Source organism: Balearica regulorum, chromosome 9 (genome assembly GCF_011004875.1).
Source record: "Balearica regulorum gibbericeps isolate bBalReg1 chromosome 9, bBalReg1.pri, whole genome shotgun sequence".
Taxonomy (NCBI): Eukaryota; Metazoa; Chordata; class Aves; order Gruiformes; family Gruidae; genus Balearica; species Balearica regulorum.
Genome location: NC_046192.1, coordinates 3,625,859 through 3,914,216, shown reverse-complemented (window position 1 = coordinate 3,914,216; position 288,358 = coordinate 3,625,859). Strand labels below are relative to the sequence as shown.

Below are 288,358 nucleotides of genomic sequence, written 5' to 3'. Positions count from 1 at the left end.
TTTTATGGGCTTAATTGTATCGTAGCTAAAGGCAGGCAACTGTGTTTCTGATTGTTACCTGATAAGAACTGGGTTCTGTAGATAGGAGGAAAAGTCTTAACTTTTATGGTTTTGTAGACTTTATACTGGACAGGAAACTAGATGCAGTAGGTCACAATCTGATAGTTGTGTATGATTCTTCTATAGATGTTCCTATGGAAAACTTAAATTTAAAAAGTTACCACTTCTTGAATGATAGAGACTTGGAAATTAAATGCTCTTGGTTATGAAGTGTCATCTAACCTAACTACTCAGTTTGTATAATGTAACCTTATTTACATGATGAAATTCTGGCCTAATCAGTAAGTAGTTGCTGGTTTGAGCTTAGTAAAGTGTGTAAGGTCATATTATCTTCCTGATTTTACTGTACTGTCCTTCTCAAACTTAGTCTAGCTTTCACAAATTATTTTCCTTTTGTGATAATCATTGAATTAATAATAGCGGTAGTTATTGTAGTATGAGTCCTTAGCTGGTAATGAAGATGTAGTCAGAACACTTCTGCAAAAAACATGATTATCCTTATTTGGTGGCAAAGGAATCCCATATGTTCCATGGAATGGTGCATGACTAGAAGAGCTTGAAGCTGATTTAGGTAGGATTTTTGCCAAGCTGGGCAAAATGGTTGGGTCCGTCGTGTCCGTGTGTCGTTTGTCCGTCCCCCCTCGTCGTCCCCCCCCCCCCCCCCCCCGATCTTATTATTTAAAGGGATCAAAATTATTTGCTAAAATGTTCCATAATTTTTCTAGAAGCAACAACACAGCGGGAGTGTACACATCTCAATAGCTTAATTAGCTTTAAGGAAATGTAAACATGCTATATAGGAATGTTAAGTAAGCTTAAACAGGTTAAGTTCCCTTTTTAGTAACTCTGGCAGTATTTTTAGAATGCTACATGAATAATTTGCAAAAGGTACTTTACTTGTGATGTAGAAGATACCCTTATTCTAGAGGTAGAGTGCAGGAAGCTGGAAGTAGCACAGAAACCTTCTTCCACGAAGCATGTAGGATGAAATGGATCTGTATATCAAATGCACCTTTGAGCCTGAACTAGTTGTTATTGTGATACTGAATTAACTTTTTTGATGGTCAAGGCAAAACTGCATAATTCTAGACTTATGTTCTGTAAAAGTCTTTCTTGCTTTCCAGGCAGTAACTACTTCCTTTACTGAAACTAGTTTCTTCTATAGCTCCCTACCCCCACAACCAAGCAGTTACATTAATTTAACATTCAGACTTTAAGATGAAGTGCTGGAATTCACTATACCTCAGAAGCTAAAGTTGCTCTGGCAGTGTCAGCTTAATGCTTTGCTTGTTCTGTATGTTTTAGAACTGTTTGGCTATTTCCATTGTGAGTGAGGAACAGCAGCTCTCTCTGGAGTCTGAAATAAGTGGGGGGAAAATAATGTGTAAACTATTCTGTATTCCTGTATGATTAAGATCAAATTTCTTACCCAGATCTGCCTTACAATAGTGCTTTTCTATTCATAATTCAGTATTGCTTCTAAAAAAGTAGTGCCATGAGAAATAAGTGACCCCATAAGTAGATGACTTTCATTTAAATAAATATCTGAATAGCAAAGTCTGTCTTAGATGAGGAATTGAGGAAGTGGTATGGAAAATGTTGACTTTTTATTGATGGCCACTTTGTTCTGCAGCAAACAGTACATGATGGCACAGTTGGGGGCTATTGTCTTCCTTCAAAACTGCATTATTTGTGGGAGCTCATCTCTGGTATCTTGCAGCTGATGTTAGAATGTGCATCTGCCCTGTACAGGCAGTGAGGAAATATAGAATCCTGAGGGGAAGAAGTGGGTGGGGCAGCAGAAAAGGGGTCAAAGCAAACCTCCTGTGGAAAACTACTCCTTTTTCCATTGATTGAAAAGGAAACACAGGAAGACTATCTTATCTTCTTCAACTTTAACTCTAAATTAGTACTGAGACCTGGATGAGTGAAGATCTCTCTTTCATCATTCTATAGTCTCAATAAAGGCTTGTATTTGGTATAATTTTTACTTTGGTATAAATTGTGCATTTCCTTCTCACTTACCCTCTTCTCATCAAAGTCAGCATCTAGCCATGGCACAGCTGAGGAAAAAATGAAGAGCTTCTGCAAGTAAAGACTAGTTAGGCCCTTACTACTATAACCCGCATGACTCAATGCATGTAGGGCTTGGTGCCATTTTTTGTGGCTAATGTGATATAGAATTTCATAATTTGATGGTATTTCTGTGGCCCATAGACTAAGGGAATGATATCTGTGTATTTTATCAAAGGATGGGAAGGGGACTGGTGGTTAATGAAGTTATGTTGGGTAGTGTGGTACCTGAGCATGACGTAAACAGTAAGAAATAAGGGGTGGAGAATGTACTGGTTTTGCTGGGGATAATTTTCTTCACAGTAGCTAGTATAGTGACAAATAAAAAACACCTCAACGAGAAACAAAAGCATCAGACTCTAGGGAGTAAAAAGCAATGTATTCTCTGCAAAATAGTGAACGTATCTTATTTTGGATTTCTAAAAACCAGTGTGGTGGAGGAAAAGCAAGGATTCTATGAGAACTAGAGTTCTATGCAGCACCCACAATGTTTCCCAAAGCTACGGAAGGGAGAGTAGAAGGTGGTATACTGTGGTCCTATAAATAGACAAGAAGTTTGTCATCTACCCTGATTATACCTTTCCCACAGTTAAGATTTCCTCCTATTTTTCTAATAAATGAAGTGATTTATACGTCTGGGAAGAAAAAAAAAAACAACCCCACCTTTGATTTATTTAAAGATTGGTAGATCCAGCTTGAAAATTCCTTGCTATTAAAACATTAATGCAACTGAAACTGCAGTATTTTAGAATGAGCTAGTCATAAGTAAATGCCTTTTTTTGTAAAGGTATTTCTCAGAAAGGGTTCTCTAGCATTTAAATAAAAAGGCTAAAACTACGTTTGGTGAATCTATATTTAGCTGCATTTAATCTGTTTTACAACAGAGTTGCTTCAATTAAAGAATGTGTCTTTCACTGTGCCAACATACGGTATGATTATTTTAAACTCAGACTAAAACTATCAGGAATAGGAGCCTGACTTCATATCCCTAATGGGATCTGAGCTTCTGAATCATTTGTCTCAGACTGCAAATCCACTGGTATATAACCTCAGTGAGTATTTCAGCTTTTTTTAGAAGTTCTATGTAATGTAAAACACATTCTTTGAAGTTTAACTTTTCCTAGTAAGAATCTTACATGCTTGAAACAGATATGCTTAGGGCCTTGTTTTAACCATTTAAGTGTGAAAGTTTGAAGAAAAATACTTTGAAATACTCACAGGCCTGGATTGGGGCCTTAGGCATCTACTGTTATTAATAATGATATTTGCTTTAGCATTTTAATTAATTCTTTCAGAGAACTACCAGCTATCCAGGTCCTCCAGTGTGATTTTGGTCTTATGTGAGTGGTTAGCATGTAATAGCTGTGTAGTTCCAAGGTATTTGTAATTTAGTGTGAAAGGTACTATGAGGTATTACAGGGCAAAACAAGTCCCTTGATCCTGGTCAAGGCCTCTAAAGTGAGGGTACCAATAGGTGACAAAATACATTTTGATAATTTGAAAGTTCCTATCAGAATTTGTGTAATCTCGTAAGAATTTAATTTGATGTCTGAACTACTTAAGGATTCTGTGCTTGTAAACAGTTTTCCCAGCAAGATCATACAGCTAATGCTCTCTTGTCTGAAGGCTAAAGCAGCTTTCCCATTGTCTTCATCAATTTTACAAAAAGCAAGAGATGGTTCCTTGATTGAATTATAGCTTGCATACTCAGTTTCAGGGGCTGTCCCAATTTTTGGAAACCTTTTGCTGAAGACTTTGTACATATTGACATAAGCAAGTGCTAGCCTGAGAGGATTGGGCAGCTTGACCCTAGCATGGCTTAATGGTGAATTTCCATAATGGGTTCGTGGGCGGGGATTTAAGTACAGAATTCTAAAACTTATCTTTTATCAATAAACAGTAATTAATTAAACAGTTATCAATAATCAAGACAAATTTTTACGTGAGCTTCTAATGAAATCAAATCAGCCTCATAGTCAAATGGCTGTCTGTGGAAAGAAAAAGGCAAGCTGACGCAGAAGTTGCTTTGTGGGCGAGTGCTGCTTTCACTGGGCTTGGGCTTTTACTCACAGAAATGTTGGCCTACTTTTAAGCCTTTTAATACAGATGGTTTTGAATTTGGGATGTGGCAGAGCTATGTTCAGTGCTCCCAAGTTGAATACAGTAAAACCTCTTATATATTTTCTTGTATTAACTACTCATTAAACATCAAGTTAGGGTGTTTGTACTCAGTATAAATAAGCTGTGATTTGGCTGGCACCTCTATATGCAAGTACAGTATAAGTATTAGCAAACTCTTTTTCTCAACCAGAAATAATAAAACAAAATAAAATGCAAGAAGCTGACATCTTAAAGAAGGAAAAATTGAAAAATAAGGAAATGGAATTTTTTTGAACCTCAGAGTAGGACAAGAAATATTAGTCGTCTTCCCTCCAAGAACTGCATTAAAGTCTGGTCTGCTCTTGCATCCAACCCATTTTAGTTGTTGCATTCTTTCTGGAATTTTTCTAACACTTACCAAAGATAAGAATCTTGCAGTTGTCTTAAATGATATTCCCTGCATGTCTTTGTTACATTGGTGAGAAAAGATGATGCCTGAGAAAGGAGCGTTCAGTATGTTTGTTTGCAACAGTATTAAGTCAGTCTTTCATAGTATGAGAGCAACCAAATGCTGTTAGACTGGCTAGTAGTACACTGTATTATAAAATTCATACCTTTATTCTATATGTACAAGCAAATATCTTCTTGGAGGCAGATCCTTCTGGGAAGAGAGCTTTTTTGAGGAAACAAGGAAAAGCAGGCTTAGGGAGTAAAAGGTCAGCTGAAAAGAGTTTTGAGTGCCAGGAATCTGATATTGATTTTTTCTGTATCTATGTAAAAATCATTCTTAATGTGTTCTTTCCAACCACTGACAAGGCTTATTCTAATCACTGTCTGAAGAAAATGAATGGGAGGATACCAAAAACTGTAATATGGAAAATACATTCTTTCTTTAGGGAAGAAAAGGTTTTGATTGTGATTAAAGATGCTTTTACTGACTGAGCTTTCAAGTAGGTGTAATTTCTAATTACTTTAATTATCTCATCAGGATTATAAAGCTGGAGCTATTTTAATCATGTGTATAACTTGTAAAATTAATTTTCAAGATTCATTATAAAACTTATCAGGAATATAAAGCTATAGTTCTTCTGTAGTTATTATATTAGTTTCTGGCTGTAGTTTGACAGCCTCAAGTTAGTGTAATGCTTCCCAAAAACTGTAGCTAAACATAATGAGTAGCTATAGGAGAATTTAGCTAAATGTTAGATTATAAGCAAAGTTTAGTTTCAGCAGGCTAGAGGTAGTGGTTGGGAGATTATGTAACTAGCAGTAGAAGGTGGGGGGAGGGATGTTAAGAAGTAGGAAAAATCAAGTCTAACTCAGAGCTGTGAAACTTTAGCTTTAAAAAAGGAGCTGATATTTTAGAGGCCAGGGAGAAGCTTCAAATAGGTGTTATACTGTACAGAATTCTTCATGTACCTGAACCTGAGATTTTTACCTGTACAGACAAGACAAAGCAGTTCCATTGTAGAACAGTATAAACTCCTAACTTAGTCTCTAGTCTGCTAGAACAAATGTGTTCTCGTTTTCATAGTACAGGTTGCTTCTCAGCATTTTAATTTTAAGTATTATGAAGTTTAAACTAGAATATTTCTGTATAGTTTAGCTGTTTGTGGGGTTTGGATTTAAGCCCTGATTCTGCTGCTATTTGGTTAAATAGTAAAAAAGTCACTGCCTTCAATAGAGACAGGATTGGTCCTTTATATAATTGATAAGATTACATTCATACAGAAGATTCTGTAGAAATACATGCAACATTTATGTGGATAACTAAAGAATTTATCATGATTAATGACGCTTCCATGAACAGCAGACAACTTCATTGGTTAGACTAAGACATTCTTAGGCTGCAAGAGTAATTATTGGGGTTTTGCCAATTTTTACTAGATCTGGAGAGCTCTGAGGAAGAAAAACATAAATCCCTGTTTTAATGGAATCCATTGTGTGTCTTGAAGCTGTCAGAATACTGAAGAATTATGTTTGCAAGAACAGTGATTCACTGCCAATACATTACAGAATGTTATATTGATTCTAGTGCTAGCATATAGAATCTAAAACTTCTCTGTAGGTACGAAAATCTACATTGCAAATGAAGATTTAATAACTGCTCTGCAGAAATCACAAGTGAATTAAACTGCTCATAGGAAGATTTTAAATCTCAATTGGCTTCTACTTTCTCCATGGCAGTGTTCATGCTGTCTAGTACTCAAAATACCAATTCATGTTTCTACTTTATTACAGTTGGTTCATATCCATTATAAATTTGCCAAATGATTTTTAAAATTATCTGTCCTGAATATCTGTGGCTTTGGGAGGGAAATAAATCTGAAATTACTAGATAAAGCAAAAGCACACAGTTAGAAAATGTCATCTCAGGGTAGATATCTAAAGTTTCTACAAAACTTTTAGGAACAATGCTTCTCTGTTTTTGTAACCATGCTGACATATCTGTGACTTCTTAAAAAGAATCAGATATGGCCTTACTGCTAATTATTGATTAGCACAGAAAAGATGCTTCAACAGAGAAGGATAACTTTTTGAGAGGGGATTTGTTTGTGGAGACCCTTTCAACTGTAGGGAAAAATTTTTGCTTTAATAAATACTGATACAGAGGACTAGTTAGGAATGCGAGATCTGGGGTTTTATGGTAGGGAAAGAAGCTGTGTTCACCCTTGGCTAAAAATAAACTGCATGGTGTTTGGCAAGCATTGGTTCCATCTGGTGTTCTGTTGCAGACTTTTTGTCATTAGGAACATCTTATCAGGTCTGTATGATGCCTATTATATTATAGGATGTTATTGTTCTGCAGCATCTAGTGAGAGTAACATGGGTTAGTTCTGTGCCCAGATTTCAAATACACTGAAGTTTTGCTATAGCAGCAACCTTCCCTTTCCAGGAGAGCCATGCAACAAACTCATAGTCTTAAAGAACCAGAAATGGGGGAGGGGGGGGGCAGGAAATAAAAGAAATGTAGAAGTGATTGATGGAACATAAATGGGTATTGGGTCTGTTAGATATTCCTTGTATGACCTTAGAGACCATGTGATTTTCTACACCTTTCCTTCTTACCTGTTAAACTGAGGTAGGGACCCTTCATTGGTTTCTTACATTTCATATTTAGAGGTTCATCTTCAAGAGGTGCAGAATCTTCCTGTTGACATAGAGCAGTGGGGTTTTAATTTGAGGCATCTGGTTATGGAATATGAATGATAAACAAATAGAAGTTTAGGTGAGCCAGTCTGAGGATGCCAATAAGACCCAAGGACCACTTCTTTCTAAGGTTTGCAGAGTAGATCTTTGCTTTTGTAAATGCACACTTTTCCATATCTATTTTAATAAGAGATAAAGCTTTATTTCAATGAATATAAAATTAAGTACTATCTGACATTCCTGAAGTTCTGTTGTAGGAAGTGTGCATGCTACTAAACAGTAATGCCAGAGGATTACTTATTACTTTTAAGTTAATGCCAAACACATCCATTACCTGCCAATTTCTCTTTATACTTTGTCACTCTTCTATGGTGAAATTCCTCTAATTGTGCATGTTTTTAGACTGAATCTTTTAGTCAATGGATGTTTTTATTGACTTGCATGGAGTTCAATATTTGGTTAACATTAAAATGACTGGCTTATGGGAGAGCTTTGAGAAGTGACTGAGCTCTATAAAATGGGTAGATAAATGTTTGCAAGCTCTGAAGTGCTGACAGAAAAACACGATGAGAGGTTTAGTCTGCTATGTCTTGACTCTCCTTTTGCCCCTGATATAAGTAATCTCTATATGCTGCTTTTTTGTCAAAAGGATAAAGATTTTCAATTCAGTATTTCTGTCCTTAAGTCTTCTGGAGTAAGTGAGTTTAAGTGTGACAATTTGTGGTAGTTTGAGCATTAGGTTGTAAAGATATTAATCTGAGTCACTTTGGGAACCAATAGCTGCAGGATGAACTCTTTCAAATAAGATTGTTCTCTGGAGACAGCATTGATCTAGGATTTAAGCTCAGGGCAAGCTATTGAAGCAACTGCTCCACTGGAGAGGGGTGAAAATATTCCCAATTCCTTCGTGGAAAGCATGGTATTTTCAGAAAGCACAAGGAACCAAACTAGAATTTCTACTGTTACGCTAATGAACTTTCCAGCTTAAATCACCTGAGATAAAGGACCGGAGAAGAAACAGCTTAGGAAAATGTATAGTTGATTTGGAAAATAAAATAAAATGTACAGTAGTATGTAAAAAGGAGTGTTGAGCTTTCTGATCAGCTTGAATGAAGTTTGGCGATTTTTATATTGAGAGCAACTCATACAGAAGTTAAGGTCTGTGTCAGTTCTGTCTTTTTCAGTAGACTGACTCTAAGTGAAGAAAGCAGCTACTACGTTACCAGCCCACAATATGAAGAGAGAACCATGCAAAAGCAACAAACTGGCTTTCTCTTAGTTTGTGACTTGGCCTGTGTCAGGACGCAAGATGCATTCTTAAGGACCCCCCTTTGACAAAGGGTGTTTAAAAAAAAAAAAAAAAAGCTATGGTGTTATAGTTGGCTTGGAAACCTGGAATGACAGTAAATGAGGCTTTATAAAGCCTAATTTGAAACTTTGTCTAATAAGACAAATTTACAGATGCTAATTTCTTCAAATACCACAACTTGAAGGATATTGTGGCTAGACTTTACCAAGTAGGTCAAAGAGTAAACATTCAAAAGTAAAATCATTACATGATGCTATTAAAATCATGCATGCACTAAAAACATTAGTGTTTTAATAGAGATGCATAGATGCTGAAACAATTAGGCCATCAAAAATTGAAGTTGCATTATTCAAAATTCAGCAGTACTGCAAAACAAAGTTGCAACAATGTTAGTACTGTCTTAGATGAAAAATTTCATGAAGTTTAAACAAATTTTGGGAAAAGTTTTTTTTTTGTCTTTTAAAAATAAATATATAACTAGTGCTCTGAATTGCAAAGCAGTAACAGGGATATTTGTGGCCAGGTTTAATCATTTTAGCTTTCTTCATGTGCAGAGATTGAACATGGTAAATGACAGCAGTTGTGAATAATGCATGGGCATGTAAATCTTTAAACCTTTTAAAAATTATTACTAAAAAGTTAGCTGGCTCCTTTTCTGTATAACTGCAGCAGGAAAGGATTGAAGGAGGTGGTTTTCTTGTAAGAAGATAGTACTGACACTTTCTGGCTGAGGGATATTTTACCTTTACTTTGGCCCCTTCAGTGTGAACAACATTAGTCAGGTTCTGTCCAATGACCACCATGTGCCAATATCCACAGCAAAGTAACTCTAAAATCCGCTTAGGTTTTTTTTTCTGTAAAGTAGATTTTCCTGTCTTATTGTAATTGTGAACACTTCGTTTTGTAAACAGTGTATCTGCAGCATGGCCACCAGAACTCAATATTGCAAAAAGATGAACACATGAAAATTTTGTCACTTCAGTACCCCAAGATCTGATGAAACCCTTAAATTTTTAAAAGATTTTGCTGTAACTTTCCACTATGTGTCTGTCTGACATTTGCTATTATAAGCAAGAGTGCTATACAATGATATTGGTGTGTTTAGCACAATATCTTAAAAGCTCAAATAACACAATAACTTGAAATAGTAAGTTCTAACTAATGTACAGTATTTTGAAGGTTGTTTCTGAACAAATCAATGTTTACTGTTAAGGTACAACTTATGCATACTTTGTGTGCTTTTCCACTTGCTGCTCATGAGGATAGATTCAGAATAATACTTCAAATTTATTTTATTGCTGCCTATAACCATGGGGAAATAGCCTGAGCCAGGGCAGTTCTGTGGAAGCAGTTATGGAAGATTGTTGCGTTGCTTTTCTACATTAGATGTTCCTGAATTTGCAACCTGTATTTTCCGCGAGAAGCCACATTCAGAGTTCATAAAGTCATTGGAAAGCTATGTGAGGCTTAACTATTACGCCCTTACAACCCTGTTCTTCTACGTCTTCACCATGCCTCGTTTAGAGATGAAAGTGAAATCTCAATTAGCATGGAAGAGTGATTTTTACATCTGAAGGAAATACTGCAATGCAAATTCTGGCAGTCCCGAGTGATAACCTGTTTCATCTCAGCCAAAGAAATTCTTTCTTTTTCTCTTATCTTGGCTGCTTTGGTACAGGACAGTGGCAAGGTCAAATATTTCCTGTTAAATATTTGAATTTGGAACCCATGAAGGACAAATAATACTTGATCCTTTTCTGCAGGATGATCTTTGTAAAATTAACTATTGTCTCTAACTTTAAGTGGGCCTTGGCCTATCTGCCAAGATAGCTTTTGCACTGGAGACATTGAGTTGGCTTGCAACTTATAAATTTTCTTTAAACATAATAAATCAGATATTTTCTTTGACTTCCTATAAAATCCCCAATGCATCCTGAATGCCTCTGTCATTTTGTAAAGTATTGATAAGTCAAATTCAGCAGTTACCACTAAAATAGCAAAGTTCAAGTAAACTGAAAATCCTGTGCAGCATTCTGGATATTCCTAATGAGGATTTTTTTTTCCTCTAGGGATTTGCAGTGCTGATAAAATAGTACTATTTGTCAGCCATGACTTGTGTTTTGAATTCTCTGCAAGGGTCGTTTTTTGCTGAATCTCTGGAATGAAACAGCTGAAGAAAATAACTTAGGTACTAGACCTCATTTTTTAAAAATATTGAGGTACCTGATTAAGTGTCAGTTGGGTCTAAGTATCTATAATAATGATATTTTCTAACCATTATTCTAATTAGTTATTTTATACCATTGCATGCTATCAAGGTGTGGAAAAAGGTTTCCTGCCAGGCTCCTCTGAGTACCTTTGTACTCAGCTGGTAAAAATGGAGACTTGCCAGCTAGAAATAAGTGCCTGGAGTCTGCTCCCAACACAAAGGCTTCTGTTTGTAGAGTGGCTTCTTAGGGAAGGAGGGTCTTCAGATGTTATAGGTTAAAGCAGCTGGTTCTTGTAGAATCAATGCTCATATGAGGAAGATTGTAATAAAGTTAAATTCATGGAATCCTTCCAGTTCCCAAAGAATAAACTTAGTATAGCCAGGAATCTTACCAACACATAGGCTTCTCTTACCATTAACCAACAGAACAGTTGCCTGAGTCTAAGAGAATATTGCTTTTCAGGTAGTTGGGGTGGTGTCACAGACAATGAACACGATTAAAAAGAAAATTACCATGTAACAAACCACTGTACCAAGAGTGATCACACTCTGTGCTTGAAACAAGGATTTAATTTAAACTTAATGAGTTTCTTGCATGCTAGTTAAAACTAAATTGATTTGAAATATATGTTTTGGTTTAACTGTTCTGCAGGAGAAGCATTTATTATATAGCTGTTGAAGAGACTGTTTTCTTGATCAATTGATATTTCAGGTTCAATAATAAAAATGGATGTAATCTAAATGCAGAATCCATCCTACTTAAGACTCAAAATTAAATACCTTCCAAAAATGTTTATCAGAACTTTCTGCTGTGGCTTGTGGCTAATTTGATCAAATGGTAAGATTTTTCTCCTCTCACCTGTGTCTGCAGCAGGTAAAATTGTGGGAGGAATATGTTGTTTAATTAACCCTGTGATTCTTACATCTGAGTTAATTAGCATCTAAATTAGGGTTTCTTGTGTATTATATGCTTGGTACTGTAGCCTATTCTACACAAGTTATTCCTCCGCAGCTAAGATAGTTCTGCTTGCTTAAATGGTTTGATTGTTTTGATAGCATAGTTTGGAGATGTCCAAGTTAAAAGGGTTAAATAAAAATCAGAGTGGAGTATAGAACAGAATTGTATTATGTGGTTTGAATTTCGATGAAGGGTCTTTGCTCCAAAGGGAAATAACAATTTGGAAACCTCTGCATTGTGAATATAGGATCCAAGCACCTTAGACTCTATTGCTGTTAGTTGGATGGCTGTAGACAATGCAGTTGTTCACTGAAATGCAGAAAGTTTCCAGGGTTTTGAGGTGTGGAGTACTTGGTTAGGGTAGTGTCTTGTAAAATCTGGTTTATTCTGTTATTTATGGCAGCCATATCAATATATCTGTAGAATTTAAGGCTTGCTCTTCTCCTTTCTGGAACCCGGTTCTTTGTAATATATAACAGTAAGGTGCTAGAAGTCTGAACTCAAAACTGAGTGATATGCAGTGTCCCAGTAGGCAGTCTGTAGCAAGTCATGAAGTCCATATGCTAGATGAGTGCTTCTTAGAGGTATGGAAGAATTGTTTTGGGAGGATTTCAATGTTGAGTAGGGCAGTTTGTGTAATGAACTCCTTGCCTAGAATGGCTTAATGCAGTTCCCTTCTGTCAGTTAGCTTAGCTTAGCATTTCAGTTCAGGCACAGCATGCAGAGCAATTGCGTGAAGCTGCAACTCCTCTAGAGCTGAAGAGGGAATGAGAGGGAGACAGGAAGACTTTCACTCTGAGGGAAATGAAGGCATGTTATCAACTGTTGGAAATTCAGGGCAGGGCTGTTAAACCACAGGAATGCCTGCTTGGTTACAAGGCCTGTGTTTGGGTCCTTCCTGCTGTTTCCTTACCGTGCAGTGTTTAGCTAGTATTTGCTTTGGATTTTTAGACACTCATACAGCAGTGTCTTTTTGCTGAGGCATTTGCAGCTAGCCATCAACTTCAATTAAAACATTTAAGACAGGCTATATGAGAGATCTAAACTTTTATTTTCTATGGTATCTTACTAGCTATGCTACCAAATTTCCAGAAACAGAGTATTTTCCCTGGAAATACCTTGGTTCAAAGGAGGATTGAAAGTGCTTTCTTGACAAGCTTTTCCTAATTTAGCAGTACTGTTTGGAAATTTGTTACTTGAATTGTATGCTGAGAAATTTTCATCCCAAAGACAATTCTGTCCTGCTGTTGTCCTTTCTAAAACCAATATGTTTCTGAAGACTAATAACAGATATCAGTTTTGCAAACATCCTTATTAGAAGAGGAATTTGTACTGTAAGATGTGAATATTCTAATTTATTACAGTCTATTTGTAGTGTATGCATGTTAAGAATTTTGACCAAGAAACTATCAGATCATGAAAACTCTTCTTTGGCTTGGTTTTGGTCAGTGGAATATGTTAGTAAATTTTCCTGAATCTCCTTGGAACGTATGGTTCCAAAAACCCCACACAACAACAAATAACTTTTATTCAAGCTAGTGCTTAAAATTTTGCTGTATACATAAGCTGATGCTCCTTATTATAATGTATTGCACTGATACAAAGCCAATCTGAATAAAGCGCTTAATTCAAAGAACTTGTAAATCAAATGCTTATTACAGCTCTGAGGAGTACCTTTAAAGATGGCCAGCCCACATAATTTGCAATCTCTAGCTCTTCATAAAGAGATAGTAAAAAAAGGTAGGAATTAAAATGTTAAGCACAAGCTGAGAAATGTGGCTTTTAATCTTTTTTTTTTTTCTTCCTTCCAAACAATGTGTCAGTTTCAGGTCAAACTTAACTGTGATGAACAGTTTCCCCTTTCATCACAAGAAAAAAAACCTTTATCACAGACTCCTGAAAACAGCTTATGAATTATTTCACAAGCAAAGTAGCTGTTTTCAGAGCATGCTTCAGAATCGGGAAGGCCAAATCTGTGTTCTGGGTTTCCAGCAATAAGAAAGCACAGCTGTGATTTGCATTAGTAAAGTGTTTTTTGAGTCACAGGATTTCATGCATAGAGGTCCATGACTAGAAGCCTGTACAGTCAGTTCTTAGGAGCTTACCATGAGTGTATAGTTTTCAAACCACAAACCTTCAGGCTGATTAAATTGAGCTCAGAGTATTGTCATCTTGCAACAGAGATTTTTCTTTAGGCTTGTTGATGCTGCAATAGCAAAAAAAAAACCAAAAACCCTCACCAGAAAACTGTGCAAAGACACTGAAAAGTCTAAAACAGTGCTCATATAGAGTTAAAATTATTTCCTTATTGTATCTGTGAAAAATATCCTTTCCTAATGCATTATTCATTATGAACACATTAACTCTGGATGACATCAGACCAATTGAGAAGCAATTTGCTGGAAGTATTGTCTAGGAAACCACACACTACTCCCTTTAACCACTGAAATAAAATAAGCTAGCAGACAAATATTCAACACAGGTATTTTATCCACTTTTCTGTAACTGATCAAAACCAAGCTGTGAAGCATGGGAAAACTGAAATTAATCTATTGTGCAGGAAATCTGTGCACAATATGAAAATAAATGTGCATGTGTGTATGCACAGCATTACTGACGTACTTACTATTCTTAAGGTTGACAGAATTGCTTATTACTGCTGAGACTTCCTATTGTGAACAATTAAAGATAAGGTCTTTACCAAAATGTAACTATTTGAACTGAATTTTCCATAACTGAGCATCTGCTTGAGTCTGTGTTTTTGTTTGAGGCTAAACTTGGCAACTTTACTGTTCTTGTAATATAGTGCAGAGGAGGGGGGAGAGATGCAGGTGATGGGAGGACAGAAGAGGAAGGTGAGCAGAGAAAGAGCTAATGGAGAAGTGTCTAGACTAAGTCATTGAACTGTTATTCAGACTTGGGGGAGCAAGCTGTGGATCCAAAACATCACAGATCTATTCTGACTTCTGCAACTTAGTTCTGTTTTAGATTGTGTATGTCTGCTTAAGGGGGCTACAAAGCCACCTGAAATAGAGCTAAATGTTCCTGCCAATGTGAGGGAAATCCCATATGGTGAACAGCTGGCTGTGATGATGTCCCAGGTTTTGCTTCCTTTTCAGAGATGCTAGAGGGTTGTTACCAGCTGTTGTCACTGGGAGCAGCTGACAAAATGTATATTAACTCATATTTTTAGCTCTGAATATAGCTTAGATGCAAGGATCAGGTTCAACTCCTCTCTTGGCATTTGCATTGTGACTGAATCACTATACACTCCATTTGTTACAGAAGGAGAAAACGTGCATTGTTGACTTCTAATATGGAACTTGCTATGCCAGGGCTTTAGCAGGGATAAATTGCTGTGGTACCAGTGAGTCAGGTTGCATCAGCATGTGTATGTCACTGCTTAAGTCAGGTGAACTGGCTAAAGTAAAAAAGCCAAAGTGAAGGATAGTGGGATACAGCTAGCAACTCAAATATTTCTGCATAAAGTGATCTTTTGCACACTGTGGTTCACAACATTTTTGGTATAGTTGCAATAAAGTGAGTGGCCAACACTAAGTTACTAGCACAATTTGTTCCTGTCTTGTGCACCTGGCAATCAGAGTATGGTGATAAATGATTCCCTTAAGCAGATTGAACCTAAAATCAATGATGATGAGCCAAAAAAAAGTTATCTTATGCCTGAAGCTTGAATTAGAAAAACAGCTTTTTGGGCGGAGCTCCCATAAGGCAGTGAGGCTGAACTACAGGTGCTAGTACTGTATTTGGTACTGAATGTTTGGGAAGATAAGAAGGTATAATGCTTTTTAAGGTTGACACCAGGTACTGTGGTTTCTAGGGAGATATGAGCTTTTGAAGAGTAAAGGGCATAACTAAAAAAAGATTGATAAATGGTGTTAAAAGGTTTAACTAACAGTTCCATCTTGCAGTATTTGGTAGCCTTTATGTTTATAGTTTTTTTGCAAAGCTGAAATGAATATTAAAATTACAGTGCATATTATAAAAAGCACAGACAGCACAATGGTAAAGGACAGAAATAACACAGCATAGCTGAAATGAAAATTGTCATAAAAATCTGACCCTGTGCAAAGCTTGCCTCAGGAGGAAATAAGGAAACTGAAATCACTATTGCTATGCAGAGTGTTGCCTTATCACATACAGCAATAGGTAGAATTAACTGTATGATTTTGCATATCTTCATGTCTTGTTTCCAGTATAAGATTGGTCATTCAGGCCAGACAGCACTAAGTGGCAGCTTAGTTTTCTGTTGGGTGAGGATTTGCCCCCCTGAGCATTAGTTTAGACCTAGAACTTCCACAGAGGGTAAAATGAAAGGGGATATACCAGGAGCTGACTGACTTCCTAAGAATAAGAGTGAAATATCCACCAATCTGGTCGTAATACCAGGGTGGGAAAGTGAGTGAAAAATACAGCTGTAAATCTTTTGGCACTCCTGTCTTTTCACAGTGTAATTACTGTGATTTGCTGTGTATTCAGCATATTTAGAGGAATCAGACAAGGTGGCTAGTGTTGGGGGTTAGGTAGTTAAGTATTATCCAAGGAAAGCTTTGATCTCTTGAGAATTCTTTTGTACTGCACTGGGAGTTGTAGAAAGACTCATGATGAATCCTCTGATTGAAGCTAAATATACATGCATAAGGTAGATGTTTCCCTTGACCACTTCTTAACCTATTTATTAATTAAAATGATATAATATCCTAGCACCTGGCTGGTAGTTGTGCATTTTAAGATCATTCAGACAGGATTCCAGCAATGGCAGTGAGCTATTCAGGCATACCAAAATACTGCTTAATGGCTATCAGTAGAATGGCTTATCCACTGGGATTTTGTGTCATATTGCTTGTACTTCCATAGCTTTCTGAATATAAATGTGTAAAAAACACTTTAGAGAAAAGATGTGGAGACTTTAACAGGACAATATACCATTCGCTTTTGAAACAAGTGTAGGTGACTCCACAAGATACAGAACTAATGAACTGGTCAAGCTTTGCCTGATCAACCCAGTAATATAAGATTGATTACTGAAGTTTATGTTATATTGGTGTAAATGAGAGGAGAATTACCACTTTAAATAATAGTTACGTAGAAATTAGTGTTGCTGGATTAAAATCTAATTTGGGAGCTAAAACATTGTTATCTTGTGGTGTAACTGTTGAAAGAATTACAGAACTGTTTTCTGTGAAGTGATTTAAGATTTGCTATCTTGACTAAAATAAGAACAGTCCTATTTACTAGAAAGTTTTGGGGTTTTATCCCCCCAGGGTAGAAGAATTTAAAACCTTTGTTATTGGGAATAGAGGCAATGTCCTCTAATAGTAAAACTTCACAGTAAAGGAGCTTCCTTTAATTTTGGGAAGTTAGGTGTGTGTTTACTCAAAGCCCTTTTATTTGCTGGTTAATACAGGTTAAATTCTGAAGATCATTAAACATTGAAGATATTGGAGATTATTTTTGATGCCTGTTGAAGCAGTCAAAAGTATTCCATATATTTAGGTAATACCAGTAGGCTCTCATTTATTCTAAACTGTATATTATACTTAAGTCTTCTAGTAAGCTTTAATTATAAAAGTAAAACTAATGGAAGTGACCTGCACAAACAAATTTCTTCTCTCTTCCTAGGCTGCTTTTTCAGTACGTTGGAGAGGAGGCGCTTTTTGTGAGTGAGATTCTGGGATGAATTCTAATGATTATCCTCTATATTGAGGAAACACAAATTCTGAGTATACTTAGGTAAATAGATGTATGGCTTGATCTCAAGGTCTGATCAAGCTTCATTGTAGTGCTTAGGTAGCCACAAGGACCATAAAATACCCTAACTAGACATGTATAGGTTCTTCCTGTTCACCAACCCTCTTTCATCCAACACTCTGCAAAGTTAGGAGAAAGGTTAATAACAGGGAGAAGGAAAGTGGAGTTTTGAAAGCAACATGGAGCAGGAAGTATTGCTGGAATTTTGTTTTACCTTGTTAGAGTCGGATTTGGCAGTGCAAAGGACTCCCAAAAATGTTCCAACTTGAAGTGAAACATTTGCTGATGTGTGCAATGCTTAGTGGAAAAAAGGGGTCCTATATGGTACATGCAAATCAGAAGTTGACCTCTCTGAGGCTTGTGAGTGTGTCTAGCCTCAGGCTACCTTCATAACAAATAAAACAAAATGGACAGGTCACTTGCAAAGTGCTCAAAGTTAACTCCCCCTCCACCCTTTTCTATATCTGCATCATACTCAAAGTCTGGAAAAAGTCTTACCTCCTCTTGCATAGAAGAGATTTCAGTGCTCTGTTCTCTTTACCTTTAGTTTGAAAAGATAGTGTAAAAGAGGTGCTATCTAATACTTTGAGGCAGGAAAGATGTGTAAACTGTGTAGTGGGGGCTGTCTTACCACATAAGTAGGCAGCACCAAATAGTATAGCTCCAGTTTTACTATGGCCTTGTTGTGCTGTCATAACTTAGTCATCAGAATTTACCTGATAGGAGTGTCATGTTCACAACTAATTTCCATTTGCCCTTTAGCAGCAGTAGAGATGTGTCAACTCCTAGCCTCATGTTAGTTTCAATCCCAAGATACTTGAGAAAGAGATGAGATACAGCCCTTGCAGATTTTGTTCTTGGTTGTTTTTGCTGTAGTGGCATAAGCAGACCTCTCTTCAGGAAAGTACTTATAGACATGCCTGGCTATAAGTGTGCAACTAGGAAGTGTTAATGGGAATATTTAAAAATGTCTGAAATATGTTTCTGAATTAGGATGTTAAACAACCCTGCTTAGGATACAAAAGGTATATTTAAGGAACAGTGATTGAGTACCTGTTTACTTCTAAGGGATGTTAAAGTGAATGAGTCTAGTCCTGTTTTAGAGATATAGCCCGTTCTGATGTCCAAACTTACATTATAGCACTGAAGCAAAATGGAATATGATCTTTGTACACATTTCCAAAATACTAAGAACAGAGCTAAACAAAACAAATACATATTTGTCACAGTGTACTTGGGGTTTTTTTTTTCCCTTAACGGGCATAAATATATTTTTAAATGCTAGGTGCATACTATGTGCAACTATTGCAATGATACTTCATCCTTAAAAGCAATAACAGAGCAAGTGGATAAATTAAGTGAAGTCACAGCATACAAATTAATTATGTGCATTTCTTTTAGATCATAATTGAATTTTAAGAAAGTAATTAAGTTTATTACCAACTGAATAGTCTTGGAAGACAGACAGCCAAAAATCAAAGTATCAGCTGTTTTGACATTTGTGCTGGCACAAAATCCCAATTCAGATCTAGTGTTTCAGTTATGACTCAGTAGCATTCCCTTAAAGGAAATTGTAGAAATGGATTTTATTAACAGTTGAGACTTCATTTTTGCAATGGGATACCTAAATGGAGACACATGAACTTGCAAGTTTACTAAAGATATGTATTAGTAGAGCTCTCCATTTGTTCAGGGCTTTGGAACAGAAATATGCCAATTTTTTGCATTGTTCACTGTGTCAGTTTAGTGACTGACCTTCAAAAATACTGCAACATGGCTGAGCAATTTCCATGTGCTTTGCATTTCACTTGGGTTACCAATTCTTGACTCTGACAATCTGTAACAACTTTGAGTTGCATTCCATCCCCTCAAAAAATAATTCTTTAAGCTTTTTGATTCTAAGTTTCTTGACTGTCCGAAAAAAGTGTAGTGGGTATTGAACATGCTTGAAATTAATGAAAAACCATTACCAGGCTTTTCAGCTTTCTGGATCTCCTGTTAAGACATTAGCATGTTGTACTGCTTTAGAGAAGTCTTACATGACAGTGAATCTGCCCCACAAATTTAGGAGTGCATCCAACTTGCCAGAGCCCCACAGTCAAGCATTTCCACCATATTTTTCAGCAACCTGCAGCCTGATACTCATATAGCCATTTTAAAAATGAAGCTATATTGTCTCTAGCCAGTAAGTACATAGCTGAAAGGCACAAAGATGACTTTTCAGGCCTTTTCTGGATTGTAGGATCCTGGAACAGAGCTGCTCTGCAGTGGCCCTTATGTCACTGATCTCAGGCTGCTTTCAGTTACGTACCAGTTGTCTGAAGCACAAAAAAAAGTATTCAGATAATTAAGGTATAAATTGATGCTGCTTACATCACCTGCAGCAATAATGCCTTTAAAAGGCTCTACTCTGTACCAGTTTTAGAACTGTTTCTTAGCAGGGAGGTACCTCAGTTGTTGCCTGCTCTTCCTATTTTGTTGTAGTATCAAGCTGTAGAGGTACAGGAGAATTAGTCTGAGAGAATTTGTAAGGGGATCTGTTGTTGTCTCCTCAACCCATTTATGCAGGGTACATGTTGTTGTCACAGATTGCTTTCACTGTATTTCCTATAATTTGTACGATTAAGAAGGTAGAGTTAGTCTTGATGGCTGCTTTCTGTCAAGACACAAAAGCATATTCAAGTCCGTACCAGCTTTGCTCTGACCTGCCTGAAGACCTGCAACAATTTGGTCTTTTGAGCTATATAACTGTGGTCATGCCCATAACTAAATATAGTGGCTAAGCTTGGAAACAGAGAAAAGGGCTACAGAAGCCAAACTCCCCAGCATCCCCCGTGTAAATTAATCATAAAACAGTGTTGCTCCACCAGCTGCCAAAGTCCTGGATGGAGATTTAACATCTTCCCTAAGGGATACAAAGTTAGTAGGAGTGACATAGCTGAACCACCCACTAACTTTGAAATCATCAACTACTTTTCCAGGAATTATGCAGTTCCTTGATCATACAAAAGCAAGTAGAGCAGATATTCCTTTCCCCATCCTGCTCCTCCAATTCAGCTTGAGTTGTGCCACTGTGCATCCGGAGTTTAAGAACCAAACTACAAGGAACCAGAGTCCTGTATTTGTACTAAGGGGACAGACATTTGTGGAATGTTTTCTTGGGATCTGTGACAGGCATTTTGATCAGCAGTTTACAAAAAGGATGAATTATGAATTTACTCATTTCAATAAGTGTTCATGGCATAGCATATTTAAACAATTATTCTTATCTAGGAATGGGTGACAGTAGTTTCACTAGAGCAGCAGGGGATTCTTGAGCAACAAGAGTATAGCTGCCTAGCACAGTCTTTCATTATGGTGTGAACTCCTGAGTATCTTTTTAAGTGATAAGGATGTCTATAATCCTGTAAAACCCAGAAACCTTAATTTCTGGAGATGACAGAGCTGTTGAGTGCCAATTCAACAACAGTGTGATAAATTTGGAAAATCTGGTTATTTTTATATATTGAACAAATGGAATCAGACTTTTTCCTGAAATGCTCTTTATTGTTACTTCTATAGAATTGCATTTGCTGACAGTCTGGGAGGATTCCTACCTGAAAGTGGTAGGAATTATTAAAAACCTGGCTACTAAACTAAATAGGATACATTCTTCCTAGTGGCCAGTGGAATTGATAGATTACCAATTGTATGCCACAAACCCTGCAGATTATTTGGTTTTGGGACTCTGTTTTTGCAACTTATTTGTGGATCCTTGTCCAGTGAATGAACTCTAAAGTTATGTTATTTCATTTCCAAATCCAGCTGGCAGTATTACAGTAACTCAGTAAGAAAGAAAATGCCACTATTAATCATTCTTGTAAAAACAGAGCTTTCTGAATGTTTAGTCCATTTCTTGTCTAAAAGCCAGAGTTGCCCTTGCTACAAAAGCAAATTAGTCTTGTTCTTAGTTTTTATTGTTTTGTTTGTCCTTGTAAGATTAATTATAGAACTGATTCTTATCTTTATGGATGACTTTGGTCTGCTAGATTGTTCTAGATCATGCTGTGAGCAATACTTACACCCTCTTTCTGCTGGAGCATAACCTTGAGAGGGTTGAAATGCTCTGTTTACACCAAAATTCTGAAGGAAGAGAACAGAGTTACCTAGTTTATTTGAAACCCTGTCTGCCTGGAAAACAAGTGGACTAGCAGATTGCAATGATTAGTGCTGTAAAATTAAAATATTTTCTGAATTAGATGGTTACCAACTGTTACCTGGCAGTAATTCAACCATGTACATCCCATTAGAGTATGTGGCAGAGATCCTCCGCCCAAGCTGACAGGTTTCTGCTGTAGGTCTAAGTTCTCTGGACATGATCACTTTTGTAGCTGCCCCCAAACACAGCTTCCTCCATGTAGTGCAAACTGACACTTAACTTGCTTGGTATTTAATTGATATATGGTCTTAGAATTTCTGAAGTAATAACTAAGGTGCTTAAACTTCTACTCTTCCAGCTGAATAAAGGTCTTGGAAACTTGCTATTTTATTAATAACTTCAGATTTCATTTATTTTTGCATTGTAATGAATAGCCTGGGTAGAAATAAATATTCTTTTGAACTCTGAGTAATTTACTGTTTGAAAGTGATAGAGATCTGCCACGTAACTCCAAAATCTGTGGTTTTGCTAATTATTAACCTAAAATCTCTTAAAGGAAAAATGCATGCTAACAAATTGACTGGCCAGCACTAGTGTCTGCTCAAACTGTGCATATAGCGTATTCTGAAATGCTGTTGCCTCATAGGAGCTGTAACAATGTTCCTATTGTGTTCTGCTCAAATATAAAATTTCTCTCCCTTCCCAGGCTCTGTGCTGAAGGGCTGAGCAGGAAAGGTCATGCAGCTGTGAAAGGGACAGCAGCCAAACTTCATTCTGTGCCTGTGCTTGAGCTGATTAAACTGCTGCTGCCTTCAGAGTACTCACCCCCTGGCTCTGAGACCTGTTTGTTCAAGTGGTGGTTTCTGGAGACCTTTAAAGGCCTTTTTGTTGTGTGCATGGAAAAGAAGTATTAGGAAAGTAATGTATCAGAACAGCTGGAAGCTAACCAGCTAGAGTAAGCCTCCTTTGGCCCTGCCAGTTCTCCACAAAGCCACAGCTAAGTATGAAACAGCTCTTTGGTAGTCTCTGGTGTAGGCCACTGCAGGAAGAGATCCTTTGTATAACTTTCTTTAGGAGTAAAAAAAGAAAAATGGCAACAAAACTTGCATTTCTTTTTAGATTCCTGTCCTGGTTTCAGCTGAGAGGATTGATTTTTCTTCATAGTAGCTAGTGTGGTGATACGTTTTGGATTTGTGCTGGAGACAGCATTGATAATATAGAGATGTTTTTGTTCTATGGACTTATTGTTGAGCAGTGTTTACACGAGGCCAAGGCCTTTTCTGCTTCTTGCACTGCCCTGCCAGTGGGATGGCTGGGGGTGGACAAGAAGTTGGGAGGAGACACGGACAGGACAGGTGACCCAAACTGACCAAAGGGGTATTCCATACTATATGACGTCATGCTCAGTTTATAAGGAGCTTGGGGGAAGAGAGAGGGGGGGCAGCGGCGTTCGGAGCAATGGCGTTTGTCTTCCCAAGTAACCGTTACGCGTGATGGAACCCTGCTTTCCTGGGGATGGCTGAACACCTGCCTGCCCATGGGAAGTGGTGAATGAATTGCTTGTTTTGCTTTGCTTGTGCGCGTGGCTTTTGCTTTACCTATTAAACTGTCTTTATCTCAACCCACGAGTTTTCTCACTTTAACTCTTCTGATTCTCTTTCCCATCCCGATGGCGGGGAGTGAACGAGCGGCTGCGTGGTACTCAGCTGCCGGCTGGGGTAAAACCACGACAATTCCTCATGTCTCTGGAATTTGAAGAAAAGGTCAGTACAGTTCTTGATCTACTGAGATCACATGCCCAGCTTGGTAGTAGTTTCTTCCACGTGCAAAGAGCTTTCTCCCTTTTTACTAAACATCAAGAAGTCTCTCTAGCTGGCCTGCAGACTATAGCTGCAACTATAGTTGTTACAGTTCAACAATTTGCCAAAGTTAGAAACTTTGGGAAGGATTTGAACAAAAGAACTTAATTTAATATGTTTTCATTTGAACACTTTGAAGAATCTGTTTCTAGTTTGATGGTGCATAAAAGCTTTTTGCCATGACTTCCTGAAAATGGATCAGGGATGGACATAATCTTACAGAAACTATTAAATGCAGGCATGATGCAAAATTAAGATTCAATATTAAGAAAGGCTATGGTCCCATTCTTTTCCATGGAGACAAGAAGCAGTTTTGTCTACACATTGTTGTTGAATGCCTGACAGGCAGGTGGGGACAACAGTGGGCAGAGCAAAATCTTTTTCCCGTGTTGTCTTAAACAGTGCCTGGTAACTTTGGCTAAGGGTTATCAAGCTGATTGGAAACTGGGGACCTAACCTTTAGAGACCTTCCAAAGAAACATCTTAGCATCAGGGTTCAACTAGCAAATTTTTCCTTTGCAATTGATAATGCCAGTTCTCTGTACTATTTGTACTCTTCTGTAAAACCTGTTTTCATTTAATTCCAGACCCTTGTGAATAATTGTTATGCTCTCAGAGTAAAACAGAAGTAGAAGATAGCTCTTGGTGCAAATAATCCAGCAAGACTGGATATTCATCTGCATGAGGGAACCAAGATTTGCTATACTCTAAGGGCTGGAATAGATTGTCTTGGAAATTATCCTGAGCAAGGGTGCACAGGAAAAGACCTACACATAGTAAAATGGATAATACGTTATTAGTTGTCTTTACATTCCTGCTTGGTTTGTCTTCATGATTCTTTAAGATCCTGCCTTTTAATTCAACCTGCAATTGGGAGGAAGTTTCCCCCCCAGATTAAAGTAGGAGGAGCTCTCCTATAAAGATACAAGGAGACGAACTTGCTGGAAATATATGGACATTCTTATGTAGACTCTGCCCTGTGCCGTTATCCATCCTTGGTCTCTCCTGCTCTTTCCTTGTGGGAGGAACTTGGTAGTCTACCGAGGACTGGCTGAATGCATGGAATTCCACACTGAATGCAGGAATATGTGAAAGAAACTTAATGACCTGTGCTTCAGCAGGTGGTTAGATTTATTGTCTCATGTTGACCTTAAAACTTATGAAACTGTGCCTTTGATTAAAAATTCTGCATGAAAATACTTTATCTGACACTCTTCTCAGCTGTGTTCATTTATGACTTCTAGTGTTGAACTGCCTCTGAATGAAGGCAAAGTTAATCTTTTGTTATCATTAGGCTATATCTGCTGCTATCACCCTTTCTGGAGGAGCAGTACCTTCCAGAGTACCATTAATCATCACCTTTCCCTAGGAACTGTTCAATCCTAGCTCTGCAAAAGAGAAAATTGAAATTGAAGCTTAAATCTGATGATACTTAAGCCTCTGAGCAGCACATATTTTTAACTAAAAGTTATTTCAGAGTAGCAAGTAGCACTCCCCATCATCCCCGTTGATTTGTATTGATCTCAGAACAGCAAGAGACAATAAAACAGCGCTAATTTTTCTGTAGTCCCTGTTGTAAGGTTTCAAATGTAGAGAACTCAGGCTGCTGCATACTGTGACTTCTGTCAACTTGATTATGAACATGTTACCAAGAGAGGCCCTTGTTTCCTGTGGCTTATGGGAGTTAGGCATGTACAGAAAAAGCAGCCTGAACCACAAGGACCAAGTTCAGCAAACTGACTTAGTTATCACTGTTTTGGGGAGCTGCCAGATGGTTTCACAGAGAGAGGGGTAGTCTAGAAAATGACCTGGCCAAGTAGCATCAGGTCCCACAACTGTCTTGCTGTGTTCTTCCATGAAATTCAGCCCTGCTGGAAACCCTTTCTCAGTACAAAAAAAGAACTGTCAAAGATTCCAGCTATATTTTAAATTATGAAAAAAGCAGCTTCCTTCTATTGTAAATCTGGTCTGGCATGAGGCAGAGGGAATGAACATTTCTGTGGATTTTGATTACTGTTTGGCTCAAAGCATATAGCACACTAAGGCTGCAGACAAATAACTAGCATGAGTTTCTCCTGCACCACAAGTTTTTGAAAATTAGCCTGTTAAAATAGATTGAAGTTCAGGTAGGATATGAAGCCTTATGTAAACTTAAGATAATTCTTTCACTGCTGAGCTTCTTCCCTTCTGAGAAGAAGAATACCCTAAAAGTAGCAAAGGAAAAACATGGTATTGTACACTTTGTGGCAGGGGATCTGAGGCAGAAACCTAGTGATAAACTTACACCATGACTGGGAATAAATCTCAATGATGCAACAGATAGCCTCATATAGGGTCATCTTTTCTAGATTTCAGTTCAAATATTTTATTCATGGCCCTTACATTTTTGCTGTTAGAAACCATTTGGATAACATCAATGCAAGAGAAGTATGGGTTTCCTAGAATAAAGTAGTGTGCTAAATGTGTCCATGGTGGTGGTTTTTAGCCAGTAAACCCTGTACAGCTTTTGATTTGAGACACACAATTGCAAGTGCAATTGCAAGCTGATTTGGCCCATGTAAACAAAGCTGTGCATGCAGTCTGCAATCAAGTGAGCACATGTGCACAGCTGTGTTTATCTGACACTTTGCAAATCAGGATTTTATCTCTAAATAGCATGCTGACAAGAACAAGGTCATGGAAATCTTCCTATTAGCACTTAGAAGGAAATATATATTTTTAGAATGTCACCTTAAGAACTTGGAGATTAGGATTCTAATTTCTTACAAAGGATTGAGTTTTTTAATGTTTAAACCTTGACTTAAGTGTACCCAACTACAGGACCACGAGGAATATACTAGACAAAGTTTTACTTAGACAATGAATTGACTTTTAGTAAATAAAAACATGCCTAACACTCACCTTAACCTTTCAAAGCAAAGTGTTACCTGCAAAATATGGCCTTGATTATGACATGTCCAATACATTGCAGAAGGCTTCTATTTTCCATTGACTTCACTAAAATTGAAAGCCTACAGTCTCTATTGAAGTCAAAAACCTTGAACATTATTTCATTCATGGCAATAAGGGGAATGTAAGAGTGTCTTGAGGGTTCTGTTGTGAAGTCAATTCTTAATTGAATTTTCTGAATCTACTTTGGAATGAAAGATGGACTGTGGGCTTTCAGAAGTTGTTTTAAAAAAATGCACTTCCTCTAGCTGACAGCATTTCAGCAATACAGCCACTGGATGACAGGCATAAGGACTGCTGACAGCCTGAAAGATATTTTAGAAAGCTAATTCAAGATATTACTCATAGAAGGGTGGAGTATCATCTTGTCATATGAGAGTCACATTTTTAGATACAACTTGGGGTGCCTTCTCAAACTGGAGACAGCCAAAAGTGAGGACAAATGAGGAGCAATTTACGTAAAGCAGACTTAATCTGCTGCAGTATCAATCTCTCTAGATAAGTCTTTAACAGATTTTTAAAGATGACAAAAATCAAGATGAAATTGGCATTTGGAAAAAAACCTAAACATGTATTTTTATGTCCCCATAAGACCTTAGTACATCACTGCTTAGAATCAGGCAAAGTTTATAGTACTAAAATCTGATTTGCATTTGGATAGTATTATCTACTACTATTGTCTGTGCCTTGCAGACAAGTTCTTTTGTATTGAAGGAAGATTACACTGCCTGTGTAACACAGTTGCTATAGTGGTACTGCTTCTTTAGCCTTGCCACTGAGGTTGAGGCTTTACAGCATGACAAACACAGACAAGCATAGATTTTTCACCTTTGTTCAGTATAGTTTCTGGGAATGCAGGATATAACCTGGTCAAGTAATGGAAGAGCTGGGGAGGAGCTGCAGACTGGGCTTTTGTTTGTTTTGTTGGATTTTTTTGTTTTATTCCCTGGTCATTGTGATATTAGGTAGCCAGCAGCCCTGATTTGTGGTGTGCCTGACTGCAAAGTTGCTTCCTTAACTGTTACACATAGGACACACTCATGAATAATCAGGAAATTTTGGAAAAGCTGTGATGTATAGTATGCAAAATGGTACTGTTAAACACTTTTCAGAAGTATTATGGGATTATACTAACTGAAGAAATTGTTTGTAAAGCAGCTAGGAAAAGTCTAAATATTTATTATGAAAGCATGGTTTTGGAGAATTTGGCTGGGGAGGCCACCCAGACAGAATGAGAACAAGGAGGGCTGGCAAGGGGCTCTTCTAATCAGACCAAAACCAAGACACTGGATAATCATAACTGCCTTATATGGAACCTAAAAGAAATGAATCTGGACTCTTAAAATAAAAACAAATGTCTGTATGGCTCTTAATAAATTCTTCCCTCTCCTTTTGCACATATTGGTTATGTGATATCTTTATATCTGTGCTATAAAAAGTTTGATTTCAGCTCTTTTAGATCTTCACATAACAGAACAGGGAAGGCCCTTTAGACTGAAGGGGATGAAAACCATATGGAATGGCTGGTTGCCACTTCACTACATAGCACAATTCCCAAAAGAAAGGAAGATTACACGAGCTCATCTACTTGCAAAGTGGGTTACCAAGCAGAAAAAAAGAAGGTGCTGTTATTAAGCAAACATAGTCTGTGCATAAATACTCTATCCTTAAAATAGGATACCACTTGCCTGGGGGTATTGAAAATTATGCATTATGTACAGATTCCAACATAATAAACAAATGCTTGCATCTGTCTCTCCTGGAAAACTAACTGTGAAGTAAGATCTTTTTTTCTATCAAATAGAGACTCTCTGGTAGACAACTATCCCAGGTAATTCTATGCAATGAAATAACTACATTGGCTGTCTACCTGTACTTGAGAAGGAAGAGAGTGAACATTTGTTTCCTATTTCAACCTTCTGTTGTGCTACAGATGAATTTTCCAGTCTTGTCCTTTCTCCAAAATATCTTCTTACTGAATTACAATTAAAGAAAGCAGACACATGAAAAGGTATTTAATTTTTAGTCACAGTTGTAAGTCTCCAACTCAATCTTAGCTGGGCAATAGCAGATTTAATATATTCCCAACATATTAGTGGTCACATCATCCAAGAGGGCTGTGCTTATCTTCTTGTGCTGGAAAAGTCTGTGCTGAAATTAAAGTTCTGTTTTCTCCTGCTTCTTTCCCCAGCCAGTAGAACCCAATGTAGTTTCAAAAGGTGCGGTACTGAGCCAAGTCTGTCTAGGGAACTGTCCTTGGAAGTTACAGCTGGTCTTTAGTGGGAACATTTTAACCAAAGTATTGAATTTAAAGGATGTAACCCCACAAAGAAAACTTAATCTTTGAAGGTACTGCTTTAAAAGCAATAGTTTTATGCAAACTCCCAGTGACTGTGTCCAGTATAAGGGGTTTTCTAGTAATTTGGGATAAGTTAGAAAACTTGAGAACAAGCTGAAAAATATCCTGAGCTATACTTGTGCTAGGTTCGTCATGCAAAATGTGTGTACAGACTTTAGGGCACTTCAGATCATGCTTGCCTTTGTCTGGGATGCTATAGCTGATGCAGATGGTGTAACTTATCCTATTTTAGTAGGATGGGCTGAGGTTATACAAGATGAACATTTAAGTTCATCTGTGCTAGGCTTACAGGAAGAAAAAGTAAATTAACTTAAGGACTAGAAATATTAATGGTGGCACTTGCCCTTGTGAAGGAGCTATTTTAGATCACTTTTTAAAAGTTCTGTTTCTCAGGTTTTTCAGGTTGAGCACAGTGTAGTACCTCTTGCTGTGGAACTGTGAATCTTCCCGCTTTTTGATAATGAAGTGTCTAGCCCTGCAGGTTACAAACTACTGGCAATTAAATTGGATTTTAAAATATCTGTCCCACATGCATATTTTCAGCTTGCTTAAATACTTGAAGTTTGTTGCATTTAAAATAGCAATACTTTCAGTAACTGCTGGAGAGGGCTACTCACTGTGTCAGAATGGATTCCAGCAAGTAAAGTTGGCCCTGAAATGTCAGAGTGATGCCAAATGGAAAAGTGAAATTCCTGACTTGTGGAGAATGTACAAGTTTATATGAAGCAAAGTGATGTTGTTTGATACAGAATAGAAACTTTCAGGAAGGCAGAAGGAACACAGTGTGGGGCCTCTAGCTACAAGCTTGGGAAAGCTCTTGTGACCTTTGTATCTCATATTTCCGTGTCCTTGGCTAAAGTTTCTTTATTCTCATCCAGCTTCTCTGCTCTTCCTCTCTCCTTTGCTTTTTGCAGTCATGATGGTAGAAGCCAACAACACAAGAGACCTCTGAAAAGGTGCAGCAGCTCACCCTTGCTCTTCATATGATTTATAGATTTCCTCCTCCCTCACTCACAGCTAAGTTTTCAGTCATATAGAGAACAGCGTGTCAGTTCTCTGCTACCATGGCTGTGTGGCTTAATCCTGCTCTGAGGAGGACACTGACCAAGGATGAACAGCCCTACTCTTTTCCCTCCTTTTACTGCTGACCTTAGGCATCTATATACTAATGGATTTCTGATGTATCTGCCTTGACTGGTCCCTGGACAAGCATTTAATAATCTCAAAACATCCCAAAACTAAAGGAGACCCTTCAGACTGCAGGGTCTGCGCAAAAGACATGTATTTGCGTTTATGAGAATGGGAAGATTCCCTTTGGTTCAGAGCCCTTGCTTTAAGACAAGAAGTTATGGCCTTCATAGGGAAGAGTAGTTAAGTATTTAATAGTAGAGAAACACAGTACCAACTTGGTCTTGAAAATAGTTCAACCCAATTTTAAAAATAATTCAAGTTGAGCAGATTAGCAAAAAAAAAAAAAAAAATACCACTAGGGAAGGGGAAAAAAACTAGCTAGAAAACTTCAGCTACACTGTTTAAAGTCTGGCTAAATTCTATAATGAAGAGGTTAGCTCTGCAGTGCAAAGGTTTGAGCAAATTAATTCTAAGTGTCTGTTGTATAATTGAGAAATCCCTACTGTGTCACCTGGAAACTTAAAATGCTGTTGTTGGTACCTTCTCTACTTTGCAGCTGTGTGATAGACCTGTCAGTAAAGAATCAGCACTCTAATTGCAGTTATATAAGGTCTTAATGTTTGAGCTACAAGGTTTATTACTGCTTTTGGGAGTTAATATACAAAAGCAGGAAGCAAAGTAATTTTTGCAACAGATTGGGCAGAAGGTTAATGGCATACCGAACATACAGGCAGAGAACCTTAGACTGTTCAAGAGTGTGTGTTGGTTAGAGGCATGGGAAAATGTTCTAGTATAGGCCATACTGTTGCTGAAAAACTATATTTCTTTAACTTAGCTGTGTCAAACTGGGTGAATTCTGTAAGGATTTAATAACTGTACTGCCCCTGCTTTGAATGTGAATTTGTGCAGTTTTCAGAACTCTCTAATGACGTTTGTTCTTCCTTGCCTGACCCTATGTTGTCAAGTATATGAGAAATGCCAGAGTGAACTTTGAAGGTACGTAGTTAATAGAGAAAAAGGATTAATGTAGTCCACAAAGACCTCTCTAACGTATACTGTAAAAACACAGTAAATATCACAAGTTACCCTTATTCAATATTAAAAAAAAAAATTCAAAGCTTTAATGTTTTGAATAGCCTACTCTATTCTCTTGTAGCTGATTAACAATGTTGAATTTTAGTAAATCAATAATTTTTGGCAAATATGTAGAAATATAATCAAATATAGACTATCAGCCATAAGAAAAAAATTATTTTTTTTTACTATTTTTTCTTTATTCTGCAGCTGTGGCTGTATTTAGTAGTAATCCAGTGCATCTTGCATGTAATGAATGACTCTCTGATCCAATTTCTTTCTGATTTAGAGACCAATGGTCATTCCTATATCTTCCTCCATTCTGATGCTTCCCAACACCTGAATTACAGATACTATTTTATGATAAAGTAATTAACCTGTAAAATTAGAACCTCTTGAATTTCTTCATTTCTTAAGAGCTGCAAATAAAAAAATCTATCTGGTGACTTAAGAGTTTCATTTTCATGAATTTCATTTCCAAATCTGTCACGAGAATCAAAACTGGTGAACTCAAAGGAGCTGAATTACAGATAAGCCACACCTACCAAACCCTTCTGCTTCTTCAGAAACCATAGAATGCTCTCCCATAACTTCATACTGCAACAACTCAACTCAAAGTATTATACAAAATAACCCCAACCCTAAGCATCTTCTCATGTGTGTATCCTTAAAGCAGAGTTTGTTTGGCTTTTTAAATAATGCCCAGGAAATTAGGCATAACTGGATCAGTGAAGTAAACGTAACTGTTTTCTTCAGTGCTTGGTGGCCCTATATACATTTAGGAGGCTGAATTACTGATGAGAAACTAATTTGGGGATATGTAAAAACAGAGACAGACAATTCAGAGGAGATAAAAGGAGGAACCTGGAAATTTGGGAAGATACATGTGTGCTCTGTTGCTATATGAAAGAACAGAAAAACAAATATCAGAACATCTTTACTGGAGTCCCCCTTGAAAGGGTAGAGGGTCATAAACAACTGGAGCCATGACCTGAACAAGTGGAACAGGAGTTTGAGTAACTAGAGGTTCATGAAGTCAAGAGAATCTTCTGGAGAAAGTACTATAGCACTGTCTTCAAATACAGCTCCTGAGTTACTTTAAAAAAGTGTGTCATTTTGAAGAAAACTTAAATGAGATGTTAGTAACCTATACAGTAGATGTTTGCATAAATTAGTGGAAGTAACTGAATCATCATTCATAGCAGTTGGATTGATGGAGAGCTTTCAAAAGTTGTTTCAATTCAGTTTTTCCTTCCTTCAGTTCAGCTCACTTGGGGCTTCCTCCGCTCTAGACAACACATTAAATTCTAGGTGACTAGAAAAATCCTGTAAAATTTTCCAGGCTGATTGTTGTGTAAACAAAAATAAAGTAAAACAATAAAAATTTAAATCAACCATTGTTGAGGCAGATATCAAAACAGTATTACAGATGTTTCCTTATGCCCCAAAAAAACCACTCCTGCCTCCCTTCATTTCAGTGGGACTGCCCATGGGAATTCAGTGAACATGCAAACTTGTGTAGGGCTGGAGCTTGATGAAAAAGCAAAACTGCTACATTGATTGGTATTTGTTTCTGTGTGAACAATGGCAGATCAGTTTAGTGTGCAGTAAATTCAGTTCAGCAAGTGTCCAAAATGGGTTAAACCATGCTAAGTGCAACACACACAAACTATGAAAAATGCTCAGTTTTCTTATCTGTAAATCCCAGAATTTAATAAAAAGTTACTCCCAAGTGAATTAAAATCAAAAATCTCCATGAAAATCAGGCAGGCAGGAGAGGAAAGATTATGTCAAACTGTCAGTCATGTGGCACTGAAATGTCTGGTACCAGTAGTAATGTTTACTGGCTAATCCTTGACTCCATATTCTCTTAAAAACCATGAAGAGTGGTTTATTACAATACAGAACTGTATATGTTGCTATAAATTGTAGAAGTTGCTGAAATGAAAATACTGATAAGCAAAACCTATCAAGCAGCAATAAATTAAATTTTAGTCCAACTATCTTGTGGAATATTAACTTTCTTGGTACCAAGTCCTTGTTAAAAAAGGGAAAATGTTCTTCAGAAAGCTTTGGTGGAGAATAATGAAGAGAAGGAATTATGTAGGAGTTAGGTACTTGGATTTTTCTTCCCCAAGTCTTAGGTGGCACACACAAGTACCAACAAGTTATCACAAGTAATCAAAGTTTGGGTGGCTTGTGCTACAGGATTCGCTGTTTGCCAGTACTTGCTTGACTGTATGTTTTCATCTTAACAGTCAACGCAAAGTAATCTCCACTAGAAATGCTATTAAAAAGTGTAGGTAAAGGTTTATAGGTTCTCTTTTTCCCAATCTAGAACCTAGGTATTTAAAAATCAAGGCAATTTCTTAAGTACTGATGTTTCCTCCAAATACATTCCTTATACTTTTACTGGCACAAAACAGTTGTTAAACCTTCTATTCTTCTAAGCAATGTAGGAAAACATCTCAGAACAGCATTTTTATTAAGTAATATCCTGAAGTGGACACAGTATTTTAGTTCAGTCCCCTTCCCACTGTGAATGGAATAATTATGTTCTCTGCCTTTTATGATTTATTATGTTAATATCGCTTAGAAATGCTTGTTTTTATTTTAATTTGTGCTTTGAGCAGAAGGGGTACCTTAGGGTTCTGTTCCAGGCATCAGTCCCTTAATGTGTATCTAGTGTACAAATTTCTCAAATAACAGGGTTGAAAAATCCATTTGTTTGGCTGCTCAAGTCTGAATGATACTGTGTGTCGCTTTTTGCTAAAAGCTTCTACTCCAGCAAGTTGTTAGCAGCTTCTATAACCTAGTTGCCTGAGAAAATGGCCTGGACCACTTGTTTTCCTGGTTACTGTTAGAGAATGAGGAAGGCTTTTAATTAGAAATCCATCTTTTTAAGGGGAACTGTTTCATATGTTAGTGACCTGAAGAAACAAGGCATGCCAAAAAGTTATTTCAGCACTAATTTTGTTTCCTATCAAGGGCGAAATGGGGAAAAAAAAAAAATGTTGTTGATTAACATTAAACACTTTTCTGACCGTAAATGGACCTGATATTTTTTCCTGCCCCTCCTTTGGCCTGTCATCTATTCTTTGTCTGGTCAGTAGAAGAGCCAAACACCAGCAGTGATTTGTGAACTGGCTTTAGAAGCCTGACCATGAAGAAGGATATCTGCTTGAGCCTGTTTGCATAATCAGTACCCATGTCAGTGCTGTCCTGTGCTGATTATTTCCATTTCATGTGTAAATTCCATTTCCTAATAAGAAAGGTAGAACGCAATGCAAGTTTTTCTTAAGCACTTGTTCAACATCATTCTACAGCATGTTATAGATACTACTTGCTTTAGAGCAAACATATCAGGACCATTCTCCAGCCAGCCAAAGATTTTTGTGATGGAAGTGAGTTTTATCTAGTACAGTCTCACTAGAAAATGTACTGCTGCTAAAATGGGCAAAATTAAATAGTACACAGTACCACAGTATTATACCAGTAGGCCAGCTTTCCCCTTGCAGTGGTAAATTTTAGCAGTAAGAGCTAGGCAAGCGGTCTCTAAATCACAATTTGACTATATCTGTCAAAGTACTGTTTCTGACAGATACGTTCTGTCTCCACTGGAAGCATTGCCAGTATAATCATACCAGCCTTTCCTCTGTGGTGTGCAGTTTGTTTTTTCTCAGGTAAAGCATCCAGGCAGACCTCTAACTTTCTGGTAATGCTGATCAGACATTGGGAAGGAGTTACTCTTTTTTTCCTCCTGTAGCAGTTTCTGCCCCTGCATACTGCACAATGGAAAGTGAATTTCATGTAATAATGTTGTCTTATTTGGACAGATGCTAGTATTTCCTCATGAGAATAAGGATGCGAATAAAATCAGTGTTAGTGAGTGAAGGAATAGAAGGGCTTTGTCCATCTGCTTAGAGAGCTGGAATTGCCTTTCATAACTTTCCTGGACACGTGTGATTAGGCAGGAGCATGCAGACAGTGTGTGCATTTGACCACTGCATTGCTATTCGTGTATGGAATGGTGGACAAAGACCTGGTGGTTTACAAACAGAGTAACAGCATGTGCCTCACTCAGTGGTTTGAGCAATGCTGTTTTGAACTTCCTTGGAACTAAACTGTTTACAGCATAGTATGGTTCTGGAAACCACTTCTATAGTACAAAATACATTTTGGGACATGAATGTAGCTGAATGAATAGGTGGCAACCCACAGTAAGAATCGCTGCACAGATGGGAAGTCCTAGCTTGTGTAAATGATGCTAGGCATTGCAGATGCTCTCTATTAGTACAAAGAAGGGTCTTGATCCTCAGAATGCTGAAACGAAGTCAGTTTTACTCATATGTGACATGCAGCAGAATTTAGATCAAATTGGGTAGGTTAAGGAATAACAAGTCACACAATACACCTCGAATGCAAACTTTAGAAGTGTGCTAGAAATATGCTGTGGTTCTTGGGTGGAGGGCTTCTTATGCTTTACTCCTGTTTTAATAGCGAGACCTCACTGTGATTTAACACCTTAACAGTAGGAACTGCTTTCAGTGAGCTTTATTCTTTAAAAGAACTACGGTAGTGGAAAACCCACCCTGCAGTACTTAACTTATTTCAGAGGAAATTTTGATAGAATAGTAAGTTCCTGGAACAGTGATCATTTACAGAGGGGTTCTGTGTACTTGTGATATGATTTAAGAAGAATATTTTAATGAGTGGGATTTGTTAACAGGGGCCAACATGTCAAACTTTAAATCTATCAATAGCATTTACATTATCGTTGTTATTTCTACCAAATGGCAGATAGAATCCAATTTAGCTGCTTTAATGTCAGTTTCTTTATTTCATAAAACTGGAGTGCTGCCATTGTTCATAAACAAGGCTGGAAAAATCAGTGTAAACTGCTGCATACTATCAAATACTTGGCTCAAATTCATTTTGGCGAACAAGCAACTCCAAGTCAACTGCCAGCACTGACTAAAATTCTTTGGTTTTAGCTGAAAACATGAAGTAGGTCCATCTAAACTAGTGTTCAGCTTCATGGTATCTAATTCCTAGCAGCATTGCAACTTCTAGTGTATACAGAACTGTTAAGTTAAGCCTGTGGCATTTAGTTTTGCTCTGAGAAGGAGTGATAGCAAAACCACGTTAGTTTAGCGAATGTCCCTGGTTTCAATTCTTATCCTCTAGTGGCTGCATTGTACCACTCTTTGTAACTAGTAAGGGAATATTGTTAGTGTTTGGAGATGTTATATGGAGGAAACTTAAAAGTACTAATAAAGAGACAATCTTTATGCATTCCCAGACCTGTTTATTGGAGGTCACGTGATATGACTGTGCTGTGTAACCTTGAGATTCTTTTCCCACTTCAGTCCAAATCACTGCTACAAGCTTTGCATCCTTTTAATGACAGGTGACAGCTGGCATCACAGTCAAGATTCTAAAAGTTAATTGTCAACTGGTACCCAAATGAAATGATACTACAGTGATCATAAAACAGTTTATCTGAGTTGTGCCTGCACTGCCTTGTATGGTCATACCTCTCTGCCTTGCTCAGAAGCTGTGAAGGTGGCCTGTGCTAGCAGTGTTCAGGGACACAGCAGGGTTGGCACCTTTCATCCCCTTCCTAGCTGGTGGCATTCATCTCCCCAGCTAAGTTCAAGTGCAGAATTGCTATTTGTGAAGTCAGTGCAAACCTCATCTTGCTGCTGGGGTTTTCTCAGGTTACAAAATCCTGTTCTTACAGGAGAATATAGGAAGAGGTGAGGGTCAGTATTCCCTCTCCATCATAAGGTCATATCTGCAAGGAACAGTTTCTGTATCACATGGGCAACCAGGAAGTTGGTGTTGGATGAGCTTTCTCTTCTCCCAATAATGAATCCCAAATTTTGTAATAAAATCCTTGTTTCAGAATACTATGACTTCAAGGTTGGTGGTGTTAAATGTTTTTGGCCCTTATTTGACTTTGGGATAAGTCTACTATCTTGACTGGATTCTTTGGAGTTACTGTATTTATCTTGTCTGTTTCCCTTCTGTTGCCCTTAGATGCTTCCATTTGGGATGGCATTTCATTGGCCCTTTGCTGGCAAATGCCAAGTCAAACAAGCAGCAGGAGCATTTTGGTGTGAAGTGAGTAGGTATTTAGGAATTAATCACTTCTAAAATGAGATACTATTAGGGTGAGTGAATTCAGAACTGTTCAGTAAGTCTTGATCTACACAGTACTGAAACTCATGGTTCCTATAAATACATTAATCTAACTTCATAAATATGAAGATTTTTTATAAACTTACACATTGTAGTTTGGATTCTGGGGATACACAAATCATCATTCAGGAATAAGACTTTCTTGTACGTAAACTTCAGAAATATTTTTTAATTCCTCATTATGAGTTAACAAGACTGAGTTTAGGGACCAAGAGACTGTTGTGGTTATGCCTTCCAGAGCCTGAGCTGCTGTTTGTGTCATAGGGGTGGAATGAAATAAGTCATGTCCTATTTGATTTAGTGATGGCTAGCACTGAAATCTGACTTCATACTCTGGAGCACAGTGAAAACTTCAAAATGTGAAGATGACTTTGTTGCAGCTATACTGAATGCATAGCCTAGAAATATGAATTCAGTAAACTGATAAAGATTAAATTATCCAATTAGTTACATCTTGCCAGAATGCACAGGTCTCTATTCTCTCAGACACTTCAAATAAGTTGTGATACTACTAAATATTTTCATGGTTTTTATCACCATGACATCAGACTGCTTGTACACTTGCTTGAATAGAAATAACATTTTAGGTAGGATTTTTCTTTTCAAGTTCAGACTTTTCTAATTTTTTTTTTTAAATACAATACTGGAGAGAATAATTGCTCTCTATGTGCATATTGCACTACATGTGACTTGACATGTGATTCTATATGCAAGCAATACTCAGCTGGGGTGTCATGTCAACACTGCATGCAAGGTAAAATATGCTAAGCAAATAAAAATGCCATTAAAGAATAGGCTTCTCCAAAGAATAAGCTAACTGCATATTGAAGTTAAGTGTTTGAGTTCCTTAATGTAGTACCATTAACATACCTAGTTTTGGGGGTGGGAAGAGGAAGAAGGCTCTGTGATAACCCACAGGCAGTATTGTAACATCACTTGTGCATTTAATTAATGATCAAGCTGTTTGCATTTCTGATTCTACAAAGTGCCTCCAGCATTCCTAAAACAGCTTTGAAGATTTCTCCCTGTCCAATAATCCATCAATTTAATTAGTACACAAGATAACTGATGAGATGAGTAAATACCTTCCCAAATAACTGATGTGCCAGTTTTGTAGCAATAAAATCCTCATAGTCATCTTCTTCCTTACTATTTACTGTAAATCAGAAAATCTGAAGTTTGTTTCTCAATCTAAAGGAGTAGCAAAAAGCAAACAAAACCAGTAAGCTGTTTTACTACAAGACTCTTCCAGGACATAACTGAAATAATGAAATAAAATATAATCATTTAGAACTTGATGAAAAGTTGGCCTTGATTATGTATGACAGTTCATGGCCTGAATAGCTTCAGAAACTCTGACCTCAGTTTTCAGTAGTCTGGGCATTTTTAATGTCTTGTATTTGCATCAACCATATTTTATTTTCCTTTCATTGAAACATAATCTTGCATACTGGCACAACTGATTACAACTTAGTTGTCTGGCTTTTCAGCATTACTCTTGGCAACCAACTGCACAGTAATTAAATCATTTTGCAAACTGCATGTATACTACTTTTTCCTTTGGTTAAATTTGAAGTAATCTTTTGTGCCTAGAGGAGAGTTCAACAGCAACTTCTGATGTATGTAAACAAAGCAAGATGGCTAAGTATAATTCAACAGCATACGTGATTCTCCAGGTATTTGTGCTGCCATTTAGAAAAAGCTCATGGCAATAAACTTTGGGCATGCAGGACACCTCATTCTCATGTTAAGATTGTATTTTTGCACTTTCTGTGTTCAATTATATATAGATTGTGTATCAGGATTGATCTCAACTAAGTGGAACGTTTGAGATCTCTTGGTACCCCACTTACTGATGAACTGAAGAACAGACTAAGCACATGGGAGACTTAGAGCATCTTCATCAAAAGTGGCGGTTAGCTTCTGATCATATGTGTCAAGGTAATTGTTAAACAGGCAAATAACTTGTATGATATGTCTGTAATGCCACTTTCTGAATTGAATGTGCATGGTAGTATTGAAAAGATCAGATGAATAGTATAATGAGGTAGACTTACTTTCTAGCTCTTGACTTGTGAACGCTTCTATATTTAAATCAGGAATATCTAATGGCTTCTACTGGTTTAAGTCTTGCAGTATTTGTTGGCACAAATTAGGTGTTGCAACTTGTGTAGACCTGGAAGAACCACAGGTAAATATGTTCCTGTGTGTTATTCTTCACTGTGCTTGTCCCACGTACACTTGGCAGTCTTTCTGGCTTTACCCGCTTTTATGTGTGAAACAGCAAAATTTTGGCTTGGAGGAAATCACTTTTCTAGGGTAAAAGTGATAGTTAAGGAATTAATACAAAAGAGCATCTTTAAAAAAAAAAAAAAAAAAGGTTGTAACCATGTCCCAGCCTCAGTTACTATAGAACAGAACACTCACCGCCATGTCAGACTACTCCTTTCTTGAGGTATCCTACCAGTAAATGCAGGAGCTAGATTTTTTTTAAATCAGAGTTTTTATCTGTTTCTGGTGTATAAAAAGGGAATATCATTATGAAATTATTTCAGTAACATTTTCAACTACTTCCTGAAGTTGTTTCATAAGGCAAACATCCTTTGCCCACTGTTTTTATCTTTACTGCTCAGTTTTGTATGGATTTGCAGATACTTTTGTCATAGAGGATCCCATTTCGGGTGCCTGGAATAGATAATCTGTTTCTGATACTTGAACCATTATAACACCTTGCAGCACTGCATCAGCCTGAAAGAGATTGCCACAGAATCTTGCTTATTGCTCTGTCCTTCTGTTGGCCCTCTGCTCATTGCTTCTTTATCTCCCTCCCAATCCACCAAAATGTTTGGATAGTTCGAAGGTGAAAATCACTTGCCATTTTCTTGGCTGGGATAACTCTACAGAAGTGTCAAAAAGTTTTGTGGCACAGTAATAAGAAAAGGGAACAGAGCACAATGGATTGCTTGCAACCCCATAGATAGAGAACAAAATTGATGAATTCTCAAGGGCACTAGCCACTTCCCCCCCCGCCCCCCCCCCCCCCCCCCCAGTCTGTCAGGAAACAAGTGCAACAGTATTAGACCTGTCAAGGAATAGCCAGGCAAACAAGGAGATCACTCAGTGTCAGTGACAAGATTCTGAATTTGACAGCAAAGCAACAAGAGGAATAAGGATGACTGGATAATGGAAGTGCATAAGCAGCACTTCAGGCAATCAGAAAAGCACGTGAGAATGAGAATGAGCTGCTGTCAGTATATCTCCTTCATGGTGAAGAGAGGCAGGGAGTGAGACTTGGAGTTTCATGATGACAAGCTTGAGAAAGTGTTCCAGGCTATGAACTGCAGAGAGTTAAAACCTCTGGAAATATGAGCACTATGAAATTACTTCATGGTACCTGCATGCTAAAAAAATATATTTGGAACAGTTCCTGGAAGAAGAAAGAATGTCTAGACCACAGGCCACCACAGCAGCAGCAGTAGTATGGACTTTCAAGGTACCGCTAATCTTTTAAATTCCCAGAGCAAATTCACCAAATTTTATGGATCCTACCTTTAACATTTATCTTACCTGGCCAATGAATGTATAAATGTAATAAACTCATTCCAGCATCAGAGAATTTTCTTAAAGTGAAGACAAATCAATTTAAAAATCTACAGTTCAGTGCAACACATTTAGCTAAATAAATTCAGCAAAAGTAGTGCTGTCCCATCAAAATGAAAACCTATTCCACAGAATATTTTTAAAAGAAATCATGATAGTAGTATAATGATATGAAGAGGTTATCTGGTATATAGAAAACGCAGATATAAGAGCTGGTTCAGCCATAGACTGACAGAAAAACTCCAGTCCAGAACTGGGAATCATTTATTTTACTCTTTTTTTGCTATGGAGAAAGCTAGTTGCCACAAAACTATACTTGCATATACCTAAGCCATACCACAACACCAACAACAAGATTCATGTTTCCACCTGTAAGATCAGAGCAAAAAAATTAACAAGTTCATTACAACCCAGGAAATTATAGGGAAAAACTGATTTACTTGAAGGATTATGAATAATTACTGTCAACACATTTTTCATCAGTTTGTGGAAAAATCATTTTGGAGCACAAGGCCACACCCAATATATAAAACTTTCTGTAGGCTCAACATTCCTGTAACTTCTTTATTTTGTAACTGCAGACTGGAGGAGGCATGGTTCAATGTTAACTTGATTGAGATCTTTATATCTCTTGCAGTGACCCTATCTTTATACCATTTAATTGCAAATATTATAACATTATATGCTGTTACATTTTTGGCAACATGTCAGTCCAATGTCCTAGATATAAGTGCCAGGATTCGTGATTTTACTGAGCTACATGTATAATTCTGGAGATAGCATTCTGTTATAGCTGAGTCTTATGGCAAAGTGTTTCTGCAAGTAGACTGACAACTAAATCTCCCTGAAAGGTGAGTGACAGGAGGAGCTGATGCTGCCAGGAAATGCACAAGGGAGAGTGTTGACAAAAACTAACACTAATCGTTTCGTTTCATTTCATTCTGAGGTCAAGTGCATTTGTTTAACTTCTGAGCAGTTGTGTTATGTAGTCTTGAATGTTGAGTCTTATGTTGAAAAGTGCAGACATGAGATCTTTTGCATACCAATTCAAGGTATAAAAAAATTTGGAATTAAGAGCAAGGCTGATGATGTATTAATAAGCCTAGTCCTGGCAGATTATTGAGCTAATACTACACTCCTGACAATGAGACTTGGTCAGAAGAATTTTTATGGTGAAAAAGTTAATTTGTTCTACGAATTGCACATTTTTGCAAGCAATTACAAAGCCAAGGATCATGTTATCTTATTACCCTTACATACTGTAAATCAGCATTAAAAGTTTCAAGGCTTTTAGATACAGATGAGCATCTTTGCTTCTTGCATCCAAGTTATGGAACTCTTGTACCATAGTTAAATTGATGACACATTTATGCTATAGTTCTGTCACACTGGTATTTGCCACAATTTGAAATCCATATGGTTCAGAATCGTTTCACCCTGTGCGGCAATGACTAAGATTACTGGCTGTGCCTTATTCTCATCTAAGGTAATGTACTAGAACCATGACTGTCTCCAGAGAAAAAAATGTTATGTTATCTCATAGTGAGTCAGTTACGGCCTTTTTGTTCCATCTCTTTTGGAATGAGTCATGGTGCTTGGATCTCTCCGGTGTGTGTCAGTTGGGCTGCTGCTTAGAGGAAACTGTAAGGGAAGAGTAGAAAGGGTTCCATGGAAGACAATGATGGCAGGAGACAGTATGGCTCTGTAGTCAGAAAACAAGAGAAAAAGTTACAATTTGTTAAATGGCAGTATTACCAGTGAGTGATAAAAAAAACCTTGCATAAATCCCTGTTAATCTGTGTCCATATTCCCATGTCTGAAATGATAATAACAGCATATTATTTAAGCAGGCTAAAGCAGATTAAGAAATGCAGATAGTTCTAGCTCAATAATTCCTCCCTGATTCCAGCAACATCACTTGGAAATCTACAAAATGTAGCCCTGTGAATACCTGTCCTTTACAGCTGTATGAAGTTATAACTCCTATTTATCACCTTGACTTTTTTTTTTAGATTGAGGTGTTTGAAAAAAAAAAAAAAACAACCAAAAACAGGTAAAGAAGCCAGAAGGTGGGACATGACTCACACAAACTCTGCCTTCAGTCTCAGCTGCATTCCTCTCCAGTGACTTGAATGACTTGGGTGATTCTCTCTATTAAATTAGAGATAGATGGATTGCATCTATCCTTTGTGGACTAACAATGTACCCGCATAGTTGCAGGAGGCTCACTGCAGTGATAGTGAAGGATTTGAGGTGTTGTTACTCATAGTGGTATCTCAAAAGACCAGAATGAAGTGAATCAGATTTCATATAGGCTTTTGGAAGGAAGAATTGTCATGATTCTTACCAAGGTGCCAAAAACTCCCACCCTACTGGTGTGTTTTGACTGGGACTGAGTCTGAGTGCTTAATGAAAAAGCTGACACACTCCGAACACGGAATCCATGGGTAGGAAGTAAGTGGCAGGGAATTAGAATTAACTGTATGGATAGCGCAATGCAAGAACAAGATAAGTGAGCTCAAAATTTGTGCCATACTGTGTTCCCACTCCCTTTTCTCTTAATATACTTGTAAAACACATACTGTGTATTTTGATGCCTAAAAGGGAAAGGTCATTTATCGCCTTCAAGTTCCAGGTGCATTATTAGTTTGTCTTGTTTCTGCCTATGTTCCCCTTGGAAACTACTGAAGCATCTGTGATAATAGCTACAAGAGACATGTGCCGGTAACAACTGTGCGATCTGCTAGAGACGCACCCCTGTGTGTGTGTACGGAACAGGAGATCAGTTGCAGATACCTGGTTCATGTCTATTCCCCACAGCTCCCTAAATATCTTTGGCTAGAGTAGTTGCTGCTTTGAAGATGAGATCATGCTTTGTTTCCCACGTTCTAGTTCCTTGCTGATTCTTCAGTTAGGCTCTCTTTCAGCAGTCAATGCTTCTAGTGCCTTCAAAGTTTTGTTTCATTTCCTGGACCTTTTGTTTTCTGCTTTCTAAAGTGAAAATTGAGAGTTCTCTATTTCTTTCTTGCAAGTAAATCATTAAAACTCTTTTGAAAAAGATAAAGTCAATGTATGAAGCTAAAAGAGAAGTGTAAAGGGAAATCAATTATCTTATGATTCTTTCATAGATTGCCTTGAAATATTCCTGTTATTGATGGCTCTGAACAGAAACTATTCTAGCTCTGATGGAGTCCCCCACAGGAAATGCAATCTGCATCCATTCCATGGATGACAAAGTTGTGCTGTCACTGCAGGCAGCAGAGCTAACCTGACAAGAAGATTCTTTTGACAAAGGTCATCTGACACCTGGAGTTTTGTTAAACACTGCAGTGTCATCTAGAGGTGTGTGTAATTTTCATGTTAGGCCACCATTTTTAGACATTTGTAGTATTGACTTATTGCGGTGCAGTGATGTTATTGGCATGGGTCATTAGTTGCCACTGTAGTACTGCTGTTTCCCCAAAGTAGAACATTTGCTAAGTGAGTGGAGCTGGGAACCCTCTGGCCACTTCTAACCTTCTCTTCTGTGTAAATATTTGAGGTACAGTTATGATAAAGCACCATGGCTTGCCTCTGCGTGGAAAAGAAAGTTTGAGAGCAAGTAAATGAACAACATATAAACTTAAATATAACCCATTTTTCTACCATAGCTTTATTTCAGAAAGCACATTAAGTCACTTCCAAGGGAATAACACAGAGAACCAGTTTTATTTAGTTAGTTAGATTAATTCCATTTTAATATTTCCATTAGCCATTTTAAACTTGGCACTGCAAAGTAATAAAATCCTCCAAATATTGACAGATAGAAAAGTAAATGCCACCCAGCCATGACAAGCTGTTTTTCAGCCAACCTCCTAGAGATAGAAAGGCTGCTATCATAATTTATTTATATATTAATAAGGCACATGATTTTTATCACTAGTTATTCCCTTCTAGCAATTAAGGCAAAGCTGATAAAATCTTTGCTAAGTCAACATTTTTGTTTGTTAACTTTTGAAAACTCATAGCTAAAAATCTAGCCTGCACACTGGGAAGAAAAGGATAAAGCTTCTCTTGTAGAGTGTGACACTGAGTCAGACATGAGTGGAAGAAAAGAAAAGAGTCAGCAGGGATGTACAGGCACCAGAACTGGCACTGGCAGATCTCTGCTTGGTTACTGGAGGTGCATGGTTGATGGCATGGTGAGTGTGAACTGTGCTGTCCTTCTACTTATGGTCAGCAGCGCTACTGGAGCCTCAGGGGCAAATATTGGAATGAATTGCAGACTGAAAAAATTTGGTCTTTGCTTTTAATTAGGCCTCATATCTTTAATGTAAGCTTGACAGCTGATCTGTTCAGAACTTGAGAATATAGTTGAGCGCATGTGCAGGAGGAGGGGCAAAAGCCTGCATGAAACCTGAGCGATTTAACACACTCAACTAGTGATCTACATGTTCTGCTCAGTAACTTCTAGCTGCAGAGGAAAATTGACTTTTGCATATGCCAATGTCAAGGGCAAATTACCACTTGCCTTGTGTTGAAAGACAAAAACCTTTGTTTTTTCAAGTGAGGATCCTTACAGTACTAGTTGTGGACCCTACCCTTGCTTGATCTTAAAATACTTAATAAATATTCATAGTTTTTATACATGCTAAGGAAATATTTTCTGAATTGTATATTAGAAAGGTAAAACACATCTGTATAAAGGTGTGTCTTCACATTTTTAGATTTGTTTTTCTCTGGATTCAAGGCTACAACTTCAGCTGATGACAACATAGCTCCACAGAATCTTTAACAGCTGAGAAATTGCTCTATTTAGTGTTTGCCTGAGAATTATAATAATTAGCATTTATTGCAAAGTATAAATGCTTTCTAACGTATAATTGCATAAGGAGACAACAAATCCTTGGGGAGGGCACACTCGGAAAAAGGGTTTCTATAGCACACATGGGGAGAACACAGTTCCTGGCCTTTGGACAGTAACATTCACTCCTTCAGCAACACTAAGAAAGTAGCTAATAACCTCAATTTTGAGTAGTGTGCACAGTGTTTTGCCACATGTCGTGTGCCATACTTTCTAGGAAGACATGCCATTCTGCTTAATATGGTTACCCAGGCACAAATGTAAAAGTTTCTGTGTATTAGTAAACTGTTTTAGCAAATAATTTTTTTAAACATTCTCATTACCTGAAGAAAATAAACCCATATACCGGAGTGTCTGGCAAGATATACCTTTCTCCCTCGACAACAAAACTCATGATTCCAATAAGGTGAAGAGTCTAAATATAAATGGAAATCCTGGGATAAACCTTGCAATCTATTACATGCTTACCAGCTGAGCAAACCCACCAGTAGCAGCTAAAACTCTGATTTACTGTGATATGCATACAGATGCAAAAAGGATGCCTTCTTTAAGTGTCCATCTTCACTACTAGGCCCTGAATTTCATAGTAGAAATGAGATACTGCTAAAACAGAAGTTGGTTTAGCTGTGGAGAATTTAAATGCTGTTGCTGGCTTTAACCAGTTGACTCAGCCTTTCAAGCTATGTAATCTTTAGTAAAAAAAGTAGTATCAAATACAGTTTTGTTAACATATTTAGCACTATTAGGTTGCCGAATTATTATTTCTAATCATACTTCCAAATTTTGCATTTGATTCTGCTATTCACTCTATTTCTGGTTTTTAATTAATTTTAAAGTTAGCTATAAAGGATCCCATGGATTCATGTACAAAGGAAAGGAAAGGCATAAAAGTGTGATCTCACTTATCCAGAAACAAGTTTGGAAACTTGTTCTCCACACATTGAATCCTCAAATTGTCTCAACTGGCCCCGCTGACTTCATACACTGAATTAATGAAACTGTTTAACCTGCAAATCTTATAGCTAGCAAACCAAGTTATATTTTTCTAGCTAAAATAGAAGTTCATAAAACTACTGTTTTGTAATTTACTCTTAAGCCACAGTAGCTCAAGTTGCTGTGAATTATATGGTATGGTATGGCTTAGGTTCAGTAAAACAAAGTGAATGAAGTGTTAATTTGATAATTGTGTGGTTCATCAGAGTACTGAAACACAATAGGGCATGTCTTACTCCATCATAATAGGGTACCTTGGGGGTGTTATCATGGTCTCATGCCTTCAACCACCCAAGAAGCACAGTAATGTGTGGTAAAGGGTGCCCAAAGGGCTTTGTGGCAACTGTAGTACAGGTTTCTGTCAGCTGTTTTCATTATAGGAGATGGACTGGTTTGTTTTAACCGTGCTTTGAAAAATATTTTCAGTAGACACAGATCTTGTTTAATATAGCTGTATATGGAGACAGAGTACATATGAAGGAAGTAAAGACACTTACGGTTTTAACAGCCTTTTTAAATGTTATTACTTTATTCACATACAAAAAAAAATGAAAAGAGGGGTTCAGGAATAAGGCTTTTAACTGAATTATTAATATTAATAAGGTAACAATTACTTCTCATAACTAAGATGACAGTAGAGACTTTCCATTAGTTTTACAGAAAAGGCCCCTATTCCACAAATTTAGTCAAATACTGAAGTTTCAGTACTAGCTTTGGTGCTATGTTTAAGAATGACGGTAGCACAAACATGTTGTTTCCATAGTCTTAAAACTCTGATTCTTCTCCTGATTCTTCAGTGCTATTCATATGACAGCACCTGTAAAATGGCTGAGGTTCCACTGATACCTTTGGGATTCTGTATGAATCAGGTATCAGGATATAGCCCAAGATTCACTGATTTAAAGGGTACTTCCCTGCTGCAAAATATTGAAAGTATGTCCTGACAATTTAGACATCTAAGTAATCTCTTTTGCTTTTTTCCCACCTTCAGTCTTTTAGCATTCTTTGTTCTTTGGAATTTAATGTTTTTTCACATTTTTACAAAAGCCTTTTTCTGTTCACCACTACCACAAGCACCTACCTGACCAAGCTCTTAGTTTCTGCCTGCAGAGGCAACTTAGCACCCTTTGTTTCTGTACCTATGAATAGGTAAGGTGGTAGTAGGGAGCTGTGAAGACATCCCTCCGCTCTCAATGTTTGAGGATTGTGTCTTGCTTCATGATGCCATTCACAAGAACGAAAAGCTGGGCCCCAGCACTTTGGCTCTGGAAAAGACTGTAAGGCACAAGCCAGTTGGAACTGATAGATATTAAAGGACTGTATGGTGGGCCTCTTGTCTGAAGACCTGTTCATTGGGTAAAGAAGTATTTTCTTTCATTGCATTTTAGGATTGCATCCTTGAGAAGACTTTTGGGCAACTTCCCTGGCACAAGCAAACTGCTTGAAATCTTTAATTGGAAGCCAGAGAAGATTTCTAGCTGAAGTTCTGCAGTGAATCAGGGAAAGGTGGATGTTGTTAGGGATGATAGTATTTCTTTCTCTTTGTTAGTGTCCTCTCTAGGATTAGGAGATATTTCAAGTTTAATGTTATCACATGACCCCTTTCTTCTATGGTGTTATAGAGGGAAAGTGAGAATGTTGTATCAAACAGTATCTACAACTATTTGGAGTGTAACTGTATATAGCTCCTACTGTAAACAAGTCAGTGGCCTCAAAACCAGATTGGAGTCTGAAATAGCAGTATCTCTTCTTTCAAGACCTCTGTCTTCTTCATTCACCCTAGTAGCACTGCTGCTACTAGCTGACCAAGGACTTTTTTAATTACACTACTAAACTTGAAGCTTGGCCTATCATGTTCTAAAAATATGATTACTAAACAGTAATTGTGTGACTTGCTATCAGCCTTACATGTTGTTCAGTGTTAGAAATGGGATCTTCTAATCCAATAACAAGGCACAACAAGGCAAAGTATGTGCTGGCAAACTGTAAAAGCTATGCTCTCATGACTGCTATGATTCCAAGATGAATGTTCTTTGAGGTTGTCTTGATGCTGCTGTTAAGATATAACTGTGCTAAGTACGGCAACAGGAATTCAGTTTATGGTGCTGAGCAATGAAGTCGATCTTCAACTGAGTATTTTTAAACTCTTGAACAAATTTTTCCTAACAATTTCTTGTGGAGACTGCTAGTGCCTATTTTGTAAGGCAGATAACTTGTCCTAAGGCTCCCATCAGTTGAACTGCTTCAAAAGTTCAAAAGAATAGCTCGGTTTTCAGAAGACTGTTAGTCCCAGTATATGATGTGCTTTTGACAAAATCAGTATCTGATTTTGCAGCTGCATTTACACTAATGAATCTTTATTATTCATGAAATCCCACTGACTGTATAATTTATTCTACTGCAATATCTCTGATCTTGACTGTGGACAAACCTATTGTGTCAAGCACTTTGCAAACAGAATAAAAGGACTGTTTGGGCTCACAGTGATTCACATTGGCCCTTGTGAAACAGCCACTTGCTTCACTGTTATTGCAATGGGAATTTATCCACAGGCCAGCTCCATACAGGCATAAAGAAATAACTTTTTATCTCTACACAGGCAGAGAGGCAACCCAAGAGGGGGGTAACCATAAGGAAGAGGGAGGGCAGCTCAAGACAGCCACTCAGATGCTGTTTACCTGTGCCATCCTCTTGCTTTCTTTCTCATTCTCCTTATATTCGCAAACCACCATTCCTTCTGCCATCCCCAGCCTTGCCCGCTTCTTGTGTTCATGGTGTTTCCCTATTCAGCTCATTGCAGCTTCTTGATACAAATTCTAACTCAGATTTGTAATTCCTTAGAGTCTAGGCTGCTTCTGTTCCTCACTGGAAGGAGGTGAAACCAAAACAGCGTAGACCACCTTGTGATAGACCATGAAAAATTACAGAAAACATGCTATCAGGCAAGAGTTGCATTCAGATTGTTGATGTTTGACAATTGACGTTGTCAAATTGACAACGTCAATCAAGTTGACGTTGACTTAATTCCAAACACAGGTGACAGAAAACTCTTACCACCATACTGTCCACCAGAATTGCTCTCATTGCATCTCAGCCTTTAGTATGACATAAGGCCTGAAGTTTTCTAGGGTATGAATTTGTGTAGCTCAAATGAATTTGTACTCCCTAATACTGTGAAAGGCAAGTGTCTATTCTGGCATGAATAACAAATGCTGGTCAAAGTGAAACTGGTATAGTAGGTAGAGAAATGTCAAAAGAGGGGGTTAAACTGTGGAAAATCATCCAGAAAGAAAGGATAAACTCTTTGTCCACATTGCAATCTCTGTAACAAATCACCAGCAAGCACAAGGTGAGAAACAGTTCCTTTAAAAAACATGTGATGGGCATAACTAGTTGATTTTTCATGAAATAAAATCTGAGATAAGTCATCTATTGCTTTACCAATTGCATCAATGAAAATCTGGCCTTTTCCATATCCTGACAGGCAGCTACAGAAACAATGTATTTGACTGCCCTGAAATGTTCACCAATGAATTAGCTAAAAACTCATTGCATCAGCTAACCACAAGATATGTGCTTGAACTGTATGCTAGCTTCTCCCTTTTCCTCCTTTTTGAAAGAGAAGAGAACCCATTGGAAAGGTCCACAGATGTACCTCTCTGCGGCCATTTTAAACTACTGAACTAGTTTAATGCTTCGTTGCTCCAAAGGGCTGAAAGGGCCTTTCTTAGCTGTGGAAAGGTCACGACGACCCAGGCTGAATAGTACATCTAGACTAGAAAGAATTGTTATTGCATACCCAACACATCGGGGAAGGCAGTGATAATACAAATACTGTGTGTAGTTTCTAGTATTTATAGGAGGCTGTGTACCCACACCGAATTTCCTTGCTGATGAGACCCTTGCAAGCCAAACTTACTACTGTATTAGAAGGACTGGCATTAAACTGTATTTTCAGAGTAATTAAGTGATTTGCTTGTCATGTATCCATCTCTTCAACTGGAGATTTACATTCACACTGAAATACCCCTAGGGAATTAACTGTCACCAGGAATTCTAGTTGCAAATTTTGGCAACAAGTGTTCAAGCATTAAACTCCAAGCACCAACAAAACCTATGGTTTTGTCAGAGTTTCTACCAGTCACTGAAGTACCAAGAACATCTGTTTTGTGATATATAGCATGGTATTCATGGTCATCAGCTAATGCCCCTAAATTTCCTATGCTTCTAATAAACGTTGTGTCAAAATCAAATGCAATGACTTAAAGGGAGGGAGAGGTCATCCAGTTCTTTAAGGTGCTGGACAAAGAAGAGACACCTAGATGAAGTAGAAACGATTTCCAGCTCATCTGCAAAATGAGCAGATTGCATCTGCTCCCACCACTCTGTCCTCAGTACTAACTTTGAAGAAGGTATTTGCTCTAGTTATATCATTTTATAGGATCCTAGTGTAGTGAGGTGGTGATGGCAGTTATAATATAACCTTTCTAGCGAACAGTGTGTGTTTGCTGAAGTTTATGGCTATTCCAGGTATGTGTGTGGTGAGCTCATGGTCTAGGCAAACAATGATGATGGGCAGAAAATACGTGAACTTTTTTAGTGTTGGAAGCATGTTGCTGATTTTTCTTACTGGTTGGCACACATTGGTATCAGATATAATTAGGAAATAGTTTTGAGTAGCATTTTGGGATATGTGCATATAAACATTGATCTATTGAGCCTCTCAAAAAGGGGAGGAAGTTGCATTTAAATTGTACACCAAAGACAGGAAAATAAAAGGAATTAGTTGGATGTTGGCCACCCTATTTCCTCTTACCAACATCCACTTTTCATTCTGCAAGAAGCAAGGGCAGAGGCACAAAGCACTCCTATTTTCCTTTTAAGGCAGTTCTTCACAGGCTTTGCCAATGAGCATGGTCAGTTTTCTCAGGCTGCAACCTCTTTCACATCTGAATTATGTTGGCAGATAGCCCTGGACAGAACCATTTGTAACAGAGGTCCTCAAGTTATAAGGCCTTTGTCCAAAGTCTATTAAAGTCAGTGTGAAAGTTTTCACTGAAGTCTACAGATTTGGTGTTGGGGTCTCAATGGGGAGTTTTTCTTTAAAAGCATGTTTTTATAGATGCTTAAATCAAACAGGAGGGAGCTTGTGGCAGTAGACCATCACTTGAATTTTTAAATTGGCTAAAAATTATTTGACATTTAACTTAAGTGGGGCAAAATTATTAGTTCCCAAATTGCTTTGTTAACATTAGATATTTGATCTGAAGCTCATTGACATTAGCATGACTTTATGTTAAATAATGAGTTACTGATTGGGAGTTAGATTTATTTAAGCATAACTAAAATGGAAGTAAAAGACAAAAGAAAGGCAGGAAATATTTAGATTCTCATTATAACAGTTGGGGGAGGAGTGTGTGTTAAGAAAAATCAGCATAGCTAGTGAGAACAGGAATATAGATTCAGCCAAAACAAAATTATGAAATTATTCCTTTTTGTCATTTGCTTTTTATACTTTAAGAAAAATGTTCTGTAGATTCCAAGTATAAGAAACAAAAATAATGCTAGGGAGGTGGGATATTACTACAAGTATTGCAAGCTTGCACCATGTTTTATAAATAACTTGTGAAACTGGTTTCTAAATGTGTTATGAAAGTGAAGGCAGACAGCAGAGGTGGTGCATAATTTGTCAGTCTTTGTGGTCAGTGGGAGTTGCAGCAGGATAAGAACACGATGGTCTGGAAAGTAATTTACACCTTTGACACTTTTGTTAATATACCTCTCCTTTTCCAAAACAGATAGAGATATAATTGCTGCAAGAAGAATCATTAGTCTTATACAGCCTTTTAGAATTACTAAATTAGGTATTTCATTAGAAAAGCTGAGTGATACTTCCTTGCAGATTCCCTTCTTTTCCAGGAATCAATAGCAATAATTCAATAATCTTGAATTGGATAGAAACACAGAAAAGAAACTGTTGTATGGAAGGAATATATAGTTGCATACTTGGCTTTATGTCAGTGAATAGTCCCATTGCATAGAACAACTCAGTTTCTGCTGTAATGTATTACCGTATTATTAACCTTTTAATACCTTATAAGCTTTTTGAAGGAGATCAGAGTAGGTGCATCTTGGATTGTCTGTCGTGTCATATTGTGAATATATGCTGTGAAATCTCATGAGTCACCTCAGATGTTACTATTAGTTCTTCTACTTGGTACTGGCTGTGCTGATTCACACATACTGTTTCTGCCTCTATTTCTGCATTGTTTCTGGTACTTGGCCCTTCTGTGTGCAAATGGTCTAATAGTCTAATTCTTAGACAATCCAGATGTAAAATTTTGAAAACCAGCATTACTGTTTAATGCACAAGCAGTTTGTTGAACAGAGCATTGACATATTGCAGCCTTAAGCTGGTCTAAGGTACTAATTTATAATTAAATATTCTATTTTGTTTTCTTTGTAAGAAGTACTGCTTGTAATGAATTGCACATAGAGGCAACCTTTGAATAACCTGAAGTATTTGTAACAGCATTAGTCTCCAAACAGTTTTACTCTGCTATTGTATTGGTTTCCCAAGGTGGCACTTGCTCTGAACTCTACAATTTGAGATCAAAACATTTAACAGGACAGACTGAAAATGCATTAATATTAAATTTTGTGCGTGCGTGGAGATCTATCTATACAATGTCCACAGAAATTTGCACTGTTTTGCTTTCCTGTTCATCATACTTAAGAGTAGAATAAGTAATTGCTTCAACTTTGATATGTTAGTATTTGGATGAAATAACTAGATGAAATAGTGCGAGTGTCACTTCCTTATAAAAGAAGAGCATGTCAACTTTATACAGATGGGTAAGTGGAGACAAAATTCAGCGTCCAATACTGACATATACTGAGGTACTGTGCAGCTGGCATATACTCCACTCTAGGTTATTCTGGAAAAGCACTTGTGTCATCTCTGCTCATGTGAGCCTGTGAGAAATGTCTTGCTGCCTAAACATGTAACACTATCTTACTGTGCCAGTGGAGGTGCTTCAGGGCTTCGACTGCAGGGTGAACTTCGCATTAGCCTTTCCTTACCACACCACAAGACCCAGACCCTTTTAAAACTGCATGCAGCATTAGAACAAAAATGCATCCATTCCTCAGTCTTTAACAGGGTCAGCTTTTAGGATTATGTACTTACTGTAAGGATCAGTAAAAGCTAAATATTTTGTAATGAACCTAGCTGAAATGAAACAGTTTTTACTCATTTTATCACTTAACATTATTTTAGTTGGAACTTTATCAGTGAACTGGTCCTAGTTTTTAAATTAAGCAAGAAATAAATCCGGGTGTTTTCTATTCAAATTGTGAAAATTATAGCATGTTATATGACATCTCATGATAATATTTCAAGACCTTGTTTTAGGGCTGACTGACCAGATAGCTGAGGAAAAAGATTTTTGAAAAGACAACACAGGCAGACAAGACTCTTAATTCATGCAGAAGAGTGAATTACTGTCATGTCAAAAAATAAATGTAAATAGTTTGATATGTAAATTTACTTTTCATTAGCATCACAAACTGCCAATATGACAAAAAGTAGAATAGATGGTCAAGTGAGTGATAGGTGTACAGTGTAATTCTTATGGTGAGAGCTGAGATTCCAGGTGTGCAGTAGGGCTGCCCAATGTAGTGCTTAACAGCACTTTGAATGAGGGGATTTTTACAGTGGAAAAAGCTGAAGCAAATATAACTCTTGTGTGTCGTATGTTGACTGTGGAACCATTATTGACAAAGGCCTAGCGTTTTCTACAGACTATCCTCCACCTAAATCCTTGTTGGATTTCTTGGCAAGCTCTTGTAAAAGACTTGAACTTGTTTTAAAAGTTCAGGACTCAAAATGGGAGATTTATTTGCCTCACTTTTCAATTATTTTGCATGTGAATGACTACAAGCTTTTCTCCAAAACTACAAATGCTGGAAACTTATACAAAATGTAATCTGATTATGCCACAGCTCTTGGCATCAAGGAATACTTCTCAAATACTTCAAGAATCATTATAGAACTTGGGATGTAACAATGCTAATCTAAGTCTTTTCCCAATCTCTATAATTAGAAATCCTAGATGCAGTGACAATACTGGAAGTGTGTAGTGTAACCAAAAGGAAGGGCTGTATAAGGACTTATGCTTTTGGCGGCCATGCTCCTAATTTCAGACATGGGCTAGCAATGTTTTATGGACAGCTTGGGTGTGATTTTGAATAACATGGTTTTTCTGTGATGATAAAAGATTAAAAAGATAAAGATGCAATCAAAATAACTGTGAAATAATTCTTTACTAAATTGTGAAATAGATGTAAAGTATTTCTTGTCAGGGTTCAGGTTGATCACCAATCCATTGTTCTGGGTCATGTAATAGGAAGGAGATAGTACACTCTGGAGGCTGTGCATGTCCAAGTGTGAATGCCTACACAGAACAGATGGGAGACACTGGTAATTAAAAAATGGAATTTAAACCACATACAGTAGGTATTGTTTTCCTCTTCATAGTTGCACATTATCCTATGAAACTCAAACTACTTTATCCTGGGAAAAGAATAATAGTTCTAAAAGCAAGCCTGGAAAAAGCTTCTAGAAACCAAAGCTTGATTATAGATCAAGTTCTTCGCAGAAACACAAAAGGTAAAGTTAAGTTTCGTGCCCTGGTCCTAAGAGCACTGAAGTATAATTCAGCTCTTCTGTGTAATCCCTTTGAATGTCACTTTGAAATTGCTGAACTGGAATACAGCATTTTAGGCTACTAAATCCCTCTTTTCAAGAGGATTAGAACTTGCATATGTTCTAGACTGGTGAATGTGGTTTTCAGGTAGATTATCCTTTGTCAGGTTTTGATTGCATGGCTGCTGAATGTACTAGATAATCTTCAGTTCTAAATATCTTGTTGCCTTTATTACAAATAAAGGTCTCCTGCTAACTATCTTGCAGGTATTTTCAACTTTCCTATCAACGCTTTTCAGAATAAATTTTCAGAAGGAAACACAACAAAGTCCTCTGACAGTGCCTTGGACAAAGAAATTTATATAAACTAGGCTAGAAAAATAAATTTATTTTGACAATTTGTGGAAGTGATTAAAGCAAACAAAGCATATCCACTAAAGTAACAGGCTAGAGCACGCTAAAACATGTTGTTGGGAAATTGTGAGCTGCTTCTGCAGAATGCAGTTGTTGTCATTGTACCTTTCTCAATGCTCTCCTGGGTAGGAAGTTTGAATTGAATTATGTGTACACACACCCACCCCTCAGTGGATGTTTTACTACAAGATAGGGTTTGTGCATTTTTATAAGGAACGATTTTGTGGTTTCTGTCCATGCTCCTGTTATCTCTGTTTCCAACCATTACTGTGTCTTGTTTTCTCAGTCTTACTCTGCGTCATGTAATAGGAACGTCCAATTACCAGGTTTCTACAACTCCAGTAACATTCAGTTCCTTTAGGGCTCTGGTGAGTGGCCTGGTGGGGTTACGTGAAAAAACAAATTCTTTTCTGTGTTAGCAGGGGTAGAAACTGATAGTACACACCACACAGCCTCAGTGCACTGTTCCTGTTGATGAAACCTCTCTCAAATAGACTGACATATAACTGACAGAAAAAGCTTTATCTTCCCTTTCACAAGAACCTTTAAAGCTCTCTTTTATTTAAAAGCTTATCTGCTAATTGGTTTGACCTATGATTCACCTGTTCATTAAAGGAGTTCATCACTTTGCCCAGTCTGATGGCTGGAAGGTAATGGTAGCTCTCACTTGGGAGTATGAATGAGGTTCTGGTTTTTATTCCTGGGCAACATGCTGTTACATTTATTGTGAGATCCCTACAATACCATTAATAAAGAAATTTTTTTTAATCCTCATAAATCAAACAGTACCTTTATTTGATATTTAAGGGCAAATCAAGGATATTAAAGTATCACTGAAGATAGTAATAAAGAAAAACAGCTGTGCTTGATAATCCATTTGAAGACCTGCAGAAAGGATTGATAATTATCCTAGCTTGATTTCTACAGGCTTTGCATCTCTTAACTTTATATTACTTTTGCATCTATGACTTTTGAGGTATTATTTTTAGGTTAATTTTTTTACAAGATTTCAAACTCTCATACTTGATGACAAGTTTCCACAAGTCTAAATGGGGTTGCAGTTCCCAAGGGGAGACTTGTTAGAAAAGAACTTATGTGGTACTATATTAACTAGAATATTCACCTCATCTGTATCTTGCAAAAACCTCTGGAGTCTGTCATGCACAAGCCTCACTTACCAGTTCATGAGAGTGATGCCTGACAGAATTTACTCTCTGATGTTGGATCGTCTTGAAAGAAGAGAGAATATGATGGCAGACTAACAAAGACAGTAAATTTGCAAGAGCAGAACTTGGATGCAATGAAAGGTCAGTGCCTTGCAACACTGGATTGTGACAGATAAAAAGAGAGAGCTGGTGTGTATGCATGTGTGTGAGGGTGTGTAGGCTCACAAAATGGAATCAAAATGAAAAATGGGTTAAGTGGCCTGGAAACAACCCAAACTTTTCATTTTCCATTGTCCTGTAGAAGTCCAGGTCTGTAGAGAAAGTATATACCTGTTTTATATAGGGATAAATAGTGATGTTTACTTTATCCAATTCAGAATTGGAGACTAACAGAGCTGGAGATTTATTTGTGTGCAAATAAACAAACAGCCTGCAATATTGAAGTTTTGACAAGTCTGGAGGAAATTGGTAGAAATTGAGATGGTGAGACTGATAGTTTTATACAGCTTTTAAGATTAAAATTCATCTTGTTTGACCTCTGGTAAAGCTAAAAGTTCTCAAGGCCCCAGCTACTGTTCTTTAGTACCCACAGCTTTCCAAGTGCTCTGAAATATTTTTGGCCTCTTAGTTGGTCCCCATTCTTTACCCTGTATTACATCTACTGGGAATGGTCAATCTAGAGAACTGATAAATGAAGCAAGTCCTTCCCTGACAATTCTGCAAGTTACTCCCAAAAATCTTGCCCATTGGAAGTCAATCCTAGCACTTAACCACGTTGGGAATCTATTGTGCAAGGTGATTCAGAAACACAGTATGGCTGGCCCTACAGGGTAACATAGAAAAAGCTTATTTCTTCATCTGTTATGTTAAGTAGCAAATAAAAGCATTCATTAACACAGTTGTGTAAGTCCAGCTATCAGGGCAGTAAGAGCTCCTGCTAACGGCAGATACCGTGCTCTTTAATGCATCCCATAAACTCACAATTCTTGTAGGAAAGTAACATTACTAATGAAACAGCAGCAGCTTTCCAGATCCTAATGTCATATCCTACACAATATCTTTCCATTATATCAACTGCTGCCAAAGCTGATCTGAGAAAAGCAAATTTCCCATAAACATGATTATTCAGGAATTTGGAGGCAACTGGTCATGCAAAAGATGCCTCCTTCCATACTTGTCTTCATTTTTGTGCTTTGGGAATGAGAGGATTTGTTCTCCAAGTTCTCTGAGCATTTACTCAACCCCGAAGCAGGTGGAAGGCTGGGCAAGTGACCCTTCCTAGCCTTGTAGCTAGGAACATAAAGTCACAAGCCCATTCTGTGTCAAGATGTGAATGAGAACTTCAGGTAGTCTCATGTGCCTCCTCTAACAATGAATGTGGTTCAGGCAGAGGAACCACCAGAAGCACATGTATTTGGTGTGACATGCGTTATTGGCTGCTGAGCAACTAAAATGAGGAAGAAGTCATTTGACTTCCTTATCAGAGCAGGACAATGAACTGTTTTCCCAAGTAAAAAATAACAGGACTAGAAATGCATTGAGGAGCCAAAATAGAGGAATGTGGGACTTGTCTTAATGTTAGGAGAGCGCACTGAAGCTGTGTCTGCAGTGCTGACGGTGCTGGTGGAGCTCACTGCAGCACTGAGAGATCACTTACCTGCAGGGCAGCTGTTGCAGTGTTGAAGGAACTACTTTTTGTCCAATTCCCTGTACAGCTCTGGCATGTTCCGGGACTTTTAGCTTGCTGAAGGAGCTAGTCCTGGACATTCCTATAGTTCCTCTCTTGCCAGATAAAAAAATTCAGGAAAGAGAAGAGCCTCGGGATCCTTCTAGGGGCGAATGCTAGTGTCTTTACAAGCCACTTACTGAGCAGAGATTTTTTTTTTTTTAGATCACTTTAACATGATTTTCCCCGTTAGCTTTAAATTCAAAACCGTAGACCTTCTCAGATCGATCTAAGAGGAATCCGAAGCGCCCGAGGCTTTGCGCGGCGGCGGCGCGGCTCCCGGAGGGGCTCTCTGCTGCCATCTCTTGGCGTGCCGGCAGAGAGGCGCGCCTGTGATCTGCTCTTCCTTCAACGTCCGGATTGAGACGCAAGTGAGTCTTAAGAATCTCAGGAGAGAATTGGAGTAGGGATACTGAATTACTGCTATCCTTACTTAGAGACAATAACCAGCAAAGCTGGTTTAATGTGGCTGAACCAAAAAGGGAACTAGGGCTATTTTTCAGTGTCCTCTCAAGTTACCCTGCTCTAATGCTGCCAGAAGTGTAATTTCCACCCATCCTTGTAGCTGTAGCTATGTGTAATAGCACAAGGAGATGCTCTAGTGAGGGATAGGGTAGAAACTGCAGCATTTCCACAGCCTGGAGTCAGACCTGCTTGTTGGTGCCCCAGGCCAAGGGACTCTAGGTAAATCCTGGCAGCAAGTCCTAAGTGGAGCATACACAAGAAGGGTGTATTGAAAGATGTGTCACTGCCAGTATATTCACTGGAGCACATGAGGAAACAAACAAAGGACTTTTCCAAGGATATTGCAAGAATATAGCAGGATTATATAAACACAGAGTATAAATATTTTGTTATCATATTTAGCCAGATTAGCCAGTAATATCCAAAGTGTAACTCTGTAAATTGTATTTATTTATACTTGCATACTGAACTAGCAGCAGAGGCTTGCAGCGTTACTGTAGGTACTGAAGGAGGATATTATGTTTCCTATGTTATTGGGAAAGAAGCCAGAATCACTTCCCTCCCCTCAGTAGAGTTCCCAGAGATTTGAGTCCCTCTGTACTGCTAACATTGACCAAATTGGTTGTATTCAGGGCAGGTTTTTGTGTTCCAACTTTAGGAGAAAAACTTTTTTTACCATCCAACTACTCTGCAAAGCAGAGGCAGGCAGCTGAAGAGAAGTGGAAAACAGAAAAGCAACAGCAAGAGACTGCTGTGAGAGAGGTTAACAGCAAGGAATGAGGAATGTCAAGCAGCGTGAGAACCATAAAGTGAGTGTGGGCGTCCAGCAGTAGTGGAACAAGAAGCAGATATTGGACAAAGAGACTAGGTGGGACAAAAGATCAGATTAGAGAGTCTCCTCAAAAAGATAAGCCTGCCCTTGGTTCTTTCTCTCTTCACTGAGGGTGGGTGAAGGATTAGGTTGTCTTTTAGTCTGTTGGTTAAAAGAAGCTCCAGTTCTTGTTTCCTGGCTGAAGCTTATCTTTAAAATAGGAAATAGTTGGCTAAAACAGAGTGAGCAGGGCCAGTGCAAAGGACCTATGACAACAATACTTATCCTTTTAGCATGGCATATAGGATTTTATCAATACAGGCAACTTCTAGTCAGCTATCTTTGATTAGTTATTTGGGAGTTCTATCCTAGCACAGCCTAGCTGTGAGAGTGAGTTCATCATACCCATAAAGAGCATGCTTGTGAGTTTTACTGTACTTGAACACGTAATTTGCTTCCTGTGTGCAATTACTTTGTGACACTTATCACTGAAAGGGTTCTGGGCATAAGCGTGATTTGGTAAGCATAACTAAATGTTCTTTGTAAAATTAGTTATGTGTTTTGTGGCATGATAGTTTTAAATTTCAATAATAGTGAACAATAGTTCCAAAGTACTCTTTCTAAAGTCCTTCTGTTATGACTTATGCTCTTAGTGCTAAATTTGGGACATGGAAGTCACAGGAGCTGAAATAACTGTAACGTAATGCAGAAATACAAAAACAGTTGGGGAAGTGGCAAATGGACTCTTGGGAATTAAAACATTTTTCTTGCACATTGTTCTGCTAAGGCAGGAGAATAGAGAAGCTGAAATAGCATAAGTTGTCTCCAGTATGTTGGTTCTCAGTGCATTTTTGTAAACTGGAAATCTCTTTAACCTTAGGGATGTATTAGTTCAGCAGTATAGTCCTTGTCTAGTGTAGGAGACAGTACTGACCCTGTTCTTGGCAGACTTTCAGCATGGAAGCTGCTAAAGGATGGTATGTCTGGACCTTGCTGAGGATTCTAAATTCATCAGTAAACAAAATGGTAACTCAGTCCAAATTAGTAAATAAAGGTAACAAAAGACTGAGGCACTATAAAAGGTGATATAATCTGGAATGGCTGTTGTGTCAGTAATGTGGAGCTCATCAAACCTAAATGGAACAGGCTGCCCAGGGAAGTGATTGAATCACCATCCCTGGAGATATTTTGAAGACATGTAGATGTGACAGAGACATGGTTTAGTGGTGGATTTGGCAGTGTTAGGTATACAGGTAGACTCAATCTTATAGAATCCTTTAGGTTGGAAAAGACTCTTGATGCTATTCAACAGCAATTGAAGAGCTTTAAGTGAGTAAAATTACTCTAAAATTTTCAGAATAAAATAAGGTAAACTGTTGCATCTGGGGGAGGTTCGGCTACCCTTAATGGTGCAAAGAATACAGAGGAATACCCTGGTCATATTTTGAGATTAGTTTCAGGTTTCCCAAAATAGTTATGTTTTGGCAAGGCAAGAAGAAAGAAAATTCAGTAGCATGAGAACTGAATGAGACTAATATTTACTCTGTTTTTCTCTTGATGTACCTGATTGCTGAGGACAGTGTTGAGCTTTTTGATGGCGCATGGGAACCTAACTTTGCATCTGAAGTTCAAGCAAATTTTTGCCCAGCTAGTAATGAAGTTTAAAACTAAGCTCTCTAGACATATCACCTAGAGGTGCTATTAGAAACTGTTGTACCAGAAAATCTTCCAAACATGTTATAATATTTTCTTGCTTGGTAAAGCTTACAGTGCTAACAGGACGATATTTCTATTGGATTTAAACAATTGCGTTTTGTTTGTGTTTTTTCTGATCATTGCCATTGGGAGGTTTTAGTTCTAAAGATAGGCTGGACAATCTAGTTTATTCAAGCATTGAATTTGGGAGCTTGATAGTCACTGAGTTTTAATGAATCATCTCTAGGAGGAGATACCATCCATAGGATGTGCCATTCCAGTGTGCTGTGCTGCCTCAGAGAACCCTAAATGGGGATGTGATTAGTACAGTAAGGTTTGCCGATGCTGATAAGGCTTGATGATCAAATGCTACTAGTTGCATTCATTCCCTTCTGACCTTCTTCCTCAATCTTTGGGATACTGACTTGGAATTTAAAATTTTATTTGTAGCAAAACATAGCCTGTATATGGAAAATGCAACATTTTTTTCCCTATTAGCTGTGGTTTTCTTTCCATTTTTACTTTATCTTTCCTTCTTGCTTCTTTTTGCTGCGTTTTCTTTCTTGTTGGCACATAAATTCCCCCAGTGACTTAATGAAGGGATGCTATTTCACTAGGGCAACCAAACATCCCTGCCAGGACACCACTAACTGGCATGCTATAAGTCAGCCAGCTTTTCAAGCTCCAGGCAGATATTTTCAAAACCAAGTGGAAATTTTTTTCTAAAAAAGAGGCACAGTGTTAGTAGAAATGAAGTAGTAGGTACAATTTAATATCCCAGACCTTCAGTTCAGCTAAGAGTCAGTGGCTGCAGTAATGGACTTAAAAATGGAAATGAAATTCATGATGATTTATTGATTGAAGAAGTGAAATAAAGGAAAGGCTGGCAAGAGCCTCAGGAAATACTCTGATGTGAAGTATAAAATGGGCACATTTAGAAGCGTGATTTCATTGTCTTGCAAAAAGGAAAAAAAAGCCTTCCCTGACATGTGTTCAGCTGCTCTTTACTGAGAGGAAGTAAAAAGTTTTACCAGAAGGCAGTGTACCACCTGATTTCAGTAAAGTTGTTTTTTCTGCAGTTTTCATCCCTTACAGCATCTGCTCACTCTCAGCATGAGGAGTTTACTTCAAGTGGGGCACAAACCTTCAGTCAGCGTATTTCCAGTTTACCAGGAAGTGTTACACAAATTGAGGTAAATTGCCACCTTGCTAAAAAAAGTTTCTGCCTGATTTTCCTTACCCTAGCAAGAAACAGAGTTGTGCTGTACTCCTGGTCCTAGCTGTCCAAGCTGGCACCTGCTTATTTTATTAGTATCCTGAGTGCCTTGTCTTCAAATCAGCATTCTTTTATAAATGTGTGGGTTTCCCTTTTCCTCCCCTTAGTAGGGGTGTAATCTGCTAATGCTACTCTTGTTGGAATACCAATTAAACTTGCTATGTTTTGCATTAGAGCACAGACATGAAAGGGTTAGTGTAGCAGCTAAGGCTGTAGCTACCTCTAGTAACAGCACTTCATAGTCTCTAGGAGGGGAGAGCTTTCCTTACCTGGGAGCACAGCAGGGCCATTCAGCTCCAGCTGGGGAGAAAAGAATGCTGAACAGGACGTAAGGCCAAGTAATCCTGCTTTTCCCAAAGCTTGCCCTCCTCCTCCCAAAGTAGGGCTGTCAGAAAATGATTGACTAGTTTTGATGGCCAACAGCTACTTTAGCCTTGCTGGCAACGAGGTTCTATCTCCTTTTTTGACACTCTGTGATTCCAGTGAGTGTAAAAGTGCCTGCCAAGGCCAGAACCCAGGATGGGTAGAATATATGTGTCTTGGTCCTTATTTTGAGGCCTCTAGTACCATCTTCTTAAAATAACAGAAAGTCTGTTACCTCAGTGGAGGATTTAGTCAACAGAGACTGGCTTGGAGCCTGAACTGAGCAAGAGGGGAAACTGAGGCAGAAGCACTGGCAGGCTGCATTGCTGGAGAAAGAAATTGAGGAATACCTGATTTTTCCTTCCACAGAATGTTACTGTTTCCACTCTTAAACACAGAAAAGGGATCACTGAAAAGCAGTTCTTCTGGAGCAGCATAGCTCAAAGCCCCTTTTTCTCCATTCTGTTAAGTTAATGCTTGAGGAAATGCTTATGGTGACTTGCTGCCTCCCTTCTCTCAAGAAGTAAAACTGCAGGAAACTACTCCCTTGCTTAATGAGTCAGGGGTAAATGCAGAAATGCCAAGCAGGATTATGAACCCTGATTATATATTAAAAAAAAAGGCAGCTAAGAAGAGATAAGCATATTGGAAAGGTCTGAGGAAAACCCCCACCTTTTCCACAACTTACTGGTTCCTCTGCAGTGTTCTCATCTTTCTACATCCAGCATTCAGTGTCTCTGATGTTTTGTGAAGCTGTTGTAAATGCAGTGTTTGTTTTGCTTTGCCCTCACAATGTTTCCAGCATCCCTTGCCCTACAACAGATGCAATATCTCCCCTAGAAGAGCTCTCTAGACTTGCTGTGAAATCTTGCTCTAATCTGGTGAATGGAACAGGATGTTTCTCCAAGTGTTTTACAGACCTCTGTCTTTTCACACTCTTAAATTCTTGGTTTGGAATGCATTTTCCCCACATCCTTATGGAAATTCAGCATACCTCTGTGATGGCATGAAAGACCTGCTTATTTCTCTGCTGAATAGAGTGCTAAAGTGCATAACGCCAGCAGAACTTATGGCAATGTGACAGAAACAGCAAGAGCTGAAATGATGTTGCTCTGAGCAAGAACAGAGCTTTCACACAACCTCTGTGCTGTCTGCAACTACTGGCCAGTGCTACAATCTCCCTTTTCCATTTTGAAGGGATTTGGTTGGAATAACTGTCCCCAGCTTTGATTAGCTGATAAGTTTAAATTCATCTAGGTGGTGCAGAGCACCATGCGGGTAGAGCAGATATAATACAAGGCTACAAGTCAAGGTTGTTAAGGAGAATCTATTTATCATGAATACAGCATCGCTGTTAAAGACATCCTTCTGTCTCCTTGCTTACCTCATTCCTTTTCTGCTTTATTTGCATTCTTCATCTGGTCTTACTGAAGCAATAAGAAGGATGAGTGCAGGCCCCAGCATCCTTAGTGGGCTGTTGAAGTAAGTACCTCTAAACTAAAAGGGATTGCTGCTTTGAAGTGGTGCAACACCAATAATATCAGTGAAGCTACACTAACACACACTAGGAAATAATTCATCTCGGTCATTTCCTTAGTAGGCAAGGAAGAAGGAAATATGAAGTAGTTCAGTTTCCCTTGATTGCACAGACATTATTGTACTGGGTATGAAGACTAGGTTGGTTCTCACTATACATACTGTCATATGGATTCACTGCTAATGCACTTCTTCCCTCTCCTCAGTAGTGGGGTAAGACATTTGCAAGCATGGCACGTGGAATTAATAGGAATCTTCTCAAATTGCTGTAAAGAAAAAAATTCCCCCTCTTGTAAACTTATAATCCCAGTCTAAGGTCACTTCTATGAGAACTGGATGGCATCCATTCCTAACAAATTCAGATGCTGGGTTACAGACAGGTCAAGGCAAAAGTGGATGGTGCTCTCATGATATTTGCACTGCAGATGAGGCTGCCTGTGGCTGCAAATCAGAGCAATTTCTAAATTTACTGTGAAATACGCTAAGAGCCATCATCTCTAAGAGTTTTTTCATTGCTAATTGCAACATACCCCAGTGCAAGGTCCCCTTCAGCCTCTGAGGCCTGACAATGTAAGCCAGTGAGCGGGGCTGGGCTAGGCCCTCCTTCATGATCTGTGCTGGAAGTTAGAGTCCCATAGAGAAGGTGGTGGATGCTCTTTAGCTTTTGACCGCTAAAGCCATTAGCTTGGCTGAAGGGTTTGTTTTTGTTGTTTTGCTGCCAAATGTGGTAGCCAAGAGAAGTCAAAGGACACTAAGTTTGGGAATATCTTTAACCACACATCCATCATTGGTCTCTTTAATTGGATTATTGTTTTTTCATAGAAAAACCTCTCATAAATCACCTACCTCTTCCATTCAGTAGTAGTTTCGCTTTTGCATTGCAGCAGCATGAGACTGGCTGGCAGAAAAACTACTCTTCGTAGAGGTGGAAAGGATGATTTTGCATAGGAAAAATGTGTGTGATACAGTGCGGTCACTACCTTGCTGCTAAATTTGCTAGCTGGAAAGATTCTGCCTGCAGTGGAAGGATTTTCTGTCAGCAGACCTCTCAAATGTATTCATTGCCATGGTGGAGGGACTTGCCCTGTACTTTCAGTCATTTGAAAATGGAAGGGCTATATTACAAGTGCAGAGAGTACCTTCCAGCACAGCCCCTTCCAATTTTATATTCCTCAGGCAGCACAAGATCCAAGAGTGTTGTAGTATTTTCATGTCCCTCCTGCTTCAAGATTTTGCAAAGAATGCCCATTAGGCGAGAGATCAGGCTGGCTGGTTCTGCTCAGCGGGTAGCATTACAGGTGAAGGAAAGAGACCACCACAGTGAGCTGCACGTGTACGTGCAGAATGAGATTTGACAAGCTGTGGTGGAATGCACATGCATATCTGAGGTTTTACAAGCCTCATCTTGAGCATCTTGTTTGCTAGTCTGAGGCTACATTCAGAAGTGTCAGGTGAAGGGCTAGCTCAGGTGTTTGAGATACTGTCCAGAAAAACTTGTGGAGATATTTGATCATGTTCTCAGAGCAAAATGTAGACCTTAAAAGCAAGTTTTTGTTGTGCTCTACTTCCTTTTCACCACCGGGAGGAGCTGGTAGAATAGGCTCCCTAAATGCCCCAGGTGCCTTCACGCCAGACTTCTTTAGATCCAGTAGAAGCAGAGATGCCTGTGAAATGTACTGGGGTAGTTGTGTGTGTTCAGGATAAACAGCAGTTCCCTGCATGTACGTTTCCCACTCACACTGCTCTCTTGGTACAGAGAGGGCAGATATTGCTTTCTGCTCAAGGTCATACATTTAAATAGCGTATTGCATTGAACTAGGTGCAGTAGAACAGCCAGAAACCAATCTACACAGAGTGATTTGTAAATATCAGAGACATGTCAAAGCCATTCAAAAGCAAATTCTGCCTTCAGTCAAGAGGGAAATGTATGAACAGGTCTCTAGGCTGTTCAGATGCTTCAGGCGGTCTTCCTGCTTCAGCTAGCAGGCCCCATCACTCACTCTATACAGCATGACCAATGAGTATTTGAGTGGTCAAGAGTGCTGGGGAGAAGGAAGCCAGAATTTTTAGACATTTTGCAAAGTGTCGTGGGTCTAGTTTCTCAGCTAAGATGAGGGTAGTGAAGAGTTTCTGAGAACACGAATTTAAAAAGCAAAGATAATGTTGGAAGAGTGAGATAAATGTGGACTCTTCCCTCTCGAGACAATAACTGACAATAATGATGGGCATGTCTGTTGCAGTATTAAGCGAGTCCAGTGATTCTTTCTAGCTTCTTTGTAAGTAAGCAGAATTAGTTTCTGTGCAATACAAATTAAATACCTGCATAGTATATTTGATCCTTGGCTTGGAGCACAAATGCCACGTTGTGTGGACCCTCACAAGGTCACTTTGGGGAAGCCAGTCTTAAAAAAGCTGTCTAGGGATGGAGTAGTCAGCTGTACCGCACAACAGTGTACCATGGAACAGGCAGAGGAATATGGATGCCTTGAGCTGTGGGAAGGAAAATGGAAGAATGCCAAGTGTATCTCCCTGAGCTAGAATTTGCTTATGATATTGTAGCATCTTTTGGTTACCTTATGGTAATTTAAATAACCACAAATGGTCACAGTGCTTTATAGTAGGGAGAAAGCACAGGCCCATTACTGTACGAAGAGAGGGAGAGCATCATACCAAAATACCAATACCACTTCCTCTAGGCTTCATCAGACTGTTGAGCACTTTGCTGTTGCCCATGGCTATTTGCCCTTAAGATTTTCAGACTGCACAGAGTAACTACTCTTCAGGTAACAGCTATAGTAAGCAGATTTATTCAAGATTTCTTAACTTATGCTACAATTTTGAAAGGCTAGAGCAGTTTATGAACTTCCACCTCCACCTGGGTACTGAGAGAATAGTTGCAGAAATCAATTTAAAGAGACCACTAAACCACACAATCTGGCAGTTAGGATGTTTTAAATGTATTGTCATGTATGGTCAGCTAATCAAGTGATGTGATTTGGTGAGCACCACTTGAGCTTTACAGAAAATACAAGAGCTATTTGAGTGATGAAAGAGCTTGTAAGCAATTTGAATATTTTCCCTCTCAGGTGCTGGATTTGGGACTTCCAGCTAATCACTTACACTGCAGAGTATCCAAAGTCCCTGCAAGTCTTTAAGATAAGGAGGAGGGGAAGAATAGGTAGCTATGAAACACTTATTTTCTTGGCTCCTCAGACATTGCCTGCTGCCAATTTTCAGCGCTCTGCGCACACAAAGCTATTTGTCTCTTAATGCTAGATCCCATCCTGGGATTCACAAATGCTTCTTCCATGTGTCTGTAGGGATCAGGCAGATGTACAGAATTGTCATCAAAGAAGCTATGTGCTTTAGAGGGAGAGAGAATGGGACCAAATGCTTGATGTTGGTATTCTGCATTCAGATATGAAAGGTAATCCCAGTATTAGGACAGAAGTAGATCAGCATATTGTAGTCTGTAGTTTGGTGGTTTGTGTACCCCAGAAAGCCTCACTGCTGAGTTTTGAGGCTCTCATGGATGAAAATACACTGAAGAGCTTAAAAGACTGGATTGTCCCCAGAAGAAAGCAAGTACTGCTCCATAGAGGCTGTCACTTGCAGGTTCAAGGCTGCAGAACTAGGCTAAGAACATTTATTCTATATGTATATCTAATTTTTGCAATCTGGTATCTTATAGTATCCCTTTGAGGTAAAGCTTATTCCACATCTCATAAAACTGAACCCTTTGGCAAACCAAAGGCATTTTCCCAAGAATAACGTAAGCAATGTTGCAAACATTATCCAGAAATTCCTCAGCACCTGTAGTCCCACAGTTTACTGTCCCAGTGAGGATTTGGGATAATGAGTTTGTTTTATTTGCACTAGCTGCTATGTTTTCTATTTTGGTTTTGTTGTTAACTTCTTTTTCCATAAGTGAGTTGTATATTTCTCTGCTACACACATGAGATTTGAATGTGTAGTATAGATTAACAATCAGCAGTCAAGACTTACTTGAATGCTCACAAAGTGGAAGGAGATGTAGGTAAAGCAAAATGAGCCTTAGTTTCTGATATATTGAAGATTTCCTTGTAAATGGTTTACATTTGAATTCCTCTCTAAGGATTGTTAGCAAATAAAACTTAAGAAACAAGCTAATTTTAGCAAAATTGCAGGACACATCTCACACCCAAACATTTGAAACCAGGGATGTCAGCTATTGAAACTGATGCATCCCCTTCTTGTTTCACATGCTTACAAAAATATTACCACTTATACTGTTGCTGTTACATCTCCAATAAATATTCAAAGAAGTAATGCTATTCTTGTTTCAACCTGGAAATCTAACAGAAAATGTTTAATAGAGATTATGTGCTTTTATACCAATACATCAGAGCATCACAAGTTCCATATGTTCAATGAAGTCTTTACTGTAGAGGTTATAGTTGCTGTTAAGCCTCTCAAGCCTCTCCAGAAGTGGCTGAAGATATACAGCAGCAAACTTAGCATGCTAAAAAGTTTAGTGTGTTCACCTCAGGCTACATTTTCAGTTCTGGTCGAAATTCTTTCAACAAACACTACCTCTTGCATTCTGGAAACCAGGATGAGAAGAGCACAGTATGACCAAGGGTTAGATCCCAAATATATGTGACACCATTCTGAGAGGTAAACCAAAAGGAAAAAAAAATTCCATTTTAGAAGTATTTAAAGCTTGAGTTTTCATCTAACTAGCATTAAAAGGTATCTCAGAAGTGGTTTTATTCTGGTTTGCCTTTCGCAATTTCAGTGACATTTTTTGAAAAAAAAAAAAAAAATCTGGAAGAGCACTGGAACCCCACTATAATGCAGCAGGACCTGCACCATAATTATCTGAGTTTGAAAAATGGTGCCTGCCTGCCTGAGCTCCCCTCAGAGAAATAACAGTTAAGATAGTGAGATTCTTCTATTTTGTCCCTATACTTTTATGTCTAAATACTCACAATCACCACCCAAATAAAGTGTTTGCCTTACAATTGAGGGACAAACCCTGTGACAGAGGAAGAATATTTCCATGTAGGTTTAAAATCATTCAAGCAAACTGTTATTAGTTATAAAGGAAGGAATGTGTCATATGTGGGCTTTCAATTTGGACAACCTAAAAGGCCAAGAGAAGTTTTTCATGCCCAGGTTCTGTGTCAGCACTTCCTGATTGTATTGGGGTTTTAGGATACATATACACTTTAGGTCTAGGTTAGAAGAGGACAAACAAATTTTTTGTGCCTACTTTCTATTCTGTTTGGTGGATGCAGGAACGAAATGTCTTTGTTTAATTGGCGAATACTTTATTTATGGAACACACATTGCAGTACTACCGTTATCCTTAAGCAGCAATTCATTATAAGACTGTTTTCTTTCAGTCAAAATAGCTTCCATTTTTTTTCTCTGCGATCAGTGGAATATTTAAATCTTTGAGGTAATGGTCAAATCCACTTAAATCACAAAAATGTTACTGTTTCAAGTCTCTCCTTTTCCCAGCTGTTCTTCTCCCTCATTTTCTGTGAGCCACCATCCTAAGTCATTTCCAACAGCCACAAATGTTGCTTTTTCTTGGCCATGTTCTTTCTCTTTTTTCAGGGCTGCATGCCCTGCAAGAATTGAAGAAGCATTGATCCAAAGAATATTTGTCAGTAGTGGTTTGGAGTCCTATAACTTCAAGAAATCTTGGCCTCTCATCTCCAAATACTCTTAAGTATATTTTGAATTCAATGCTGTTACACTTTCACATAAGAAAAGCAGTGATAAAGAAAATTTTGTAGCGTGACTGAACTTTGTTCTACAAGTGACTCTCAGTAGTGATCAAGAATGTGGTTTGGAGATATGTTTTAAAAAAAAAATCACAAAAAGCGATCCTGCTGTAGCAAGGGGGTTGGACTAGATGGTCTCTAGAGGTCCCTTCCAACCCCTACCAATCTGTGAAAATTAAAAGGAAAAAAACCAGTGGTATTCATAAAGAGATGATCTAGATAGCCTAAATTGGTAGCCTTAGGGATATATAACATGGAGGCAAAGTGAAAAAACGCTATTCAGAAGGGGTAAAGGCCACAAAGACCCTTGTCTACAATCACAAGCTAATACCTTGTCTTAAGAATTGTTCAAGGTTACTAAGTGACAGTTATGTACTTTGTATCACTCACAAAACCTAGGAATGTAAGAGTAAAGAATTAACCAAGGACATCACAAATCTCAGCTTCCTGTGCAACAAATGTTTCTTCAATCAAGTAGGAAGGACAGTCTTTTATCACAGCATAAACATTAGTGGTACATAAAAATCCAATAAAATAGTAATTATAAAGTATTTTAATATAAAAATACTTACATTGGCAAATGTGAAACCTAAAAGCCCCTCTTACTTCATTGCATAGAAGAATGTGTGACATGTGGAGGCGGTATCCTGATTTACTGCAGCTGAATATGTGAGTCCAGCTTTTTGAGGGAATCACTTTAAAGTGTTAGCTATGCAAAAAGTACCAGCTCTTCACAACATCTGAAAGTTGGTTTTATCAATTTATTTATGGGGAAAATACAGGTTAAAAAGCTGATTCATGACAAGCAGAGTGCTGATGTAACAGATATTTAGATTATTTAGATTTTAATTCCATAAGTTATGAGATGGGTTTTTCTCTCTCATAATCAAGTTACAAAGTAGTGGACTCTTTAAGATCTTTAGATTCTTGTGTCTCTTGAAGACCTTTCCTAGCATGCCCAATAAATATTAAATTTTTTTATATGCTTTTAATTCTTCTGGACTAGAGAATCACCCGTCTTATTGGCCCTCTGAAGTTATACTTCAGTCCTTGACATCATGAGAACCATCAAGCCCTCTTTGCAAGACACACCTAATAAAATAACACCTAAATATTGACTAACAAAGGAAGGAAAAGGATTGAGAGCTAGCTGCTAGTAGCTCTGTCATGCAGTAACCTAAGGATTTCAGTTGCCTCTCCTTATCTCAGTTGTAGCAGTATAACTTAGCAGTTCTTCAAGTTAAAGGAAGCCCAAAAGGTGGCAAATATCCAGGTAATGGCACAGAGCATTTTTGGCCTGGTGATAAGTAGCAGCTGCAACATCGTCTCTAACAGACTGGTTTGTTTGGGTTTGTGTCTGTTTTGAGCCCTAACAGCAGAATAAACCAGTTATGTTACATGTGTATCTACGCCATACTTTTTAACATCAGGCTGTTTCTTTTTACCTCTGTTCTTGCCTTCCTTGCAATTTCAATTAACTTTTATGTATGAGCAGTCTTTGCAAAGACATGAAGTTCCTACAAGTTTTGTGAAAAATCTTTATCTGTATGTAGGAAAGAGACAAGCTACTGACTTCTGCAAGAAAGCTGGGTAGGTTGAATTCTACCATTCTGATATATGCAGATTTTTAAATAGATTATTAAATATTCTGATATATACAGTTATATATAGATATACACACATGTATTATTATCTATTCTGATGTATATAGTAGAGATGATGATTCATCCCTGGTATAGCTTGAATGTAGTATAACTACAGATACAGGATGTGAGGGAGGCAGTTAGCACTGGGAACATGGGAAAAGCATGGGAGTTATGTGGAGCAGGGGGTCAATTCAGGAACATAGTATACAGATCGGGACACACCCAGGCTTTGTTAGTTTTGCTGTTCACAAAACAAAAAAAGTGTTATTTGTCCAGAGAGATTGTTCATGTACCATAGGAGTACATACAAACTGTGAGTGGAATTGTACTAAGCATTAGTTCCTGGTGATAAAATTTAAAAGCAAATCTTTTTTTAGTCTTCATCATTATTAGACTCTTTTTCAGATCAGGCAGTTATTGAGAATCCACGGTAACTTTTCCATTAGACTGTTATGTTAGTATTTAAGCCAGCAATTAAAGGGACAAACAGAGACTGCATTAAGCAGTACAACTTCAGCAAGAGTGCACAAAGGTTAGGTATAATAAGGGAATATTTTCTTAAGAAGCCATACCTAGGTTTTTCTTATTCCTTTGTGAGGCAAATAAAGATGGCAGAGGTTTTCATGCTTGAGAAATAGAACAAATAAAGATTTTTATTTTCACACTTCATACCTGAATCAGCAATGTTAACTTACGATCTTGTTGCCTGCTCTTGCAAGTCAGTGGCAAAGTTAGTCAAATTCATTCATGCCACATGAAGTTAACTGGCCAAGAAGAAAAAAGAGAAAGACACCCTTTCATATAGATTTACTCCTAATTGTTTTCTAATCAGTTTAGGCTCTGTTTGTAATCAGAGAAGCCAAATCAATATTCAGCTAGGCAAATGTGCTATAGAAGCAATCTTTCCTGATGCCAAATACAAAAATAATGCCAGCTTGCAGTGTTACGACCTTTCTAATCTCACTATATTAACAACGCTGAATCTTCAATTTCATGACTGCCAGGTTGTCACAGCATCCCTTGCTGTGAGGATGTTTTACTATATACTGACAGTACCTTACCTACCTCAATACTTGTCATAAACTTTCTTCTTGATAATGCTTGTGACATGTTTTTGAAGTAAGCTATTCCAATTTTATCAATAGTAAAACTAAGAAGGGAGAGAGGTTAAGTTACTTGCTCAAGGTGAAAATGTAACCAAGTTGCAGAATTCCAATGCCTTTATTATACTCAGAATTACAAGTATGCCTCTCTTTTATTGCATTAGTTTATTGATTGTTTCAAGGACAGCGGGAATATTTTCCACCCATGTGCTTTTCTATAAATTTCCTCATCTGAGGAAACGCACTTAAAAATCTTTGTCCATGTTATGTTTTTAATAGTATTTACATCTTTAATAATATGTCCAAACCAAAATACTAATATTCACAGTACTGATAAATTACTTTGTATTTCTTCAAGATTCATGATGTATTAAAATATCTAAATTCTCTAAAGTTTTTCTAGTAATCCAAATAATACTAATGCTTGTCTGGCATCCCAGAACTGATGAGATCCAGGTGCAAAAATCTGCATTCTTCATTTACATTTTTTATTTAACAAATTTCTGTGATATATTTTTGGGCCCAGAATCAGTATTATTTCAAGCATTTTGAGCAGCAGTGCAGTATCTGTAATTGCTAAACTCACAAACCTACACCAAGTGGAAGTAAAACTTATGGGGCACATTTGCAACTGATACTATGGGGGTTTTTGGCTTGTGGGGTAAATTAAGTTTCATCTGATTTTGTTGTTGAATAGATACTAATTGTCTAATAACAAAAGTGTTCAGGGAAAGGAAATATGACCATCTGAAACTGTAGCCTTAGAGGGATTTGGCATGCTAGCCTCATCTTGTATTCTTAGCGTTTAAAACCTGTTGGAAACATTTTTCTGTAGTAATCAAAGTGTGAGGAACCACAGATCTAGTGAGATCACCAGCCTCTGCCTATCCTGAAGGCAGAACATTACGTCTGGGTTCCTGATTTGGATTCAGGTCTTGTATACTGCTAGGCAGCTGATTCATAGTCTGCGGTAATAGTAAAGAGAATTTTTTTCCTATGGCCCTTGCATCTGGATGTTATTTATCTAGTACTTTGCTCAACATACTTATTTTCACCTTCTGAGGTAGCTGTTGACCTGGAATCTTGTTCATAAAGAAGCTAAAGCAATGATTTTAAGAAGCATTCTTGCAAAGTTCTCACAGTAAGAAAGAAATTCTTACAGCTCAGACTCAAGAGACAATAGATGGCCAACATTATTGATGTTGTCTTACTGTGATGATGCTGATGTTATTGATACTCTTAACAACTGCTAATCAGGACCTGGACCATGAAGCCCACAAACCCATGGAAGATACTTGGAAGAGGCTGGCAATTGTGAACTACTGCATGAATCTACTTAGCTATTGAGTAATTTAGTTGGGTGGGTTTTTCTTCTTTTTGCCTAGACCCTTAAGGCTAGATTTGTTTCCTTTTCAGGCAGCAAAACCTGAGGCATGACCAACAAACAGTGGTGTGCTAGGGACCTCCAGGACCCAAGGTCACTGAAGGTACTCAGCAATTCTGAGTAAGCTCACCTAGGGACCAGATCGTGGCAGTCAGAATGATGGCCAGACAAGGATAAGTGAACTGTGCATCAGACATAAATCACTCACGTGATTGTTCCCAGACCATTCTTTAATGGTAAAATGAATATACACATTAGTTGCACAGGATGTTTTGAGAGTTATTTTCTTATTGACAAATATTGCATGAAGCCTTTGCATAATGCTTCAAGGCAGAGTCCAGTTACAAGTCAAAAGTATTTCCTCCTTAACTGAAGAGTTTTCCATGCATTAGAAAAGACAATTCCTAAAACTCCAGGGCACTCTTATTCAAAATTCATTAAATGTTCATGATAAAAAATAGTGTATCTTTCCTTGCACCATAGCAAAATATTCACAGATAAAGAATGCTGTGCTGGCCTTCTTTCTTGTCTTCCACCAAACTTCCAATTACAGTTTTTTTAATTGTCTTCCAATATTAGCACTCAATAGGATAACTCCAAATCCCAAGTGCTGAAATGCAGTGTAACAAACCACTGTGCTGTGAGCTGGTCCAAATTATGCGAACACACCAGCTGTTGCCAAACAGTTAGCTTGGCGCTGGAGCCCAATTAAGTATTTATGCCCATGTAAAACACTTCCCAGAGCTCTGGCTTATATGTACAAAAAAGCCTTTGATTTAAACCAAAAATAAGCTTGTGAGGCAGGGGTGGGGGTGAGGAAGAAGCCTTATGTACAAACTATGGCTTAAGCATAAGGAAATTCTATGCTTTTAAAAGTGCCATTAAATCAACAAAACTCCCATGAATGAAGAATTTTTACCACCTTCTTCATGGCAGCAATATTTAATATTCAAGGCTGTGCTGGGTGTGAAGGAGAGGTTTCTGCCTCAAAAGATAAGGTCCTGTGTTGTGATTTTCATTTTTCAGCAGGAGTGTCTTTTGGGAATGGGAAACAGGAAAAAGGCATTGGAGAAAGGCAGAGGAAACAAAAAATGGGATGATAACTGCAGGGTGTCCTTACTGGGAGAAGCCCATCCCTGTACCCTGGTTCCTCCATCAGAGAGTACAGCTAGCACTTGCTTTGTGGGTTTTTTCTAGAAAAGTCTGCAAGCACACTGTGCCAGTTACCTATCCCTAGATATCCATCTGTTGCACAGTGCGCTGCAGTACTGCTCTAAGGCTTTACCCCTAAATGGTACCATTATGGTAACGCTGAGTGGGGAAGATTGATACAAATCATTCAAGAGCAGTTTGAGGAACAGAGTGTGAGAAAAGACTAGAAGAAGGAAATTACAACAAATGAAATTAATGTGGATTTACTAACAGAAATGTCTGTGTTGTGTGACCTACTTTTTAGGGATAGAGGCAGCCCATAGAAGCGAGGTACTACAGCCAGAGTATGTTGCTTTGTATTGGCTGTTTTATATGTGGAAATGTAATAAGAAAAGAACAACAAGGATTTTATTTTACTTAGGAACATCATGGCCATGCCTTTAAGTATCTTGTGTCTCCTGAAGGGCCTTCTCCATATTCCGTGTAAGGGGCCTTGGCTATAGGTGTGCTTCAGACTGGTATAATGTCAGGTACAATTTCAAATTGATGATGTTGTAGATGTAGTCTGACAGATGACTGTTTAGTATGGGGAAAAGTTATTTTTCCCGACAGCTTTAGGCTGTTGATGTATCTCAGCAGAAATTGGCAGCATCTATGTTCAGACACCTAAGTTTATGATACAGTCAAAATAGAAACTTCAGAGGTTCAGGCAGAATGCCTAAACTGGATGTCTAGTTAGAGAGACTAAATCTCTCCTACTCCAGTATATTTTAGCTGAAAACATTTCTAAAAGACAGGTAAATAATAATAATAAAAAAACTGTCTTCATGGTGGGTTTATACTATTTTAACAACAGAATTGCATAACTTAAGTTGGAAGGGACCTCTGGAGGTCATCCAGTTCAACCCTCTGCTCAAAGCAGGGCCAACCTCAAAGTTCTGTTTGTTCAGGGTCAGTCCAGTCAAGTTTTGTATACCTCCAAGGATGGAGATTCCACAGCCACCAGCCTGTTCCAGTATTTCTCCGTGTTCTTTTCAATTTTTGTAATATCTAATTGGAATTTTCCTTGTGGCAACTTTTTTTCATCAAAAGATATGTATCAGCTTCATTCATAGCTGTTGTGCTACAGTTTACCTACAATGTAGATGTATCAGAGTTTGCTTTAAATGAGCTGGCTTTGGTATCAGAGCAGCTGGTTGCAGCAGTGTGGAGTTCAGAAGAGCCTGTAAAATCCACCTGAGAACCACGGAGTGGACGGGCAAGAAGGAAAGGACTGCTTAATGTCTTTATTAAGAGGGCATAATGGGACTAAACAGATACAATTCAGCAGGAGAATACTGGGTATTTCAAACACTGTGATTATACACTGTGTTAAGTCACAGCTAATTGGCATTTTATTGCCAAGTTTTCTAGTATCTCTAACTGCTGTCTCCTAAATTGCATTAAGTGTGAAATGCAAGTCATATTCCATTCATCAAAACACTGCTAAAAGGCCAGCCTCAAGCTGATTCCCTTTCAAAGTGAGCAAGGAATGACTGAGGCTTGAATACAGCAGATGCGAGAATGGAGGGAATGCAACATGGAGGATGGAGTTTGGTAAATCAACAATATCCTATCAAGCTTGAAATGTTACCTTGGTATTGTAACCATAAAAAACTGGAATCAAAAGAATTGCTTACAGATACAGCAAGTCTGTGCAGAGAGGAGAGATGAAAGAGTTACGTGTTCATGGTGAAGTAGTACTGTTTGATTAGCAAAAGCTAAAAAACATTGGTGGTATAGGGAAAAGAAGGAGTTTCCATTTTTGAGAGGAGACACAATGCTTGCTTCCAACAGGGCCCGGATTCTTCAAAGCTAGGAATACTGAAGAGCAGGAAGGAAGCAGCTGTGTGTAAATGAATGGAAGCAACTAGTGACAAGTTTAAATAAGTGAATGTGGTCGTATTTTGGTGCCCTTTTGCTTTGGTGACCATATGTTTGCAACGAGGTTGACAGGAAACCCTAAGTGCTCACAGGGTTAGAGCCCTGGGAAATGGAGTTCTTAAGCTAGTTGAGAGTACCAGAGTACCATTCAGGCAGCAGGGTCCTGCTTCTGTGAAGGTAAGGGAAAGAACTGTGCCCAGGATACTCAACAGAGTTTAAGGAAGAGGCTAGTGACATGACCTAAAGCAATTGAGGAAGGCTTAAGGGCCCAGGGATCCAATGTGATGACTCCCTGCCACAATAGTTTAAGTGTTTAGCTTTCCCAACAATACATAATATTTTGAAACAATGAAATGCTTTTACTTCTAGTATCAGCATGACATCTTTATTTGAGGTCTGTAGCAGAAAGGCTTATAATTTTAATTAAATACAAAACATTAAAAATAAGCAATATATAAAAACTTGGTATCAGTGACTTAGACCGGTGTCTAAAGTCAGATGAACTGCTAAGAAAATGCGAAGAATATTCAGATAGAAAATTAACTGATTCATGATCTCAGCTTAATGTATCAGCAGGATGCACTGTTAAAAACTGAGTAGTGATACAGAACACAGATAACAAGAGAACTCTGTTCTTTTAAGAGGTAGAGTTGAAGAGAACTTAGAACAAGATCAAAGATGATGGGGTTTTAAGGAGTGAAGCATTACTACTTATAAAGCAAGAATAATAAAAAATTTGCTGAAACTGATTGCCAAGCTGCTTAACATAAACATGTGGGGGTTTTTTGGGTGTATTCACACAGATCTGTTAATTTGGGATAGCTTCATTTTCTTTTTCAGGAAAAAAGATGTTTGGTATGATAATATTAAAAGCTGAAAGGGGAAATGAGCTTGCTGCATCTCAATTAGACACAGGAAAAATAAATTCATCTTCAAGAATGCTAGATCAGAGAGCATTACCCTCTAATGGTTTAGATCACCATACTGTAAAGATCAGGGCAATTTATAGAACTCTGATCTGTCTTGTTAAAGCCTAAATTTCATGTGTGTTCAGTTTAGACTTTGGCACAGATATAACTGTTTTCACTGGAGTTAATTCTTCTCTTCAAGTGACCCCTAAGAAATATTCCACTGTCTCTTTCTTCAATGAGTTACATTAGTTGCCAACTCAAAAGATGGGATGAGGTCAAATTTGAGTGGACTGGATTGTCTTGCATTTTTTGACTACGGTGACAGCCTTGTTTAGAGGTAATTGTTTGCAGGAAAACAATAAAATACTAACTAACCTTCACATTATAGTCTCTAAACAGACAAAAGTAAATTTGAGCAAAATATGATCAAAAATGGATATTCAAGTGTCTAAAGCTAAGGCACGTCTGTGTATATCTGCGTTTTCCATCCACGCAGCTGCTATAGTGCAGGAAGCAAGGGCTTGTGCTTTGTGTAGGACTAAGGCAAGATGGCACAAAGTCTGGGACTTAGGTGGTTGTTCAAGCTAAACATTGTAAGTAAAGATCATGCCTCATGGCCTGATATTCATAAAATTTACCCTGAGTTAGTAAACTTAAGAGCACAAGGTCCAGTGATTATCAAACATACCACAGTGCAAAAAAGGGAGTCGTACAGGATATGGCAGTACACTGTGATATGGCTCTAGTTCAAATATTTTTCTGAATATGATACTATCTCAAAACTTCCCTTTCTGTTACTGTGATTATCATTCTTTAGCCAAGGTCATAAGACACTGATAATAGATTTTAGTTCTCAGGAACAAATGTTTTTCTAAACCCATTTCAGAAAAACAGGCTTTTTGATCACTTATTAAGGGTTGCACGCTCTCATATCAACACATTTAAAATATTCCTATATGCACATTACTCAAGTTGTATTTTTAAAAAGTATATGCTGAAGTTTAGTGCTGAGAATTGTTAGTATGTGGATCTATAGCAAATACAGTAAGAAGGAAAATGTGTTGCAGAGCATCAATATCCTCATCTTGGTCCGGGGACAGAGTGGCACAGAACAGGCACAAGCTCTTCTCCTGGACATTAGTGTCCAGGACTAAGATCCTATTTCTTCCTTGCCACAGATTATCTGAAGTGGGAGGAAGGTGCTCATTTTCCTTCCCAGCTCTTTTCTCCAACATGCCACAAAAATTGAGTCAGAATTCTTTTTCCCTACAGATAAATGATACTATTTTTAGGTTTGTCTTTTGGGACTATAATTCTTAGGGGGGTAGCTTACCTAGGAGAGGTCTGATAATTTCTACTCTCAGCTTGCCCACGCTATCTTTTCCACAGGAGTTCCAGTTTTGCTCCAGTGCAGGAAGGCTCAGTTATTTGAAGAGCTCCCAAACCATTTCAAATTATAGCTGACGTAACAGGGAAAGCTAAAATCAATGCCACTTTACCATTCTGTAAGTTATTAGAGTTCAGCTCGTACCCCTTAAAAAAATCTAAGGGAACAGTGAGGCAGGCAGCTGCATATGGAAACTCTAACAGCCATTCCTACTGGTCAGCTATGTGTGTTTCTTGTACCAGACCCTTTCCCAGAATGACAGCCATTTCTAAAAAATATTCTTGAGGGACCTAAGAGAGGAGATAATGAAAGAGTATTTTGCTTTTCCCATTTAGACCTTCCCCTCCACGGCACCTTGCAGGTGAGCAGTGCAAAGGTACCAAAAAATAGTACATCATCTTCTAGTGGCTACTGCCAGAGAACGTTGCTGGTCAACATTGCATGTATGCTGCCCTCTGACTTCCACTGGGCCAATCTGTGTCTGCGAATTAGCCTTCCACAGCTGTTTTCAGTACAATTGCTATAAAATCTGTCCTGAGCATTGCTGTGAAGCCAGAACCACTCATCTACGCAGGCTCCTGCTGTGCCTACATGAATACTAGTAAAGGTAGAATTTTTGTGGTATAACTGATATCGCTGGCAAAGAGACCACATCCATTTTGCTGATTTCCAGTTGCTGTTGTTGGTCTGTTGCTGGAATATGTACACTTTAGGTACTTTTTTAGAGCTGAGCATCTTTGTTAGAGGTTATATTGGCAGAAGACATCAGGCACTGTCAGTCCAGGGCTTACAGCTGCTGACGCAACTGTGCGCTGGAGTGCATCCACTTTGGCACTTTATTGGTAACTGTGTGTCGACTGTGACCTTGCATGCCTCAGGCAGACAATAGAAGGCTGGACTGGACCAACTTCACTTTTTTTTTTTTTTTGCATGGCTGCATAAAAAGCTGTGGTAACAAAACACTGCACACTTTTCATTCTCTACTGATCAGAATTTGTTGTACACCCAAACCAAAGCAGTCTGCTGACCAGCTTGATGCATATCCATTTCTAGTATGGTTTCTAGAATTTCACGCATGGAATTCTTGACTCCAAGTTATCTAAAGGAATTCTTGCCAGTTCGGTGGCAACAAACATTATACGGAGGCCTGATCTTATCAGGCAATTGTTTGCTCCTTGGAGCTATGCAGAGTAAAGTGCTAACCACAATTTACCCGAGTTTCTGCAAAACCAACACAAAACATTCTCCAGGATTTATCTCCAGGAATGATGTGGAATTTTTTCTAGTATGTTTTGCTGGATTATCTGAAGAACAATAATGAAGTATTCACAACCTCTTTTGGTTTCTGCTTCGCTGAGGATATTTAGGTTCTCTTCATAGGTGGCAGCAGTAGTTATCAGCAAGATTCATGTATTCCTCCAAGGGATGCTGTGGATGAGTGCACTTGTACTGCCTTGTTATAGCTTTTGCTTGAATACAACATACCTTTTTCCAATTTCCATTTCTCTATCATGGACAAAGTTTAAACACCTTCCTTCTTATACCCTCTTCCCTCAAGAAAAAGTCCACTGTTAACCTGGTAAACCAGCAGCAGGAGCAGAGGAAGCTCTGAATTAAAATCCTCCAATGCATTACAATTACTCAACTTGGCTTTTGGTTTTCAACAGCCGTAATTTTGCCTGTTGTTTTGCATTTCAGTGTTTAATAATGCAAATGTATAGCCAACTGTCAGTCTCTTTTTCTGAACTGATGCAATAGTTTAACATTGGTACAAAGCCCCAAACTCTGGGCTACGTTCCTTAAAACGTAAGATGTGACACTCATGAAGTGGTTCTCCTTCAAAATGGAGCACTTCTATAATCTCTTCCAATTCCTACCTAAGCTAACAGCATGTCTATATAGGTAGTAAATGACCACAGTAAGAATTCCAGAATAGCTCTCTGTATGGACATGGCTCTAGAAAAATAGCTTGGGAAGGGGGGTTATACCAAAGCAAACTACTCTGCATTTGATGTAAACTGATTATTCCAAAATTTTGTTACAGAAGAGCATCCACACTGGGAACTATTATAATACATTTCATTATACTGCCAAGCACAAACTAGAAAGAATAACACTTTTATTTTAAACAACATCTAGCCTGTGTGAACTCCTTTTATTTAAGGCTATTTCCATTGTAAGAATAGTTTTAGACAGCCTGTTTCTGTTCAGAGATTCTTATCTCAGTGTTCTCAAAAGCTGTTTTCTAAGAGGTTACCAAAATGACAGATATGTGGAAAGCTCTAATATTCTGACTGGAAAGAGAAATTTTTCTTCTTCCATTTCTTGGACAGCATACCTTTTCCTTAAGTTTGTTTGGTCCGCAACAGATCCTATGTACTGTTAGGAAGTGCTTAAACCCTACCCTGTCCAGTTCCTACGGAAAGCGCAATTGTGTTTCTGTGAAACAGATACTTGTATCTGTTTCAACCAGTGTTAGGGAAAATGGTCTCTTGCCTCTAGCTTCAGTAGCCTTTTCATGACAATTCTCATCAAATCTAGGAAACTAACTTTGAAATAGTCATTGTTCTTAAAAACAGTATTCCATATTTTCCTAAGTTCAGCCCTTTCAATTTTTAACTAAGAATATTCCTATAACACTTTTTTAAACAAGAAGAAGGTATTTCCTTTCCCTACAAATTAATACTCTTTTAATTAAGGAAAACAACATTAGACTTAGGTTTTCATCACAGGGCACAGTACATCGGCTCCACCTGAGAAAATGGCAGGGAGAAGCATCTTGTATTGCAGCAGTGTGCAGAAGCCTGTATCATCAGTACAGACCCAATGCACGGCCTGTGACAAAGCCTCGGCAAGGTACCTTTTATAAAAATATTTTGATCCTCTCTGCAATGTAAGGAAGGAATTTAATTGATGATAAACAAAACTTTATCACCTTGGAGTAAAAAAGAAGAGATATAAAAAGGCTAATTAAAAGGAAAGGCCCTAGTCATATTAAAACTCTGGTTGCTTTAACAACTGTACAATAAATGTATTGGAGGGAGAGATTGACACTTGTGAAATTAACAGAAAGTTGCTATCTATACATTCAGTTTCTTTCCTTCCTGTGATACATATTTTACAGGAAATAGGTTATTGGGCTTCCTACAGCAGAGTGCACATGCTCTGTGTTTTTCTTTAAAACATGCACAAATCTGCAGGACTAGCTGGTCTTTCTTAGGTCCTATTTTACTGTCAGTGATGAAGCAGTCTTGGAATTTCTCCTGTTTCCATCCAGCATCATCCAGTGGTTAGAAAGTGGTACAATAAAGAAGGTAGCACTGCAGTCTCTCAGGGAACGATGTGGAATTCTCTCCAGTGATTCTGGCTGTGAACAGTTGTTAATTGTAACCGTTCCTCCTCCTGACAAAGGAGAATGAGGCAGGATTATTTTTATTGCGGCAAACATTTTTGAATGAAAGTATGGAGCTGGATGAATTGTGATGGCAGAGGGAGGAATCAGTTAAGTGAAATAGTCTCTAGGAGTCAAATCTAGAACAAAATTCAGCACAAGTTCAGTGTAGCTCTGTTGCTTTTTTTAACCATATAGAGTTTTATGCTTACCTGGCTTGTGAGACTTAGTGAAAGTGTAGTTGGGGCTTCTACGTTTCCACTAAAATAATACATTTTTACAGTGTTTAAAAGTCTAATTCTCTATTTCTGCTATGTATAGACTAACAGGCTCAAATTTATTTTGCTTTTTCTCTCACTGTTTTTTATGAGTCCTTCACACCAACTAACTGTAATACCAGTGTGCTGCGTTTGTATCTATTAAGCTTATTTCTAAGACTATTTATATAAAAATTGAAGAGGCAGAAAACTCTGTGCCACCAGGTATTGCTGATGCTCAGTGTACAAATAAAAGAAAAGAATTAAGAGACTGATATACTATGTATAATGCCTTAAGTAGATCAAGCTTGAAATGTATAAGCCCTAACTCCAGAGATTGTGCTGGGTCTGCAGTTATTTCCCTGTGTGCCTCTTATCAGGCTTAACTGATGATCCACTCTGGAGCTGGTCACTCCTTTATCTGATGCCACTTTAAGTCACCACTATCAGGTACAGTTTGGGTGGATCACTGGTCTTATCTCTGGTAAGTTACCCTGTGGCAAGGTTCAAAAAGGGATTGAAGTGCCACCTAGGGCTGAACAGTCCAGAAAAGTGAATTTGAAATTCAGTCCAGACAAGCAGCCTCACACCACATTGGCCCCACTTTTAATTTTAACCAAAAGTGTTTGCCTGGTGGTATTTCGGCCTTTTCTCCCAATTTTCTTGTTGCTGTGGCCTAAAAATGTTTAACACTCAAGAGGTCCTTTTATGGTAGCTTTTCTTTAATTACAAATGTTGTGGACTTAGTTTTGATCTCGTAATCTTTATGAAATTCCTTTTCCTAGTGCTCTCGAGTATTGACTTGGTATCTTTTATAAAGACTGTTTTGATAGGATGCTGACAATCACAATCGCTGTGATAAAACCAACTGTGGAAAATCCCTTTGGTTTGCAGCATCAAGCGGTCTGGGAGTGCCTTGAGCTGCAGGTGTGCGGGTGCGGTGTGGGGAAGCCTTTCGTCTCTTGGTTCTCGGACATGCAGCTCCTACTGCATAGAGTCAGCTGGAATGCAAACTTCTTCCCATTTCCTTTATTTCTGAGCTAATTTTATGGTGCTTGAAATATTGTGAAATGGAGGAGTTTCTTATTTCTGCACTTTTTTCACATCAGTGGATTTTTAAACCAGAGGCTTTGTTTGTTCAGAAAGTATCCAGACTTTTGTTGGTCAAATCTACAGCTCTTCTGCTACATCGCTTGTAGAAGAAGCATAATTGAAAGAGCTGATCCTGTGGACAGAAAACAGAGGCTGTGATTATCCACAGCTTGGCTTTGCCAGTCAATTTCTTTCTTTTTTTAAAAAATCCATTAAGTAGTACACTTCAAATTCCTCACGCTTTTCAGGTGGTTGACTTCTGTCTAAAAGCCTTCAAAGAGCTGATTTGAGCACATTTCCAGTTTAGCTGCACATCTCTGAGCGTATGATTGCTATATAGTCAGTTTATTTTATAGCTTTCAGCTTATTCACTTCATTACATAGCTTCTTAATTTGAGGCTTAAAGGGGAAAGTGATTAGTTACTTTTGTGTATCTCAGTTCTCATGAACTTTAGCATCCCTGCTTTGTCTCTTCACTATTTATGTTACAACATCAGCAAGGAAGGATGAATGCCTGTTCTAATTAGTGCTTTCCCTGGAGGATCACACAGAGATCTCAAAAATCCTGTAAGCACATTTGGTTTAGAATGCAATTTCCAAACTAAGTTGTCAGTTTTTTGATCAAGATCAAGGAAACAATGGTATAAAACATTATGAAACAGTGCACGTGTTAACAGGACATTTATATGTTTATGTAAGTCCCAATGGCAAAGAGACAAGGCTCTTCCTCCTGCATGGTAGCTTTTACTGAAGAGTGTAAAAATAAAACAAAGTTATATTTCTACTAATATTTAGATTAACATGTACGACACAAAAAATCCATGCCAGTAAGCTTAGCCATAAGTCAATCTTAAGCTTCAGGTCACTGCAGAAAGTTTCTAAGCTGTTCATACAGAAATTATTCCAGCACTGTTTTCTGACTGACTATATACCTGTTATGGGTGTAGATAGAGCCAACATGCAGGAACTTTGCTGGCTGCACTGACTTCCTGCCATGATGAGACTGCCATCTTGGCGTTTCTAGATACACGTCACACTAATGCGCCTACCAGAAGCCGAGTGTTTATGTCCCGTTTGTGTTCTGAGGGGTTTTACAGAGCAAGGCTGAAAGGGTTACACTTGTTCCCTGCTAAGAGGCATGTCACAGTGGACAGCTGCTGCATAAGAGAGAGTTGGGGGGGAAGTGAAATCTTGTAGAACCCAAGCTCCCCTTACATTTATTTAACATCTATGTACGAATGGGCAATAATGCTAATAATATGCCACCAACAAACAGGCCTGTCCTTTACATCAAGTCCAGACAGCATCATCTTGCAGCTGTTGCAGTGCAAGTAGGAAAAAAAGAGCTTGAATAAGGAACAGCTGGCACCTTGTGCCTTCTCTGTGGACCCACAACCTCTTCCCTTAGGTGGATTAATACCTTAGAAATTATATATTCTTCAGCTGCAGTCCCAACTCCCTGCTTAAACTTTTAGACATTTATATATTTTGAAAGATCAGCTAAGGTCTTTCCAAAGTTTCACGATCCTGACAGACATTTGGGTCTGCAGTTATCATACGGCAGCATGTACATGCAGCTTTGGTAAGTTCAACTTTTGCTTATGTCTGCCCACAGGAGGTCTCAAAGCAGTGAGCCACAAATGGAGGCTCATGGGGTGGATCTACTTCAACCATCTTCCCTTTGCAAGACAGAAAAGACAATTAGGTAACTAGCCCTGTCTTACTAGTCATATGCTGATCTCCTCCTAAGACACAGATGTTTAGATCCACAGCATCCACATGAGAAGAGGGAGTGGGATGATATCATAACCACATGGTCTGTGAAGCTAGTTCTAAAACTCAGATTTGATCTCTGTAGCTGCTGAAGTTAGACTTTCCTTTGTTTAGGACAGATGTTAGTGGCTTCACTGTTTTGATTCCTGCCAAGGTTTTTAAGATTGTCTTCAGTACGTTTCCAGTGGCTCTAAAAAAAAGTAGTGCAAGAGCCCAAAATCAGAACCAGGCTTGCCAGATCTGATAGATTTTGGCATCTTCAGTACCTGCTTCCCTGACTGAAATGGAACTGTGTTGTACTCAGGGAGCAGTGATCACCTCGCTGGCTGAGAGAGCTCTGTGGTATTGTGGCTAACCTACAGCATTAGTACTCAAGCCTTAAAGTCTTTACACCAGTGTTTCCGAAATGCTATGGGTTTCCAACTAGGACTACAAGTATCAGAGGAAAATGGTGCGTCAGTGCTGCCACTCTGTGCAAACATGTATGGCTGTGAACTGCTCCTGATGCTGCAGCAGCAGTGGATGAGCAAAGTAAGTTTAGAAACCCATTCTACACTTTCCTATAGGTCTGAGCATTGATATTACAAGCCAATTGCTAAATCCTATAATTTGTAACTCCCCACCATTCAGTCGGTATATGGTAAACACACATGCATGTCACCAAAGCAAATAAGAGTATTGTGTGCCCACTCTTCCGAAAGGAGAAGAAAAAAAAAAATCTAGATTGGAATAAACAAGGTAGGTGGTTTGTTTCAACCTATTTGGGGGGAACAGAGAGCTTATCCTTGGGAAACAAAGTAAATAGACTCTTTTTTCTTAATGGTGACTAGTAGAACTTTATTTAAGGTGCCTTTATTGAGATATTTCTTAGGGTTTGCAAGTGTTTAAAGAGGATTTTTTTTACTGCTTTGGTTAACTAACTTATACTAGTTCACAGCAAACTAGTGTCACTTCTGTGCTGAGAAGCCTTTAGACTTCCCCTGCCTAATAAAGCTATTTATTTGTTAGGCTTTGAGATAAGTATTTCATTGAGGTTTTGGTGGCAGAGGTGGTATGTGTTTCCTACTGCTGTTTTCTCATGGGAGGCTTTCTGTAATAAGCTGTACTATGTCTGAGTTTGTCCTCACATTAGTATTAACTCAGATGTTGCTCTTCATCTGATTTCTAACTGAAAATACATAAACCTTGAGCTCAGGTGTTAGTAATTTACCCCCAAACTAGTGGACCCATCCCATCATACAGGTCTAAGAGCTAAGCCTAAGTGCTGCTTGCCCTCACTGTTAGTAACCATGTGTCTGAAGGCTTCATCCCTTAGTGATGCACTCTGCAGTTACTTGGAAAGAGGAGAAAAGGGACAGGCTGCCACGCTGGGAGCCAAAGCGAGGCCCTTAGAAGTCCCAGATGAACACAGAGTATTGCATCTTGCTGTAAGTCAGTATGGCTTTGTAACGGGACAGCTTTCCCCAAGTCAAACCGAAGCCACTTCTCTCAGCTTCTCTGCAGGGAAGACATAGCCCCTGTGGGATATAAAGCAGAATATATGATTAGATCTTAAGGTAAATATTTAGGCATCCAATGGCCAGCAGCAAGCAATGATAAAATACTTTTTGACTGCATTTGCAACGTCTGTGCTTATTTCTTGTTATCTGTAAGAGGTTTTCTAATCTTTGTATCTCACTCCTAGCAATGTCTTACCATGAATAAATCATGAGTGCTGACTTAGCTGTCTAGGTTTCTTTTGACTAGGAAAGTGGTTGAGTGTAGATCAAGCTCAGGTAACTTAGCTAGCATAAGCCTGACCTCAGTCTGATTTTTATTGTAGCGAGAATTCAAAGTTAATGCCTTCACAAATAGAACTAGTGTGAGGGAATGTACAAAAACAATAGACCTTTCAAATGTAGCTGAAGTGACTTAGTCATCTGAAAATCAATGGAACTTATACTTCTAGATCAACTGGATTCCTCTGAAAATGCCCAATATAATCTTTCAACCTGCTTGTGTTAATAAAGGTTCTGCTCAGTCTGACATAGATCTGGAGTGGAAAGTCACTAGGTATTTCAGTTTTATGTTATTATAAATGAGCAGAATTTGAGCCACTGCTAAATCTGGTCTTCTGTCTAGTGTCAAGCACAGAATAAAGGAAATTATATTGAAAAAATAAAACACATGGAGTCCATGTTGTGGTTTAAACGCCTAGCACCTAAGATGTGATTTATTTTTTCTACCACTTTTTAAAGTCCTAGCTTGCATCAATGCAGATTTAAATACAACATGACCTTCAATCAGTTGATTTTGGAGTTCCTGAAGCTTTTGGCATGATCTTTAAATGTTACGAATTCAGAGATGGAGTATCACTATCTGAGGCTTGGTTGTGGAACGAGAGACATTTGGCAGAGTGCAGTATGAGAGCTTCCATATGACTTACTGGGGACTGTACAAACAGGGGAGAGACAGCAGATCGCAGCATACACTTGCATGACTGCAAGTTAAGCCATTGGACAACTGAGGGTAGGATTTCTGCCAGTAACAGAGTACAAAATTTATTTTTCCTAACTAAGATGTAAAGAATCAGGTAGACATCAAAGTGTCAAAGAACTTTTTCAGTGGGCTAAGGTGGATCTTCTGTTTGCATTTGCCTAGAAGAGTGCAGAAAGAGGAAATCTGAAATGCATCTCCCCCAGCCCACAGGTTAGAGATAAAATTACAAATGCTTTTTTTCTTCTAAAATGCTTTCGTTCTATGTAAACATTTAGTTTTTAGGCAACTTGGTGATTGCAGATTGTTACTCTCGCTGCCTCACAGGAAACAGAGTTCTGCTCCTGGAGCTAGTCAGACCTACTGTGATGAATCCCAGATGAGACATAGGAAAGCCTATGGAGGTCTGGCCTGGGAGTGGAAGAGTCAACTTGGAGAGACGGCTAACAGCTAGATGCATGGTCTAGGTGAACTCAGAGAATAGGCAGGCAGTAACAGCAGGTAACAGTAACAACTTGTATTTTTTGGATTTCTCATCTCTTTCCACTGTTGTTTCCAACAGAAGGGCCAGGGAATGTGTAGATCTTGTTATTTTAACTCCCCTCAGATCTTCTCTGATCTAAGAAACATGCTGGTCTAAACTCGCACTGATGCAGTACTTGATGTTTAACTCCCCATGCAGCAAAGAACTACTCTATCATTGTCTTCAGTGGAATTTTACCTTGAGTATAACTAGGGATTAATTTAAGTATTTGCTTAAGTGATCATCTTAAGTGAGTCATGCCTGTAAGCACCTTTGAAATACCAGCATTTCAGAGCAGCATATAGAATTAGCAGAGAAGGATTCCACAGCATTTCAGTGAAAATAAAAGTGTTGATCCCAGAGTTCTGGTTTTGCAGCGTCTCCTCGGCAGGCTGTCGTGTACTTGTATGGATGGGTGTAGATCAGAAGGGCACAGGCCTTCCCTACACTTGCAGTGTGTTCACCGTCTCCCACTTCTAGATGGAAGGTGCTGCCGTAAAGAAAACAGCAGATTTTCAGCCGTAACTCTGTATTTTCCTTTGTGGTCTGTTTATGCTTCATGGATCATATTTTAGTATGTTCTTTCACAAACTAACAGGCACTATACTTGCGCAAATATAAATCAGTAACAAACTCCATTAGAATATCTCCATCTGTATAACTAAAGAAAAAGGCCAAAATATTTATATCTTACAGCTAAAACAATTCATTAACAATAAATAGCTCATATGACTGGAATTAACGGAAGATTTCTTCATAGTTCTGTCATTTCTAAATATTTATATGTTTATAACCACAGGTAAACACATTGCAATCCTAAAATCTGCTCTGCTTTTTTTATGTTGCAGTGTATAGTCTAACCATGTGTCTAAACCTCACGTACATGCCTGTATTTCCCAAATCATAATATAAATTTAAAACCTTAAAATTGGGTTTATACTTCTGGATGTAGCTGAACTTTGTGTATAAGAATGACATCATTGTTTCTGGAGTTACTAGCCTACATGAAAAGAAGAAAATCAGAAGCAGACTTTTAAGAGGAAAATATCAAACAAAATAAATGGTTTGAACACAATATATGATGCTTTTGGGTGCTATAAACATTTTATTGTTACTTGTTTTGGGAAGAACTGCATAACTCACTGGGGCTCCACAATTTGTGAGTAATGCAGCCATCTCAAAATCTAGCAGGTTTATCAGTCATGGTGTTCAAATTAAAATCTGGGATCTCATTTCCTCCTAAGCCCTTATAAATTTGACCCAGTGTTTAACAATGGCTCATCTGCTTGTTTTTCCTTACAGTCTTTATAAGACACAAGTTGGATGAAAAAGTGTAATGTGAAGGGAATATTTTAGTGCTGGAGCACTAAAACCTAGTTGTAACTTCTATTGTAAAATAGCATTGGAAACTTAAGAAAACTGTCACCAATAGCAGTAATTACAGGAGATACCATATTTCAGTCAGAGATTTTTTGCTAGAAATTAACAATTGTTGGTATTATTAATTCTGCACAGTCAGCAACTCATATCTAGATGAAGCCCCAGCATGACTGCCTTGACACCAAGCCTTGCTGTGCTCTCTGACCCAGGGCTCTGTTTCTTCCTCCATTTACAGGCATTGCAGAGAGGCACCGGACGGTGATTTCCTGGGGTTGTCCAGCCGCTCTGTGGCAATGAAGCCCACCTGCCTTTCAGCACCAGCTGACAGACCTGCCACAGGACCCTTCTTGTGCCTTCTGGAGAGGACTCTGCTTGGGTAAGGTGATCAAGCCTGGCTGTAAGCACACCGGCTGGCCTCTGTAAGTCCTTATTGCACTGTTCCTGACCACAGCACCTCAGCCTGCTAACTGCTGCCCTACGGAGGACACTGCTGTAAGCCAGCTCCCCACCTGGCAGCTCCTGGGTCTCCCAACATTTTGCTTCATTTGTGAGACTACTGTATTGCAAATGAATTCTGCAGCAGCACTGCTGCTGGATGGAAGGCTGCCCAACAGATCAGCAGAAAGCATTTTGCTGGGAAAGTTTTCTGTAAATAACACCTCTGTTGATTTTTGCCTCAACTGCACCTATTATTATTTCCAAATTATGTGGCTGATGATGTGCACAGGCTCCTTCCTGCCCACAGACATCATCATCCTCTCTGTGACCAGAGTACTTTCCTGTTGCATCCAGTTGTGACATTGCTTGTGGTGTCCCATGTGGCGGCTGCAGCGGGAGCAGACACATGTGGGAAGACCTACTCCTATTCCCATGCAAATTTTCTTGTTACTCATAATAGTTGTTTCAAAAAGGGAGTAGAAATCTAGCCCCCGAGGAGTGCCAGGGCTCGCTGTCTGGGATTAGTATTACGGTGGCAAATAAAGCGATGAGAGCGGAGTGCTTCAGGGAGCCTCAGCCGCCTCGCAGCCCACCCGGGGCCGGAGTGGGAGCGATTTAAGCGGCCACCCCGCAGGGGCCAGGGGAGCGCGGGCGAGCGGAGCGTTCCCGGCGGCGCCCGCAGCTCCGGGCCGGGCCGGGGAGCCGAGGCTAGGGGAAGGCTGCGGGCGGAGCCGCCAACCTGAGAGCTTGAGCGCAGTGCGGGCCCGCCGTGCCGCCGCCGCTCGGTGTGTGCCCGCAGCCGGGCGGGCTCGGGGCGGCGCGGGCGGCGGCGGCGCTGTGCATGCCGGGCGCGGGGCGGCGCGGGCAGGAAGCGCTCGCTCCCGGCCGAGCCGAGCCTGTGTGCGGCCGGCGGCGGGGGCGGGCAGTGCCGTGCCGGTGCCGCTGGGGCTGGGGCACGGCGGAGTGCCGCGGAGGAGGCAGCGGCGGGATGGGGTTGGCTTCCTGAAGCGGGGGGGGGAGGGCGGGAGGGGGCTGGTTTTGCATTTCGGTCCCTCTCCGCCCCCCTCCTGCCCCTCTCTCCCAAGTTCGCCGCGCTGCCGCGGCCCCTCTGGAGCGGCTGGCTGTGGGCTAGCCCCTGCCCCGCTCCCGGCGCTGCCCGCGGCGGGGCGGGCGGGGACAGCGGGGAGCCGAGGCAACCCAGGGAGCGGCCCGCCGCCCCCGGGGAGGCTCTGCTCCGGGGAGCAGTGGGGGGAGGCGGCTGGCACAGGCGCCGGATTCCGCCGCCCGCCCCCCGGCACCGCCGCCGTCTGCCCAGCGCAGGCAGCCCCGGGAGATGGTGACACATGAAGCGTGCGGGAAGGACCATGGTTGAGAGGACCAGCAAGTTCTTGCTGATCGTGGCCGTCTCGGTGTGTTTCATGCTTATCCTGTACCAGTACGTGGGGCCGGGGCTGAGCCTGGGTTCCCCCAGCGGCCGCTCCTACTCGGAGGAGCTGGACCTCTTCCCCACGCCGGACCCGCACTACGTGAAGAAGTACTACTTCCCCGTGCGGGAGCTGGAGCGGGAGCTCGCCTTCGACATGAAGGGCGAGGACGTGATCGTCTTCCTGCACATCCAGAAGACCGGCGGCACCACCTTCGGCCGCCACCTGGTGCAAAACGTGCGGCTGGAGGTGCCCTGCGACTGCCGGCCCGGGCAGAAGAAGTGCACCTGCTACCGCCCCAACCGCCGGGAGACCTGGCTCTTCTCCCGCTTCTCCACGGGCTGGAGCTGCGGGCTGCACGCCGACTGGACCGAGCTCACCAACTGCGTGCCCGGAGTGCTGGACCGCCGGGAGAGCGCCGCTGCCAAGACGCCCAGGTACCGGCCCGCCGCCGTGTCCCCCTTCCCCGCGGCGCCTCGGGCCGCGCACCCCTCCGCCCGCCGCCGCTCTTTCTTCCACTCGCCGCCCGAGTCCTTCCACTGTTGAGCCCCCGCTCCCTGTGCGTTGCAGTGTGCCGCTAACGTGCTGTATCCCAGCCAGCTCTGAACCTTTCCTCAGCCGGTTCACCTGTCCTCCCCTCCCGTCCTCCAGGCTGTGCCCTGCACCTTCCCTCTGCATTCCTAGGCAAATACACTGCTCTTTCCCTCCCACGTACCTAGTACACTGAACCCTCAGCCCATGGGCTTCTGCTCTAGCAGCCTCTGTGAGCCCCTTAGCAAGCCTTTCTTTTCGAAGCATTTCATTTTTATCTCAGAGCTCGCTTGCCACCTTTTAGTTCGCATTACACCGTGTCCTAGTCTCAAGCTTGCCTTTGTAATCAACTTTGCCCTAACCTGTGCACCCCTTTTTCTTTTAGCTGAAATTGTGCCCCGGTGCAACTGAGGAGAGGCACACCAGCTCACCACTTCTCATGCTTACCCCCTCGTCTTATCCTCCTTGTCTGCCTGATACTTTTTTGTACATTGCAGAAACCATCCTTTAAACACTTTCACATGTTCCTTGCTGTTTATTTTGATGGGAGACCTGAGATGAAATCTCTTAGGGAAAGGAGCTACCTTGTACATGTTCCTTGTGTCTCCCTCATCTGTGCACCAGGCAAGAGGCAGAGCCACCCTAAAGCACCCCTCGGTGCATCCCCGTTGAACACCCAGTCTATTTCTGCCCTCTTACCCCATTATCTCTCTGCGTTCGTCTCTTTGTAAATGATAAGCTTCAGAGGAATTTTCTGTTTGAAGTACTCCGGTAAAAACAGTGGCTTATATTAAGATATTCAAAGATTATGTTCTTTTTGCTCAGTATACCTTTCATTTCAGGAGACAGGGTTTTTTAATTGATGAACACTTTTCTAAGGCCACGCACACCTTCCTTTATTATGATACTTTGTAATATGTTTGCTTAAAGTTTCATTCTTAAAGGTGTGCCAGATCTTATGCTAATGTTTGCTTATGCCATATGCTTTATTTATATGCATATTGTTAATACCATACAAAATCCTGTTAGTGAAAAGTGGCCTTTAAAAAAAAGTGTGTTTTAGTATCATAACTATTTTTTCTCTCAATGTTTAAAAGATATTTTTAATCATTTTTCTTTCATTGGAGCTGTGTGTGATTGCTGGGGTTCTTTATTGTCTGTCATGATTGCTGCTGTTTTCAACCCATTTCACTGTTAGCCATCCAAGTACTATGCTCAGATTGCTCTCATGCTGTCTGACCCAGGAGCAGCAACCTGAAGTATGTATCTAAAGGGCTGAGTATTTAGGCTTTCCTGTGGTCTCTTATTAATAAGGTGCTTGAAGACACCTATGAGTAAAATATCCTAAGCCTGTCTAGTTGCTGTTGAGATTTTAGTGAAGTGTCGTAAGGAAAAATGCACAAAGTTCAAATCTGATTTAAAAAAGAAACAAAAAATTACCTGTTTTATGAACCTTGGCAGTTGGCTAGCAAACCATTGACTTTATATGAAGACCAGGTCTTTATATAAATGAATTTTCTCAGTGCCTTGTGTGCTTCCGTGTGTAAATTTGTACTCAAATCTGCTACGTGTTCAATATTTAACTGTCTCGTCCTACTTAGCAGTTGGTTTTTGTTTGTATAGGTACCTGAGAACAGGGCACTTCAGGTTGTGAAGCAGCAATTAAATTCCTTACTGCAACCCATAGGAAGTTGAGAACCAGAAGCCTATTGCCTCATCTCAAATGCTTGTAAATAAGATTTTGTTTGCCGTTTGTTTTGGAACATCAGGAACTATATGCTTTTTAACTGTTTTGATTTTAGATGTGCAGGAAAAATAGTTAATCCTGTCCCATTCCCTCATGTCTCTGCATATCCAGGAATAGTTTTGCTAATGTGGTCTCTTTATTTCTCTTAAATCTAAATTAGAATTTCATTTTCAGCAGTGTAAGAACTATGATGTGCAAGTTTTAGATAATCTAATGTTTATCGCCTTGGTCTCTTAAACAAAAGATGGTTTTGGTGCAATGAACAGCTGCTGGTTATTTTAATAATACTGCTCTGTTGAACTGCAGTCCAGTTTAGTAGGCATCTTCTCCAAACTATTATTTCTTTCATGTCTAAGAAAATTGCCAATAAGAGATAGGCAATGCATGTTTAAAATAAAAAATTGATGGATTTTCTTTGTTAGAAAAAGTATAGTCTTGTATTATGTCCTTTACACTAAGAACAATATAAGTTTATTTCTCAATTGTGAATGTTGGATCTCTTAGCTTGAAACAGGACATAAGGCACATGCTAGAGAGGCCACTGTTTTATCATGGAACTGAACTATGAAAATATCTATCTTTCTAAAGAGAAGAGAAAGAAAAAAAAATGTAGCAGCAAACAACTATTCCTGTAGGGTTCTCTCAGATTCTAATATTATCCACTCTGGGTTTTGCAGTACAGTCTTCAAATTCAGCTTTTAAACCTAATGTACTGGCCTCTGCATTAGCTACTTAATGCAAAGTTTAAACCTTTGTTCTTCCAACTATATGTTTATCCCCCAAAACAAAACAGCTGACATGTGATTACAAATAAATCTACCTTCTAGTGAATGTTGGAAAGCATGAAGGTCATTTGGTATTGCCCACATGTACAAATCATGAGCTTAAAGCTGTTAACTTTGTAAGGAATGCAGTTTTATCACTGCACGGTGCCCTATTGCACTACATTCCATAACCTGTGCATGGTACATAAATTTACAATGCAATTGCTCTTTTTATTGTTCTGCTGTTCTGTGTTAGACTTAATGATTAGGAGCCCTAGACTGCCAAAGACTGCAAATTTTTTTCTCTTTCTTTCTTTCTCTTGCATTGATATAGTAAGCAGTTAGAGATGGGTGGTTTAGCTCTAATGGGTCAGCACTCGTGGGAAAAAAAACCAAAACCAAACTCTACTGGTTCCCGCCCCTCTCCCCCCAGCTAGTGACTTTCCCCGTTTCCCTGTTTTGTATTCAAAATACTTCTGGACAAGCACTTCTTGAAGCAAATGTTATCTTTTATACACAGCCAGTAAAAGAAAGAGATTGATTTGTTTGTGGGCTGCAAAACTTGGGACTCCAGGGAACTCGGAAGCTGGCTATGTTTATCAGTTAAGTCACTTAGCTGCACTTCTCTTCATGGCTTTGGTAGAGGGCACATTCCAAGATTTTGGGAATTGGAGGCCTGTTTATTCCTTGTACTGTTAGGCATAAATAACTGCTTTTTTTAAAAAGCACATAATACTAGGATGCGTGCTTTGAGTCATCATGATGATACTTCAGAAAGCAGAGGCTAAGCAGTTTCTGTGAACTGCTCCCTTAAATTTGTCTCACCAAAAACTGCAAGAGATCTAATCTCTTCAGTTGATTCTGAAAAAAAGTCAAACTTGGTTCTTTAATTTGACTTCCAGAATTAGAAAGAAATCTATGAAGTGATCCATTAGTAACTTCTCCCTCTCTTCCGTTAAAGGACTGAATGAAAGCCCTTAGAGGTGTTGGAAAGGTTCCCTTGTTAGCCCCTACAAGAAATGTGATTCGGTGCCCTTCTGGCTGCATCCTTCTTCCGTGTTCCCAATACTAGAGCAGAGCTAGGTGTTCTGAAGTTGTCCTTGTAGGACATTTCATGCGTGAGCTTGACTCTAATGTAACGTGCTGCAGGAACAATAAAACAAAATATGCTGAAGGAATTCTACATGCTTCCTCTCCTACCTCTTCTCAAAAAAAAAAAAAAAAAAGCCACGAAAACAAAACCGAAGAAGCCAGGCTTTGTTGCTATCCTACTGGTTTTTTCTGCCTCATGAAAACAAGAGCATCTAAGCTGGCATTTTCCTGAAGACACGTTACTCATGTGGAAAGGATTTTAAGGCACACAGCTCCTTTAAAACTACAGTTTGTGCAAGCTGCCTGTTGCTGTGGAGAACCCATGTACTTGGTAGAGTGTTGGAAGGGCATTGCTGGCTCTGTGCTCCCCCAGCTCACATGCATGCTCTGCCTTCTGGTGTGCTGTTTCAAGCACCAGGTAGGGGTTTTTTTTAATTTTTTTTTTTTAATGAGCCGCCTCAAGACACTAGCTTAGTCTTGGCTTTGTGTATGTGTTTCCGTGCTAGTCTGTCATTGAAGTTTGTTTCTAAGTTCATCTATGGACAAAAAAAAAATTACAAAAGTATTTCTTAGTGATTTAAAAAAACATGTGCATGCTTCTAATTTCAATATTTCTCTCAAGATTTCGTATGCTTTAGAAATAAAAAAATTGTAATCCACATACTTTTATGTAAGAAATCTATGGCAGGTTAGTAGAACCTGCTGTTAAACAGATCAGTCCAAGTTTTAGAATGTCTCTGATAAGCTATTTACAGCTTATGTTTTGGGTAGTTGGTTTTTGTTGTGGGTTTTTGTTTTTTTTTTTTAAAGAAACAATTAACAGGGCTCAGCAGTTTGTTAGTTTGATTTTTCTGAAGTGTGAACTTTCACAGCTTCCAACCACATAATCTGTCCCTTTGCAGGGATCTGTTCTTGATGAGGTTTTTATTATATGTGTGCTTAGGAGCTGCAGAGACACATTGTCAAGAGACCAACTGTTTGAGAATGAAAGACTTTACCAAAACATTTTTACAATATTAGCACTTTTTGAAAGCTTAGGCTTATCATTCTTTGTAGATCTGTGTGTGCTGGGGGTTGTGAAATACCTGTCTGCTGGGAGCAAGGGACATTTATTCCACTCACCAGTTCGGCTCATACTAGTTTCTCTTCAAGATTGGTGGGGAAATATCAATATAAAGCTATTTTCAGTAGCCTGGTTGTTCTCTCAAATCCTTAGGATGTGGAGTATTTTAAAGCCTGCTAGTCTGATATGAAACCTTTTGCACCCGCTTGTGCTCACCCATAAAGCCAGGTTGGTCTTTCACAGCCAAACAATTCCGAAGGGCCGGATAGTTTTGTAGTGAAAATCTTTAAATTTGACATAGTAACTAAAAGTAGCTGAAGGTTGGAACTCTTCAAATAGCTTCCTTAAGTTTGAGGTGCTGTATTTATCTGAGCTTAAGGCTTTGACTAGCATACCAGGTTTAATTACTTTTGCTATCTTTTTTTTTTGTTGGCAAAGCCAAAGGATGTGTCCTTAGATATGTCCCTGCCTAAGTGTATACTTATACTGACCTGATTTTGCAAAACTATGTATTTGGCTGTTTTTCATTAATCTTTAAACAAAAGTTGCATCATAACATAGCGATTTTTTTTTTTTTTCTGCTTAGAAGTTTGCAAACACTCTTTACCTAGACTTCAGATTTTGCCTTTTTGTCCTTATTCCGTCCCACTCTACAAATAAAAATGTATGCTATTCTAAGTAAAACCTTTGATAACCACCTTTTTTAAAAAAACAAAAACCAACACAACAATTTAGAAACAATTACTTTAAAAGAGCTGGCTTGAATTTTACTAATGACTGAACTGGATGCTTTGATATATACTCCCAGTGTAAGGGCAGTCTTTAAGGAATGATCCACTGTAAATGCACAGCTGATGTATTCCACCACACTAGTGCATGTATATTTTTTGAGGTTAATTATTTGGACATTACAGTGTGTAACATTTTGTGTGAAATGTCTTGGCCAAAGCGATGCCGTGCCCTGTTTTCAAGGCTCTGCTGAATGGTCCTCTTCTGTCAGTTTGAGAAGCCAAACAGAGGCCCTGTTCTCTAGCACTCATTGAGCAGTTTTAGCGTGCACGTATCTCTTACAAACTAATGTGATCTTGAGCAATGCCACTTGTGAACTTTATGTTGCATCTTGAAAGAATTCTGTGATTTAAGAAAATTGGTATGATTTAAGAAAATTGGAGTTCATTAGTGCTGTAGGGGCTTTAGGGGAAAAATAGTGTGATCTGCAAGTAAGTGAATATGATGTCACCTGATAGAACAGCTGCAGACTTACCTAGTGTGGCTGGGTGGGATGTGCCTAGGTATGTGTGGTGAGGCTTCTTCCGTGCAGGACACTGGTGAAGGTCTTTGTTTGGATATTAGGATGTGACCTGGAGGAGGTCATATACCTCTTAAGAAAGCACTGCTAGAGGAGATTATTTTATAACTTGGAGATTATTACAATACTGCCTTCCCTCTGGGCCATCTGTTCCTTCTAGGAAGGAGGAAGAGATTAGCCTCCTCTTGTGGCCTCTTCATTCATCGATTTGCAGGGTTAGACTTAATGGATTTGTCTAACAGTCAGCAGAAGCTTTTGGCTGCCTGTTTTAGAAATTGGAGGAGTGTAACCCGGGACCTGTTTTCTAGAAAGTAACTCAGGATGTGCAGGCCTGGAGTTACTGAAGAAAACTTCTTTGTGAGTTCGTTTCATAGGTGAAATTTATGTTGTGCCTTATCTGAGTCATATTTGTACGCAATGCCCACGCTTCCTGCTCTTACCAGAGTCCTAGATGACTCCTTGCCAACATGTTCCTAACCCAAATGTTAGTCACAGCAGCGACGAGCAGAACCACAGAAGAATCATGATAGAGATTAGTCAAAGGGGGTTTGTGGTTGTGGCTGTGGTATTCTAGTTACTTTGACCTGGAAGCAGAGAGTGACTGTACAGATAGAACACACCTGACTTTAAATTCAGTTACGAATATCGGGCTTATTGAATGTATTGCACACATTCTGAGTCTCCCTACTGTACTTCCTGCTGTCTTTTACAGGTTATGGCTTTTCTACATCTCAAAAAGCAGCAGGGACAATTGCCTTAAGTCAGTCATAGAACCAAGGTCACTGCTTTGTGTGTGTGTCTCTATTTTAAACTTCCAGTTATTTGGCAGCAACTATACCAAATTTGTGGTAGTAATACTTTAAATAGGTAATACTTTGTCAGTGAACACTTGGGCTTGGACTTGCTTGAAAAAGCCAAAGTGGCACAGTATAACTCTACAAAGCTTATCTTTCTTTATGCTTGTATTTCCAGAAAGTATTAGAGCAGAGATAAATTTTCCGTTATTGACTGAAATTGTGCTTTGTCAAGCAAAGACAAAGCATAGTCTTTAATTCCTAATAATCACAATTGTGATAGCTGCCGAGTCAAGATTTTTTTTTATAGGGTCTTGCTTGATGTAGATGGAAGAGAATGATACTTAAACATCAGAAGCAAATGTCTTCCTGAACAAAGATGTTAGTGATAGTGTGTTTAAATAGTATGTGAAACACAGGAGGAACATAGAGCTATAGTAGTCCATTACAAATTCTCTTGTTTCTGAAATGGTGGTTGACTTTAAAAAGAAACAAAAAAAATTCTACTTTTTGTAAAGGAATTAAAGTAAGAATTGATGAGGAAAAAATAACCACTAGCATAGATTCAAAGTGACACAGTTTCTGTAATCGGTGTTGTTTGTATCTTTGTTCATGCTTCTATTTCCGTAACAGAGTACTCTGCTGAAAATCCAGTCTGAGAATCTCTCTGAAGAGTCCTTTGGAGATTATTGCCATAAAGACACAAAGAGCCTTAAACACCTCTGTACTGTAGCATGTCAAGTTTCAGATCAGAAGACAATGCTTCAGATAGTCTTGTGTGTTACTGCCAAAGGAGGAGCTATTTACCAATGCACGGCTGTTGGAGCCTGAGATCTCTCATGACTGGAAAAAGTGTTTTCAGGAAAGGTCCGTGCAGAGAGAGGTCATTAAACAAAAAGCACATCACATACTTCATAGAAGTTAGTTGTTTCTGCTTGTATTAAATGGCACACATCCATTCTCATTTCTGTGCTTAACCTCAGAACGGTGATACGCTAGACTAAATGCTGCTTCATTGCTACAAACTGCTGAGTAGAGCTAAGGATATGAAATATTCTGGGGCATCTCTGTTCTGATGATGCGTCCAGAAAGAATTAAGAAACTCCTGTTGTCCACGTCTAACTGTAACCTGAATTTCTTAGCAGTAGTTATTATATAGCTCTTTCACCTGTAAATCTCAAAGCCTCTTATAAAGTATATAGCAGATAGCACCTGGTTCACAACCTAAAACAACTCTTATGGTCAAAGCCAGCTCTAAGACAGACCATTTAAATTGCAGACTTATATGTTAATGTACAGATCTTTCCTGTCCAGTGGCTTTGTCTCTTTTAGAAGCAACTGATTTCTGAGCGTGTTATTACTGTTATTTGCTCTGTACTTCCCTCCCTTCTCCCTATTAATGGCAAATTCCACATAATAGCTCACCTATGTTTTTATAGAGGAAATATTTCACAATTTCCTGCCAATTTAAACAAGAAAACAGTGATTTGCAATTAACTTTTTATGGTTTGACTCTGAATTTTGCTTCATAACTAATCTCCAGCCTATTAAGCAGAGAATCTTTGATTATACCTCACTGCAGATTGAAATATCATCATTGCTTTTATGGAGCTCTTCTATGCAAGGGGGGAGACCTCTGAGCTTCGTGAGCTGCCTCTGCATTTTTGTTTTTAAAATATACCAAAATTCCTTTTTGGTTAATGTTAATCTTGAAGTACTAACAAGATGATTTAAGATTTTTCTGGCCAAATAGCATTGCTTAGAGTTTCAAAACGCCTGGTGATTTTTCATTGTCTAATTTCAGATATTTTGAAAGGCGCCTGCTTTCGGGACAAGTGCTAAAGAAGTAAAAGCGCTGTCTTCTAAAAACTCCTTCCACATATTGGAGTTACTTTACGTATTAGCCTTAGTTTTTGTGTTACTTAGACATACACATGTATAAGATTCCTGATTACAGGAGAATATTCAGTGACTTTTGAAAGAAGATTTTGTGAAGAGCCTGCATTGTTCATTCCTTTTTTTTATCTTAAACGGCTTAAAGAAAAAAGTCTTTTTTGTATTTTTTTTTCTCTCAGGTCTCAGAAAATAAATACAAATGTCCAAACAAATACTGTAAAAATAGAAATGACTTTTTTGTTTAAACTAACAGCTCTTGCTGCTGTGACCCCCTTGCTCTCAGTAAAGATTTTAGTTAGGATACCTGTGACCCTATATCAAAGTGTTGGGAAAAAAATCAATGCCTCATAGCTAAGACAAACAGCAGCAGCAGCATGCTGACTCACCAGTTTCTTGACAGGCTTTGCTTGCCTAGCGGAGATGGGGAAAGAACAAGGAGCACAAGAATCACAGAGTATAATCATAATCAGTCAACCATCCCTTCTGTTAACATGCCTTAAATCATAAAAGACAGGATTACCTCCTTCTGTTCTTTGCCTCTTTCTCTTCTTTCTCTTGCCACCTGTATCTTTTTTTAGGTATTTGAAAGAGAAAAAGACAGATGTATCTTGTGTAGTTCTGCAAGGAGGAAGATGGAACAGATTTATCCTGTCTGCTGAAGCAAGTACAGTAGGAGTCATTTAGATGAAAACCCCCATTAAGGGAAATACTTCATCCATCGTATACTGTGCAGGAAAGCCGGTACGTATGCATAGGAGCCCTTTCAGCTGAGGAAATGCCTTAGCATCTTTGCTAGGGGGACAAAACTGGAACTTCTTGCTTCAAGCATCTGAGTGAAGTGTCCATCACTTTTTATTCTGTTGTAGTTGGTGTTGTTATTCATAACACATCCAAAATAAATAATCTTGAGCCTTTTTTTGCCCTGAAGTTTTCCTTTGATTTATTTTACCAGATTTCCATATACATTTACAAATGACAGCATCTTTCTAGTGTATACATAGCCTGACTCCAACAGAACCTTAGACCTGGCCAAAGCCTTCACCCATTATTGTAGTGAGGGCCTGTATTTTTAACAACCATATTGTGTTACATGTATCAGGATTCCTACTGTTGCTATTGGTAGCTTTGATTTTTAAATGTAATATTATGCTAAAGACTAATGACTCAATATCGTTCTTCTTTATTCAAGCCATTGTTTTGGGCACAGCATTCAGTCCTGCTCTTTCTCTTGTGCTTTGCAGACAGGCTTTGTCTAGGCAATGTGTTATTTCTTCGTAATATCTGAACAACCTATATTTTCCATCCCCTGAACTTACACTTTCCTCTAGGCTGGCATCTTTGTGCACCTTGATTACCTCAATACTGTCTTCCTGAACTTGATAAATTAAATCTTCCTTTTTCACTTTAGAGATCTCTTACTGCAGAGCGTTTGTGATGGAAATGGTCATTCTCCAGCACTGCGAACCCCATGTGTTCCAGAACATGAAAAGAAAATCCATGAATCTATTTTCAAATGCTGGTTGTGTCATGAGATTTTTATTTGGGTTTTCTTTTTGTTCTGATTCTGGGACCTTTTTTAATAGGTCAGAAAGTTTTAGGCTTACAAAATGTAACTATGCCAGCATCAGAAACAACTGTTAATCTTAACAGTCAAATTTAATACAGTCATACACTCAAATTTTTTGAGTGAGTTATTGCTGTCTTAGGATGAGCCTCTTAACACTACTCAGAAAGAGTTCTTTTCATGACTTTTACTAAATTGGATGAAGCTGGCACATGTTTATGTAGCAAACGTGTATTACAGTAACTCCAAATTAGCCAATTACTATTTTGAGCAGTTACACTTTAATAGCCAGGTACCAGTTTCCAACCCTGAGCGTTCAGAAGTCAGGCTCCAAGCAGACAAGTGGGCTAGCAGTTTATATGAGAGCGTCATTTTCTTTTTTTAAGAAAATGCCAGCTCCAAATATTGAAATGAGTTCTGATATTAAAAAAAAAAAAAAAAAATAGCCCTGTCATTGACTGTTTCTAATAAGAAAGGGCTAGCTATAGACTCTTACTTGTGACTTGAGTACGTCAAGAAGGAATTGAAAAAAACAGCTGCCGCAATTGTATTAGTATGAATTCAGGTTTGGTCATACATTATGAGGACTGATGTGACTCCCACCAAAAAGGGAGCATCAGGAAGTTGTTCCGTGGCAGGAGGAGTTGTACTTAACTTCTGGTTGTAAAAGGAGCATTTGAGGTTGGAGATTGAAGAAGAACTAGATAAGCAGTCCATAACTGAGGATGAGGAGAAAAGAAGAAACCACACATACCTTGTGTTGACTAGGATTTTCAAGTATTAGATGGTTTGTTAGTTACCAGTAAAGTTTTTTGTTAAATAACCAAAAAAGTCTTTGATCTTTGTGAAGACAGTTTGAATTTCTTGCCTTTCCTTCCACCAAATTTCTTTACCTTGGGAGTTCTGTAGGATTTGATGCAGAAACTGTGTGCAATTGTTCAAAGGAATAATACTGGGTTGTGACATGCAAGAAGAAAACTTGAAAAGTTTAGTATGAATAAATATAGTATGTATGTGAGACATCTAGCTTAGTAAATTTTAAAGGCGTTTGTCCCTGGCTTCTAAAACATATTTAGATCTTTTAATTGGCAACTGCTAAGAATATATTCTTATAATATGATTTAGGCAACTCTTTGGAAGCATAATTTGGCAAGTTCTGTGTAACTTTTAAACTTTTTCCTCAGTGTGTTCGTTGCCTTGAGACAACTGAAAAGGTCGTGGATTTGCCTTCAGCTAGTCTGAAGGTTTTCTGTGTCGTGACATGTTGCTTACAGCGGCTTCTGTGATGTAGCAATGCATTGAAGAAAGGTGTCATTCCCTGAAAGCCTAATCAAAGCTCAAGGGAGGTCTCAAAAATCACAGTTAGTGCTTTGAAATGGATTAACTTGCAGTGGCTGTGATGTAGAAGTTTTATACAGTCCTTTCAGTTTTCTCAGTTCAGGAAACAGGTTCTGATGTGATAAGCTAGTGACATGGTAAACGAGTGAATCAGTGTGGCCAAACATGGTGTTGAGTGAGGGAGAAGAATGACATATCCTTGCTGCCTGGAGGTGGCTGGCTTTGCCTACCCTGGAGTATCCTGCTTGCTCAAGAAGGGGCTGAAGCCGTATCACTTTCATGGGCCTGTCGGTCAGGTGTTTGTATCTGTCAGGTCCTCCTTGAACTTCCTTTTCCCAGAAACATCGCTGAAGAGTTCTCTGGATTATGCTGATGCCAGTGGTTCTTATCTAGGTGTTAACCTGCCTATGATGACAGTTCCTGGTAAGAAATATTCCTGTAGTTAGCTGAAAGGTTTCCACAGTACTTACAACAGTAGCTGCCAACAGGAGAAATGTACATGTTCTGTCTGAGCCTTTGAAATTGGTTGATGAAAATAGTTTTGTTTAATAGGATTTCACCAACTGGAAAGCAGTAGGGAATTGTCCATCGTCTATCCCATTTCCATCCCAGCTAAAGGCCCAGCCAGGGGCGTGGAAGTTGGTATTACAAAAGCTGGACTCTTGCCCATATTATTAGGTACTTCAAGAAGCTAGTAGAGACTGTTCTTAACCCAGCTGTCTGTCTCGGCTTGCTCAGGCAAGTTTTTATGTTTGTTTGACAATGCTGAGACTGGGTTATGCACACTATTTGCACAGCCAGCTTTCATGTTGCTAAACTGTAAGGTGATACGTGCGTGTCGGGGTGCTGGGTTTTGTAATTGTTTGGCACAGCTTTTCTATTCCTCCCAAACAGTTGAGCTCTCAAGTGCAGGGGTTGTTTCTCTCGTGGTACCTGGGGGAACCGTGCATTGCTGCCCACCCCCTGTCACCAAAGCTGTTAAGAGACCTTCTTTGTGACTGGACCACGACAGCAACATGTAAAGGAAGCAGCACCAGCAGCAAAGTCTTTTGGTGCATAAAAAGGAAAGATTCTTGCTATACGTGGATGTCAATTTGTGAATAGCCCAGGCATCATCTCTAAAAGGCAGCAGAGAACTTTGCCTACTTTTCATACCAGGAAAAATGCTACTTGCCACTTGACCTGAAGTATGTTTTTATTATTGGTTGCATATATCACCTTGGATCTCTTTTGAAATAGGTTTTCTGCACAAAAATGGAGAAATGTTTGTATCCCATTAGTTTCCTAGTCTTGAAATGACAGATGACAAAGCCGTTACATAGCAAAGGTAGGTAAGGTCTATTGCTCTTGGAGGGCACATACATGGGATGTATATGTGTGCATGCTCTTTCTTCAAATTCCTCTACAGTATAACTGTTAATCCCTATGCCGTGTTGAGCTGGGATATTATGTGTTCTTTGTATAAATGCAGAAACAGAGGCAAAGGTTAAACTGCTTGCCAAGGGATATGCTGGGACACCAAATCTAGGATTACAATATGTGCATGTTGAGTGCTCATCTGTGTGCTTTACAATAGTAGGTTATCCCACAACAAGGAGGGTTGTACGGTAGGATCTTTCCTGTCTCAGGATCTGCTGAGGGAGCGAGCTTGAATTGGACTGTGTAGCAAGGTATCTGAGAAGACTTCCTGTCACTCAGTCAGACACTATAAGTAAAGATCTTCTAAATCAGTTTTCTAAATATCCTGCAGAATTAAATCTTCTTGCAGACTGTCCACAGCATGATTACTTCCATTTGGAAATAACTTCCCCCTGAGGCTTTCTCTTGAAGGGCCTTCTTGATGAGAGCATTTTCTTCCTTGTGCTCTAGCTAGTGTTGGAGGGGTAAGACTTAACACTTGAGGTGTAGTTGGACTATAATGGCAATATAAATCACAGTAGGAAGTGTGCAACTGCAATTTATAAAACTTGCTGCATGATCAATAGTTTCTTCTGTATACCATGTGGGTAGTGGTTGGCTATGATAAAGCTCTGGTTGTCAGTGTAACACCCAGCTGGAAGTCTTGCAGAAATTGAAGGATGGATTCTTTGAACATTTGGGAGATGTGGGATGCTTGGTCTGCCAAATACTTCAGGCAGGATGAATCCACCCCTTTCCTAACTAGGATATTTCCTGACTTCTGAAGTTATTTGGGGATTGTCATGAAAAGTCTGTTTTCTGGATTGAAGCCTGGCCAATCCCAAATCTGGAAATAACTGCTCATGAGAAGAAAAAGAACAGTTATATTTGTCAACTATACTATTGTGGGTAAGCGAGATTTAGAGACCCTCGCCTAGTGCAGAAAGGATCTGAGAAAGCTTTCCCTTATGGAAGTCAGTAGAATTACTTACATACAGAGGAATTTATATGGCTCTCTACTACTTCTTTTCATGGCAATATGTGTTTGTGTTGGGATGTTTGTGAAAGTTTAAACCAAACCAAGTTAAGATAGATGCTTTAAACTCAAGCAGGATGCTATATCTGTATGAACCATGACATCTTGAATTATTCTGAAAATAATTTTGTAATATGTGCAAAAAACCCCCCATAGTATAGATTGGACCCAGAGCTAGTGAATTCCAAAGCTATTAAGTTCTTGGATACTTCAGGATTGACTGTATAGTGCATACTGCTGTAATATCCCTGTCTCGAAAAGAAAAACTCTCTTTCCTGTGAAGTGGTCTCTCTGGGGTCAGTGAGGAGAGAAGCGAGGGGGAAATGACTGGGCGTTAACAACTTCCCACAGGATAAAGCACAAACAGTCCTCCCTTCGAACAAATTCAGTTACTGGGTGTGAATAAGAACTCTGAATCTTAGTGGATTTCTGCAATTAAGAATACAGGCCTCATGCTCCAGAAAACAATTAAGCAACTGTTTATAGCGGTGAGGGAACTCAGAGTAGGAGCCCGTTACACCAATTCATACTGGTTATTGGCCTTTCTTCCCCCTTCCTATTTATAACTCATGTGAACATGGCTAAAGCTAGAACTACATTACATGTCACACAATCTTTTTTTTTTTTTTACCCTGCTTGATGATGCAAGTTGAAACAAAGGCCTAGTTGTTTAAGCTCCCTTTAAACTCTATAAAATTTCACATTTTTCTAAGCCATGCTTTTAAATCACACCTCCAAGCCTGTATGGGAAAGTTACAGAAAAGTTTTGAGAAATTCATTCTTCATTCTGTTCAGCACACAGCTGGTGGTGTCACACGAGAGGGAGGAGGCGTATGAGCATGAGAATGCTACTTGTAAGTGCTCTGCTTGGTTAGAGATGGAGGTGGGACCAGTGCTCTGAGGTCACGTAAGGAGATACCCGGAGGTTTTTGCCCCCAGGTCACTAGATCGATGCAGAACATGCTTAAAGCGCTAAAAGCTCATATCCATCTGGTTGGTGCTTTCAGTGCTGCTCTGAGGTGACAGATGTCCTCTCTACAAATGCAACTATCTATATGGCACTAAATAGACCCCTATATCTTTTGCAGTCTTAGTTGCGCATGCAGGATTGACTTAAATGGAGGAGCTGAGCTATGTGAATGGCCAAGTCATTCATGGTGTCATAAGGCTTCCTCTGATGATTTCTGATTTCGGTAGCTAGCCTCTCTGTCATGCCACAGTGCTCTTCTGCTTTTTGTAAATAAAACGATGGTAGAATGGGACACAGGTACAGAGTATGTCACTGCTGTTGGAGCATATCTAGAGCAGTGTCAAAACTGCAATCCTGACCTCCATGAATCATCTCACTTTAGTTCTGTGATCTGAGGAGTATCCAAACTTGTATGCGAGTGGTCCTTGGACACAAGGACCAAAAATGTTTAACTTCAACTTATGTTAGAAAGTTGCCTCAAAGGCACACAAAATGGGGAGTAGGAGAAACCTGGCCTTTGAAATGAGACTTTTGGACATAGTCTCCTTTCCTTGTAATGGCACTGTGCAGCTCTGAAGAAGTTTTTATGAAGACAGTGAATTGTAAGCTAGCCCAGGAGACAGGAGTAGCTTTCTGATACTAGTTGACAGGAAGACAGAAAGAGACACTGCATTAGTACCAGAACTAAACATGGATCTGGGCTTTAAATATGGAGTTCAGCTTTCTCAGCATTCATATAGCTTTGTAGTTTTGGTTCCTGTTTATATCTAATTAGAATTCCCCTTGTTTGGGAGAAGGGAGGTGTCTCTGAAGCACGAGCTGTGAGGGGTATGACTCCGTTAACAAGTTAGTGCAAGGTGAGGGTGTGGCTTGCTGGCAGGTCATTGCTCTGCTCAGCCTGCCTGGTGCTTGCTCTTCTCCCATGGTTAGGTGCAGCGTTTGAACCTCAGTGGAAACAGGTAAGCTGCTTCACGCCTGCTCTGTGACAAAAACATGCCCACAGGTTTCATGGCATAAGTGGCACGCTATAAATTTACATGATAACTTACCTTCAAATATCACCATGTAAAACCTGTTGAGAGGAACTACGGTAAGTACTACAGCAGGTTGCCTGTCTCAGAGGGCAAGGTTAGTGAACATTTCTGCCGTATTCTTGAGTCAAAAGTATTTGCTGTCTTTTGCTTGCTACAGCAGTCTTTATCAGAGGTAGGAACTGTGCCATCACAGTGTCAGATCGGGTGCAAACATACAGAGCAGAGCCTGCGTACATTACCTCTATTTCTCACACACTGGAGTAAACTTCCTTTTACAATTTTTTACAAACTCTCACCCTGAGAAAGATACAATTGGTTTATTTGGCTGGAAGCCACGGAACTAACTGAACCTGTCATAGGATTCTTAGCCACTCATGAGAAAAGTCTGGGTTTAGTTTCAACAATTTAGTAATGAAATTCAAGCATGGCTAACAGTTGTGGTTCACGGTCTCCGGAGAGGTGCACTAAAGGACTCCATTTGCATCTCTCTCCTCGGAGCTCTTGCAGCAGTAGGAGAGCTCAGAGCTGGGCTGTGGCTCATCCAGCTGTCGGGAGATCAGGTATCACACTGAAGAGCACTGTTGTAGTATTGATCTAATCTGGAGTGGACAAAAGAGAACTTATGTCTCTGACAGAAAAAAGGGTTAGGCTGTTCATGCAAACGTGTGATTCAGAGCAGTTGGTTTCACTGGCAGCAAGACAAAGGCTCTGGTGCAATTAATCTTTGTCTGGCCTTGTGTGGCAACAGTACTTGGGTTTATGTGCTGCATCCAATTGCATCTTGGTAGAAAAGGAAGGCAGCAAGAGGACACTGGAAGGTACCAAGAATCTACTGGAATGGCCAAGAATCTCCATTTGCCTTCAGGCTTTTTCTGGCTTAATTTTACACGGCTTTAGTGAGGTTGCACTGGTATTCAGTTATTTTGTAGGATGCGGTGTCAGACAGGTGGTTTCCTAGGTTCCTAGGACTACACCGTATCCAACTTTCTATTTCCATGAACAGATATGTGGGAGGTTTAGATTGTGGGAAGCTTTGATGGGCACCATGCACTTCTTGTCACTGATAGGTCGTCTTTATGAGAATTGCTGTATATGAGCAGACCACTGCCTGCTTTCTAAGCTTTTTAGCCCTGTCATGTTATGGTATATAAGCATAAAATTTAGTGTGATCAGATTCAGCAGCTCTGATACCTATTTACCTGTGCAGTCGATCCTCAGCAAGAAACAACAAAGGTGTCCTTCAGACTTTAGGAGTTTGATTTTCTGTTCATCCTTTTTTTTGAGTAAAGGAAGAGATAGTGATGCTCTCAGTAGCAAGAAAGATTCCTACATTTTTATTTAATTGAGGAATTTGAAAGGGTGGAGTAAAAGACCATGGTTTGTTCTTTTGTTTCATTTTCCTGTCCTTCAGAGAACAGATGCTGGAGTTATGTTTATGTCATTCCAGTGCTAAATACTTGTCTTGACTTAAGCAGCAGCATTGCTGAGAAAAAAAGAAAAAGAATGAAAAGTTTTAATGCCATGCCACAAAGCACGTATGAATTACTGCAGAATGTTGACTTGCATTTCTAAATTTTGGCAGGAAATGAGACAGGAAATGCTTTATTAGAAACCTCGTCCAAAGAATCTATAATGGCACAATTTAATTATGTTGGCAAAGGACTCTGGAAAGGTGCTCAAGCTTCCATCAGGTGGTGACAGCATATCTATATGTTTTGCCAATTGTTGCCTCTTGCTCCACACACTGACATTTCAAGAGAACAGTCAGTGTTTGCTGAATGGGAGCATGGAGGTGGAAACAAAATAGAGCAACATTTTCAACTCCAGCACAGTCTAATTTGGCCTACAGCACACTGCCTTTTCCACAGGGATTTGTGTGTTCCATGAAGTGGACTGGACTGAAATTAAACGTTTGCAGCATTAATTGTAGTGTCCACTGTATGAGTCTGTTTATCTGTATAGATATGTGTGTAATGACTCCTCTTGTTCTGAAGCCTTTCTGCATGCTCTTGTCTATGAACAGTTCAAACTATACAGAAGGCATCACCGGTGCTGTGATAACATTCACATTCTTCTGCTGAACTCTCTCCTGGTGTCAAGTTGTCCTTTCAGAACCCAAGAGCACAAAGGTACCTCAAATTAAATTGGCAGGAATCTCATAAATTTGAGTCTGGTCCTGACTACACCTCCGTTATAAACATTTATCTCTGCTGTTGCTAGGCTGTTAAAAAGAAATGCAGACCTGGGATTTAGTTTGAGTAAGTGCCATTTGAACCTTACATATAAAGACTACAAATAAACCTACCAGGCTAAACAGAAATCAGACACATAATTCCTTCTGAGGTATCTACACACCTTGCTATCTTTTCTGCAGGTAGCCTACCAGATGAGAATTAAGAGTCGTTGCTCCCTCTCTGCTCCTGAAGAGAAGTGGTTTCTCTCTTTACCTGTATTACACAATTTCATTTTTCAGTGCTATTCTCCTACCTTCAAATGTTTCTCTTGCTACTGGTTGTAACTTTACCCTCAGAAAAGGGTCATTCTACGAGACCTGCGGGACATTGCTGTTGAGCAGACCTGATCCCTATGCTGCTTTTCCCATTAGACATGAGTTAAGGTCCTCAGAGCTGACCTAAACCAGTCACGGTCTAAAGATGGAGACTTGGTCAGACTATTAAGGATAAGTGTCTAACAGTGAATCACAAGTTCCCAGATCTTTCTTTTGCACTATAGTAAATTGACATGAAACAACCCACATCTGCAATGTTCAACTCTTGCCACCCTTCAAAATAGAGTGACTGCATGCAAGCTGCCTGTTGGTAAAGGTCCTAGACCCTCGCTAATTCCTGAGTTATGCCCAAAATTTGTTTGCGAGATCATTGACTGGCCTGGACCAAAATCGTGTCAAGGATCGGCTAGTAACAATGCAGTAGAGGAATGTTCTTCAGGTGGCATAATCTAAATGTGTAGGTGTTTTTTTTTTTACCTCCTCCTCCCTTTCCCTGCTTTATGGTGTCCATCATCTGCAGTCCATATTTAAGGGATTTAGAAGGGAAATGCACTATTATTTTCTCAGTATCCGGTGCTGCCATGTGTCTGTCCCGTACCTAACCGGGAATCTGCAGAGAGGCTGGTCAATGAAGGAAGCAACCATCTGTTGGAAATTGGAGATGGGTAGCTGAAGTGGAAGCTGGAATTAGTATTGCCTCTCTTTTTCTAGCTCTACCTTTCCTTAAAAGGAAAATTAAAAGATTGTAGCAATTCTAGAAAAAACTGAGAGTGGGGTTTGGGGTTTGATTGTAGAGGAAGTAAATGCTGCACAAAGGGGCAAAGTTAGTATTAGCTTTTGTAATCCAGCACCATTTCTGAGGTTTGGGAGTTAATTTATTTTCCCTGACTTTGAATGACTCCTTGCTGCTCTTCCTTATCCAGGTAAAGGAAGGGCAGACTGGGCCAGTTCCATGTCAAGACTGCTCAATTTGTTTGTGATTTGGACATTTTTGGAAAACTGCATAATGATACAGTCTTCAAGTAAAATGATAATAGGGCATGAGAAACCAGGATGATGACAGAGTTGCTTGATCACCACTTCTTCCCTCTTAACTCTCCAGCAGGCATGCCCGCTTCTTCCATTGCTGAAATGTCTTTGAGTTTGAAACAAGGAAAGAGGAGCCTGGAAGTTGTTTGCAAGCTTTCATACTGTTTGCAACACTCAAGAATAGGAAGCTGGCCTGTGGTTTACCTGGTTTTTGTTTGTTTGTTTCCCTGCTCTGTGGGTAGCATCTGTATGGCAGGTACACAAGAGTCCTCAGTGGAGATCAGACCCCTAAGGCAGCTCACAAGCACCAAGTAACCCTGTCCCACATGCAAGGCAGTAGAATGCCTCTTCCTGCCCCATCCTTTGGCCTCTCAGGAGGCACAAATGACTGTCCCATTGTCATCCCAGAATGGGAACTCCAGCACCAGGGAGGATACTGTTACCCCTGCCTTTTTCTCACTATTTTAGTACCTGTATTTTGATATTTGTTTTGGAAATAATTTTTATTTTATGCAAGCCTGTCCAAGGAGCGTGATGCATTGGTAACTGAAGAGCTGCTTCTCTCACAAGTTTTTTAACGAGATACAGTGCAGTGTGGTTGTGAGGATTGCAAACCATTTGGCATGGGTTCTGTGTCTGCTTGGACTGCCTTGAGACACTAGCATTTACAGAGTGGGTTTGATTCAACTTCACCTTTAACTGGCCCAAACTGGGTATGTTTTATCGAAGCCAGTGATGTAACCTTGCTGCAAATAAGGAAAGAATAGAAGTTGATTAAAAAAGGAGTTAATTTTTCTACGACACTTCATCACGCTAAATTCCATTTGTTGAAGTGTAAATTTCATGGAGTTAATTTCTGGAGCCATCCTTTCTGCCCTCTCGTTTAGGAGGCAATAAGAAGCATGACTGCCTGGCACCATGGAGCTGCACAGCTGGCACCTGCCTAGTTATTGATTTTTCCAAAGCTGTGCCTAACAAAATATTTTATGACATCCAATGATCAGTGCAAGTACACAGTAAAAATCCAGTACATTTATTTTTATTTCTAAGTCATAAAAAGAAAAATAGACGCATTATATGCTATGCATACATATAACGTATATAAAATTGCATTTAAATGGGAAACAAGCAGCTTTCCTTATCTTCTCTAGTGTGTTACGGCTGTTCACTCTTCACTTGCAAAAGACCAAAGGTCCTGGAACAAGCAAGGAGGGGGCAGGAGTAAAAGCTTTCCTAATAGAAGCAGCAGCGTTTGGTGCCTGCAGCCATGTCTTGTTTTAAATGTAGTCCACCCATTTGTTGTCAGTGGAACAAAATTACCATATCACCCTTGGCTAATACTTCGATAACCAAATGAGTGAATATATGCAGACTATGAAATGAGCTAAAACATCTACCAGTTCCCTCCTGGAAAGAATAGAAGCAGGAAGCCTAATTCAAAGTCTTGAGCGGGCTATACAAGAGCTGATCCAAACGATGAGTGCTTTGGTGGGATTCACCTAAGAGTGGTAAGCTGCATCCATAAGACAGAATTAAATCATCTTCTGGGGGTGTAGGCACTTTCTGTATGGTCTAGTGGGGAGTTTTTCATACTTCTTGTAGGCAGAAGCTGCTGTCTGTCTGTCTGGGGGGGGGCAAGTATTTTCCGAGCCTATGTCAGCGACAACCTTTTAAACAGTCAGTGGCTCCCTTATAAACAGTGCCTTTGCCTCAGACAGTTTATTAAAAATTCTGTGCTTCCTTTCTCCATCTATCCAAACAAGGTGATGGTGAGCAAGATGAAAGTAATTGTGTATTTCCTACTTCATTTTGAAAGTCTGAGTCAAGAATTGTTGCTCTTAAAGGGTACTGAGACTGCATGCTGGGTCCTAGTCTGTAGCTCCATGCTGCAGAGCTCCATTTGTCTTCTTTCAGAAGTGGTGAAGCAAGGCTCCTGGAGGCTTGGGTATTCATTTGTGATACTGCGAGCAATGGTGTTTTGTTCCTGAAGAAGAACAAAAGGCATGCTGCCCTTCAGAAATGGAACTGATGTCTCAAAGAGTTTATGACAATTTATAGATTGTAAAATGAGGTCAAATAATCTTTCTGTTGTGTGATGTAACAAATAGGGTATCGCAGAGAATAGTAGTGATGGAGGCTCGGACAGATCTTTAATCTTCAAAAGGTTGTTTGGGCCTATTTCACTTTTTTAAGCTTTGCATACAATATTAAAAATTAATGTATTTCATCTTGGTTTCTTAGAAAGTACACAAGTCTAATGTAGAAAAATAAATTGGTAGAGCTAAGAAGTACCATTTTGTAATGGTAATAAAGTGACAATTTCTTGAAAAGAGGCATAAGAGGGACTATTGCTTCGTGGGCACTTTGTTCAAGTTAGTAATTGGGACCAGCAGGTTAAAATTCTCCGACACTTCTCCTATCCTTACTTTTCTGTGGCATTTTGGAGTATTTGCAGTTTGGAAACAGATGTATTAGTAGTGAGTTGCAAGGAATAATTTAATTTGTATTTTTACTACATTTTCTATGCTATTCATGGAATATCATAAAATATGCAGTTTAACTTGGTGATATGTTTTTAGGCAGAATTACTACTGAGAATAGGCTTGGACTTATGCCACTGAAATCATCACAGTAACCTCATGTTTTTTCCTGCCTTGGAAGACTCTTGAATATCTCACGGGGCCAAGCCCTTAATAATTGAAAATCCTGGATACATAGGTCATTTTTTTTTTTCTTTTCCTTGCTTTAATTTCTTTTTCCTTTCTCCTGTCTGATGTTGCCACTTCTTATTGTCTGGTCTATCTTTTGTCAATCAATTTTATATATGAAAGTGTAAAATACCACTTTTTAAAAATGTAGAATACTGGGAAGGGAACAGGACCAATGTCTTCCCTATTCCAGTAAAATCCTGGGTTAACCCTTGAGGGTTTTGACAGATACCCTCTAAGTAGTGAGTAATGTAATAGGAAAGATTAGGAGCTCTGCTATGAAAGGACAGGGTAGATAACTCATAGGTCATTCTTATTTGCCTGCTGCATCTTCCCTACAGGCCTTTGTTCTGAAGCCATTTGGTTGTCTATGGCTAAAAGATCAAGGAGAAAGGTGCTTTCTAGCTTTGTCATTTGAGTTCCTAGACTGCTGTGGGGAAGATGGGGAGAAGAGGCAAGCTTTATTTCCTCTTTTTAATTAGGTCACTGATTTCACTATCATTGTACAAAAAGTGTTTGAGCTGTTAACTGAGTCACTGGCGGATTTTTAAAGGCAACTTCATTTTATTTTGCATAAGTTTGCTGGCCAGACAGGTGTATTAGCTGCTAAGAGAGAGAAAAGCTAAAGTTCTTTAAAATGAAACTTCACTTCTGCACAACGCAGAGATCTCGGCCGTGTATGTCCTATGAAAGTCTTTGCGCTTGGTACTGTTGATGATCCTTTCGAGGTCTGTTTCATGGGTTGATACTTACAATTCAGCAATGGTCACTGCAAGGCAGTTGAGTACAGACTGTGAACTATGAACATGGTCCTTCTGAAGTAAGAGTTTCAAGAATTAAATATGGGATGAGTTGAGGTAACAAATGGAAGGAGGTCAGGACAAAAAGGCTGGCAGAGAAAATGAAATAATTGAAAGTGGATACCTTGCAGCTCATAACCGAAAGTTGGTATATCTTCATCTGTCATGACAGCTTCTTCTGATTTCCCTTCTGTACCAATGGTTGCTGGGGGACTCTTTGTATTGAAGAGAAGTCACGCAGTAACTCTAAAGCAAAGCATTTTAAATAAATGAATGAAAAGTGTGTGTGTGTGTGTATATATAGGTGTATATATACATATAGTCAGAACACTTTTATCTGTGGTTATTTCTAAGGATTTGGGGAGGAACAGTGAAGTGAGAGAGGAAAAGGAAGCATTTAAGGGAGATGTTCTTTATGCACCACTGATTCACTACCTAAAAAAACTGCAGAATGTGGGTATGCCATACAGCTGCATTAGGGAAGAAAGCCTCAGTGATTCATTGTTTGTTTTAATTGAACAGTAATAGGAGAAATAACTTATTATCTTAATAAGCTAGTTCAATGTTATGTAGTAAACCCTTTACAACTGCCATTACGTTGCCTCACCCCAGAGTTAAAAACTTGATTTTTACATCTGTGAAACATTGGCAGTCACTGTTTCGAGGATTTTCAGGTTGCTATATGAAAAATCAGAAGCATTTAACAATTCTTGCAAGTCTTTTTTTAATAATATGTTGAAAATATCATGTCTGAAGTTTTACTTGAGTTGCATTAGCAATTGTATGTCCAAGGGCCGCACTCTGACTAGTGTCACCTCTCAGATGTGCAGGGAGAAGGCAAAGAAGCAGGATGTGATGAGGTCTTTAGAGGTCTGTTTTCTTTCATGAGAGCCTGTTTCACAAGCAGGAGGTAGCCAGAGCATGTTCTTTTGTTGACAGTGTCCTTTTCTGTGCTGAAACCATGTGTAGAGGAAGTGGAAATTTCATGTTTGGTTTTTCTCACTTTTCAGTACTTGGCTGTTGTGTCAGTTTCCTTTCAAAGCTGCTGTTTGCATGGAAAGCTGTATGATATAATCACCACTGTTTGTGTGGTTGTTTTAAAGGCATTCTACCATACGTTATTGCTCTGCTGTTGTGTGTTTCATATAGTTAGATTTATTGTATTTTTAAAGTGCTTTTTTATAAATGAACTTTTAAATAATTGATGTAAGGTCAGTGAGCAGAAGTAAGTGACCAGATATTTGGGGTTAGAACTAAGTCAGGGATAGAGCCTTGTTTTGCTCTGTATAATGTGTGGATTCTCCAATGAAAAAGAAGGCTGAAATTAAATTATGTAACAAAAAAATACAGAGTTGAAACAATTTACTGACAGTTGAAACAGACACCATAATCTTATCTTTCTGGCATTTACTTTGAAACGAAATGTAAGAGATTGCGTGATTTAGTGGCAGGTCAATATAGAAAATAGTGTTATTTCAATTATCAGTACCTTTTCAAAGGTGTTGGTGTTTGTCAAAAATCCTGCCTGCAAAAGGTTGGTTTTTCTGGTAGTAGTATTAGACTGCCATGAGGTCTGTTACTGCAGCCAGCACATTCACAGTAACTTGCAGTTACTCTTGCAACAACAGATGTTCTATATGAAAGTTTCAGGTTTAAAAGTAGTAGGGAGAAAATAGAAATAGAGCTACAGAAAGATATTCTGCTTCTGTTTCTACAGAAAAAATAATCATAGTGGAGACTCATAAATCAAAAGAAAAGGAAGCATGCTTTGTGTATGTTAAGTCAGTTATGTGGCCTGAGCTTGTCAGTCAAATATAATGAAATTCTTATTTCTGCTGAAATTATTGTATTTTGCTTCAGAAAGGAACACAGAGGATTTCACAAGTTCATGAAATGCCATGAACTGTAAATACATGGGAGTTCTGTGACTGCAAAAAAATTACTAGTGCAGTAAAAGCTAAAGTTCATCATATTCTTTTAATGCAAGGGGAGTAACATCATGGAACTTGGCAGACACTAACTATGGCGTTTTTCTAGCATTTGATGTGCCACCCGGTAATAATCTAGTTGTAGAAGAGAAAAGCAATGGTCATGGGAGAGGAGATGTATCGTTGTTTTGGCATATCACAATGATAGCAAAGGATTGTTGTCAATTTTGGTTTTGAACAAAAAAAGGTGTAAAAGAAAGGGAAAATTCTTTGTAGTGTCTTTGTCATCTGGGGGGTGAGGGGGGAATGAAAAGCAAAACTGGATGGGGCGATAGATTGATGAAACAGGAAAAATGGCTGAGACTTCTTGCTAAGAAAACACGACTTTGGACAAAGTCGTTAATACTGACAGCCACTTTTCTAAAGAAAGGAAGACTTCTGTGATTCCAGAGATTATGAAAGAGAAGATAACTTTATTTTAGCCAAAATATTAACAAAACCCTATCAATGTGTTGTTTTATCTTGTTACGTTGAGCAGATGATATTAAGCCAGTTTGTAGACATGAGCTGGTAGACATGCCTGACCGAGAAAGTATGCATTTTTACTGTGTTATTCAGCATTATAAAAGTTTGCCAAGACTCAGTCAGATGTATATTAATTTTTCATGCGTGGTAATTTCTTTTTGACTGCCCAAAACCAGGTGCACTTTGTATACAGAAGTGTCTTTACAGCCTTGCAAACATTTGTAACAAATATTGTCACTAAATGTATGTGAACTGACATACTCATTCTGGACCCACAAGCTACCTGTCTGGAGAATGCACTTTGCTTTGGGGGAGCTGCATCAGTTGCTTCCTGCGTGGAAACACTGGCATTTTCCAGCGGTGTACGTTCATGGGCCTGTGAAGATCATAACAAAATAGCAGCCAGCCAATAGCAAGTTTACCATGTTCTTTCAGCCTCCCAGGAAGTGTGGTTCATCTTTGATAACTGCATAGCTGCAAAAGGTTTGGGGGGAGGTGGGCAGAAAAGACAGGAATCTAAGCACCCATTTGGCGTAATGTTTTCTGCAATAAGTATTTTCCTACATGTAATAAAAACTTTGAGCAGCTGCTGAAGAAACTGTAATCTCTGCTGTCCAACCTGCTTTTTAGCTCCGTTTCTCTACATGCCTCAGAGCAAACTGGAATGAGTCCTGGCTAAGTTTTGGGTTGTGTTAGAATGTTGCAGTGAAACAGAATATGATGTGTCCAATTTTATAACTTGTTTTTTTTAACAACCAGATTCATTAACAATGCCTTATTTCAGAGACTTTCTTGCAAAATGCATTGGTTTTGAAGGGAAGTTCAGTAAAAACTTACAGAGAGTGTGTGCACATAACTGTGGAGACAAGAAGTGTCTTTTGAAGTCTTCAACTGCTGTAACCTCATACAGCTTTAACCTGGCTGGTTTTTTTGCTTGTTTATGAGCAGTGGAAGTAAGTGAGAGACAAGAATCTTGTAGGCGCGGATTTGCAGAACGTAGCACAGACCATTTGCAAAACTGCTTTAAGTACCAGGCTGGAGTCTATTAATGCATTCAGAGCTGAGGCTTTGTTTACAGAGAGTTAAAAGTTATAAACTCCACAACTGAAGCATCCCTTTCAACCAAAAATCTTGACGGTTCTGCTGGACCCACCTAACCCCAGGAGGGAATGAGCAGTGGCTGATTTTTCCAGAGGAGAGTCAGGTTCCTGCCTAGGCCAAAAAAGAAATGAGAGCAGAAATGCATGCCATAGTGAACTGAGGTGCTGATCTTGGTCATAACATCTAGCTCCACGCATCATGTTTTCACAGCAGTAAATTCATTGTGGTGTTACTTGTTAGAATGCATGTGAATTTCTTAGCTAGCTGTCTCATATAAAATATGAATATTATTTTTCAGGCTGAACCCACCTATTGCAAATATGATGGGACCTCATTTCCGTTAAACTGCAGTTTCTTCTCTTCTGCTACTGTGGTATTAAGTAACTGTCTGACCCACGAGTTACTTCTCTGCCCCACATGAATTGCCAGCATGACTGGGAGGCAGTCCTTTCAAAAGTTCCTAGCAGCTACCTTGTCAGTCAGGCAAAACCCATGACTGTTTTCAGGTTGGGGTTTGTAGACACCTAAATCTAAAAATGTCTTCTGATTTTAGTTTAGCTAATTATTTCTGGAGACTTCAGATTTTCAAGTCTCGACAGAGAAGAAATTGATTCTAGCTTACTTGTAGTTACAGTAAAACCCAGTGGTCAGTGCTGAAATTCGGACAGTTCTGGAGTGCTTATTCTCTCGGTAGTATGGTGGAAGTGAAGGGAGTAGCTGAGTAGGAGACCTTGCTGTAGCGCAGCTTCCTGTCCATGGTACGTATCTTTTTGAAATTAGTATTGGACCCTTAGACCTGTCATCTGCAGGGTTTTGTCTGAAGTTGGAGGAAGGGCAAAAAATAATCAGCCTACGTAGAAGTGCAAACAAACTGTCATGCTTTTAATCACAGAGGTAGTGTGGGAATCATAAATCAGGGAGATGGCTAACAGGGTGGTTACAGGAAGCACAGATGAGTAGGAAAGGTTGGACTTTAAAGATACTTTAGGTGTTCGCTGACCCTGTGCATGCTAAATTTTTGCATAGTGAGTATGACGAATAGAAAACAAGATTATATAGAAAAAAATCAGCATTGTGGAGATTTTCTCATGCAGCCTTCTAACTGCATTTTCTATACTCTGAAATGCATATGCATCATTTAACCACGTACAGTAACAAATCACTACACCCTTCTCATTGCATGTACAATATACACGCACACAGAGTGCTCTTCTATTCCTATTTCTTTCCTCATGTGTTTCTTTCCCTTTCTGCCTCTCGAGAATAAAAAAAGTTTATAATATTCTTTTTCCAGAAAAGAAACCAATGAAGTTTGAAGAGACAGAACAACATCATCATAAAGTAGCTTTTTTGTTCATGTAGATACAGTTGAGATACCTCTTCATTTCTTACTTGGGCAAGGAAGGACAAAATTGGAAAGCTCGTTGTTGTATTTCTAGATCTATTACCTTAGACACAGCTTTGAGCCTGGGACCACAGCCATGACAACTTAGTAGTCAAGGAATGTATCACAAAAATGTTTATATTTGAGAACTTATGTACTCACAGACTTACGTTTTTCTATGCTCTATCAGTTATTTAAATCATAGATATTTAATTTCCTTAAAAATATTTCCTCCTTTTGCTTTCATGACCCTTTCTTAAGGCTTACAATGATCTTTACCTTTCCATTTTGTGGAGTAATCCAAAATTGACCTACTGCTATAGTAGCACCTGGGGATTAAAGATTTATCGGACCTATCTTCTGTTCTATTTTAATTTTTCAAAGCCTTGGGCTTCTGACACGTGCCTTATATCTTCAAAAATGTCCTTATTTTTAACATATCTGTAATACAGTCCCCAACATGAGACACCTTTGTCCTGATTTTGAGAAGTACCCAAGCTTCCAGTGGATGCATTGCAAGCAATGCATGTCCAGAGATTTCAACTTTCAGTTTCATTACATAGAATGTCTGGAATGTTTTCCTCAAAGTTTCTCTGTCTCACTTTCCAGTTTTGCAAATGGTATCAGTAATACCATTGCTGTCCTGCACTTCAGGGTTCTTGGCATAAGCTTTGTGAGCCTTTTTTATAGCTGCACAATGATAGCACTTTATTTGTTATGCTTTGGACATGCAAAAATATTGTAGCTAACAGTTTCATTTTTTGCAGGTAGCTAATTTGGTTGTGTTACTTGTAAAACAGAACCAGGTGTCAGTGCATGGCTCTGCCTCCAAGTTTATATTTACCACTTTAGAAATGGGCTTGAGATCAATCAGTGCCATTGAAGTCTTGCACATTGAGTCTCCCCTTTCCAGAAACAGGTGCCTTCTCTACCTGTGTTTCATCCCACAGTCATTTCTATAAAATCTACTTGTACATTTCTCCAGATCAGGCAATCTCATTTGTTGGCTTCTAGTCTCGTTTCACCTCGAAGTTCAAGGGGTTTTTCGGCGTCGGACAGAAAAGCTGTCTGTAAAGCTCCTTACCTCTGTATAATGCACCTTGAGGAACAAGAGATTCCAGACAGTGCAAGCTATCATATCTTCTCCTTGGTCCAACACAGCTGAAAAGTTGAGAGATGAAAGTGTGCAAGAGATCTGTTTTGCTCACACATGCAGAAGCAGTGTAGGAGAGGAATTTGATAGGTTTAAGTAAGCATTATGGTCTCGAATCAGCCCTGTAGGGTAAGAGCGAGGGACAGGATCTGTGCGAGTCCACTGAGAGCTAAAGAGTAAATTGCACCAGGTAACAACAATATCGGAGAATGAGACTTCAGTCCTGAAATCATTAATGCATCTCCTTTTTTTTTTTAATGATCTGACTTGTCCTGTGATACACAGTCACTTGTCTGCAGACTCAGGATTTAACTTTTGGGGGGCAAATTAATGCTGTGGAAGTTTGTTGATGAGCAGTTGCAACACAAAGATTGTACAACCTGTGAGAGCAGGGTTGATGTTGCAAAGTTCCTTCAGTCTTCACCTTATGTTTGCTGGGTTAAGAGTCTGTAAGTGATACTTGGATAAAAGGGTTTTTTCTTATTTTTTTGTAAAGCTCTTTGATTTGCTGTCTTTCTAGTTTGAGGTCTCTGCCTTCTTTCTGGTACGTGGCCTGTTAATATTCTGGAAACTGGAGTTTTTTAAAAAGGATTGATGCCTTCAACATTAAAAAAAAAATTCCTTTGCATTAGTCCATTTTAACAGCCAAGGCAATTTTCCACATGGTGGCTTTATGGAAATGGGTTGCAGCTCTTGCCGACCATGACCAGAACATTACAGGAAATGTATTTTCATGGAAGATTTGCTGCAATTGCCAACTGGAGAAAGGGAGGGGGACAGGGGTTTGTTCTGTTAATGGATAACTGCGTGCCATGATGTGAATCCCTTCTGTTAAATTAAATTGGTTTGCACTTTCCACCATTGCTTGTTCCATGCTGAAAGAAATAGTCACTGATATGCCATTTCCCTCTGTAAGGACCAAAGTGTGTTGGCATAGCATGACACCTTATGCTGAAATGGGGTGAACAACAAATGAATTTAGGTGTCTGACTGAGATAATTTAAGCAGTACAAACAATTGGAATATTTCCATGGAGTGGCTTGGTCAGAACTGGAACTAATAGAAATTGGCTTTGCAGCCCCAGTGCTTCTAGGTAGGTGGTAGTATCTTGCATGATTTACAGTAGAACTGAATGAGATTTTAAATCTGCAGATGTTGTTGCACAAGCATGACTTTAAGCATGTGAACAGTCTCTTTAAATTAAAACTTTAGCATGAAAGTCTGAAGGTTTGGGTGGGTTTTGGTGCACTGTAAGTGTATTTTTTTCATAGTTGAAGCTTTTCACAGCTGGAAGTTTGGTACTTTCCAAGCAGAAGCAGGAATGATATGTGGCCTTATTCATATATGAAAATGTTATCTATGCTGGGAATATCTGACTGCTTGCAGGAAAAAGCACTCCATGACTGATTCCCCTATGGTAAATATTTGAATTCCAGTAGGTCCATTATTAATTCCATATGAGATGTTTTCCGGCTCTTACTGCATACATAGGAGATGAGAACAAAAGAGAAACAGAAAAGAGCAGAGAACATAGGTACCATCCCCTAAGCTAAACTCCTTGTTTGTTCCAAAGTACATTGGAGATGTGAGGCAGGGATACCTCTTAAATACTCATATGGGGTCTTACTGGCTTATGTTTTTATTTAATTTTCGTGCAGCTTGATTCCAATCTTCCCTTGTAAGGAGTTTAAAGCTGAGATCTATAAGTTTGTCTTGACCCTGACATGGGAAAGGCAGCCCTGTTGAAACACTGTTTAATAGAGATTTTACTTGAAATTGGCAAATACCATTCTAAAAGAGTGTATGAGGTAGGATTTTGCTCTATAAGAGTAGAGTTATGCCAAACTGGGGTGGGGTTGGTAAACCCATCCAGATGGTAAAAATAGTGTGTGTAAAAATAGTTTTGGAGGGGTTAAGGTTTTTATAGGGATGTGTGGAATTTTCAGTGGTTGAGTTGGTTTTGCTTTAAATTTACTCTAGAAGAAAGTTTTAATGTCTACTGTGTGATGTTTGTAATTACATGAGTAGGGAAAGAGGAAATGGTGTAGTAAGACTAATTTGATAAAATTACCCTGAACATGCAATAGATGTATTTCTTGACAAGTTGCCAATTTGTGTGTGAGAGAATTTTCATTATTAGTCCTTTAATTTCCCATTCCCAACAAGGAGGAATTGGTTTAGCTATGTTTGCTTGCTGCGCAGAAAAACTTGCATGATCAATTGAAGTTCACCCTTTTGAGGATGTACTCTTTTATGCTAAGAGCATGTACTGGATGAATATAGTTGATATACTTCACGTGGCATATGACTTGTGTGTGTATGTCTGTATATAGAGTGAGTCTGTTTTTAATTTTTATCTCAATAATGTTGCACAGCTTATTCTGCTATACTTGTCATGTTCGAACTTGAAGTGTATTATGCAGAGAGAAATGCTGCAGCAAGTTGGAAGAAATCGGGAAGAGGGCACGTGGTACAGAGGCGAGGGCCTTAGAAGAGATGACGCTATCTTGCTTCCTCTTTGTGACTAAGCTTAGGAAGTACGAGGTATAGTGCTTATTTCTTTGTAAAGCTTGGTGATGGTAGCGAGAGAATACTAAGGGTAGATGGTCTCCAAACATTTCCGTGGTATCTTGAACATGAGACTCTGAACAATATGCATGAAACTCTTGATGCTACAAAAGTAATTTAATTCAGAGATGAGGTTGGGGAATCAGTCGTGCAGCGCCTTATATCCTGCAAGGGGTCAAGGCTACCTTTCTGTACTGGCCCTTGTTACTTGCTTATCTTCTGGACAAAGGTATAAAGCACCTCCACCAAATGTAGTACTTTGAAAGAGTGAGGAAGGGAAATGAAGAGGGGGAGGAAAGTAAAACTAAAACCTCAAGTCCTGTCCATACAGTAAATACAAATGGGAAGTGAAGCCCAAACATGCACTGTATGATTCCTGCTTTTTCTTTGCCTTTTTTTTTTTTTTTTTAATTTACTGATGGCTAGCCATTCTTCTTAGTATAGCAAATGGAAGTCCAGGCTACTTGGTGGAAGACCTGGAGTTCGATAAAGCAGTCACATGAGACACAGTGAAGTAGTGCAATCATTTTTCAAATCAACACTCCCTCAATGACTGTTTCCACCTGACTGGAGTGGCTTCTGTGGTAGATTATGACATGCCATCTCGTATCCCAAAGACAGAGTTATTAAACCAACGTACCATGCATGAGTTCTTAACACAGTATCACCAGAGGATTGTTAATTATTCACTGGGACAGGAAGAAATGCAGGCTTTATGAAGAAAATCAAGCTCTCCTGTGCCAACTGACTATTAAAAACTTGCTGATGAAAAATTACAGTTCAGCACAATTATACCACACTGTGCACTTGGAGCGCTATATATAGCTTAGCTTGTTCGCTTTCTGAGTCCTGTTGGCAAGGCAGGTTCTGAAAGAGAAAGGGACTGTTCTGTGCAACGGGCTGAAAACAATTTCTTTGCCTGTTGTAGATGGTTATGGTGCTTACAAAAAAGTGGCTTTAATCGTCCAGGTGGTCAGTGCTTAACCTTGAATCACTCTGAGATAAGAGCCACATGCACCTGGTGCTTGGTGCAGAGCAGTAGAAACAATATGCTTCCAGTCGGTCAACAGGTTTAGTTGATAGATGAGTGTTAGTAGATACATATTGGCATGGATGAATGTAGTAATGCTTTTTGGGGAAGAAACAATACATTTACAATGCCTGGTTTAGGAATAAGCATTAGATGCCTGCACTGGAAATGTCATTAAAAGCTTGATGTCAACTTGTAAAAGTTGAGAAAGGCAGAGTTAAAGCTTAAGAGTCCTTAAGGTTTTTGTTTGCCTTGGACATTACAGCATCTAAAAATACAGTATTTTAACTCTGTGTCTCTTACATATCTGTAAGAGTGAATGCACGTAACAGAAGCTGTACAAGTGGGAGTAAATGACAGAGGGTCCATCTTTGATTTCTCTATTCGTTGCAGTACTTCAAATGATGGAGCAGTCTGTCATTTTGCTTATGCAGGAAGTTTTTTCTTCAGCATCTGATTATCCCACTGAGCTTTTTGTTTGGAATTTTTTTTTTTGTCATGGTAAAGAATGGTGTCAGAATCTGTGTCTTGAAATTTTCTGTGTTTTGTTGTCTTGACTTTTTCTCATTACCAGTTTTTCCCCCTGGTTGGGTATCTGGCTGTGAGCACTGAATTAGCATGTTTTGGTAGTTCACTTGCTGCTGTAGTTCTGCAATGAATCTTGCTCACTGTACAGGGAATGGCTTTCTCCTGGAAGTAAAAAATGATAGGCTGAAGGCAAAGTTTTAGAAGTTGCTTCCTGTGTTTTATCAGTGCTTTACAAAGAGACTCAAGTTTGTAAGAGAGACCTGCATTGATTCAGAAAAATCCTTGCTACTTACATTATAAGAAATAGTACAAGAAGCAGATGTTTTAGTTATGAAACAGCGAGCCCATATGATCAGTAACTATCTGTTCTGAAAGGAATCATGACCTCCAACACATCTAAAGGAGGAGCTTGTGACGAACACAGAGTCTGCCTGGCGTTATTAACAGATGTGGCTGTTTTATTTCGAGCATATCCATTTGGTCTTGCTATGCAATTGCCTTTCTGCGTAAGGTGTCTTGCTAAGGCCCCAGTGAAGGATGTCTCAAGATGAGAAAATCTGTGCTGGTGACCTTTGAAATCATGATCCATAAAATCCTGTTGTTTGTTTGTACTACTGCTGGTCATTCTTTTTACAGGTTACAGAATATCTGGTAAAAACCAGTTTATATCTTCTTGCAGTCTAACCCAAATCCTTCCCCTATCTTGGATATGGAGAAAAGGTCCTGTGCCACTAGAGTTTACGATTGGGTGGCACTTGGAAAATGCATCGTCAACCTCATAGATACTAAACAGAATCGAAGGCACAAAAGAATTTATACCCTTCATTCCTCTCCGATTCATTGCTTGATCACAGATTGTCTTGCCTGTTGTTAATGTAGAAAAGTCTGCTTTTCTGAAATAGCTGAGTGTCTTTGGAAATTGGGTTTAAACAGGGCTATTTTACAGATCGGTTGGTTTTCTGCTTTCTCTTAAACACTTTGCTTATTGGGTGTTTGTATTTGCAGCTGAACAGCTGATGCATCAAAAGAAAAAAGCATAAGAAAGAAAACTGAAAAACAGCTATTTTCTCAGTTGCTATAAATTGACGTAGGTATCCCATCATTAACCAAAGGTACTCTGTCTTACTGCTGAGCTGAGGACTTAGAACTGACGACTCTGAGGCAGCGAGCCTTCCTGTAGCAAAGATTGAGTGCTCCTCTGCCACATGCCCAGGTGCCTGTGTGCCGTCGTGCTGCATGACGGCCGCTCTGGCAGAGTGTAGCTGGCAGTGGTGACCATGTGTTTGTGTAGTGTTATTAGGGAAAGGGTGAGCGGTGAGGCTCACTGAGTCTTAGATCCTGTAATTAATAGGAAGTAGTAACACTGTAGCACATGGGATCTGAGGCTGTCTCTTGTCTCTTTAAAAGAAAGAAGAAGAAAGAAGCTTTTATTGTTATCTAACAAAATATTATGTAACTTTACTGTTTTTGACTGTTGTATGCTAATAGAAATAAAATAGTGAGAGAGTGCTTCTTGCAGCTGCATTTCTTGTTTGAAGCAAACAAGTATTACAAGTCAGTGAAGCAGTGTTGGTACTTGATATCCTGGACCTAGGGTCTTACCTGAGTGGAGAAAAAAAAATCCCAGCTTCTATTTCAGTACATAATTAGTGCATTTATCCTCCAGCAACTAGAAAGACAGAGATCTGGTGCAAACAAGAGCTGTGCGGGTGCTGATGAAGGGAAAGACAGATTGACCATATTAAGCTATTTCCTTTGCCCTTAACATCACCATTAAGCTCTGGATTTCTGATCAAAGATATCTCCTCTACCCAGGGCAATGCTGAGACTATTAAAATCAGTGAGATTTGGTATTTAGGTTTATAAACTAACTCCATTGAAAAATGTTTTCAATGCTACTGGAACAAGGCAGTGTGCAGCCTGGAAAGTGTGGAGGAGACTTGTGTTACATGGGTAAGATTTGGGACAATAATGTCCACAATAAATAGGGGGATTTCATGGAAGTTCTACCAGAGGTGGGCACCTTTCCTAAATGGAGTAGGAAGACACAAATGGATCATTCATCCTTTCTGCTAACAGCAAATGAAATAAAAAGCTTCATTGGCTTTTGTTTTCCTTCCTTCAGGCAGCAGCTGAATTGCAATTATACTTTGATTTTTTTTTCCATGTTATTAGAAGGAGAAAAAAAGGTATTTCTTATTCCAGCATTACCAATTCAGACATGAAAATGAAAATGTTTATTTACTTTTGTTACAGAGGTTGAGTGTGTGATTCCACTTGCATTGCCATCAGTGGCAAAGCTTCTATTGATTTCAGTGAGAACTGGGTTGTCCTCTTGCTGGGAACAGGAGCTGCTGTGTTCAGCTTGATTTGTGACAGTGAAAAGAGTGTGCAGAGCCAAGGGATTTGAAAAACAACCCACAAAAATGTGGAAAAACATATTACAAAAACATCCAGCTATCATATCTGTGGGCCTGGTAATAATTTTAGGGGAAGTAAACAATGCCAGTGGACTCTGAAAACATGCAGTGATCAGTAAAAAATACCAGATTGTTGGAAAATTCTTCCCTAAGGGAAGAAGTCTCTCTTTTGAAAATAATTATTTCAAAACAAATATAGCAAACATCATGAAATTAACATTTCCAAAGCATAAAATGAGAGGTGCGTGGATTTGGTATGGTATAGTTTCATTTGTCTCTCGATAAGCTTTGTAAGCGTCCCAGCTTGGCAAGTCTGGTTATCTGTATGTGTTCCCAGGCTTGCAGCGCGGTGGGGAAGGACATTAGTGCAGTTCTCTCCAGATGAGGAGGCGGCCCAGGTACTGAGACCTCCATATAAGCAACCTTTGAACCTTTGTGTTGGAAGCTCACTGGTTTTAAATGGGATTAGTTATCTGAAGGCTTGCCTGTGCAGAGTAGGAAACTGAGAGTAACTAGTGTCTAAGTCTGTGCTTGCTTCTGATGCTGGCAGGCATGAAATAGAGCTAATTCTACTTGAGTTTTACAGTATTTGAGCCGAAGTTTATGTAGTCCATGTCTCTTCTCTTTGGTGAATAATCAAAACAAAAGTAATCAATCTGTGTCTTTTTTTGTTAAAAAACAACAAAAAGTCATTATGAGCACCCTTGAAATAGAAGACATGAGAATACGTGTTGAGAAAGGAATACAAATCTCTTTTTTTTAATTGTTAATGCTTGCTGTGAGTAGAAAGCTTTTACATTTAAACAACAGTTTTGGTGATGAAAAATGATTTAAATATGTCTTTCACTCTAAAGTTTCTGATGCATTTGCTTTGAGAACAAACTTGAGCAGAGCAGCAATAATTCTCCAATGGAGCAAACTTTTATTTCTCGTCTGGCACTTATATTTACAAACCTAAGACTTCAGTACTTGCTGAAGATTGGGTTAATGCAACCCCGGGTTCATTTTGTCACTACATTAGCACACCAGGAGAGGGAATGGGTTATGGCAAGGCTTTGAACAGGCACATGCCAGCACAGGCTGCAGTGGTTGGTTGGAGAGCTCATTGCACCCAGGAGGAGCCTAATGCTCCCACAGAGCTATTCCCTTTCCAGTGGGCTGGAGCCACCCTGGGATGTGCTTTTGCCTTAGATCTAGAAACTTTCCGCTCTTCTGAGAAGAATAGGGAGAGGGAAACAATTCTGTTAGCCACACACAGATACTGGGCTGTGAAATGGGAGTTGGTGGTTCTTGGAGAGCTGAGAGGAAACTAATTTATTTGTCCCAGCTCCACACCCTTGTTTTACTGCAAGAGTCAGTATCCCCTGGCTTCAGCAGCTGATCTTCCTTTTCCTTGGGTGCAGCCAGCATTCATATTACTCATTATTATAAGCAGCTTGATACTCAGTAATTCAGTCTGTCTTCTCCATGCCCATCCTATGCAGGTGGGAACGCAATTGCTCTCTGCTTGTTGCGTGTTTGGAGGTGGTGGAAAAGAGCATGATAGGAATGTTAGCAAGAACGGGCAGAAGAATTGGTTTGGGTTGGTTTGTGGGTTTTGTTTAGGTTTTGGTGGAGTTTTTGTTTGGGGTTTTATTGTTGTTTTGTTTGATTATTTTTTTTCAGCACTGTGCATGTTCTGAAGAAATAGCATTTCACAGAGGGGAAATGTCACTATTCCTGATTTCAGACTGGGTAGCTTACTTGATTGCTACCCAAATGGTACATTCCTGTCTTAAAAATAAATAAATATTTATCCAGCTAGGTTAAACACCGTGTTATTTAAACTGGGTTTTTTGGGGGGGGCAGAGAGGGGGGAGTTGCAAGCAAACACTGAAATGACTGTTCCTGATCTTCCTTATCTCAAGCTGCTGCAGGAATCCTAGTGCTGCAATTTTAGACTGTTGCTCAGCTTCTTGGACTTGGAAGTTTAAGTAGATTTGTACAGCTGCAGACAACCTATACGATTGGGCTTTTTGGGTCTTAAAGACAAAGATTTGCTTCTTATACTATGTTTCCTATTTTCAAATTAATTAATGAACTTCTGGTGACTGAACTTCCCTTTCAATATTTGCAAGGGTGGTCCCAGGGTCAAGAGCTCTTTCCTTATATTTTATTGACTGCTCTTTTCATTTAGTTTTAGTTATAGCCCTGTCCATCTCACTGTGAAGTGCTGCTGTCTGCAAGATTTGTTCTTTCCATGACCATTTTTCCCCTCTACAGAGGAATGTGTGTATGTAAGACAGGAATGTGTATCATAATATGCAACCTCAGTTTCAGTGAAAAAGAGTGGTTCCAGAAGACGAGGCAATGAAATTCTGACCAGTTGAAGGTTTTTACATCTCCTTAATGCATCATCATGTGCTTTTCCCACCCTTGGCCAGATTTCTGCAGGCTTTTCTCTACACAAGGGATGAGGACCATGACTACAGAGTTATCAGGCTGAGAAATCGCTCAGAATAAAACATACCAGTTACCATGATGAGGTGTACCAAACCTGGGCCGATATTTTTTTTTTTTTCATCATCAGCCTGTAAATATGTGGTTCTAGAAATCTGCTTGTGTTCTGAAGAAAATCTGATTTGAGGAATCCCCGTTTGGCAGGGAGTTTCTTTTGGAAGGCTTTTGTCTTGCAGCCCTGTTGTTTCCCAATTGATTGAAAGTGTTGGGAGAGGAGGAGGAGCACTGTGGTCTTTACCTTCAACTTAGAAAACAAGTATTTGCATTACTTTAGTTTGCTTTTCACCAGATTTTTCTCAAAAAACCCCAGATCTCTAATGATTTCTCAGTGATCCTGTGGCATCCAGGCCTGACACCTTTAACTGAGTTTACAAAGCTGAGGAGATTTCAGGCCCCATGCCCTCTATTTAATGCTGGTGTAATTTTAAAAAATGTGCATTGCCCACTTTACTCCACTGAATCTATGGCACTACCTGTAATCAATATTGAATTCTTTTCTTCATTCACTTTTTCTGTCTAATTACATGTTTTCACATGCTTTCAGTTTGGATGAGTTAGTATCAAGGCGTGTTAGTCTTTAGCATGCCAACAATAAGCAATTTCTACTGTGTCAAAGGTGAGACAGTAAAAGCTGCAAAATATGTGAGTTCTGGACTGGCATTCAATATTCCTCCTCCTTTTCTGTGCTCTTTCCACTGATAGCCCTTCAGGTGAGTGGGGTGAGGTGAAATGCTGTGGTCAAATACAGAGGTCACAGGTACCTCTGCACTGTCGCCACCATCATTGCAGCTGCTCGGTCCAAAGCTGAGCTGCCTTTATGTAATACCTTCTTTTTGGTAGTGGTAGTACGTCATGTTGCCTGGCACAAAGTACCTGCATCTTATCTGGGAGCAGCTTTACAGCTCACACTGAGGTTCTCTGCAGTCAGAATTATGCTGTTACTGATAACCTCTACTTTCCAGTTTACAGTTCACTTTAACTGCAGACCAAGTGATGCTATGTAGTTTCTTCTCGTAGTTTGTTTTTCTCCTGTGCCACATCACCACTATCGTGGTGGTACTTATGTAAGTGATTGGGGGCCAGACTTTATAACGATATTGCTGAAAGAAGCTGATTTAAACAGATTTTCTCTAATCCGTGTCACTTTGATTTTTACACAAGTTCCCACAAATATCTGCCTCAACACAGCTGAGTGTGATGTCGAAGCATGGACAAAATCTTGATTTGGTTTTTGTCATCCTATAGCCAGTGTTTTCAGTTCCTGTAGAGTTGTTATGTCCCAAGACCACTAAGAGCTGTTCATTCAAAAGCAGTATAACAGGAGTTAGTGCAATGCAGCGGGAACATTTGGCTCTGCCAGGGTGGAGACTGCCACAGTGCACACAAGCCAAACACAAACTGTGTGTCTCCATGGATGTGCTCTTTGCTACTGTTATCAATCTATGCAGAAAATCAACAGCATGTAAAGTTTGCTTTGCCTTTTTCACCTGCACACAGTCATGAGCCCAGTGATGTCTGTAAGGCTCTTGGCTTTGTCAGTGTGTATTTTTTGTCACCTTTCCAGCCTCTATTTAATCTACCTTAGTGATGGCAGGCAGTGCTGTGATAGATGGCTGTCATTCCTGGAAATGCTGCCCCTTTTTGCCTTATTCATTTGCCTATGCAATTTCAAATGTATACGCCCTCTGGCCATGCTGTTGTTCACCTCATCGTCAATATATCCAGGGCCTCCCAAGCGGGACCTGCCACTGCACACATTATTATCATTAGCACAGCAGGTAAAACTAGAGGGTTATTTCTAGCAGTGTGTTAATGTAAAGGAGTTGATGAGCATCAACCCAAACCTGCGGTGTATCTTAAGGAGTTCTAACCTTCAGAACTGTGCTGAAGGATTCTTGTTCACAACGTAGGCATATTTTTATCTACAGCTCCAATTTCTGGCTAAACCCCTGTGAATACATTCTTATTTCTCACTGTTTCATCTAAAAAATTTCATCTCGAGCAGTCACAGTTGTTGAATTCTTATTTCATTGTGTGTGCATAGTTTTTTATATACTTGATTTTATTTTATATATAAAGCACTGAAATAATAATGATCATTGTGTTCCACAGTTAATCATCTGCAATTTTAAGATGATAAATGGTCTAAAAAACTTTTTTGAAAGAAGGTATTTTTTTCTGCTGACTGTAATCTTTTTTGGTCTTCCACAGAGATTCTGTAGCACGCACGCCATTTGTTTGCAGTTTACTATTTAAAATTCTGTGAATTTTGGCATGTAGAATTGTTCTTTGTGTGCTTTTTATTATTTTTTTAAATTATTTTTCCAGATGATCTTTGTTGGTAATCTATATATGAATAGTCTATTATAATGCCTAATCCTTTGTTAAAGGAGATCTGGAAGGATCAATGGTGCTGTAAAAGAATAATTATCTATTTTTTTCCCTGTTACCCTGAATTGAATTTTCATTCTGTGTTGTATTGACTTTTAACAGTTTATTGAAAATGAGATTTGAGAAAGTCTGACTCTCACCCGACAGACTAATCAGTCAATTACTAATAGACCTGTGATGCTCCACAGCCACCAGCTAATAGATTTTCTATTGTTGTTCCATCCTTGTTGATCAGATAATCTGTTTCGGTAGTTGAGCTAGGGCATGCACAAATGGCACCTCTGAGAGCATGAAGATCCTAAAATTTCCTTATACGAAGTTTCCATTCATTCCAGCTTTGTAATTTGCCTGTTTCTACCTGCTTTTCTCCCCTTCCTCTTCCAGCTCTGGTTAAAAGTTCTGCTTATTGAATCTAGAGATCCTGAAAGGTAGGGAACTGACGGTTCTGCAACCTTTATTCTCTTAACATCCGTGCAACAGCTAGCATGTAGAAACCAGGAGCACGCTTTCTTACCCTTGGCTTAACTGTGGTGAGCGTCAGCTTCTCTGTCGACACTACCCTGCCGTGGCATTCATACGGCTTCTGAGGGTCACGGCTGCTCCCTTCTGCTTGGAGCACACAGATGCAAAACAATTTCACATGCTGCAGCTTTACTTGTGTTTGGAGTGCAAGTGATGTCAGAGTATGGGTAAAACTTTTTTCTGGAAGGAAGCTGAAGTTGAGAGAGCTCCCTAAAAGCCTGTAATCTGCCGTGAAATATATGAATACAGAAATGGACCGTCACAGATGGACATTATTAACAAATGAGTTAATGCCAGCGAAGCGTGAAAGGAAGGTAAAAAAAGTAGTGGATGATATTGTTTCTCTGTAAGAATTAGACTCTAAAAATAAGCCTTTGAGTTAAACTTGCATATTGCTGCACACTGTGGATCCATCCAGGAAACTCTGCCTGCTTCCCTCTGCTAGGAGTACTCTTGAAATTTAATCAGAGTGAAAGATATAGCCAAAATACTGCATGAAAAAAGAAGCCTGACTGTAAGAAGCCTGTCTGGGGTCTCTAGATCTAATATGAGCAAGTGAAGGTGCTTGGAGTTCTGTCAGTAACTCTGCAATGACCACCCAGCTCTCTTTCTGCACAGAACTTACAGAGCTGTTTTTAACCAGGATAAGTCGTCAGCAGTTCCTCCTTTTTTATATACACGCTTAATCGGCCAATAGATTAAATTATTTATCTTTAGGGCAGGGGGAATAAGAGTTCTTTTTCAAAATATATATGAGTAAATAGGAAAAATATTATATTTGTGTCTGTGCATTGTTTTGTGTACTGCACATCCCCACTGTGCTCCTGACAATTTTCATTTCCAGAAATTTTAGCTTACTAAATGGTAAGCTGCTGGGATGGGGACAGGCACAGACCCATGCAACCCTTCCTACCCTCCCTCCACTCAAGGAATGAAATTTTTTCATAGTAATTGATTGATGTCTGGACAAATTATTTATTCCTAACAATGAAAAGATGTATTTTTAGTGATGATTCCAAAGGAATGTAGTTAAAAGAGGAAAAGTACTACTTTATGGTCATTTTTTACTTCCTTTCCAGAAATGTACAAGTCATCTTAAAGAAAATATTCCATGTGAAAGACATAGGAGTTTGCATGCAGTGATACATGCAGTGTCAGAACTCGTTTATTGAAAGATGATTGTGCCAGAAACCTGAGCTTTAGAAACTCAGTAGAGAGTCTAAATGTAGTTTCCTTTGGTGCCGTGTTGATGTGACTGGCTGAGCCCTGTAGGTCAGGGCCTGTTAGACCTCCTAGGCTTTGGTCTAGTTTTGTGTTCTCTGTGAGGCCTTCATTGCAATAACAGTAACCCTGCTCTTGATGTGAGTGGTGCACTTTTAAAATTAAAATGAAATTAAAATGGTGCTGATTCGGTTAAAATCTCTATTTCTATTTAGCATCAACAGATGAAGCGTAATGGCTCATTTCCAGTTCTGAGATATGAGTTTCAACCGTGTGGTGCTGTCAGGCATGAGATGAGAGTGATTCCGTAGCCAGTGTCTTGAATCAAAAGGGAGAGAAAATAAACTGATCCCATTAGGTTTGCCTGGAGAAAGATGATTGATAAATGGAAAATAAGTAGCAAAGCTTCTAGGGATATCGGGGGGGAGGAGAGAGTTTTCTGGTTAAGTGATATCTTAAATAAGCTCACAAATGCTTTTTCTTTCTTGAAGTTCTCTGTTTCTGCTGGCTTAAGGTCTAAATGCATAATGAGACAAAGATCTTTAGCTGATAATGTTGTTCATCAGACTCTGTTAAGCAGCCAGCCAAAACATTTAAATTGTATTGAAAGATGAAGGACTGGACAACAGAAACCAGAAACTGCCCTTAAGGAATTACCCTGATTTCACAATTCCTTTCTTAGCTCATTATCCTTTTTTTAAAGTCACAGTTTTCATGGTAAGCACTTTTAGAAGAACTCTTGGGCCTAACTTTTTCTTAAATTTTGATAATTTATTTTGGTACTTTGCTGGGAGATTTAACCCCTTGAGAGCCTACCCAGATACACTCCATGGCTGTAAGGTATGGTCCTCAACTTCTTTAGACAGCAGTGTTCCCTGTGTAATGCTTAAACCTGTTACAGACCTTTGGGGAAAATAGGTTCTGTTGTTTTGTCCAAACATTGTCAACATCCTTCCTGAGAATAGACACTGTAAATACTTTGCATATATGGGGAAGTGATCTAATTTCATTCATGCTGGCTATGATTTTCCAGAGTAAACAACACATGCGCTGTCCCTGTGTTTCCTACCATGCACAGGGGGTGCAGTGGCTGCCCTTGTAACTGCTGACAGTTAACTATTGTCCCAAATAGATGCTCCAAGGAATGGGCGCAATCTGTGATCTGTCAGGTCATCATGTCTAAGGATCTTGGTGCTAACACAGGCTGTGCTATGTAGTTTTAGGTCCTAGCTGCATGGATCTATTTGCAAGTTCAGAGCCAAAGTGATTCAAAGACAGGAGCACTTGGAGAGCCTTAAAACTTCTCATGTATTAGCTTGCAGCATCTCTGTTCCTGCACAAGCCAGCTAGCTTGCTGTGCTCAGTGTTATATTCCCAAATTTCACATGTTATTGGACAAATATATATAAATGCACACACACGTGTGTGTATATATATGCATAAATAAAACAAACTTGTGTGGAGGGAGAAATTAAAATAAAGTGCAATGCAAAAGATTCCAAAAGCTAGGAAATGGTACAATTCATTATTTCTTTTTCTGTTCACAGATCTTGTGTCATACATCATCTATCATAATTTTCTTGAGAATTTTCTGCCTGAAAATTTATTGGATAAGTCTGAGTTTAGACCTAGTCTAAAGTGCCATTTCAGGCTGTAGAATTGCCCAGACAGCAGTGAAGATAAGATACGTTATAAGAAGTCAGGCAGGAATGAATTTGGATCCTTGATACTATGGTGTCTGCTGCTAAAGGCAGGAGATTTCATCATTCCTAACCACAGATTACATGATTTTGAAATTTACATTTTAAAAAAATATCTAAGCTTCCATTTGAAGTAAAAGAGAGAAAAGGATGGGGAAGAAGATAAAGTATTGGAACAGGATCACTGGAGCATCACATTGTCTGTCAAAGGCCCTAATTTTTTTTTTTTTTTTTTCTTGAGGAGCACCCTCCAGCATCCCTGGAAGGAGCACACCAACTTTTTTACCCCTTCCAGTGAAAGTTCTTCCTCTTCCCTTTCAGATGTCAGCCAGCCTGATTGGTCTGGTTACTCCCAGCATAGTGAAGTGGGAATAAGCATTCTCTATTTCAAAGAGCAAAAAAGAAGGCAGAGTAGAGATAGGAGTTTAGTGTGTGCATCTAAGCCTCCACTTGAGGATTTTGGCCAGAGATGCCTCGTGAGAGGGAGCATTTGGTCACCAGGGCCCTTCAGCACACCCCTCTTGGTGGCCACAGTGGGCTGAGCCCTTCCTTCTGCCCCCCTGAGGAGCTGAACTTGTACTTGGTAGTGATTTAAAGAAGAATCAAAACCCTGATTGGATTGCAATTATCTGAACTGTGTCCTGGTGGGAAAGTGTATGTATGTGTGGAATAAAAAGGATTAGTGGTAACACTGCAGAAAGAGATCATGGAGCTAAAACCACCCAAGCTGTACGTGACCCGCTCAAAGGTGGGAAGCAAAGCTCCCCTTTCCCTTTTGGGGGGGCAGGCACAATCTGCCCTTCTGTGGTTTGAGTCGGTAACAATCAGGAGTTTGTAATAGTTGGTTTTTTGGGAGGATAATCTCAGGTTAAAAACAAACAAAAGCTGGAAGGCATCCTGTGTTTTGTGATAGCTTTCCCAGCAGAGAGCAAGTTTGTAAGAGAAACTGCATATACTGTAGCCTTGCATTTTTAATGTATTTTCTTTGGACACTTGTCTCGCCTGATTTGGTGATTTCTCGACACCTTTGAATGCTGGAACAGTCTAATTCTTAGTTCATTTTTAAAATTAAATCAAAGCATGTTTTATAGAACAACACAGTTTGGATTCTGACAACGTTGAATCCCTTTCTTAAGAATACTGAAACATGGTAAGAGATTCCCAAAGATAATGTATGTTTTCAGTCTGGGAGTTGCCCCGATGGTGAGCCATGCCATATGAACACTTTCCAAAATGCCAAGTTGCCTGGTGTTCTTTCATTTTTCCTAGCACCCATCTGATTGTTTCTCTATACAAAAAGCTACATATTGCAAGGCTGACTGAAATTCCTGGCTTACTCTTTGGGAACTTGATGTTTCAGAAACCACGATGGATTTCTAAGGAATTCTCATTGACAAAATCTATCCATGGCAAGCTTCCATAAGAAACACTATGATTGAGGTAAACTGCAGAGGGAATATTCTCTGGATCTCTTTGGAGGTCTCCAAATATACTTATAACAGTGAAATGGGAAAGATTTATGTTCTCTAGACCACATATAAGCAGCTTCTGATGAAATCATCACTCTGTCTAACAGGCATTTAAAAGAAGAGGTCAGTGGAGCTGCTGCGCGGCGCCCAGAAGATCAGGGCTCTGCAGGTTGGGCAGTGAGGGGCTGGGTGCTGTTGTAGTCCAGCCTCCTCCTCTGGGGAGCTGAGGAAGGGTTGGCTCTTGGGAGCCCTCGTTTTAGGTTTCTTGCAGGCTGGGAAACCAGGAAACTATTATTTCATTAATCATCTATCCAAATATGCCTGGGTATTATATGGACTCCATTGTTTATGAAAGGAAATTAGCTGTTTAATGAGTAAAAGAAGGGGAGAGGGGAGAGAAACCCACTCCTGCCTCCATTAGGACAAATTTCCTTGCAGAGAAAAGCCTTCCGTTTCCCATAATGAATTCCTCTGCAAATAGAGACATATACTAAGTGCCCCTGCTATGCTAGTGATAGAAGATAGGGCAGATGTATACTTTATGTATATTAAAATAATTGTGCAGTAGGTATAGAATTTGGTTGGATGCCACTTTGACATAAATGCACAGGCTTTGTAAAAATGTGGGGCAAGTTTAGTATGGAATATATTAGCTCAAATTTGTTTAGCTTTGTTAATTTGGTGAAAGACTCCACAATGTCTAAGGAATCCCTTTATTTCTGTGACGTTCTTCCGCCTGTTCCAGCTACCTGTTTCTTTAATTATTTCTGAAATCTGTTAATACAAATCTAGTTATGAACATACTAGACCTTTAATGGTGTACGGTAGCAAGATGTGAAAAAGCAAATAATTTACAGTGTTCTGTGTTACCTTCCAGAGGGAGGAGAAGGGTGTCAGGCTGTTTGTGAAAGTAGTGTTTGCTTGTGACAGTAGGTTTTCTGATTACTGTAACAGGAAAGGGCAACAGTGCTAAATGGATAGGCAAAGAGAAATCTTGGGCCAGAATACAGCACTTTAGCTCTCACAGACAAATTAACTGTAGAAAAGGGAGACCACCTCTCTTTAGACACAAGGTCGCTAATTCAAACAGTAGACTGGAGCCATTGCATTGACTCCTACACATGCTTTGAAAATGTAAAGCCGAAGCAACCAATTAACACATCTGACTGTTGTTGATCAGGAAAATATACCATTTGCTTGCTGTCTGCATCTGTTATATTTCCCTTAAAAAGTCATTAACATCCTTCTTGGAGAAAGATGGGGCAGAGGGATAAAAGATGCGAGAAAGGCAAGAAAGGTAGAACTGGTGGGAACCACAACTACATTTATATCTGTGCATGATTTGTCATCTTTCTAAAATTGTTTCATCGCATTTGCCTGTTTGCAGGGTGGGTACAAACAAGCCTCAGTGTGCAGAAGTCAAGTGTTAGCAGTAAGCTGTCTTGAAATGTGGTATGGCCTATTGAGGCTAGCCTGCATGTGGCTTGTGCTTTCTGCATGTTCACCTGGGGGTAAAAAGATAGCTTTGGAAACAGAGAATGAATTGGCACCCGTTGGGGGTGATATTATTTATGTTGTATTATCTTAATGTACCAATTGGTGGCCCTCTGAGCTCTACAGCTGTATAAAATAAAAATAAGAGAAAATAAGAGACTTTGCCATGGTTCTGGACTGTATTTTTCAAGTCATTTAATCTGTTTTCCATATTTTGCACTTTAGAATATAGTTCCTTCGATCCTAGATTACTGTTTCATTTGAGAGACTTTGGGAAACTTCGTTTTCAGTAGGAGTGTAATTTTCAGTCAGTGTTTCTTTCCTAAAAATTGGTGGAGGGGCAGGGTAAACTTAGTAATTCCAATTGCTGTCTTTAAATTTGTGTTAAAATGTAGCATTCTGTTTTTTCCAGGTTAATTTTTAAGTGCTGTTACACTCTGCTCTAGCAATGGGGGGTAAAAAGAGTAGCCTTAGAGGAGGAGAGACATATGCTGTCACAGCCGCTTAGTCACTTGTGGTTTTTAGAATTGCCAGACAAGTCCAGGCCCGGGGAGAGAATGACCTAAGGAGCATCATCACGTAGCAGTTGGGTTGATAATTGCCTACCCTACATACTGACTGATATGTGAATGGTTTCTGGTGAAAGCAAGGTACCTAGTGTTTTCACAGACCTTACAAGCCATTTCCGTGTGTGTGCCACCAATCTTGGTTAAGATTAAATGGGTGTCAAATACACGGCAAAAGTAACAATGCGCTTTCTTTCAATTTCTACAAAAAGTATTATAGAAAAGCATGGATGTATTTAGGGGAGATACCAAAAGATAGTGATGACATTCTTATGTTGAAACTGAAAGAATGGTTTAACTTTTTTTTTAAACTTAATACGGTCTAGTAAGAGAGATTACATTTTGAATACAAACATCACAGTGGACATGGTCTAACAAGCGTTTTTCTGCCTTCTTTACTCTTTTCTAAGCGTTTATTGCAGTTGCTTTCTTTGCACTTAGATCAGTGTTTGCTCTCATTACCACACATATGTTGTAACTTAGCCTTGCACTTCATTACTGACCAAAAGCAATCATTGCAAGTACAACCCAAACATTCTAACTTTTAAAAGGAAAATAAAAATATGATGGTTTTTATAACCAATAAATATACTTCCTGAGTAGTAGGATAGCATCTGTGAATCAGCATCCATTTCCCTTAGGTCAAGAAACTCTTTTGAGCCTAAATTGCCTGGATTTTTCTGAAGACTTTTTAAAAACAAAATTCAGTAGTACCCAAATGATTAAACACTGCAGAAATCTACTACAGGTGATCTGTGGTTTATTAAAAGTATTTAAAAGTTTCTTTTATTTCATTATAAATTTGTTCAGGGGAACTTTTTCTACTGTATCTCCAAGGTTGTCACTAGGACTTCAGTTAAGGTTGTTTGAAATCACAGACTAAGTTTACAATGTTGTATGTTACATCTTATTCCAGCTGCCTTCCCCTGACTTGTCTCATGGCGCTGGATAAGCCACTTCTCCCTCTTCCCATGTTTTTCTTACTGGCATGCATGTTCTCTCTCACCCTGTTTCTTTTTTTATAAGTATTGTAGGTGCCTCGGGCCAGGAACAGCCTTTCTGCTCTATGTCCTACCATGGTAGAATGACCGATCTTCCTTAAAAACCTCTGGCTTCTACTGTAATAGTAATGAAAATCATAAATAGTAAATAACACCCCCATAAGCACTTTCTAGTTTACCACAAACAGCTTTTGTTCATAATAGACACCTTACTTGGTTTTTTTTTTAAAAAATGAATTAAAGCACGTGAAGTCAAGATAAAAATCCCAGAGTGCTCAGATACAATTAAAAAATAAATTGGCTCTCAGGAAGAAACACTGTGCACTTGAGTCGCTTGAAAGAAAAAAAGAAAGTGGGTAGAAATGCTGTATTGCTGTGTGGATGGAAAACATGTCAAATATGCATGAAACTCTTGGCCCAGGGGGTGGGGAGGTTGAGAAGTGGAATGCATTTTTTTTTTATCAGCTAAAAGAGACCATTTGCTTTCAGCCTCACCTCTAATCCTGATAAAAGAGTTTATTGAACTCAGATGCTTTTCAAAGAGAATTGAAGGGCATGCTCTAATTTTATTTCTCAGAGAAAGCTGAAATGATGATGTTGCCTTCATGTTCTCAGTGCTTCTTCAGAGTTGGAAAAAAAGCAGGAACAAAGCAGAAAAAAACCCACCCTGTCTACTCCCTCTTCCCAGGCCTGGTGACGGGGTGTTTTTATTAACTCTGTTTGTACTTCCATGCCCTCTAGTAAAGCGACATGGAATTCAGCACAAGGCTGTTATATCTCCTCTTGCACGAACTGTGGGGGACAGCCCATTCTGCTCGCTCTCTAGCTTTCACAGAACCAGGAACTCAAAAGCTTCTGAAGGAAGGAACCATGACTGGGGACTCTGCAGTTTCCCATTGCATCTGTGGTGATGAATCTCTTTTTAAAACATCACCATAACTGCTGTTTCAACTCCTGTTTCAGCCTTTGCTTTTTCAGCTCCTGTTGTATATCATGGCCTACTTCTCAGGGGTCTCTGGAAGACACAGGAAAGTGAGGTTGAGTATGTTATGGAGAAGCTTGCATATAGTTTAATAAATAAAAAAGTCTGTGTGTCTATTAGCAATTGCTTAAGGAAATAGGTATTGCACAAATTGGAAAAGGTGAAATACCACAGCAGGTTTTTACGCAACTTTTCTAGAAACCTTCCCCGTAAAATGCTGATGGACAAGCTGAAGACACTGGATGTGCTTGGGAAAGGTGTGTGATACTGTAATGGTTGTTTTAAAGCAATACTGAAGCACATCAGATTGAATTCATACAGCAAAGCATCTTATGCACATATTATGGTCATATGGGGATTTTTGTGGTTGTAAATCTTTATTCTCTTTTTTTTTTTTTATTTTACTTTCACGGACAATCAATAAATGAATGGAGTTGGGGATCTGAAGGAGCTTGTCCTTTTTTGTAGAGAATGAGTAGGTTTTCCATCCCTGTTTTTCTGCTTGTGACTCCTAAATGAAGTCATCGTACCTTCATGTCTGTTCTGGTTTGTTTTTTTTTTATAGACCAGCTTTATAGTCGGTCTGTAATACACACTCCTGTCATCTGAAACACCCCCTGTTCTGTTTGAAATTTACCATTTTCTTATTTGCTGAGGTTAAAAAAAAGAACCAACGTTGCTTGTATACCTTTTTATTATAAGACTGGAGTTATGTGAGAGGCTCTTTGAATGCCTTGGTAAAGACCATGGGAATGAGCAAACGGCCACTGAAAGCTCAGGAAGAGAAAAGAATGGTATGAAGACATTTCTTTTAGGTTTTTGGCAGTCAGTGGATCAGGTCCTGTATCATTTGTTACTCGGAGGTAGCGAACAATGCCTGCTGATTGATCTTTTTTGCTTAGTATGTAATATTGAAGAGTTGAAGGTTCTTCCATTGTATAAATTACTTCTGATTATTTTTTAGTTTCTCCTAATCCACTTGTAATTAAGAGAGGATGTAATGTTTCAATCAACTGCCAGTGGGGAAAGGTTAATTTAATAAGCTTGATCATTTATCAGCTAATAAATTGTAACAGGAAACGTCATTACTCTGTTACACTGTATGCTGTATACGCTGTTCTGATGTTTGTTTCTTATCCGCAACTTGTGAGCCTTCTTTTTTGTTTCTAATGGGTTTTCTGCCTCCTAGTTCAGTTTGCCAGTGTGGTAAATTTGTCCTTTCATATGGCAAGTCCTGTCCTTGTATTATGCATGAATCTTACTTCTTTTCAAGGCCTCCAGGTCTCCAGGTCCATAAATATTCCATGAATAGAAAGCCCCTTATGCTTCCCCTCTGGACTGGAAGTGGTTGAAAAAGAGAAGAGGTTACAGAAGTAAGGGGATGGGGCAAATGCTAAGCAATTCTTAAGTTAGCTCTTTTAAAAAAAAAACCAAACAGCTTTGTGTCTTTTTCCTTCCTTCCCCCTCTACTTACAGCACGTTTGAGCTGCTTTTTACACTGGAGTGGGGCAAGAAACTATTTTATTATTTAGTTCCTGACACTTCTGATGTCCTTGGAACAATTTTAGTGTCAAATATCAGAGAATGGGAGGAGGAAGGATGACAGTGGTTTGAAGTCATCTTGTTGTTAATAGGATGTTATTTGTGTAATTAGCCAGTGAAGATGTAATGATATAGCACAGAATGTGACTGTGGCATGCAGCATCAATAATAACAGGGGTGAAATATTTATGGTTTTCCTCTCCAGGTAACAGTTGTAGTTTTAGTTGTTCTTTTTTTACGCATCCATATGATGTTTCTTTGTCTTCATGCAGTTCAGTTGTTTTTATGTAGCTTTTGTAACTCTTAACTTCCCTTCCTATTGCCAGAGCAGCACCTGCTGGCTAGAATTGATATAATTGCAGTCTTTAGCAAATAATTTATCTCCTTTATTTCCTATTTATTCAGGACATTGCCATATCTGTTTCTTTCCTTAGATTTGAAAAGTTGTTCCAATTGCCAATGCAGAGAAGTCACCATCAGTACCTTGTGAAGGGTCTGATTTTTCTGCAGGAAGTTTGAAACAGTGTCCAGTGATGGGGTTAAAAGTACTTTTGTACTCTTTTCCCTGATACATAAGCTTTTCCTCCTAGACATATTTTTCAGGTCCTATCACAGTTCTCATGCCAAACTAGAGTATCTTTGAGCTTCATCTCTGTTCCTTAACCATACGTGAGCCAACTTTCCAAATGCCCACATGATCTGATGTTTGGGTCTGTTCACTAGATGCCATTACCTGAAAGAACAGTGATGGCGATACTGGAATGAAAAGCAATGACTAAGTCTGTGTGGGGAGTCTTTGTCCTTGTTGAGATGCAGTCAGTATTGCATTATCACGGAAGTGCTAATACGAATCCCTTAATGCATGGTAAGAGATGGAACGCGATGATGAGGGATACGCTTCCTGTACGATTCCCCCACTGAATTTGAACAAAAAAAGAAAATGAGGTACCTTTGCGCTTTTTAAGTTATATTGTAGATTTCTGAGAAAATCAGTTTTATCTGTCAAAATTAGAAATAAATAATGCAGAATGAAATGGCGTAGTGCCAGCTGATGTCCAGCTGGGATTTGCTTGAGGCACCATGCGGATGTTTTGTGGAAAAGCTGGATTTAGCCTGTCTGTAGACACTTAAAATTTTGGGAAAAGATATGCTTGGAACGTGGTGCAGTCTGGTACATGGCAAAGAGAGGAAATGCGTCTCAGAAACATTTTTATGAGGCTAAGTATGAGGTTTGTCTTTAGCAAGTGTGCTTTCATAGTGCCCAGAGAAGGGGAGCAGGGTTAGAGACTGGGGACCATCTTGTGTGGCCTCGGGCCGGAGAGCAGAATCTTAATGAGAGGAAAAATGATGAGTTGCCCCAGGAGTCCTGCAGCGCTTACCTCCCTTGGGCTCAGCAGCACTCACTGAGCTAGCTCAGGAGTTGCAGTATTTTAAGATCTTTATTTTAAAGCAGTGATTTATATGCTGAATTTTTGAGGAGTTTATTTCTTAGGTTAGTGGGGAGTCACATCTGGCAGTGGGATCTTGCTGGTTACTACATAACTGGTGAGCTGTGGCCCAAGCCCTACAGACTTTCCAAATTACGTAGAGACATAAAGTGACGTGGCTTGTACAGAGCTGTGGAAGAAGTTAGTGGCGATAAAAGACGGGGTTTAGATCTGCATTTCTCCACTTGCCCGTGCTGTCTGTTTAAATCATGTGAAGACAAGATAATGCTGCAAACAGTGACGGCAACAAAGAAATGATAATTAGACTGCTAAAAGCTAAATGCTTGCAAGTGTAAACGTAGTCTTCATTGAGATGTCTTTTGTACAACTACAGAAAATATGAATTTGTTCGAAGAGAGAATTTTCACGTTTAGAAACTCAAAGCTTTTCACCTTGCAGTTCATTGCTGTAGGTAACCGCTTCCTGTTTTTCCGTAGTTTGAAACCTCAAATCGTAAAAGTAAACTCTGTGTATCTCAGAAGTGTGCACGTCTCAATGCAACCACCTGCTACTCTCCGCTCTAGAAATAAATTTGACATTTCATAAGAGTTTGGTGAATGGTATGTTCAACTATTTAAAAATCTGAAATAAAAGCAAACAAAGTGAACAGATAATTTATTATGCTGTTTCATACTGAGAATTAAAAAAAATAAAGCAGCTCACTAAAGAGGTAAAAACTTCCTCTTATATGCACTTAACGTATTTTCTGTTGCTTTGCTTGCGTATGAGATGACTTAACCATGCGGTACAGTCCGTAAACTTAGCTGCACAGTGTTTACACTCGTTGTGTTTTGTCACCTTGTGTTCCTGCTCCCAAAAGGAGTAGCAAGGGCCAGACTGGATTTTTACAGAGCACAGCCTACTGTTCTCATCACTGTTCAACTTAACTGCTAACTATTCTATTACCTCTGTTCCTGAAATACAGAGATTTTTCAGGGTGGGGGCTGGAAGGAGGAAAGGAAAGAGTATTCTAGCCAGGAATGTGGGGTTAAACCTTTCTTTTCCTTGCTTTGCTTGGCGCTGCGCTGACCTCTGATAAACTCTAGGGGAGTTCAGGACTGGTGTGGAATTTGCTCATGTTTGAAAGCTTGCTGGTTTGAGCTGAGAATAATTCACTGAGCCACTTTCTGCTTGCTGATGAATGACTGAGATGGTGAAATTTAAAGGGGGAAAAGGAGTTGTAGAGAGGATTAATGGGGGAGGAGGGGAGAATTTTTGAACAGTTCTGTCAGCCCCATTTACATGGGCAATACTGTGTCCAGCGGCCATGTACACCGATCAGTCCTGATGTGGCTCTTGTGAAGAGAACCAGGTAACTAAACTGGTAATTAAGCTGTTGTAGGGGGAATGTGAGTGAAAGCCCTGGCATTACAGGAGTGTTTTTAGCATTAATCCTTAGTTGTTCTTTGAGCAGTTGCCCAAAGAGGTTTCAATTTGTGGAAACCCTTGAGCATGCATGTAAGATTTCATCTATTTATTTGTATAAATAATCAGTTTCCACCACAACCGTGCCTGCACCCTCCTCGCAGCCTGCAGACCCACTGTGTGTATGCTGGGCAACCAGAGCAGAAAGGAGTGCCAGCCCCGCAGTGCTCACACCTGGTCAGCTCAGGTGCGCTGGCTGGGAGAGTTATTTGAATTTCCATGTGTCTGCACACTAACAAGTACAAAACAAAGATGTTTTTTTGAGATCCTGATCTCTGGCCATTCCAGGACTGGGAGCTGCTTCTCATACCAGAGGATCATCGTCTGCTTTGGGGAGAGGTGGGTGGAAGCACAGCACGCTGTTTAGTCTCCGGAGCGCTGGGGAACTCTGCGATGTGCTTGAATGTTGTGTGGCTGGAGCAATCCCTCAGCATTCACCCCTTGTTTCCAAGAAGTTTGGCAAAGATATTTTTACTTAGATCCTGGAAAGATGCAGCTCCACCAGCGGCACAGCATGTTCTTCTGGCCTTATTAATGGAGAGGTAGGAAGTGTTCGTAAGGATTTCACAATGTCTTACAACATTTGACATGTAGTTCTTTAGTAGGAGAAGAGGACAAAGAGAAGGGAAAGTTGAAAGGCAATGCATCATGAAATAGACCCAAAGAGGTTATGTTTTTGTTTGTAAAGAAGCAGGTTACTTTACAGTACACCATGAATGAGGTAAAAACCACTTCCAAGCAAAAGCTTGAACAAAAAAAAGCTAGCCCCAAGTGAACCAGAAAGGCTTTTCATTGACATATGTGTTTTTAAATCCTTGTATTGCAACCTTTATAGTAATTCTTTTCTTCTTCAGGTTTTATTGTATGATTATTCCAAAACAAGCACTTGATTTTTGTGCCTAGTTTTGAGCCTTGTGACTTTATAGATATTGGCTTCCCTCTACTTTAGAAAAAGGTCAGTTGATTTCATAAACCTCTGCAATTCCTCATCTCACTGTTTAGGTGAGGCTAAACACAGAAACTCTTAATTCAACTAGAGATTTTTTCAGGCAGACATAAATGAGCAGAAACTGGAATTCATAGCTTTAACTGTAGTGTTTTCTCTGAGAGTCCAAGATAGTGCAGGTGTTGTTGAAGTAAACAACACAACTGTCAGCTAGTAGTTACATTTTAACATGGTTTTACAGTGAACTGATTTGAGCCAGACTATGTAAGCGCAGGTTAACAAGCTCTTTCTGTGACCTGCTGTATTCTTCCTGATAAAGCTCTGATCAGGTGCTGCCAATTGTGCCAAAAGGTGGTGTGATTTTGCAGCAACCAAGAAGCAGGATGGGACTTGCCAAATACTTGTATGCTTGTGACTGACGCCAGAACTAAAAAAAAAAAAAAAAAAAAAAACAAACCCAGCTGCTCTGGCTGCCTTATTGAAAATGTTGCTTTGTATTTTTCCTTCCTTTTTGTCTTGCTTTCTAACAATATCGCACAGTTGCAATGGCAGCCTCTAGCTGTCCAAATATCTGCAGGCTTTTTATGTTGTGTGGTTTATTGGGGGGGGGGGGGGGGAGGAGATTATGCAGAAATTCAGTCCTTTCCCCACCCCCATTCCCTCTTTCAGGAAGGGCAAGCCAGGTAGAAGATTTGGCACTCTTAAAATCTTTAATTTTTAAGCTGGGGGTGGAAGGAACCCAACAAAATTAGTCCACTGGTCTCCTCTTTCTTTACCCTCTTTCTGTTCCTGGTTTTCATACGTCCTTTCCCCTTGGATTCCTGTCAACTAGTTTCTGTACCATTTCATTGCCTAGAGCCAACGCTGCGGCTCCCAACCCAGGCCGGAGTGCAGCAATAAATCACACCCACTGCTCTGCGCTGGGAAGAAGGATGCTTTCACTGAGCTTGGGGCTTGTAATGCAGATTAACGTTTCAGCCTCTCCCGGGAATGCTGGGGAGAGCAGCGAGAGGGAGGGAGGGAGGCAGAGCTGTGTCTCCATTCAGGAGCTGTCTAGCTGTTTGTAACTCGCCTTTGTTGAGTCCCAGTCAGGTCTCCCTTAGGTCACACATTTCAACTTGTTTTGAATAAGGTAGAAGAGCCCTTGAGAGACTGCATTGCCAAAAAGGGCCCGGGGAGAGCAGGGAATGCACTGGGGGCTTGGGAAAGCAAAGGGAAGGAGAGCTAAAGCTCCTCAAGTGCCACGAATGAAGGTCAGAGGTCTCCTGTGACCTTGTGCTGCCTTCGTGACCTTTTTAAGGCTGTTGACTGTGATGATTTCACTGCCTGAGGGATCACTGGCATCTGCAGGCATTCCAGCAGCAGTTAAACACCTGTGCATTTGCTGCTGACATTACATTAGGACGAGTAATGAGGCTGGATATTAAATGTGTACCTTTCTGACTGGTCAGGAGAGAAAACAGGGGAGGGAAGCTATAGCATGTCTTGAGGCTTCTGAAATCCTCATAGGAAAAGTAAAGCACTCTCCCCTCAGCCCTGCTGCTGAGAGCAGGGAATGGAGAGTGGATGCAGCATCATAGTGTCTTTGCCCTCCTGCACTGTGGCCATGAGCTGAAAACTGTTACCCTGTTTTTACAGTTTTTACAGCCATGGCATAACTCCCTTGTGTCAGTTTCAGGTTCTTCCTAGAAGAATAAAAATTCAATAAAGCGTTCCCTGGGATAAATGCCCACATCTGGGCAAAAGTTTATTCCGTGGCCTCCAGTTCCGGATGATTTTTCTCTGTGCTGGAATCCAGAGCTCTGTGATGCCAGATTGTGTCCCATAGTAGCATATGGAGAGGGTGTGAAGGAATGCCTGTGACAGCCTGGGCTAGGAAAAATGTTGCTCTCCTCTGACTGCGGGCCAGGGCTGCTCTCAGCCAGCAAGCTGAAGGGCTGGGAAGCAAGGTCAAAATACGGGAGCTTTCTACCTTTAAATTCAGCAAATGAAATCCCCAGGGGATTAAATACATCTCTGCTCATTTCAGTTGTCAAAGAATTGTATGTGTTTTGAAGTTCCTTATGCAACTGATAATCCTATACCACCAACGCATACTTTTTTCAAACCAAATAAATGTCAGGCTATGATTGGCGAAACAAGCAATAATCCCAAGAGTGGGATAAAGGTGTCTCTACCTACAGTCTGATCTTGCAACAAACTGCACCTCCAAATCTAAATCCTTTTATGCTTGTATAGGGGAGAGTGGGCTTATCCTAATAGAATCTGAAGGGGCTGGACTGCTGAGAAGGGTGCCCATGTGCACCTCTAGCATGCCTGAAACCGATGCAAAATCTTTCTCTCAGAGTGCTTTTTCTCAACAAAGGCAGCTGTCATTTTGCTGTTGCTTTGAGCTCTGCTGAAATACGATTTACTGACTTGCACCGATGTTCAGAAAAATTGATGTCTCTTTGTTTACACAGTAGCATAAAGATGTGCTACCCTTTACAGACAGTTGGCAGGCTCCCGTACTGAGCAGCTGAGCTTGAGATGTTTTAGATGTGCCAGTGGAGACGCCTTCCTAAATTTTAGGAGGTGCTAAAATTATCCTCCTCTTCAACAGGCAAAGATGGGCTTCTGCTACCACTCCTGTCTTCTGATGCAAAAGTTACTAAAATAAGTGGAATAGTGATATTCTTTTTAACTTGGCTGAGATTTATGTGTGGACCTTTAAATATTCTATTTGTCACTGTTGGTTGAAGGACAAGATCAATGTCCCTCAAGTTTGTATTGAGTTTAATTGGAGGCATATTATGCTTCACTCTATCAATATGGAGTGTTCAAAATGAGTTTACCACGGTATAAAGAACAGTTAGCTGGGTTTTTTTTCAGCCCTAGGGAAACTATTGCAAGATTGTTTTATTCCTTTTGTTGCTGATGCACAGGACAATATTTTCATGAGCAGCATTCTCACTTCTGACAGTAGCTGGCCTATAAATCACTTTGGCATAAAAGTATTGTTTGGGACCTGAAAATTGCATGGATCTTACATAACTGTGCTCCTGCCACCGGGTCAGCAGTGTATGCACAGAAAGGCTGAGGGCTGCTTGGGCTGTTTTATATACACATGAATGAAACAGTAATTTTTTTTTCTTGTTCCCAGGTGTCCATGTGTTGGTTTTGTTATGTGTCTGTTTTCTTGCCTTCGCACGTCTGCAGGCATTGGTGTTCTTGCAGATTAGTCATGAAAGGATGTATGTTTGTGTGTTTCCTGTTTCACCATAGCTGTGCCTTATCTTGCTAGGACCCTTAGTGTTTTCACCTCCGTTCAGCATTTCTGTCCCTACTTGCTGTCCTTCTCCCTTGGCAGAGCTGCTATACACACTGAATTGGTTCAGGGTTATGCTCAGTCTGAATAGAAAACTTCCTTGGAGACTACAGTTCTGTCACTTTTACAGACAGCCACTGTGGGCCATTAGATACTGACTTTGAGCTGTCCTCCCTACTTCCTTCAGTATGTCATAAACATCCCTGGGCCCCAAAGCTTCCATTTTCTCCTGGTTCCACCAGCAGTGATGTCTCCTGTGCTGCCTGTGAGTCAAGTGACTCCCAAGAGGATTTTGGTTTTTAACTCCCTTCCTCTTCTCCTTTCCTGACATACAAAGTGTCTTGAGTGAAACAATCATGTTCGTAACAGTGAAGATTGGTGGTGGTGTTTTAGACACGAGAAGCAGTGAGCTGCTTTGGCATATTGCACCTTGGGATGTTATAATTGGCCACTAGGGCCTTCGCTGCTGCATGATCAAGTGAACAGGATAATAATGTCACAGCAGTCCCATGCGTTTGGGGTTTTTGACCATGAAAGTGTGTGGTGGGCAAAGGCCTATCGTATGTCATGGCTGGAGTAGTTTATTGAGGAAAACGATGGAAGGAAAAGGAGGAGGAATGTTTTTATTTGCTTTTTTAGTGATAGTGATAAAATTCATGGTTCTCACTCTGATAGGATGTCAGAGGATTTGCACCTATGTTGTATTTCCCTAATTCCTAAACAAGAATGAGAGTGAGACCTAGGTGGACTTCAAGTTCTGTACTGACGATGTTAAGACTCTTCCCTGTCTCCAAGTTTTAGAGCTGGATGCAAGTGTCATGACATGGAAGTTTATACCTTATTGAGATTTTGCATACCTACTGACCACTAAACCTCTTATGCTACTTTCTCTGATTTGTAAATAGATGTTTAGCTAAAGATTGTCTCTGTCTGAATACAGGTTTCATCACCAAAAGGCTTTTTGTAGACTGAAGATAGAGCAGAGGGGAGGAAAACTCAGGCAGACTTTTTGAAAGACTTTGGAAAAGGTTTAGTAACCACAGAATCTGCAGAGAATATACTTTTCAGGAGCTGACGTCCCTTTGTCAATTAAGACTTCTTTCTTTTGGAGTTGACAAACAGAAAAAGAAAAGCTTTATTTTAATGCAGTTCATGGGACTTCAGGGGAAACCAGGCTGGTGTTCAAGCTGCCCTGCAACCGGAAGGCGAATGAGACTTGTGAGTAAATGGACAAGCCATGAGCAGGGGACTCACGTTCTCAGTGCTGATTTCTTTGTCCTGACAATCGTACTAAGCCATTATGCACATGTACTCTGTAAGTCATTTTTAAGCCATTAATGCTATGGCGGAGGGAAGAGTAAATGGACTTAAGATCATCTTTTCTGTAGTGGGTTTTCTGTAGTATGGCTGCTGTCCCTCAGTGGGTTTTGTTTTGGTGGTTCATTGGCAAGTCTGGCACTGAAGTTTGGAGATGGCATGGGCAACTAAGAGGGAAGAGAAGGGCATTTGGCTGGCGTTGAGTGCTGGCCATGCTGACCTTCTGAACTGGTGGTACCTCACAGGCAGTGAAGTGGTGTGAGCAGGCAGCAACAGAGAGGTCTTATTCTGAACCTGTGCTGAGAGCTCAGCTTCAACCATTCAACTAATCAGCAACAGCATTTTGAAACCGGAGAAGAGCATATGTAGGACACAGTTTACTTGCCCTTCAAGTAAGATTATGATTTTACGAACAGTGACATATTCTCTGAAATAAGGCAGCGCTTTGGCTACTACAGTGCTTGTTCGCTCCGTCTGTGCCAGCGCAAGTCTGCTGCTGTAGTCAGAGAGATTCTGAGAAGAAATACTGAGGGACATCTGCAAAATCATTGTAATTTGGTGGAACAAAGTGGCATAAATGTGGGTGGGGTTTTTTCTGCTGAGCATCGTGTAAGCTAATGGTAGCAGACAGTTCCTGCTTTCTGATGCTTGCAGTTAAAGATGGGAGGAAAATAGGCACAGGAATGTGAAATAATGCTGCTATGGCGGTACAACAGGACAAGGATCTGGGAACCCTTGGGCTTTATGATTCAGCACACTCTCAACTAGACAGGGCTGCAGTTGTCTCACTGTACCACTTCCTTTTCATTCAAAGCAAACCTTTTGGTTCCCCTTTCTCATAACAAAACTATTTTCTTAATCCTAATATATACCTGAAAGGGAAAAAAAAACACTTTTCTTGTGAAGTTGGTAAAAATAGTACTAAATATTTTTGGTTTTCTGAAGTAAATGTGTCTGTAATGAAGTAACTCTGAGACATGCTCTGATCCTGCTCCTCAAGAACAAGCTGCACTGAACGCAGGGTGGGATTCTAAAAAGTGCGGGATGTTGATCTAGTTCTACAGTAACTGAAGTCAAAACAGTAACAGCAGGTTTATGTCTGTGCTTGCTTTGTTTGAGGAAAACAAAGAAAATTCCAGTCCCCCAAAACTGCCTGTTGGTTTCAAAGACCAAATGGAATGGCCGATGGATTCATAGATTTTCTTCTTGGTTCAGAAAAATATTTTTTAGTGTTTAGTAAAACAAATATTCCAGTATTGCACTTAAAAGCAATTCCAGGAAACAAAGGTATCACTTTTATTGCCTGAAAAGCTAACATTTTTGGAGACATCTGGTTACTATTTTTCAGTTTACTAAATATGGTAACTCCCAAAGTGGAATACTGAATGCTTTTTAAATGTGTATCGGGGAGAAAACTGTAATTTCATCCATGTCCATTATAAAATCAACCCAGTTCATACAGTAACAGAAAATGAAAAATCTTTATTGACAATTGAAAGGAATCAGTGTAGTTTAATTCCACACAAACCTTTTTATGAGTAATCGGAAAAAAGAAACCCATAGCATTTACCATATGGTTTTATTTCAATGAAATGTTAGCTTATTCTAGAAGCAGTGAAAGTCATCAAGGCTTTTGAAAAATGTTTTTTTAGTGGAACTGGTTTTCATCTTCTTTTCAGATTGCACAAGGGCTGTTGGGATAAGGTCTCGGCAGGTTCCTCTGCCAGCTGGCCTTGCACTGATTTCTGCATCTGATGCTGTGTGAGATCTTGCCCAGATCATATCATATTGTGCTTTATTCATCCCTGCCCATAGAAGGGAGACAATATTGCTGTACAAGTCTTTTGAGATTGAGGGGACGCTCTGCATAAATGCCAAGTGATGATATCATTTGAATCTGAGGTACAAAATTGAGTTGGTTCTTCTGTCACTTCATGCCCAAAGCTTTGGACTAAAACCCTGCTTAAAAGCTGAAACAAGGAGCTCTGCTGAATTGCCACACCCCACCAAGGCCCAGGTATGCAGAAAAGGTTGCCTTTTTGTTTCGTTTCCATAGGAAATTCCTTGCAGTGGAGAATGCTAACTGGGTTTTGCTCCCTTGTAGCATTTTGAAAATGCACCAAGAGAGTGTTTTAAATGGAGTATCATGGAATCATGGAATGGTTTGGGTTGGAAGGGACCTCAAAGATCATCTAGTGTCAACCCCCCTGCCATGGGCAGGGACACCCTCCACTTAGACCACGTTGCCCAAAGCCCCATCCAACCTGGCCTTGAACACTTCCAGGGATGGGGCATCCACAACCTCTCTGGGCAGCCTGTTCCAGTGCCTCACCACTCTAGATGTTAGAAAGAAATTCTTTACTGTTAATCTAAATCGACCCTCCTTCAGCTTAAACCCATTACCCCTTGTCCTGTCACTACACACTCCCTGATAATGAGCCCCTCACCATCTTTCCTGGAGGCCCCTTCAGAAACTGGTAAGCCGCGATTAGATCTCCCCGGGGCCGCCTTTTCTCCAGGCTGAACAGTCCCAACTCTCTCAGCCTGTCCTCATAGGAGAGGTGCTCCAGCCCTCTGATCAGCTTCGTGGCCTCCTCTGGACTCGCTCCAACAGCTCCATGTCTCTCCTGTACTGGGGCCCCCAGAGCTGGACGCAGTACTCCAGGTGGGGTACATCATATTGTGGTGTTGTGCAATTATTAAAAGTCAGAACCTAAGCTAGGAAGAAGTTCACATTGTAGACGTTTAATTTTGTTGTCTCTTCCTCTTACCAATACCTTTGTCTGCTTTTTGTTTCCTCGTTGCTCCTGCTGCATCTGTCAGCCTGGGAGAGTTTGCATGATTTCCTTGGCAATGCAACATACCTCTAATCTTAATGCCTATTACTACCTGGCTCTGGGATCATATGTAGGTTTCTCTAATACACTGCGGAAGGTGGCCAGCAACAATCTTTCTTCTTTATACCTCTGTGGCTCTAATCCTGCAGAAGTCCTCGCTTGTAAAGATAAAGGTACATTTATCCTCCTTAATGAGGCAGCAGGTCTGGAACTGCAAATCGGTACTGAGTTATGTCAGCAGAACCATACAGTGACTAAAATGTTATTGCTGATAAAGACCAAGGGGTACTGAAGGAGCTCTAGCTCATATTCATTTGTAAATTATGTTAGAATTAAGAAAAAAGCAAAGAAAATTCTAGTTTTGCCAGCACAGAGTGACATACACACAATATTATGTGGGCTGGTAGTGAGGGGAGGAAGTCCTTCAAATTGGGGAGGAGAGGGTCATAATTTGCTTGGTTGATTTTAAACCTCTGGCCCTGGAGGACATAGTCCCAATTATGCAAAAAGGCAGATTAGGAAGCAAGTGCTCTTCCCCGGGCAATGGTCGAGGTCTGTGCGATGGAGCACTGATGATGTGCTGCTGCCCTGGCCATTCAGGCAGTGTGACCCTCACCCTGATCCGTGGCTCCCGGCTTGTCTTTGTGGTTACATGAAGGAAGCTTTGTACTTTGGGTTCTGGATTATCTCAGGTTCAAAATTCAAACATTAATGATTAAGCCAAACATGCCGAGGTTATTTAATTGTTTTTTGTTTGTTTGGGTTTTGTGGTTTTGATATTTTTTAACTTTTTCTGATTAATCTCGTGGATTAAGAGGAGCTGTTCTTCTTTCCTCCTTAATGTTTTTTTCTTTTTCTTTTCCTCAGCACCTTTTGTTCTCATAAGCACCTGCCCTGATTTCTAGCCATAGACAGCCTTCCTGGAGAACAGCCAGGCTTAAACCTTTGAATACTAGAGTACAGCTATCCTGGGCCAGGTTAAAAGTCTAGCTTAAAACAATGTCTCCAATGCTGGTCATAAAGAGATCTCTACAGATAACTAAAACAAGGCAGGGGTGTATGCTTCCCCTAAGTAAATTCTTGTAGTCTTCCACTATTTTAGCTCAAGAGATTTCCTGAACTAGATGTAGTTTCTACTGTATTTAGTAATTCTCAGTGGATTTGTCATCTTTGAATTTCCCCAGTCTGCCAATAGTATGGCTATCCTTGGCAGTGCTTTCTATAAGTGCCTATGTTTCTATATTGCCCACAGCACGATGGATTTACTTACTGTTCTTTATTTTGAATTTGGTTCACAATCTCTTCATCTGCTGCCCCAGCTCTGAGATCGAACAAGATGGAGAACAGCTGATCCTCCTCTGTTCACTGAAAGCCTGGTTGAATGTGATGGGAGTTGGTGGCCATTTTTAAACAAGAATGATTTCATTTGTTTGAGCTAACAAAGAGGTTACAAGGAAGTTTTGTGTCAAAGCAATGGCAAGACTCAAGATAAAGTCATAGTAAGATTTGGCAGGAATAAGATTATGAAAATGAAAGACTATGGAAGAGAAGACATTGGGGAGCAATGGTATCATCATCTGCTGGTTGGAAATGTCCATCCCTGAGTTAGGGAAAGAAAGAAGAAAGGTAGATTTGGCTGAAGTGAAAATGTGTATAGTTGAGGTAAATACAACACAACCTTTTTCCAGTTGACATTGATTGCAATAGAAATGTAGGTGATTGTGAGTTACTGCAGCTAGTGGCACTGAGTGCTAGCTGTTCCCCTACAAAATCTTTGATAAGAATTAAGATTTTTGCCATACAATGGGATGAAAGAATGAGTTTATATTGTATTAAATAAATATCATTGTAATAGGAGCCTCAATAAAGAAAAAAACAGTGCAAAATAAAGATATTTTGAAGATTACTCATTTTCCTGTTTTTTTTTTTTCCTTTCCTCCCAAGGCAGGGTGTTTTTTTTCCCTGCTGATTATCTGCTCTTGAAATTTGCTCCAGGCTTAGTGCAGCTAAGAATTAATGGAGTCAATAGGAATCAAGTTCCTAAAACTGCTTAATCGACATCAATGAGACCTGAAGGCGAAGTCAGGCCTTTGTGCCCAAGGCATCTGTGTTGAGTCTGTGGAGAAAGAGTCTTAGGTGGGCAGCTCCTGTGAGCCTTGCAGGTGGAGTTGTGTTCTGTCCATGGTGCGCTATGGATTTGGTTTTAGTTCTCTGCTGCTTGTGTCAACTCATCTGCATGCATCGTGCTGCTCCTAAACCAACACATGCAAAACGGCATTCTATTGAGTAGAATTAATTTGTTAAACTTTGCTTACTCAAATAAAGGTTGAGTCTGATTTGTTTGGGGTGCTCTTAGCTCCCATTGTCAAGCTAACTGGAATTGCCTATCTTTGAACTAATTTATTCCCTCTTTTTTTTTTCTTTTTTTCATGTTTCCTTGATGTCTTCTGACATGAACCTGTTTCACCATTTGATGCGGTTTAGGTAAGTGTATATGCTCTAAAGGAGTGTTGTTTTGTTGTGGGATTTTTTTTTTTAATTCCCTTCCTGTCCCCATTTTGTACATCATGCAGCATTTTGTGACCTGTTTCTTCCACAGTTAGGAAGCAATTTTTGCAGTGTCACATTATTTTTCCATGGGCTGAGCTATGATGCTACACCCTCCGGGTCTCTTCACCTCCAGGTTTGGAAAGGAAGATGACCTCACAGGCTCTTTATGATGATGCCATCATTAGGCCTCCAGCCTTAGTGAGGGTAGCAGCTCCCTGCTGTGACGCAAGGAGAGCATCTCTAGATAAAACACTGGGTAATATGGAAGTGCTGTCACACAGGGTTAGCACACAGCTGATGAGAAAAGCTTTATGATGTTACCTAAGTGATTGCTGTGTAAAAGCCACATTCTCTTACCTAGAATTCTAGTTTTGTCATTTGTTTTCCCCCTTTTTTTGTGTGTCTACAAAGCAAAGATGTATGTTGTTTAGTATGGGACCTTCGTATGTGTTCAGCGTCTACACCACTTGCAAGCTAAATAGGAGCTGGAGATTTTTTAAAATTCTCAATAAACGTAAATCTTAAATAGTGGTTCCTGAAGCTTACCTTGAAGGGCTTCTTGAAAACCTCACCCTTTTAGGAAATGTATATACTTTCGAAGAGAGAAATCTATGTCACCATAAATGCAGACAGAAATCATTTTCCTATTGAACGATAGTGCTACCATCTGATGATGACTTTAAAATGTTATTATATATAGCCTTTTTTTTTAATTTAAAATAAAGTGCTTTTTTAGGTTTTAAGCACGTCTAGACATACAGAATATGCTGGCATCTATTGAGAATGTTAATATAGCTGTGTGACCAAGATGAGTGACACATTTGCTATGATTGGGCAACTAACTTAGGTACCTATAATCTACTGGTGATAGCAGCTTTAATTGTGATCAGTGTGTGACTTTTTAATGGATTTTTTTTTTTGTAAGAAAAATACAGAATGTGGAGATACTGACATACTAGGACAGGATTTTACTCTTACATGATGTAATAGAGTAGTTACTGACTTCACTGAACCACAGTGGATTTCCACTGATAGAAATGAGGCATAATTTGAATTGCAGAATAAGGATGCATGAACTGTCTTTCCTTCATGAGTATTTATGTGTGAGAAATATCACTTTACATGCAGTTATGGAAAGCCTGCATGCATAATGTGGGATCCCATATGCTTGACAAAAGAGAAAGTACAGAGGACAGCCTACTTGTTAGATTTCCTATGTAGGAAATGGATACCTTGTGGATTTAACATTGAGATCTTCTCTGCACCGCAAAGCTAGCTAGTTTTCCTACTCACTTCTGTGAGGGAGGCTGTGAGGTGAGAAAAAAAGAAGTGGAAAGGAAAATAGGGGACCACGTTCCTTGACTGTAAGCGTTGTCTTTATGGGCAAACCAGGACAGACCAGTTTAGAATTCACGTTCCAGAAATCCCGGCCCATCAGCAGAGTGGCTGCTCCCAGAAACAGATGGCAAGGCTGCCCCAGAGCCTGTGAGGCGCTTCGCGTGCTGGCTGACGTCTCCCCGCGCGCCGTGTGTCGGCGTGGGCGCAAGGCTGAGGCAGCCAGCAGGGAGAGGAGGGGAGGGGAAAGGAGCTCAGCTCTGGAGGCAGATGTGCACCTGCCCATCCCCTCTTGCAAGGGAAAAATGGGATACTCTGCCTCTCTGCACAGGTTCAAGTGCGAAACCAAACGTGAGCTGCCAACCAGCTGTCTGCAGAGAAACAAATGACTTTCGGCAGCTCTGTGAGCATTGCTATGATTCTTTTCAGAGACAGTTGTTCCCACCAAAAAGGACTTTTCTGCAGAAGGCGTAACACTAACCACATCTGTCTTGCTGTGCTCAGAGAAATGGCAAAAGCAGAAGGGCTTTGTCTTCACCACAGAAAGTTTGGCAACTGAGCCCCAACACATCACACTGACGCATGGAAAAATGTATCGCTAACCACGCACGTTTACGCAGTACTTCTGCAAGGACTGTACTTGCTTCAGCGAAGCTAAATGCTATGTCACACGCCATCATCTCATTTTCTACCCAAGCAGTAGCAGCAGATTCTGCTCATTTGTCTCAGCTGTCCAACTCCCACAGTCCCATGTTCCCCAGCTAGAGCTGAGGTGACATAGCTTGTTGAAATTCTATCCCCACGTGTTCTTGTAGCATTAAACGAACAATTTTTCATTACCTGCACTTTCTTGACAGCTCCAACTTATTACCCATTGTTGTATGCTCTGCTAGAAAGCCTCTTTGGAGCCCATCTTGCCGAAGCTGCTTTGCAGAGAGGGATTTTGGGTGACTGTGGGTTGGCGACTTGTGAACATATGGAGAGAAGGGGAGAATTCAGCACAGTCATCTTCTGTAATTTGAAACACTCTGTTCTGTGGCAGCCAGTTTGAGTATCCATGGTGTATCAACAGCTCTAAAAGTCATTGCCAGGGAGAAAGGAAAAAGATCTGTAGCTCCTATTAACAAGGTGGTTAGGAAGAGCAGAAGGTACTCTAGGTTATTAAAGATACTCCCTTTTAAAAGAACTGAACCATGCTATTGTTGCCTGTCTGATGTGTGGAGCAGTTCTGAGGAGCTGAGCACCAGTCTGGGGGGGGACCAGGATAAAGAGCTCATCAGCCCTGCTGTCCAGTGTCAGAGCAGTTGTGCCTAAACCCATCCTGGGGTCTCATAATCCTGCTCAGGGGCTATGTGCTGCAGAGACAACGAGGAGGAATGTTTGGGCAGGACACAGCTCTGAAGGGGGCTATGCATCATTTATGCTGTAGTAGTGCTGAAAAGACTTGATTATTTTAGCTCCTGTGTTGTGCTAGGTTCAGAACAAACCATGTAATTAATGACTGATTCAGCTTAAATTTGTCATCTCATTCAAGGATGAGTCAAAGAGGCAAGGGCTGGGATGAAGGAGGACAGGTAACATGCAGACCAGCCACAGACAACAGCAGCAATTGCTTTCGGCTCGATCATTGCAGCTTTTGCTGGTGATGCGAGGGGCTGGTGTTGCATGTTCTATTACTTGGGAAACGTGACCCCAGAATTGATGGTCTTAAATTTTGGCCAGGGAGCTTGTGCTGATACTAGAAAAAATGGTGAGTTTAGGCAAACACTGGAATAGGTTTCGTGAGTGTATGTGTGGGGAATTTGCTCAGAGTTTAAGGACCAGCTGGGCAAATGTTCTATCAAAAAAGTTTTAGGTAGAGTTGAATCTGTCTTGTTAGCAGTGTCTCTTCAGGGTCTTTAAGCACTCTTTATGCTCTCCTCCTGTCCTCTTTCCTAAGTCTATCTCTCCAACCACTTCTGCTTGTGCAAAAAGACAAAACACAGTCCTGAGAGAGGAAACAGCCTCTCTCTACGTGTTCTGATCTCTCCAGCTGTGAAATCAAAGCAGAGTAGTCTGCTAGCTTGGTCAGTTCTGGTGAACTTTAGCAGTTGTGACCTGAATCCATCTCTTTTTTTATTTTTTTTTTTAAATGTTCAGCATAAAATACATTTCCAGAGGCTCCAAGACTCCAGACTACCTGACAGAATAGAAGCAGGATAGTTATTAGCGTGTTACCTCTTCTTTAAAATCCTCTCATTGACTTTCCCCACTGTTGCCCAATTCCTTCTGTGGATTGCCGTGACACTTCACCAAGCTAATAAGCGGAGCAAAGAAAAACAAGATTTCAGGACATGTATTTCACTTCATGTGCCATGTACTTAGTGTGATGTACATTTTGCTTTGCAATTAGGCAGTATGCTTATGTACTCTAATCTAGAGCAATTTTTGCTCTATTAATAACCTATTAGAAGCCTGCAGCGTGTTCCCTATACATCACCACTTCACAAATTAGTGAATTTTATCTCACAAATTCATACAAACTGAAATTATAACAAAAAAGGGTGAGAAAGATCGGCGTTGTTGGTTTTTTGGGTTTTTTTAGAAAAGGTAAAATCTGACCTCATGATCACAAACAATGACTCTTGAAAATTACAAATACTGAATATCGCCCATTTCAGGCCTTGGTACTTTCCACCTCCCTATGCAGTCAGGCAAAGTGTACACACTCCAGTTTGGTTCGCTTGCCTACTGCTAGCAGCAGTCCTGTAAATCACAGCCTCAGGTAGCATTGCTTGTCATTCCAGCTGTACTGCAAATCTCCTGGCCCTTTGAGCCCACGTGCTATTAAATACCTTGCCCTGGCTTTTATAAATGGTGTGCAGAAAAGAGGCAGAGATGATGATACCTCTGCTGCTGATTGCACTGTCATTGTGGGTCATTAATCTCTGCCTGGCTTTGAGCCTTCCAAATGAGCGCTCTGCCATTGCTCTGCACCTGCCACAGCTGTAGCTGCGTATCTGCAGGATCCAGGCCTGGCTTTGTGAACCTCAGGAGCAGGGGGAACGCAGGACTGCAGACAATCATGGCAAGAACAGGGTCCACGAATATGTCTGTCCACCTGTGGACATTTAGCTGCCTGGTAATCGTCCAAAGTAACTGGTTTCCAGAGTGACTTACCATGATGAGCTGTTGTGTTTTCAGCCAGGGCAATCACCACTGATTTTTGTACCAGTAGAGAGACTCTTACACAGGCAATCTGGGACTTACACGTTAAGACTGGTGTCTGGTCTAGATACACAGGAAAATTTCCTTAACTTGAAGTTGTGCGGTTACATCAGCTCTGCCTGAGTTGCTGATGGGCAGCAGCTTGGTCCCAGCAACCGGTACCTATGGGCCAAGTGGCCCCTGGGACTCTGCTGCTGCTGGACTCCATGGAGTGGGTTATTCCATAATCTAGGAGGCAGCCAAGGGCGTCTTGTAGACCTGAACCAAAGCTGACGATACTGCTTGCTGTCTGTCTATAGACTGTTCATTGGGCTCTCTGGCCTATGAGGTTTTGGCACACTTGATGGATTTCTGCAGAACGCATTGTCTGATCGTTGAAGGAAAGCTGGCTTTCCCTCCAGTCTCCATTTTGAGAAAGTCACAGGCACAAGTTAGCGTAGTTCCCAGAGCAGCCCTTCCTCCAGGACACTTTGCGATGCCTCGACAGCCTCGCAGACTCTCTCACAAGGCACGCCTGTGCTGGGAAGCATGGGGACATGCTCACAGGATGCTCTGCCAGTGGTGGCTGAGCTGGGTATTGACCTGTGAAACAAGCAGGGCAGGGCTGGTGAAAAAGCATGCCTGCAGCTCAGCAGAATTGACTACGGGTAGAAAGAGTTGCTCAAAGGAAGGTAGTTTGTTGGAACAGATTCAACTGAAAATTTGAGTCAATATCCTTTTTCAGTAGCTTTTTCTGCATTTCAGTATTTCTACTTAGTTCTCCTGTCTATTTTACTTTTTTATAGCTTTTTTCCTGTTTTTAGAAAAACAGCTCATTTATTTTGAAGAGTTGAAATAGTATTTGTTCAGTTTCTGCTACTTTTAGCACAGATTTGTCCTTCCTACATTCCCACATAATCTTTTTTTCCTGTAGAGAGAATGCCTGAGTTTTTGAGCCAGGTCCAAATGCAAAATCAATAAAAGCTCATTGCTGTACATGTCTTCACATTAGAGCTCATCAAGTGAGACTCTGGTGGGAAGAAGCTTGCTTCTAGCCCCTTATCAGCCAGCCACCATGCTCCTCGGGTTTGGGGCCAGTACCCCACAGCACAAAAGAAAAAGTGCTAAACAGCAATGGAATTAAGATTGCTTCATAATTTAGATGATTTACCATCAAGTCACAATACTAATCTTTCTCCTTTCCTTCTGAAAATCAAACAGAGCAGCCTTTGGAAATCTTTTCTGCAGGGATTTTGCTCACTGACTATGAGACAGGCTATCTAAACAGGTCGTTCATTAATTATTATTATTATTAATGCATGTGTGTGATGCCTCTTGACAGTTCCTCAGTAGTGAGTGCTTGGGGTTTGTTTTTTTTTTTTTTTTTCCTCCTTTAGCCTTCCAGTTTCTTTCAGAAAAGTAATGTAAAAGAGAGACTCATGTGCGTTTGGATTTTTTTTTCCATTCCTTAATTCTGCGTACTTCATTTTTGAGTCATCTATCTCTCCTAAGAGATGAATTTTGAAGGTTGTGAACTTTGCAGCTTACTGGGAAATCCTCTTCTGTAGCCAACAGAGTCAGGATTTATTATCTTTCCTGCAGTTCTTTCTGGAAGGAGAAAATAAATAGATTTGGTGGGGAAACTGGTTCTGGGCAATGAGAATAGGAAGCTTAAAAAATTAAAACAGACATAGAAGGCACTGTAGCATCAAGGCTGTATTTTAGCTGAAATAGTTTCTGTCTCTTATTTCATTTCTAATTCCCCAAATGCAAATGGAGTTTTTACATATTCAAGGAGGCTTTTGCATTTGGAGTCTGGGTTTTGATGTTTGGGGCGTTCTTCCCAAGAAATAGGCCAGAAACACCAGCTTCAAACGCGTGCACTGCCCGAGGCATTCCCCATGACCAGCATTTCAGACACCCGCTGCCCCAGCTCAAGATCTCTGGGGATAACATGTTGCCTAGAAAATGGTGCGTAAAGAATGAATGTCGATTACACAACAGAAGTTGAATAAATAGGATAGGGGGAGGTGGGTTTTTATGACACCATCTGCTTCTGTGATCTGGAGCTTCAATGTAAAATCATGGCTCAAGCTCTATACTATAGGTTAACAAAAGCCTTTAAATAGGGTAACTAATGGCTCAAACGTATCTTCGCTTGTAAGGTTAAGACCCACAAGTCATCATTTGTAGGAAAGTGGGGGGTGGATTGGTCACTGGAGAGGAAAGACATTAAATTAAATGTGGTGGAGCAGCCACATGGGACCCCTTAATAGTTTCTGAGTATTATTTTTCTTAATGAAATGCAGCTTAATGCAATCCCACCCTCATGGCTTGACAAACGTCGACTCTGGCCCTACGAAGGTTGTCATGTCACTACTGCCTTTTAAATGATTCTGCACACCCTCTGCTCTATGCTGCTTCCTTGTCACTTGCAGCCCCTGGTTTTTGACATAAACAAGGGAGTATGTCAGTGGGAAGCTGGGACTGTCAGGCCTTTCAGTTTTGCTTCTCACCTCGTTGCTTTCTTACAACAAAAAATGAGATATATTTAAAGTGGGGATTGTACAGAGACCCAGTGGTGCATTAAAAACAGGCAGCAAAATTGGGGGGGAAAACATCTGTGGAATATGAAATATGAATGGGGATCTGAGCCTCTGGAGGTCATGTTCGAACAGGCAGTGTTGTATGAGGTGGATCCAAGCGAGCATCAGCCCTGGGTTCATCTGCTGGTCAGGACTCAGAGACAGCGTTGCTTTTTTGGGAGCAGTGAGTAGAAGTGGGTCAAATGCAGGCTGCCTGATTGATTTTAAGAGCCATTTTAGGAAGGCTGAAAGAACTTTGATATTAAACATGTCTTTTTAGCAAGACCAAAGGCCACAAAGCATCCTAATAATTTTTATGAGAGTGTGTTTAAACACAGCCAAGGCAAGGCTGCTACTGACCATTACTCATCAACAGGAGTACCTCACAGATGAAACGCTATGCTTTCTCCTCTAACAGCTCAGTCCTGGTTTCCCTTAAGAAGGAATTTTAGTAGTGTGTTTCTTTAACCTCCTCCAGAAGAGTTTGTCCTTCAACCCTCCTAGCTTTCTGTGCAGGAACTGTCATTTTTTCCTGCTCTGTCTTTGGTGGGGAAGGAGTGATCCCCCTTACTCACCTCCTCTTCAGACCTGGAGATAAATTAGACCAGAGACTCCTGCACACAGCTCATCCCAGAACCTGCCCACCATTTAGGGAACACTTACATGTTAGTTTTAATGCTTCCAGGTCTCACACCATTCAACTGACTGCAAAATATTTTCCTGCAAGTTGGCTCTTTCAGGAGGCAGCCTTCAGCGCCTGTTAACTGTGTACTTGGTGACACTTGCTTCTGTTGCCTGGGCCAATTGCTAAAAGATCCAGATACATCCATCTCCTCATCTTGTCTTCCTTCACACCAATGAAGCATGTATGCTTCTGGAGTCTCACCACTATTTCTCGTCTCAAAGGCAGTGTTAGATGGAGCCATTGCTCTGCTTCATGAGTCTGCACATAGGTGGCAGAGGAATTACGGGGTTCTTTGGGCAAGAGCAGTCTACTGTGTGTATCATATAGCGAGCGCCCTGTTTAATAACTGAACAGGCAAGGAGTGGGGGAGAGGGTGTATTATCATCATGGTTTGTCTCTTGTAACTGAGGCACAGAATTTAAATGGCTTGTCAAATGTCTGCAGCATTGAGGTAGTTGGGTTTTCTGCTTTCTCTATATTCAGTCTCTTCTTTCACAAAATTATTATTGTTTTGAGGTGAAATGCTTTTAGTTCTGGCCAAAATATTTTTAGGAATGAAAAGCTTTTGGCTTCCTCTTAGAAGCATTTGGGGAGGAAACAGTATCTAATAGTGTTACTGAGATAGGCGCTGGGCTCAGTAGGAGCACAAGGGAAGCTGATTGGAATTGAGAAGCAGCGGGAAAAGAAGAGTAGAGTTGACAACATGGTCTAAAAGATTTCTCATTTTCACCTAAGTATGAGGGGAAGAAGGTCAAAAAATCTGTCAGTTCAAACTAAGTGTGTCTGCAAGTGAATGCAACTGAAGTGTCCCACTACATCAGTATCCTTGTTCCTCTCATGCTATTGTTTTCCTGATTTACTTTGACGTCATATTAAATGTGCATATGCAAAATGAATTTATTTACCTAGGCGAGTCCCTTACTCGTAAGTTAATGCGTATTAGCACTGATAGGGCTAGTCCAACAAAGTCTGACGAGTCCTTTAAAAGTAAAAGCAGAGAGTGCTTACAAACCTATGGAAATGGATTGTGAGATTTAAAATGACTCTCCTACCCTGCAGCACGGTTCAGCTATAGCCTAGCTGTAATTCTTCAGAGAACTGCTCAAAGTCTTCCCTTCCTTAAGGGCTGTGCTAATCAACATAATCTGCTTTATGCAACAGGACTGGTAGTCTAATTGATGTGTCCATATAAAAGAAAATTCTGATAGTGGAACAGAATTTCATACCCTAGTTGGCATCTCAACAAAGAGGCATGAGACTGACTGGGCATGAAATCAGAATTACCTTTACACCCTGTGATGGCGGTTCTCCCAGGGCATGGCCGTGCAACGGCGGGGCATGCTCACAGTTGCAAACTTACTGCTTCTGGAGGCAGAAAAACTGTCGAAGCTGGCACAGTTTCAAAATAAAAATTGTCTGCGGAGACACAGTGAATGCCATAGTCCAGCAGAATTCCTTGAATACTCATCAGAAAACTAAATGCCACTTGTTGAAAGGACTTGGCATCTACTGCAGTGAAAAAATGTGCGTCAGGAACTGAGCAGTTGCACTGTCCAGTGTGTGTATGTAGCAAATCAGGTTTTCATATGTAGTAGAATCAACACGCTGAGTGCCTGCACCTGGGAGCCCAGCAAAGTGGAGAATTGGTTCAGAGCTTTTTGTAAAGGTGGTTCCCAAGGGGCAGTTCCCTCTTGCGCTGCTGCTAATAAGGCTTTTGTCTCTTGTCCCACCTGCAAGAGTCCTTGGAACAGCTGCAGGCTGTGGATTTCCATATCCCACCAGCAGACTCAGCTGTGTCCTGGGAAGATCCATCTGCATATTTCTCCTTAGGGGAAGCTGATTCTTTGATTGCATGTGCTGTCCCACCAAGGGCTGGCTTTTGCTAGGGACAGTTAATAACAAATAGGTGTCTCTAGAGAGGCCTTTCAAGCTAGGGACCCTCTGTTTGGTCTCGTTTTGGTAACGTAAAGGTGAAAGGCCAGGGAATTCATCCATTGAAGGATTCTCTTAGGAAAGAGAATATGTCATGTAATTAAATAACCGTCCCCACAAGGTTTTCAGGGATAACAAGCAGCACTCAAAGCAGACGCTTCACTAAAAGGTATATTCAGGTAAGCTGCACTCATACTATAACCTGCTTAAGGCAGGTGAAAGTCCTTGAGGTTATGGTGAGGGAATGATATTGTAATTCTGGCCTCTTTGTTAGTATAGGTGGAACTCGTAGGCCCAAGTGTGGTCATAACTGGGTATGTGTGCAAGCCCCATCTTAAACCTTTGAGCTTGTTTTAAAGCTAATCCATTTGTGCTTAATTTACAAACAGCTGGTTGATTTAAAGGGATTTTCGTACTGAAGTAAACAAGAAGAACATTTACACAAGGAGTAAACTATCCTGCCGTAAATTCTCTTTGCAATTGTTGTAGCTATTTGTTTGAATTAGATCTTAACTTCCCCAGTGCACAGCTAATCCCTCTTGATCCTATAGTGAAGTCATGATCCTGTGTTTGATGTCACCATCTGTTGCCATAGAAGCAACTGTGATGCTGCAAATTAAACTTTATGACTTCATGGCAAGATAACAGCACGTCTTCAGCTGCTTGCAAAAGTAGTTAGGCGTATTTCCATGAACTATATGAAAAATGTGCTGGTTTAGATTTTGTCTAAATACAGTTCTTGGAAAGCTTATGAACAGGGAGGGCTTGGAATAACACACTGAATAAAAGGGCGGAAAAGAATCCCAAGGCTCGTATCAAATTTGAGGTTTTAAAAAAAAAAAAAAAATCCCCTGGCAAGTAATTCATGCTTGGCAGGAACCACGTCTGTTAAAAGGTTAGTGTGGTTGCAAACAGGATCAAAATAGAAACAGTTTAAAACTCAGGCACTGTACAGATATCTCCTCTTCTGACTATAGAGAAAAGCTCTCATGATCTCACCTGGCAGTGTGCAACAGCTGTTGATAATGACAATTTCAGTAATTGTCATAGAAATATACAGTCAGGGATTACAAAAGCTTGAACTAGAATATGATGTTATTTTTTTTTCCTGAAGCATTTAAATTGCTTAGGAAATCACACTTTTAGGTGTCTGACCCACTTTGCAAAAAATCTTCCTTTTCATAAATTAGAAGAATGGGTTTTGCTTCCAAAAGATCAGGTTGTGGGATTTTTGACTGAACGGCAGGGGAAGGAAAGGCTAAGTTCAGTGGTGCAGGAGGACAGCAATGGCGATACAGATGCACCTGCACAAGCGAGCTCCTGCTACCCCTCGCTGTCCTGCCAACGGGAAGAGGCTGCAGAGGATGTGAGGTAAAATGAAGAAGAAATTCTTGTTTTCCTTTTTACTGTACAGAAGACAAGGAAATAGAAAGTTTAATTTTTTTTTTTTCCTCTGCTGGCAGGGAAAAAAGCTGCTGAGTCCTAAATTAGGAACTGTTTTATTTGTTTATTTTTAATTGGCCTTTCCTTCCATCAATCACTTCCTTAAGATTTCCTACCTATTTCCCTCTTCAGAATGGATATTGAGTTTCAGTATCTTCTAATTCTGTATCTTGAGTGACAAAGACTAAATCATCTTACCAGAGCAACCAGGAGTAATACACTGATGTCAAAAATAACTTGATAGACTATTGATGGCACAATGCTATCTGATGGGGAAGGTGAGAGTGCCCAGTGAAGTTCAAGGAGTGCTCTGTACCCACATGCAGAGGCTCAATTCTGCTCTTTCTGTCCTTAAGCAGGTGTACTGCACATGTCAAATACTCCATGTGCTCATCGTCACCCGCTTGCCCTTGTCTGTATTTGAGGATGGTGGCTCAAAATAGATGGTTTCCAGACATTGTTACAGTTAAAAAGAAGAGGCAGTTTGTAGTGCTTTAAGTGAGGATGCAGAATATTATATGTGGGGTTCGTTTGCCTTTCTGTTGAAGACTGAGCATCTTGGGTAAGAAAAGGTTGTATTGTCCATCCTGTTCAGCTGCTGCAGGGTTGTTCCCTCTGATGTATTCGTGGTTAAATTATTTAGATCACTGAGTTGACTTCTCTGATAAGCACACAGCTCTAATAAGTGAGTCAAAGGGTTACTTGAACAGTTTCTTTAAGGGGAGACACTAATTCTGGCTTCTCTTGCCATGTGTCTCCCCATCTCTAAATATCTCCGAGGGAAATGAAAATCAAAAATAACATCCAGGGACCCCCAGCAGAATTAGGTTCACTTTAAACATGACACATGCTCTATATCCCTGGGGCAGGCACTTAATTTTGTAGTGTTTCAGACTTTTATGACACGATGATTGATTTTGTAGAGGTGGAGTTGCCTTAGTCATTAGTTAAAAAGCCTGATAAAGCTGCACAAAGATATTAAGTTGTTATCAATCATCAGTGTCTTTTTGTTCTCCCCCAACCTTTACCCCACATTTCAAAGGGAAGGCGAGAGACAGGCAGGAGGCTGTCTCACTTTCAGTCTGTTAGGGTTTTATTAGATCCTGGCTGTCTTGTCAGGCCCACTGCTGAAACCCAGGTTTGCACCAGATGATTAATGGGGAGCAGCATGCTCGGGCTCATGCCAGGCTCCCACTCCCCAGCCGGCAGCCTGAGCCGCGCCGCCTGGCCAGCCGATCCTCTGCCTGAGCTTAAAACCTGCCTTGCCCACACTCCCTGCCCTGCTCGCTGGCTGCAGCCACCTTTGCAGATGTGCAGCAGGTATTAGTTTCCTTTTCTCCCTTTTTCTGTTCCACTCCCTCTGGTAGGCTTTAATTGGTTCTTGGAAATCTCTTCAGCATATGAATGGCAGCTCCAATCCTCCTGTGAATTGAGAAGCCGCCCAATGCACACACAATGGAGTCTTGCCTTGATTGCATGGGGTTCTCTTCATTTTTTTTAATTATGTATTTTCTCTGAATCTCAGAGGCATTTTTCCTGATTTCTAGTGCTCGATTTCCTTTGTCATTTCTACCATCTGTGTCCTGGGAGTTGGCTTTTCCATCTGAATTTCCTTTTTATCATTGGTACTTGCACTTACACACTATGGGATGTCTTCTCAGTACAAGCTTCTTGTTTGATTGTGGTTGGGAGTATTGTTCAGGTTATTGTCAGAAGAATAGAAATATGTTTTGTGGATAGCATTTTCCATCCAGAATAAGCATATGTCCTTATAACATGGCTGACGAAGGTCGGAGTCAGAGGTGATAGCTTCAGATACTACCTGCATTAATTTTTCCGATTGGTTTTTGAACCTGTACTCCTCTTAGCATTTGCAGCATTCTATGAAGATGAGTTTCACAATCTAACTAAATATTGTGTGCAGAACCTCTTCGTCTGCTGCTTGTGAATTTGCCACCTGCAAGTTTAATTTGATGCCCCCAGTTCTTTTTCTAGAAGGTACGGTGGACGGCTGCTCTCCGGGCATCTTCTCTGTGGCACTTGACTTTCAATAGCCCTTGTTCATGTCCCTACTTACTCATCTCTCAGACTGAAAGTATTTTCTAGTTTAGTCGCATCCTTTTTCAGATGGTAAGAACACTCAATCTTATTCTGTATATAAATCCATCATAGTTACTATTCCATGTTTGCTTTTCTGTTCTTAATTCCTGTCACTCCCTTCACTTTTTTGACAGTTAGTGAGCACTGAGCTGGAATTTTTATTCAGCAGCCTTGTTAACTCCTAAGGTTGGGTTCTGAAATGATCAATTTGTAGTCCATCACTGCATATGTAAAGTTAGGAATACATTCTCCTATGTGCATGATTTAACATTTTCCTACCTCAGTTTCATCTGCCCTTTTATTCCTCACACGCTTAGTAAGGTCTTGCTGCATCTCTTTGAAATTCTCTGTCTTTCCTGTCTTGATTTATTGGTATCTGTGAACTTTCTGTCATTGGTCACCTGTTTTCATATCATTTGGGAATATGTTGCCCAGGAGAGACCCCAGCACAGATCCTTGTGCAGGTTTCTGTGTGCCTTTGTGCTCTTATGAAAAAATACTATTCTTATCTTTTGTTACCTGTGTTTAAAGTACCCACTGGGGCTTCCTTTTTGAGGCAGATTTTTCACCTGAATCTGCAGTTTCCACTTTGAAAACACCGAGGTGCCCAGTGACACAGGTGAGACAGACTCTGTGAATTCATAGAATCATAGACCTGTTTGGGTTGGAAGGAACCTTAAAGCCCATCTAGTTCCAACCCCCTGCCATGGGCAGGGACACCCTCCACTAGCCCAGGTTGCCCAAAGCCCCATCCAACCTGGCCTTGAACACTTCCAGGGAGGGGGCATCCACAGCTTCTCTGGGCAACCTGTGCTAGTGCCTCGCCACCCTCACAGAGAAGGATTTCTTCCTAATACCTAATCTAAACCTACCCTGCTTCAGTTTAACAATTCACTGTAAGATTTGGTTTCTAGATGGGCAGGCAGAGCAAGGATCAACTTTGTTGCTCAGATGGTCTCTATGCTAAAGAAGCTTTTTGAATAGCGAAGTCTTTAGTTTATTAAGCGTGAAAACAAGTTTGAAGAGGTGAAAAATACATATATGTTTCTTCGACTGATGTTTTACAGGTTGCCTATATTTATCTGTTGTTTATATATCACATAAATCCATTTGCCATATGAGTAGATTGGCAAATACCAACTTCTTGTATCAAAATATATTACTAAATTTAACTGAAAATCCCTAGAATCGATAATGTTCAGTAAAGGTGCAGTAGAAAGGAAGTATTTATAGCTAAAAATGTGAAGATTTCCTTAAACTTCTTAAGGAGTTTATGATCCTCTTGCTTTCATCACCAGTATCCACATGCATACTGGCTGGTCTTGTAGAGCTGCTCATGAAATAAGGCTGATCAGTGGCTTATTGCTAAAAAAAGTCAGTGTTCACTGTGGACTGAACTGTTTTCCAAGCCATTTTACTCCTTCCAATTTTAGCAAACATGGCATGAATTCACAGGGTAGTTTGGATAAACAGTTATTTAGAAATAGGTCGTTTGAGTTATTTTCTCTTTGGAACTGGTAGTGAGTGAGTGGTCTTACAAGTTAGGTGATGTTGTTGCTCTGTTCTGTTTGCATAATTTAAATTTCTAAAGGGTGGAAATGAACAACTGAGAATAATGAGCATCAAGGTAATAATGGGCATTCTTGTTCTTGCAAAAACACCCTTTCAGCTCTGGAGAAAGCAGACATTTCCCTAACATTTGTGGAGACAAAAAAATGGTTCAGTTGACTGTTCATGAATAATAATAAGGCATGAATATTATCTGTAACAGCTGTTTGGTGACAAGCAACATGGAAAGCGGTGTTTTGAAGAGTTCACCTCTTTGTTCAAGAGCTTGAAGTTTTTGAAAAAATGCAACCATTAAAATCATAAAGCCCTGGTGTCCAACAACAAAGACGAGAATGTTTGAGGGGTTTGATATTTACTTAATTGAAGCACTCTCTCCAGTAACCCCTGGGAGCAGGCACGCCTGCGCACAAGCACGGCTAATTTCAGTAGTGTGTAGACCTCTGCACAGACTCCTTTCGGTGAAGTTCTTAAAGCAAGGAGGAAGCTTTGTAAAATACTTGCAATTTCTTGCTGGTGGGATAATTCTCTGAGAACAACTGGCAGCTGTTTGCACAACAGACCAAAGGCTGTGTTGCGTGCGAGGGGGAGCACTAACCAACTCGGGACGTAGCGCTGGAAAAGCCTAAGGGTCAAAAAATGTTTAAGCACTCCTGGATGGGATTTAAGGAATGATACAAGTCTGTGATTCATCAATGGGATTTTTATTATTGGATTCGGGTTTAGTTTCTCACTGTAGAAAGTGAGCATTGTTTCAAAGGAGTCACGAGCATAAGAAAGGGTGAACAAATGGGACTTAGAAGTGCCAGTTTCATTTAAGAGCACCTTGAATATTGAAAGATGTGGGTGAGTAGTCAGTTTGATTATATGGCCATTTCAACAACCATTTAAACACTGTTTCCTGGATGGCCAAAGTGAGAGCCCAGAGGGCACTGCAGTGCAACTGCTCAACAGTCTCCTCTTTACCAGAGGACGCGGCAGAACATGCAGGCCCCTGGGTGCAGTGTTCTCTCTGGGACGGAGCGATTCCTGGTGTCACACAGCAAACCTGCTTTCTGGTAGCTACCAAGTGCATAGATCAGGCTGGTACTGTAAAGTTGAGAGAAGCGGGGAACTTGCAAATTGCTTATTTTCTGTTTGACAGGTCAAAAGAGTTTGCCTCTTACAACTACCACCTTATTTTCTGGGTAAGGCTGTAGTTATGTGTGTAGGGGTAACTTCTCTTGCTAGAAGATTTATTCAAAACATTGGTCAAAAGCAAATAATTTGGGAGTACAAAGGGAGGGTAATTTCTCCCCTCCGCCCCCCCTGTGTTACGTGGTGCAGTTCAAGCTTGTTACCTCCCCATGTAATCTGCTCATTTTCCCTTGTCAGGAGGCGCTCGCAGCGCTGTATTTACAGCAAGGGGATTAGGCTGGCAGCTCTCCAGTGATGCTGAAAACTGCCTCGGTGAGCCCCATTTCAGCTGAGGATGTCAGCACTGATTGATTTTCATGGTTGACAGCATTTGAAATGCTTTCAGATTGTGATTTCTCACTGAGCCTGATGTAGGGGAGGTATTTTTATTATCATTATTAATAGTAGAAATAGCATTATCTGGATACTTATGCAGATAGAGATTATGGACACAGACTGGCGTGAGCAGTTGGTGTCAAGCTCCATGTTGGCAAGGAATAATCCCATCCAGACTTGCATTACAAAATGTAGCTAGTCCATGGTCCTTCCAGGGTAAATGAAAATTCACCATAAATTTTCATAGATTTTACTATTTTTGTCATTGTTGCTTAATAATAAAAATACTGAAATTTGGGGTCTCCTGTAGGACAATCCACTGGTTTTTGTAACTTTTAAGATTGTATGGTCTTAGTTTAGATGGAACAAATTTGCATCAGTTTCAAAGGTGACTGACAAAGGATCTGCAGGCTAACAAATTGCAGGGTGACTGTTCTTGTTTTCTGCCCATCAGCATGAATCTTTGGGTTTGTCCCTACTTTATTGACTTACTTGGAAGGAACTGCAAATCCAGGTAGGGATGACCTTTTTGCTGTTATCATCCATGGATGATACAAGATTTCTAAAACTGGTTTGGCTGCCTTTGGTACCATCTCTCCTTAACTTTTGGTTAATTGCTGCATGGAAAAGTGGTGTCCTGAACTTTAGGTTTTGTGTGCTGCCTAGAGATAAATTTGGGAAAGGAATTCCTTTTTGAGAGTTTCCAAGCAACGTACCTTGCCCTGTTCACTGCATTACCTGGCGTGGCAGGAGAGTGTGTTCCAGCTGAACATGTGTTCGCGTGGCTGGATGCAAGTCGTGCTTTTCCTTACCTCATCCTCAGCACCTCAGCTTCTTTTAAGTGTCTGGCCAACATCTGGCTGTGAGGAAGAAGCCAGCTTCCATCTCCTGCAAATGTGGTCTGTGGGCATCAGGTGGTCTCGCTTCATGGAGCAATGTGCTGGCTTGTAGCCATGCAGAGCTGATCGCACGCTGTCCTGCGTAAATACTGCATAGGGCAGCTGAGCTTGAGCTCCAGAAACACATTATTGGACCTGTGTAGAGCTTGTCTTGCAGTTCTATCGAACATGACAACCCGAAGTTGTATGTAACGTCAAACCTAGAAGTATTTGAGTGATGTCTGTAGCTTGGTGATGTGTGTTCACCCACAGTCCCTCCAGGTGCCACAAAGGGCAAAGCATAGCCTAATCTGTGCCTTTGAATCTTGCTTACCCCCGATCGTATCTTCAGACATACAGATGCAGGGTGTTTTATTAGCCTGATTTTTGCTCAGTCCGTGCAAGCAGGTATTTTTTACTCTCACGTCACTTTGGGATGTCACTTCATATGAAACATATCTGTCTCACTCCTTTTTCAGTTACTTGCTGATATCTTGCACTCTGAGCAGTCCCAACTCAAGAGCATAGCCAGACGAGCATTTTATAGACTGCAGAAGAGAAGCAACGACTGTCTGCTGAATCCTCTAAACCTGCACCTCAACCCAGGTTTTTCCCATGCCTTGTTAAAAGAACTACTTAGTCCAGTTTAATTTCTGTATAAGTAATATAACTTCCAAAAATATGACAAATAAAAGGAAAAACCCATTGAGGGCAGCACAAGAATAGCCTTAAGGTTTATTTTTAACATACGGAACATCTGTCAGTTTTGTGCTATGAAGACAATGTATCCTAATGCTTTGAAATTAGCTTTGTTACTGTTAAGGATAACAATGACGAGCACACACACACACACACACACACAAAAACAAACCCAAAGGATGTCTGTTAATAGCATTGCTCTGAAAAACAGTCTGATCTTTGTGGGAAATACATTACTCTCAGAAATAGGAAATCACAGTTGCTAATGAGAGGAAGTTTCAGACTTGGATCAGTCTGCTCATCTTTGTTTGAAGGGATCCCCCCTTAGCCAAAGAAAAAGGTCTTTTTAAGTTCAAGGCTGAACTATGCTATTGTTTGTGCATTTTTTTTTCCCTACAGTATAAACATTAAGGAAAACTAATTCCTTATGAACATCTTTGTTTAGGGCTACAGTCTTGAGGATTTATGCATAATATGTGCCCTATATCACCCCCTGAGGCAAACTGGTGATAAATCTGTGACCTTACTTCACTTCAGTAGATGTTTCCCGTAGTGCCTGTGGACCAAGAATCCCTTGTGTAAGTCATTGTATAAATATGTACCAAACACCAGCCGCCCCTTCCTCCAACCTTTTATTAGCCTCTAGGTACTAAACTCAGCAGCAAGATCTTACCCATGGCTCTCAAAAGTGGTAGTGTTGGCTGAAAAATCCATGAGAGGGCAAGGCAGGTAGTGACCTTGGCAGCTACTAAGTCCTTTTAGAATGAGGAGGAGATCATAGAGTCGTTTTGGTTGGAAAAGACCTTTAAGATCATCAAGTCCAACTATTAACCTAACACTAGCAAGTCCACCATTAAACCATGTCCCTAAGCACCAAATCTGCATGTCTTTTAAATACCTCCAGGGATGGTGACTCCACCACTTCCCTGGGCAGCCTGTTCCAGTGCCTGACAACCCTTTTGGGGAAGAAGTTTTTCCTAATATCCTATCTAATATCCACAGGTGAGCTGTGGCCTGGAAATTCTTGGGTTTTTTCATGCTGTCATGAAGCATATTTAGTAATCTTTTGGCTACACTTATGCAGTCAGTGTTGCCATTGACATCGCACTGCATTTACAGGAGGCTTTCTTAATTGCAGAAAATCACATTTTAGCTGCAAGTGGCTTCCTAATTTGTAGACCTATAAATCTGAGACAGATAAATGTTGAGTGAAGTACTCCATCTCCCTCCAGGTGGTAGTTTTGGGTGGCAATCCAGTGGTAGAGCAAGGTAGCGCTGTTATCAGTGCTTGCCTGTTAGGGACCAGTAATAGCTACTATCTCAAGACTATGTATTTCTTTAAAAAAGAAAATTTGTTGTCTATAGTGTGACATATGGTTAGGATCTGGCCAGTTCTTCCAAACGTCTGTGATAACCTTTAGGCAGTTTAAAATTCTCATCTCGCATAGATTCTGGACGGCTTTCCCCATTTAAGGAGAAGCAGTGCTGAGCATTATAACCCTACTGGGCACATAGATGAGGTGGGTAGATTGCCAGGCTGAAAACATGCACTGTTTGCTTTCTTTGAGAGCCACAGATGATTGCTTGCAGGTAGGTAGGTTGTCTTTTTTTAAAGGATATAACAGGGGACTCTCATTACTTGTTCTTTATTGGATTTCACCAGCTCCCTGCAGGGAAAGTCTGTTGCAGACTTTAGTCAAGGTATTCTTGAACTCTTGCACTTGTACAGTCAGTCCCAGCTCTGTCAAACAAGGTGGGCCTGATTCTGCTCTTTCACACTGAGAGACTTCCCTGTATTGCATGTATCATTTGGTAAAAATACTGTTTTGACCAATTTTGACTACATTTCACGCAGTTTTCTCCAAACTGTAGGATGGTACATGAAAAAGGCATAGCCTGCTCTGCCTTGTTGCTATAGACCCTATTCAATCCTGGAATGGACTAAGTAATCAGATTATTGACTGCATTTGTTTATATATGTTTCAGATCTTCACTAAAATCAGTTTTGTCTTTCTCATTGAGCTTTTCTAGGTGGTTTTTGGTTTGTAGATAAGATCCCATCGGACAGTAGTAATCATGTAGAGAACATGCCCCTGACTTACCCAGCACAGCATTTTCAATTTCATTGCTATCAATTTTAGTTGTGTTCACTCAGTCTCCGCGAACTGAACAGAGTGCTGCCCATCACAATGTCCAGATCTTGTTTCTGGAAGGCTAATCCATCAAAGCGTAAGCCAGGAGTCACAGATCCTTGCAGGCATTTTGATGCCTGTCTGCTAGTAATGTGTTTTCAAGAGGTTGGGCTTTGTTGAATTTTGTTTGGTTAGCTAGCTCTTTTTCTGAAGCTCCCCAATTCTTTTTTGCATTTGGGTGATTTTCTAAGTCAGTTGGTTGTAAGTCACAGTACGCTGCTGTGTTCCCTCTCCCTTCCATATCTTCAAATGCCAGGCAGAACACTATTGAATTCGGTGGGAATTTTGTCACTTAGAAGAACACAGGGATTGAGCCCAGTATCTCTTCTGTGCTGTGGAAAGCTTATTTAAGAGTTTTTGTCTCCTGTTTATACCTCCCATTGCTCAGTTTGTGACAGGATCTCCTCATTCTTAGTTCTGTGTTACTTTAATGGCCTCTCAGCAGGGACATCATGAAACTTTCATTGAAAATGTAGATAAATTATATCCTCTTGTGCTTATTTATCTGCCATACAAATAATACCGTTTAAAGTAAAATATTGTGGTATTAAGCCCAAAGAATATGTATGAATTGCAGCCATAAAATAGAAGCAGATTATGATGTGCGCATTTATATTGGCTTACTATCTAAAAACTATCACTCAGGTTGTTGGTAAGACTTTAAGTATCACAGGAACAGGGAGCAGGAAACCAAAGAGAAAATTTTATCTTTAGACTCTACTTAAACTCCATCATGAATGTAAAAGTGTCAAGGTCAGTTGAATCAACATGAAGATAGTGCTTAAAATACAGGGCATAAAATGAAAACCAAATGAAATTCAGTCTTTCTACTTTGTCCTTATGTGGGTGGCTAATAAAGCTTGTGTATGCATTTCTTCACATAGGATAAAGTTGGGTTTCTGATTCCTCCAAAGAATGGTTTTGGCAGCAATTACGTCTATCAAGAACCATTTATTTTTCCCTGCTTGCTCAAGGGATATACTTAAAGGGGAATGGAGAGAAATAAGCTCCTGTAGTGATCTCCACTGTCAGAGCAATTTGTGTTATAGTGGCAATGCCAAATCTTTCGCGGGAGTGCTTCTCTTCCAGGTTTGTATCTAATCTAGAGTACACGTAAGTGGCGTTCCAGTGCTCGCTGTGACTCAGCGTGTCCTGAACTACCCTGATTGACTGGAGGTCTCTGCAGCAGATTCTGTGTTTTAGCAGGTTTTCATCTAGACCTGCTATCTACTTGCCTTCCGTAGGTCTTTATCTTGTAATATTTTTTATTATTTTAATGAGCTCTACCTTCTGCAAAGAATCCCTCTCATAAATTAGTCATGCTTTACTACATGTCACAGGGCAGGTTATGATAACAGAGCTCAAATGTTCTTTCAGGTAAGGAGTATCTACCCGGTAGTGGACTCAAATCCAGCTATTGCATTTAATAATCAAAAGACTATTGCACCTGCATGGTGAGGGATGTTGCAGAAGAATTTCTTTCTGCAGGTTACCATATCTCCGCAGGCTTTGGCTTCAGTTAGTCACCTTACGTGAAGGATGTATTTTTTGGTTTGGCTTGGCTTGAGGAAGCTGGAAGATGCCGCTGCTCTGTTTTTGATGGGAAACACCAGGTAGAGGTGAATGTGGTGCATGTACTGCCAGCGCTTTGGTCCTAATGAGCGGCACAACCACAAACAGCCAGAGTTCATGTAGAGTAACTCTTGCCAGAGAAATTCTATTGTTTCATTTGCTAATTTACAAAATTAGTGGCTGAGAGGAATGCAGTTTCGAGGCAAACATGTGAGATATGCAAGGAGGAGAGTGATTTATAGACCTAGAACAGGAAATAAAGGAAGAGGCAAGCTTGAGAGGATGTCTGGAGGAAGGAAGGGAAACAGCCTGACAATGAAATAGATTAATTTTTGAATAGTTCCCCCAATGGATGCATAAAACTCAACTGATATAAATAATACTTATTGTACTGTAGGGAACAGATTTGTAATGGGAGAGACACAAACAGTCTAAACTGATTTAGCCTGTTTAATGTGTAACTGTTGTTTTGCACGGGGTTGGGTTTTGTTTGGGGTTTTTTTCCCCAAAATTTTTGCTGGCTAACTGTTAACATGTGAAAGCTCAGTACTGACCAAAAAACAGAAGCTGTCTTCCTTTTTGTTGCTCACAGCCTGTTTCATCTGTCCTGCTGAAACAAGCACCCACTTAACTTGATGGGGTGACAGTTTTCACACATTACATTCTGCATTACTCTTGTTTATCCATTGCACAGAGTAAAATGAAAGACTCAGGGTGGTTACGCAGGGTGGTAGGCACGTTTTTAGTCCAAGATGATACTCTGGTCATGGCCAGAGTCTTGAAGAAATCTTAGAAGGAATTGCTACAAAACTTACAGAAGAAACAAAAATCAGCAGCTGCCTGGCCTAGCTTTGAACTTAGCAAGTCCAAACCTTACATTCTCAACAAACTTCAGCCAGGTGCATTGCTAACCCGCCTCGGGGTGCTCTCTGTTACAACATGAGAATATGGCTGCAAAGGTTACACTGAAAAGTGAGTCCGTATTTCTTTCATCCCGTGGCAAGCCCTTTAAGAGGTGCATTTACATCATTGGTTAGGCAATATGGTTTTTTTTTCTAGTAGCCTGTAGTATTTAACTAGCTGAAGACCTAACCCTTAAGATACTACTGAAGTTGTGTTTTAAAAGTCTGGGTGAAACTTTCTTACGTGCTTTGATCTGTTGAAAATGCAGATCTTCAGTTTCTAAGCAGATAGATATGCTTAAAGCACACTGTTTCACTGTCATGCTGCTTTGTTGGTTTTTTGCTGTTCGTTTTCCTTTAGAAATAGAAACTTTTCAAAAAAACAAGCTTTGCTATATTAGCTTGTGTTACTTATTTTCCTCAGGCTAATGTATTTCATTTAAGGTCACCTATAACAGTAAGTTAATAATCATATTTGAGTTCCATATCTAAATCACGTCTATATCAAGCACAAGAGATGAATGAACTTCACATAAATTGTCATACTTGTCGTAGGGCAAATGTCCATTTTTATATGTGAGAAGGAGGTCAAAGAACAAGATCAGAAGCAGAGTATATTAAAGCGACACTTAGGTTTAGTTAGAAAAACAAATTCTCATCTTTCAGAAAAGTCCAAGAGCTTTTGGGTATTGACTTGTTTTGAAAACCTAATCCAGAGGGGTTTGGGTTTGTTCAGTTTTTAAAAAAGTCAAATAATCACCCATTTTCTGTATTCTAAGGAGGTAAATGTTACCTCTTTTCTGAAGATTAAGTGAGTTTGTACTGTGTTTGCCAGGAGCTCAGAGCATGCGCTCAGTCACTTACTGCTCTTCAGTTGGGCACAGTAAATAGTCAAGCTGCAGACTTGGTTGCTCAACTTTTAAGCTAATGTTACAGTGAATTTTTTAATTATTTTTTTTATAACGTGAGGAGTAGACAGATGACGTGTTAGATTTGTCTACATTCACTTGAATGCCTGTTTTTTAGGCAACTGGAAGACAATATATTGAAATAGCAGCAGTCTTGCAGTGTTGAAAGTCTAAGGGTATATGAGTTTCAAAGACAGATGATATCTTTTGTTAGCCTAACTGATATGCATGGGAAAGCAGGACAAGCTTTTGATGACAGTTGTTTAATCGGCTGAAATATCAAAGCACATTCCCTTATCTGTATAGCATGGAGATCGTATTTTCCAAGGTTTTCACGATGACTCAATAGTTCTTTAAATACTCCTGTTAAAGTGTGTTTAAATCAGCCAGCGGGAATGAAGAATTACAGTTTTTGCCACAAGAAGAAGGTGAGTGTTAAGAAGAGACTAAGTAAGTGCGCTTGGGAGATGTCTGAAAGGTTTCTTCAGTATGTGTTTTTGGAATATTATTAGAGAAACTAGTTGAAATTCAGCAGTCTGTATGCTGGGGTACTGCAGCGATGTGCTCATTTCAAGTTGATGAATGGACTCAGTGAGAACAACATTACGTTGGAGTCGTGTATGGGGGAAAGAAATTGCTCGCTCCAGGAAGAGCTCTCCTGCCTGCCCTCGGATGTTTGGCCTTTCTTTTAATGGCAAGCTGTGTGAGTCAGCTGCCGAATGCATTTCCCCAGTGTGGCAACAGGATGTATAGTGTATTCCCATCTAGGGTATTCATTCGAGCTGTATTTCTGTATTATTACAAGGGCCCCTCACTGTTAGATCTATGGCAGAAAAGAGGCAGTGTCTCTTGGGCAGGAATGTTCAGCATCTGATAAAATTATGGTGTGATTAGCAGCAATTTGTAATGTGCTTTTTCTCCTTTTCAAATTTAGTTACTCTTAGGAACAATACAGAATGTATGAAAACTCTGAAGTGTATATATATAGGACTGCTTAGATATTATATATTTATATTTCACTGCATATATTCATTTTTCTTTTGGTTTCTATGTTTGGATGGCATATAAATACTGGATCCCAGAAGGTCCTGTTTAAGCTAGGAAATCAAGTTGACTTACTATCTCTGAGATAAGAATTACAATAGGAAGAATGTTATTAGCTCAGAGTAGGACAGTCTAACCCTGCTCAAATCCCAAAGCTCCTCATTCTTCACACCAATGCTTTAAAGGAACATCAGCCACTTGGAACTGGTCTGTCTCAAGTCTCTTGTAGAGCTTCACTTTGGTGTTTATGTTTTCCCATCTTAAAACCTTTTTCCCTGGTGTGTAAACTATCTGTACACACAACAAAACTGACAGACCATAAAAACCAGCAGCTGTTCTGTACACAATACACAGAATTAACAGGTGTGTAATGGCCCAATCTCCATGTAGGCTCCAGTGCCTTAACTGGTGCTGCAGTGGGGCTTTACTGGGGTATTGGTCTTCTGCTGGATCTCTGTGCATTTTTACTTTGAAAGAAATTCAGCAAGTAAGGGAAGAATACATGAGTTTTGTTCCTGATCTTTCATTTATAGTAATCCAAGGCATTTACTGTAACTTTTTAAATAAATAACAAGACCATGATACTATGCAAATGACCATGTGGTTTCATCTACCTGCTGTTTCACCATGTGGTTGCATTGTTGTGGTACCCCTTTGTCTTTCCTCATCACTGTCATTTTATATCCCCTCTGCCCCCCAAAAAGTAGGATCCCTGTCCATCCCTGCTTGCTTGCATATGGTAGAGGTAGAACAGAGGGAGAAAGGCTCCTTACCAGCCTGAGCCCATGAAACCAGCCTCTGTGAAAAACAGGTTAGTGAGAACTGCTGACTTATTTCCAGTCTGTGGTTATAGTGATGGTAGACGATAAGGTCCATCTCACTCCTATCAAACAAAACCCAAAATGCTCGAGTGAACGCTTTCCTTTAATCTTGCTCACACAAAAGTCACTGTGGCCTGGTGAAATGGATTTTTGCCAAAGGGTCTTTCTCAAGACCTTTTTCTCATCCTTCTGGCAGTTGAGGCCTTGGAGGGGACTTTATTTAAAGCCTTTGGCTTTGAAACTGGGCTATAAGTCACAGGATCTCTTCTAGCATCTCTGTGCACATCAGACAGCTCTGAAACAGGGGCTCTTAGGGGATCTCAGGCAAAATACCAGTAAATCTCATCTAGACAAAGTTGCATTTTCTAAATCAAACCAGCATATGTCAAAGGGATTGCATCAAATAAAAGTCCTTGAGTTAGGATGCCTGAGCCAGACTTACCATAAGCTGATGCAGTGTGATTTCCTGGGCAGAATCCATCTTCTCCAGCCTGGTGTCACAGTACTTCCTCTTCTCCTTCCTCAGTTCCCTTAAATCTTGCACAAGGAAGCCTTTATTGTCTCCCTCAAAGTAGGCTCTGTGAGTTATACTGCCTGGTTTGATTCTTGGTGTGCTGGTCAGGAAGCTTACTGCAAACGTCATTCATTTCTTAGTCTTCCAACTTGGAAAAGGCGTTTCAGAAAGCTGGAAAGAATGAGGCACATAAAGGGATCATTAAAAATAGGCAAAGTAAGTATTCTCTGTGTCTGCTATCAGCACTAATCATGCTTAAAGACTTTTCTAATATTGTCACAGCAGGCAGAACTTACATATTCCGCTTTCTATCATACAAGTGGTAGGAAAATAGTTGGAGTAGTTCAGTGCTGGGTGAGAGAACCAGAAATGACTCTTTGCAGTCACCCTGTGATCCAGTACAGCATCATTCTGTCTATACAGTGTCTGGGTCAGTCCATTTAGTTGAGGTCCATCCAGGCTGACTGGAAATCTCTATCTCAGGGGTCCTTGGTAAGAGGTATTCACTGTATAGATTGTGAGTATAGCCCACAGAAACATAATGACGCCTCCCAGAGTGTGCTTCAGGTTTTAGGCATCAAGCAAGTTTCCAAGTTAGGTTTCTCAGGTAAATGTCTAGAAGTTAGGTGGGACAATTCTGGGCTCTTCCCTCTCTCTCTGTATGAGAAATGTTCTTCTCTATATTTTTTTTTTTTTGTTTGCTCGTACAGGGATATAATTACATACTTTGCTTTCTTTTCTGTAAAAAAATAAATGTAGAAATAAGAAAGCATTAGAAGGGCACAGTTCTGATGTAAACAATACTTTTGGATTGCAAAACTGTCCCAGATTCCTTTCTGTTTCCAAAAAGCAGACTTAAGAATCCATATAAGAACAACTCCATATAAGAACATCTGCCTTCCCCCTCCCCTTCTCTTTGGTTATCCTTTTTCCAATTGCTCAGTACATTCTGTGAATAAGAGTAATGATTTTGATGTCAGCAGCAATTATATTATATTTCCCTTTTAAATACTATGCATGACCCTATCTTTCACATTCACAGTTTCCATGAAAGAGAATACGGAGTTGGAACCAGTTTGGGTTATAGAGTGGAGAGGGAGATTTTCCCCTGGGCAACTTCTATGCTTTTTCTAAATTAAATTTAATCTTATCAAATTAATTAAGGACAGTTTTTGTCTTAAACCTGATCTGATCCAGCTGCTTAATGGAAGGACAAGTTAGTTTTGTTAGACTAAAGGAAAGCAAACTACTCCTTTCTTCTTTCTTCCTGGCTTTCTGCCATGAAATGAACACCAATACTGACCTGGGTTGTAGAGACAGGAAAAGAGTGACACCGGGCCTTTTGTATTACAGTGCTCAAAAATGAAACCTGTGAGATTTTGTAGATTTTAGATGTTCAGAACACTGAAGAAGGTAGGTCAATCTGTTGAATATTGCTGTATGTTGCCATTTATATCCAGGTACATTTACTGTAGGGGACAGTAACTGAGAGTTGCTGTCTGAGAGCCAGTTTAGAGAGTGGTTAGTGCTCACAAGTGTCAGTAAAAGAAGGATCTCTACATCGTGAAATTCATCATGGCACTTGAGACAGATGGATACTATCAGATTATATTATGAAAACAACCTTTAACCTCATGACTATTAGCCCTTGGGATTTAAAAAGAAGTTGTATCTGATAGGCTATAGGCAGGATTTTACATGTGATTCATCCATGCCTCTGAAATACACTCCTGCCCAGGCCTGACTAAAAGGCAGCGTTGTTATCAGGTGTATCTGAATCCTGCTTGTAGTCCCTGCTGACTGGACAGAGTGCTTATCATCCTGAGCTGGAAATGATTCCCCCAACACTGTCTTTAACAAGTTTCCAAGCAAAGAAGGTTTATGTGAGTGTGGTGTATTTCTGCTGAATCCCCCACCAAAGTATTTGGAGTAGAGAAGTCTGGCAAATTCCAGCCAAAAAGGAGTAGTCATCTTAAAGAGAGGAAGGTCTAGAAGGTTTAACGAAAGCAGGCAACAACGTGGAGGGGAGGCTGGCGATGTTCTCATGGGGTAATGGCTACAGCTTCTTATGATACATCCAGGAATCAACACCAGCTCATAAAACTGATACTCAAATGTAATATAAACCAGGCTTTATTGGTCTGTTACCCGCAGAAGGACTTTCGCAAAGCGTAGGTAGGCACGACAGTTTGCAGGTAGAGATTAAATGTAATTTAGATGTTAATGTCCGAGAAACAGGTACTGTCTCACTGCTGTCTGCAGTGCCTAACAGTGGAGGAGTCCAACCATCATGCTGCTGTTCAGGTACATCATGAAGATATAGGCAGCACTTTATTCTCAGCAAATATGCCAGCTGAACTTGCAGTTAACGCAGAGATGGAGGTGACATTTCTTAGTGGTAGCCTCAGACAGCTACCTATGAAGCATGATGTTATGAGACTGTGAAAGATCTTATTTTCTCTTTATGAAAGCTATCAGCTGAACAAAGAGCCATGTCTTCAGGGTTGCCTGTTTGATGCTTTTTAACCACCACGTTGCATTTATGGTTTAAAACATTCATTTTGGTAGTGATTTTGAGTTAGGAGGAGGCTCACTTTTTGGAGCTGTTCCCATTTTATTCTCCCACAGAAGAAACCCCTTACTATATTGTTCATTGATTTGTGTCAATACCAGTAAAAGAACATTCATCTGAAACTCAACAGATGTCACCAGGTTGGGCAGGGCTACGTACATTCTGGTGGTCATCTGGTCGGTTCAGGCCTGAGTTCAGCTGGTTTACGTCCTTTCATGAATAGGAGCTGCATCCTCCAGCCCAGGCTTGGGCACTGGTACCTGGCTCCCAGGCTACCAGGAAAGACTGTGTCATGTTCGTTAGCCTGATCATTACAATTACTGCCTAAAGATAGGGCTGTACAAGAAAGGGCTGTACGAGGAGGCAAGTGAAGATGTTTTCTGGGTGAGAAATCCACCTAGAAGTTGACACTGTCCACAAAAAACTTTCTTCTGTTTTATTTTTTGGCTTTCTACACTCTTGCATACACTATGAATCAAATAAATACCCTCTTTCAAAGTCTGCACTTAGAGCACTGAGGTTTAGCTCAAGTGACAGACATAGGTTAATGTCCTGCATTAAGGGCATGACTGTAGAAAAGTCTGAAATACAGTTGGTGTATTTTTAATTGGAATTTTGCAGTTTTTCAGTAAGAGGAGTAACTGCTCACTCTTTGCATCTTATGCTCAAGGAAGCAATGCAAGAAAGTTGAAATGTGTGAATTGTCTCAGTAAGAAAAATTACCTGCAGTCTTTGCATGTCCCATTCCCTACTAACCTTACCATTGGACTTGATGGTAAATCACACACAAAGTTCAGTCCTAGATTATCATGCTTTGCACTGTTACTTAATTCAGCATTCTCCTTTTTATTCAGTATTTATTATCTGTTCTATAGTATAGAGAGGATGGCAGATTACAATGGAGACTCTCAGCTTTGAAATGTTCATGCGACCTTTTTTTTTTACCACTGTTCTCAATTCCAGAAGCAGTATCTGAATTAGCTGTCTCTTTAAAATCATTGTCAATGATTTTAAAATAAGGGGTGGGGTGCTTGCTGCAGAGGGGAGAAAAGAAGACACTGGCATCTGCTGCCTGTTAAGTCCATTAATTGAAAAGAAAATACTGCTGGTGCCAGAATGTACAGCCCTGCTCCTAATTAAGCTTAGGGAAGCAATAGGCTGGTTTTAATTGAGAACAGCATCTCCCTTAATGGTGCCAGCAGCTAAAAAACGCAAATAGATTCAAAGCATGAAGCACACGCAGGACAGTAGTGACTCTTTATTTATAGGGTCAGTCACTGTGCCATACTTGGAAACCTGCATCCAGCACAAGACCTGGAGGAATAATTGGTGCCCAGTTATGGGCAGAGTCATCTATACTTTTCTAGGTCTGAGAGCGGGGTATTTACAACACACATTAGCAGTAGTCGTTAGTGGCATGTCCTTTCAGAAACAGTTAAGGAAGACAGTATTTCCTGGTAACTTTGGTGGCAGGAGAAAGAGCTGCCATGGCTTGTGGCCGTGTGGTTCCAATTAGCGTAGCCTTCATACTTGAAATGCTTTCTGCCCAGGTCACCCGTGAGTTCAGGCATCTGGGGTGTGCACCACATTTCAATCCCAGATCCCTTAATTATCCCTACTTATCATAACAGTATTTAAAAAATAATAATAAAAATCTTCATTCTGAAATGATCAGCCATTAGGAGTTTTGTGCCAAAAAAGGTCCTAAGCCACTTTTAGCCTGGTTTCTTAAGGGAATGAGGCGTATGCGATTGTATCATCTGTTTTCATGCTTGTCACTCTTGTTCTAAAGCTTTTGAATCCACTAGGCAATTTCAGCTGAAAAGTTCAGTGAAAATAGGTGGCCAGGCAAAACGAAGACACACAAATTAATTCCCCCTTGAGGGGGGGGGTTAAGGGTAAGCTCAGTTACATTATTAGCCATTAATGAATCCACACGGGACACATGCTTCTGCTTCAGGAGAAGCTCTGGGTAAAGCTCCCACTTTCATTAGACATGGAATAATCAAACCCCAAGCCCTGGGAAATCAATCTTTCTAAGGCCCCACTGCTCACCTGCTTTCTTTGATAGATAAAGGTTTGCCTGGTCCGCTCTGGAAAAAATACCTTCATTTCTCCAGAGCAGGAGGCTTGTCCTTTGCCCAGCCATCTGTTCCCCCCATAGAAAATCTGTGACACTGAGGTTTATCCACCATTTCGAAGCAGCTTTTTGATCCATATTCACTGCCTCCCAACACGTACAACCAGTATCCTTTGCCTAGGCAGTGAATGTATTAGATGTATCCTGTGTCCCTTCTAGGGGATGTAGGGGATGTGAGCCTTTTTTTTTTCTTCTTTTTTTTTCTTCTTCTTTTTTTTTCTTCTTTTTTTTTTATAACAGAACCTGTTTCTTTAGCTCCAACTATAGACAAAAACAAGGCTCACAGCTCCAGGAGCAGCTGCTTCAGTCCATTTTATCAGCTAAAATGTCCACCAGCACACCAAACTGCAGACATGTAACCAAAGCCAGGGTTTGGGACACAGAAATATTTCAGATCCATCTGTTACATTGCGGTTGCTGAGTGAGTTAGCATATTGAATAACACTTTAAAATCTGAGGTGCTTCTGGAACTACAGATGCGATGAGAATACATACCTTGAGCGATGGATGGCACTTACTCTGTGGGAGGGGAAACACTGGACTCCCCGTCCTGGCTTGGACAAGTGGTAGCTCGTGGTGCTAACAGTTTACACCTGAATGCCTAAAACCAGCCTCTGATCATTAAACAATTCTCGGCCAACACCAAAGTAGCTTGCAACAGGAGGGGTTTTAAATAGGACTTCACTTACATTGTAGTAATTTGAGCAATGCAGTTTGGAAGGGGGCTGAGTTCTATCTGCCTCATCTGGAAGATAGGAAGAAGCCAACAGTAAATTTGCTATCAGTTTGGGATTTTTGTCTAATATTCTTACAGCTTAAAGACTGATTTTGTTTTCGCTTTAGTGCAGATCGTTTAGCAGCTTGGCTCATCTGACTTGGGCTATAATGACCTGGCTACGTTTTTAAGCTGCTGCTGTGAGCCTATTTGTAGATTTAGACATGGCTTATGTTTTCATGGCAGTGGTCAGTAACTCCTATTGTAAGCCTTTTGTCAAAGTACCTGCTGGGTTTTACTCTTGATTGTATTGGTCAAATTGTTTCTTAAACTTTTTTTTTCCCTGTAGAAATCCAGCCTGTGATTTATTTTGAAATGTGTTTTATCAGTTTGGCATCCTCAGTATGGCCAGCTTCTACTTTCAAGTTTTTCATATGCAGATGTCAGCAAAATATTCAGCAAACAGTAAATTGGCCAAGAAATATTATTAAGGGTGGGGGGAATCAATATTATTTACAAATTCTGGTTACATTGGGCAAAAGTTTTCTGCCAAAAAGTAAATTATTTTTTTTTGCTATGTATGTGGGGTAAAGGTCTAAGATCCAGAAAATGAAATTGTTTTGGTATGAGCAAAAATGAAACTTCTATATGGATTTGGTCACTGAATTCCAAAAAAAAATCTTTTGTGTAGCTCAAAATTTGTTTTCTTTAAGTTCAGCCTATGCTCTGCCAACTAAGGACACTCTCCAGAGCTGAGCCCTAGGATGCCTCAAGGTTTCTATATTTCTCAAGCCCAGGCTGCAATGCTCGCTAACCCTTTGACTTCTCCAGCTACGTGTCTTGAGATTTTGTGGTTTATGTGGTTGTGCTGTCGCAATTTGTGCTTGGGCAATGACCTCTAAGCACAGTTCCAGCTCTTGAAGTGTAACGTCTTTGACCTTCCAGGCAGAGCAACAGATTGAACTTTATAAACTGACCCATGTTCATGACTCAGTAATTCTTAACTCTTCTGGGACCACGTTCTGAGAGGCTGGTATCTAGTCTGGGGGCTGCTGACCTGTGGCACTCTTTCTGCAGACTGTTTGGTATAAAACAAGCTTTGTTTACACGTGCCAGAGGCTGTAGCTCCCAAATCTGAACTCGTGCAGAGCCTCTCAAGATGTGCGCCAGCCCTGCTTCATGCCAGCCACGGTATGTGGGAGGCAGGTGCCTGTCCACTGCTGGATGGGCACTGAGTAGGGGTATAGAGCCAGGAGCAAGAGATTGCTCGCTGCCTTTCTCGGAGACAAGCTGCTACCAGCAGTGGTTGATGTGTCTGCCTCTTTCAGAGGGAAGCTCCAAGCTACCACGGAAGTGGAGTTTGCAGGAGTGAAGAGTGCCGCCACTCACAGACACTTTGTGCAAGAGAAAAACGAAACCAGTATACTTTGTATTTTTCCTTCACAAGATGGAAGCTGTCTGGTATGTGACACTTGATGGGCTGCTGACCCCTGAGCTGGTGGTTAGACACTGAGCCCGAGATCAAGAGATCTAGGGGGTTTCACAAGTTTTGTCCCTGACCTGCTTTTGAGCCCTTGGGCGGCCTGCTTTGCCCTGTGGCTCTGTTTCCCACTCATCCTTTGTCTCGGACACTTAAATTACAAGCTCTCAAAGACACTCCCTCTCTCCTGTGTAAGTGTGTGGTGCCTACCTGTACCCCAAGCACTGTTTGTGGTCTGGCTGCTGCTGTCACACAGAGAGTGACAGCCTGGATCTGATGAGTATCTTTCGTTCCCCAGGACTTTAGTGAGATTTGGCCCCCAACCACGTGCTTGAGACCTCCTCGCACCGTTCCTGGCTGCAGACCGCTACTCCATTTCAGACCTTTCCCGTGCTCTGTGATTCTGAGTGAAAGAACAGGCTGGTGGTTTGCAGGCTCATTCTTGAATAAAACTGCCCAAATAATATTTTTTTTCACTGATATGGAGAACAGGAGTATTCTTCCCAAAGTGGTTGGGAGCTTCTAATGAAATTGGTCTGGCATCAAAAATAAAATGAGGAGGAAAAAAAAACATAAAAAGTGGGAGTAATTGGTTAAATACGCAAATCAAAATTAAATTCATACCTCCAGTAATATTGACTTTTCATTTTCACTGTTGTTCCCTAAACACACACATTTAGACAATCTTCAAAGGAAGAAAACAAGTGTGGCCAACAGTTAGTAGAGAAACTTTTCCATAGTGCTGGAGTTTTTTAATAAATAAAATTGAAAGTGGATAAACCAGTGGGCAGCACTGAGATGTCTGTATTAGTTGCTTTCCAAGTTAACTGTCAAGCTGGTTTCTAACTGATGGTTTCTCCCTCCTGTTTCTGTCCTGCCAACTTTTCTTTGTCTTTTGGGGGGCCCTTACCTTTGCTGTGGGGTGCCCGGGAGGTAGCACAGCGTTTTTGGGACCTTTTAACATCTGCCGAAATGGAGTTTCTACGCTGCTATTTAAAAACACGGCCTGCATTTCTTTGAGGTTGTTGATTGGTGGTCTGGAAAACAAACACGGGCGGCAGCTCTTCTGTGTTTGATAAGTTAGATTGGACAACATCATCCCTTTCAATTGCTTTCTATTTATTTCTGGCTGACCTCAAGCAGTGCTCTCTCTTAAGACAAGCCATGATGCCGAATTGAAAATCTGCTGCCTTATAATCACTGGGTGTATTGCAAGGAGGGCAAGGCAGCACCTTTCTCATTTTTCTTCTCTTGCCCAGGGCAGGACCACACCTCTGCTCCTCTGGCTCTTCCCCCTCCCCGGTGAATACACCTGAGCCATTTGTTCAGAGGCTCCCCATCTGAAATTACAGTTAGCCCATTAGCACAAATGCCAAATCTCCCAGACCTCCAGTGTGTTTTTTAATGGAGCCCTCTGAAAGTGAACGCTTTATTTTGGGGGCTCTGCTAGACAATAGGCTCTCTGGATTCTCCTCCAGGGGACAAGCTTGTCAATCAAATTGTCACAGACAATAATTACCCCCTGCTTTATTCGCTCTGTCTGTCTTCAGAACAGTCAATTAGAGCTATTGATACAGACAAGCTATTCTCACCAAGTTAGTTTTCAGCCTAATTAAAAGGAACCTGTCAGTGCCTTTCCCGTAACCCTCGGGCTTCTAATGGCTTCTCTTTGTGTACAGTGCAGGAACTGAAACTCAGGCTCAGTCTTGGAGACAGAGGGCTTAGTTAAAGCACAGTCTTTCATCTCAGCATCTCACTTATGGTGAGAGGGCAGGATGGAGGGAGGGAGAAGACAATTTTCTAGAAAAGACAGAGTCCTGTCTGCCTGGTTTTGTCCAGTGTTTTTAAAATTCATCATGTGGAAAGAGGAGAAATCCTCTGAACTTCAGAGTCCTTGAAAGCACTCTGATGGTAAATAAGTGTTAATTCTCTCTGAGCATAGAGACCTTTAAACAGACTAGTAAGGCCCCTCTTCAGGGATGAAAACCAGTGCTCTTTCCTGCCAAAGTGTTTTGTTCTGCTTTTTTTCTTAAAATGACTAAAACACATAAAAAGATATGCCAAAAAATCTCATCATCTTGAGGATGCTGCTGATCTAAAGCGTATTCAGGAAAGTAAATACTTTGACCAGGCTTTCATTGTGATATAATAAAGAAACTGCTGCGCTCCACATTTTAACCTCATTTCAACAAAATGTGTCCTCAGACATAAAATAAATTCACGGTCCAAACTTGGGGGGGGGGGGGATTCTGTGGTGAGTTTACACCTCCTGAGATCCAGTGTATGGGGTCTAGTTTCTGAAAAGACAGAGTGCAACGTTTTCAGGCCTCTGCTGCTACAGGACCAAGTTGTATGTGTTATATAAAATATTTGCTGCTATAACTGATTATTCCTTTTCTGAATTAACAGTATGTTTTTCCTTTCCTTTTCTCTTCCATGTTTTTGCTGCTGTTGGATCTTCTTTTCTTCTTCTCTTCTTTCATGAACTGAAACATACAGGTAAGTGTAAAACCTTTTTTTACAAATATCCATTATCAATATTTTTTTCTCCTTTGCCTTTTCCCCGATTGTCTGCTATATTGTAAGTGACTCTTGAGGAGTGTGTTACACAGAGAAATAGCAGTGAGAAAGATATGGTATGATCCCCAGTGCTCTATAAATACATGTTCCCAAACAATGAGCCATTTCATGAAAAGAAAATCTAAAACCAAGTTTGCCATTTAACCCAGAAACAGTATAATGTGAGGCAACACGATTCTCTTGCCAATGGAATTGCTAACCCTTCGCTTTGTGCCAGTGCTGCAATGAAAAGCATTGGAAATCAGAAATCTGTATGAAGAAACTCTTTACTTACTTTCAGTGAGGCAGATCTCCATAGGAAGTCACAAAATTATTTCCAAGTGTAATTCAAAACGGGAGCGGGATTTTAAATGTAAGAAAACCCACCTGTATGCTTTCATCAGTATAGCTTTGAGCTCAAAACTCTTTGCACACTTCCACAAAGTGTTTGCTTACAAGTTTGCTGTAACATGGAAGTTTATTGTAGTTCAAATCCTGTCCCAAATCCTTTCCCCTGCCCTGCCTCTAATTGCCCAGTACACAAAAGGGAATAAGAAATATTTAATTTCTGGAGTGTTGGAAAACCTTTCTCTTCTCCCTCCTTTGAAGATGTGTGGAGAGTCAAAAGGGTCTATGAGATCTAAAAGTGGAGCTTTCAGAGAGGCGTTTGAAGCCTGGGCTATTGCACCTGAGTTCAGTAGCAGCACGGGATACGTCCTGAGCTTCTCCCATCCTCTGTGTGACCCGAGCTATATGCTTTCTCAGAAAGCTTTATAATTGCTTTGGAGCTCCCTAGTGATGACTGCGTCATTTGGAAGGTGTCGCAGCTATCTCCCATGCTACTGCTCTTGCTAGCACTGCAATTTATTTTCATACCAATTTGTAGGCAACTGCTGAAAATTCAGCTTTTTCTCTACCTTGTGTTTTCTGCATCTTTCCTCCCCTTGATATCTGTGACTCCGCTGATGTTACAAAGGCAGAGTAGCTGTCTTTGTGCCACTGCTCACTCACGAGTCATAATTTTGTCTAAGTTGGATTAAATCTTGGTTTAAATGTGTTTACTTTCAAACCTTTGGTTAATACAGTACTGCGAAATGAAAAAACAGCCAAAACACTTAGAAATTCCCATTGTTTGAAAAGCTGTTTTGCCACAGAAGTGAACTACCAAGCAAAGGTAATTACAAGTATAAAAGCACTTATGTAAACTGCGTATTTTAAAAGCTGTGTGCATATTACAGTTTTAAAATTTGACGTGTTAACAAAATACCATCAATATTGCATGTACCACGTATGGAGCATACAACTATCTGAATTGTAGATCTGAACTGTGTCTATAAAAAGCAGAGTTTGAAGCGATCCAGCTATGTGAGCTCATGTGCACACGTGCATATGTAATCCTGATATACTCGCACAAGTATTTATTGACCTTAAGAAAGACTAAGAAGAGCTGTACTGGGGCAGGAGAAAAATCCACCTAGTCTGATAGCCCGGGGAAGAATAAAACAGGGCAAGCGTATGTGATACTTCCCCCTAATCGTTCTCCACCTTCCTATTATATTCAGTTTAGTGACTTCCTGGGCATTGCAGAAGTAGGACATTCAGAGTAAAAATTAAACTTACCAGAGAAATATGGGACAGAATATGGAGATTTTGACCGAAGGATTTAAACACTGCTTGTGGCAACATATTACTTTCTTCCCCAAGCCCCCCATTCCTTAAGGTTCCCAGCGCTGCACCCTGTTACCCACTGATGCTAGCTTTCTCCCAGAAGGCAAATAAATAATGTGCACCAGTTTACAGGTTCTTTTGATGTAGCTTATTTCAGTGTAAGTGATAGATTTCAAATGAAATTGTAGTCTGTGCTGGAAAATTCAAAGCGCTTCTTCTGTATCTAGAGAAGCGGGAGGCTTTTTTCTTGCTCGTGTCAAAGGCACTACGCAGGGCGGTGTGAGAGGTCATTGCTTTCCTTCTCCATGGTCTTTACATGTTATCTTCCAGTCTCACCATTTGTGAATACTCTTTCTGGGTTTGTTTAGTTACGTAGAACAGTTGGAATCTGTGTCTATGCCAAAGTCTTCGTGACTGTGGGTGGCTTATGTAGCATTAGGAATAAATCTTCTGGGAGTATCTACCTGCTGTCCTCTCCAGCGCACGAGGGATATTGTGAGCGCTAGTTTAATCCTCTAGTGCCAGTAATATTCTCAAGTCCATAGCCAGCATGAATAGCTGGCCATTACTTGCCTTGCAGAAAGACAATAATAGGTCATCATTGTGAAATGACTTATTTCAGAAATAATTTGTTGTCCATTAGAGAGAGCGTTCACTCTGGTTACAAGATGTCATGTTTTGAAATGCAGCGACGTGCATGTGTTGGGAGGAGTGGTGCTGGACGTGCTTGTGGTATGGAAAAAAGTGGGAAATGAAATGATCAGATTTGCACTCTCTAAAGGAGGCGTCTCTCACACGCAGCTCGCCTGTTGTGTACCAAGTGACAATGGCAATTTGTGGGCTTGTATGGTAGATTTTTTGTTGGTTTTTTTTCAAATTCTTCTTGAAAATGAAAGACCAGGATTTCCAGTACCGTAATCAAGGGGTGTATTCGTGAATAGACAATGCTCAGTAAAGGCTTTTTCAGAGAAACAGTAAAGGTAAGAGTTATTTAAGTGCAGGAAAGACCAAGTAGCAGTATTACTAACAGTGCCATTATTTTTCTTACAAAATGTCTGTGTATCTATATGCACAGCAATTTGGGAGGGTAACACATTTGAAAAGAACAGAGCTCTGGTTTACTTTTGGTCGACATCAGAATAAGAATTCTTTGCTGGGAGTTGAACGAGATGTGAACTGTCAATTGGTCAACTGTAACACATGGAAGATTTCCAGAAATTTTGTCTGCCATTTTTGGCAAAATTGTGTCCTTGGGGTGTTGTCAGCTGTGATTGGGAGGTTTAAATACATAAAAGTCCTGTTTAGAAGGAACAGGCCCTATTTATAACAAACTTTTCCATAAAAAATCAAACCAGGTTCTATTTTTGCCTCACTATTAATCCACTGATTCTCAGATAGTTTAATGACCTTGAGATTTTCCCCTGTCCTGCTTTCCTTCAGTTCCTGAGCACTCTTCAGTCTCTGGTGTCTTAACACACTTTATACTGAAACATATCAAACTAAAGCAAACTTTTCCCAACTTAGCAATTAGTAAGGAACTGAGATAAACAGAAATCTAAAAGTGGATGAAATCAAGTCAAATCACAAAAGGATGAAGACAGTGAATCCTGCAGATTTGAATGACATTTAGCGTAAGAGAGAAAAAATGTATCAAAGGTGTTTTCTATCTTGTATTAACTCTTCATCTCTTTTGTTATAAGCAATTACAGCTTTCCCAATCTAGTATCTAACATCATTGAGTCTTAGCCTGCATTGCCTACAGTGACAGAGTAGCACAGTGTCAGCCGTCTGGGTTTAAAGCCGTATCAAAGGTACTAACACCTCTTTGAAGTGAAGTATTAGGCTTGCTGGTTTAGACACTAAAGTTTGATATACATATGTCATTGTGTGTATGAGGGCTCACATAAATGTTAAATACTCTTGCAGAGCTACTTCACAGCCTTTCATAGGAAAATTCAACCAGAATTTGTAGTTTATTAAACCTGAATATGTCTGCAAGCTCAGCTGAACCTTGCATGTATTCTCAAGTGAAGTAAGTGCAGTTGGCTTAAGATTCTGGAGTTGATGAGAGGAGTGAAGAAGCAGCAGATATCAAGTACAGAAATTTTCTTCTGTTTTATTTACTTCACAGTGCCCTATGAATCACTGCCTCCATTGCAGCTATGACATGGTTGTATCAGTAGCAGGTCCTCTTGTTAAAACTTGTTTAGTAGTTCTGATATTTTCCTTTTTTCTGTTGCTTGTAGCATTCTGAAAATGTAATGTCTCAGACTAAGGTATTCCTGCTCAAAGCTGGCTTGTGTGGGAAGGACTGCTGTGGTTCATCAGTTTGGGTGCAAGTCTGTGGTAGAAGGGAATTGATGTACCTTTATGAAAGCTGGAAAACAATTCTTGCCATTTCTTTTGGTATATTGTTATGCTGTTCAGCCAAATAATGCACATGCATCATGTCCAACAGAAGATACATTGTAATAGGTATTTAGAAATGCAAGCATGTAATTAAATATTGTACCATAACACACACTCAAGGGGGAATGCAGTTAACGTCATTCCTTAGCATAAATATTTTTTTTCTTTGAAACATTAGTTATACAACAGTAATGCTTTCTTAATATGTTTTGGTTTATAGCCTTGCACTCAAAATGCAAACATTACTGAAAAAATTTACTTCTGTAAATTGAATTGCCTTATCTTTTACATGAAATTGTCCGAAACTATTGGCAGAGTTACTCCTGGTTTTCTTAGTTTCTCATGGCATTGTTGCAAACAGATAGAGAGCTATGATTTTGATCACAATGAGATAAGAACGGGTAAACTGGCTTCATGCTGTTGTATCACCTCTGTATTTTTTGTTCCCTGCTTTTATACTGGCATTTAACTTGGCTGCAAACTGCAGAAATAAAAGAACACTCAGGAGGAAGAAGCACAGGGGCTTGTAAAGCTTGTGATGATACAGCGTAAAGGGAAAAAGACGTGGTGTGTTGAAAAGACGCCTAACAGACAGAGCAGGCTTTCTTACTGGGCTTGTTTCCCTGAAGACCCAAGTGGCTCAGTGTGAGGCCGGGTGTGCTGGTGAGTGGCCTTTCCTCTGCAGCCCGTAGGGTAAGGTGTTTTGCCACCAAGCTTCGGTCCTTTTAACCTGATGATGGTGTTGTGGTGGGAGGGAGACAAGTTGCATATACCTCCAGTCTGGATACTTGAACGTGTATCTGATGGATAACGTGGTGGACAAATGGCCTCTTTGCTTTTCCTATACTGTTACGTGATGATACAAGTGCTTTATTAGGTTAAAGAAGAAAATCGTAATGTTTGAGTAAAAGTTACTGCTGTGGGTGCAGTTGCTGTTTCAGAGACTGCTACTTCAGTTTGGTGACTGTGGTCTCTGCAAAAAGCAGCACTTCAGTCCCTCTTGCTGGGAGCCTGGTGGGTGTCCACCGATTGTACAAAGGGGAAAACCTCTTGCCTGCTCAAGGCAAGGCTGCTTTGTTTCCCCAAACCTCATGGTAGAAAGCTTTGAACCTACAGAAAGCCCAAGTGGAGAAACACTGCCAAGCTACAGGTTAGCAGCGTTGGTCTTTCACTGGCCCCCACCCTGCCAGCTTCCCCTGCCTCTTTTCTGAGAAGGTAACATCATGCACAGCTTGGAGAGTTCACCCACAGCGCATTTTTATATTCCAGGGATCCAGCTGAAGGCAAATCACTGTCCTATCAGGAAAGATGCAGGACACTCAAATGTCACAGTTGCTTTGTTTACAGGTATTTGCTTAGGCAAGCGGGCAACCTGAAAGCCAGATTAAGTCTCGGTGGAGTTGAACCTGGATGATGAACCGTGCCATATCTTAGCACATTATTTCTTGCTTCTCAAAGATACTCTGCTGAATTAAAAATAGGTGGAGAGGCGGTTTCACCTCTTTCTTTCCTTGCTATTTTTGTCTAGACTCCAAAATTATTTCCTTTTTTTTTATTAACTTTTGGAGAGACTTGAGCTGGCATTGGATCTGGAGGGACAGAAGATTTTAAGAGACAAGAAGATGAGAACTCTTCAGGCTTGCATCAATGAATAGGCCACAGAAATTGGGTTGCATTTGTGTGTCTCACAGAATTGTGCAATGTATTTTTTTCCTCATCCTGTGGGTTTTGTTGTCCTGAAGATAATTACTGAGATTGGGAAGTGCCTGGCAGTGCACTGGCTGAAACAAGGCATTCACATCTGGCATTGCTTACATCTCCCATATCCCTCTAGAATGAATCTTTGTAAGTTGCTATTTCCCAGGCAAAACCATAGTAATCATCCTGATTTTTTTTAAAAAATAAATAATAATTTCATAAACCAGATTCAGAAAAGTTTTTATGGCTTTCCTTGCTGAATATCAATGGCTGGCAACATCATGTTGAGAACACTTCAGCTAGGTTCCCAACCAAAATTATTACATGAAAATGTACAGTTTTATTAATACCAACACATGTTCTCCTGCAGTATCAGCAGATGGTCCAGTCAGACAAACAAAAAGTGATCCATCTCTTTCCAAAGAAAAAAGGAAGGGAAGGGAACAACAACCCAAAATCTAGCGTTCCTTACTAGATGCATTGGGAGTTCAAATGTCCAGAGAGAACAGATGAGCACTGTAATCCTCCAGAATAAAACAGTGGGCTCAGCATCTTACCCTTTTTTACCAGGATAACTCCCTTGACATCAGCTGAGATAAACTATACTAACTCCTAGAAAATCACACCCATTACTTACAATTTTGAAAGGCTTAAATTATTCTGATATTGCATCTCTAGCCCTTGTATTCTTCCCCATGAGAGCGTATTTCTGAGCAGATGCCAAACAAGTCAGAAGATGAAAGCCCTTGTTATGTTATTAGAAGGGTGGAGGGCTGTCAAAAGGTTCGAGAATCGCTGTGCCAAGCACTGACCCACTCAAAATTTGTGCACGGATCTGATTTTACCAACATACACCATTTTAATCGTTTTATTTCCCAGTTCCCTGTAAAACCCCTTTTTCTCTTCCTATACAGCCACCATTATAAGCAAAATAGTACTAAGCAGCACTGCCACAATTTTCCCAGGCTCTTACAGCCAGAAGTTGACGGGGAGGTGACCCAGTTTGTCTTGCTCCAGCCCCAGATAATATTTTCCTCTCATTTTCCTGCTACTACTGTACAGTCTCTTACAAGTATTTTCCTACCTTGGGGTGTTGTTTTATCTTTCTAACCTAATATAAGTAACTAATTTATGTAGAAAGGCACTTGATTAGGAAATATAAACTGGCAAATATTTATGTTTTTAAGGATGCTGAAACATATATGGCTAGGGTTCTTAGAAGCAAATGTGGCCGGCATTGCAGTTGAATCTTTATTACTCAGTCTAGCTCAATTTTGCAATGTTTGGATCTATAGATAAAGATTTAAAATTAAAAAATTAGTAAAACCACCCAGTGAGTTACCTTGTTGAGTTTTACTGTATTGTTGTTCTGTAAAGGCTGATAATTATAAGTTTTTTCGAGATAAGAGAAGTAAAGATACAGAATGTCTGGACACTGCAGAAATCTCTTATGTTCACATAATGATTTACTGGTATAATTGACCAACGTGAAAATTAATTGTTGGACTTTCCCCTTTTCAGTTTCATTTTTTTCTGGAGTAGCTTGACCGGTAAAAAATACGGAGGGGGGAGTGTGGTGGTCTATTTTTTTTTTAAAGTCTTTAGGAAAGGAGGAATTTGGTGGCACTGCCAGTACATCCTGTTTTGCAGGGGGTTTTTTGCACAGAAATTTGACCAGTTTGAATGTGGGCCCAGAAGCTTTTGCCTGAACCTATTAGACCTGTAGTTCTCTTGTGGTCTTTCACTGAACCTTCGACCTTCCTGATACGGTCAAATAGTTTCTTGTGTAGGGCCAGGTCAGTTCTTCAAGGGAACTCCTGACTTAAGCCTATTACAGAAATGATCTAACCAAGTATAAGCCTCATCTGTTTCTCTCAGCAGTTACCTGCTGGAGGGTAATAACAAAGGCAGCTCGTACAGTATTTAGTTGGGGTTTTGTTGCAGAGGCTAAATAACATTACCTTTGTGAAGTATCTGCAACAGAATTGTATTTAATTCAAGTCACTTTTAGGAAGACTGTGACATGCCTGCTGACAGCAGGGAAAATCCCCTCTAAGGCTCTAAATCCGTATGGCCAAAAGTGTCTCCAAAAATATAAAGGAGAAAGACTGTGTTACAAAATCGAATCCTGGTGGCACATAGTGCAAGACATCCTCCATTGTTTGTAGCCTAAGGTTGCTGCTGGGAATTAGCTGTAGCTGTTAAAGCTGAGTACGAAGCCACAGCTTAATTTCAGGTTGCATGATCTGCTTTGGCATTTAAAATATTAGTCATGATGCATCAGCACTCCAGAGTCTTTATTGCCATTTGTAGGGGACAGAAACTGATAATCAGTTCCATGTAGAGTAAGGAAATTCAAGTTTCTAGTCACAGGTTCCAGCTAACAGGTTCAAAAGTCACTTAGGCAGGAAGACAATGTACTTGAGAGCAAGCATTTCACTTTGGGGTTTCTTCAGCCATACCCTTAGGCTTAGCTTTGAACTGACATGGGTCACAATTCCCCTGCCCACCCCTTGAACTGCTACAGGCTCAGTGTTCCTTGTGCATCCTGCTCTAAAAAGCCAGTAAGGAAATGTTTTGAGTGGAACAAATGTTGTGAGACAACACAAATTAATGTTGCTGTTCAGAGTTTCCAAGTAAACTGTTTTAATCTGTTGCTAACAAAACCCTTCTCACCAGGCCCAGGGGAGTCCTTAAATGTTCTCCATCAAAACATGTAAACAGCAGTGACTGGTGCCATTCTGCAAGTGAGAAGATTAGAAACTGCTATTTATTTGTACATCAAAATACCGTTCATTTGTCACAGACTCTAAGCTAGGCCTCGGTCAGATGGTGGTTGTTGTTTGGCCCCGCTGGCCACCAGCCAACCTTTCGATGCCGTGCGTGATTTCAGTGTAGTGGAGTCCAACCTGCAGCCCCGCACCGATGCGAACACCCGCTGGTGTGGCTACGTGGGATCGCGAGCCTCTGTGCACAGCACTTTGATTTACTCTGAGCAGTCGCCATGGCTGCGGGATGTACCTCTGTGTGCGGGAAGGGTCTTTGGGGCTTTATCCAGTGGATTCCGTATTTGCTGCTGGGGCCAAAAAGATTAACAATCTGTGGTTTGAAAGTACCACAGCGCTTCGGCTGTGCCCATCCTGAGCGAGTTGGCAACCTTTGGTTTTTTTTTTAAAGAACGTACACTTGGACAGGGAAAAGTGTATGAAATTGCTTCTGGTTCCTTGATTTATTTCTTTTTAAATCATATTGGCTTGATAACCTTATCTCAGCAACCATTTGTGAGATGAGCTTTTTGCCGGTTTTACAGCCTTGTCAACTGCATCAATCACAGAGCTCGTCTCAGGTCACAGCAGTCAGCAACTCAGCCAGCATTAAAATCAAGAACTTTCCTCGATAAGCACGTTCACCTTTTCGTAAGAACAGATGGCAGGACTAATCCAGCGTTCGTTTGTAGCAGTGAATGTGCTGCGTCACCTTAGCAGGCTTCATGCGGCTCTGGTGTCTGCCTCAGTTGACCGTCTTCCACCAGCGCTGCAGCGCGATTAGAGTTGCCGTCATCACTGGTGGGCCCGCTCCAGCCTGCGAGAGTAAAAAAGTTCATGGGTGCTTATGAGAGGAAACCAGAAAATGACAATTAGGAATTTACTGTATTTCTTATTTTGCACGAGTATTGGAGGTACCAATAACGAGAGATTCCTGAGCTCTTTCCCTATTTTCCATCTCTGTGACATGTAACTAAAGCCAAACAGTGCATTATAGGCAAGGGATAAGCAGCATGGTATTCTGGTGGGAGGGAAAATGGTGTATTGATCTGCTTATAAACTGCACAACAGAGTAAGGTTTCAGTGCTAATAATATTACTAATAGCATATAGTAGCAACTGTCTCTAAGGAAGCAAAATATACAGTGTGAAGGGCCCCATTATAGAGCTGTAGCTTGAGGTGGTTTGGGGGCACAGGCCAAATCTATTCTGGTTATAGTGGACTCAATGCACCTGGCTGAACTTGGAAACTGAACTGTGTCGGGCTTCTCCTGTACAGGGGTGAGAGACTGCCTCAGAGTCCTTCCTCCTCTTTTGAGATTTTTTGAATAACTTACCATTTGTCAGCTGGTACTTACATTGCTGCCTAAGAAAGATGGTTCAATTTGCTCCAGAAATCCATTCTCAATAATCCTAAACTTTGTGTGGTATTCCGAGCGTTACACTAACAGTAACAACCACAGTCCAGACCAGAGGTGGTCCTGGTGATTGGGTGTACTAGGAGATTCTCTGCAGAACCAACCTCAGTGCAAACTGACGGGAAAACAAGATCAGAAGCAGGAGGAGAAATAAAGAGCTGGAGAGTCTGAGGGAGTGTGCTTTGCTTGTAGCAGGTCAGTAAAGGGCTTGGGAATGTCAGGTCTTCTGACTTCAGCTTCCAGGAAGGTAATAAACCATTAGAACCTGCTGTTGTAGCTCCTGACTGGCTGTTAGGACTTTAATCTTCATTTCAAGTTCAGCAGGCAGATAGCTGGCTTTTGTACAGCATTTGAAGCAGAGACAACTGCTGGAACATGCAATTATTTGCTTAAGGTGACAGACATGCCTGGGTCCTGGAGGACAGTAGTATTTGAAAACTGGCAACCACAGACCTGTTCGTGTTATGTAGACGCATCTGCCTGGGGTGATGATACCAGGAAAAACTGTGTGAGAGTTGGGAACCGTGCCTGTCCTCTCTGCCAACCCGTCTTTCCATGATGCTGCTGATGTGGCATCCTGTGGCTGTTCCAAATGGGAACGTGAACTGGTGGATTGAAACTTGACTACGTGAAATGGTGGAGGCACACGTGTCCTTTGGTCTTCTCTCTAATGGTTAAAAATGTTTAGGACGGGATCGCTGAATTTTTGCCCACATGTGCTTAGGCAGAAGTTCAGCATAGTCTCTAGTTGTCTTTGGCCAGTGATGCTTTTGCAGCTGGTTTTTGAGACAGCTTTTCTCTTTACACTACATTTTCTCTCCAAGTTACAAGTGGTGTGAAATACGGGAAATGCTGCAGGAGCACAGGGGACACCATGTATGAGGGAAACTACTGAATTTGTGGTAACCTTGCAGTCCGGTTTGAGATCTCAGTTTGCCTTTAGATAAGGTCTGATCCAGGGATGGGAACTAGGCTAGTTTTTCCCAGAAGTTTCTTGTATCTTTACTAGCTAAGCCATGCAACCTTTTTTCTCATATGAGGTTTTTTCAAGTTATCAGAGTGCTGCACCTGCCCTTTTGCTTTTCTGTTTCTATATCTCCAAGCATGCTGCTCTTTGAAGCTACCTAAGAATGGTTAGAAATCCAAAATCTAATAGAGCTAACTTTTTTTAAGTAGTGGAGGCCTAAGTACATTCCCCCTCCTTCCTTTTCTAATCCATCTCTCCTTCTACTATGCTTCGCCCATTGTTTAGTCCTTTCCTTTTTGATTGTCAGGTAGTAAATTCACCATGAAGAGTGTCTGGGACGTACAGAATATGTTGGTAGGGATCTCTGTTAGGGATGGGGAGGCAACGAGTCAGCCTCCCTTCACCCTCTTCCAGCACGCTTCAGACAGCTGTCAGTCAGGGTAACCGGTGTGGCGGAACGGATGCTAATTTTGCACACTTAACTACAGCACCTTTCTCCGGTAGCAGTTGGAGTCCTTGATGTACTTGGGCAAAATTTTGTGCCAGGAACCCTGCCAAAATATTTACCTTTCTTCTTGTTACGAAGATGCTTATTTCTAAATAAACACAGTGATCTGCTTTCGTCTGTTCTGCGCATCCTACTCCTGCCGTGGTGTTGGATCCTGCAGGTGGGGGAAGTGATCACCGAATGAGAGTGATGTGTGGCAGATACAGTATGGTCTTTCCAGAGCTGTGCTGACTAAATCTGGAAAAATCCCTCCTGTTACTAATGTCTTGTGAAAATGAGAAGAAAAATCTAGGGAAACGTGCATGTGGTTTGGATTGTAAATGATTTGGCTATAACTCTTAAGTCCTCAAAACATTCTGTTAGAACAAGATTAAGGAGCTACCAGGGGTTTATAAAATCTTGCTCGATGTGTTGCCACTTTGAAATGGTGCGTGCAATCTCATAAGAGACTTTCTTGGTGGCTACAGCCATGGAGTGGGCCCATGCAAAGACTCTGAAATTATACATTTTTAATACACGTGTGCCTTCCCAAGTGTCATTTATTTGGGATTCTGTGTAAAACATTTCGATTTATCTTAATTTTACCTGATTTTATTGGATTGTGAAGAGCTGTTAGTTCCTCATTTAGACTGCCACATAGCATTTAAACTCATTAATTGACAATTATCTAACAAACAACAGGAACAGATCTCTTGCTGGGCTGAAGCCTGAAAAGCCCATTTGAACCTTTACAAATGTTAGTACGTTTAATGAGCTAACAATGAATTTGAGTTTCTGCGTGTTCAGTGGGAACTCTTCCTAATTGATGGCCAATTGCATATTTTTCCTCGATCCAGGAGAGGTAATGAGACCGAGACAGTGTTTGGAGTAGTCTACAGAAAGACTCTCTGTAGAAGCTGATCCTTCTTTCTCCATCATGAGGCTGGACTGAAGAGTGCCTCTCGTTTCAAAGGCTTAGCATCTGAAATACATTATTTAGAGTTCCTGTAATTTTATTTATGAGGAAATTGAGGGTTTAGACAGCAAAATATTACATTTCAGTGTCAACTTTAATCTATTCTCTGGCCCCTAAAAGTGTTTGCTGCCAGGGTGGGGAACTGGAAGTATGATTATAATTAGCATTGGACAAGGCAGCACAGCAGTCTGATTCAGTGCTTGCCCAGACATTCTCATCTGGAAAGTAGGATTGATGTCTTGACAGCAGTCCGTCCTTTGCCACAACTAAATCCTGTGCCTCATTTATTCGCCTTTGGTACTTCCATGGTGCAGACACTCATGGTTTTCTGTTTTTTAGTTTGTCACTGTGTGTCTGAACATTGAATACTAATTACATCACGCAGCTGCTGAAGATCGGCCAGCAATGTAACGCAAGATACAGAGCTCTACCTGAGGGCAAAATTGGTTGAGGTGGGTTATTTTAAAAGAGTTTTTTCTAACTTTCCCAATTCAAGTTCTGAGTCCCGGGTGAAAGCTGGAGTCAATACTAAGGTTAACCTAAGAATTGCTAAGAAAGCGACACTAGAAGTGCTTTTTCAGGGAAAAAACCACCATACTGACAAAGTGCTCTTGCTATGGAATCAGCTGTACTGGCAAAGCTGTTCTTTGTACTGTTTTAGTAACACTTCTCCCTGGAGTGCGCACACATGAAATAAGCTTTCCAACCAAAAGCATGTGCTGCCAGTATAAACACGTCTACACAGAGGGGCTTCTGGCTGGCACAGCCCTGTCCCGCAAAGACCCACCTCTTCTCACCCTTCACAGAGAGGGCTGTGCCAGCAGAAGCCTATGAGATATACACGGCCTTATTTTAGCTGAGCTTGTTTATTCATCCACTTTTGTAAAAGTCCTTGTGATGCTGAATATAGTGTGGCACAGCGCTGTTCATGAACCCCAGCCTCTCGATGTCAGTCTGTCTATTAATCCTTGCTAAACCTATTAAACCCTGCCTCTTAATACGCTGCCCACCTGCTTCGCTCTCCAGGACGTGGTGTTAGGGACAATGCCAGAGTATATGGCTCGGTAGATGAAATTTTCACAAGTGTCTGAGTGAACGCAGTGACTTAGGCTCTTGAGAGTCTTACTCTGTGTAGCTCTTAGCCTCATTCAAGATCTAGTCTTGTATTTATATTGACTGATTACTTGTATGGGTAGGTAACATTGCAGACAGAGTGAGCCAAATCATCGCTGATATAAATCAACATCACCCCCAAAATTTTGGTGAAACAAGCTCATTTACACCACAGTGAGGATTTGGTGCTTTATGACCAGGGAAAACATGTGTATGGAGCATTTGAACTAATTTGAACTAAACTTTGTTCAGAGAATCTGTCACGCTGCCACATTTTAGAAACTGCAGCCTCAGATGGCTTCCCCTCTTATAGCATAAGTATACGTCATATGATATATGTGATACAAAATACGCGTGAATGACAAACAGCAGCCTGATTTCATGTATGGCTGAGGGAGCCATAACACTGCTTGTAGTTTGTTATTGGGAGTTACTTGCTTTGCAGTCAGCCCAGAAATGGGAGACAGAAAACAGATCGCTGTTATTGCATGTTCTGATAGTGAGCGTACCGGCTATCACACAGGTTTCCTCTTCCACCTCACAAATTTTCCCAATTCTTTGAAAGTTGTTATGGATCTTTCCACTTTTTGTCAGTCTTGTTCTGTATGCAAGAAATGTTATGAATAGTTTTATTTTCAGAAAAAATATCTTTTTGCTCGTATCTGTCTTGAATACAGAGACATCTTAAGACTTAAGCATTCGGTCTATGAGCAAATCCAGTGCATTTCCAGCAGGATTTCTTCTGTGCATCAAACTGCATTGTCAGTCCATCCAGAGAAAGCTGTACTATGCCATGCCAATAGTCATTCTCTCTGATCTGAGTATTACATTTTTCATTTGTATAGAGAAATATCGAGTGCTGGGGGTTCTGCAAATGTCATGTCTTGCCGGTGTCATAAGACGTTTGTCAAAACTATAGAGCTGAGGAAGGGGAGAAATCCAATCTGGGATTTACCTGGGACTTGTCAAAGTCGCTGGTGCTTTGTACTGGTGTCAGGCAGGCGGTCGGGCAACGGGAGGGAGGGAGACAGACAAAAGGCTCGGTTTCTTCTCTGACTTAGAGTGACTTGTTAGCTAAAGTAGATCCTAAGGTTAGGTTTTGGGCACCGTTTCTCTCCACTGTGCTCCCCAACTTTGGAATGGACCCTGCGATGTTTAATTAGAAAAGCTACTACTATCTTTAATTCCATGCCAGATTCAGCGCAAGGCCACTGTCACTTACCAGGGCATGAAATCAGAGGTCTGACTCCACGTGAGGGAGGGAAGATCAGAGGTGGTGGTCAGATGTTGGCTGAAGTTGGCTCTCCAGCTTTCAGAATTAAGTGGATCTGCCATCCGTGTAACAACTCAAAGGACTTTCATGCCTCAGAGAAAGGCCTTTTCCTTTCACAGATTTCTAATGCTTCAAGAAATAAGGCTTTTTTGCGTATAGTGGAGCTTTTGCCCTTGAAGGATCTGATGCCTTTGTGCTCAAGCCCTCCCAGCCTCCCTCCATTGAAACTGAAATGCTCCTGATGGGAGGGGAAATCTTCAAAAACGGGACTGGGACTTTCATTCCCTGCCCTACCCCTGATCTGCCGTGCCTTTCAGCAAGTCACTTTACATCCTTAAGTTTCTGTTTTTCTTCCCATCCTCTTCCTGCTTTATCCGTTTAGGAACCTAAGACTTTCAGCTGTAGGTGCGGGCAGTCATATGCTAAATATTTAGTAGAGAAGAGTCTGTAAAACACTTCCTTCAGAAGTGCATGTATCTATGGGCTGCCAAACGCTTGCCAATTCCCTGAGGAACAAACCCCAAAACTGTGGGCATCACCAGTGGCTTAGGTCCTTGAACAAGTGGAGGTTTGTCCGGTAAAACCTTAGGTCACTGTAAACGGAGTCTCTGCTCCTTGCTGCAGAGGACAGAACAAAGGAAAAAGCCCGGTCTCAGCCGTGGAGAAAGCTTTGTCCCTGCCCCCATCAGGGACCAGCGGGATGGGTATTATAGATTCTGCTTGTGGTAGGGTTTGTGTCTGTCTTGGTGCTGTCCTACTACAATAAATATTAATAGGTGTAGCCAAAGGTAATTCGGAGGGCTTCATGCTGAACTTGCATCTGCCTTTCAGAAGTGCTGAGCACAAACCACCAGCTCTCAGTAATTCCATGTGTTTGGTGCTTTTAAAAAATATCGGGCCGTCAGTGCTCTCCAACTAGCACTGGGCGGGGGGGGGGGGGGAAGTAAAACAAGTGAATAATTCTCAAGAAAATGCACTTTTTCATCTTTCTTACCTGATGTAAGATTTCACCCTTCTATACAGCATGAAGTAAGGGAATAAAGGCAGAAGAATTGAATTTTGGGGATGATCAAATGCATTGAAAATTGTAACGTGACGGTTTAGTAAGCAGCAAGAGGCTGTCCCAAGGCAGCCTGACACACCGATGGCTCGATATGAACTGCAAGGGAGAGCTTTTAAATAAATAATATGTGAAGAGAGCTCCTCCAGCCCAGTTTTTATTCAGCAGGAGGATGGATGCGAAGGAGCGGGGTGGGGGGGTGGCCGTTTCCGAGCTAAGTGGTGGTGAAAATACGCTCATTCAAATGTGAAGAATTTTTAATTGGGGGAGAGGGAGGCTGAGAGCAGGCGGGACAGGAACAGTGGAGGGAGCAGGGAGGAGGCAGAGCGAGGGAGCAAGGGAATGACAATTCTTAAAGATGCATTAAACTGCAGGGAGCCTAAAGCAGGCTTAGAGATGAGCCTAAGTAACTGGGACAAAGTCTGCTCAGAAGCCACAGATGGGCCTTGGCTTTCACTATTATCTGCTTGAACTCACAAAGGGGAGGAGAGGGAGGGAAGGGGGCGAGGGTAAGGTGCTTCCTCGCCTCCCCCTCCCTTGCATTTGCATGGAGAGAAAAGTATTGTTCGCTTCCACTTGCACAGAGACGGGCAGGAGGGACGGAGGGTGGGAGAAAGCAGCAGCTCCCAGTAGCTCAGGGGATCAGACAGCCCTGGATTCTTCCATCCTGCTTCTGCCAGGCAGGGTGTTAATGTGGCATGAAAGCAGTTTAAAGCCCTGGGCCCCTCTCTCAGTCAGCAGGGTGTCCCATGCAGGCCAAAGTCCCCAGTGGGTGGCTGTCAGTGGCAGTTCGGTCGGTTAGGCAGAAATTTATTAGTATTATATTTTCCCCCATTTTTTTGTTAGAGCAGCGGGGAGAAAGTGACAGCTGTATTAGGGGCTGAAATGCCTCCAAAGGGGATCAGAAGACATCTGCAGAGAGGGCTTCTGACAAAACCCCCTTTCAGTATGCCTTAGCAGCAGCTTCCAAAGATATCATGGAAAAGAAAAGAAGGGAAGGTTTACTGCTTCTGGAGGGCTCAGACTCCTGCTTTTTTATTTCTCTGTTTATTTCTCTGTTTCTTTATTCCTTTCCAGCCTTTCACAACACAGGCATCCTTCCCATTAGCGCCCCAGCGCCTGGGAGAAGAATAACCGCTCTGCTCCCTCTGCGAGCTCGCTCCTCTTTGCTCTTTGTCTGGTTTCCAAATAACAAAAAGTGGAGGCTTTGAGGAAAAAAGTTGTCTCAGAGTCACGTCTGAAGGCAAGTCTTCCTGCAAGGCAATGCCGACTTCCTCTCCCACCAGTGCTACCAGGCTTGCCAGAAATATTTTAAGCAGTCAAAATGGCTTTGTACTTTTTAATCTCTCTGTCCCTAACCGTCCTTCCCCCTCTCACATCCCATCGTGTTCAGCTGCGGCACTTGGGAGAGAAAGAAAAAAAAAGAAGAAAAAAAAAGGGGAAAAACCAGTAATCACTTTTATCATTAACCCATTCAGCTGCAAATCCCCCTCCCCAAAGAAAATTCACACAGATTTGCATATGCAATCAACTGTATTCTTTATTTCTATAGCGCCTTTCTTATTAACCACCTCTCTCAAAGAAGCTCTTCAGGAAGTAAAATTGGTTAGAGATTAAATACAAGAAGTCAACCTTCCATGTTAAAATACTGCGGGTTTTGGTGAGGGAGGCAACATTAGCTGGCCTTATCTTTAACACTGCTGGTTTTCACATCTGCTGCCCCATTGAGATGGGGCATTTAACACAGCAGATTGGGTTCTGTGCCAGGCGCTGTGGGCAGCCTGCTTGTATTAGTGATCTTAATCCTTCATTACCTTAACAGGTTTTACTGTCTAGGATTCTGATTTTTTTTTTTCAGGCTTTGAAGTGCTGTAGAGACTAAAATACATCCTTTTTTTTAATTAACGTTTCAGAAGGTTTCATTCACACCTGCCCAAGTCCTGTTTATATCAGTTTATTTCACCTTTCCTGCGAGCGGACAGAGCTGCGGCCGGAGGAGCAGGACCTGCTGGGGGGAGGAAGCTGCCCCAGGTACTTGGGGCTGCCAGGTTTGGCAGCTCTTCTGACACTTGTGTCCTCCCAGCTTTGGCTAGAGAGCTTGGTACGCTGATTGCTGGCGCTAGAAATGTGACTTTGGGGTCTCTGTCCCAAAATAATACAAAAACCTTTTGAGAAGATCCTAAACAGAAGGGATAGCATTGGAAATAAAAGAATGGAGATCAATATGACGCTTTCTTATGTATATAGAAGATACAGAAATAATACATAAAGGAAGGTGTAACATCACATATAGCACCTTTCTTTCTGATTGCAAAATGTCATCGTTCTGGGTACGTTTCTTCATTTTCTGAGATCCTGTTTTAAATCTATGATTGTTAAACTCAGCATTTGAAGCTGTAAGTGAAAATTTGTAATATAGGAATTCACAGCTGGAGGCTCAAGTGTCAGTTACAGTTGGACCGACGCTGCGTGCTTTACTGAGTACAAGCACAAAAGACCACTTTTCCCATAAAGAGTCGGGAAAGTGGAAGAAATTACTTTTCAGATTCTATCATCTGTAAGCAGTAGTACCAAATACTGTCATTTGGTTAAAAAAAACAAAAACCAAGCAGGTAATTTTGAATAGTCTCATTTACTGTAAGAAAGATAAGAAATTCCAAAGTGCTTCCCAGGGGGTTAGTGAAAAACATGGGTATTGTTAAATAATTTCTCATTCAGACTCCAAAACAAAACTCATTTTGTGCATAATCAGTATCCAGAGACATCTCATGCCTTCATGATAGTTTATTTTCCGTTAGCTGTGATGACACAAAGAAATTGTGCACTAGCATTTGTTCACTCTTATTTATAAATGGAGAATAAATCCACATTATAGTAACAGCAGTGCTCCCCAAGGCAAATTGTTCACACTCCAGAAGGTGCTGGAGTTTTATTGTGAATATCGCATGTCTGTTTCTGTGGACTTCAGTTATGGTTTAATAATTGAAAACTCCTAAGAGCACAAAAGTTTTTGGAAAATTTACAAATCCGAGGTAAAGCGACGTTAAAGGTGGATGGAAAAAGACATTGAGAGCTGGTCTACTTGGTGTTTGGCCAGTTTCTCTTTAATAACACATACACTCACCTGGTTAGGTCTTTGTGATCCCTATCTAAGAATAAACTGACGCTACAGCTGGAGTCAGTGAGGGAGGTGTCACCACCTCATTTCTGCTGTTTACAGTGAAACTTAAATAGTTCACAGTTTCAAGTTACTTAATGAAAGTATCAGACTGGAAATGTAGATAAAAGCGGACTGGAAATTAGATAAAAGCAGACACCTGCCTGTATCAGACAGTAACGAAAGGTGTAATGTTCCTTGTTTTAAATATTTTTTAAAGGATATTGTTTGCATTTTAACTTAATAGGGAAAATTATGAAAATCCTAATTGAATTGAAATAATATAGTGAAAATTGAATCAGGAGGGACATATAGATAGTGCAGCTATTCCCTGGTTTGTCTCAACGTATCGATGCTTTAGGTACCTTCAAAATCCCTCACTAACTCTTCTCACAGAGGCTTCTGGTTCTTGGGTTGCCCGTGTGCTACTCAGGATACTGCTGCTACACTGCGTGTGTTGGTTTTGTGTTGTCCTGAGCTTGCGGTGCGGTTCGTGATGGCTTTTGAGGTCGCCGAACGTGCTTGGAAGCAGAGGTAAGGGGACAGCACTCGTCCGGGGTAGAGTGATTAGGGGAAACAGCTAATGTCTGAAAGAAGATATTTAGATGCGGCTGCTTTTGTTGGAGTACTAAAACTGGAGCTGTACCCAGCAAACCGAAAGCTTAGCAACCTGTGTGTGTCAGCGGAATCTTTGTTCAGAAGTGTAAATTCCTGGGAACAAAAATAACGAGTATTCTGTTTCCACTATTTTCTCTCCCAGCAACTGAATAACCCGTGCCTTAAGGGTCAGAACCACAAGAATGGTGTCCCTGCCCTGGTTTTCTCCTTGCAGTCCTCAAATGCAGGCAGGCCTGGCCCAGAAATTCAAACCACATACAGAGAATATCACTGCCAGGAAGAATCTTTGAATTTGAAAATAGAAGAATAAAGAGAGGAAACCCGGAGAGTCCCGCTGCACACGTACAGCCTCACTGCTGGATGATTCGTTGCTCATTAAAAAGACAGTGATCAAGAAGTGCTCCATTTTGTAACAAATGTGGGAATTGCACGCAGCTCCCCTGCCACCTGCCACTCTCACAACTGCCGCTCTCTTTCAGAGATCAAGGAGTGAACAAATAAAGAACACAAACCACCTTCCCTTGATGAGATGCGATCTCTAATGTTGCAGCATCAGTCGTAACAGCGGTAATGTTATGGCCATAATGATCAAAAGATTTAAGAGGAAAAAAGGGTTGTAGGGGTAGTTGGTGTGTTTTGCTGGACTAACCAACATAGCTGGAAAAAATATCCAGGCTTTCATCAGCTCAAGTAAAGTTGGGGACACAATACTGTGCTGCCGTTGTCTTTGCTGTACCTGTTCCTGCATGGAGAGAGGAGCACAGGTTTTGCAGCTGTCAGTCAGTTCCTCAAAAACCCCTGCTTTAAAACTCACTTGAAAGCATGCACACGGGATGACGTGTAGTTGCACGTATCCTCCCTAGAGTGTGATAAGCAGCCTTGTGGCTGGTTCTGCTCCAGGAAGGATATCATCAAAAGAGAAGAGGGAGGCAAAATCAAGAAAATTCATGTGCATATGAACTGACTTCACACTACTAAAACCTGAACGTCACTATTTTAGTACCTTTTCTTTGGTCCTTCTGTGTAATATGTACCATTTCTTAAAATTAGGAACACAAGCTTCACCCTTGTTTTAATACCATCCAAGAGAGATAATCATGGTGATTGTTGAAAAGGGGTAGGAAGGGGGGAGAAGTAGGGAATTGCCATGAGGATTGTTATAAATAGAACTTTGCTATAGCAATGCTTTTAGTGGAGAGTGTTCTCACAGACAGGCTTGTAACGAAGAGGGAGCAGATTTATTGTGCAGGACTGTCAGCCTTTCTCTGAAAGATTTGTTGATGCTGTGCCAGTATGTTCAGTTTAATTCTCTTGTGCTCCTGCCTAAGAATCCCCCCTCTATGCTTTTTGCCCAAGATTTTCTGTATTTGTAAATCGCTCTTCCCATTGCAGTACAAGGAAAAGCACTGTTTGTTTGAGAAGGATTCTGCAGTTTAATTTAGGAGAATGGTTCACCTACCTTACAGGGATGTTTTCTTGCTTGGAACTGTTGAAGCTGATCTGAACTAGTCTTGGCATACTCTGTGCTACCGTGTGTTTTGCGGAACTGGAGATCGAGGAACCCTTTTCTGAACGGGAAAAAAGAAACAAAGAAAATATTCTATTTATTTTTTTCTTTTTTTTTTTTTTTTTTAAAGACTTTTGATCTAATTGCTCAGTGTAGCTAAGGCTGAAACAATAATGAATCCTGCATGATTGTCTGTAATTTCAGCCTATCATGCGAGAGCTGTCTTTTCCTCCTCCTTCCCCCTCAAACAATGATTTTTAATTTCTATGGACATGTTCTTTCACTGGGAGGTGGGCAGGCCATGCTCCTTGCTGCCAGAGTCAGCAGAAAAGTTCAACCAAGTCAGCCTGGGTTGGCTTTGGGCACTCCTTCAAAAGCAGGTATCAAACAGAAGCGGAGGATTTAATTTTATTTTATTGGTTTTGTTCTTTCCTAAATTGTATCTACATCAGTCCCTGAATCCTTCTGAATTTAATGAGCATATTTTAATGTTCTTTTGTCAGAAAGAACTCAAGACTAGACATACCCATGCTGCTGTTTCTTTCTTTTGTCCGGCTGAAAGTCCACACTGGCCATTACAAAGATGGGCAGAATCCGCATGCTAACATCCCCGTTAGCCTCATCCCAGAGGTCAGAGCTAAGGGGGCAGAATCTCACCCCTATCCCCTTGGCATGTCGTACACCTGGCAGGTCATCTCAGAATCATCCCTGAGGAGTAACTCTCCTCCCTATCTTAACTCATTACTGTGTCCAATATGTTAGTGGCAATCGGTGAGGCCATTTGTGTTCAAAACAGTTTCCTGTCACAGGCTGTCGTTAGTCACGAGGAATATCAAGGTGATTGCATTTAGAAATTGGGATGGATGGCAGCTGTTCAAATATTCCTTGAAAAAAACGTTATTATACGGCTCAACTATAAATCTCACACACATCCTAGTCCCCCTGTTACAGAGACAGAAATATCCTGCAGTTGTGGGCTACAACTTCATGGTTAACTCTTGCTGACTTTCCTCTTCTGGAAAAAATACCTGATGTAATGGGAAGGTTTACTGGTGGTGGTGTTTCTTCCATGAATGGGCTCTTTGGGGTTGCTGGGTGTCACAGCAAGGTGCCCTCCGATGGCAGGACTGAGACCTGTGAGAAAAACGATGCATGACAGTGTCAAATGCAGAGATGCCCGTAAGTAGGAAAAGGGATGCTTTGGGCACTGGCCTTATTATGAAAGTATTTTTCTAGATTCGGGAATAGAAAAATTAATTTTCTTAATTTATTTTTCCTTTTTTTTTTTCTTTTGGCCTGTTTCTAAACATCAGCAATCTGAAAAGATGTGAGTGCCTCTAATGCTTGCCGCATTAGGCTGATTGTCGTGGGGGGAGACAGCTGTGTGCTGTCTCAGTATATAGGGGAGGAAATCAAAAGTTCACCCCAGAGCAGATACTCCCGTCAGTCATAACGCATCGCTGAGCAAGATGAACCTTCCCTCCTCCCTCCTGCTGGCAAACACCATAGAGGGGCCCATTGTTGCAAAACCTGTTATCAGAACAGACATGCTACAGTGGCATATTTAATCCACAGGAAGCTTTAGCAACACTGTATGTATTGATCACAGCAGCTTAATCGAAGAATAGCTGATGAATGAACATATGGGTAACACTTAAAAGAAGGCTGCTAGTTGGAGTCAAAAGCATTTTATTTTGATCAGATTTGTAGGTTTGTGCTCATTACAGTTTCTCAGGCCAACGATAAAATGTCACAAATATAATTGTAGTTGACATATCATCAAAAAGGAGGGAGGCCACTCTTCACCCTAATGTTGACTCGCCTTGACAATCCAGTGGCCCGTAACGTTTGACCTGTAATCTCAACAGTTACAACAGTAAGTGTGGGATCAAGTCCAGTCAAACCCTCACAAGGCTGCTCCAGGAATGTACGAGTGTCTCAAGAGGGGACAGTCTGTCTGTCCTTGAGTTACCGTTGCACAATGATGCTGACAACAGCACTGAATGTGCTCTGCAACTGGAAGCTCCTTCAGTTCGAGCCATGTCTCAGCTCTAAGCACTTCTGTTTACGAAAGACTTGGGAAAAGTGTTTCTGCTGTGGTCCGTCAAAAATAAAGAGTTGGGTGCATGTAGAGACGGAAATCGTGGTTGTAACAAAATTTCTACCAGTCTATTGGTGACTGCAGTAGGAGGCTTTTTTAATAAAATCATCTGCCGGCCAGGAGGAGGGATGCGATGCCTTAGTCCAGGTATGCAGAGTAGCTTCCTTTCGCAATTTGCTCTGTATTGCATTCGAGGCAAACAACGCTCTTTTTTTCTCAGTGGTTTCGATGCTCTGCAAGAGACAGCGTTAGAGTTGCCATGTACGCTGCAGCAGGTCGATTATCACAGCTATATTTCCCCTCCCTTGTCTTTTTTTAGGAATACCATCTGTTTAGTCATTAGCCCCATCAGCTCTCATTAATTGAGTCATGTCTCATTTAGGCTGCTGTATTAGCTTCGCATTGTTCCCTAGATAAGGAATCGCAGGCTTTTTTCCAGATGCCTTGCTTCCTGTTGAGCTCTGTCCAAAGTCAGGTGTCAGCTGGAGAGCGAGGATGGGATCCAAACCCAGGCTGTCTTTCAAAGCCTCATGCCAAACTGCCAGCCTGTTCCTTCAGGGCACCACGTGCCAACTTGTCTGTGCTGGCCCAGCTTTGGAAAGTCATGGGGAACATGGAACGGCCTTGACTAAAGGGAGAAAGCCTTCTGTCTCCTTTCCCCTTTGATTTCTCTGCTTTTCATCATCTCTGCTACAGCTAATAGGGTTTTTTCCTCCCTCCCAATGGCACAGTGGGTGCATCTAAGTATCAAAACCCTGATGCAGAACAGATATTAAGAACAAATCACCTAGAAGGAAATGATGGGTTGCATTTCAATTAGCGCACTTTGGTTACACAGAATTAGTCCTGTCACAGAACTTTATCAAGAAAGCCTTCAGAAAAGCAAGGAGAAAAAAGGAGCCCGCTGTGTAGTTGAATTTCAACACTGGAGGGCTGAGGGTTTGTTATAAAATCTTCTGTTTAACTCAGTTGTTCCAGGCTTATGTTTTTTTACCATTAGTTTTATTGAGCTTGCTGAGTTGATTTTTATTTTTTGAAGGGTAGAAGGATTAGTTACAGCACAGCCCTTTGATTTGATTTCTTATCCTTAAAAGAGCCCAATTTGAGTGGGAGAATGTGTTAGAAACTAACCAGCTCGCTGCAGAATGGATCATTGTTAAGACTACAAAATGTAGGTGTGAGTTTGCGAAAGCTGCCTGAGAGCAGGATTAGGAAGGTGTTGAAGTAATCAAGGGTCCTCAGAGTGATTTACAAAGAAATGAATTAATTAGAGCAAATTGTGAGTTCACAGTTTTCTTGAATGACCTGCCTGGCTTGTATGCTCTGAGGCCTTCAGACAATATATGATCCCTAAACATTATAAGCACTTTGCCAAAAGAGTGAGAATAAAATGTGGGGCTGCTGAAAGACAAGTGTTTCTTTTCTCAGACATTTAGGTGAAGACCTGTTATGTCTGTGCAGTTTTCCCAGCTTGCTTAGCTGTCAAATAATTAAACATTAACAATAAATTCTTCTGCTGCTCCTGTCGTTCCCATGTGCATCTGCTTTCATTTTCATTTTGCTGCAAGGAGGTGTCTACAGTTTCTTCCTAGGGTTTCTCTTAAGACGTGTCAAACGGAGGGCTTAGCTTCCTCCAGAGTTGGGGTTCCACGTAGATGCCATGTTTGCTGAATCTCCTAGAAACAGTGGCCAGTGTAGTGATGACCTTCATTAGTGGGAAAAAATCTAGAAAATTCCTAAGTCTAGAATGAAACTGCACATAGACTCTTAAATCCAGTGTCAGATGTAAGCGATGCTGAGCAACAAATTCATTTCCATGGAAGACCTGAGCTACCCGTGCCTTTCAACTTCACCTTCCCTCCCAGAAATGCAGGGTTTACTTCGCCCTGTCGTACTGTGCATTTGAAACCAAAGGTAGAGGAAGATTTACTAAGACTTATGAGGACATAACTCCCTGGTCGTCTGTTCTACGCTGTGCAGCCTCTTTGCTTGCTTTGGTGCCTGGCAGGTGCTTAGCAGGGCTAGGTAAGTTATTTCTTCTCCCGGCAGGACTACTTCTGGGTTCCACTGCTGCCTCCTTTATATCACTGCTCTAATTAACCTCTTCTTAACGTGAAGCAGTCATAGGCTATCGCAGGCTGTTTGTGTCGCATGTATTTTATTGCCTGTACTGTCTTCCTCCAGCCCCTTTTGATTCCAGGAGAGAATAAAATACTGAAAGGCAATTTTCTTCAGCCAGAAATCATGTATATTATCTACATATGAAAAAATGTATAATTTACTAGCTCCAGTTCCTTTTTAGATTGTATTAGAAACACATAAAAAATTATGGTTCATCATTCAAGTGGTTTATAGTATAAACAAGAAAAACAAATGTAAAGTTTGTAGGATAAAGCACAATCTATAGAGAATTGCCTCAAAATTGAAAACTTAAAGAAAAACCAAAGAAAATAAATTGTACCCAATTCTTTCTTGAATGCTGTCACCACGATGTTTCATGTCTTTATTCGCTGCTTTCTCATCCTTGCAAAGACTCTACAAAATACCTATTCTAAACTAAGGTGTGGCAGGATGAAGCTTCAAAGGTATTGATTTCTTTATAGGGAAAGCTTTAGCTGGCTTCCTAAAGCCGTGTAGCTTCAAACTTAATTGTAAATGGATTCTGGTTCACCGAGGTGCCAAGATGTCCATAACGTCTCCATATCTACTTGGCGTTTTGCAAATCAAAAGAATGCATTAATAGTGATGAATACACGGAAGTCAAGTTGAACAGCACCTGTGATTGTACTGTCTGGGAGAAGAAAAGAGCTCAAGGATTACTGAGGCCTTCCATCTCTGTGCTAACTGTACGGAGCCAGCGGAGGCCTGACATGCTGCGGATGTGCTCTGAGCTCAGGATTTGCCTCGGGAACCAGCTTGCGTTAACCCTTCCATAGATGGGCTGCTTTGTTCATTCTCAGGCTACTAGGCTAAAGCAGAGGGGCAAGCAGGGTTATCCCTAAAGCCAACAAGCTTCCGCTCCTTAGGAGGTTTAAAATCAGGTTGTCATAGTGAGCCAAATACAGACATTTTTCTGATTATCATCTGAGGAAGAGAATGAGTGGGGATAGTTGTTTGCCTGTAAGTATCGTTTCTAGGAGCTGAGAGGCTTAGCGGATTAATCTTCCTTCTGGGATGTGGATCAGGCTGAAGTGCAGGGCAGGATGATTATTAAGACTGAAATTCTCTGTCAATTTGTTGGCAGAGAGAGTTTCTCTGCATCAAGACGATGGTGGCAGAAGCGTCTTGTCTCAGAGGCAGCACAGGGAAAGGGCATATCTGAGACGAGACTAAGAACGGCAGGCTTCTCTCTGGAGGGGAGGGGGGGCTGGGTTTGCAATGCTGCATTTCTTTAAGTCTTCCCGCTGCAAGAATTACTTTCTTTTTTCCTGCAGAGTTTTTTGTGAGAGACGTGTAAATGTGGCGCTTAGGGACACAGTTTAGTGGTGGACTTGGCAGTGTTAGGCTTATGGTTTGACTTGATGATCTTAAAGGTCTCTTCCAACCCAAACAATTCTATGATTCTATGGCTAGAGGCATTGCAGAGAGCAGCACTGATTGATGGCCTGTTTCTGATGTTCTTTTGAGGGCTGGAACAGTCCCTTCAAGGCTGGAGGTGCTTCTCCGTTTTCTCCTTGAAGACCAGGTGGTCTTTCTCTGTCACACTGAGAGTCCGAGTGGTGGTTGCTAAATGCCGCCCTGGTGCCAAGCAGTTACCCAGCAAGGAGCACTGGTTTTGAGGTTTCCTCCTTTCTCAGCCTTTGCTAGTCCTTACCTCCAACTCCTCCTTCCCCTTGAGGAATAATTACACAGTCTGGAGCATTCATTGTAGGTTCCTAATGTCACAAATGCAGAGAACTCATGACGTTATTTTTATTTTTGCTATATTCATTTTGCACTGTGAGAGGTTCTGGGTCAGGAAGACACTGAAATGTGCGCTTACATGAGCTGCATTGCATTGATGTTGGCTTCAGTCCTCGCTTCGCATTCAGCTTGCTGCGCTGCGCAGAAGCCCAGGTAGCAGAACAAGACTCTTACTGTGCTGGGTGCTGGACAAAGGTAGCAGAAAGACATCCAGTATTTTTGGTCCTGCGGGATTTCTAATTTAAGCATAAGATCTGCAGTTGCAGATGGAGGTTGGCATGTGAGGACACAAGGAGCCAATAGTGGTCATTATGACGTTCTTGTAGTAATTTTTTAATGTGAGGGATGTTAAAAATAGAAGAAAGGTAAAACTGGGACCTCTTTGCATTGTAATATTTAAACAATGCCCTTTTGATTTTGTTTACTTTGCATTGAAGGGTATATTAATTTAGTTTTAAAGTAGTATGCTAGGAGCTTGTCTCTTAAATACTCTTATGAAATGTGAATTTGCACTGGATTCTACGGTGGAAAGAGCGGCAGGTTTGGGCTTTGATAGTCCTGGGAGCTTGTAGACAGGTGTGATTGCATCCTGAGGCAGAAAATATCTTTGCGAGTGCAAGTTTTTGTCATCATATTTAGTTTAAATGCAGCTCCAGGAACTAGTTTCTGGAAAGGTCTTCTCCAAAGGCAACCTGTCTGAGCATGCTTGTCTTCTCTCTTAGGGGGGTGTGTTTTGTACTTGGGCTTCTCCTTGAGACTAGTCTGAATTTAGATGCTGAAGCACATGTTCAGATGGTTCCCAATGCTCCAGAGACATTTTTATCCTGCTTGCATGTTTTAATTTTGGTGCAGGTTTTATTTTTAAAAGTTTAAAAAAAGAGATAAGAACAGTTCTCTTGGCCATTTCTCTTCATCTGCAGTTCAGTTTTTTCCATTGGGCACTGTGGGAAAGCGATATGTGTGCCTGACCTTGGATCAGTCCTTCCTACAAAGCTTTCGAGTCAGGAGGCTTAATCCTCCTTTTCATGCCTCACCTCTGCACAATCAAGGCCAACCTTTGAGGAGAAAGCATAATTATTTAGTGTGGCAGGCTGGGCAGATGGCAGGGTAAAAATGCGTGTGAGGTATTTTGGTTACTTCTGGGGAACAACTCTCATCATCTAAAAGATGCTTGGTATAATTTGAGCCATGCCTTCAGTTCTTTGAAGGGGCAGTAGCTAGGGTATGTATTTGCGCCTCGAGGCTTTCCACAGTTTCGGTCGCCTTGTAAAAGGTGCTTTTTGAAAACTCTTCCATGGCGCCAGTGCTTAGAAATGGCCAGATGGTAGTGAAAGGGTCAAGCCAGGGCCTTGCCGGCAGCTCCAGGGCATCCCACTCAGGCTGCCTTTTGTATTTCTATTTGAACCGACAGGTTTTTAATCCTAGTCTACTTTTATTTTAATGTCTTATTAAGTAATGGAGACACATGCAGAATCACCTGAACAAGAAGTCCTAGAAACCCATTCCTTTGCCATACCGGGAGCTCAGGCTTTCAGTGTGGCTTCTTCCCAATGACCCCTCTGCTGCCTCTTCCCCCACCCGCACGGTTCCAGCACACGGAGACCCAGGAGATTTCACACGCTGCTTGAGGACCAGCTCGTCCCTGTCACACCGGCTGCAAGCAGATTAGTAAATACACTTTAATAGGGAGTGCTGGGAATGGGAGCGAGTTCACAAACAACTGCTCAGTCAGGTATATTAACTGTTTCCATGCAAAAAAAAAAAAAAAAGCCAACTACAAGCCGGGGAAGATGATGCAGATTGAGGTGCGAGATTCATGCCTGCTCATGCCCCTGTACAGAATGCACTGCCCTGCTATAAATTTTGATGAAGCCTTCCTGAGGCAAAGAGTTGTTGAAACATATATCAGTATGCTGTAACCTGGCAATCCCCGGAGGGCAAAGCGTTGTACCTGAAGCAGAGAATGATTAAAATATTAGGCTGACACATATGTGATATCTGAAAAGTTTTCTGCCACAGCCATTAAACCCCTTAACATTGTGCTTTGGAATGTGGCCACGAGTCATAAAAATGTCTGTACAGGCAAGAGGGTTGGTAGTGTCATAAATAATAACAGCACTGCTCTCCGACCATGCGTGAGCACAGAGAGGAAAGGAGAAACACGGAGCAGAACAGGATGACATGGGGAGATTTATTAACCTTAGCAGACGTAAGATTTAATATTGGAAATTTCCTGACAAAAACAAACAGAATACTGTAAGGTCTCCTAAAATAAAAAAGGGAAGGCTCTGATTAGTGCTTGGGATGTCACTGGCTGACATTTATTTTTAGTTGCAGCTACAGTAAAAGATCCAAAAAGAATTGAGTTGTTAGTTTGGTTTGACACACCATACTGTGGCTCTCTGCTTAATCTACAGCGCATGCTAGGCAAAAGAAATTCAGATTCCAGGAACAGTGACTTTAGTGGAAGTTAATATTTTGTCCTGTGTGGTGAAGAAGAGGCAGTGCAACACCGCCATTTTCAGCAGAAGCTGCCAGTGGTAGCGTTAGAGGATGGCATATGCGTAAGAAGCCTTGTCCCAGACTATGTGCTTGTGCACAGAAGTCACTGTGTGAGCAGCAGAACCGATGGACCTTGGTTTCTTAAGAGAGTTGTGTCCTATGGATTAATTTTTTTGGTGTAGCAAGATTGGGAAAGCTTTGCCTGAAACAGGCATTCATAACAAGCCTCTCACGCAAAAGCTTTGGTATCTGACAGAAAAATGCCTTCCCCACTGCTGTTGCTATGGACTTATCTGGTATCTGCTGCTCTCTGGGGTGACAACAGCTCTACATCGCAGCTCTGCTGTCCGATGAATGCTCTGAGAGGAAAAATTGGTAGTTGTTTTTGCTGTCTTTTGTTACTGCCATGTTGCTGTCCGTGATGCTGTTTAAACCAAGTAGTTCTCGTGGATGCTGAACGCAGTACTCCAAAGACCTGGCTGGATTCAGTGCTGTGAGGGAGAACCAGCCGTGTCGGCACATCTCTCCTTCAGCACCATTCAAAGCCGGGTTTGGGGAATCTGCTGAAATAGAAACAAAACATCCTGCTGGGGACCTTAGGAGAAACTGCGAGGACGTGGTGGTTAGCAGTCTCGAGGCAGCGCTACAGCTAGCGGCCTGTGCAGGGACACCTGATCTTCCCCCGTAGCCAAGATGAAATCATCACCTCGCCTCCTTTGGGCCCACTCTGTGTTGCACTTGGGGCTGTGCCTGACTTTCCAAGTGTCAGGTGGTTCTTCCATGGCTGCTTCAATTTGCAGCGTTGTAAATAGCCGTCCACAGACAAAGAGAGGTTTATGGACTTTGTGCTTATTCTTGTTTATTCAACGTGACCTTAATCTCTCTGTATCTTCCTGTGCTCCGTTACACATATGGATGCAGCTTGCAGACTAACATCTCATTGACGGAGTCAGCTTGCACTAATTTAATCCATTTATATAAAACAATGTGACAGGACAGTCCATGAAATCCCTTGCCCCGATAGTGCTATTTTACATTTGTGAAAATACTTCGACAACCCCAAATGACAGGAAAAATAACGTTGACATTTAGTAATAAGTTGTATTTCTAGCTACAGGCCAGGCCTTCTGCACACAGGGATGGACAGACCCAGACCCATCCTGCAGAGCGAGGAAGGCCAGTACAAAAGCCAGGGGTCGATAGTAATGCCAGTAGAGCTTGTAGACACTTTCAGTAGGGTTTTGGATGCTTTATAATAAAGTAAGTTTTATACTTTGTAAATTGAGGCTGTTAGAAGTAGGTCAGAGAGAGTTGGATGTGGTCACAGGTTAGAAGCTGTAGAAATGGTGAACTCCTCACCTCTCAAGAAACTAGCGTAACCACAGGATACACAATCAGGCAGGTTACGTTACCCACAGAATCACAACATCAGACTAAAGATAGGTCTGATCCGTCTGAAGACAAGGTGATAAAGTTGTACTTCGTGCAGATGCGCCTTAGTCTTTAGATGGTAAGAGAGGATGCTTCTCTGACACGGAAATCTTTTTGCAGGAGGCAATTCTCAGCAATGAGACCCCTTCTACCCGAGCAACTTATTTTCTTAAACTTAGGTTATGAATATTTATAACAGGCCAGCCAAACTGTTAATCTTCCTTAAAGTTTGAGAACTTCAATGTTTTTGGTGTTAAGATTCCTTCCTTTCTGCAAAGTTTATGAATACAGTGCAGCATACATTATTTGATGCAGAATTAGTAATGCATTATTCATTTGCTGTATTTTTTTGCCGTATTTTCTGCAAAGAACATTTTGCCTCTCTTTGAAGTACTTGTTTTCGCCGTGGCTAGATCCTGGCACTCTTCTAGCCTCCGGTCAGGTCAAGGTGCAGCTGAGGAGGTTAAATAACGGGACTTTTTGCTAACGCGGAGTGTCAGATCCCAGTAGGTCACTGAAATACATTGCAGCACCCAGTAAGGTGTACGCTGGAAACCATTTTGAAATTTGTAGATGTGATATACCAGCAGACACAGGCCAAGTTACAAAGAAAAGTAACACTGGACTTTGGAGAGATTATGGACTTTTTTGCATTGCAGCATTGATAAAAGCTGCCTCCCCGCATCCCCTTTTCTGAGCTGTAGCAAACAAAGCCGAGCTTTTTAGCTCTGTCTCTGGAATAGAAACGGGCATCAGAAGCCGCATGTAAAATAACCAAACCGATATACAATTGCAAACTCAGATAATCTCTTTAGCCTGGTTTCCTCCAGTAAGCGGCGGCTCTCTGAATCACTATTGAGAGACTTAGAAAGCACCCCCAGAGCTGTGCTGCGGGAAACTCGCTTTTCCTGACTTCCAGGCTGCATTTCTTTTTTTGTTTTTATTCTTTTCTCCCCACGCCTCCCGTCTTTGCCTCTTTCTCTATTTTTGTCCATGCAAACATTATAAAAGGCCTAAAAGTGGATAAGTGTCTGCTTCTAGTGTATTTAAGAGGGAGTACCATGCAGAGAATCTCCCAAGACAGCTGCTTTGGTTCCAGGCCAAGCCGGCATTAGTGCTAGAGGGAATTAATTATAATATATTAAAAATATAAACATAGAATATATGATGCATTTATCTCTTGAAATGGACTTGTTCATTAACTTTGCTTATAATATTCTTTGCATTTGAATACTTTCACCTGAGGATCTGCGTGTACTTTGTCTGCCTTTAGGTATGTGCAAAATACTGCGTGAGGATGGGGACCTTTAGAAAGCCTCTGCTATATTTTAATACCTTGGGAACGTACTGCTTAGCGTATGCGTACAGCACACAGCTGTGAGCCCGGGACAGAGTTCTAGGGTATTGAATTACACCGCTGCGTGAGAACAGCAGTGAAAGCGCTGGTGGGATGCAAAAGCAGCATCTTTTAATTTCAGAATGCAAGATAGAAGAGATACTAAGCTGTCGAATTAGAGAAACGGTTTGTGGAATGTCCTGGTTCTTAATTGCAGATTTCCTTTTGTTTTTATTACATTATCTGGATGCTTCCCTAGCATGCACGCAGACAGTTCCTGTCTCTCTCAGTTTTCTCTTTTTTGGTATCTAATTATGGGAATGGATTTTAATACAACAAATAAGGATATTTAGTGACCGTGAGTCACAGGGACAGTTTCTTACTCTCCAGTACAAACTGCTAATGATGGGCCAGTTCTCTGAACTGCAGGTAACTATAAGAATCACAGTTTTTTCTGGTTTTCTGTTGAGAATTCCCTGCACTTTGTTCCATACAGTTGGCAGTGTGTACAGACCTCACCCAGCCCAAGGGTACATTAAAGGCCCATGAATCTCACAGATGTTCACAGATGGCAAGTGCTCTGCCGTCACCTTCCCTGTGGCAGCACATGGCTCAGTCCCTGTGCTGTCAGCAGCCTCTCCAAAGTGCTGCCCTAGAGCTGTGAGGGGTAAGAAGGGGAAGGCTCCCTTGAGCATTCCCTCCTTGCTCATTTACTATTCCTCCGCTGCACCATTTCCACATCCTGTCATAGATCCGTCAGTAAGGACGTTTAGGGGAGACTGCATTTCACAACCACAGGGTCAAAGACAAAATCATTTCTTGGGGCAACGTGTGAATGAGGTGGGCTGCTCCCCACCTTCACTCCCATCCAGCAGGACTAGCCACCTCCCTCGTCTTCGGGGAAAGAGAAGCAGATTTTTAGCAGCCAGATTTCACCAAGCGCAGTGAGTTCACCAAGCGCAGTGAGTTCACCAAGCTCTGGCTGCAGCAGCAGCCAAAAAAGGCAAAGGATGCAAACGCCGTCACCTCCGCACTTCTTCCCCAGCCTGGCCCTGGTCAGGGGTGCAAGCTGGGCAGCAGGTTGGCCTGCTGAGGGCAACGCAGCGTCTCCTGGCTGTTGCCCTGCTGTGCCGGAAGGATGGGTGAGCAGGGGGAGCTGGGAACCACACAGGCCTGGGTTTGCGTCAGCCGGGCTGCGTGGCTGCCCACGCCGTCTGCCACTCCAGGCAACTACCTGCTGTGCAGACACTTGATGCCAGCCTCGATTGGTTTATAAACGTATATTCTCATCTGCAGCTGCTGAGACTAGATTTATGGGAAAGTTTTGGATGAGATGTCTGTGGTGGGTAAACTGGTTGGGAACGCTCACTATTTGATCACTAAGGAAGATATATTGCAGCGCTCTTTCATGTGAAAGAAGTGTATTCAAACCCTACCCCCTGCCCCATCCCACCACCTTTCACTGCTTGGGATGCATTTACAGAAAGCCTGAGCTGAAATGACAACTAAGAGCTGCCAAAGGGGCAGGCACAGTCGTCTGTCTGTCCTCCACTCCGTGCATGTCTTTTCCTTTGCGCTGGCTTTGGGCTGTGATTGGCACCTTAGTGAGTGGCTTTGCCTCACTAAACTTGCAAAAAACCAATATTGTAAAAAAGGTTGGGTGCAACTTCCGCGCTGACTTGACGTGCTTTTTCGTATAAAAGTTTGATGTGCCGACTTGGCTCACAGAGCCAGCAGCTGAGTGCCAGAGCAGGGCCACAGGAGAGGGCAAGAGCCAAAATGGTGCAGGGAAGAGCAGCATCGCGCCTGCTGGCAGCAGCAGGCTGTGAAAGTCCTCTGCTCCTCTCATCGGACCACGTTCGCAGGGTCCATGCTGCCATCCAGTGCTGCTGGGGAAAAATGTAGTTAATCCCAAGCTCCTTGGACAGCAGGTCATTATAACAGCAGTGATACCGCTGCTTGGGACTGAGCGCTCTTGTGTTCATACCTGGGGGTCTGTGAACTTTCAGTACTCATCTCGGCCACCTTCAGGCCATTATTTAGGATTTCTGTGGGCTTTCAGCAATAGGTGAGCCTTCTCAAACTTTCTCACTTGTCAAAAGTGTGTTTGCAGTCACCCATGCTTATATCTGAGCAAGACTGACTTTTTTGAAGTTTTTGGTGTTTGTGAAATCCAGCTTCAGCGTGAGGGAAGTTCATCTCTTGAATGCTGTATTTTTTTATAGTATTAGGAAAACAAAAGCCAAAGTAGTTGAGAATTCAGCACTGTGTTTTTCCCAGCTCCCACTGTGTGAGGAAAACAGTTGTCCACACAGTATCTTCTAGGGGGTCGTGGTTGCAAATGGATGGCATTATTATGGGAGTCTTTTCATTAAAAGCCAAAAGGACAGGATCTCTCTCCATCACCACCCCGAGGCCCTGCTTCCCCCAAAGAAAGAAAACCCAAGACCCCAGGCAAGTCAATTAAGCATTGTATGGACCTGTCAGACAGATAAGAAAGGGACTCTTTGGCCACAGTGAGGCCAAAAGAGGGGAATGAATCCCAGAAAGTCTCTTGAGCAGATAATAAATAGCCTTTATCTGGGAGGTGTGTCTGTGTGTGTTTTTTGAGGAGGTGTGATGTCAACCTCCCAGACTTGCCTTCTTTGTTGGGCGGACATTCGCTTTAATTAAAAACCTCCAAGGGAATGTTAATTGGCCTGGGGTGGGGAGGTGGGGGGGAAATCATTACTTCATCTTCTCTCTCCATCCAAGTCCATGCGCACACATATGCACGAATACACATGCTTTCTTTTACAGCAGAGAAAAGCAGCGACAGCTAGTTTTCTGGCAGGGCCTCCTTTCCCCAGTGCGCCTGTTTGCATGTCACACTTTGGCAAAAGAACAACAAATAAATGTGGTGCTTTGTTTCCTTCTTCCTGCGGAGAAGCAAGGGGAAGATCTGCCAGCTCCTTCCAAGGGTTTCGCTCCGAGCAGGCCCCGTGCAGCCGAAGCTCGGCAGGGCAGCGGCAACGCCAGAAGCCAGTTCCCCCGGTGGGATATGGCGTTATCATAAAGTGGAGGGGGACCCGCTTGGCTAATGAGCATCCGTTGGCTTTGTTCCTTTGAACATTCTTTTCCGTTAGTTTATTTTTTTGAATTAGACCATTTTATCCAGCATTTCAGAGTGGGAAGCAGCAAGTGAGCTTGCAGAGAGACACGAGAGGGTTCTCTAATCCAGACAACGTTTGCTTGTTTTTCTTCTTTTCAGCTATTCCAAGATGAGTGAAAACAACTTTACCCACTTATAAGCTGAATCTATACATTATCAGAGCATAAAGAAACATCCCCCCATCATCTGTTTTTTTCTTTCCTGTCGTCACTCAGAGCAGTAGGGGCAGTTTCTCTGGAGTATGCTGTTGGAAGCAGTGTTGGTTGATTGTCCCACTGTGTGAAATCTAGTCCTAATGTGAAACACGACTTCAACGTCCTATGCTTTTTTAGTTCCTAAGTTGTGATCTGGTTAGGTACCAGTCATCCTTGTGGCTAGCTTTTCCTAAACCTGTGCAGTTTCAGAATACTGTGATTTTTTCCTCTGTGCCTCATACATTATCTGTTGTGACAGTTTATAGAAACAAACTCCAAATTACAGATAATAGCTGAAATGACAAAACCCGGTGCCTCTCAACCTCACGGTCATCTCCCTCTAACAAAAGCTGTGTTTCTTTTCTTCCCTTGCCATAATCGTAGAGGAGTTGAAGTGCACAGCAAACTTCTACCTTGAACCGCTGCTGTTAATCATTTTAATGTTATAGTGCAGTGAGTAAGGAGGTGTTTGGGGAAGGGGACTTAAGCAATAAGAAATATATATATTTTCTGCGAGTGCTGGGATCGAGATGGGGGGAAGAAGGGGAAACCCACAAGCCATCCCTGCTGGCTGCCAAGTGTTAGTAACACCACTGACATTTTGTCAGGAAGAAACCAAAAAGGTAAAAACAAATGCAAAGCCAAATTTAAAAAGAAATGTATGGCATCCCGCTCTGGAGGTCAGTAATAGGTAGAGGTTCCGGCAAGCTGCCAAGCAGAGCGAGTGCCGGAGGCGTGCGAGCCCTGCGCTGCTCCCAGCCCAGCAGCACGGGGGCTGGAGGGGTGAGCTGATCCCTCCGCCACCCAGCTCCTTTCCCCCACGGTGCCCTGGAAAGTCCCAGTCAGCACCTTCCGTTACACTCGGGAGCAAGTGGAATAGTGGAAACTTTCACACACACACAGAGGTTATATGTGTGTATATATGAATATAAGGTGTAAGAAAATACAATTTGTAAATGATAACTGAATTTTAATCTAGCATTTTCCAAAATGTCCTTGGTTTTGAAGATGCTTAAGCACAGTGATGTATATTCCTACTAATTCACTCTTAATCAGAGCTAATGTGCAACTTTAGACCATCACAGCCAGAATAGCAGCACAACATCTAGCTTCAAGCTTTTTATATTGTTAACAGAGAGCTAGGCTTCTGCTTCACAGGCTTTGTATCAGCATCCAGGGGAGTCTTTCTCTCCTGTGACTGGCTAGGAAGGCTGTACTCCCAACACAGGCGATTAGAATAAATGTCAAAATTTGGATGCTGTGCATGCCATAAGACAGGAGTGCCGTGTACCAAGACCTAAGTACTATATGCAGGTTTCTGCAAAGCCAAGGAGAAAAATGAGGCCTGTTCGTTTCCCCAGAATGATATTTAAAAAGAGTGAAAACATGCTAGGCTCTAGGGGGAGGTAGCACAGCTGCCCTATATTGCATTCTGGAATGTCTTTTAAAAGTGACCTTTTCAAAGGATGTTCTTGTGCTCGAGGCTTGTACCCATTTTTGCTCCTAGGTATTCAAGCACGAGTGTGATCCTACTTGATAATTGAAAGAGTAGAGCTATTGAATTGCTAACAAGGACATCCCTTCTGAAAAATGCTCGTTAACGGTTGGAATTTTAAACAAAATATTAGAGCTTTCAAGGAGCCTAAATTGAAAGGTCTTCTCGCTTACGCAGCTTTCATTCTCTTCATTCTCATAGTGTCATAATTTTTGGCATTAGCATGGCCTTTCAGAGTAGGCAAGATGTAAGCCCGTATTATACATAAGAAGCAGGAAAGAAAACTTAGTAAAAGAAAAAAGAAAAACTCGGAAACCCCAATGACTTAGACTTTGTTTATTCATCCCACAAAGTACAAGCCCCATGTGATTTCTTTGCAACTTCTCAAGGTAAGAAAGCGAATACCTTTTTAATTCATGTAAGATTTCTTCAGGGTTAGTGTTATTGACTGATGTTATAAAATGTACGTGGATGACCAGACTAGAAGTCTAGTCGGTCTCTACAAGAGCTGCAGGTTTGAACCTCCAGCGGTGAAACAAATTGCGCAGAGCTGGTCCTTAGCCAGTTACTGCTGAATGCACTCTGCACTGCTGCCAAATCTCCTCTTCATATGCCACCTTTTACCCCATCCCTTAAAGACCCAAACAAATTTTAATTATAGTTTAGTCACTCCTACCACCTGATATAAATTGTAAAACAAGGAGGAAAGGTTAACATACTGTTAATTTTTGCAAAATACTGGAATTAAGCAGCCACGTGTCTGTGGCTAACATTACTCTTGACAGCTGCATTTTGTCTCACCCAGATTTTCAGCCAGTTGTCTTTTAGTGCCTGTATGAGCTACAATAAGCTACGATTTTTAATGCATCAGAGATAGATGGGTGAACTCTAGAGGAGTTAACATCTTAAAATACCATGTAACCTGTTTGCAGTAGAATTTTAAAATTTGTTCCATTGGGCTGTGATGGCTTTCACCCTAACCTGGGCATACCAAACATTCGGATTCTTTTACATAATTCTGACAAAATAAAGGGATCCTAGAAGTTGGCATAACAACAATTTAAACCATTTTTCAGGCTGACAGATTAATGGAAAGTAAAAACAACGTAAGAAACTAGATTTGGGGTAACTTTTCTGGATTAAGCAGTAACCCCAATCTCACATGCAATCCCATATGTGCTGAAGTCAAGCAGACATCTCACCTACCAAACCCAGTTTTCGCAGGATGGGGCCCTTTGAGTTCTGGTTATTGCTCAAGTTCCATTTGTCATTATTCTAGTGGAGAAGCAGTTGTGAAGGCAAGTTAAAAGATTTTTGAAAGTATAAGATAAAGTAGGTCTGTATAAATGTAATTTTGAAAACTAATTACCTTTAAAACCACAAATTACTGCGTTGCCTACTCTGGGCATATTTTTGTGTTGTAGAACTGTCTTACAGATTGCTGGTTTTCTTCTTTATTGGACTACAAGGTCAACTTAAGCATTTCTTTTCACAAGCTTTGCAAATCAAATAACTTCAGTCAATCAACAAATTTGGTCTGCTGATATACAGTTAATGACATGCATTAGGGTGCTAATCTCTCACCCAATACAAACCTGAGATTAAGTCCTAGCCTGTAAATCAAATTGGCTGGAACGATTGTAGTTGTTTCCCAGAATCATACCAAACCCGCGCTGGGTTTGGTACAGGCAGCATCATCCAAACAAGGGATGTCTGGGAAGAGGATAGCAGTTGGTTTGGGATAAGAAGAGCAGGGAAGATTTGGTGCTTGCTTTGGGATATATTGACAGATGCTGCGTGAGGAAGATTTGCGGGCAGCCTAATGAATGGTGTCTTCTGTCAGGATGGCTCATCCTTCATCTTGAATAAAGTCAGGCCACTTACATTACTTGAAAGAAAAAGGGAGCTAGCTTAGTGGTCCGTAATAGCTGTTTTGCTATTATGGAAGAGTTGTTGAGTGTTCACGTGGCAGGACAAAACAAAACGGTCTGTAAAATGAATCTTTCAGCCTATGGTATGTGTCAGCATGAGTGAGGAGGAACACTTGCAAAGTGCAGGCGGTCTGCCTGGAAGTGTGTTTACCGAGAGTGGAAATGGCCAGGAATCATGCTAGGTGATAGTTAGGCAATTTGTCATCTATTTATGCTTTTTAAAGTATATTTTTGTAAAATACAGGAGTTAACAGAAGATGATCCTAATGACTCAAATCTGCCATTTTCTCCATTCCATTCCTTTTAGGAGAGCCCATCAAACACCAATAATTCTAATCTTTTACAAGTACCTAATGGCTCCCAGCCAAGAAAGGTTTTAAGAAATAAATAGGAGCTCTTAATGCAGTGAATTTCAGTTTTGCCTAATCTGTGCAAATTGATGAATTAAATCCCTTTGCATCTCAAACCCACTTTGGTGATTTGCATGGTGATTATTTCAGTTTTCATAAATTTTCCCCAGTCATTTCCTGTCATTTCTTGGGAACAGACGTCTAATCTCTGCAGAAGTGTGTGTGTGTGTAATAGTTATATAGCGTTTAAAACTTGTCTGTACATATTCAGCTATTGCACAGTCATAGATAACGTCTGTAGATGCACGCGGGACACCAGATATCTCAGCTGGCCCTTCTGAATGTGTCTGCAGTATCTGTGTATGCGTCCTCTTCAAAGAGCAGAAGCATATTTTGAGATATAATGAACGTGATTCAACAAGCAGCGATTAGGTTTGGCTGCCCTGCATTTTGTGAAAACCTAAGCGGAGGCCGGTTGTTATGTGTGAATCCTATATTGTGTGCACTTACCTGTCAAATATATTTCTGTAAACTACGTTTTATATGTAAGATGTAAGACCATGTATTATAGTTCAGCTGCTGGCATGGAGCACATTAAAGCAATAGCTGAACAGATAAGCCAAGAAAGATTTGTCTGGTTTCTGTTTCTGTTCTGTGGTTTGGTTTAGTGAAGTTTAAACCACCACTCTGCTCAGGCATTAACTGAAATCTAGCAACCGCTAGAATGCAGCCAGCTTTTTCTGCCTTCTGGGGCCTTCATGCAGAAGTTTTGTCATGTAAGTCTGTCCATCTCCGACGGCTTCTCTCAGCGTGAGCTGGAGAATATTCCTTTATCTTAGAGCTTACATTTTAGTCAGTTGGGCACAAAAGGGAGATATTACTGATACAAATGATGTTTTGCAATATGATGGCTACGGCGTACCATGGCAGTCGGTTATTTGTTCTGGCATCAGGAGTTGTAATCACTCATTTGTATTGTAAGAAAAGTTTGACTAGTCTGACATGTAAACTCTCTCTGCTTTAAAAATAGCAGTTGTGAGTACCATAACAAAATTATTGTTATGGTATCTTTAGCCTTAATGCTTCTCTTTTCCATTTTCATTCTCATCTACTGTTTTCCTCATTATCTGGGATGACTCTTGTTTATAGGAGCAGTATATGTATGTTTTGTAGATAAATGGTTATAGATACAAATATAGCTAGCGTTGTCCATCATGTATGTATCTCTGGCTGCGTGCATGTGCACTTTACATGTTTGTATGAATTAGGAAGTACTTTAAGCCCTGTTTTATGGCAAGTAGAGCAGTCTGAGAAGCTAATGGTAATTGCAAGGATGAATGAAAAGTCATTGTCAGAGATAGGAGTGGAATCAGGCTTTTGCTCTCTCTGTTTTCATCAGAATTGCAGAAGATCGACCCAGAGAGGACAGGAGGTCATCTACTCCATTCTGCTGCCCCCAGGCAGGATCAATTCTAACTCAGCTGCTCCTGACATATTTATCTAGCAACTTCTTAAAATCTCTAAGGATGGAGATTCCTGAGGTCCTGGGGTGGTCACTTTGGCTGCTAGCTGGATACTTGCCCACAACAGACTATCCTGTCACCGGGTGTTGCTTTGCCCTACACAGGATTTCATAGCAAACCTCAGAAATACAGGGCAAAGTGGGAGTGTGAGTTGGGTGGATGTCTGTGTTTTGGTATTAAACCCTGGAGGTTTAATAGACTCTTTCTGTGTTGAGATGGACTGTGATACTCTGTGTGGTGTTATTTCTGAGTCTTCTCTACTTAACAGAGTCTCTTGGGTACCTGTTTAACAATTCTGAGCCTGTTTTTTTTTTTTAATCTAGAAAAGGAATGTAATACTATAGCAGGTTGACAGTGGAGTTTGCTGGAAGTTCTGCATCTTCTTGCTAAATGTTTATGATGTGATTGTCCTGTGAGTTTGGTTGGACTTAACAGGAAACCCGTGTACAGGGGAAGTACAACTGAACTACAAGGAGGGAGAGACACAGTTTTGACTGGGAAAAACCCAAAATATTGTGAAAAGGAGTAGTCTGTAGTTTCATATGATGTTTTTGGAGTTAACTTTTGGTTAGGAAGTTGGAGCTACACAAGGTGAATTTAATTTTATAATTCCCTATTTGGTCCCTTGTTGGGGCAGGAGCCTGCCTGGCCCCTACCCCCATGGCACTGCACACCGCAGGAACGCTCTCTGGGCTGTACAGGCACTTTCGCGTCCCCCATACAGCACATCAGAGACTGGAGAAGCCCCTATGGAGAAATCATCTGTTTGAAGTGCACTCAGGTAGTAGGCAGCTGGCAGGGGCTGGGTTTTTGCCAAAGAGGCAATGTGGAGAAGGGTGAGAGATGCTCAAGGACGTGTTGGAGTGGGGCTCAGTGCTGCAGCATCCCATCCCTGATCCCAGTTCACTACTGGTGTGAAGCCCCATCAGAGCTGTTCTCCAGTGTCTGGGCCTGGTGCTGAGGATCAGCTGTTACATCTCTTCCCTCTTATGTTGTCTCTTCTCTCCTCCAGGACCCTTGGCACTCCTGGGTGTTTAGAGATGTTTGACATTCGCCCCGTCAGCTCCCAGCTCTCCAGTTACATGGGCAGGGCACTGGCACTGGGATATTTCACTAACTCATTCTTTTCTTTATATATGAAATGAGACAACAAACAGTGCAATTCCACGAGGTTGGAGGATGTGGGGATCAAATTAGAGCATGGTTTGGAAATCTGATTATTGGTGGCTTTGCTGGCTAACAGTTCCTTTTGCTGTCCCCTCCTTTCCCCCCTGCCTCTTGCGGCTGCTGGCTCCAGGGCTGCATGCTGAGCTGGATCAGGAGAGCAGTCGGGGCTTGTTTCTTTGCTGCATTATTTTTAACTTGGCTCAGTTACCTGATCAAGCCAAGCATTCAGCCCCAAGAAGCAGTTGTTCTGGCACGGCTGAAGTAAATGCTTTGGGGGTACACAAGAGCCACGCAAGGCAAGGAGGGCTGGTGGGAGCTACTTCAGTTGACCTTGCTGCCAAAAGGAGTGCAGATCATTCTTCCACCTACACGCAGCGCAGCTGAGAAGCGCTGCCTTGAAAACACTGGTGGATGGGCACCCCTCTTCACCATCCAGACGACTCACGGAGAGAAGAATAGTTTTCCCTGCAGTCCCCAAGCAGAGTGTTTCCTCTTTGGCATGAAGCAGCCCTTTTAAGAACATTAGCTGAGCTATTACAATGATGAGAATGCATGTAGGTCAAAGTGTTCATTAATTCACATGTCCTCATTCCTTTGCACCTCTCCTGGCCTTGCCAGTTACTGTCCACCAAGTTGTGTAAGGGTTTGTTTTTTAATAAAGATATCTGTTGCCTAGGGACTGGATTAGGAGTGCCCCAGTTTACGTCGAGCACTGATCAGTCTCTAGGTAGAAACATCCATCAAGGCTGGACATGAGGCTGTGACCTTGGAAGGAGAGCCTGGCTGTTCATTATCTTTCCCCTGAGCTGGGTCGCCCTCCCCATGTGTGTAATCCTCGAGTTTGCGTATTTTCCATAGAAGAGATTCCAGTTGGCCTTTGAAGTTACCTCGAAAATATTTATAGAGGACAAGTCAACTCTTTTATACAGTGAGCGTTGCATGTACTCAGAATCAAAGTGTAAATTATATCTTTCTAAATGCGTGCGCCTACTCTTGAGTATCAGAGCTGGTCTTAAAATACATACTGCTCGTGAAGCTTTTTATTAACATTATGAAGGAGTTAAATGTCAATTTAGAGTACGATCTTTTTAAGCCTTATATATGAGGAGGCTTTTTCCACCTGTGATGTCCTTGCCAATGTTTATAATACCACAGTATCCAGCAATTATACTGAAAGATTGGAGTCTACCCATAATTAATTTGCAGTGCCGAGTACTGTTACACCAGTCGGTACAGAGGAGAAGAATATTACGTACAGGGGCGTTTTTAACTGGATTTCTCAATTTGCGAGAAAGAAATCCAAGTTAATGACACCTTCCTATTGCAAATCTTTGCAATATTTTAAAGCTCACCCTTTGCCACGGTTGCTATCCAAGAGTCCAAAGTAAAGATGAAAGAGGTTGTGAAAATCTGACTTTTGCAAACTTGGGAAAGGATGTTACTTCTCCATATATGAGATCCATCAGGGTGTTATGCAGCATATGCCCAACAAAGCATGAAACTTGCAGTCTGAATATGAGTATTATATCTTTCAAGGGTTATTATGTAAGGCTGGCTCTTAAGCAGGGCCTTATATCAGAACAGCCTGAGTTTCCACTCACATCTTGGTTTTGGTGATGAAAGCTCTACCCCTAAAAAGGTGATTTGACAGGGTGCAAGTTAAAGGTGAGCAAGCCAGCGAAGAAGCACTAGCCCCAGAGCCTGAGCTGGAAATCAGGCTGTTTGAATGCAAGCCCATGCGCTTAAAGAGCTGCAAGAAGAGTTTTGTGTGGGATAAATGCATTTTGCAACTTGTAAGGAACAGTCTCTCCCACTTCCTCTTGTGATTATTATCCAGATTCATAATTAGCCTCGTGCAGCTTTTAACTCGATAGTAGCGTGGATTTTCCTGTGGTTTTGCTCTGTCCTGTCAGCTCACCTGATGGTGAGCTGTTGCTTAAGTTTCATTTGAGAGACTTCCCCACTTTAGCTGCTTAAAAGCATTACTTTAGGAGGCTGCAAGATTTCACAAAGCCATTTGTCTGGCATTTCTCAAACAGTTTGCTTCCTGTTGATAGTAAAATGATGTAAAAATGCCAGAGTTGTAATAAACTATGTCCACTCATGCACTACAGATCTGCTTAAGATTTGCCTAAAAGTCACTGGGACTGTGCACCAAGTACATATTTTTTCTTACTCTTTTTATTGTTTTATACAGCAAAGGGCAAAGCCAGACTGAAGGTCTGTTTATTTCTTCCTGGAAAAAGGCGGCATGTCATTTTTGTATTTGCCAGTGTTTAGTTAGGGGATGGGCAGACAAAAGAACCAGCTTGCCATAGAGAGCTGTGGAGCTGACCCGAAGGCATTCAGATCATAGAATCATAGAATCATATCATGGAATCATAGTTCCAACCCCCCTGCCATGGGCAGGGACACCCTCCACTAGACCAGGAGTGAAGAATTTCTTCCTAATATCTAATCTAAACCTACCTTCCTTCCGCTTAAGGCCATAGAAAGAGGCAGGTGGGGACCAAAGCAGACAGCACACTTAGCCTGCTAGCATGTGTTTAGGACATAAACATGGCAAGTAATAAATTTCTCACATAGGTCCATCTATAAATGCATAATGCTGGAAAATATAAAACTGATACATATGAGCATAGATCAGATCTGTTCCTGACTTCTTTGGCAAAATGGTTTTGTAAACCTGGCGAGACAGCTATGCGAAAGGTTGGCCTGAGAGAACAGACAGCAGAGCTGTTTGTATTGCTGTGCCTGGAGTTGGTCCCAAAGCTGAGCAAGGGAGTGATGCTCCTTGTATAAAAGTTTGTCTCCACCCTTAAAAGTTCATTTCGAACTTCACAGATAGTGATGCAAACGAGAAGAATATAGAATTACAACAGATTTGTGTCGAGAGTGTATAAGAGGTCACCCAACCAGTCTTTTCATAGAGATGAACAGGGTGAAACACCAACAGTAAATGTACAGGTGAATAACCAGACCTCACTGATAAACCTTTGGACACTAGAATTGTGTAGTCTGAGTATACACAGGAGATGTGAAGCAGAAGCCACAAATAAAATAAGAAGCAAAATAGCCCACGCTACTGGGGGGCTTCTTGGAGGTAGAGCCTGCATCATCTGGTCTGGGGCCTCAGACAGAAGTTTCTTTCTGACATCTTCAGAAGAGATCTTCTTGTGCTGTGTTGTGTGTTATGGTGAGAAGTTCTCTGAGCCAGGGACTGCCTTCGCTGTGCCTTTGTGTCGTGCATCCCACTGAAGAAGGCATGCGGTACTTGACAAGAAGCAAAATGTTCTCCAAGGAGGTGGTTACGCTGCTGCGTTCTCTTTTTCCTGGGGGGAAAAAATATATTCCGGTGGTTGAAGACAAAAATAGCCATCAGTCACAGACCTGGCAAGCATCTATATATGTAGTAAGCATTCTACATTGAGGCTAAATAATGAAGGCATTTAATGCTCCTTTCTTGGTAACAGTTTAATACGAGAAGGCCAAAGCTAAGTCCCAAACGCCAGGCAGGGCAGGGCCGCTGAATCAGCAAGCTCCCAGCATCTCTTTAGCTTCTTCTGTGAAAGCAACCGTGAAGGAAAGGGCAAAACCAGGGTAAATTTGGTCATGAAGGATGCTGAGGCAGGGCTTCCTGAGACAGAACACAGGTGAAAGGGTGAGTTCTGGAGAAGGCTGAGGACAGCCACACCTGGCCAAGCCAAATCCACCTTTTCCTAGTAGCCAGAAAGTGGTACTGAGGGATGGCCAGAAATATGGCAAACATGTAGGATATGTGCCCCTAACACTCTCCCGGCCTCCAAGAGTATTCTTACTCCTTTTTTTTTCCCCCTCGTGTGTTCAGAAAGAAAAAAAAAGGACTTTTTGTAGATTGTTGTGCAGTCTTACTTATTTGCAAAGAAATCTTGGAGCCATATCAATTTTTCATGGAAACAAGACAGGAAGGCTTTGAATTTTGCATACTGTTTGGGCTAAAAGGGCAACAATACGATGCATTTTAATACATGCATTTTGAGTTTCTTCTAACAAAAAATATCAAGTAAGCAAGTTAAAAGAGTGCCAGGGCTACTTCTGAAGCTTGCAAAATAGATAAAAGCCAAGAATTTAAAACATTTCATTAAAAATGAACCCAGAAGTTTTTTGAAGCTCAACATTTTGTTCTGCAAGCTCAGCAATATTCATTAACCTCCCACTGAAGATTGCTGAACAGCTGGATCCAATTTCTGAAAAGATAATCATGAAGAAATTAGATTAATAGTCCTCAAGTGGAGCAGTTGAGGATCAGTTGTGGCAAGCTCTTTTATATGTAGCATGTTAGCTATTTTCCATGTGAAGATGGTTACTGCAATCCCAAGAGGAATGAGGCTGTATCTGAATGATACAGATATCAGTTCTCCTGGACTGCGAACACAGCAAGGCACAGATAAGCAAGATTGCTGCTGGCTCCCTTTTCTCCTTTTTCCTATCTCTCTATTCTGAACACATCACCTCCATGACATATATGCATATTTGCTGCAAGGAAATCGCTGCCCTTTCAATATCAAAGCCAGCATGTTTCAGACATACCAATCAGTGCGAGAAAGCTCCTGCTGGCCCAGGTGAAGATTAAGTGCCTTTGTGTGGGGCTTTATTGTAATACAGAGAGGTAAATGGAAAGGATGACCTGTCCCTCCTAAGGCACAGCCACAAATAAAGTAACATTCAGTACTGGCTTCACTCTCCCTGAATTAACTGATAAAACTCCACTGAATTCAGCAGTAGCTGAATTGGGCCAGGGCAGAGCACTTCTGAATCCCGCGTTAGGCTGTCCTATCCCCACTCACGTTTTTCACTCGCTTCAAGCAAGTCTCACAAGAAGAGCTGCGAATATTCTCATGTTCTCAAGTCAGTGCCAGCCACCTCGGTGGAAACCCAAAAACCTCTCTCCCCCGGCTCCCATAGCACGTGCTTCCAACAAGCAGCTCCCGCAGACGTACGCATCTCCCCCCACAGCCCAGCGACGCTTCTTCTCTTCGCATCCCCGTACTCAGTTGAAACAAGTGTAAGACAGGTAAGCCTCATGCTCTCGGCCTTTCCCTGGCAGGCTCTGAATATGCATCCCCACTGAAAAGTGTCCTATTTTTACTTGCATGCGGCAACTACATTCAAAGGAAGCAAATACTGATCTGAATCCAAATGTAGGGCCCATATCAGCGATTTCCCCGCTCTGTTCATGTTCCAGTAGCTTTTTCTCAGGTAAGGGCAAGCCAACAACATTGTAAATGTAAGGCAGGAATTAAAGCACGTTCATTTTTGCACAGGGGAGCATTCTCATGATATGTGGATCAGCACATCCTTCAGCAGCTTGGTTGCTCTCTGCTTTGCTTCTCAGCTCGCTCATTCCCCGGCCTGTAAGCTTCTTCCCATTCACACAGATAGATGCAGAATAACCTGGCAAACCTTAGGGATTTGATTTTCCGGACTAGGTGACCAGAAACAGCTTGCTGTTGTTTGCAGTGTGGTTCATAGGCAGTTTACTAGCAATCTTAAAAAAAAAAAAGTCCAGCATCGCCAGCTTTCACTCATCTTTCTCTGTTCTACAATTAGCAAAACAATATGCAGGTTCTTACCCACCTACACTGAGTCATTCCCTGTGCAAACGTCTATCCTTATATGACCGTGCATTACGCCTTTAGGTGACATCCTGTCGATGTCTTGGCTGCCAGATGCTCCGAGGTCTTAGCTAAATGACAGCTGTGCGTGTGCACCGGCTTTGATACGGGACACCCCAGAGCTGCTTCTTCCAAACCTGCCGGTGTAGGTGTGTGCCAGTCCCCGGGCCAGGACTTTGAAATTCTAGCTCTGGCACTGCCCACCACCCCATGCACACATGTGCAGGCACGTTCTCCCAGTTCGGTGGTCCGTTCTTGGACAGCACATGGCTTAAGCACGTGCCAGAAGTTAAATATCTGCTTAAAGGCTTCCTAGCCCAACTGGGAATGAGTCTGGGATCAGCTCGAGTGTTTCTCTGAATCAGGGTCAAGAGAAATTCACTTTTTAGTGTGTCCCCCACTGGTCCCATGCCAGCAGACCCCTCATTTTGAGTGAAATGTGGCAGCAGAATTGGCCGTGCCTGACTTTTGACAGTGCTGGAAGCCAGCCAGATCTCTAAAAGTGTTAGTCTTTTTCTTTGCAGCTCTGAAAGGAATATTCGAATAAAGTGACAGAGCTAGGTAAAGAGGCAGAAGGGTTGTTTGTTTTCCTTTTTACTCAAACTTTCACTACATGCTTTAAATGTGACACTCTTGTCTGGTATTTTCAGTTTAGACACAAAGTGGTTGTTTCTTGGGTTGAAAAATTGAATTCCAGAAAGAAATAATGCTTCTGGCAAAGCGGACTGCATTCCAGGGCATGATTTCATCTGGTAACTAGTCCAAGAGAGTCCATATTGGCTAATTTGACCATGACTGCATGTATTTCTCATTAATTTTCATCAAAACTTGCCAGAAAATTAATGTTTTGGTGCCAGCAGATCACTCTTCCTTGCCATATATTTTGTAGTGTCATCATTCACTAACCCCAAAAGTCTCCCTAGGGAAAAGAAAAAGCTACAATGCAATGTGCTCATCTCTTCTCGTCGCCCATTGCAGAGTTACAAAAAGAGCTGAATAGAAGTCCTGCAGCAAACAAATCAGAAGTTCTTCAAGAAAGTGGTTTTGTGAGTCCCTTGCAGGACCAATATTTTCTGGCACATAAGAAAACATGATTCTAAATGAGGTCATGAAGTGCAAGGGAGCTTTCACCCTCCCTCTGCTTTCTTTTTCTGCTTGAGCTCAGAACAGAGCCTCACTGATATCTGATCTAATTTTTATATGTGTTTGGTCCAAATTCCCTCAAAATGTCTTTTGAGAATCCTCGGGACGTTCTCGCTCTGTTTTCTGACGTGTGCTGGCCATTTCTGCTGCACCACATTCCCCAGCAGTGGAGTTTAAACGCGCAGATTTTGGGGCTTGCTTACTGTCTCACAATACGTGGAAGAATGGGAGCTCTCAGTGCCTCTTCTACCTGCAGGAGTCCTGGAGTTGAAACAAGAGATGCATAATATGCCCATAGTTTGTCAGAGATGGAAGAATGCAGTTGCAGATCCCGGAACAATCCATGAAAATAGATCCAAACTCTTGAATTCTCCTGGTGGTTAAGTGCATTTCAGTGTCCCATCAAGGAGATAAACAATTTCTGTGTCCTCTCTCCCTAAAAATGATTTAATTATATCTTTCTACAGGGATCAGTTGATGAATCTGCCAAAAAATTGATGGACATGGGGCTTTTTGAAATTCCACCTCAGCAATCTGTCACTTCATCAGTTATCATTGCTAAGCACATAGTCAGGACGTATCCCAAACTTTGCTTTGTTGCCTTAACGGGCCGGTCTTTTCCCTGCCTTTTGGTTATATCTGGAAATTGGAAAGTCAAACCGTCCTATCCCAGAGAATCTCAAAATGGATCCCAAGGTTTCCCTTACAGTGCTGTCAGCTGGCGTGCAAGCCCTTCTCTCTGAATGTCAGAGCACTTTCTCGGGGCGACAGACAGCATCTCCCTCCTGCTTCAGAAACACGCCAGTCTTTGCGATCTGGTCAGCAGGTATGTGCAGCAAACTCCTGACCTTTGTTAAACGCCGTGTGCTACATGCGGCAGTCAGGTCAGATGCCACATTTGGAAGAGCTATGCTTCAGCCGCTCTGACTGACAGAGCTGGTATTTCTCTTTCCCACTCTCCAAAAAGATTTCGTCTTGTAAGTACTGCGTGCCAGAGTCTACACCCCTGGGTACCTCATCTCTGGAGTTCGGATCATAGCATCATAGACTGGTTTGGGTTGGAAGGGACCTTTAAAGGTCATCTAGTCCAACCCCCCTGCCATGAGCAGTTTAAAACCATTACCCCTTGTCCTATTGCCAGAGGCCCTGCTAAAAAGTTTGTTATTTCAGCAAAGGTAGACCTGGTGACCCAGCTGCCTGGGATGGGAAATATATGTATATATATGTTAATTATTCACTACACTGAATTCACCTGTAAGAAGTCGTGCTTATATCCCTATATATTGTAGATAGAGGAGGTTTTATGTTGAATTTCAGTAAACTGAGTCAGAATACTTGAAATATGCACAAAAATCAGGAACTATTCTGTGTGTTTATAGCAGTATTACTAATTGGAGGCTTTTTAAATAGTACCCCTGTAGTGTTTTTCCTTATATCTCAGCTGTTGAAATTACATTATCACCTTTGAGTCCTCCTATAGCAAGGAAGGAACAGTTTTAAAATTCAGGACTTGTTAAATAATAAAAGCTATGACTGTGTGTGTGCATGTCTGTCGGTGGAAGGTCCTAACTCATTCATTTTTTCCGTATTTGGCCTGGCACTATTGTACTTGGGTGTGCAAAGAGAAGACAGCGGGGGAATCTAATCTGCCTAAATGCTCATTGAAATCTATACGGTAGAGTAATACGAAAGGAAAAATCGAGTCACTGCTTGTGCACCTCTCCCCAGTGGTGTGCAGTAGGCGCATTATCCAGCTCATCAGATTTTATCTTTTCCCCACTCAGTAAAATTAAGAGGTTTTAAGAGCTAAGTGGCAAAGCTCCTTAATATCAAATCTATTATCTGCAGCGTTACTGTCATCACCTGTACTGCACGCTCAGCTTTGTAGGCAGCGCTCTTGGAGGCCGACAGGCGGTGGAGGCAGGGGTAGCAGGGCAGGCAGCGTTGGGGGATGCTCTTCTGCTTCTCTCCCCTCCAGCTGCACACTTGCTCTGTCTTTGGGTGCGTTTCTTTAACTAAGATTTCAGAGGCGGGGACGTAGAAGGTGGCTAATGCATTTGTGAAGCATGGAGCTGCAAGTGTGGAAGAAAGAAAGACTCCCTAAAGGGATAGGAGGAAAGAAAACAGTTTCAGCAACCCACAAGAGTAAGCTTCGTGCCATCTTGCAGACCAAGGCAATTTGGATGGTGTTAAAAAAAGATGACCCTCTTCCCCCCCATTTTCTCCCTGACATTTCCACTTAGCAACAGAAGACAAAGTTACATCAAATGAAGTGATTGTTTTGGTTTCTGTGGCACCCTGGAAGGTCTAGGTACATTACAAGACACATAGCACTATTCCAGCTTCCAACGGCTTACAGCCTAACGAGACATGAGATGTGACAGGCTCTGCTAGCCCAGAGGACAGACCGCAGGGACGTTCCAGGGGGGGAAGGAGGCATGGCTGGAAAGCAGCTCAGGGCTGTCAGGGACTCCCGTCTGCCAGAAACGAATCCCTCAAGTGGTGGCTCATTGCAACTGTCTGCAGCAGCCTCAGCCTGCAGGTGGGAAAAATAAAAGTAGGTGAAAGCCAACTTTTTCTCTCACTGAGATTTGATGCAGAGCACGGTTTGGCATGACTCTCAGTGATGATGCCAAACCCAGAACAGAGCACTATGTGGCTCTGAACCCTGTTGATTTTTTTCAGAATACGGTTTCTTATTCTGCTCCATGTGGGCAAAGCCACATTAATCACACCGCGCTGGATCCAGCCCCAAATTCCTGACAGTGCTTTCCTACTTATTTATTTTAGCTTTTCTTGAAACTCCATTGTATGACAAATCTTCCTGTGATGGTAGTTCTGTCAGAGTCCTTACCATCAAAAGTCAGACATTGCCATAGGTTAGGTGTGGGGTTTGATCTTCTCACTACTGCTACCTTTGGGCTGAAACCTGCAGAGTTTCCTTCAAGACAACGTCCTTTCTGTTTCTATTTCTCAAAATGCAAGGGGTTTGTAGGATCAGATTTGCTTTTTGTAGATTGGATCAATGCCCATTTAGCTCGTATAATGATGGGCTCCACTGAAATACCAAAATTAGGTGAGATCTCCAGTGAGCAGTCCATCACCTCTCAGGAGAGTGCCAAAGTGTGTATGGAAGACCAGCTGAAATCGGTGAACGTGAGGCACAGGCTGAGGCTTAAGCATTGGCCCTGTCGGCTCCGTATCCCTGCTTGTACTTCTTTTTTTTTCCATTTATTTGCCATCATTCTGAAGCTAATTTGGAAGGTAGTGATTAAATACTGTCAGAAAGCATACAGAAGAGGAGGAAAGGCCTCTCTAATTGTGTTTTGACATTTTTTGACATCAGCAATTCTTTTGAAGGAAAGAGAAAAAAGAAACAAAACAAAATCTGTTCAATCAACATTTTCTGCTTTTTCTTCTCTTTGGCTAAGAAAAATCAGGTTGCAGAGAAGCTAGTGCTGCGGAACCAAAGCTTGCCTCCTAAGCAGGAGTTTTCATGTACTCAGCTTCCATCTAAAGGCAGTTTTACAGAAATGTGCACTCCTGTAAAGCGAGCGTTGTCTTTGTAAGTGATACGGCACTCAGCTTTCACAGGACCTCAGTGCTTTGCACTGTCTCCGTGGCTTCAGGGATGTGGTACTAAGATTTCCCTAATACCTGAGTCTATTTAAACACAGTAGGATGTCAGCTCTGTGCCCGCGTTTTGCATCGCTAGGTAAATAACTGAGCAAATGGAATAGCACATCTGTGTTTTGTTAGATTAAAACTCTGGCTGAAAGAGACTATCGTATCGGCTCTTGCGGAGAGTTACAGCAAAACTGATAGAGGATCTTCACCGTGGAAGGTATTCTTAGGATTTATTCCTCTTAGCATTTAAGATTGGTTTCCAAGATATTTTCTAAATATCGAACCCAAACTGTAACAATAAGATCCCTAATTAATGCCAGAATTATCAGGTAGCGTGTAGTCTTTGAAAGCATTCCCCTGGAGTTTAACAGTGCCTTCGCACAGAAGGCAAGTAAGGCCAAAGGCAGGTCTAACACCTAAAGCAGGATCAATTTATAAATCTCACTTTGTTGGGGTTTTTTTTTGTTGTTCATTTGTTTGTTTAAATTTTGAAAGGAAAATAAAGTATTTTCAACCTTTTCTTACATTTACCTAGCAAACTTTGGGACGAGATTGCGTTCCTGTCCTGTAACAGAGGCAATCCTGTTTTGCTAGCGTGTGACTGCAAAAAGTAACAGAAATGGTTAAATCCAAAATCTTTGTGGGGAACATAGTTTCTTCTCCCTCCTGGTGCCCTGCTGGAGTTGGTGGTCCAGTGTAGGTGGCTTTAGGGAAGGATCCGAAGCCACAGTCTCTCCTCCGTATCAGTGGATAGCTCTGAGCTGGGTGCAGGGACACATTACAGAAGCCTCTGAGTCAGCCACAGGGACGTCTTGATAGATGCCACCACAAAGCGAGTTCTTCTCATCCCCCTCCGGCATGCCTAAGGGCTCTCAGCACAGATTTTTTTCCTGTAGCTGTTAAGGATATTTTTTTCTGCTGCCTGGTAAACTTTAATAGTACTTCTTTCTTGGGTTTGACAGGTAGATGAGAGCACCAGTTTCCAAATTTATCTTAATTTTCAAATGACTAATAAAACCTGAAATCTCCTGAGAGACCTCGGGCTTTTCCCTAGGATTAGCCCCAAATGAAAAGGCCATTACTGTTTGAGTATTTCCAAAGTATATTTTAGATACTTCCAAAAATGTTGATTGGGAGTTAAGTGTACAAGTTATTTTGAAGGGCTTTTCTGTTTAGTTGTCAAGAAAGTGAGTTAAAAGGAATGAGTGACTGAATTTGAGCAGAACTGAAGACTTGTGGGATTTCCCACAAGTGGGATCTGGAAGAAATCTGAACTTCTCCTCACCTGGTACTTGCGGGTTGTGGTTTTGGAAGGGACTCATGAAATGATATATGTACAGACAGCACAGCTTCTGGCACTTCTGCATGGCAAACAACATTTTAGAGTCAAGCATCATTTCAAAGGAGAACGAGAAGAAAAAACACAGATTTTGCTAATAAGCTGTGAGTAGTTTTCTGAACTCCAGGAACTACAATCACACTCTATTTCCCTCCTCGTCTACGTCAGGGCACCCCAATCCTGCCAGTCAAAATGAATGGGAATATTTTGCACATTAGCTTGCTAGTGAAACAAGTCATGTGAATGAAGTTATTCAACCACACGGCTGTTTACAGAGCACCGTCTGCATCGCGCGCACATTCGAGTTTCCAAATGTCCACAAATTGATGTGCATAAATGCTTTAAGTGGCTTGAGTTTGTCCCCTGAATGATTTCCCACAGAGTCCACCATCTGAAAAAATGGGTTAATATGTAACATGACACAATTTCTTAATAATTTTGCAGTTCCTTAAAAACAATAGCATGAAGTGCAGATGATACTCTCTCAAGTCATTGCTGTGCTCTGATTAAGGCAGAACTTTAAAGCCGTATCCTATCTCACTGTCATGAAACGTAGCGACAGCTCTGTCACTCGCTGGAAAACTTCCTTCTGAAGTTTGAATGTCTTTATTGTTTGGTTTTTGGAGGTTGCTTTGTTGTTGTTGTTGTTTTTTAATGGTAGTCTTTTCATTTCTTTTATGCTTATGGATTTGTACATCCTTGGTGCTTTGCTGACGATCCCACCAGCCCGTGAGGAGCTCGCTTCAGCAATATGTAGCTTTCTCCTTGTTGAACGCAAACCAACAGTACTTCAGTGCATTGGTGGGGGGGGATATTCCAGGAAAAGGGGCTAGGGCAGATTTCTTGTATGGTAAATGAGCAGACAGTTTCTCTTGCTTTACTCTCCTGTTCAGGTCTTAAGAACAATTTGCCATTTGTAAGATTCCAGAAATTATTGTCCTCGGAGAGACAAAACTCTCACTTCTTCAGCTGGCGTGCCAGGGCATATCTAAAGTGCTTTTCTCCTGCAGGCGCATTCTTGAGCGTTCTCCTCTCCCTGCCCAAAGCTAACAGCCAAGATACCATCCCGCTGTAATTTCCAAGACCACTCTTTCATGCTTCCGACTCCAGCCCCGAATGAGATGTTGCATAGAGCAATCCAGCCGTTGTAAGCTGCCACGCAGGAGCTTAGGAAGTAGTTCAGTTCTGCTTGCGTGCATCTCTCCACAAAATTAGGGACTGCAAAAGGCGTTGTGATTCAGAGCTGTATTAACAGCCAGATGTAGGAACTTTAAAGAAAGGCATTCTGCAGATTGATCACAGCAATGCTATTACCATCAGTGGTGTGTAAAGTGTCAACTGCAGCTGTGTTGAATTATTCATTATTTCATAAATACAGTGAGGTTTCCAAGGGCAAGGTTTTTAAGATCCATTTGAAAAGTGAAATGAAAGCCCCTGTAATTAAAAATCATTATTAAACTTCATTTATTTAACTTCATTTCAACTTTTCCCTATGTGATTATTATTAAAGTTATTATATTTATTGATTTTTCTACTCCCTTCCCTTTCTCTGCCAGCTAATTGGAAAAAAGTGGTTTTGAATTAAGCAAATAATCTTGCTCTCCCTAGACAATTATTCTGTCCTCTCATGTTGACCCCTGGAAAGAGATTTACTGGGTGATGCTCTTATTTTTGCTGATAGGAGACACTGTGCCCATCAGTACAGGGTAAAAGGGAATAAATTAAAAAGAAATCTGTGTTTTGATGTGCTTGCATCTTAGACCCTTAAAACTGTCTTTAGGTTTGGAATGACTGGAATCTGCCCTGGGCTCAGCAGGCAATGAAGTGCAGCAGACAGAGAGCAGCGCTTTCTTGTTTAAGAGCAAGCGCTGAAGACAGAGTGCATGTCCAATTCCATACAAACAACATTATCTTCAGTTCCTCTCTAGTAACAGAACGTATTTCCATCAGTACTGTGCCATTCAAGATTAAAAAAAAAACGGTAAAAGTCCCTTTGATACCTCAGCCATCTTTATGGTCCTGCTACCGTCCTCTTGAGATCAAGGCTGCAGTATAAATACCTGCGCTGGCTTGCGTGGCAGGACCAGACTAACGCAGTGATGATGCTTCAAATAGCCTGATCTGAACTCCGTCACGGTGAGGATCACCCGTTTCCTATATCTCAGCTACTCATTTACACCGTGTAGGGGGGCATCCAGAACAGCAGCAAGGACGCTAGGAGAGCAGCATGGCTATCCCGAGGGCTCCCGGCTCCCCAGTCTCCTCTGGCCTCTTCCAGCCGGAGGAAGCAGGGAGGCAGCAGGAGCGGTCACAGCGGCAGGTCTCAGATGCCACCATGTCTTATCCCTCCCTCCTTCCCGAGCCCCTCACCGCAGTCCGACTGCTCCTTCCCTGCTTAGGGGAAGCCTGACAGAACCCCAGGCTAGGGCCAGCGGCTTCACCGCCCACAATACAGCTGTATGACACCCGCCTCCGGCGTATCAGTAATTACGGCTCTCTTACGCTTCAGTTTTCCTGCCTGCCTATTGGAATTATTAGTCTTTGCCAGTTTTTAAGGATGCTGCAGGGCCGTGTGTAGTGATGTTTGTGAGGCTCATTTTGGCCCTGCTCTTTTGGAGGTGCTCTCAAGTGCCAAGAAGTGGTCGTTTATATTGTTACCTTTATAAACAAATGTGTTTACACAGCTCATCTAGCATTTGGTACAGGAGTAAGGGCTAGTAACTGGGTCTTTCTGTTTAATCTTCCAGTAGTGCAATATTGCCCACAACTGAAAGCCAAACTGGGAAAGCATTTTGTATTCGCCTAGAAAATGATACCTTCTCTGGAGTTAGTTGCGCAGGACTCTTTTCTTCTGCTGATTGTGTAGTGCAGCCTTAATATTGCACCTTAGGGCATCAGAGTATCTTAGAAATACGGAGAGTAAATTTCCTTGATTTCTGCACGGTATGCCAGTCCCCCCCAGCAGCAGGACATGTGCTTTATAATTCGTTCCAGCTTTCTGTGGGGATGTGGAGCTTCAGGGCCCTGTTGAAACAGAGAAAAAAAAGATAAATCATCTTGCGGAAGAAGTTCTTGCAAAACTCCCTGTCGCATTCAGAGGATCAGCTGAACCAGTAGTTTTTCCCCCCAACCCAGAGACGAGAAATCTCCTGGGGGCAGAGCTCAGTGGGAGGGAAGAGCCATCAGACCAACTCTGTGCCCTAACTCCAGGTCCGTTGGGTTCTCCTGCCTCACAGAGCTTGCTCTTCCACTTAACACGGTTTCTTGGACCACTTTGCTCCATTCTCACTGCTTTCCCTCTCCAAAAGGGAATTCTGTGAGTGAATTCAATACATTGATGAGTACCAAGGCAATAGCAGACAGGCTGTAAAGGTTTTGGGGTGAAAGTCAGAGACAGTTCGTGTTCCCGTTCACTTTTGTGGCCGTATGAACCCAGTGAAACATGTCTCGTTACACGTGCACTTGCTCATTTCTCATTCATCCTTGCTCAGTAGTTATTGAGGAATGAGATCATAACTGGAATTTATTTAGAGCTATGGTCTCTCCACCCTGTTGGGTCCTTCAGCAGAGTGACTTTATCCAAGATTTCATTTCCTCCCTTCTCTTTTTTGCATAAACAGAAAAGAAAAGGTGGATGGAAGACTGCGCTGGCAGAAGTGCTTTGGCAGAAGGCCCTTATTTTCGTCATAGCCTCACGATGAGTGAGAGCAAGCGTCATAGCTGAAACTCGTCCGCTGCCTGTCCCCACACGTGTTTTGTGGCTAGAGGGAGGGTTTCTCAGCACCCAGGTCGGGCCTGGGGGAGGAGAGGAGTTTCACAGCTCATTGTTATCACAGAGTATTTCTACCCCGCGAACTGGAGCCGGTGCAGAGATGCCCAGGCAGCAGAGGCGGCTTTTGTGTTGCCGTGGGTAGGGCTAATTAGCTGGAAGGCAGCGCTAAGCAATCAGAGCCCCGACCGAGCTGGGCCGGGTGTCTGGTTGTCTGCAAGGTTGTGATGAACAGAGTGAGTGTGTATCTTCCTCCATCCACCACAGCAGTAGACACATTCGCTGCACTACCCCAGCACATTACAGTTGCTTTCTGTATCTCTGTGGGCTTTTTTTTTTAACATTATTATCTTAATTTCTCTGGAAGAACATCTCTATATGCATGCCATTTCAAGTCGCTGTAATTTTATCATCAGTGAAAATGGAAAGCATTATAAAAATAATTCAAACATGGCATCCCAATTCCTGAAACCTGCATGCAGGCATGGGGGACACACACACGCCATGAGACACAATTTCACTTTTGCTTGGTTTTTTTTCCTTTATTCAGAGACACTTGTGTCAAACCTTTTACCACAGTATTGGAGCACTAATGAAGAGACAATTAAAGGAACTGAGCCTCCTGCTTACTTCCTTTAGTACCACTAGAAATCTTTCAGTCTCTCTGATAAATTCCCCAGGAAAATTGCAGAATTTCTGACTATAGAACAGTCTTTGTTTCTTTTCTTGCAAGTAATTATTCCCCTTCCCTTTTTATCCCTTCATTGCACCAAATTTCTCTTGTTTTATGGATTTTTTGGTTTAGCTTTAACAGGTCTCCAATGCATTTTCCCTGGTTGAGTGCCGGAAGTATACTGCTAATATAGAGAAAAGTGAGGGGATATTAAAACTGCGCCTGGGGCTTTGCGATAACACGGCAAATGCAATGGGCTGGGCTGGTACCACCAAGAGCTGGAGTTTTGCCAGGGCGTTAATATATTGTGTAGTGTGTGCAGACAGATGTATTGATACATACCCTACCTTTTCTCTATATCTGCATCCATTACTTATACTTAGTGTTCAAAAGTGGAATGGTATGTGTCTGTGTTAAATTTCATAGTACAGAAAAGATCTTCCTGTTACTTCTTTGATGACAGCAAATCAGCGTCACAAAGGAATGCTTGTGAAAAATTATTTGCATAAATCTTTGAAATCTTTTATCTACTGACAAAAGCACTTTGCATCACTATTTCATTTGCTTCATTGTTTTTACTTTATGATTTGCTTGGAGAAAGCAAACTAAATTGAATTTGAATGTCTTTTTTTTTTTTTCCCTGTTTACCTGGTATGCTCATAGTAAAATACAAATCTAACTGTGGGGTTTTTTTTCTCTCTTTCTCTTTCCTCTTCTCATTTGACCCGGATTTGTCTTTTGGTGGCTTCAACATCCCTGTGTGATCCTTTCTTCTTCATTACTTTAAAGGTAAGATCATTATTTCCTCAGTCAGTATTATACATGTATCAGAGGTACTGAAATGCAATTTGAAAGCCATCTGGGGAAGAGGTTAGTAAGGAGGCAAAATAATTAGCGGCTGTTCAGAGTGCAAGAAGTCCAATTAAGAAGTTCATTTTATGTTTTGTCTTCACTAACCATTGGCTGGGAGTAGGGATGCTCTCAGCAGAGGAGGCTCAGGTTTTCCTGGGCAGCCCCCTGACAGTGTATTGTACGCAGTGCCGCGGTGCCACGCTGGGCTTTGTCTCCCTCCTGCTGCTTCCCAGCTCTGCCAGCGCTTCCCCGAACACAGCCGAGAGGCAAGCGAAAGGTTAGCGGGGGCACTGGGGCAGCCATGGAGCAGCAAATCTGCCCAGGACTGCATGGAGCAAAACAAGGTCACTTGATGTTTCCCCTCACACAGGAGGTCCAGAGGATTTCAGCTGTTGAGAAGGGGCTCAGTGAATTTGAAGATACATATATATCTGCTTGATTAAATTACAATAGAGAGACGGGATGCCAATCAAGATCAGAATATGTAGTGATAGGTGTACAAAGACAGGCAGAGACATTGTCTCTTCCCTGAAAGCTTGTAGTGTTTTCTTCCTATCGCTGTGTTACAAGTATGTCGTTGGTTTAGACTGCATCTTTCTGCCGCTCTTGCGAGGCTGCCAAGTCTGAGGTGAAATATCTCCAAACCACTTCTTCCTAGAGCTTGCTGCCTTTTCATGCCTTTTCAGTACCTTCTGTTCCTCAGGAACCAGGACACTTAGGGATGAGAACCTTTTGCAGGAGGAATTTAGAAATGTGCAGATGTTGGGAGGACGGGCTGTGTATTTTCTGACATTTTCCGAGTACAGAATTTTGCTGAAGACAAGCAACAGAAACTAAAGTAGGAAATTTTATTTTAATGAGCACTTTTATATGTAATCAGCAAGTGGCAAATAGTGAAGACCTGGTGCTTCCCAGCTTGCACAGAGACAGTCCTGGTCTCTGACCGATCTGGAAAATATTGTTATTTTTCCAGACTTTATCCTTTTCCCCTCTCAGAGGTCCAGAAATACGTGCTGTAGTGTCTGGGTCATCTCTGCAGCCCTGCAAAAGCCTGGCTGTGTTCCAGAGAGTGACTGACAGAGAGGGTTGGACCCGGTCGCCTTGCGCCTCTCGCAACAATGGTAGGTTGCCTCCATTTACATAGTGACAGTGGAGTCACAGAAGACTCAATGAATTTAATTAGCAGGAACGGAAAAATGTGTGTACTCATTATGTAAAACATGTAAATTTAACCCTTGAAATGGAATTGTCAATGACTCACCACTGTGGCTGGATGCCAGCGCCAGAGGCAAAATTACAGAAACTGCGAGTGTGTCACAAGAAATTAAATCAACTGCATTAAGGTTCCTGGGTTTTGTTGAGGAGGTGGTTGTTCACGCCCATTGTAGACTAAAAACCTGTTAAGAATATTGGGTTTTCTCCGTTAAAAATGTGCTTTGAAGCGGGATAGGTATCTATAAGAAAGGTAGTGGATAGAAGACCAGAAAAACATGGAAGGAGTAGGAGGAATCACATACTGGCTGTCTACCAAAGTGTGCACAGAGTAGAGGGCCATAGTAAACATTACACAATGCGTGGCCACCCTAGGAATACTCGAGGCTCTGATGGGTGCTGCAGTGCCAAAAAATGGCTGTTGTGAGGAAAATTTTTACCTACCCAGTCACTGCAAATGTTAATTCACAGACCCTCAGGCAAGTTACATGAGGCTGGATTATCACTGTGGGATGCCCTGGGGTCTCACTCGGCCTCACTGTAGAGGATACGGAACAAAGAGTTTCATGGTGAGCTTTAGACTATTGTTTTCAATAAGAAGGGAAGGGACTTAACCCTCAGGCCAGCGCTGACACTTCTGGATCCCGTCCAGGAGCGGGTACGTATAGTTGCAGCTCTTAGGACGGTGCACAAAAAAGAATTTTTAAGGGTCTTTTTGAACTGCTGCCACTGTTGAAAAGCAAAAGAAAGGTCTCTTAATGACTCTCAATATTACACCTGTCATGCAGTAAATGAACCTCAAAGGCTCTAATTTTTCCGCCCTATCCCAGTGGTTGACATGGCACTGTACTGTAATCCGCATAAGACTGAAGCGGGACTGGGAACCGACGGGGTGTCCTGGAGTCTCCGAGGGGCCCAGGAGTTCGGTGGGATGGCATGTGTCTGGTCCGGCGTTGCTTTTCCAGCTCTGCAAATCTCTGTGTGACAGCAAGGCAGATACTAACCAAGGCTGGCAGGGCTGGGAGCGGCTATCAAAGGGCTAATCCGCTGAAATGGCATCTAAAGAGGAAGAAGCATTGCAGCGCTGAAAAGCAGAGCAATCCGGGAGAGATGGTCACCACCAATGGGAAGTATGGCCTATTGTCACGAATTCTTTTCCATCCTTGAGCATGGCCTCAGTTTATTTACTCATCTACTCCAGATTTCATATTTTTTATTATTTATTTAAGAACTGCGGTTCTTAAGCTTTCTCCTGCTTTCTAGGGATCATTTGATTTGTATCGTAGCTCTGCTTGGAGGCTCCTGCTTATCCTGCAGTTCTCTCCACAAACGTGCTGGCAGCACATTGCTTCCAGAAAGGGCTGTGCGCTCCCAGACCTGCAGATAATAGTCTTTCCTGACCCCATTTCCAAATGTCACCATCCAGGGATTTCCTGTGCCTCCTCCAGAAAAATTCATCTAAATTCTTCTCGGAAACAGGCGGTGAGCATAGATGTGAAGCCTGGCACGCCCGAGACTAAAGCCCACCGCACTGAGCGGTGAAGCAACTTTACAGAGCAGATGTAATGGGCTGAAACAAAAGTGCTGAGAGCGTTGGAAGGGTAATTGGTTTCATTCAGAGCCAAAGTGCAGCCTGAATTGTCCGTTCCTGTTCCTGCCTGGCCATCGATACCCCCAGCTCTTCCTACCGGCCTGTTTGACCTGGCAGCTCAAGGTGAGCAGGTTCTTAGCCAGGAATGTCACGAGTAAGGTTTTTTTGTATTGTGTTGCTGCTTTATTTTCCTGATTTTGCAGTCTGAAAGCCTGAGGCGGTTATTAGACAAGGACGTTTAACTAGATCAGAGTCCAAGATTATTCCAGTCTCGGGTCACCGTGTCAAGTGCTGCTGTTTGCAACAGTAGTTTGAAGGATTTAACTTCTTAGTATCACCAGTTACCTAGGGAGGGAGTTGGACTCGCAGTGGAGAAATGCTTGTTCACACAGAAGTGCCTGTAATTTTATGTCTGTGATTTAAACCACACCTCAGAAGGGGTGGGGAAGGTCATCAAGGAAAATTTAAATAAGGAGTATAGAGAAACAGTTATGAGAAGATTCTTACCGCATTTTTAATATCTAGGAAAAGTTCTGCTCCTCTTCCCAAGCCTATCCCAGTGCTTCAGCAGAGTTACACAGGCTGCCTATGCTCTCCCTCCGGTTTCCATCCTCTCCCGCAAATTCTGCAACATGGCTCACCCATGTGCTTCCTGCCGCAGCTCCTCTGCCCAGGAATTTTCCTGAATCTCTTTCTTTCGGCTTATCGTTGCTGGCAACGGCCAGCTACGGCAGAGCAGTGAAACGCACGGTCCCTTCCGGCGCAGAGGGTATCTGGGGGAGTTAGGTGGAGTCGGACAGCCAGCCCTTCTGTCTGCACACCAAGAAAGGCTTTTGCATAGCAGCAGGTTTGCTCTGGGGTGCAAGGATTTAAGGATTTAAGGTGGCTGGGTGTTGTTCTGAGGCCAAAGAGCCTGCCTCAGCCAAGATGACACATTTGAAAGTGAATCTCAAACTGTGTGAAAAGTACTAGAACTGACAGCAGTGGAGATCAGGGACAAGCGAAATCATTTCATCAACGTTTTAGCTGACTCGAACACTGTGGGTCTGACAGTTGTCATCTTCTTGAATATTACTGGGCTTGTGCTTTATATAGGAAAGAAAAAAGTAGCCAAAGAGGAAAACATGTTTGGAAAAAAAAGGTGAAAACCTCTCAGGCAGTCAGACAGCAAGGGCAGAGCGCACAGGGGGAGAGGGAAGGGGTCTTGCTCTGTGTCACAGCACTGTCAAAGCAGTCCAGACTTCTGGAGGGAGAACAGGCACCCTCCTCATCTGTATCACAGATCTTTGAAAAAGACATTTGTTTATGGAATGAAAGTCCTCTTTAAAAGTGAGAATACAGTTATCTTTATGAGACTGTTGCTTGGAGGACAGCTACACACCGACCTCCCCTCCTCCCAGCCAGCTAAATGGCTTCTATGACTTAATATTAATAACAATATAATAATAACAAACTGAGTTGAGTGTTCCTGACAATTGTTAAATTGAAATATGATTATTTCAAGAATACATGCTGGCTTCAAAGAAAAATTAAGTCATAGAAGCCCAACGGCCCCTGTAATTCAGAAGTCAAAATTACAACAGTCTCTTGTGGTTTCACTTTCTATGAATGACAGCGAGATGAAAAAGTTCCTGGTTTCGCTGAGATTTGGTCAGGAAATGAAAATCGGTGTGCATCCTGTCACTTCATACCATGGCATTGACTTGGAGAGATATCTGTCCTTGCTTTCCATGGGAGAAGGACCTTCCACTTTGATTCGGGAGGTTTCTTTCCTGCCACACACCTTTAGCAAAGGTTTGGGTTGTGGTCATTCACCACAACCACTGGTATTCACTGTTTCAACCAAGAAAAAATGCTTCTGGAATCCCAACGTGAAGGTGGACAAGGGCACAGTCAGGAAAGGGAAGAAGCAAAAACTAGGCATTACGCAGTGGCAGCATTTTCAAAAGCAGCCAGGTAACACAGGAGCCTAAGCTCCCATTAATAGCATTTAGGATCGTCTTTCTCAGTGTCGGCATCCTTCTGTTCAGAAAATTGGCTTTTGTTCAACATGGGCGCTCTCAGGAAACCCACTGTAACATCCACCTGCTTCAGCTGAAAAAATTGGCTTTAACCGAATTTTTTCTTCTTTATGAAGAGGGCCTACAGTGTTTTGAAATGCAAGTAGGCTTCCAGTTTATCAATACAAAAGCTGGGAGTTACTGCTGCATTATCTGAGCCAAAAATTACTCAGCGGAGTGTTATACCAGTCATCTCGGGCTGTACTTAATGTGCACCATGGCAAGGGTTAAATGAACTGGAAAGCTCATAGAAAAAAGCTCATACAGTGCAGTTTTTGTTTATACTGAAATGTTCCCATATGTTTCAGTTAATGCAGAACATAATTGGGTCTGCCTTGGGATGGAGACATTTTTCTTACACGATTTATTCCATTAATCGGGTGTGGGGGAGAGTCCACTTCACCAGAAATAGCTGCCTTTCCATTTTAGCCAAAACCCCACAGTTCAAAATCTCCTCCCTTCTCTCTTCCCCTTAGTGCACTCATTCTGCTCTCCAAAATGTTCTGCCTTTCTGCAGTGAAATAACCTGGTGGAACAGTTTCAAACATGAGGTAAAATAGTTCTGCCCTAAATTAGCTTCCAGTTAATGTATTTCCTGGCTCATTTTGCTGAGCAGCTCATACTGCGCATGAATGTTCCTAAATTAGAAAATCGTACATATAAAAGTTTTCTTGTGTTTTTGTGTGTATGTTGCTTCAAAGTCAGGATTTCTGGGTTTGATTTTAGTACCTCAAAGTAACAGGAATGAATTGTGTTTGACATTAATTACATCCTTCTGCTGCTTTATTATTATTAGAATAAACAAGCTACTGATTTGAGGGAGAGAAAAGTCCACAAGGTGTTTGAGGTCTTTATTTCCTTTTCCTTTGGTAAACTTCCAGTAATTTAGCTTGCCTAATTTGCTGCTGGAAACCTGCTGCTGGGAGTGCTCATACCTGAGAGAGAATAAAATTAGGGAGCTGCAAGGAAAGTTTCAGTAATGAGATGAGAAGCAGGGAAAATTTGGCTTTGTCTGTTTGTTTGCTTTTTGTGTGTGAATGTGCACAAAAAGCAGAAGGAATATTGATTGTCTGAAAGCAAAACAGTGAGCTGCGCATGAAATGGGGTGATCAGTGATGTCTGGTGGTATAATCAGTCTGTTAGGCGTTCGGCGGTGTTTCAGCCCCAGGCGGATGATACAGCATATCCCTTCCATTGCCTTTCCAGGCAGAGACAGAGGTCTCGTGGTGATAACTTTGATCTGCATTGGTACTAGGTCGGGGACTTCCAGCCGTGCAGTTGCTCACTGAGTTATCGTCTCAGCAGAGGGGAACCCTGTTGCATCCTGGAGCCTTTACTGCGGCTCCCCAGTGTGACTTTTAGGGAATCAGAGTGGGTTTCTCGACATGCTACACTGATCCCCAGGTGCTTTATTGGCCCACAGGAGCCACTGACAGCCCGTAAACTTAAGCCAACTTTTGTACTATTGCCATTTACTAGTGAGCGTAAGGCAGATTCGGGATCGGTGGCGTTCAGCAGCTACCTCTGGCCCTTTCTTGACCTGTACTACACATTTCTTGATTGTAGCAGGGGATGTGCCAAAGTGCTTGGAGGCAGAGCAGGTTGGTGATCGGTTGCGTTTCACAGCGTACAAATGCTTTATACCAAATGACAGTCCCATGAGCAATCCTTGACTGTTTGAACCAGTGGGTTGTCAGTGTATCAAGACTAGTGCCACTTGTGAGAAAAGCCCCTGCTAGATGAGGAGAGAGATTCATTTACTTTACTGGAGTTCAGCCTGAGAAGCAGCTGCCCTGGAAGAGGCTCTCTGAGTTCCTTCTTGTTCACGCACACTCCTACCCGTGCCCACAGGTAAAGACATATTTTAGTGCAAAGTTGAGCTGTTCGTATGGGAAGAGTTCAGTAACTTCAGTTAACGCTTAGAAACAATGCAGTTTGATTAGTCCAACGGTTTTGGAAAACTTACTTTCCTCCTGAACTACTTCCCTTTCCAGACACCTATTCTTAGTTCCATATCTTATTTGTAGTTAGCATTTGCTTACATTTAAAAATCCCTGTAAATGAGATTAGCAGTCATGTGTGGGTTCACTGAGATTGCAGGTAGAACTTCTTACATTGGCCCAACAAATACAGCCTGGTATTTGATCATCAGGCCATACTGTCTTAAGCATCATTCCTTATCATGCAGATTATGTAAGCCAAAATATTTCCCTTATTTCATATGCGCAAACTCTACATGCACTGGTTTCGTCGTCGCACCACCACGTGGCTAACCAAGTGCCAGTTGGGACAGAACGTGCTTATCAGACTTCATTAATGATAGCTCTATTTATGAGGCACAAGACAAAGTTGAGTTCAACCGACACGCTTGTAATTATGGTGACCACAGTGCAAACAGTTATAAAAATGTACTGGAAATACCTCAAGTCAGCAGACACGACACTGAACACACCTGGAGAGTGAATCTATTACTAAACTGATGCATTTCGTAGCCCCGTTGCAGAGAAGAGCTGCCCTGCGAGCAGGACAGATCCCACGGAGCTCCTCTACTGCCGGGGTGCTCCTGCTTGCGGATCTTTGCATTTTGTCTCGGGCTATTTACTGTTCCCTCTCCTTTTAATTAGCACAATTCCTCCTCGCCCAGCAGTCCCCATTGCTTAAATCTTTCCCTGTCACTTTGTAGTTTGGTCCACTGCACCCATGTGCTTACAGCCCCTTAGGGTCATCCAAAATTTGTATCATAGGAGAGAAATTGCCAGCTAAGAGAGAGAGACGTGTAACTGTGCAGGAGGCAGAGTGATAAATTAGATTCTAGGAGGAGGGAGTGAGAGGATATTCGTTTTTAACAGCTTCTAGAAATCCTAAAATAGACCAGAACTGGGCCGCAACTAAAAGAAATCATGACTGCTTGCTGATGAACAGAGGCATCACTGCTGTGAGAGGAGGAGGTTTGGCAGAGGACACCTCCTGCAGCTTTCGTGTAGTTACTAGAGCGAATGACTTGGAGCTGGAAGGATCCTGGGCTCCACTGCCAGAGTACTTGGAGTGTAACAGGATGACGTCAGCTTAATGTGGTGGAATTTTTCAGCTGGTCCAGTGGTTTTCCAAGGGCCTGAGTCAAATTTTCTGAATGCATGAATCTCACAATTCATAAATATTTTGGCTTTTATAACCTTCAGCCTCACACAGTATAAAACCCACTTTGCATGTACATGTGGACAGGAGGGAACTGAGGGTCAGTAGATGCCACATGAATGGACTGAGAGACTCTGGTGTTTTCATGGCAGAGCAGTGACTGAAGTAAGAGGCCTCAACTTTCTGCTAAGGCTTTTATTTTCTACCTTTTAGCTTCTTAGTGAATTAGCAAGGGAGAAGCATTTAGTTTTCTTGACTGCTGTGGAACATTTGGGAGTCCCCAGTGCTTCTGGTGAAGGCAGTGAGATCAGCAGAGTCCCAGGTGACAAACTGGGCACAGAAGGTTGACATTGTGATAATGGCAAATCAGACATAATTCTGTGGGGAAAACGGTATTTGGCTCCCTAAACAAGGCTCGGCAATCGCATTTTTCACAAATTGGCCTTCCAGAGGATGCGGGTCACTCTGCTTCTGTCTAAGGTATGGGATATGTGTGTTTTGTGGCGATCCCCTATACCCTGATCCCTCTGTCATGCTAACAGGGCACGACTCTCCTCCAGCCCATTGAAACCACAGCACGGGGTGGCTGGGGCACCCCTGGGCGTCAGGACAATCTGGTTATCCCACCTGGATAAGAGCTCCCGGATCTTATGGCGTAGCCGTAGCCTAAGAGAACTGGTGCAGGCACAGAAAGCAAAGTAGCTCCAGCTGATAGTTTTCAAAAGTTCTTTCTTTGAACATGAATTGGGAAGGATCTACACGTCCTCAATAAAACATATCTGCCCTTTTTGCAGGAAGGTGATATCACCATTGGGGTCCTAGTTTTCCCTTTCTGAGAAAGGCTCAGCCTGGAAACAACATGGAGATACAAGTCCCTACTTTATTTAGAGATTATTCTTCTAAATTAGGATTTGGGCACGAATGGCAGGATCACGCGTGTCTGTTGTAATGTGCAATGGTGTAGTTGTTTCTGTCTGCCCCTCTTCCACAGTTCTTACTGGTTTTCTCTTCTACTCTGCTCTCTTCTACTCTGCTTTCTCTTCAAGGAAGGCATTTGGCAGGCAGGCAGGTGAAGTACGATCCAAAATCCCTAGGAGCCAGTGCAAATCTTCCCTTTGAGTTCAGTGAGCTTTGGATCGTGCCAGTATGGAATGAAAATCTGGCAGAAGAGTGCATGGAGCAGTTGTGACTTAAAAATCAGGCAAAAAGATTTCAGACTGGAACAGTTTAAGATGAGTGCAACAGGCTGAGCATGGGAAGGCAGACAGAATGGGAGAGGTCAGCACTTGTGCCCGGAAAAAAACATTTGTAACGACAGCAATTCTCCGTCAGTAAAGGCATGTTCAGCGTATTAAAAGTGACAATTGACCTCTGAGGTGTTCAGCTTTCAGCCTGCATCAAGGCCAGGTTTGTTTGTAATTCATCCATATTAATGGTAATAATTTGAAAAGTTCTTGTTTCTCATTTTGGAATTAATGTAGTTTTTTAAGTAAGAACTGTGAAAACCTTATCCACAGAAAGAAAAAGGAAAGGTAGGATTATAGTAGATATGGGTCTAGAAATAAACCTTTGAGATGATAACATATGCAGCTAATCTCACCCCAGATATTCACCAAAAAGAGAATTAATCGTGTCATTTGCAGACAAACATCCCCTCCTGCACAAACTAGTTTTAAAAGAGAAAATGTCTAATATTTTTTTATTTTACCTCTTCAGAAGGGAAGCCCTTTGTTTTACAACCAGATTGACCCAATGGTGAACTCAAGGCTGATATGTTCAGTACTCTTAAGTAATTTTGCAAATTTGATCTAACAAATTTAATCAAATTTAAACTTAACAAATTTAATCACAGCTTCTCTCAAGCTCCTCTTTTCTTGTCTTCCTTCCTTGTCTTCCCTGTCCTGTCATCTGGATCATTCCGAGTTTTTCTCCCAGAATATTTTGCTGCTCCTTAAGGCTTAGACAGATGAGAATCTGTGTTTAAACAAAATCCATGTATTCACTGGGAATGAATAAAAGTGCAGATGGAGCTATCTGTTGTCAGGGATAACCGGTAACTTTCTGATGAAGAGAGCGGGTAGTAAAAGGTATTGAAGCTTCTTTGGGCTAAAAAATTGGAATGGGATTCCTAAATCTGCCATCCACCATCTTCAGTACCCAATCTCAGGACTCATAGCAGCCTTTACAGGCTCCTGATGCTGAGAACGATCCGAGGCGCACGTCTCTCTGTAAGGGACATTTGGCACCCAATTTCTGTAAGTGCCATCAGAAGCCTCATCCATAGAGTTTGGTGTGTTCATGGCACTAATGGGCATTTTGCTCAAGGATGCAAATAATCTCCATTTTCTCTGAGACTGAGTACTCCAGAAAGAGGAAAGCCCACTCACAATTTCATCTAACTTCCTCACAAAATATTATCCCATTATTTTCCAAGTCACATGCCCAGGTATTGCATGAAATATGTTTGAGTTTCACTATAAGTAACTTCAGCTCAGGTTGAAGTCCCGGTCCCATTCAGGAAAGCTATCTCGTATTGTAATGGACTTAAGCATGTACTTTTTTGACTTTTGGCACAGTATTAAGGATTATCTGAAAAATATGGCAATAAGGAGAATCCTCCTATGTATTTGAAACACAATATATATCATACATGTTCCCATATATAACAAGAGAAAATGCAGTTACTATTAATCAGAATGAGAATCTGAGACTGCGTTTCATTCTGATTATGAGATAGAAACATGTCCGGAATCATGTGTCTAGAGTTGAGTTACTAGCAAATAGTCTTAGAATGGAAAGTTGGTGTTGGCTGTTTTTGGACCAGTGCAATCTCCCATTCTCTTTCCTATTTTTTCCTCTATTTTCTTCTTGCTTTTGGTTACGATTACAGTTTTTCTGACTAATCCTGTCGCTTTGTCCTTGTTCACTGGAGGGATGGTTGATGAGTCATGGAAGAGCATCTTGCTCCAGCCCCTGCAGGAGCTCTCACCTCTGAACCCTCAGCTGTGAGGTATTGCCAGACTAGCGCTCAGAGAACATTGGGAAGCTGTGATTTTGATACCTGAATTATTCTTGGCTTTCAAATTTTTGTCAAGGGAAATCAGCTGCCTGACATTGCCTTTTACAGCAAAATAAAATAGATCCCTCCAGTCCTTCCATGACAAAGGAGAAATAAAGTTGAGTGGGGCGTTTCACTGCTGGTGTAGCCACATCTCCACTGACTTTATTTGAATGAAGAGACACAGACAGGAAGAGACCGTTCCTGCTCCTGTGCATATCATCAGGGTTTTCCCTGGCGGTGTGGGAAGATGCCGGGCACTTCGGTTACATTTGCAGACAGTGAGGAAATAACGTCCATGTGGCACAAATAGCTGGAGTCTAAATCTGCTGGTTTCAAGCTGAATTACAGCTCTTCAGGAATGGTGCAACTTCCCAGAGGCACGGAGGGAGAGCAGATGGTTCCATAATGCAGAGCTCTCTGCCATGGATCATAACTAACTCACAAGAGTAAAATCCTGAAATGGGTCCTGAGAATGTCTGCCTGACGGCTCAGACGCGGGCGTAGCTGTCTGTCTGAAAGGTCAACTCTGTCCTTTGATGTTTCTTGCAGTTGATTATGGGGGACTATGCAGGAAGGACAGGAAAGACTCCAACTGTCAGAATTATTTAAAAGATCTCTCGAGAAGGAAGGTCTTTAGCCAGAGGAGGTGAGCTTTGTCTTGCAGGATGGAGGAGACCAAAACCAAGCATAGCATACAGACAGAGGGAAAGACTTCAGAAGGACAGATACGTGTCGGACCCAACATTAAACAGAAATTCCCAGTTATCGTTAATTAAGTCTCTTCCTGTCCAGTCACAGGGAAATCGGTCCCATGGCACTAACAGAAAGGAAGTAAGTCAGTGCCTCCGCTGCTAATTTAGTGCCCTCCTGGGACAGACGGAGAATATTGTTGTGCATCTGCCCCGCGAACAGGCTTCATCCCACGGAGACGTTCTGCCTCCTCGTCCTGCAGGCAGAGGCCCTGGAGCATCCCCTGAGTAGAGAGACCAGGAGGCCAAGGCGGACCGGGGACCCTGCTTGGGAGGACGGGAATTGGGAGAAGTGTCTGCTCAGCCCCAGCTGGTACCTGCTCCCAAACAGCTGTCAAGCAGTGATGGAAAAACCACGCAGCATCTGTCTTCCAGAAAGCTGTGCTCGTGAGCTGCAGCGCGCAAGGGCTAAAATCTCTTGGTCAAAACATACGTTGCAAGAAATGAGCAAAACCTAAAGTAAACAGTTTACACAGAGGTGAGCATCTGCTGATTACTGATATACACAGGCAAAATGAGTCTCTGCTCGAAAATGGCCTCATTTTGCCCCTTGCCTGCCTGGTTTTTTTATATAGTGGAATAAGTGACTCTTCAGCAAGGCAGAAGGCTCCACTACTTAGGTTTCCACGGTGCATTTTCTCTCCCAAACAATGTTTGCTGCCCCAAGAGCCTAATTATCACCTAAGAGATGTTAACAGCCAGATCATTGAAACTTCCAAAAGGTTTTGATCAAATACAAGCAAGATGTAGTTTGTATTTTGCTGCCCTGTATTCCAGGCACAGCTGGTCTCCTGAGGTAGTAAAATGTGGACTAAGTTAATGAATTTAAATATGCTACTGTTAGATCTTTTAATCATGAATGTAATTGCATCTGGTAGTCTTTTTAATTTTTAAATACAGAGTATGTGATTGGATTTCTTTTTTTTTTTTTTTCTTTTACTTTTTCAAATCTATTGCTACTGTTCCTCCCCTCAGGGAATTCTCCAGAAGGAAGACCTTGTCTTCCCAGAGTGAACATGGTGAATCTTTACTGTACTGATTCTTTCAATATTAATTTTCTGTATAAGCAATCCCCTTTCTGTCCCTCTCTACAACTGCTTCTGCCTTTGTTATGTCTGGCATAAGGCGGATGCACATGTAGTAACAGGTACACCAAGCCCCAGCGTGGAGTGGGAGGAATTCACCTTTGGTTTTCTGTGTCTCTGATACCTGCTTTTCATGCCAGCTCTGGCACTTGTCTCTAGGCTGACTGGAATAACAGGATGCACAACAAGCATCAGCCCAGCTTCTCAGAGAGACTAACAAGGGGAATTTGAACCCCAATACCTGTGTCCCACAGTCGACTGAGAGACGTAGCTTTTCTGTGTTTGAGCTATTTGATAATAAAAACCATCGTCAGGCTAAAGGAAGCGGTGCTGGCAGTTTCTGTAATGCTAAAAGCTTTCCAGATCTCTTGCTTTTGTACACACCCTCTCTTTGGGATGAGAAAATGAAATACGCCAAGCTGCGATCCCACAGAGTGTTCAAAGAAACGGATTGCAATGACCCTGCTACCCTCCAGCTCCCATTGGCAAAATACTCAAAGAAAAGATAAATTCTTATGTGAAGAGACAGTCAGGGGATTGAATGACTCAAGGCTGTGGGATATGGAGCCTCATATAACAAGATCACCAGCTCTCATCCATCCCAGGTTGGTAGGGACTGAAAGCCTCTCCAAGCTCAGCGGTTTGCCAGTGTATCTGAAAGAACTAATGGCCTCAGCCAGGCAGATCCCAGTGGGCAGAGACTTATCACAGCATGCTCTGGGGATGTAGATTGCCACATTCTTATTTCAAAATTTACCAAACACAAGAAACTTTTTCTCTGTGATAATTGTTTTGACAGAGAGACTAAGCACATGCCTGCATTCAAAATGTGATTATTTCAGTAGCGCTGTGCTGATAAACCCCTTTTGGAAGAGAACTCACACTGGCAAGCGTTCCTCTGCCTCTATAACTTAACCCATTTCCCTGGACAGAATAAGCTATACCCACAACCGTATATATAGCTGCCCACAACGTTTTGCTGGCATTGCTGTTTGTCTGACAATGTTCTTTTATTATTTACTTCTCATAGTACAGCTATGCCAGCAAAACTTTTCCATGTAACCTAAGCATACGAGGGAGAAAACTCCTGTGTAAATTTTTTGGACGAGATGTTTTGTAGTCAAGCCTGAGGCAGAGACTTAAGCAAAAGGCTCTACAGATACAGAATGGTGATCTCACAACGCAAAAGCCAGTGCTCCACCATTATGTAGGCGACATCACCTGCAGGCCAGGGGGCACTGCGTACGCAATGGTTGTGTAAGCAGTGACTATGTGCCCTTAAACTGGAAATGTAAACACCAGCGGCCAGTACTGTAAGCCCCTCGGGAGGGAAAGTTCTGGGTGCAGAGAATTGCCTTGGGAGGACGCGCTTGTGCCGACTCTCCTACTTGGTTATGCCACCCCATCAGAGACTGCGGCTGGTAGCCAGCCGTGGTGACTTCAGCGTAGCGCGGGGTGCTGTCGGGCGGCACACTGGCACGGCTGCCTCCAGCGCCAGCGCAAAGGGAAACATTCACAATTACCGCTTCCCGTCGTCGTCCTCTCCCGCCAACCCAATTAAATGAAGCTGCACTTGGGCCCTTGATGTGCGAGAGCTAACGAAGCCCAGGAGAAGGGAAGCGAGACACTGGCGTGAGGAGGGCGAGCGGCCCCTCCGCTGGAGCACCGGTGCCATTCTGCAGCGGGCAGGTGCCATCTAGTGGGAGCTGGGCCGGGGAGAGCCGGCTTTGCCCTCTGCGCTGGCGTGTGGGGCTAGTCCCACGCCACGGAGGAAGAGTCCCACTGTGCACTGCGTTGGAGAGATGCAAAGGGGTTTTCTGAGTTGAAAGCAGTGCGTTCGGGGAATTGCAACGTACACTTTTAAGCACATAATTAGGCTTATCTGCAGCGGAGCTTTCCAAGCTGAAAGGTAGTGAAAGGTAGCCTTTCAGCCAGCTGGGACACCTCCGGAGTCCTTCGAATGGAAAGCGAGGCAGTAACATTTGCCTCTATTTTAAAAAAAAAACAAAACCAAAACTCTCAAGTATTTTTTTAATCAAAAAGCTGCTTTTCAAAATCGTGTTCAACACATTGCTACTCTTCTGGTAGTCGTAAGTCCTCCTGCTAGCCACAGGGCAAGGGACCTCTGCCACCCTTAGAAGGAGAAGAATCCATGGTTTGACAGGGCATGATATCCCTTCTTCACAGTCCGGGAGTGCAGTCCCTGTGAAATACCCACTTGGTATTTCGACGGACCTTACATTCACTCAGATTTGCCAGCTCTTAAGCCTCCTAATGTATTGATGCGAGGGATCACCCAACAGAGAAATCCTGTGGTTGCTGAAGTTTTGAAGGCTCAAATGTCCCCCTGAAGACCCAAATCACGAGTCTGATTTGTGATTCCTGTGAGTGCAGCTAAGAGGAAACAAGAGGATTCCTGTAATTAGAAATAGCTTTGCTATTCCTTGCACCTCTCTCGGCAGCGCCTGGGACAGGTCACTGTCAGAGACAGGATGCTGGCTGGCCTCGACGGGTCATTGATGGATTTGGAGCAGACCTTTCCAGCACTGCTCAGCTAATGAATTTTGCAGTCTTTGTTAGCTTCCTCAGGATGGTGATTCACTTAGGGGAGAAATTGTTTCTGTGACCTAGACCATCACTTTGACAATTCCTGTAGGATATCTCTGCAGGCCTGCTTTAAATGAACCGTGGCTGCCGAGGTTGGCAGAGAGTCCTGGTGCCGTTTGGTATGCGCACCTTGTACTGCGTGTTACGTGTTTTCCGTTTTCTTTAAGAAAAGGTATTAACAAAAGTATTAATCGCAGGCCAGCTCATGCTGTGGTGTTTTTGGGCTCAAGCAAAAGTTGAAACCAAGAATTAACCTACAGTTTTCAGATCCGTAATGAACTCTGCAGTTGTGCTTTTGGGAAGGGCTGGTATTGGTTACAGCAACAGCATAATGAATAGCACCCTCTTCATCAGGCTGCAGCCCTTCCTGCTGCTCAGCCCAACTTCTGCGGTGTTTTTAAGAGCAAACTCTAAGCAATTCCTTAGGTCTGACTCTGGATGCTGCGCTCCGTGCAGAATGCACGCCGACATGGGTTTCTTGATGCTGGCATGGCCTGTGCGAGATCGGTTGCTTTTTGCTGCATACCTTTTGATGGATTCCTTGCATACGGCTTTTAGTAATGTCTTGATTTCCCAGGAAATAATGTGTTTTAGACAGAAGCCAGGCAACTTGTTATTCCTGCCAACTGGCAAGAGAGGGTGTGTGTACGCATATAGGTATTTGGTGTGTAATAATTGAACCCGGATATATCAAGGTTGGCAGCATGTCTTTCAGCTCGAAAGACAGGGCATTGTTGTAGGAAAATGGGATGTTTTCCTGTGCTGAAGACAAATTTTTTCTTCCCCAGCTAATCCTGGTGTCTGCAGCTGCTGTCTAGATACCACCTCCTAAAAGGCAGGGAATGAACTTCTGAACATCTGTAACAGCTACATTAAGTGGTGTGGTTTATTGTAGAATTATGGATGATGATGGCTGGATTACTAAAGTGTAAATCAATCAAAGGCATTCTGATGATATTCTAAACCATGAGAGAGAGACTCATGCAGGAGGAGACAGTGATTTATTGCACCAACTGGTAACACATCCATCCCCAGTCATTTTTATTTATCATTATTTTGAAAAGATTTCAACCCTTCATAAAAGCGAATAAAAAAAAAGAAATCTGTAATGATGATAATGTTTTGCTGTAATGAAAATTGACACTCTTGCACTGTGATTTCTAGTGATAGGAAAATAGAGAATAAGGAACTTAAGATACACAAACTTCATAATAAATTAGTTGAACAATTGCCTTTGTTTAATTGTCTTTTACAAGCAAATGAAGGGAGCTTTTCCCTTTTTATTCTTAAATCTGTTCTTTTGAAAGTGTCTCACACTATCTGTGGTTTTAAACCATTGGTACTCAGGATTTTGAGCGCTTAGCAAGTCATCCATTTCCAAGGCATTAGCAACACAGACAGGATTTATTTCAATCTCTGCAGTTGATTCTTTGATCCAGGGCTAGCTTAAGTGCATTCCAGTGCAATTAATTAGAAAAACAGTATAAGGCAGTGGCAACTCCAAGTGATCTTAAATGTAAAAGTGACTGATTAGTAGCTCTGCTTTCTTGAGGATTATCTATTTGTTGCTTGACAGCATCTGGTATTCCTGAGCAAGGGAGAGTCAGTTAATTGAGGAGAGCAAGCTTTGGTACTCGTAAGCCACTAATATGACTGTTTGCCAGAAAAGCAGCAGTGTGGGAACCTCTCCCAGCACTAATTTTATGAAGACAGGCTGAGAGAGTTGGGATTGTTCAGCCTGGAGAAGAGAAGGCTCCGGGGGAGACCTTAGAGCACCTTCCAGTACCTAAAGGGGCCCACAGGAAAGCTGGAGAGGGACTGGTTACAGGAGCAGGGAGTGATGGGACAAGGGGTGATGGCCTTAAGCTGAAGGAGGGCAGATTTAGGTTAGATACTTGGAAGAAATTCTTCCCTGTGAGGGTGGTGAGGCACTGGCACAGGTTGCCCAGAGAAGCTGTAGATGCCCCATCCCTGGAAGTGTTCAAGGCCAGGTTGGATGGGGCTTTGGGCAACCTGGTCTGGTGGAGGGTGTCCCTGCCCATGGCAGGGGGATTGGAACTAGATGGGCTTTAAGGTTCCTTCCAACCCAAACCATTCTGTGATTCTGTGAAGGAACTGGGTGAATGGAATTAGGAGCAGTCACCTATCTGATGCCACTCGGCCGTGTGGCGGTACGCAGTTCACGTTGATTTGCTTTGCTGGGCAGTAGTTGTTCCCTTTCGCTAGCAGCCCTCCGTGGCTCGCAGAGGAGCAGAGGAGCTCTTTGGAAACCAGCCCTTGCAACAGCTTGCACTCTGGCTGCTTCCAGGAATGGGCTGTGCTGCTCTTTGTGTTTTTCTTCCTTGGGATGTCTTGTTTCTTGATGTACCCTGGCTGGTTGAAAGTTGTAATGTTTACTTCTGTGTCCACGACATGTCAATCTAGTTTCAAAATTCTGTGCATCTCAATTCTGTTTCCCGAGTCTTCCCACTCCAATCAATAAAAGTAGCCATCCATCAATTTTTGATTGGAACAAGATTGATCCACGAGCAACTCGGGGTGTCTGTGTTGCAGCTGCAGCTGCCTGACACAATATTGCATCCCTTTCGGCTGAGGCAGGCAGTTGCTGAGGAATTCAATTGTCCTGCGTAAGCGATCAATATCTGCTCCTCTGACTACTCTTGCTCCCTTAATCTTCCTGTATGGTTTCTTTATAATTTAATCTTCTTCAGGGAGACATACTTCCTGTCTATCATGCTGTTACACTTTTCTTGAATCTTTCTTGAGTCTCACTGCCAGTGGAGCTCCTGTGATTCACAAGCGGGCTTACAGTTCAAAAGAGAACGCAAACTCCCGCCCATCTGCTTTGTTTGCAGCCGATTCAGATAAAACACCTTTGCATATTGCATATTACTTCTGCTTTATCTTCGCAGTATTTCAGCTTGCTGCTGGTTTTCTTTTTTCTGTGTGGCAATATCCCGATCGTTCTGTCTTCTGCGTCCTGAAGTGCGCAGGAATCAAATGCAGAAATCCTGCTATATTAGGTAAACTATGCACTTGTTTTATTCATTGTATCCATCTTGACACCTGGGGAGGCCGAATCCCTGGCATCCTCTCTCTTCCCAGGGCAAAGACAGTACGAAGCCCTGCAGGTTTCCGTGCGGTACCAGGCATCTCTGTCCGGATGACGTGGGGGAAGACTTAAAGTTCTGCCTCCCCCATAAGATGGCAGCCTGCACTGGCAGTTTATTAGGGGACAGCGCTTACCCCCTGGAGCTAGAATGAGACCCCAAATGTTTTCAGCTTAAACTATCTGCTCATAGGGTGCAATCTGCTATTTTACACTACCCATCCAGTGCAAATTGGTCTCTGACACAAAGATGAAAAGTTTAGTGTCTCATTGCAGATGTCTCATTACTCTTCTTTCAGGGGTTGATTTGTTTCTTGCTTGATTCTAGTATGTCTAACATACAGGGAGAAACTCAAAAAATTAGTGGGTACAGTACCCTTCTAGCAGATATTTTATCGTCTATATGGCTGTAATGTGTTACTAAAGTCTGTATTTTGTGTAATGCTAAAATCAATAAAAGGAAAGTCTCTGTGATAGAGTCAGTAAGTGAAAGGATTGAAAACTTTTCTTTTGGAGAATGGCAGTGGGTTTTCATCCTGCAATTTCTTACCTTGATGACAGCACGGGCAGTAATGAAAGCAAAAGAATGCAAAGAATAGGCATGGGTTGCAGTCCACAGTTGTACCGTCTGTCCTCTGCCAGCTTTGATGTAATCCTTCTGGCAGTGAAACGTTCCACTGCAGTCTGTCAGCATTCAGATGTGCTATTGATTAGTCGGTTTACTAAGGTCACTTAGGAATCACAACAAACCTCACGAAACATGGGAAAGGTAATAAATCAAAGGTATTTGATTTGTAACTTGCCGTCATTTTTGGTGCCTTGCTTCAGTAGAAGACAGCAGTCAACACTTCCTAAGCGCTTGATATGAGGAAGGTTATGATGGCAAAAGCAAGCACTTGTTTATAAACGGTGCAAGTAACATAAGCTTTTAATGGGTCCTAGAGGAGTCCAAGGCTCCAGAGGGCTCTGGAATGCCTTCCTCTCCGCCCCCATCTGCTACCCTCACCCTGACCCCCACTTTTTTTTTCCAAGCCTTTGGCCAATTTTCATCACGTCTGTCATTTTGAAAAATGAACTGGCGGTTCACTCCTAAGGTTCATAACATGTCATGTATCTTTTTTTAGATTAAGTTGTTTGCAAGAGACAGTGCAACAGGAAATTCTTGTGCTAACACAGCAGCTCGGTTTTCTTGAAAAGCAGAGATGTTGTTAAAACTCATAGTCTGTGTCTATTCTGCTAATTGGCTATAAACCAGTGATGAGACACGAGGGTGATAGGACCATACTTGTTTCCTGGGTAAAAGCCTATTAGTAGTATATTGCTACCAAATCTGAACTGGGGCTGAGTGTGTAACAGTGTATTATGAACACAGCAAGTATGAGTACTGCACAACACTGAGACCTAAGGTAAAAGCGTACCCTCATTTCATTTATGGAGATAATCATCCTGAAGGTGTCTGTTTCTGATGGTTTCAGAGGAATTAATACCTATCCTGATGCTGCATTTGACTCCAGACATAAAATGCACCCTTATTACCATATATATCTCATCAGTATGGAATAGTCTGTATCATACTGCCACTCCCAAGGTGGGTATCAAGGCTACGTGTGTCCTCCCAGCTTTCTAACGAACCACAGTTTCACCCATCTGCCCTTGGGGCTGACTTAAATCCTTTGTACCTCCACTCCAGCTCTTCAGCCTTTGCCAATATAATTCAGGAGGAGTATCTAGGTAAAAGAAATATATACGTAATAGTATTCTAACTATTGCTTTGTAGACCTACCTTTCTTTGTAGGTCAACTTTAAATAGAGACATCTCACACTGAGCTGTTACTGCGCTGCAGCCACCGTGTGTGCAGAGGCATGTGCAGACACACAGCGCTAGCACTCCCGTCAGATTCCAAAATCAAGGCTGGATCGCTGCAGGATGTGCGGATCGAGCACACAGATTGATCTTTTCCTTGGTTGCATGTCTGCAGGTTTCTTCACCACCAAGCTGCAGAAGGCCCTTGCAATTGTGTTGGACTCTGTCCCGTGTTTTTAAAGCCGCGACTCAGAGCGCGTGCGTGTCTTGCGAACACCAAACCTGGAGCTTTTGTTTAAAGTTGTTCCTCTTGTGAAATGCCTGAGCTGCTGATTGCTCTTCTGTCTCCTCCTTCACTGTCAGCTTCTGTTATCTTTTCTACTGCCTCTGAGAGAAAGATGTGTCGTGTTTGGTACCCACAGGTACCCACGCGCAGGAGCTCCACGCTCCCTTGCTGGCACTGCAGCATGACCGTTCATGGTACGTTGAAAGGCTGCATCAGCCAGGACTGCGAAGTGCTCAAAATCCTCCACGTTTTATGAAATATACTAGGGAAAAAAGAGAGGTGTGGCTTTTCATGCATGCCTACTCACAGTTAAATTATATTTTTAACTCACTGTTAAATAGTACTGGTATTTTTAAGCGTATATATAATGGATATAACACACTTTAATTCCTGCTAAAAGAGAGAAATATGTAACAGAGCCTGACTCTACAGCTATTCAAATCCAAAAGACCAGACCTAAGTAATCTCAGGTTCATTTACACTCAGCAATCTGGTACAGAACTAATATACTCTCAGCCAGTATTGTTGTAGCTGCTGGGATTAGAGTTCGCTCTGTTTTTCCATTTTTAACCCATCTTTCCCTAAGAGGTTTTTGCGTACTCCTGACCAGTAACTGTGAACCAGAAGGGCAGCAGGTGAGGCTGCAGCCCCCAAAGCCATGTAAATGTTGCCAGCTCTAGAAGTGCTCTTTTTTCTGGTGCTCACACCCTGTCCTGTGTTTCCGAGGGAGTTAGAGTTAGACACGTCACGTCAGCGAGGATCCCCAGCTCCGAGCACCCAGCAGGCACTCAGGTGCTGGGCTGCCAGGCCAGGGTCTTCCACAGACTCCAGAATCTGCTTTGAAACCCCTTTCTCGGGAATGGAGGAATAGATGTTTGTATTAAACTGGATTTAAGCTTTTCTGGAAGAACGGCCGTTCTTACTCCCCCCTTGCCTTAGGAGGAGCTGGGGGTGCAGATCAGTTAGTAGGGGTTTCTTGGAGCTGGTGTGACATGTGAGACTCCACTTCGCAGATGCCCGAGATGAGGAGAAGCAGGCGAGCAGTTTCTAGAGCATCCACACACAGACAGGCGTTCATATAGTAGCTTTTGGTTTAAATACTCTCAAAAATACAGCCAAATTGTGACAGGGTGTAGCCTCCAACTGTTCCTTTAGGAGAAGGGGTGGCTGGACTGAAAGCCACCCTTGTGTATGGAGAAACCTGTGCTTTGGATTGCATCCAGCCGAGAGAGCCTGTGAGAGTTTCATTTTTCCGTCTGGAAGCAAAGCGTGTCAATTTGTCTGTAGTCCGAGCGTATTCTCTTCTGCCTCCAACTCCGGGAGCTGTCGGAGGGCTGGGTTTCGGGGTTAGCTCCCCGCGGGCTGCCAGCGGCACGGCCCAGGCATCGCTGCGTCGGCAATTGGCCCGTGGCGAAATCGGACCCGAGGAAGAGTCCCTGAGCGAAGATGCGGAGGGTGAGCGGAGCCTGCGTGCTGGTGATTACGTTTCAAAACTTCCCATCTTTTAATACAGCCGAGTCCCAAGAGCAGAGGCCATCAGGCAAAACAAACCCAACTGTGCAAAACAAACGGAGTTACCACAGCAAGCGCTGACTTGCTGTGAAGACACCCCCTCGTTGACGGGAAGAGAAAACCGTTGCTGTAGGTGTTTACGCAGTCTGGGTACTGGAGGATTGGCTTTGCTGTTGAGCTTCTTGGCTTTTGGTGGGTTGTGTGGCAACGTTTCTTTAAATATAGGGGACCAAAGAGACTTGTTTGTTTGTTTGTTTGCTTGGGGTTTTCTTTCTTTTTCTATGACTTTGAAAGGGCTGAAGAGTTTATTGTGTGTGAAATGCAGGAAGAGTCTAAATGAACACCAGATGAGAGGAAATAGACTGAGGAAAATTAGGGCTATTTGCTACCAAAGGAAGTAATCATTGTACATATATTAAATTCCAATCTCTAACTGAGAGTGTGTTTTGTTATGCAAGAAATCTGACTGTAGAGTAAAAAAAAAAAAAAAAAAAAAAAGGAAATATGTGGAGTCTTCCCAAGTTTGGGCTTTAAAAGCGGTAAGCAGGGGTTTGGTGTACCGGGGGTAGATAAGGCAGGAGGCAATTCTTCCTGCAGCAAGTGCTGAGGCTGGCCGGAGAGTGGTCTGCACCTCCGCATTTCCCACGGTAGCCAAAGGTCATTCAGGGGCTCTGTGCAGAAGGGTCGATCAGATTTTCATACATCTGTTATTTGTAGGTATCATTTAGTATGACTTTATAGTAAGAATATAAATTTCTTATAAACTTTCATCTGCCACATTCTCAGCTCCTCCAGAGACACCCGAATTGCCTTTACTTATTATTTACCTGTAACTCATGGCTGGAACTGCTCCTGTAGGAGACGCCATCCATTTTCAGTGGAGATACCAGGTACCTAGTAATCCCTTTCGTTGTCTCTGTAAGGTGAGGGTTTAAGTGATCGCAGTAGGGGTCTGACTGCTCTGGTTCTTCTTTCCTTGGAGACTAACGGCAGGGTAGGTGCACGTTCTCATTTCGCTGGTGGGAGGCAAATTCGCCGATTGTTTTAGTGATAAACCATTTACAGTGAGAGCCAGTATGAATTGAACAAGGACCCTCACAAATGATTTGAGGAGCGCGTAATGCATGGGCTTGGCTTACAAAGATGCCTTAAATCAGCCGCAAATTTGACATTACTACTTCTTTTAAACAAAACAGAGTGTTTCTCATTCCCGCAAGCTGGCAGGCACCCCGCTCAGTTCAGTCAACTCAGCAAGGACATAGAAAGATTTTTTTATTATTTTTTTTCTTCAGCAGTAGAAAAATTGTAGCCTGGGGGCGTGGTGCTTTGACAGATTGGGGTTATGTGGTTGCAGCTGACCTATGCAGCTTCCTTCCCCTTCCCCCTCCTGGCAGGCAGGATGAAGCACGTATGATTGGAAGTGGCTATCCTTACTTCGCTCTCTGTCTGATGGAAGGCCACCACAGTAGTCAAGAAGGACTTGTTATAGATTTTGCTTTTCCTGTGAGGGATGCTTGAAAGCTCAGTGAATAACCTGTAGAAATAAAAAATACGATATTTTGGCTGCGTGGGAGGGAAGCATTTAATCACAGCAAAGAATAGGGGATTGCACAGTCAAATAAGCAGTTCTTGGCAGATTTTAGAGACCAGCAGTGGGAAGCGAGAAGGGTGTATCGGAGCGTAGGAAAGAATAAATGGAAATGAACTGAAGAGAGATAATAGCATCATATTTAGAATCTGTCACTTTATCAGAATTATGTTGACTGGTTATTAGCAAAAGAGAAGGAATTGGTCTTTTAGAGGAAGAAGGGTTTCATTTCCCCTTCATTAGCTGAGGAACCTGCTGATAGGAATTAAGGCAGAATATTACGAAATAGGGGCTTCAGGCGCTCCTCCATGTCTGCAGGACAGGGTTATTTTTAACCCAGATCTGCTCAGTGAATGCATTTGCGGCATGGCCCTGACCAAAACGAAATCCCCAAAAAAACCCCCAAAACCCCCAACTCTGCTGGCAAAACTAAGGCTGCTTTGTTGCTGCTGTGTGAGAATGGGAAGGAGAGGTCCGGGGTGGGAATCCCGTAGGGCACCAGTGCCCCCGACGCCCGTGTCATGAAAATACGCCTCAAGTTAACTATTGTCCTCTGACCTCAATCCACGCTGAAACAGGGGCTTTGCACAATCATTGAAGGAGACGGTTCCTGCTCCGAAAGATGTTATGTTTTGAATTGCCAAAATAGACAAAGGAGATGTTGTCAGCCCTTCGCGCACGGGAAATAAGAGGCAGAGAGAGAGATTTGTCTGGGGCACATAGGCTAATTTTGACAGAAGAGGTACTTACACTCAAGTTTCCTAAATTCATTTGTGTACTACAAGAAGATTGCCCTTCCTTTCTAGTACTAGATTTTTGTCTCCCTGAAACTTCAGTTCTAATACAGAGTTGTTTATCAAAACCATGATTTCATTTTGCTCTGTTTAATAAATACACTAGTGGTTCTTTCCTCAGACAAAGCTTTGCAGCTTGCATGTACATCCGAGTTGCAACGCTGAAGTTGCAAATGCCTCAGGGAGCTTCAGGTGGATTTTCACATCGGGACCGCCAGGGACAATAATGCAAGGCAAGGCAGAGGTGTGACTTTGGCTTCGGCTTTTCTTTGCCCTCTGGGGATCACAACCCCATGGATAAGTAGAAGGGGAGCCTGCAAGAGCAGTAATGCTGTTCTGCCCAGCTTCACATGGGAAGAAAAAGAAAAGAAATTTCTTACTAACTAGAACGTCCATTTTTCTTGCTCAAGCTTGTTAACTCCAGGAAGGCCAGTGAGACTTGGCATTGCGTGACCAAACTGGGGCTGTTTGGGTTTTTTATGAGGCAGTATTGAGTGGAACCATCTGGGCTAGGAGAAGACCACACTTCTGAAATGAGCCTTTAGGAATACTTACGTTAAGTAGCTGTCTGGGGCACCATGCTGAAAGGAAGGGCACTCACAGCTGCATGTTTTTTATGGGTTTATTTTATCTCTGATGACAAAAGAGAACTTACTAGTCATGTGGTTCTTCATAAATTTCCAGCCACTACTGACAAGCGGCACTGCCTGTGTTCTCAACCACGCTGGCGCAAAGTTCCCCCGACTTTCTGGCTCACGATGTTCATAACGATGCTCCTAATGAATGATGCTTTAGAGAGATAATCTGACTTTTCTCTGAACTTAAAGACAATCCCCAAGTTACAGTCTGAGAATGGAAACTTCAGTATCTTAAGTACCTCGGGTGAATACTTCCATGGTCATTCATCTAATATCAAAGTGGCTCACCTCTCTGGTTCCTGAGGCCCCAGTCTTCCTAAAGGTGTGCTCTTCACTTTCCTGAGAGCTGGGCAATTCTGCACCTCTGCAACTAGTATCCTTCCAGAAAGCTTTGGAAGCTCCAGGTTTGGGAGCATAACTTTTGGTATGTCAGTGGTGCATCTTAACTTAAGTGGTTTAAACTATTCTTCTGCATTGAAGTCTCTGTTTTATTTTGGGTTTTTTATGCCCCATTGGGGCAGCTTCCTAAAGTACCTCCAGGGGCCTGCTTCCATTGCCTGTATTCCAGTTTCCAAAGATACGTCTTATTCCTGTGTTAGGAGGCAAGCTCGCCTCCTTCAAGCACTTTTCTATGTGACAGACCTGGAAAGGGGCACATCAAATTCAGTATAGTTTAAAAAAAAAAAATCTATTTTCCTACGCTTTCTATTAACTAACTTAGATGAATCTTAGAGAGAGATTGCTCATGTAAGGTATTTACCAGTGTATCGCCGCAACTAAGATAATAGTTCTTATAGTGCAAGTTTGAAGAAAGAGATAGTTGCTTCTTAACCTTTTTTTCAATCCATGTCCTGTTGAAGCTGTTTCTGTTTCAATGGACCCAGAAGCTTTGCATGATTTTATTAATCTGATTTACTAACAGACTCCCAAAATTTAAACAGAGAGAGAGAGGACAAACTGGACTCAGACTTACAGGAATCATCTTCATGCCAGCTCTGCCACAGACACCCATTTGACTTTATGCACATCTTTTAATATTTGTGGTTCCCCTGTCTACAAAATGCAGATACTAATTCTTCCTTTTTTCCAATCCATACTTGTATAGACTGCAGGTTTGGACAGGAATCAGCTCCTCCTCTGTCTTTGGATACCTCATAAATGAGTCCTGATCTTAGGTGAAACTCCTAGTTGCTTCTGTAAGCCACGTAATAGTAATTGGCTTCAACTTGCTTCAGGAAAAAATGCAACCTTTGGAATACACTGGTGTAAATAAAAAAGTCCACTACGGTTCACAAGTCAAAAAATGCTGGTAGTGTTTAGCATCAATGTCTGTCACTTGAACATCTGGTATTCATCATTGCTTTCCTTTTCCTTCCACTGTCATATTTTATCCCCATCTGTTAGAGGTTTCTTAGCACTGTCTATATAAATCATAGCTGCATCTCAGTCTGGGTAGCTGAATCGTTACAGCCTGCAATGTAAATGAAGGAAAAAGAGGTAAGTTTAAGGGAAGTGTTTCTCTTAATGCACGCTGCTCCCCTTCTTTCTCCCCTCTCCCTGTACACAGACAGTACTAGACAGTATTACTGGACAGCGTGATACCCCTGCTATGAAGAGATGGAGAAGTTTCCAAAAATAGTAAATGTTTTTACCAGCCCTAGTTCTGAAGGCAGAAGCCAGGAGCGGAGTTGAAGCCTGAGTGGACACCCGTTGCCATTGTTGAAAAGACCAAAATTTACCACTTTGGAACAACCCTTCAGCAAGTTAGTAATAAATTGAGAAAGCAACCATTCCTTAAAATCAGACTTCCTGGGCAATGTCTTTGATGTATTTTCTTAAATTACTCTTACTGCAGTAATTTGGGTTACTGCTAGGAAGAGTAATATTGAAGATGCTAGGAAAATATGGGAGTGTTAATATTAGCCAAAGCAGAATTTTTTGACTTTTTTTTTCTTCTTGAAAACCCGTGCAATGCCCTCATAATGGCTATCACATTCAGCTCTCCCAAGCCGTGCTGGCAGGGCAGTAAGCCCTAGCAGCATTCCAAGGATGCATTTCTGGTGGGAAAATGAATCCACCACCACCACCCCTATATGAAGTATTTCCAATAGCATGCGTGCGTTGCCCTGCCAAAGCCAGGTGCTCCCATTTGCGCTGGGAGCACATGTGGATTTAATTCCCTGCCAGCTTTAGCAACTTAGAGAAGTTATTTCCTTGTTCTAGAAACACTTGGAGACACCACAGTCCCAAGCTACTGGAAGCTAGAGAAAAATAGGCCCTTTTCCCTCTGTCTGGAGAGGGCCATTACAGGCTGCCATCGCTATCAATCTCAGAACTTTATCCAGGCTTAAGGGGGGCTGAAGCTGGAGGGTTTCTCTGTACAAGACAGCTGTCATGTTTTCAGTTCGAGGGACAACTTGTATTGTTGGGGACTTCATTATACTGGGAACAGCAAGAATGCTCCCGTCACTATGTGTGTTCCTCCTGATTGTCTTGGGTTTTCACCCTTTTTTAGTCTCCCGTATCAAAAGTATGTCTTCAGTCTGTTCGAATTCATAGCAGATTAGCTGAAATGAGAATAAATCATTGCTACTATTGCTGGTTGTCAACTCAGGCCTTCTATTTCTGCAAAGCGTATTACATTCCTGATTTCCCATTATTCTTCACTTACATTCCTGTGGTGTTATCCTGCTACTCGTTGCAGACTCCCAAATTTCAGCTAGGCAGCCAGACCAATCAAGTAGTAGGTGTCCTGGTCAGCATCTGCACGAAGTGAAAATGATAGGCCCAGCTCATAAACAGAGCAATGGCTGGGCTGCCCTGCAGAGCAAGTCCTGGCTCATTCCAAGGGCGCGTGGTCGTGTGAGAGGCCAGGCAGTCCCTAAAGTCACAGTTGCTCTCTGAAGTTATTAGATCAGTTGAATCCTGATGATTTGTTCCGAGATTGCAGTCTGTTGCTGGATGTCCCGGTGAAAGCGTTACTACTTGGCAAGACTAAAATGGTGGGCAATGAGAAAGAGAAACATGGGTCTAACCTTGCACAAACTACTTCACATGAGATATTGCAAGAATAATCCAAGAATACAGTGGAATGGATGCTGTGATGTTGATTTACTCTTGTCTTTTTGATATCTGCACTAGATCTCAGCTTGCCAAGCATCTTCCTTGTTACTAGCAGAATATTTATTTTATTTTCTCTTCTTCTTATAGAAAATTTTATTACATCACGCTGCTGAGAGACCCTGTATCTCGTTACCTCAGCGAATGGCGTCACGTCCAACGAGGAGCTACGTGGAAGACCTCCTTGCACATGTGTGATGGCAGGACACCAACTCCTGAAGAGCTGCCGTCGTGCTATGAAGGCACAGACTGGTCAGGCTGCACGCTGCAGGAGTTCATGGATTGCCCGTATAATTTGGCCAACAACCGCCAAGTGAGGATGTTGGCTGACTTGAGCTTAGTTGGCTGCTACAACATGTCTTTCATCCCAGAGAACAAGCGAGCACAGATCCTGCTGGAGAGTGCAAAAAAGAACCTCAAAGACATGGCCTTCTTCGGCCTGACAGAGTTCCAGAGAAAGACTCAGTACCTGTTTGAGAGAACTTTTAATCTGAAATTCATCCGGCCCTTTATGCAGTACAACAGTACCAGGGCAGGAGGGGTGGAGGTGGATAACGACACCATCCGGAGGATTGAGGAGCTCAATGACTTGGACATGCAGCTCTATGACTATGCAAAGGACCTCTTCCAACAGCGCTACCAGTACAAACGGCAGCTAGAGAGGATGGAGCAGAGGATAAAGAATCGGGAAGAGAGGCTTCTTCACCGGTCCAATGAAGCACTTCCCAAGGAAGAGACCGAAGAGCAAGGACGCTTGCCCACTGAGGACTACATGAGCCATATTATAGAGAAGTGGTAGCCTAGGCAGACTTTTATATTAATGATATTCTAGGGTTTCCATATAAAAGATCATGGAAGTAAAATTACAAAAACAACAAAAAATATTTTATTTAAAAGCAAGTCTGTAAAACAGAAGCTAGATTGCTTCCTTAAGCATAGGGTCTTTTTACTGTTTCTTACAAGACCAATGAGATTCTTAAAAAAAAATAAATACATAAAAACAAAAAAAGGGACAACATTATAATGCAGAGGTAAAAAATGCACAAATGCAGTTACCCACTCTTAAGGCCAAATACAAGAGAATGTTTCTTATCCTCACAATTCAAACACAAATGGCAGAAGTAGGATTTTTTAAATGTTTACCCCCTGAGCATAACGATATAAAGATACATAATTAAAAACCAAGGAAACGGAGGTTTTCTTTTGTGGGTGTTTTTGGAGGTGGGATGGGAATTGCGCTGCTTGTAAGTAAATGATAACAGTGACTAAGTTGAGGATGTGCCATCCTGGCAGGCGGTGATCTGAGCACAAGGGCGGTCACTTCATTTCAGCTGGCGGCCACTGCCAGAAAGGACAGCACCACAAAAAAAAAAAGAAGAAGGAAAAACCTCAGAGGATGAGAAACATTAAAGCAAATTGACTATGGCCTAGGATATGTTCTTAGCACAGTGGTTTTGATACATTGCACTGGTATCACATACACGTACGCAACTTCATCACAAAAATCATAGGGAATTCATGCACAAAGCTCCCAGATTTGTTTCACAGGCAGGTCCCAAAATGAGTTAAAAGCCGACCAAATTCCACATAGGCTCAAACATGCACTCACATGCCATCCTGTCACCCTACACAACTGCCGCTCACGCCGTCATCAGTATTATGTGTTAACAGCACGTGAAAACCCCTATCCTGCATACTAAAAAAAGGAAGAAGAATTTAAATAGCAATACTCCCTCATAAATCTGCACGACGAGTGCCAGGGAAGACCCTGCAAATAATCAGTCATTAACGGGAACTTGATGAGGGGGTGATTTTGTTTTGTTTGTTGCTGTATGGAATACTGAACTAGAACAAGTGTACAGACGTACCCATATCTGTATTTTTTCAGTTATTTTTACTTGCTTTTATCGAGAGATAATGGGCGTCAGCCTGCTTCCAGTGAAGTCACTAGAACTGATTTAAGTGGGAACAGGATGGGGCTCTCTTCCAGAGCTGTGAAAATTTCTGACTATAGGTCTGAATTAATTATGAGACAGTGCACATTGTCTTTTGGCAGAGTGCCTGATCTGCAGCTCTTACTTTAAATGAACAAGCTGTGTTCATAAAACTGGAAAGGGGAATCATGGATAATGTTTTTTTTAGTCTCAGACCACTTTCAAAGCAGAACTCTCTCTTTCAATGCTGGTTTTTAGGGACTCATGTGAGTTTAATCCTCCAGTGTGGTGACAGTCTAACCAGGTTCTGCTTACTGACTTTTGAGTCATAGAACAACAATGACTTCTCTAATTCCTCTTCCCACTCACCAAATTAAAGTATGGCTTATTTTCTTGCTGTTGCAAGCACTTCTTTGTTTGGCTGGAAGCATGGAAATGAAGCAGTTTTTGCCTGTTTCATGTCTCACCCCGTTATTACTCAGCCTGTAAGACGTGAACCAGCCATTGTTGAGGGTAAACTAGGAACCCAATGGAGTATGATTTGATTTTCAAAGGCCACGTTAACTGCAGATCAAATATGGCCTTGAAATCACCAGAGGAGAGGCAGAGACCTAATGCATTCAACTTTGGCATGTCATTTTTACAGTGTCCCTTTCCCATCACACGAATCCACTGAAGTGCTGCTTGTTTTGTATTTTAATTCTCTCTCTGCCTCTGTACATTGTTTCTAACAGTTTCGAATGCAGACTGAGTTTTGCAAAGGAGGGGCTGCCTCGTTTCTTCTGTGTACACCCTGGGGGATACACCTCGGTTTTGGAGATACTCTTCTCCAGAAGAGTAAAGATAACTAAAAACTTAAGAACAGAAAATACAAACAGCACTTCGGGCTCAAATACAACCCTGTTACAGCCCTGATCCAAAGTCCACCGAAGTCAAAGGATGTCTTTCCTATTGATTTCAGATGGATTTTGATCGGGTCTGCATCTGCAGAGTGCACAAGCACACCTTCATCCACCTGCAAGCACAGTGGGACGTTGTTACCCATGCGTTCAACTGGTACCAATATTTGCTAGTGGTGTCGCTGTCTGTAAGGTTCTGTCAGTGCTTCTGCCACAACGCGGCCCCTGTTCCGCGAGATGCGTAGCCTGGCCATAAGCATTTCCTCCTAGCTGAAAAGTGGGAAGCAAAATGAAGCAATTTTCGGTTGTTGGCTTGGGGGCAGAAGGTATTACAAATCCATTTGCTCATCTCTGAATTCCAAGACTGGGAGGAGCTATGTCTGCTAGTTCCCAGCGCTTTTATGTGTTGCTGTAACTAAAGAAAACATTTATATTTAAAAAATGCAATTTTACAGGCTGTTTACCCACAAAACCAATACACAAGACATAAAAAAGCAACTGTTTTATATGCACAGTTTCCAGCTTTACCCAAAGGCTTTTCACTGTGCATTCTGCGTTATGGACCCGTACTGCACAAGCGGTTACTGCAGCTAATCCACGTTCGAGGTGCACATCGGCGCAGCTCCGGCGGGGCTGCGCGGTGAATGCCCGGGCAGGTCTGCATATGCCGGCACTGACTTCTGAGAGCCGTTCTGTACCGAAGGCCAAATTCTGCTCTCATCTACCACAGGGTGACAGTAAATGGGACTGTGTGTGATTAGGACCGGTAACGTTATTTGGCTCGGTTTGCCCGAGTTGTTTCTGTGTTATGGGCTCTGAGTAACCAGCTGGATTTTAATGGATCTGTCTGCGGGGTTCTCTAAATCAAAGGCAAACTCTGACCCTAGAAGCATGTCAGTAGAAGACCTTGTTCCAACGTTTTCTTTGTAATATATTACAGTAACAAGCAAAAGAAATGAAACTATCTTGAAAACTGTCTTGTTAACAGTTTCACTTCAACCCACAAAAGGAGGGCTTGACCTCAGCTTAGCACTGAGGCAGAAATTTCCAGAGTCCAATCCTGCGCCCAGCAAATGCCTCAGTTTCTCCACCTGTACGTTGGGAATAACAAATTTCTGCACTGTAAAGAGGTGGTCCAAGGTATCAGAAGTATAGGGCAGTTTGAAACAGATTCTAAGTATCGGAAATTAAGAGAATGACCCAAAAGCCGTCACTCACCCTGGCTTCTGTGCTGGTCTGTTTATGGCTGTAAATCATCCTTTAATTTATTGTAAGTGCTGTGTGCCAGAGTGTGGGTTGCAGGACGTACCTGGCACGATCTTCTTCCTTTAGTGGGTTTAAGGGAACTTTTTTAACATAATGTGAATGTAGTTTTTGTGATTTCTATGTACTACAGTTTGAAGTGGTACAATTTCTTTTATTTTTAGGACTGATTATTTGATGCTACAATAACATGAAAAATGTATGTGTAGTTTTAAAATCAATGGAGAACAACGGCTTTAAAGCACTCTGGCAGTAGTGGCCAGATAGTACATTCTTGTTCAATATCTGCCCTTTCTTCCAAAATGTTTTTCCTCTGACTTCCAGACGCACTGAGACCTTCTTCACTACATGAAGTGTTTCTTCCTGGGGCCCGTCAATGCATCACGATCCTGGTCAGGATAGGTGAGTGCTGGGTACAGCGAGGGCAGGCGCAGGATTGTGACCTGTCTCTTCCTGGAGCTGGTGAGACGGTTCCCCTTGAATTCAGATTTTACCTAATCAGATGCTTGTCCTCCCACAGTGGGCGGACCAAAAAACTTTTTATTGTTCATTTGTCTCATCCCAGCTAGCTCTAACTGAAGGAGTTTGCCTCCTACTCCAAATTTTCCCAGACAGTCAGATGCCACCTCGTACCCCACGCAGGTCGCAAAATGCAGGATCGACTGGTACGGTTGCAGACCCAGGCTGTCGCTGGGTTCAAAGTCATCAACAAAAAAAACTCTCAACAAAGGATCAGCGTGAATTTCTGGCTTGGCTGAATTTCCCCTTCGTGCCCAACATTTTGGAATAAATGGGGAGCAGTTTAGGTTGACGGTTTTGCACCCCATAGTCCCTTACTTGCTTACAAAATGGGGATGGCAATGGTAGCAGCATAAGGAAGATCCCAAGAAACTTTTGAATCCTCTCTCCCATGGCTGTTGTGTAGGAGCAGAAAGGGCAGTGCAGCCGCTGAGAACACGAGCAAGGCAGAAGGACCACCACAAGGGCAGTACAGATACGTCAGTTAGGAAGTTCTCGCTCTGAGCTCATCAAATCACTTCACAGAGACCCCTGAACAGCTACAGAAGGTAATGACTGACATTACAGAACAAGGCCTGACTGAGATTTATATCCAGGGGTTAAAAGCTTCTCTAGCTTCTTACTGGTGTCTAGAGTTACTCAGACCCCCTCCTATCCCATAGAATTTTCCGAGTGTCACAAAAATGGGTAACGCTACAGAAATTTGCAACACAGACTATGCTAAACGTTGTATTTCCAGGGCTGTATCTTGGAATGCAACTCACACTATCGGCTGGATTCAAATCACAGGGCTGGCTGCATTATCTTTTTGTTCTTGTTTTCACTAATATTAGCAGATCATGTTGCAGTGGCAAAAATGAATGCAGGATTCGCTGCCCGATCAGCAGCAGAGCCAAGCCTTTAACGCACAGGTCAGTTAGCAGCAGTTCAGGTAAACCAGCGAGCAGTGGAGCTCATGTCTGCGCAGACAATCCGAGCTCTCCGTGGCTGTTTGTTTTGCCCCATCTACAGGAGTTCTGCCAAGGTGAATGCAGTCCTGATGATAAGCACGTGGGTATTAAAGCCTGTATTGTCCCAGCTGCAGGTGGTTTTCTCTGTAATTTTTAGCCATGCAAGCTGAAAAAAAAACCAAACAAGATTTGCAAATGAATCTGTTTCATCCTGCAAAGCCCCACAATTCCCCCTCCCTGTTTTCCCCCAGGTGTCAATTCTGCAGACTGGATTGAGAGAGTTGTACTATAATGAATAATTTTATATTCAAATGCTTTACTGAGCATGATTTGTTTTGTACATATTGGAATATGATTTAACTTATTTTTATTGCCCCTGTTCATTTTTTTTTCATAAGGAAAACACAAAAATCCCCACCCTCTCTCAATGTGAAGTTCCTCTGTGTTTGTGTGTAGTCTGCCAGGCGAACACGCAACAGCCACAGGATTTCTCACTGTCCCTGCTGGTATCTGAATTTATTTTTCATCATAATTTGGTTTTGTCTCAGGCTTTGCTTATATTGTTTCTTCCTTTCTCTCTGCTGCACAATCTGCACAGGAAAGGGAAATGGCAATGCAGGCAGGACTTTTTCTTCTCCCCCCTTTCTTGTGTGATTTACCTACCAAGGAACTCAGCTGTTATTTCTAGGAGTTGTGTGACCGAGGGTAACAAAATACAACTGTCTCCCCACCCACCTTCCATCCTCCATATTGTAGATCAAACAGATTCAGCTTCTCTGAAAGTGATTGTGGCTGGAGTCATTCCATTGGGCTGAATGTGTATGGTTTGCACTTTTTTTTTCCACTTCAGGAACTTAAAAACAGCAACAAAAAAATAAAACTGTTTAACTTGAGCCAAGTAACACTTAAAGCTTTATATATTTATTTATAGCATCTTACAGGAAAAAAAAGTGTTAAAAGGTTTTTTCTTTTCTTCCGCAAGAAAAATTGGATTGAAAAAAAATAATCATCTAATTGTTTTTGTCTAGATCAAGAATGAATGTTAGCAGATGAAATAAACCCTAAAACCCAGCATCTGTCGTGTGTGTTGTCCTTATATTGGCCTTTGGATGCTGTTTCAATATGATATGTCTTGCCTTCCTGTATCACACAGAGATAAAGCTGCCAGTGGAGTTGATGGAGGGTATTTGTTTTCTGCTAAAAAAAAAGAGACTCCTAACACAGAAACATTAAAGCAGAAGCTGCGGACTCTGTTTATTCCTATTGTTACACTTGATCAAACATTACTTAAACTTCCTAAAACTTTTTAAACTTAATTACCTTTAATATTGTACGGTCCTCTTAGTTTTTCAGAGTTGTTGCAATGAACAGATTTACATGCCATCAATGGCAGTTGTTGTA

At 41.1% G+C, this 288,358-nt stretch overlaps 1 protein-coding gene across 1 annotated transcript; it reads left to right on the top strand.

Moving 5' to 3' along the window:
• Positions 1-92,384: 92,384 nt before the first annotated feature.
• On the top strand, positions 92,385-288,028 carry HS6ST1 (heparan sulfate 6-O-sulfotransferase 1). Its single transcript, XM_075760871.1, has 2 exons — positions 92,385-93,407; positions 281,483-288,028. The coding sequence occupies exons 1-2, from the start codon at positions 92,890-92,892 to the stop codon at positions 282,189-282,191; spliced, it is 1,227 nt and encodes a 408-aa protein (XP_075616986.1). The 5' UTR covers positions 92,385-92,889; the 3' UTR covers positions 282,192-288,028.
• The last annotated feature ends 330 nt before the right edge of the window (positions 288,029-288,358 follow it).

Bases quoted from the DNA above. Each gene is read 5' to 3' on its own strand.
- HS6ST1 (XM_075760871.1), top strand. From the start codon at position 92,890: ATGAAGCGTGCGGGAAGGACCATGGTTGAGAGGACCAGCAAGTTCTTG. The intron at 93,408-281,482 runs GTACCGGCCCGC...TTCTTCTTATAG, and splicing joins GCCGCTGCCAAGACGCCCAG to AAAATTTTATTACATCACGC.